This window comes from Apium graveolens, chromosome 8 (assembly GCF_009905375.1).
Source record: "Apium graveolens cultivar Ventura chromosome 8, ASM990537v1, whole genome shotgun sequence".
NCBI lineage: Eukaryota > Viridiplantae > Streptophyta > Magnoliopsida > Apiales > Apiaceae > Apium > Apium graveolens.
The window spans coordinates 214,501,732-214,790,089 of NC_133654.1; the positions used below are offsets into that span (position 1 = coordinate 214,501,732).

Here is a 288,358-nt window from a genome sequence, read left to right on the forward strand (position 1 = left end):
TGTGAAATAAATAATTAATTAGTAAATTTAATTATTGATTAAATGAGATTTAATTAATTATAAATTAATTAAGAATTTAATTTTGGAAATTAAATCAAGTGAGAGAATTATTTTTCTAAAGTGTTTAGAAAAGGGATTAATGATTAAAAGGTGTTTTAATTATTAGTTAATTGGTTAATAAGAATAATCAATTAAAGGGTTAATAATAATAATATTTTATGGAAAATTTTCAGCTGAAATTTTTTCCTATAAATATACTATTATAAACCCTATTTGCCTTAAACCAAATAAAAACCCTAATTCTAAAGTAGAAATAGAGGGAGGCAACTAATTCTCTCAACCTCTTCCTCCTCCATTACATTGATCTCTTGGTTGATACCGGTGGAGTGCTTCACACTTGAGGAGCAGCTGTTAGGGATCTCCGCTCATCGTTCTTGGATCGCTATTAAAGACCTCCATCTTTCCATTAACGTAAAGCTTCTTAAGGTAAACATACTGAACTACGAATTAAATATTATTTTTCGCATGGATCCTGCAGAGGGTTTCAGTTTTTTTTAAGATTTAAATTTACGTTTTCGTTGCGTTTATGTGCTAAAAACCCTTCAATACTCTCTGTGGTGACACAGAGGATTTGACTTAGAGAAATTTCTAAGTCATACTCTTGTGTTGCAACCTAACACTCCCTTTGCTGCTGTGATTTATTTTAAACACCTTTAAAAAAAATCTATTGAAAATGATGTTTAAAACAAATAAATATTCAAAAATATATTTCACTATTTTTGCACATATTATCATTTTATTGATAACACTATAATTTTTTGTGAAAAAATAATTATGCTGCAACTATATTTAATATTAATTTCAATGAACCCCTTTAAATATTAATTACTTAAAGTCCACTGAAATTAAATTAAATAGCTTTACCAATATGAATGTGCTCAACCATATATATAAATTGTATGCAAGCACATAAATGATTGAATTACGAGAAATAATTATGACATATAAATTCAGATGTCCTTAAGATATAGAATTTAAACAACAAGTGAATTTAACCATAACAAATTGCAGTTATTGACTTCTAAAATTAATTAGAAATATTTAACATCCCAAGTTCACTAACCAACTTAGAGAAAGTGTTTTCATCAAGTGGTTTGGTGAAGATGTCTGCAATTTGATCCTTTGTGGGTACAAAGTGTAATTCCATAGTGCCATTTGTGACATGCTTTTTGATAAAGTGATACCTGATATCAATATGCTTTGTTCTCGAGTGTTGAACTGGATTGTTTGAGATTTCTATTGCACTTGTATTGTCACAGAATATTGGGATCTTTTATACCAACAGACCATAATCCCGGAGTTCGTTCCTCATCCACAAGATTTGAGCACAGCAGCTTCCAGCAACTATGTATTCAGCTTCAGCAGTTGATGTAAATACTGAGTGCTACTTCTTGCTATGCCAGGATACCAATCTTCTTCCAAGAAACTGACGGCTTCCTGATGTACTTTTCCGGTCAATCTTACAACCTGCAAAATCTGAATCTGTATAGCCAACTAGGTCAAAACCTGTACCTTTAGGGTACCAAATTCCAAGATTTGGAGTTCCCTTGAGGTACCTAAATATTCTTTTAACAGCTATTAGATGAGATTGTTTTGGTTCAGCTTGAAATCTAGCACATAAGCATGTTGCAAACATGATATCTGGTCTACTTGCTGTGAGATAAAGTAATGAGCCTATCATACCTCTATAGCTTGTGACGTCAACTTTCTTACTAGTTTTGTCCTGATCAAGCTTGGAGGCTGTTGGCATGGGAGTCTTTACTGGAGTTAAATCTTCCAGATTATACTTTTTAAGAAGTTCTCTGATGTACTTAGATTGACAAATGAATATTCCATCTTTCCTTTGACTCACTTGTCATCCAAGAAAGTAGTTCAACTCTCCCATCATACTCATCTCGTACTTACTCTGCATTAGCTTAGAGAATCTCTTGCAAAGATCATCATTAGTAGAACCAAATATAATATCGTCAACATATACTTGAACTAATATCATATCAGATTTGTGCACTTTATGAAACATAATTTTATCTATGACACCTCTAGTAAAACCATTTTCAAGTAAAAACTCAGAGAGACTGTCATATCATGTCCTTGGAGCTTGCTTAAGACCGTAGAGAGCTTTGAATAGAAAGTATACAAAATCAGCCAGATTTGGATCTTCAAAACCAGGTGGTTGTTTTACATACACTTCTTCTTCTAGCTCTCCATTCAGGAATGCACTCTTCACGTCCATTTGATAAACTTTGAATTCTGAATGTGCTGCGAATGCCAGAAACATCCTGATTGCCTCAAGTCTAGATACTGGTACATAGGTTTCATCATAATCTATATCCTCTTCTTGAGAGTAAACTTTAGCTACCAGTCTGGCTTTGTTCCTCGTTACAATGCCATTTTCATCTAGCTTGTTCCTGAATACCCATTTAGTACCTATCACTAACTTGTTCTTTGGTCGGCGTATCAGCTTCCATACTTTCTGCCTCTCAAACTGATTGAGTTCTTCTTGCAAAGCAATAACCCAATCTGGAACTTCCAGTGCCTCATCCACTTTCTTAGGTTCCATTTATGAAAGAAACCCTGAAAAGTGGCATTCATTCTTAGTGGCATGTCTTGTTCTTACTCCTGTGTCACGATCACCAATGATCAATTCAAAGGGATGGTCTCTGTTCCAAACCCTTTGACGAGGCAGATAAGATCTTGATGTTTCCCCTTGTTCATCCTAATGTTGAGTGTGAACTGTAGATCCTCTTCCTGTTCCCTCTGAGTTGCTGTCACTATGACTGGATGATTCTGATCTGTTTGTAGTGGTTCTTGATGGAGTTCCTGAATAATTATCATGATCATTATTTCCACCATTATCACCACTTGATCCTGAATCAGCATTGCCCTGAACTACAGGCACAGTTCTAGCAATCTCAGGTTCTATTATATCCAAAGGATCATCTGATAGATTCTCAAATTCTAGAGATTCAGAATCCTCTTCTCTCTTAAGGCTTGCCAACTTGGTATCATCGAATGTTACATTAAGGCTATCAATCACCTTCTGATCAGAAATCACATAAACCCTGTAAGCTTTAGATTCCAGAGAGTAGCCAAGAAATATGCCTTCTTCTGCTTTAGCATCAAACTTTCCTAGATGTTCATTTCCTTCCTTTAGCACAAAGCATTTAGCACCAAATACATGAAAGTATTTAAGTGTTGATTTCTTGTCAGCCATAATCTCATAAGGAGTCTTGTCATGATCTTTGTTAATCAGGGTACGATTTTGAGTGTAACACGCTGTGTTGACAGCTTTAGCCCATAAGTAGGTAGGAAGTCTTGATTCACCTTAGCATAGTCCTTGCTGCTTCAACCAAGGTACAATTCTTCCTTTCTACTACCCCGTTTTGTTGTGTAGTCCTTGGGGCTGAGTAATGTCTCGAAATACCTTTCTCCGTACAAAATTCATTTAGAAATGCATTCTTGAATTATGTCCCATTATCTGATCTGATCTTTCTAACAGGTAATTTCGCTTCCATCTCAATCTTCTTTATATGATCCACTATCAGCTGAGGTACTTCATCCTTGGATTGTAAGAACAACACCCATGTGTACTTGGAGAAATCATCAACCATTACTAAAGCATATCTTTTCCTTGATAGTGACAATACGTTCACTGGACCAAATAAATCCATGTGAATCAACTAAAGAGGTTCAGTTATACTTGTCATTTCCTTGTTTCTGTGTGATGCTTTCTTTGATTTCCCTTTATCACATGCTTCACAGAGTCTTTCTTGACAGAATTCCATCTGTGGTAGTCCTCTCACTAATTCTCTCTTGATCAGAGAGTTCATTGTTTTAAAGTTCAAGTGCGAGAGCTTCTTGTGCCATAGCCAGCTTAGTTCTGATGAAGCTTTGTTGTAGAAACATTTGCTTACTCCATCACAGGTAGACTTCAAGTCAGCTACGTAAAAATTACCTTTCCTTACTCCCTGTAAAGAAAACTTCTCATCTTTCCTGTGAGAGATCAAACATCTTTCTATTTTGAAATCAACATTGTATCCCCTGTCACAAAACTGAGTTATGCTCAGAAGATTATGCTTTAATCCTTCCACAAGAGAGATGTTCTCAATGATGATATTTCTAATTTTCAAATTGCCATATCCCTTAGTAAATCCTTTGTTGTCATCTCCAAAGGTAACTATAGGGCCAGCTTTCTCAACCACACCTGTGAGCAGGGATTTTTCTCCTGTCATGTGCCTAGAACACCCACTGTCCAGAATCCACATGATCTTTTCTTTTCTTACCTTACCCTGCAAACATAGATTGATTAAGAAGACTTTGGTACCCAAGCTTTCTCGGGTCCTGAAGGTTTAGGCATAGAAACAGAATCAATAATTGAAACCTTAACAGGCTTAGCTTTCACTTTGGCTGGCTCCTTCTCAGTGTTAGTCTCAACAGAGTTGTCAGACTTAGAAATAGGAGTAACAGTCTTGTCTTGTGTGTGCTTATTACTCATGCTTGTCTTAGTGTTGATGCAAGTGCTAGCAGTTGCATGAAAAGCTTTAAAATAATCAGACATGGTAACAAATGCATATGGCATACATCCAACTATACCACAAGGTTCATGAAAACTAGGCTTGTTAGGCATGACAGGCATACTGGAAGTTGCAATAGATTCTACTTTACCTTTAGTTCATGCATGTGTAAGATGTGCAGTAGAATTGCAATTATTACAAAGCTTCCTAGATGCAGATGAGGAAGATGCAAAATCAGATTTCTTATTAACACCTACCTTGCCATTCATGTTCTTCTTAGTCTTAACCTTAGTACTCTCACCAGTCTTAGAGTTGACTATAGGTTCTGGTTTCTTAAGAGTTTCAGGTTCCTTTCTATCCACCTTAGTACCTAGGTCAGCTATGGATTTAGCTTTCGTAGCTGGAGCCTTAGGAGTCCTAGGGGATTCCTCTATCTTCACCAATCAATTCCTCATTGATCAGCAAACTTACTTCATCCAAAGGTTCTGAAATAGACTGTAACGCCCCCAAATCCAGGGTTAGGGGATTTGGTCGTCACTATGAAACCTCAATCCAAAATAACCTGTTTAATCAATAAATAAATGCCAGCGGAAGATATTTAGCATAAATGACCCCACTAATCCAAGATCTTTTAAGGTTACAGTTCTAGAAACAAGAAATCCAAATTCCATCAATAAATTTTTTACTTTCTTTTAAACTCTTTTCTACCATTCTCAATCTCAAAATTTAACCCGCTAGTATAATTTTGAAAAGAAGCATACTAGGCCCAACTATAAAATAATACAATTATAATATAATATAATATAAACAACTTTAAACAAAAAAACTTACACTAGTTCGCAAACCCTGGACCAACCACCTTTCAAAAGCTTCTTCTTTGCTTCCTTGAATTACGCAGTTAAACAGTGCAAGCTAATCCTTACTGGAGGTTAAATTTGAAAATAGGCAAGTATGAGCGGAAGAAATGCTCAGCTAGATCATTATAGCGAATATAAGGTCGTTTCGATATAAAACCAACATCTGCATTAGAGCAGAACATTTAAAATCATAATTGTTGAATCATAAAATTTTAGTTTAGCAATCCTAGAATTGATTCCATAATTGTATTCAAAACCATTTTGATATTTTTGAGCGAAATGCTTTAGCAATACTTTGAATCTTGACAAGAATCAAACTCGTAAAACAGTGTTTACGAAAATATCGTAAACAATAATAGCAAGAAACAATGATTAGGGATTGAATCATAAACTTTACTCAAAACCGAACTCTCCAAATTAATACTTATTTTGTTGTCATATCAAATTAGATATCAATACGAAATTTGATGCTCCCAACATTCCATAGTGAAGTCAACATTAATCATCTATACTAATACCACCTTTGATATTTAACAACAACATAAGTATCAGCATAAATCAGAATCTGAATCAAAAACGCAATTCACTTTTAATCCAAAACAGAATCAGTTGATAAATTATTTATTCTATGAATATCAAAAATGATATGATAATTTAGATTGGGATCATCCTCCGACGGACGTACGATCACATGTTGATCAGCCCGTGTGATAGCACTGGGTCATGATTCGTAGAAACGTGACCCCAAAAACACGAGTACTCAAACAAAAGGCAATATACCTGCCTGTGGCAAAAATTGTGTCATAATATTCCATATGGCACTTAGAAATAGCCCTCTGCTGGACCGTTCGTCCCGGTCACTTACGCAATTATGATCCAATCTTAAAACCTTTTATTGAAATGGGGTCATAATAATCGACACCCGAAATAATTTTATTCCCCCTATTCTTGTGTAGGAATATTCGCAACCAAATCCCTTTTCTCAAAATCTAAAACATTTATAAATCTGATAATTGGATAAGTAAAATCACTTGACTATTATGAACATAGAATAGCAGATGAGTATTTACATAAACAGAATTATTTAATTCAGCGATATGTAAAACATTTATCTATTCAGAACTGAGAATAGGGAAAGCAATACTTGCATAAGAAGATTTAAAATAACTATCACTTGAACAATAAGTGATGATAGGGATACTTGCCTTTGGGTTTTTACCAGTTAGTCACACTCGCAAAGACGCATCTATTCTGACATTCGGTCTCAAAACATCACCGCCTTTATTTTCAACACTTTACTAATATGCTGCTCCTGCAATCGCTAGAAGCCAGATACCCAATACCATTCCATCTCATTCTTTATCCAACGTCTTGTCCTGATCAACTCGAATGATCCACATCTATAATTAAAAAATATAACTTTAATCGCCTAAAAGATAATCACTCGATGAACTGCGCGTCAATACCTTATCGTCTACCCATACGATAGCCCACACATAAATATAACAGACAAAAACAGGACTCTTGATCCATATATGCACATAATTCACATAACACGTAAACACATAACTCACGTATCACATAATTCATATAACACACGCCTCGGTTCGTCAAAAGGTTCGACTTGGTACGTTTAAAACTGAAATCGGGTCAAAATATGATTTATCAATCAATAATTGACTCAAAAGGATTTAGGTCTCAAAATTATTTTTATTGAAAGCGGAATATTTTTCTGAGTCTAGAGGCATTCATTTCGTATTAAACGGACGAACGGTTTATTTATTATGAATTTTTGAACATTTTTCGGAATTAAAACGGTCTCCAAATCACTTTATAATTAAATAATAGGGCTCGAACACCCGAAAATAATTTTATAAGAATTATCGATCCTGGAAAATAATTTAAAATAATATTTTAAAATTCGAAACTATTTTTCAGAATTTTAAAATCAAGAATAAATAATTAAATCCAATTAAATAATCAATTAAAATTAATTAATAGCTAATTAATTGATTAATCAATTAATATTTAAATTAATTGACTAATTAAATAATTAATTTTCAACTAAATTTAATTAATTAAATAGTTTGGATTTATATTTGAATTAAAAATAAAATTTTAAAATTAAAATAATGATTTTCAAAGTAAAAATGAATTTTTTTAGAAATTAAAAATAGGATTTTTGAATTAAAATAAAACAGAAAATGCAGAAACATTTTGTTGAAATCAAAATTAGGGATTTTCGGTTTAAACCCGGGTTTTTATACACAACCCAGTCGGGTCCTGAAGGAGGTTCCGGGTCAGGCTTGAACGCTGCCCGGATTCTGGGAATAAACCCAGTTTCCGGCGGGTTCGCCGGACTCCGGCAAGTCTCCGGTGAGTAGATACAGGCCAGAAAAGAATTGTTTAACTTGGTTTTTGATGCCAAACGACTCACAATTTATCCCAGAGTTCAGAAACGTGATCGTCTCCCTAATAATACTACCAGAATGCAGAATCCGACCAAAAACGGCCATTAAAGCCAGTCAAAACCGAGCTTTTCCGGCTATATAATCGGAAAACGCGAACCACCAAAATCAACCTATAATTTACAAAATCGAAAATCAAAATCGAAAAACCAAGAACACGATTACAACAATCCAGGAATCAAACAATTGAAATAATAATATAAATCGACTCCAACAATCATTTTAAAGCTATCTATGAACCCATAATCATTCGACAATCATCACAAATTCAAAACCCGATTCGAGCTCAAAGAACACAAAAAAATCGAATTTCTAAAATACTTGACCTCGATTCGCAAAAGTGGTATCAAAAGATCCGTCTCCTCGAGAGATTTGTTTTGGTTATTAGAACATCAAGATTGGATTCCTAGAACTCCTGAAATCATTGATTCTTTGTGAAGAAGAAGATTTCACCCCCAAAACTTGTTTTTGGTTTTAGGAATTTTCTGAATTTTAATAAAATAAAAGAAATAAATAATAAAAATCAGTTTCAGCTATTTATATTTATTAGACGGTATTCCCGATAAATCGTAAATCGGTTCCTTTGACTCGCACTTAAAAATAAGAAACCCGAAAGCACAAATTAACTGGTAATAATTTTAAAAATAATAAAATATAAAATTTGTATCGAAATTCCCCAAAAATTGTGAATAATTCCAAAATATAGAAGTACTGGGTATTTGAAATACGATTGATTTTAAAAAAATAAAAAAACACGAATTTTGTGGGGTTTGACGTCCCGGTGGGGTCCCGGTCCATTTATTTTCGAAAAACAAAAACGATACTTATATTAACAGAAAAACCCGAAAACACATAAAATACAATCAACACACATACAACGAGATAAAACGAATAACGCAATTAAACACACGTCCAAATTACAGATCGATTCATATAAATATATTTTAAAACACGTAACGAGTATCCTATTGGATCATATCGGATCCAAAAATAGGTTACTTAGCCGCTAAGTAACTGTAAAATGATACAATTTAATATCAGATTTGGATAATTATCAAAACTGGGCTTCCTATAAAATACTTTATACAGAAATAAAATAATATTATCTCATCTTCCGAGAATTCGGATTTTTATCGATCTAGAAAATGATTAGCGTATCGAAAATTTCACGCAGAGACTCGTACGGGTCAAACCGTAATCCGGATCGAAAAATTCAAAACATGAAAAATGTCTGGAATTACCAGATTAGATTAGGAAGGAGTTTTTAGAAGAGTTTCCGGTTGTAAAAACGCAAAACAGTTAAAGTTGGACGATTCCCGGCTTTATAAAATAATTTTGTAATTACTCAGAAAATAATTAATAAATTTATAAATCATTATAAAATCATAAAATAATCCAAAATTTACCAGAAATATATCACAATTATCTATATTTTATTCCGGACATATAAAAATTCAAATACTCAAATAATGTCACATATAAACACCCAAACATCAATTCCAATTATCATATAATTCACAAAAATTCACATAAAATCACTTAAACAATTCCAAATAATAATAATAATAATATTTGAAAATATGGGATATTAGACAGACTTAGTGAATAGCGGAGATACAACATCCTTAATAACATATGGAACCTTTTTTGAGAAAACATGTTTATCTCTGATGTGCCACTATGTTTCTTACTGTTCAGCTTAGAATAGTCAAGTCCTATTGAAGTCTTAGATTTAAATCTTTGACTATCTATTATCTCCTTCTGAGTTAGAGCTGCATTCTTAAACGCCTGTAACTTCTTTTCTAAGTCAGCAATCTGGGTTCTAAGAATGGCTTCTATGTCTGCATTGCACTTAACCTTATTTTCTAGATACTCATTATTTTGCTTAAGGTCTTCTAGTCCAACTACAAGAAATTCTAGTTCTTCATTCTTAGAGGTTAAACTCTCATATTTAAGAAATAACTTATCATTTTCCATTTTATATGCAAGCATGCTTGTATGAACATTATACAATTCTAAAGTTCATGCGTAGTAAATTTGTATTCAGATACAGAGATTTCTATAGTGGTAAGTTCAGGAACCTGAGATGATCATGGTGATTCCTCTATAGAGTCTGCCATGAGAGCCAGATTTATATGCTCTTCCTCTTCATCCAAATCAGTATCATCCCAGCTTTTTCCTTAATCAATGTAGGCTCTGCCTTTTTCCTTTACCACATAAGCATTCAGCTTCTGTTTCAGCTTCACATTCTTCCTTTTCAAATCTTCATAAGTTTCCTTCTTTTCATAGGAATCATTTGATTTAGCTGCCTTGGGATTTCTGCAATCAGATGCAAAGTGCCCTAACTCATTGCAGTTGTAGGATCTGGTTTTGCTCTTGTCAACCCAGCTTGACTTGTAGTCTCCTCTAGAGCTTGACCCTGACGAGTAGCTTACTTTCTGAAATCTCCCTGATGAACCCCTTGGTTTGTAGTTGGGCTTTCTTCTGAATCTAACATGACTAAATTTTGCAGCCATGTATGCCATAGATTTGTCCTCCAACTGTTCAAGTTCCTCTTGAGTATAGAACTCACTTTCATCTTCTGGCTCACCATGAGTAATTTCAGCTACGATAATTTCTTTAATTATTGAGGAGGGTGCAACCTTGTTTTCTTGAGATTTTGGTTCACGAACTACAAGTGCAGTGGTTTTTGCAAGTGCTGTACTCTTACTGTCAACAGAACCAGGTCCATAGATAATAGCTCTTTGCTCTTGCTCCAACTCATATGTTCTTAACTTACCATAGATCACATCCAGGGACATAGTGATAAAATCTGATATTTCCCTGATTGATGTGTTCTTTTGTTCCAGGTGAACTGGGAGCGTCAGCATAAACTTTTTGTTAGACTCTCGTATGGGGTAGACTTTCCCTTGCAGCTTTAATTCACTTAACAGTCTTGTATATCTCTCAAAGAGTGAAGATAGTGCTTCTCCGGGTTGAAGTTTGAATGCCTCATATTGAGTCGTCAAAATATTCATCCTGTTTTCTTTGACTTCCTATGTTCCTTCCATCAAAAGCTCAATGATCTCCCACATATCTTTTGTATTGTTACTTCCTAGAAGCTGATGGCTCATATCATTATCGGTCGATTCCATAATTATGAGTTGAAGGCTTGTGTCCAGATTTATCAACTCCTTATCGGTTTCCGTATATTTAGACGGATCCCTGGGAGTAGATGTGGAAGGAATTCTTACATCAGTTGCAGTTGTGGATTCAACAATTACTTCCATTAGAACATAAGGTCCATTCAGTAGTATCCCAATGTAAAGTGGATTCGAAGCTTTCATAAACAGCATCATCTTTTCTTCCATAGGTTGTAATTATATCTGTCAAATGGAGGAACCTTTATGGTTCCAATTCTTTGGTTATTCATTTTCTTGGCGGAATTAAATTATTTAAAATTCAAAAAAATTCAAGAAATGAGAATTTTTGAAAATTAAAAAATTCAAGAATTTTTTCAAGAACTTGTTTCTTTCTCCAGATCTTGATTTGTATGTCAATCAACAAGCTCTGATACGAATTGTTAGTCCCAAAGTATCGTAGAAGGGGGGAGGGTTGAATATGATACCTACAATCTTTTTCGATTCGTTTTAAGTTTTTCGTTAAAAGTATGGAATCAAAAACAACACAAAACAATTCGAGGACTATATTGTTTTATTAATATAAACCTTGAGGTTGCTACAATCTAATCAAAGTATTGATTAGCTACAATAAATTCAGCAGCATAACATTCTGTTTACAAGGATAATAAATGTGAAGCTTTAATGGAGCTCTCGTAAACTTTCTGTGTTTGCTGAAGAAGATAACCAACTGAATTGAATTACATTCAATTGATGCTTTGTAGTCTTTCAAAATTAAATGGATAGCTGGCCAATTATTGTCCACACAAATCACTTAACTTTATTACACATTAAATCAATGAACACATCTGTGGCGACATCTCTGTGGTGACAAGTTTCCTCCGTGCATCTTCTGTGGCGACAACTCTGTGGCCACAAAGTTGTCTTGTAATTCTATGGTGACAACTTCTGTGGCGACAGTCTCTATGTCGAAAATTGCACTTCTGTGGCGACAACCTCTATGGTGACAGTTGCCTTGAGCAATTATTCCAACACCTCTGTGGCGACATGAGCTTCTGTGGCAACAGAGTTGCCTTAGAGCCATTTCTCTGTGGTTACATCTCCTGTGGTGACAGGGGTGCCTTAGTGCCATTTCTCTGTGGTTATATCTCCTGTGGCGACAGGTAGAGAGAGCTTTCTTTACTTAGAATATTTTGGCTCTGTGTCAAACCATTCTTCAATGTATCTATCATTTTTCTTCTGTTAATTGAATCAAAATACTTCCTTGAATGCTGATGTTTGGTACACTGGTCTGGTTCACAAACAACTAGCACTGAGAGGATCCTGATTTAATTTGTCTTGTGATTCTGAGTTGATACATACTGATGTTTATCCATTGTTTTTTTCACTGAACCATTGATCTATAACACTTGAAGTCAATACATGCAACTGATATTTAAAGCCCCTTGATGTCTTATTCTTCATGGCTGCATGAACATAACAATGAACTTCTTCCCATGATCTGTAGGAGGACTTAATGAATCAATCATATCATTTGGTTCTTTGTGTTTATCATGTCTTCATCTGAAGGGTTCCTGTGCTTCACAGTTTAATAATGTTTATATGTTTCTATTTTCATGTTGAGTTATAAATCCTCGATTACATGTTACATTACATTATGCTTTACATCCTGGTTCAGTAAAAAGCAAAATTCAGTATCTACTTCTACAGCTGAAGCTGAATATATTGTTGTTGGTAGTTGATGTGCACAGATTTTATGGATGAAAACCAACTGTTAGACTATGGTCTGCAAGTGGACATGATTCCTATTTTCTGTGATAACACAAGTGCAATTGCCATCACTGAAAATCCAGTACAGTATTCAAGAACAAAGCACATAGACATCAAGTACCACTTCATTAGGGAACATATGATGAATGGTACTATGGAACTTCATTTTGTTCCAAGTGAGAAGCAGCTTGCAGATATCTTTACCAAGCCACTTGATGAATCTACCTTTTCTAGGTTGGTAAGTGAGTTAGGTATGCTTAATTATTCTTAAAGTATTTTAGATAATTTTGCAAGTTGAAATACAGCCAGAAACTTAACTGGTTTTTTTTCTGTTCTAGATGAAATTTTGGCTAAGTCAAAATTTACATCTCGACGGATGTTCAGTATCCATCAAGTTTGATCATCCGTCGAAATAGAATAGCTTGATAAAAATCAATTACTTTTCTGGACTATTTTATACCCGATGGATAAATTGCTTTATTCTCATCCGTCGAATTGTCTACATCTTAGCCGTTAAAAGTACTAAACATTATCCATCGGATATACTTACAGTCTGTAAGTATGTCACGGCGGATAATTGACAGAATTTTGACAGTTTATTTATTTTAAAACGGCTATTTTGGGCAATTTTGATTGGGTCTTTAATTTTAACTTTATTTTTATTCCTTCTTAATCTGAGAATACATAAAAGCCTTACTTCCAGTTTATTTTAACTTTTATCATTCTCTATTGCAACTAAACTGCTACCTTCTTCTTCAAAGCAAAATCCTCTCTCTCTCTCTCATTGATAATTTTATTACTTTAACAATGGCACCAGTAGTCAAAATCATGTCTCAGTCAGGATTTATCTATGATAAGAACAACTTCGCTGCACTTGTGAACAAATAGATTCCTGCATCTAAAGATTTTCACAAAATGATGAATTTTGTGAAGGGATGCAAACTCAGTTATGCTATGCTGGAATCACCCACAATCTACTGTGAAGTTGTGGAAGAGATATGGACAATTTCTGTGTACCAGTCTATTGACAAAACCATAACTTTTGCTCTTAAAGGTAAGCAATTCTGCATTAACAGTGATACAATTCAAGCACGCTTTAAGATTCCTTAGAACACTACTACTGAACCACACACAAATGCTAATTTAGTTACCATGCTTAATTCTATTGATTATGCTCTTCCTACCTCTAAGTTAAGTGAGATGAGAAGGCTAGGTCTTAGAAAAGAATGGAGTTATTTGTGTGATGTAGTTACCAAAGTATTTTCTGGTAAAGTAAGCAACTTTGATTCTGTGAACACTGCCATGCTTAACATGCTTTATATGCTAGTTACTGATAAGTACTTTAATTTCAGTGACTTGATTATGTTTGAGTTAGGTTACAAGTTAGGGGAAGTTAAAAAGGGAAGTAAAAATGTCTATTATGCTAGATTCTTTATGATTCTTGCTAATCATATTGTTGAGGATATTTTCATTGAGAACCCAACCAACAAACTAGATTGTTGGGTTCAAGAAAGGAGAGTGATTGCAGATCTTAACAGAGCAAGCCATCACAAAGAGGTGCCCCTTTTCTATTTTCCAATCATTGAGGGTCCTCATGTAAGTGAGGTAAGCACCACTATCTCTACTATTCCAACTTCCCAAATTTCTTTGCCTTTGAGTTTGGCTATGACATCTGTGTCAATGACCCAACAGATGCCTACACAAGACACAAAAACAAAAATTTCCAAATCCAAACCAAAGAAAACCCCCTCTGGTTTCTCTCAAAAGAAACAAGTTGTAAAATCTACCAAAACTAAAGAGGGGAGTGCGAAGGGTGGTAAGGTAGGTGAGGGATAGGGTGAACATCAAAGAAACCCCAAGGATAAGGATGGAGAGGTAAGTGTACCTAAGCCTAGTCACACCATAGTTTCCCAACAAACTGTGGTGATTAATAAGGAAATCAGCTCAATTCTAGTTTCATCCTCCCAAAAGGATGTTACTATTGAAACAAGCTCCCAACCAGGAGCATCGGCCAAGAGGGTATGGGACACAAGCTCACCCCAAACTTATGCTAGAAAGAAGAGATCCAAAACCATTGGGGATGCACAGGGAACATACACAGTGCAAACTGAAGCTAAAGACTCAGTCACTGCATCGTCTCAAATTCAGATTGATGTGGCTCCAATAAATGTGGAGTCACAACCAAAATCTTTAATCATAGAAGCACCACGAACACCAAACTCTCCCACAAATTCTCTAGATGTGTATATGATCAACATATCAATTCCTGATTCCCCTTCTTTAACTCTGTTAGGGAAGCCAAAATCTAGTGCAAGTAAGTATCATCTTTCGGATGATTTGTTGGCTCACTTGCCAATTTTTTCAGGGACTGTTGAGACATATATGCCCAAACTATTATCAATCTGCACAGAGTCTACAATAGTCTCCACTCCAAAATCATTCATTTCTTCTATTCCGGTGGATATTGTTCATCTTTCGGTTAGTGATTGTATCCTGACAGATGTGCCTAATAGCAGTCATCCGTTGGCTATCCTAACTACTACCCCGATAGATGTTGCTCATCCGTCGTTACTCACTACACACACTGAAATTTCAACAATTATTATAAGTGTAGATGAGTTAGTAGTTGTACAATAACTCTTAGGACTGAGGGAAGGGAGTGAATTGAGTGAGAGGCTGAGTTGCTCTCAGGCAAAAGGAGAGGAAATGAGTGAACAAATGCAGGCCATTTCTTCCAGCCTGGCAAAAAAAGTGAGAGGAGTTCTACCTTAGTAGGTGAAGGTGAGGGTGTGAGGGTGGTGAGCCAAGGGGAGCCCTTGATGCAAGAAAATAGAGAAAATGAGAGAAATGTAGATATAGGAGAAATAAGGATGTACATCATTGTTATTGAGTCAATGAATATCAGTGATGTAGACAAAGAGAAACTATTTCAGCATGATCAAGCTGTCATAGATTCCATCTCTTTGGATGCTGAGACATTTACTCATCCTGTTACAGCATATCAACTTTTGGCTGGACAGGGCAATGAGAATGCAGAAAAGATGCTTAACTTGGTGCATACAACTGCTTCAATGCAACGAGCAAAGGATGCCATCTCATCCATGCCTCCCACAGCTGGTGATGTTGATTATGGAACTGGTGAGTCTGAAGAGTTCTTTAGAGATGAAGATGGTGATGGAGAAGAGTTCATGGACATAGGGGAGAAACAGGCCCTAGCTCTAGATCAAGAATTCCACCTTGGGTGTTTTCTAAAGAGTGTGATCAATAACATTTCAAGACAACTCTTTTTCACATCATTCAACAGACACACACTGCTATTCAAGCAACCACTAATGCTAGCACCAAGAAGCTTCTACAGGAACACCTCAACTCTCTACAACTACATCAAATACAAGCTCTTCAACACAATCAAGATGTCACTTTAATCAAAACAGAGATTGACCAAGACAAGAAGAGTGTCTCTGAAATATTGGATGCTACATTTCCAAATACAACAATGCTTGACATCAACAGATAGATGAGGAGAAATTCTAATCTTGCAACTAAAGTGGATTCCTTGGACACAAGACTGAAAGCAATTGAAGCCTCTCTCACAGCTATTCATCTACATCAAGCACAACAAACTCAATTGCTTCAAAAGTTGGTGGCTGCACAAACTTCTACCTCCACTCTACTTGATGACAACAAAAATAGGGAGAAAGATTCAATCATCCCAATTAGTCAAGGAGTGCCAACCAGTGAGGGGGAGCATGTGATAAATGTTCAAATCAGTCAAGTAATATTTCCAGAAATTACTTTGCCAAATCCACCAGTATTGGATAGCATTGATCTAATCCAAATAGCACTGCTAAACTGAATTGAAACTCAAAACTCAAGATGCTTGATGTTGCAGCTATTGAGAAAGAATTAGATGACAAGTGGAAGAAAATAAATGAAGAAATTCAAAAGAAATTTGGGCCAATTGAGAAACCAGATAAGACTTTTCATCATTACTCACAAGTCAAGCAAATTCCTATGAATGAAATGAGTCTAGGCAGCTTGGAAATGGGCCAACCTTCATGCATCAAGTCTCCAAAGGCCACTATGGTTTTGAAGCCTAAAAAGAACTATCCAAAGTTCTCAGACAAAAATCCTGTGGATCTTATATTTGAGACACCAAGGCCAGATGAAATGAAGTTATTGGAAAGGTCAATTGCATTCTTCAAAGATCCAACTGATTCAGTGCTGAAACGAAGAATTACCAAGATCTACAGGAATAGTAAGGAAATTTGTGTGGTGGCTGGACACCCTCAGTTTGTAGAAGCTAAAAAGGAAGAAAAAGAAAGGATCAAGTAAGAAAAGAAGCAGGCTGCTTTAGATGCTAAAAAGCTCAAACAAAAGAAGAAGCAAGCTGCTATCTTGGCCAAACTTCAAGCTGTGAAAACTACAACTGATATTTCTGCACAGCTACCTGTGATTACTGAAGCTCAAGATCAGAAAATGCACAATGAACCACAACAGACAAAGAAACCAAGATACAAGCAAAAAATCAAGAGAAAATTGGACTTCAATGATGAGGAAATGGAAGACTACATTCCCAAACAGTCTACAACTTTAACTCAAGCATCCAAGCCCTTAGTGGTACATGAGGAATCTAAGGTGGAACAATTAAAGAACTTTCATGGTGAGCCTATAATTTCTAAGAATGAGCCAATAGACTGGGAAAGTTTTCCAATTCCTGAACTCAATTTACCTATCTTCAACAAGCCAAAGAGAACAAAGTCTAGAGCAATCAAGAAGGTCAATCCTGTGACTCTCAGAACCAAGACCCTAACCAAATCTAAACCTATAGTCAATAAGGGAGATCTTTTATATATCTGTGATATTAAGGAGTTTTCAGAAATAAACCTCTACTTAGATGAATTGGAAGAAGTATGAGGGATTGATGCTCAAAGACATCTTCCTGAAAGACTAGTGTTTAAGTACAAGGGAGGGAAAGAAATCACATGGCCTCTTCACAGGATTCTTCAAGAAAGCTGCTCTGTACTGATAAAGATCAACTCATCCTTCAAGAAAAACTTTGGATTTAATGTGACTGCAAGGAGATTAGTCCTAAAGAAGATAGAAGATCTAAGGAGTAATAAATCCAAGGATGCACTTCCAAGTACTCTAACAATTCCTTTCACAGGAAGTAGAGTGCATTTGAGGCCTTATTGGCTGATAGAATTCATGGATGACAAGGGTGTTAGAAGATTCTTCAGACTATATGACAATTGAGTATCTCTAGCAATGAGACTCTATTGGAAATGCAAGAAAAGCTGTATCTATCTGAAGCTGATGAACTTGAATTCCACAGACAACTCCAGAATCAAATAGAAGAAAATAACAGGAAGCTTGGGAAGAAATCCCGACAATCAAGAAAATAGAATCATCTGCTCAGTTTATAGGAGCACCTTAATAATGATTGTGAGAACTCTTTGAAAACTTTGCTTTGTTCAATTTTCAATAAATTTTATAGCACTTATCGGTTTTATCTACTATATCTCAATCTGTACATCTAGGGTGTTTTGTTATCATAAAGTTTCTCTTAATTTATGGCTACAATTCCAGTAGACATAAATTGGGGGAGATTGTTAGGAATATGTTATGAACTTGATGATAAGATAAATAAAACACCGTAGTAGATTTAACTTATTGATTTTTTAGCTCTCGACAGATGTTGTATTATAGTCTCGACGGATGATCCTTTATAGTCCCGACGGATGACAACTGAACATCCATCGAGAGTGTAGCTTATGTAACAATAAGTTGTGTAGCACATTTTTGCAAACAACATGTTTTAGCCTAGTAGATTTAGTACGATTCTTTAAGTCATGTTGATTACTAGATTGATATGCAGAAAAGGTTGGCTAATTGTAAATATGAGATGTCTTGTAATTCTGTATAAGTGAAATGGAGTCAAGTGACAGATAGCCTCCCGACGGATGATCTGCAAGGCTCCCGACGGTGATCAACATATTCCCGATGGATGTTCAACATAATCCCGATGGATGATCATATTCAAAATAGTTGCTGATAGTGACAACACGTCACATGCATCGAGTGTTTGCAAAAGGAATGTGGCAGCCTGTTAAGCAGGATTTTGAGAACAAAGAAGTATTACCATTTTCATGCAAATGTGAGGATATTCAAAGATGCTGGACAGAGTAATGAAGGAGCATGATATTAGACTAGATTTATTTTGTTTTATTATCTTGTCATACTGTCATGTAAATTGGTGATATATATAAACCAAGTGTAGCAAGTAGAACAATTAGCTAAGCAAGCACATTTTTAAGAGGGATAGAAAAAGTTGTACTTGTCATGAATTTCTCTGTAGTTTGTTTGTTCACTTGTAAAGCAGCTGTGTGCTATTCAAAGCATCACAGAGTTCTCTATCTGATATATATATATATATATATATATATATATATATATATATATGGTGGATACTTTCAAATCCACCAGAAAGTTTTAAAGCTTGTGTTTTATTACTTAGTGTTTTGATTTCTATTACTCTTTCATTCCGCATTACTGCAAATCAAACACTGTTATATACTCCCTCCGTCCCTCCCAATTGTTATCATTTCTGGGAGAATGTCTGACATGCATTTTAAGATGAATAGAAAGTATAGCTTCATAATTTTTTTTTAAAAAAAATTCTTTTTCTATACAAAAATAGAATGTTTAAACTTTTATTCAGAAAAATAAAATTTTTAAAAAAAGTTAAAAAACAATACTTTCTCTTCATCTTAAAATGCGTGTCGGGTACTCTCCCAGAAACGATAACAATTGTGAGGGACCGAGGGAGTATATATTAAGTTAAAGCATTTTTAAAATCTCAAAAAGAAGCCAGAATTACATTCAACCCCCCCTTCTGTAATTCTTGTTGCATTGTTTAGGGAATAACAATCCTTTAATCAATTGATTTTATTTATAAATAGTTAAATAAAATGTAAATTATTTATAATTAATTCAAATAATTCCTAAAAATTAGCTTTAAGTTTTTAAAAATTATATTTTGGTATTTAAAAATCAATTAATATTATTATTAATTGATTTATTCCCATTTTATTCATAATAAATAAACCGTTCGTCCGTTTAATACGAAACGAACATGTCTAGACTCAGAATTATATTCCGCTTTTATTAAAAATACTTTCAAGACCCAAATTATTTTGTTTCTAAAGGTCGCTTGTTTTACGAGTCATTCTGAGTCGATTATTGAGCGAAAAATCATATTTTTAACCCGATTTCAGTTTTAAACGTATCGGGTCGAACCTTTTGACGAACCGAGGCATGTGTTATATGAATTATGTGATACGTAGATTATGTGTTTATATGTTATGTAAATTACGTGCGTACGTGAGTCAAGATTCTTGTATTTGACTGTCTTCTTTATGTGCGGGCTATCGTATAGGTAGACAATAGGGTTTTGAATCGCAGTTCGTCGAGTAATTATCGTTTGAACGATTAAATTGTTATCTTTTTAATTATAGATGCGGATCATTCGAGTTGATCAGGACAAGACGTTGGATAAATATTGCGATGAAATTGTATTGGATATCTGACCCCTAGCGATCTCAAGAGGAGCACATCAGTGAATTGTTGGAATAAAAGACGGTGATGTTTTGAGACAGAATGTCAAATAGATGTGTCGTTACGAGTGTGACTAACTTCTAAAACCCCATAGACAAGTATCCTTATCTTCACTTATCGTTCAAGTGATATTTATTTTAAATCCTATTATGCAAGTATTCTTCTCTATTGCCAGTTCAGAATAAATAAATGTTTAAATATCGCTGAATTAAATTCTTATCATGCAAATACTCTCTGTTATTCTATGTTCATAATAGTTAAATGTTTTTACTTATGAAATTACTGGATTTATAAATGTTTATTGAGAAAAATGATTTGGTTGCGAGTATTTCTTCCCAAGTGAATGAGGGAATAAAAATTTATAAGGGTGTTGATTATTATGACCCCTTTTCAATAAAAAAGTTTTAAGATTGGATGGTTACTGGTTACAGCGTAGGTGATCGAGACATCGGTCCAACTGTAATATTTTGCAAGGCGAATATATGCCTTTTCTGGCGCCCTATAGGTACAGTATGGTTGCGGGATACTGGTAGTACCTATATTTACGGAATGGCTACGGAATACAGGTGGTGTTTCATGACTGATCATTAGGAACAACATGAAATATAATTGGTTCCAATCTAAACTGTTATTTCTAAATTGTTTTGATAATCATAGAATAAATGATTTATCAACTGTTTTTGTTTTGAATAAAAGGTGAAATACAGTTTTGATTCAGTTTTTGCTTGATGTGGATATTTAGGTTGTTGTTAAATATCAAAGGTGGTATTAGTATAGATGATTGATGTCGACTTCAGTATGGGATGTTATGCATCAAAGTTTGTATTGATATCTAATTTGATATGATAACAAAATGAGTATTAATATCAAGAGTTTGATTTTGAATGAGTTTATGATTCAGTCCATAATCATTGTTTCATGTTATTGTTATTTACGATATTTCCGTAAACACTGTTTTGCGAGTTTTATTCTCGTCAAGATTCAAAGTATTAATGAAGCACTTCGCTCGAAAATATCAAAAAGAGTTTTGAATACAGTGAGAAATAATTATCCGATTCTTTAATAAATTTTATGTTTCAGCAATTATGATTTTAAAATGTTCTGCGGTATTGCAGATGTCGGTTTTATAACAAAACGACCTTATATATGCTATAATGAACTTGATGAGCATTTCTTTTGCTCATACTTGCCTGGTTTTAAATTTAACCTCCACTGAGTATTAGCTTGCGCTGTTTAATCGCAATTCAAGGAAGTAAAGAAGAAGCTTTTGGAAGGTGGTTGGTTTAGGGTTTGCGGACTAGTGTAAGTTTCATTTTGTAAAGTTGTTTATATTATATTATAGTTGTTATAACACCCCCAAATTCAAGGTCATGGATCTGGGTTGTCACGAGTTCCATTTCCCTTAATAACATTCACTCTTAAAAAACAACCAACTACTGCGTACTGTGACCCCACAATATACACACACACCACAAGTTATAGTCTCAGAGATGAAAACCCAAAAATAACACAAGTCATTTTATTCCACCATTATAAGTCATTACACCTCAAAAGGGTTTCTGAATAAATTTACATTTTCTTTGTCATTATTACAATTCATAACTATACACAAGTCTGGTACATCAAAAGTTAAAAAACTATACTATTGGTAGTTTCTACCTCAGCTACAACGACATCAACGCCTACAGGAAACTACAGAACGTTTCCTAACCGCTTGCGAATTGGGAGCTTGGTCCTGTATATCTTGTCTAGTTATTGTTGTGTGATGAAAGAATAAAGCAAGGGTGAGCAACAAGCCCACTGAAATAACATGTATAATAATTAGCAATATATGAGCATTCTCATAGTACTCATGAAAGTCTTGGTCATGCAGAAATGAACCAAGTATGATATCTTAACGCGACCAAGTCATAAAATATTCAGTATATATGTATATATACTTTTCAAAATCTTAGAAATCATCTTCCATGCATAATATACATACAGTTCTAGTTCATAATTGTATAAAAATATCGTTGCAAGGTGATCTTGTGGTGCCCTCCAATCCCGGGTCAGAAGTTTGGGGTCCACAACACACACAACATATAAACCTGTATATGAGATACTATTTGTAATGACCCTTCTTTACACAACCACGGATTGCAACAGGTTAAAGTATAAAAACAAGCCACAACCTTAACTTTTATTATAACGTACCAAATCCCAAATAATTTAACTTACAACTGATAATAAAATTATTCTTACAATCTTACTATCTCACTACCGTAATAACCTTCTGCTAGCTCGATTCAACTCAATCTGGAATCCTAGCTCGTACATTGAATTGGAAAACCTCGCTATCAATCATATCCTTCTTAACTGTAGAATATATAAAAAGATTTGCAAGAGTGAGCTAACTAGCTCAGCAAGTCATAATAACGATAACTGAGGTTAAACAATGATCAAATGAGATGATTAAGATGAATCAAGTTTCTTTTTAACTAATCATTAAAATTGGATATTTATTTTAAGTTTTTTTTAAAAAAACAAGGTTAGGCTGCTGATCAGTCACACACTAACCCCGAGCGAAGCACACAGCTCTGCTCTACGAACTGGATCCAAGGCACACATTGGCCTAATTCGACCACGAATCTGGTCTGACCACGAATCTGGTCCACATAAAGAAAACTATCTAATTCTAAAACAATTCAGTGTGATAAACAATATAATTCAGTAAGCAAGATCATAATCAACAGTGATAAAGCATTGATATAAAAGCGTAAAACGATTCATGAGTATCACAAGGGTATATCAAGGTATGTATAAGAAATGGTTTTCAGCCTGTAAGAGGATCAAGTATTAGACGAATAATGATTTAGCAAGGTTTAGTTCTTTGATGTTATAAAGAATGATTGCGGTATAAAAGTTTTTATGTTTTCAAACAATTTTGTTCCAGTGTTTGGTGTTTGGTAGTTATACATTTGGGAAGTAGTATCATATTTGTGTGGTTTGGTATCTGAAAATCAACAAAGGATGGTTTACAAAGAATAAGCCTTATGGCTCAAAGATCAAATGATGTGATTCGGGTTCAAGGTTGTATGATTCAAAGTACTTTTAATATAAAACAAAACTATTTTGAATACTTAACAATATGTCACGAGAGAATTTAAAAATATTTGCATTGTATTTCGAAAAAGGTTTAGAAGTACTTGCCTTATCACAATCGATTCCAATTTCACTTGTACTCGTCAAATGACTCTCTTCAACAACCACTCGTCCACTTTTCCTATGCCTCGATTATATTTTCTGATCACTTGCTATATTTTCTACATGTCGATTCCATTTTCTGATCACCTGCTTCCCTTTCCTACGCCTTGCTTACTCTGCTAGGCATCATAAGTATCTATCAATATTCATCTCACATTATTCTAATCGTCACATGGACGTCATATGGTTTCATCTACCCTTCGTTTTACCCAAATCCGATTTACGAATTAAAAGTTATACTAAAACAAGTAAGCACTGATCACATAGACCGACAGTCAAACAAATAAGTCACATATAGCACAGAGAACGTCAAACAATCAATGAAATTTCATTTATAAGGAAGTCTCGGGCCATAAACAGGCTTTTGGGAATTTAAAATAATTTTTCGGAATTAAAACGGGTCGTTGGATCAAATTTAAAGTAATAAACAGGGTTCGGTTGGCCAAATTTGGCTTCAAAACAATTTTATAATAATTATCGAGCCTTGAAAACAATTTAAAATAATATTTTAAAGCTTGAAACTATTTTTTGGAATTTTTAAATCATTTTTAAATAATTAAATCTAATTAAATAATTAATTAAAATTAATTAATAATTAATTAAATCAATTAATCAATTAATTTTTGAATTAATTGACCAATTAATGAATTAATTATTAACTGAAATTAATTAACTAATTAATTCAGATTTATTTTTGAATTAAATATAATTTTTGGAATTAAAATAATGATTTTCGGAATTAAAATAATCATTTTCGGATTTTTTTGAAATTAAAAAAAAATTGAAAATAATTTATAAATAGATATATAAAATTTGAAAGAATTTAAAACAGGAATCCAGATTTGTAAAGTTCTGGAAACTTCAGGAGTTAAAGTGCAAGAACAGAATTTCAGAAAATTTTTAGAACATCAACGGATCGAAACCGGGTCAATCTCCGGGTCAAAATCGACCCGAACGGGTCACTCAATAACTGAAGAACCCATTGGACGAACTGAAGAATCCGGTGGCCGAAAAATAATCTGGCGAGGCTCAATTTCAACAAAAACAGGGTTGCTGGACTTGGTTCTCATGGGGTTTTTATTCTATTTCACTCCAGGAACTCAAATCAACTCACCTTCAATTCAAACGTTGTCTGGAATTCAAAATCCGGCTAAAAGTTCATAAAAACCGGCGAAAACTTCAAAAGACAACTCCGTGCTTATCAGAAATCGTTTGTGATATGTAAATACGTGGTTCGATTGCAAATTTGATGAGGAACACAAAGCACCCATCAAGATCGACTGAAAACCCCTAACAAAGATTCCCTCAAATCGAATTGAAAACATTCAAAGTAATATAAACCCTAATTTCTAATTTCTGAGAATCAAACCTAAAATTAAACATGTTATTGAACTCCAAATCAAGAGTATAATATACCAAAATGATCAGGAAAACAAGCTCTACCACATACAATCATCAAATCATACAAACAATCTCTCGAACAAAAATTTATAATTTAAATACCATGAAATTCGAATATAAATAATTAAATAGAAAATCACCTGATATTTCTGGGTTGAAATTGATGAAAAATTTGGATTCCAGATATCAGTAGCTTCGTTTTGAGTATATGTACGCCAAAATCGGATATCGATAACGCCTCCGAATTTATGTTTGATTACGAAGAACAAAATATAATTATAGTATTTTCTCTGTAAAATCTCTGTGAATACTATTTGCAAATGATTTCTGGTACAAAATAAAATACGGTAGAGGCTATTTATAATTACGGAAAAATTAGTATCCGGTTGGATCATTCCAGATACAAAATGGTACGTTTATTTATAAAAATTGATACAAACGGTACCGGTTTTCGGGATAATTATCCAAATCAATACAATTTGTACTGCGGTCTTGGTCTCAGCGCCTGGTTACACGTATTACGAGGTGATAATTGTGATAGTTTAATAAAAAGATCCCGTTTATAAAAAATACGAGTTTTATTGATTTACCGAAACGAATAATGTATCAAAAATGTTGCGCCGGGACCCGTATAGGACAAACCGTACTCCGGATCGAAAAAGTCGAAACATGGAAAATGCTCGGAATATTATAATTAGGTTGGAAGGAGTTTTTGGAAGAGTTTCGGGTTATAAAAACGTAAAAACGGATGACATCGGTTGGTTCCCGATTGTATAAAATAGTTTTTAAATACTCGGAAAGAGATTTTATAAAATCCATATATTTCCTATAAAATCATAAATCAACATAAAAATAAATAGGAAAATATGACAATTATCTATATTTTATTTTGGACATAGAAAAATTAAAATACTCAATTAATATTATTTTTAAACATCCCAACACATATAACACTTAACAAATGATTCACAGAATAGGCCCACAAGGGTTGGCTCAGTTGGTTAAAGAGAGGAAAATTGTCGTCTTGGTCACAGGTTCGAATCCCACGGGAGGAGAATTTATGATTATGCCTCCTGAGTCAGAGCCTGTCACTTAAATGCGGTTTACCTTGGTTCACGTGGTTTGCAAGCTATTACGTGAGCCCGTAGGGTTTACCCAGTGCGCACCCGAAGGGTAGCGGCTGCGGGTTACCTACGATAAAAAAAAATAATTCACAGAATAGATACTGAACATACATAATAATTATTTATTAGTAAAAAAAAATTACACGATATATCCCGGATATTACATCCTCCCCCCTTAAAAGGATTCTGTCCTCTGAATCTCCTAAGAAAACAAATGAGGGTACTTTTCGCTCATATCACTTTTTAACTCCCAGGTTGACTCTTCAACCTTTGGGTTTCTCCACAATACTCTTACTAACTTTACCACTTTATTTCTCAATACTTTCTCTCCTTCCTCTAGAATTTCTATCGGACTCTCTACATATGACAAATCTGCCTGAAGCTCTATTGGCTCATATTCTATTACATGCTTGGAGTCTGGATTATACTTCTTAAGCATCGATACGTGAAAAATATTGTGAATGTGCTTCATGTGCGAAGGTAACGCCAACTCGTAAGCTACTTTGCCAACGCGCTTCAAAATCTCAAAAGGTCCAACATATCTTGGGCTTAGTTTTCCTTTCCTTCCAAATCTCGTTAATCCCTTCCACGGTGATACTTTTAGTAATACCAAACTTCCTTCTTCGAATTCCATATTTTTCCTTGATTGATCTGCATACTTTCTTTGACGATCTTGTGCTGCTATCAATCTCTTCTGGATAACTTCAACAACTTTCTTCGTCTGCTGCACTATTTCAGGTCCAAGTATTTTACGTTCTCCCACTTCGTCCCAATATACATGAGATCGACATTTGCGTCCATAAAGAGCTTCATAGGGTGGCATTCCAATATTAGCGTGATAACTGTTATTGTAAGCAAATTCTACCAGGGGTAAATGCTCGTCCCAACTTCCTTTGAAATCAATAGCACAAACACACAACATGACTTCGATTGTCTGGATCGTTCTTTCACTCTGGTCATCCGTCTGTGGATGGTAAGCCGTACTCATATTCAGTCTCGTTCCTAAACATTCTTGAAAATTCTTCCAAAATCTTAAATTAAATCTTGGATCTCGATTGGATACAATTGATACAGGAACTCCATGACGAACTATGATTTCTTTCAAGTACATATGGACTAACTTGTCGAGTGAAAATCTTTCATTTATAGGGGAGCTGACTTGGTAAGTCTATCCACTATAACCCAAATGGCATCATGATTAGCTTTTGTCCTTGGTAATCCAACTATGAAATCCATGGCAATATGCTCCCACTTCCATTCCGGAATCTCCAATGGTTGTAATAATCCACTTGGTCTCTGATGCTCTGCTTTATTTATTTAATATGCCTAACACCCCCTGATCCGTGGTGAAATTTCCTTTTCGTATTCAGCTATCAATATTCTTCTGTAAACTTCTGTATAATTTAGTATTTCTTGAACGAATTAAATACTTAGGATTGTAAATTCCCTTTAGGATCTCATTCCTAAATTCTGCCACTTGTAGCATCCAAGTTTTGAAAGGAATCTGAGGATACTGTGATCATTCTTTTAAGTGCATAATTTTCCTCTCATTAAACTGTTAATATCGTGATCCATTATCTTCTCTTGCTAACTGTTAACATTCTGATCCATCATCTTCTTTTGATATCTTTTTATCTTTTCTTAATAACTTCGACCGAAAGGTCATACTATCCCTTCTTGCTCCTTTTTGGACCATGAACCCTGACTTCCAATTCCAACTTCTAAAATTCCATAGATAATTCTTCTGGTATAGTCTCTATGTTCGTTCTCTCCCCTTTTTCTTATCTCTTGTCACTAGATTTGCTTTTCCTCGTGAATTCATATTTCAAATTCTTATGGTCCGTATAGATCTTACACCTTTCTCCATACAGATCATGTTTCCCAATCTTTCAGAGCGAATGTTATTACTGTTAGTCCCAAATTATGAGTAGGATACTTCTGCTCATAAGGTTTCGGTTGTCTGGATGCATATACAATACTTTATTGTGCCGCATCAACACACATCATATTTCCTTATGAGAATCATTACTATGAACTACCAAATCTCCTTGATACTTTCAAATTGATAAAACAGGTGTCGTAACCATTCTTTCATTTAACTTCGCAAAACTTTCTTCACCCTTCTCCACTTTATAAAAACTTCTTGCTTTTCCTGATTAGCTTCGTCAAAGGTACTGCAACTTTTAAGAAATTTTGAACAAATTTCCAATAACAACCGGTTAATAATAAAACTTCTTACTTTTGTTGGTGCTTTTGGTCTTTCTTCATTTATACTATCTTCAATTTTTCTGTTGGATCCCCTTTTGTCTCCTCGTCACTGACTATCTATGCTAAGAATTATACTTCCTGCCATTAAAGCTTTCACCTGGTAAACGTTTCATACCGCTTCTTTCTTCTTTGACTTCCCAACTATCATTATATAAGTTGCATGGTTCTTCTTTGACCTTAGGTAACACAAGTACATCTTATCCAAATTCCTCCTTCAAGATTCCGCTCATCAAATTTAAATATTGCTGGTATATCAGTTCATCCAACTAACATTACTAGAATTTTATAACAACAGTTCTTAGTTCTGAAAATTATCTTGGATATGTTCATAGATCAATCTTCAATGGGTAATATACCCAGTCTTAAATCAATCTTGTAAAAATACTTTGCTTCTTTCATTGATCAAACAAATCATTGGTTCGAGGTAACAGATAATTTCTCTTGAGAATAAACTTGTTGAGCTTCCTCTAATCGACACATAATCTCACACTTCCATCTTTCTTATTAACAAATCATACTGGTGCACTTTAGGGGTACGCTAGGTCCAGTTGCTTCCTCTTCTAATTATCTCATGTATTTGCTCTGGTAACTCCTTTATTTTGTCTGGTGCCATTCTGTGCGGGGCTTTGGACACTGGCTTCATTTCATGTGCTAAATCAATCATAAACTCGCTTTTTCTATCTGAAGGAAATATTGGTAACTCGTCTGGAAACATATTTTGAGACTATAAAATCTTCAAGTTCTGTTTGCTCCTGACCTTTATTTATAATCACCATAGCACTTACATTTTGGTCACTGTAATCTTAAATCATTGTTAACAAGTTCTTTACTTTCCTTCGTCCTCTAAACTTTTTCATATTCTCATTTGGCATCTTCAGAACTATCTATCATCACGATGGTCTATCTAGGCATCACGCTTAAATAATTAATCCATTCCTTAGAATAATGTCCAATCCTCTTATCTCTATTAATATCAATTCCTCACAACTTATTGCCAGAATTCTCAATTTCACCATTGGTACTTACTTATTTAATAATTGCACGTTCTTAACTTGCTAGTCCTTTAGTCATAATCTTATCAATTCAACAGGGTGATTCATCTTATCAACAAAACCTTGAGAAATAAACGATTAAGTTGCTCCCACATCTTTCAATACTTTAACGCATAAGGTATCCGAAATAATCATTCACGTCATCACATCCGTATTCTAAATAATATATTTCACAGAAAAATCACAAATTCTCGTTCTCAGAGATGTATTTCTTATTGAAGTAGATTCACATGACTCTTAGTGCATCCCTGGCTAGGGCTAGTGATTTGCAATCCTTGCCATATGCCCTTGTTTCCTTTTCATGCATGAGAGATAGATGGAACTTTGCCCGCTTGGTTCATAATACATTGACTTTTATTTGAAAAACCCTTGCAAAGAATGACTGTATGACGAAATAACTAGAAGGATTCATAATTTTAATAAACTTAGAGTTGAAAAGAAAGAAGAAGTAATGATTTGAATATGAATGAGACAACCATATTGGTACTTAAGATGGCCAGTCTTTCATACCATATGGCATACAACACATGATTAGGTGGCGTCCCACCCGACTCTTCGTCATTCCGACAAAGCGTCTCACCATAACACTGTTTGTCCCAATCAGAGAGCAAAACATGAGGGGAACAATTAAATTTGAAAGGAATGCAACGTCCTCCTTTTTGATATCATCATAAAGAATTTATTAAGAAAAGAAGTTCATACAATTTTAGGAATTAAAAAGGGATATACGCTGTAATATTAAGGACACGAATGATACCATTGGTCACCATCCACATTTCACTTGTATTCATCTTTCGAGCTTGTTCAATCATATCCCAATTGTGTCATATAACAACTTTTAGAAGGTACGTTGAAATGCCTTCGCGAACTAAGTATTATGGTAAATTCTTACTTGTTAAGTCTTGCGTCTGTAACATCGTATCTACACGTATAATACTTTAACAATTTGATCATAATGGCATTCTTATCTGATAACCTCGAGTTTCCTCTTTTTAATTTAGAATAACCATGAATCATTTAACATAACGATCCTTTTGTTAAATGTAATCTTCTTTTAGAAAAGTCTGGAAATCTTCCCGATCTTCTTCGGTCATGCTCAGGCTTCCGTTAAATTAATGAATTCCTTGAACTCTGATAGTCCCAGTAATTGGATGAATAGTTACTCCGTACGCTGGTTCTGTTGTTAATCTTATAAAACAATACTTGCACCTTACTGTTAGGAATAATCAACTTCTTCATAATCGCAGGTTATTTCGTTCTCTGAATTAGCAATACTAAGTCTGAAACAGCATCCTTCCAGGTAATCCGGGTCTTTTAACAAACAAGGAACTCAAGTAGTAACTTGACAACTGATGTTTAAAACTTATTTTATTCCAAAAAGGTTTTTAGAATTTTTATAAGTGAAAAATCTTTTTCGAAAACTTGTTGAAAAAAATATTAAAAATCACACATCAGGTTGTCCTTACTATAACCAGATACCAAATTAAAGAAATAATCATGCAAAGGTCGATTCACTTCCATTTATCTCCTCTCTTTCCTTGGGTCTATTACCTTCCTTAATCGATGAAAACTTCAGCTGTCGTTGCATATTGTCTTATTCGTGGCTTCATTTCAAAGCTCCCATACTAGTAGTACACCTATCATCATCTTTGCAGTCATTAAATGGAACAGGTCTATCCAATAGCCAACAAGTCTATTTCATAGAACAAAGTTTGCTTATGTCACGTCACATTACTACTTATATATCACATTTATCATAGCACCATCCTCTAATTCTACGAAAATTCCAGATCTATACTTTTCTCTCTAACTCTTTCAAAATTCCTCTATTCTATTCCACAACTAATCAAGGGTAGTCTATTCACTAGTGGCTCCATTTAATCTGGTAGAAGCCATCCTCCAAAACACGTGAATCTTCTTTCTAAACTCCTTCTCACCTTTATTAATATCTCATGTACTTACCATTTACTGTAGCTATCGTATCTCTTCTCGTAAATACTGTTGTTCCATAAGACAGGTTTTTAAACTGAGGGTATAGAACATTGTGTAGAGTAAACTGAAAAGATACATTCATTGTTGAATGTACAGAAGAACAAGAATAAGCAAATGGAGGTTCTTGAATAGGTAGTCTCGTATCAAGAGGGGATGAAATAGCATGGAATAACTTGGAGAGGCGCAACTGTCATAACAGAAGGTAATACCATTAATACTAAGGCTCCAAACGATCAGATGATGCAAGGAAATCAGGATCTGCCATTGTCGTTGTCTGGAAATCATGTCGCAAGCTAAGAATCCCGAATCGCAACACGAACCGTGCCGGAGACCTACTATACAGTCGCACTCAACCTCACAACATCCTATCTTTCTATTTCCTATTCCTAATCCTAACCCTCTACCCAATCCCGACAATCTAGGCTTGTTTAAGTGACTTATAACCTGTAGCTCTGATACCAACTTGTGGCGCCCTCCAAACCCGGGTCAGAAGTTTGGGGTCCACAACACACATAATATATAAACCTGTATATGAGATACTATTTACAATGACCCTTCTTTACACAACCACGGATCGCAATAGGTTAAAGTATGAAAACAAGCCACAACCTTAACTTTTATTACAACGTACCAAATCATAACTAATTTAACTTACAACAGATAATAAAATTATTCTTACAATCTTACTATCTCACTACCGCAATAACCTCCTGCTAGCTCGATCCAACTCAATCTGGAATCCTAGCTCGTACATTGAACTGGGAAACCTCGTTATCAACTGTATCCTTTTTAACTGTAGAATACATAAAAAGATTTGCAAGAGTGAGTTAACTAGCTTAGAAAGTCATAATAACGATAACTGAGGTTAAACAATGATCAAATGGGATGATTCAGATGAATCAAGTTTCTTTTTAACTAATCATTAGAATTGGATATTCATATTAAGTTTTTTTTTAAAAAAAACAAGGTTAGGTTGCTGATCAGTCACGCACTAACCCCGAGTGAAGCACACAGCTCTGCTCTATGAACTGGATCCAAGGCACACATTGACCTAATTCGACCACGAATCTGGTCCACGTAAAGAAAACTATCCAATTCTAAAAAAATTCAGTGTAATAAACAATGTAATTCAGTAAGCAAGATCATAATCAACAGCGATAAAGCATCGGTATAAAAGCGTAAAACGATTCATGAGTATCACAAGGGTATATCAAGGTATGTATAAGAAATGGTTTTCAGCCTGTAAGAGGATCAAGTATTAGACGAATAATGATTTAGCAAGGTTTAGTTCTTTGATGGTATAAAGAATGATTTGGGTATAAAAGTTTCTATGTTTTCAAACAATTTTGTTCCAGTGTTTGGGGTTTGGTAGTTATACATTTGGGAAGTAATATCATATTTGTGTGGTTTGGTATCTGAAAATCAACAAGGATGGTTTACAAAGAAAAAGGCTTATGGCTCAAAGATCAAATGATGTGATTCGGGTTCAAGGTTGTATGATTCAAAGTACTTTTAATATAAAACAAAACTATTTTGAATACTTACCAATATGTCATGAGAGAATTTAAAATTATTTGCATTGTATTTCGAAAAAGGTTTAGAAGTACTTGCCTTATCACAATCGATTCCAATTTCACTTGTACTCGTCAAATGACTCTCTTCAACAACCACTCGTCTACTTTTCCTATGCCTCGATTATATTTTTTGATCACTTGCTATATTTTCTACATGTCGATTCCATTTTCTGATCACCTGCTTCCCTTTCCTACGCCTTGCTTACTCTACTAGGCATCATAAGTATCCATCAATATTCATCTCACATTTTTCTAATCATCACATAGACGTCATAAGGTTTCATCTACCCTTCGTTTTACCCAAATCCGATTTACGGATTAAAAGTTATACTAAAACAAGTAAGCACTGATCACATAGACCGACAGTCAAACAAATAAGTCACATATAGCACAGAGCACGTCAAACAATCAATGAAATTTCATTTATAAGGAAGTCCCAGGCCATAAACAGGCTTTTGGGTATTTAAAATAATTTTTCGGAATTAAAACGGGTCGTTGGATCAAATTTAAACTAATAAACAAGGTTCGGTTGGCCAAATCTGGCTTCAAAACAATTTTATAATAATTATCGAGCCTTAAAAACAATTTAAAATAATATTTAAAAGCTCGAAACTATTTTTTTGAATTCTAAAATCATTTTTAAATAATTAAATCTAATTAAATAATTAATTAATAATTAATTAAATCAATTAATCAATTAATTTTAGAATTAATTTACAAATTAATCAATTAATTATTAACTAAAATTAATTAACTAATTAATTCAGATTTATTTTTGAATTAAAAATAATTTTTGGAATTAAAATAATGATTTTCGGATTTTTTTGAAATTAAAAAATTTTTTGAAAATAATTTATAAATAGATATATAAAATTTGAAAGAATTTAAAACAGGAATCCAGAATTTGTAAATTTCTGGAAACTTCAGGAGTTAAAGTGCAAGAACAGAATTTCAGAAATTTTTTAGAACAGAAATGGATCGAAACCGGGTCAATCCCCGGGTCAAAATCGACCCGAACGGGTCACTCAATAACTGAAGAACCCGCCGGACGAATTGCAGAATCCGGTGGCCGGAAAATAATCCGGCGAGGCTCGATTTCAACAAAAACAGGGTTGCTGGACTTGGTTCTCACGGGGTTTTCATTCTATTTTACTCCAAGAACTCAAATCAACTCACCATCAATTCAAACGCTCCCTGGAATTCAAAATCCGGCTAAAAGTTCATAAAAACCGGCGAAAACTTCAAAAGACAACTCCGTGCTTATCAGAAATTGTTTGTGATATGTAAATACATGGTTCGATTGCAAATTTGATAAGGAACACAAAGCACCCATCAAGATCGACTGAAAACCCCTAACAAAGATTCCCTCAAATCGAATTGAAAACATTCAAAGTAATATAAACCCTAATTTCTAATTTCTGAGAATCAAACCTAAAATTAAACATGTTATTGAACTCCAAATCAAGAGTATAATATACCAAAATGATCAGGAAAACAAGCTCTACCACATACAATCATCAAATCATACAAACAATCTCTCGAACAAAAATTCATAATTTAAATACCAAGAAATTCGAATATAAATAATTAAATAGAAAATCACCTGATGTTTTTGGTTTGAAATTGATGAAAGATTTGGATTCCAGATTTCAGTAGCTTCGTTTTGAGTATATGTACGCCAAAATCGGATATCGATAACGCCTCCGAGTTTGTGTTTGATTACGAAGAACAAAATATAATTATAGTATTTTCTCTGTAAAAACTCCGTGAATACTGTTTGCAAATGATTTCTGGTACAAAATATAATACGGTAGAGGCTATTTATAATTACTGAAAAATTAGTATCCCGCTGGATCATTCCAGATACAAAATGGTACTTTTATTTATAAAAACTGATCCAAACGGTACCGGTTTTCGGGATAATTATCCAAATCAGTACAATTTGTACTGCGGTCTTGTTCTCAGCGCCTGGTTACACGTATTATGAGGTGATAATTGTGATAGTTTAATAAAAAGATCTCGTTTATCAAAAATACGAGTTTTATTGATTTACCGAAACGAATAATGTATCGAAAATATTGCGCCGGGACCCGCATAGGACAAACCGTACTCCGGATCGAAAAAGTCGAAACATAGAAAATGCTCGGAATATTGCGATTATGTTAGGAATGAGTTTTTGGAAGAGTTTCAGGTGATAAAAACGTAAAAACGGATGACGTCGGTTGGTTCCCGATTGTACAAAATAGGTTTTAAATACTCGGAAAAAGATTTTATAAGATCCATATTTTTCCTATAAAATCATAAATCAACATAAAAATAAATAGGAAAATATGACAATTATCTATAGTTTAGTTTGGACATATAAAAATTAAAATACTCAATTAATGTTATTTTTAAACATCCCAACACATATAACACTTAACAAATAATTCACAGAATAGATACTGAACATACATAATAATTATTTATTAGTAAAAAAAAATACACGATATATCCCGGATATTACGGATCTCATATATCTAACCTTGTCTCAACATTTTTCTGAAAACCTTTGTCATGCATAAGATAATCATTAACTAGGTATAAGTTGAAAAGATGAAGTTACAAGATACTCCAATATATTTATATCTTTTCTGAATACTACTTGAACTACCATCGTTCAGGTTATAATCAGTTTCAAAAGTTCATCACATAGATGAGACTACAAGATAAGACTTAAATAGATTCAATCTTTGAAATCTCATTTGAAAGAAATGAAGTTACGAGATACTTTATTAAATCCCGATATATATATACACCTATATATATATATCTCATACACTTCTTGAAAACCTCTTTCATGAAAAGTATAAACAGTGTTGTAATATCCAATGAATTTGGAAAGAAGAAAACCTTGGCATAAACCTGATATCTTGCTGATCAGGCAAAGATACCAATTAAGTAACCTTTTCTACTAGTAGATGGATGAATTCCCCACTGGTCTTCACCCTGACCGCATTAGGACCTTATGTTGAACTGCCACTCAGCCACTTATGCTTTAATGGACTTCCACTGAGCCACTTACACTTTGATGGACTCTCACTGAGCCCATGGCGCCTATGCCGACGCATTTTGGTTGGGCTTACTTCCGAATGTTGGGCAAGTAATCAAACTATTTTATCAAATTAGCAACTTCGTTGCGGCAAAAATACACCACAGAGTCGGATCCCTTAGGTTTTAAGCGAGTATTTAAATCCCCTTCGAAAGGAAGATATTAAATTTGAAAATGAGTTTTGGGATTCGCTCGAACTTTAAAAATCATTTTGAAGACTCGAAAACATTTTTAAGAATGTTTGGAGTAATGATGATTTAATAAAATAAATCAGTCCTTATATGTTAGAAAATAACTGAATATTATTATTTGAATAATATTCCCATAAAGGATAATCTTTATAAAAATAAATGAAGTAGAAGTTTTAAAACTCATACTTGAAACGAATAATAAATAACAAAAGGTATACTTATACGAAAGTAAGATCTTTATTTGAATAATCGAAAATAAGTTTGATTATTATTCAAAACTATCGAATATACCTTATTCGATTAATAGTTATAGAAAACTATATAAAATATACTCGGGAACCTCGCCTCCTGGTTTTAGGAAAATGTTCAACTTTGGGTCTCCTATACTAAGGGTTTACGCAAATAATGTCTATCTCTAGCATAGGTATTATGCAGTTTATAAAAATTGAATCAAAAATGAAATATCAAGATTATGAAACAGGCATACATATATATATATATATATACATATATATATATATATCATATCAGCATACTCCAATATATCACAAGACTTGCTAATAATAACCATGCACTTATCTCAAGATAATGCATCAATATATTTACATCACAACAACAGTATAATGGGTAGAAAACTTGCATGAGTGTTCCGGGGTAAACTTAAGCTTAGAGTGGGTCTGGTAACCTTTGAAGAACAATATAAGCTGGAATTAAACCACGGTTGCTTAAGATGTCCACTTAGACCCTAACGTTCGCTTTTGCGCTTAATGACTTACATAAGTCGCTCGAGTACCCTTGGCTCCACCATTTTTATAAAATTAACCGTTAAACATTTTAACGCAACTCTTTCGCGAGAACTTTACCAACTGACTAATACACCTTACATAATTGTTTCGTATTCCAATTAGTCTTTTAAAGGCCTTAAACAAGGTCTCAAAGTAAAGCGAGGGGTAAAGGTTCGTTCGTGAAACGCCGTTACTTAAAACGATCATTTCTCCTAAACCGTACATCAGATCTAAGCGAATCACATACCAAAATGAAGCTTACAACACGATCTAGCTAAAAATGGAAAAGTTAAATATTGGTCAATGAGTTTATGTTCCGAGATTCAAGCACAAATTTGTAAATGGGCATTATGACGGCTATATTTACGAGATTTCTAAATTTTAAACTACTCTAATTCCTCACCAATTCACTCCCATCCTCCAACAATCAATAACACAACAAATACAAATTAAATCACTGAAAAATTAGTTCACACTCCAAGGTTTTACCAACTCATTCAACCAACTACAAATCCACCATTCAAAATCAACACAACTTCACAAAAATCACTACTAAGCGTGGATCTAACTAATCATTTACCAAATCATCTAAAAACTCAAACAATCAAGCTTAGTACTAAAGGTTAAAAAGTTTTTATACCTTTATTTGTGAGTGAAAAGTTTCTAGGGAGCCTTAAAACCTTGATCAATCATTATACAAGTTTGGATCTCACAAACAATTAAGAAAACACAAAGTTAGATTTTGAAGTTTCTAAAAGTCCGGTTTAAAGAAATGTAAAAATGAGGATATTAACTTGCTTATTTGGATGAGACTGGTGAACAAGAGTTGTAGGCCATCTCAATACCTTTCCAAAGAGCTATAGAACATAATATTTGAGTTAGTATTGAAGGTGATATGGCAATTTGAAGATGCTGCTCTGGTTTTGGCCGAGAGCAAGGGAAGAAGAAGTGAAGTAAAAATGTTTCTAGTTTGATTAAATGATTTGTGTGGTTTTTTGTTGCTTTGGTGAATATTAAACTTGGTTTAAACCAAGGTTAATTCACTTGGCTACAAATGAATCTCACAAAATATCTAACTAACCTTGCTTATCTCACCATCATTACATCACCTAGTTGCCACTTGTCAAAATCCCATGGTTTGATGATGTCATAGCCCCTTGGCTTCTTGAACAAGATTGTCTCTTGGTCGCGTATCTGTTTTAGGATTCGCTTAACTCTCTTTCTTGTTAATCAATTGAGGGATCATATCTGGAATCTTATTACTTGGGCTTCCCTGAACCTTTATTAATATCTTATATTCCTTTAATAATCCTCTGCTATAATCCTTAAATAAAAATCCTTTTAATTATAGTACCTTATACTTAATCTTTCGGTATCTGGTGAATTTTCGGGAAAAACCAAAGCGTTCGAATCCGAATTCTGATGACCTTTACATACACTCATTTACTTTATGGAATATTAATACGATCTCAGAATTTCCATAATAGTACTCCTATATAGTGTGGTCTGATAATTTTCCTTAATCAGCATCATCAACAAAAAGTTACTATTAATCACGGTTTCAAAATTTCCAAAAATTAGGGTTATTACAGTGTCCTATCCTTAAACGGATTTTGTCCCGGAATCAGATGGAAAATAGTTCGGGGTACTTTTCTTAGCATTGCGCTTTCTAGTTCCCAAGTCGATTCTTCCATATTGTGGTTCTTACCATAAGTTCCTGACTAACTTGATCACCTTATTCTGAAGCACTTGCTCCTTTTCGATCTATAACCCCTCCTGGTTGTTCCATATAGGTTAAGTCTGGTTGCATGTCTATGCGCTCGTATGCCCTTATTTTTCTAGCATCCGGATTACAATTCCTTAACATTGATACATAGAACACGTTATGAACTTGCTGCAGGTTCGGGGTTAGGGCTAGCTCATATGCTAACTTCCCAATAAGTCTTAATATATCCAAGGGTCCAATAAATCGTGGAATTAGCTTTCCTTTCTTTCCGAACCTCATTAATCCTTTCCAAGGCTTTCCAAGGGGATACCTTTAATAACACTAGGTCCCCTATTTCATACTCTTTGTCCTTTCGAGTCAAATCAGCATACTTCTTATGTCCATCCTGGGGTTGCAACCAGCCATCCTCTAATTAGATCCACTATATCTTTGGTCCTTTGGACCACTTCAGGTCCGAGCATCTAGCGCTCTCCAACTTCATTCTGATACAAGGGAGATCGGCATTGTCTTCCCTAAAGGGCCTCATAAGGCGTCATCATGATACTGACATACAACCTATTATCGTAAGAAAACTTGATACATGCTAAGTGATCATTCCAAATTCTTTCAAGTCTATCGCACAGACTCTCATTATAGCTTTTAGCGCTATAGCTTTTGCTTCTCAATACCCACTCTTTTCCAGTATGTAATTGTTACTATCCCCGTACATAATACCATTTTGGCTATACTTTTACTTGCTAGCGTTCTATAAACTTTTAACAACTGCGTCAACCTTAGCATCACGAACGCGTTAGATTCAGAATACCACCGCACTGATACTACTTCCTTTCTAGCTGCTTCTATCTTCGAAAGCTTAATCCATCGTATAGAAGTAAAAGATTTTATTGAGAGATTACTATGATCTTCGACCTAGTTTTTCAATCAAAGATAACTTATACGTCAACACGACCCCATTAGTGGTACTCAATCTCAACATCCATTACAATACAACTCTCATGGTTGTTATAATCCTATTATTCACAGAATCATTATTGCATTACTATGGTCCACCGCTGACCTACTACAGTCATTCGTATTTCTCGGAATCCTAATAGCTAATCATACGGAGTCCATACCTTCCGTATCAAAATCTTCTAAGGAGGTAACATAATCACCATTTGTGATCCATGAAGGACATTTCCTGACTTGACGTCTATAAGAATCAAAAAAGATAAAATTGCAGAAGAGATTCAATCCAAGCAACGATAGCAGGTTGATACCATCATTAATCATATGTCTTTATTAGGAGACATGAAGCTCAAAGGTTTATTTAGTCCTTTTATAACATGGTCCTCGCTTATCTCAAGATAGGACCTTCTAAGATAGGTAGCCCGCTCACAACGATTAACATAAATTAAACCCTTATCAAACTACTATTACGATTGATTATCGCATAATCATCAGAAGGAATGTCAATCTTCCACACTATAATACAACCTTCACGACTTTAACCATCATCACTGTATTCCTATGGCACGAGCGCCTATAATTGATCTCTTATACTTAGAGTGTTGGCCACCTCATTGCCCTTTACTGATAGTAATAGTTCCTTATAATCAATGTCTTTTGAATGATCTTCAACTAAATTTTTTACCTCATTTCCAATCACTGCTTGTGTGAAAATGCTCTTCCTTAAGCTTTGGTGAGAAAAAAAAATCACCATTTTTCCATAAGTTATTGCCTCGGTCTTTAGATGTGAACATTGTCACGACTGACTATCGATCATACTTATGACGTCTCTTATCTTGGGTCCTTCTTTTTTCACCAATATCGACCCTCATGGGTCGATCTATACTTTCTTATGGTTCAACTCGTGCCCCACCTGGCATTATTATAATTACATCATATTTCCTTTGTCAAAATTTCTATTCTTGAGAACTTTGAATATGACCTTTCTCCTTGTAAAATCTCTAAGGTTATCCTTAAATCCTTCATCATGTACACCCTAGGTATAGGGCATATCAAGATACAATTTACTATTACTAGAATCATTATCTATATAGTTCTAAAAACTTTCTCCACTGATCTTTAAAGGTTGTTGTTGCCTTAGTCTTTCATTCTGTACTACCCAAACTCATAATGTCCCTATTAAGGGTGAAATGCGAACCTTTATGCATTCCCCCATGGTTCATCTCAAGTTATCAAGGTTTTATCCTTAATTCTACCCTTAAAAAGGTACTTGCGTCCTTTCATGGATAAATCAAGTCATATATCCCTGATAAGGGTATCTTATTCAGTCATTCCCACCTCAATAGCCTATACCTAATTCACAATAACATCCTTATTCAAAATGAGGTCAATCCATATGGCCTCCAAAAGATAAAACATTTATCCGCTTTTCTTTCCTAATTTAGTAATGATAACAAGGATGTTCTAGATGATATTGGTCGTGTTCAACGTGAACGTTTTAGTTCTAATTACTCATTTACCTCTGTTGTTTATCTCAACAGTCATCTCAATGTTGGGATATCTTTTATACTCGGTTTCTCCCTTTTGGGTATCAAGTCATAGGTGTTACATACACTTCACATTTTTGAAGGTTACTTCCTTCATCTAATTTCTTATTTTCTTGCTTTCTAGTCTCCTCAGTCCATCCGTGTTCCCTTATTAATCCATCGATCTATCTCAAAGTTTCATCGAATACTCCCAACTTTAAGGGGATTAATTGTATGTATCATTTACGCTTTTAAACCTTGACTTAATCTCACGATCAGTCACCATCGCGCTGATGATGACACACTTCTCTATATTTATTGCTAAGGTTTCTTAGGGTTTCACATACCTAACTTCCTTATCGCGTCTCAACTCTATTTCCTTTATATCCCTTTTTACTCCTTCCCCTTTCATTCTTTTTGTTTTCGTTTCTATTACAACCATTTTATGAACCAACACAGCATAAGCATTGATTTCAAACATCCCATCATTCTGGATTCGTGTCTTTTAGATGAACCTTGACGACTTTCACAACCTAGATTCATCATACTTGTCCGCCTCTGGTTTGGTTCAAAAACTTTTACACTATCTCTCTATCTTCATTGGCCTTCCACCAGCGAGTGGCCTCTCTCTTAGGAAGGTAAGTGGAAAAAAACAGTCTTTTGCGCTTCGTTAATCATTTAGAATCTGAAATGATTCCTCTATTTCCTTTAGCCAGGCTCTTGCCTCGACTGGGTCAGCTTGTTCCTTGGAACTCTAAGAGCTTAGCGACTTAAAGGTCCTGAAAGATTTACCTACCACATTGTTTCCTCGGGGTGGTGGTTGGGGATAAAAGTATAAGTTTTGTTTAGGCAGGTCCATGAATTTCCCCATAGGAGTACCGTCCTGGTTCTTCCTATCTTGCTCAATTTCTGTTTTCTCAGTATGAAATGTTTCATCCTTCTCCCATAGTCGGGGTTATCTTATACGTTAAAATCCTTGTTTTCCACTTCATTATATTATGGGTTCCTTCTTTCTTGATGGCGACCTCCCTGACTATCACATTCAGGGTTTACCCTAAATCTTATTCCTCAAACTATGGCTTACATCTAAGATCCCTTCCTTAAGCTCTTGAATGTTTGGAACCCAAATTCTATCGGAATACCTCATTATTCCCTTATCAGCTTTCTCGGTATTGATCTCTTCTCCCGTCATTGGCTTTCTACCTTCATTCATCAGTTTTTCTTGGCACAGTCTGATCTTTTCCAATAATTCGGTCTATATTGCGATCTCAAATAGTTTTTCGGTACCGGCTCTAGTTACCTTCACTTTTATTTCCATTTTCTCAAATTCTTTTATCAACTCTTCCGAAGACATTATCATCTTGAGTCTCTCATTTCTACTAAGCGCGTCAGCCACTATATTGGCTTTTCTTGGATGATAAAGAATCTCACAATCATAGTCCTTGATTAGCTTTAACCACCTCCTTTGGCGCATATTGAGCTCTTTCTGTGTGAGAATGTACTTGATCTCTTATGGTTTGTCTAAATCTCGCACTTCTCTACATATAAGTAGTGCCTCCAATCTTTAGGGCAAAACTATTGCCTTGAGCCCAACATGATGGGTAAGATATCAGATTTCATATTCCCTTAATTGTCTTGACCCGTATGCGATTACCTTGTCATGCAGTATATGAACGCACCCTGATTCCTTGTGCGAAGCGTCACTACAAATCACAAAATCTCTTTTTTTCCATCCGGAATCTCCAAAATAGGGGTCGTCACCAATATTTTCTTTAGTTCTTGGAAGTTGTTCTCGCATTTCTCTATCCATTTGAACTTCTCAGTCTTACGAGTAAGCCGCGTTAAAGGGGCTGTGATCTTAGCAAACTTGAAAGAACCAACGGTAGTAACCGGCCAATCCCAACTCTGGTAGTCACCCTGACTACGTTCATCAATCCTTAGCGGTCCTTTCTTCATTCTTGTCAGGATCCTCCACGGGATCCTCTTCAACAACAATCCATTCTGGGATAACATCCTCAACCACTACATCCTTAATATGAACATCATCAGGTCCCTCGTTAGGGTGCTCGATCGAATCCACTATCTGATCTCCAATATGTAATAAAAATAACATCGCACTGTTGCTTCTCAACCTCAGGGTTCGGCGCCCTACTACCCTATACTATAGCGAACTATGTTACTATCATGATATTTATAAGGGTTCCAAAAAGGGTTTTAACTGTCAGTACTACGTTAGGTAGTATGACTATGAACTTGGAAAGAGTTCTTTTTATCTTAGTGAACTTATCATTTTAACGATGCATAATCTCTGAGGTTTATAACGCTTAGCGCTGATACCATTTCTGTAACACCCCCAAATCCGGGTTTAGATTTCTAAATGGAATAATATGTTCTAAATAATGATAAATTATTGCATCCGGGATCCGGGTTATCACGAGTTCCATTTCCGTTAATAACACTCAATCGTAATAAACAACCAACTACTGCGTACCGTGACCCGACAATATACACACACAACACAAGTTATAGTCTCAGAGATGAATACCCAAAAATAAGATAAGTCATTTTATTCCACAATTATAAGCCATTACACCTCAAAAGGGTTTCTAAATATATTTACATTTTCCTTTCCATTAATACAATTCATAACTATACATAAGTTTGGTATATCAAAAGTTAAAAAAACTAGCCTATTGGTAGTTCTTACCTCAGCTATAGCGGCATCAACGCCTACAGGAAACTGTAGAACATTTCCTAACCGCTCGCGAATTGGGAGCTTAGTCCCGTATATCTTGTCTAGCTGTTATTGTGTGATGAAAGAATAAAGCAAGGGTGAGCAACAAGTCCACCGAAATAACATGTATAATAATTAGCAATATATGAGCATTCTCATAGTACTCTTGAAAGTCTTGGTCAAGCAGAAATGAACCAAGTTTGATATCTTAATGTGACCAAGTCGCAAAATATTCAGTATATATGTATATATACTGTACAAAATCTTGGAAATCCTCTTCCATGGATAATATACATAGAGTTCCAGTTTATAATTGTATAAAAATATCGTCGCAAGGTGATCTCATATATCTAACCTTGTCTCAACATTTTTCTGAAAAAAAATTCATGCATAAGATAATCATTAACTAGGTATAAGTTGAAAAAATGAAGTTACAAGATACTCCAATATACTTATATCTTTTTGAATACTACTTTAATTACCACCGTTCAAGTTATAATCAATTTCAAAAGTTCATCACATAGATGAGACTACAAGATAAGACTTGAATAGATTCAATCTTTGAAATCTCATTTGAAAGAAATGAAGTTATGAGATACTTCATTAAGTCCCGATATATATACACACCTATATATATATATATCTCATACACTTCTTGAAAACCTCTGTCATGAAAAATATAACAGAGTTGTAATATCCAATGAATTTGGAAAGAAGAAAACCTTGGCATAAACCTGATATCTTGCTGATCAAGCAAAGATACAAATTAAGTAACCTTTTCAAATAGTAGATGGATGAATTCCCCACTGGTCATCACCCTGGCCGCATTAGGACCTTATGTTGGACTGCCACTCAGCCACTTATGCTTTGATGGACTCTCACTGAGCCACTTACACTTTGATGGACTCCCACTGAGCCCATGGCGCCTATGCCGACGATTTTTGATTGGGCTTACTTCCCGAACCATGGTCAAGTAATCAAACTCTTTTATCAAATTAGCAACTTCGTTGCGCCAAAAATACACCACGGAGCCGGATCCCTTAGGTTTTAAGCGAGTATTTAAATCCCCTTCGAAAGGAAGATTTTAAATTCGAAAATGAGTTTTGGGATCCGCTCGAACTTTAAAAATCATTTTGAAGACTCGAAAACATTTTTAAGAATGTTTGGAGTAATGATGATTTATTAAAATAAATCAGTCCCGATATGTTAGAAAATATCTGAATATTATTATGTAAATAATATTCCCATAAAGGATAATCTTTATCAAAACAAATGAAGTAGAACTTTTAAAATTCATACTTGAAATGAATAATAAATAACAAAAGGTATACTTATACGAAAATAAGATCTTTATTTGAATAATCGAAAATAAGTTTGATTATTATTCAAAACTATCGAATATACCTTATTCAATTAATAGTTATAGAAAACTATATAAAATATACTCGGGAACCTCGTCTCCCGGTTTTAGGAAAATGTTCAACTTTGGGTCCCCTATACTAAGGGTATACGCAAATAATGTCTATCTCTAGCATAGGTATTATGCAGTTTATAAGAATTGAATCAACAATGAAATATCAATATTACGAAACAGGCATGCATATGTATATCATATCAACATGCTCCAATATATCACAAGACTTGCTAATGACAACCATGCACTTATCTCAAGATAATGCATCAATATATTTACATCACAACAACAGTATAACGGGTAGAAAACTTGTCTGAGTGTTCCGGGGTAGACTTAAGCTTAGAGTTGGTCTGTGTTGTGTATATGTTGTGAACTTGATGATTTCATTAACAAAACACCTTAGTAGATTTAACTTAGTGAAATATGTAGCACTCGACGGATAAGCAACGATGGATGACTCAATATAGTCCCGACAGATGACTCAATATAGTCCCGACGGATGATGATTTGACATCCATCAAGTGAGTAGCTTATGTAACAATAAGTCATGTAGCATATTTCTACATACACCTTTATATAGATTCTGTAGTAGCATATAAGTCATGTTGACTTTAATTAGATATGCAGAATAGGTTGATTAATTGTACGCAGATGATGTCTTGTAATTCTGCATAAATGAAATGAAGTCAAGTGCCAAATAGCTACCCGACGGATAATCAACAATGCTACTCGACGGATGATCAACAAGGAAACCCGACCGATGATCATGTACCCGACGGATAATCAATTCAAACATCTGTTGACAGTGAAAACACAATCACATGCATCGAGTGTATGCAAAAAGAATGTGGAAGCCTATTCAACTGGGTTTTTGAGAACGAAGAAGCATTGCCATTTCCATGCTATTATGAAGATATTCAAAGATGCTGGAACAGAGTCATGAAGTAGCATAGTATTAGACTTGATAGGTTTTGTTTTATTATCTTGTCTTATTACTATGTAATCTTGGTGATATATAAACCAAGAGCAGCAATTGGAACAACAAGAAGACTAAGCAAATATTTTCTCAGAGAAACATTTGTAAGCTGTATCCTTAGCATTTCTCTGTAAGGTTAGTTGTTCTAATTTGTAAGCAGCAGTGAGCTATTCAAGCTTCACAGAGTTCTCTTGATATATATATATATCTGATGGATACATTCTAATCCACTAGAAAGTTTTAAAGACTTGTATTTTTATTACTTTGTGTTTTGATTCATATTTAACTTGTTATTCCGCACTTTGCAAATCAAAACACTGTCATATATATCTTAAGTTAGAACATTTTATAATTCATAAAAAGTTTCAAGAATTCCATTCAACTCTTCTTTTGTAATTCTTATTGCATTGTTAGGGACCAACAATTGGTATCAGAGCAAGCTCTTAAAGAACAAAGAGTTTAAAGATCACAATAAATAGCAAGATGAACAAGAAGGATGTTGGAGTCAAGATTCCTATTCTGGACAAAGACAATTACCATCACTGGAAGGTAAAGATGCATCTTCATTTACTTTCTCAAGATGAGGCCTATGTAGATTGCATAGAGGGAGGCCCTCATGTACCAATGAGAGCTGCAACTGGAAATGAGCCATCAGTTCCCAAGCCAAGGCACGAATGGTCAGATCCTAATATTGAACAAGTCAGGAATGATAAGAAGGCCATGAATATTCTGTTTAATGGGGTTGATGGTGACATGTTTGACAACATCATCAATTACAAAACTACCAAGGAAGTTTGGGACACAATTCATATTATCTGTGATGGCACTGAACAAGTTAGAGAAAATAAGATGCAGTTACTAATTCAACAATATGAGCATTTCCACTTTGAAGAAGGTGAAACTCTCACTGATATCTTTAGTAGATTTCAAAAGCTACTAAATGCTCTAAAACTGCATGGAAGAGTCTACCAAACCAAAGATTCTAACCTCAAATTTCTGAGATCCCTACCAAAAGAATGGAAACCAATGAAAGTCTCCTTGAGAAACTCACAAGAATACAAGGAGTTTACACTGGAGAGACTGTATGGCATTCTAAAGACTTATGAGCTTGAAATAGAGCAAGATGAAAGAATGGAGAAAGGGAGAAAGAAAGGAGGATCCATTGCACTGGTTGCTGAGTTAAAAAAAGAGAAGGGGATGAAGATAGAAGCTGTTGAGTCTACTTCAAAGGTCTGTGAAAACAAGGGCAAGGGGCTGGTAGCAAAAAATGAAGATTCTTTGAGCAAAGATGATATAGATGACATTGATGAACATCTCGCATTTCTTTCCAGAAGATTTGCCAAGCTCAAGTTCAAGAAAAACTTTGGAGCACACTACACCATATATGGGCTATTGCAAGCCCAATATCTATTAGTGTTGCATGAAGTGTTGCTAAAAACATAAAACTTGGTAACCTATTGCAATACTTTTAAAACCGTTACATAAAATATAAAAATGTTGCAAGTAAAATGAGAGTTTTGAAATTTTCAATACAATTGCAATACTATTACAAAGTGTTACAATAAACGAAACACTTTTTATTCTTTTTCACTAAAATTATAGGCGGGAACTTTTTTTTTCATTGGGCGGGATGTTTATACCCCAAAATTTTTCAGACAAAATATTTCTAACACCTAATTAAACAAAATATAACTCACTCTCTTTCATCTCTCTCCCTCTCTCCCGACCACTCTCTCCCGAAGCTCCTCTCTCCCCCCTCACGACTCTCCTTTCCTCTCTCTTTCTCTCTGTCCCCCACTCTCTCATCTCCAATTAAGCCGAAGCCCAAAATCCCAAACCTAATTGAGCAAGATTTATGCAAAAATTGAAGTAAAGATTCAATTAGAGGTATTTTACTCATCATTTTATGCTTATACTTGTATATATATGTATGCATGTCAACAACTTTACCTGAAAGACAGTGTATGTGAAATTTGTTGGATTTTTGTATTAATTAGTTGAATATATGTGTTAATTTTGTTGTGATATATAACCCGCCTGTTAAATTGTTCTTATATTTGTGATTTATTCTTGTAGTTTAGTATATATTTGGTAATTTATGATTTTATTGGACTGTTTGTGGTATAATTTGTTTGTTGTTTTAAATGGATTTGTTTGTGTTAATTTCTATTGAGCTTGATGTTGTAATGTTGTCATTAATTAAGGTTTAAAACTTGAGGCTGTCAATTAAGGTTTAAAGTTTTAATTTTAAGTACGATAAGAGCATGTTAATGTTGTAATATATGTGCTCTATCTCTACTGTCTCTCTGTCTTTGTTAGTATTTGATATACTTTGTTTTTTTGTCCAATTTATTTATGTAGAAAATGGATGTTGAAGGAGAGAAATGGATATTTCTTCCTAAGTACAGTGATAAATATAGGAAGGGGGTGGAAGATTTGTTACGATAGCATTTTCTAAATATGCCGTAGGAAAGGAGTTAACGTGTCCTTGTAAAACCTGTAGTAATCGTTTCCAGAGTGATGCCAAGGGTATACGTGAGCATCTCGTATGTAGTGGTCCTTGTCCCCATTATCTTGAATGGATTTACGAGGTCTCAACCCTTAGGATAGAAAACATGATCGGCGACATGGATGAGATGGATACTGATATAGGTATGGGTTTAGGCGATGAGTTCGAGGCGATGACGCAAAATGTATATGGAACTGGTAATGATACTAGTGAACACGGAGTTAGAAAGGGAATGAATGCTGATGCTAAAACGGTGAAGAAAGTGTCCAATCCTATTGGCAGGGTGCCAATGACACGTTCAAGGACTGTAGGTCCTTCATCTACACAGGTACATAATTTCATTTGTGTTGTGGACTTTTTAGCAGTTTTTGGTTCTTACACTATTTTTAATTGTGTTAATAACTACTAATAGTCTGAAAACTCACTCCATCCTCCATCTCGAAAGTCAACCCCTCCGGTAACTGAACCTCCGGTAACTGAACCATCATCCCCTGTTTTACCACCCCCTCCCTTGCCTAAAGATATATCACCAACCTTTCCTCAGAGAGTGGCACCACCAAAAAAGTATAGTAATCAGGGTATTGGTTCAATGGAGGCTTATAACTTGATGAAAGAACGCCAGAAAACATTAGAAAAAAAAACCAAACTGATGATGGTGGTCAGCCATGTGAAGAAGAAACTCATGAGAAAGCCACATCTCCTGGTAATAACTGTTTTTGATACTATTGGCTTGGTTCAACAATTTAAATAGGTTCTTGGCTTAATCTTTTTTACAACTTTTTGGTCCAGAAAAGAAGAGGACGCGTAGAGGACCCACTTTAATGAAAGCTGTGTACATAAGAAAAGAAGATGAGAAGAAGATTATTAAGCTGAACAAGGAGTTGCAGGCCGTGGCTGATGATGACAAAACCTTGTCTGAATTCAAGGATTTTTTGGGGACATTGGGTAGGCAGTCTGTCCCCTTTGATTCAATTAACTGGCATAGAGTTCCTGAGCAACTGAAGGAGGATTTATGGAAATTTATGAAGGTAAACACAAAAAAATAATCTATGTATAATATCTATTTTTGTGTTTATGTTCATAGTATATGATTAATTAAAATTGACACTCTATATCCCTGAGATGTAAAAGGAAGCTAATAATTTAACTTAATTTATTTAGACAAAATACGATATTCCCGAAGAGGGAAGAACTTACACATTAAGGACCATTGGTGCTCTGTGGAGGCTGCACAAAAGCCGAGTTAAGCAGAGTCATTATCTTGCTTATGATAATGATGATGACAGGCTGAAAAACAAGCCTAATGTCATTCCACTTGAAGAATTCAAGGTGCTTCTTAAATATTATGGGAATGAAGAAGTTCAGGTATATGTATTTATTTATGAATCACTTAGCTAGATGTCCACCTTATCACAATGTTTTTTTGAAAATTTGGTGGAACTTATTTTATATTGTGTACCTTATTGGATAATCAGGATCGAACTAGGAAAAATGCGAAAAATCGTACGTTGATTGTAGAAACACACACAGCTAGTCGTAAAAGTTTTGCTCAAATTAGCGAGAAAATTGTATGTCCAGCGTTTAAAAATTGATTTCCTTTTCTCTGTTTTAATCATCGCATTTTTGTTTTCATGCATTATATTGGTTTGACATAATGTCATTCTTTGCATTTTTTTCACAGAAAGAGGAAAAGAAAATTTATCCATCTGAATTAGCTCCAAAAGATGATATTTACTCAAAAACTCGCAAACGGGAACCAGGATGACAGTATAAGGTACCAATGCAATTTACTTAATTGTTTTAGTCATTTCCATCTTTACAATATCATATAGTTTTTATTATTCAGAGTGGCACTTATTTTTAATGTGTTTGTATTATTGTTTATTGGTAGACTCCTAATGTTGAAAATATCACTGGTGATGACCAAGTTAAAAAACCCAGCCATGGTCCCAATTGGCTTCTGGGCAGATTTGGGAAATGTAGAAAATTGAAAAAGGATCAGCAATAACAGCTTCTTAATTCCAGTACTACTCCTGCTGATATGGAGGATTTGAAGAAGACAATAAGGGAAGAATTGATGGCTGAAATGCAGGAGATGGTAGATAAAAAGGTTTCTGAAAAAGTTACCAAGGTCATAGTAAAGCTTGGAGAAATCAATCCAGATTTTAAACAAATTGATCTTGAAGAATTATGCGTGGATAGTGATGAAAGTGAGGACAACAATGAAGAAGATGATGGTGATCGTGAGCCTGAAAGTGACGAGGACGATCTTAATGAAATTCATGATGCTTAATGTTGTTCAGTGCTTTTATTTTATAAATGTGTGCTTTTGGTATGTTGCTACTTAGACATGAAAATAGACTATGTTTTGTCTAGATTTATGGAGTAACGACGTACGTCGACTATGTGTTTCGACTTTGGATTTAGTACTAGATGTAGCTGCAAGATGATCTTCTGGTATAAGCCATTTCTTGGGCCTTATTGACTTGTATTTTGTTGGATTTGCCATCTGGCCGGAATTGGAAATGTGAAATCCAGATTTATTGACAACTTGTGATTTTGGGATGGTTTTTGACATTTCAACCAGGATATTGCAACTTAGAGGAATAAAAAGTGTTGCAAATTAATGTTACTAAAACTATTAAAAAGTATTACAATATGAACACAAGTGTTACACTACAATGTTGCTAAAATTATTAAAAGCATTACAATAGGAACACAAGTGTTGCAGTAAAATGTTGCTAAAAATGATAAATTATGCCAATAGGGAAAAAATGTTACATAAAAATGTTGCAATAAATTGACTTTTGTAACACATTAGACTCCAAAATGTTACATGAAAGTGTTGCAATATTTTATTGCAACACCATCAATATGTTGCTAAAACTGGCAAAAATGTTGCAATAAAGCGAGTTATTGTGACACATTTAAATGTTGCAATAAGTCCAAAAAATGTTGCTATAGGTTTCTATTGCAATGGTAGTAAATGCAATGCCGAATTTTAGTAAAAATGTTGCAAAAACCTCTATTGTAACATATTTGGTATCTTTTACTACACTTTTTTGGGGTTGTAATAGCCTATATATGGTGTAGTGACAACTAAGCCAAATAGAAACATGGTGGATAAATCAAAATTCAAATGTTTCAAATGTCGCTTGGCAGGGCACTTTGCCAGTGAGTGTAGAAAGTCAGATTCCAGCAAGAAGAAGTTTGAGCATGTGGATTATAAACAGAAATATTTTGAGTTGCTCAAATAAAATGAAAGGGCTTTCATTACACAAGAAAATGACTGGGCAACAGATGGTCTGGATGAGGATGAGGCTGTAAGCTATGTCAATCTAGCCCTAATGGCCAAGTCCGATGAAACAGAGACAAGTTTTTCAATTAATCAGGTAATCACCACTAACCTTGCACATTTATCTAAAGTTCAGTGTAATGATGCAATAAATGACATGTCTACAGAATTATATCATTTGTGTGTTACACTTAAGTCTCTTACTAAGGAAAATGCTAAAATCAAAGAACACAATTTTTTTTTAAGTGAGAGGAGTAATGTGCTAGAATCTCAGTTTATTGAATTTGAAAAATTGAGAATTGAGTGTAAAATTGCTAAGGATGAATTAACTGAGTCCTTGAAGAAAGAAGAGATCTTGAAGAAGCAGCTTGAATGAGAACATGAGGTGATTAAGGCATGGAAAACATCTAGAGATGTTCATGCTCAAATCACCAAAGTTCAAGGTATTGAGTCCTTTTGTGATGCATCCTGGAAGAAGAATAAGGAGAAGCTGGAATCCAATTTAGTTGAAGGATTGCTAACAGATGTGGACTCGATGGATGATGAGAGTCATCCGTCGGATAACCAAAATGATTATCCGTCGAGTGACATAAATCCTCATCCGTCGGCTGTAAGCAAACCTGTGAGCAAAGCCAAACTTGCCAAGTTAAATGAAAAATATGGATTAATTTCCAAAAACTTCATTTCAGGAGAATCTAGTCAAGTGAGGAAGGAGAAGAAAGTGAATGTTAGAAATCTGTCTATAAAGCAATTGAATGACAGACTAGAAAAGATTGAGGTTAAAACAAAGGCTAAAAAGAAAAATAATAGAAATGGTAAAGTGGGGATTAACAAACATAACAACTACACACCTGATAAGTATGCTCCAAGAAAAATCTGTGTCAAGTGTGGTAGTGTAAATCATATGTCTGTTAAGTGTACAACTGCCATGCCTACTTCCATATTTGTGCCACCTCCTTTTCCCAACATGAATGCCATGCCTTCTATGCCTATGAATGCTATGTCTACACAGAATATGAATGCACAATTTGCTAATATGCCATTTGCACATAATCCATATTATGCTACATGTAGTATGCCTCAAATGCTATTTAGCATGCCCTACTGGAATAACATGTTTACTAGTAGCATGCCATTTCCTGTTAATCAAAGTGTGAAAGATAATTCTGTTGCAATGAATGGTTTCAAAGGTCCAACTCAAATGACTAAGGATGAATCTGATATCCCCAAGTCAAATGAGATCAAACCTAAGAAACAGAATAAGAAAGCTAACAAGGCAGGACCCAAGGAAACTTGGGTACCAAAATCAACTTGATTTGATTTTAATGTGTACAGGGAAACAGAAAGAATCTGTGGTAATTGGATAGTGGCTGTTCAAGACACATGACTGGTGATTCGACCTTGCTCACAAAGTTCAAGGAGAGAGCTGGCCCAAGTATTACTTTTGGAAATGACAGCAAGGGTTATATTGTGGGATATGGCTTGATTTCAAAAGATAATATCATCATTGAGGAGGTTTCCTTAGTGGATGGTCTCAAGAATAATTTGTTGAGTATCAGCCAGTTGTGTGATAAAGGCAATTTAGTAACCTTCAACTCAGAAGCCTGTATTGTGACAAACAAGAGAAGCAACAAAGTGGTTCTCATTGAAGTGAGAAAAGGGAATGTGTACCTAGCTGACTTCAACTCATCAAATGCAGAATCTGTTACTTGTCTTCTCAAGAAAGCAAGTCAAGATAAAAGTTGGCTATGGCACAAGAAGCTATCCCATCTAAACTTCAAGACCATGAATGAACTTGTAAAGAAAGAACTGGTTAGAGGCATTCCTCAAGTGGAGCTTTCTAAGGATGGACTGTGTGATGCTTGCCAAAAGGGAAAGCAAATTAAAGCATCATTCAGAAAGAAGCTTGATTCAACAATTAAAGAACCTTTACAACTGCTACACATAGATTTGTTTGGACCAGTCAATGTGTTGTCCATTTCAAGGAAAAGATTTTTCCTAGTAATTGTAGATGATTTCTCAAAGTTCTCATGGACATGTTTCCTTAAGTCCAAAGATGAGGCTAGTCAAATCATCATCAATCACATAAGGCAAGTCAACAATCATCCTGATTTCAAAGTTAGAAGAATTAGGAGCGATAATGGAACTGAGTTCAACAATTCTGTCATGAGAGCATTTTGTGAAGAAAATGGGATTTTGCATGAGTTTTCCGCAACAAGAACTCCATAACAGAATGAAGTAGTAGAAATAAAGAATAGATCACTTATTGAAGCTACAAGGACGATGCTTGAAGAATCTAAGTTACCAACATATTTCTGGGCTGAAGCTGTAAATACTACATGCTACACTCAAAATATTTCTCGGGTTAATCAAGCAAAATGCATGACTCCCTATCATCTGTTCAAGAACAAGAAGCCAACTCTAAATTTTTTTCATGTCTTTGGGTGCAAATGTTTTATCTTGAGAAACCAAACTGATCAGAATGGGAAGTTTGATGTTAAAGCAGATGAAGGAATTTTTGTTGGATATGCTCATGGTAAAGCATACAGAGTCTACAATCTGAGAACTAATATTGTTGTGGAATCAATACATGTTGTGTTTGATGATAAAAAGATTGAAGGACTGCAAGATGGAGATTACCATGAGAGCCTCAAATTTGACAATGTGGAGACGGTTATTGATGACAATGATGATGAAAGTGATCAAGAAATAGTATCAAAGGATAATACAGAAAAATCTACTACCAATGAAGCACAAAATTCAACATCTGTCGAGTTGCAAAATGCTTCATCCGTCGGAAGACAATCTGCTTTATTCGTCGGGAGACAATCAGCTTCATCCGTCGGTACTCAAAATTCACCATCCGCCGGGCCATCAAAAGAAGCTGAAAGTCAGAATAGATCACTTACAGAAAGTTCCCCTTTCCCAAATCAAAGATCCATTAAGTCAGAGGGAGTTTCTAATAATCAAAACTCAATTGCACATCAAGACAATAATGAGGCCTCTTCATCTAGAGCTAATCTACCTCAACAAAAGAAATGGACAAAGGATCATCCCTTTGAGCTCATCATTGGTGATGTATCTTCTAGAGTTCAAACAAGGAGAGCAACTCAAGAAGAATATCTATATAGCAGCTTCCTCTCTAAGGAAGAACCAAAGAAGGTAGAAGAAGCTTTGTTGGATCCTGATAGGATTTTAGCTATGCAGGAGGAGCTAAACCAATTTGAAAGGAATAAGGTATGGAAGTTGGTACCCAAGCCTAAAGGAAAAATCCAATAGACACCAAATGGGTATTCAGAAATAAGATGAATAAAAATGGCATAGTAGTCAGGAACAAAGCTAGATTGGTTGCTAAGGGCTACTGTCAACAAGAAGGAATAGATTTTGATGAAACCTTTGCCCCTGTTACGAGACTTGAAGCCATCGGAATTTTCTTAGCCTATGCAGCCCATGCGAATTTCAAGGTCTATCAAATGGATGTCAATAGTGCCTTTCTGAATGGAGATTTGGAGGAGGAAGTCTATGTAAGTTAGCCTCTTGGTTTTGAAGATCCAAATTTTCCAGAGTATGTCTACTATCTTTTGAAAGCACTTTATGGACTGAAGCAAGCACCTAGAGCCTGGTATGACACTTTGTCAAAGTTTCTTTTAGAGAATCACTTCACTAGAGGTACTGTAGACAAAACTTTATTCTTTAGAAATGTTAATGGCTCTAGTATACTTGTTCAAATTTATGTAGATGATATTATTTTTGGCTCTAGAGATGAGAAACTTTGTAAAAAGTTTGCCAAATTGATGCAAAGTAAGTATGAAATGAGCATGATGGGAGAACTAACTTACTTTCTTGGTTTGCAAGTTAAGCAAGTTAGTGATGGAATATTCATTAGTCAAACTAAATACATTTATGATCTTTTAAAGAAGTTTGATCTAATGGATTGCACATCTGCAAAAACTCCCATGGCCACTACAACTAAGCTTGAATTAAACACTACTGAAAAGTCTGTGGACATTTCAAGCTATAAGGGAATGGTTAGCTCACTTCTGTACTTAACAGCTAGCAGGCCAGATATAATGTTTGCTACATGTTTTTGTGCTAGATATCAGGCTGATCCTAGAGAATCTCACTTAGTAGCTATTAAGAGAATTTTCAGATATCTCAAGGGAACACCAAAACTTGGCATTTGGTACCCTAGAGATTCTGGTTTTGATCTAACTAGTTATTCAGATGCAGATTATGCAAGTTGCAGAATTGATAGAAAAGTACAACAGGAACCTGTCAATTTCTAGGAAACAAGCTTGTGTCTTGGTTCAGTAAAAAACAAAATTCAGTTTTTACTTATATAGCAGAAGCAAAATTCTCCCTAACTTCCTCTGTGCCTTCGTTAATCACCTCAATAGTTTCCCACATGTGTTTGGAATTTTTACAGTTCATCACATGTCTGTTCATCAAGGGATCAAGGGAATCAATTAAAATTAATTGAAGGCCGGCATCCAAGGAGGATTCTTCCTTCTCAGCAGGAGTAAAATCTTCAGGCTCTTTTGCATAGGTTCTAGCTTTGGTAATCACAACATCATCTACCATAACCTCTGGTTCAATAACCATCGAAATTTTTGGACCCTTCTTTAACAAGTTTAGATATTTGGGATTTGTAACTTGTAAAAACAGGAGCATCTTCTTCTTCCACATAATATAATTTTCTTTATCAAATAGTGGAATTTTAACGGTTCCAGCTTTTGTGAAGTCATTATGAATTTTTGAATAAAAAAAAATTCAAGGAGTGGAAGAATCACAAAAGTCTAGGATCTTGATTTGTTCGTTAATCAGAAGGCTCTGATACCAATTGTTAGGTCCCAATGTGTTTGTAGAAGGGGGGGTTGAATACAAACTATACCAAATAATCGAATTTAGTGCGGAATAAAAATTGAAACAAAATTCAAGTTAAATAAAAATATTATTAAACTAGAAAGGTGTTACAACAACGGTATCGATTACAAGGGATTAATCTCAAATTAATTATCACAAATCTAGAATAAATTCGACATGAACTTGTTCTATTTTTGCAATAAAAAGAATCAAATGCTAAACGCAATTTGATATTAAGTTCTAGGGATTTTGATACGCTAGATAGTTACACAAGAACAAGAGAATGATTTCTAGTTGTTCGAATTTAACTTTAAAACTAGAAATTGATGATCTTGAAGTTTGCAGTTGAAGATGGAATGTTTTCTGCGGCTGCTTTTCTTTTCTGTTCTTGAGTGTATTTTTTGGATGATTGATTTTGACTTCTGCTGCTTCCGTTCTTTTATAATTCATTCAACAGACCTACTTGAACTGGCAAGACAATCTATTAATTGGCATGACAATCGGCAAGACAATTGAATTAACTGGCAAGACTATCGGCAAGACAATTGATTGAACTAGCATGACAATCTGTTGAACTAGTAGAACTTTCGGTATGACAATCCTTTTGAACTGGCATTACTTTCGGTATGACAATCTGATTGTCATACCAGTTCATTTGATTGTCATGCTGAATTAATATTGAATATAAATTCAAAATCAATTCTGAAAATTCCTAATATTAATTCAGAATTAATTAATCAATTAATTCAATTAATAAATAAATTAATCTTTGCAGATATAATTTATTTTTCTTAATTAAACTATATGACTTAATTAATTAATAGAGAATTAATACTACTCTTGAACATCAACCACTCTTCTGAAGATCTTCTGAAAATCACTGAAAATTATGAATCAATTCCACCACTTCAATGTTGACACTCGATGTACTGTCTGGTTCATGAGTCACTAACTTTCGTGATGTTTCTTCATGTATTGACTTTGATAACTTGATTTTCTTCAGATTAAATCCCTGTAATTATCTGATACCCTGATAAGATCTTTGTCACTTGATTAAATCCACAATCTTGGTTTATATCCTTGAGGCTTGATCAATTTCTTGAACTTCTTCCAGTGAAGTAATTCCTCAAGTCTGTAGATGAACCTTGTTTCTGAATCCTTTGACAAATGTTACTTTGTGAGATCTCTTTGACGGTAGATCCATTATTTACTTGTTATATTCTTATTTGAGTTGAGTTAAATCCTCGAATAAACAAATAGGCTATGACATATGCCTTTCAATCTCCCCCTATTTGTTTATTAGACAATAACAACAAATACCTAGAGGATAATTCAACTAACAAATAAGAAAAAGATATAAACAGAAATGCAAAGTAAATAGCAGAAAAGTTCTGGATTATATTTAACATTTTCTAGATTTCAAATAGTTGTTCCTCTAGACTGAACATATTTTCAAGTAGTTTCATCTTCATTTGTAAACCACATTTCCTGTTGAGAAGCGCATATCTCTCTTGCTTCTCCCCTATGAGAATCAACTGCTTAAAGAAGATCACCTTCGTTTACCACATCTCCCGTACCATAGGATCCGCAGATAAAAACCAACGGTACTCCCCTTTTGGAAAATAGCTTCTTCCCTTACTAGAAAATCACCTTGTGTTTACCACCTCTCCCGTACAATAGGATCCGTAGTTACAAACAACAATGGTGTGGTGTAGTGTACATATGTAGGATCTTTTTCTTTCTCCCTGCTATTTCTCCCCCTTAGTTGAGGAATCCTCCAAACTATTACTTAAGCTTTTATTTCCCCCTTAGAGAAGGAATGTATGCCGTTGTCTGAAGGAGTTCCCATATTTCACTTGGTTGGAAAAGAAATAACAAGTAATTTCTCTTTCTTCCTCATTGTGAGTGTGTGATTCTATTTAGTGTACCTTACATGTGTTTCACTCTTCTCTCCACTCGTGTTTACACTCATTCTTACAAGTGTATCACTCTTCTCATAGCTCCAAAATTCAGCTGTACCTGCAAGTAAAATCACCTTAGCCATCCTTAAGGAGGTCACAGGTGGTGCAATTGGAGTTCGCAAATCTCCATCCTTGTTAAACTCGTCAGATGAATCTGAGTCATAATCTACAAGTTGCTAGTTTCCCTTTTAGGGTTCCAGATTTGAATTCTAGGAAGGTAAACAATGATCCAAAGAATTTAGCATAAAGATCAAAGTTCCCTTCTAATGTCTGTGACGATATTTCCTTGTGACTCATCAGGTAATATCCGAATCATTGTCAACAAGTTGCCGATCTGCACCTATGTCAGGTCCACTATCCGCAGATGCATCCAGGGGATTTAAGCCTGGGAAGGTAGACACTGACCACTGACATATGGCTTTTAGATCAGTATCCTTTCCTAACACCTGTAAAGGCAATTGGTCCATTAAAGAACCTTGAACAATCGAATTTGACCTTAAAATGGTCGAAACTCTTGTTTCCGTCAACTCATCCTTTGTGTGTGTAACCTTTCCTTGTGCATCAAGAATTGTTTATGTTTGAGGTGGTGGCACTACAACGGATACCCTGGCAGACAGGAAAATTTCAATAGACGCATCCTGTTGAGAGAATGTGTCTGGTAACTTTTTTGTGCCTTTTCAGCCATTACATCTTTTTGAGAAGATGTATGGGAGCTAGCAGTTGTCTCGATTTAAATACTACTCATATTTGTAGGAGACAGAGCTACTGGGTTGACTACAGAACCTTCCTTATGTGGTGCACTAAGGCACTATCTCCCTCGCGCTCACTCATACTTCATTTTAGTGGTAAGAGAGTGTTGGTTGGTTCTGTTTCCGTGTTTGTCTTTACAATCTGGGATAGAAGTTGTGGGTTTTCAACCTCATGACTGTCAATGAAAGAATGACATTGGAGACTGAACCAGCTTGCAAACAGCCATATCCCTTAGTTAAACCTTTGTTGTTATCTCTAAAGGTAACCACTGGGCCAGCTTTCTCAACCATATTTGATAGCAGGGCTCTATCTCCGGTCATATATCTTGACGATCCACTGTCAAGAATCCACACTGCCGGTTCCACATATTTAATGCCCTGCAATACAAATGGATTAAACCTTCTTCGGAACCCAAACTTGGTTGGGCCCGGCATACTTGTAGAATTGGCCTTTGTCAGGCAAAACAACATTCTTAATTTTCATGTTCTCAACTTTCTCAATGACTGGACATTTGACCTTGTAAACAGCCTTAACAAATTTCTGTTTAGGCTTAGGCACAAATGTCTCCTTTCTAACCTTAGAAGGACTAGCAGTCTTAGACCTATCATGATTCCTATTATTCACATGCTGACGAGGAGTAGTCTTATCACTAGAAATATGCTTACCATTAAAATAAGCATACATCAAATTGAAAGCACAAGACATACAATCAGGAACACCACATACTTTATGAGAGGGATTAACAACAGGCAAATTATGCATGGTAGATATGGCATTTTTGTTATCCAACTCATGTGTGTCTGAGTTAGTCTCAGTTGCTTTCACAACTTTGACTGGAACTTTTGACACACTTGACTTGGAAACAACCTTCTCATTAGCATGATCTTCAGCACGTATTTCTTCTTGAATAATAGAGGAGGTCGCATCAAATGGTTCAGCAATTGATGCTTTATAGAGGGGTTTATCAACACCCTTAAGCACATGTGGTACTTCCCTACCTTTAGCACAGACATGAGGAGGGGAGTTTATGCCTAATTCTCCCATAGCAGCATTGTAATCATAACCTATTCCAGATGTTTGATTAACAGCTTGCTTACTGTAGAACTCTTTAGCCTTCGAACAAGAATTGAAGTAGGCTTTAACCTTAGTCTCAAGACCGGTGATCTTGCCTTTGAGAATAGTTTCGAGTTGTCTATAATAGTTAACTCTATTCCCTAGAAAAGATACTTGTTCTTTTAACTTTTCTTGATTAATGTGCATAAGTCTTAATTCATTGACCTCTTTCTCAAGGTCTTTGATCTGTTGACTTAACAGTTCATTATCACGACGAGCACAATCTAAGGAACCTCCTAGATGATAAACTAATTCAGCATCAGTAAATTTTACCTCTTTTCTTGATGATGAAGCTTTTCCATCAATAGCCATAAGAGCAAGATTCTCATCTTCTTCATCTTTACTATCAGTATCATGCCAGCTTCTTTCCTTTTCCAGGTAAGCCCTTTCAGAGTTACTCTTCTGATTTGAATCATAAGAGTTCTTCCTTACTTGCTTTGGCTTCCTGCATTCTGTGGCAAGGTGTCCCAACTCATTGCAGTTATAGCATCTAATGGTGCTCCGATCAACCATCCCTATTTTGTATCCACCACTGCTGGTGTTAGAGGATGAAGATCCACCTGTCTGGAATCTGTTGTAGTTGGACTTGTACTTGAACTTGGGATTTCTCTTGAATCTGACATTGGAGAATCTCTTGACAATTTGGGCCATTGACTCATCTTCCAATTGCTCCAGCTCTTCCAAGGAGTAAAAATCATCACCGGATTGATTTGTAGTAGGAGGATCATATTCTGCTACTAACACATTTTCCTCAGCCTTGGAAGACTGTACCATTCTCTCCGACTGTTGAGATTGTTGTTGTTGTTGTCGACCTTCAGCTACTAGAGCAGTAGATGTGCTGACCAATCTATCTTTCCCGTAGACTTCCTTCTGCTGAATCTGCTCCAACTCATAGGTTTTTAACAGACCATAGAGTTTATCCAAAGAAATCTCACTCAGATCTCTAGCTTCTCTTATGGCAGTGATTCTATGTTCAAGATGAGTTGGCAGTGTTAAAAGGAACTTTTTGTTGACCTCCCTGATTGAATAATATTTTCCATTTATGTTCAGGTTGTTGATCAATGCATTGTACCTCTCAAACACTTCAGTAATTCCTTCTCCTGGATTGGATTTAAAATGTTCATACTCAGAGGTTAGGATCTCTAACTTGTTCTCCCTAACTTCCTCTGTGCCTTCATTAATCACCTCAATAGTTTCCCACATGTGTTTGGAATTTTTACAGTTCATCACATGTCTGTTCATCAAGGGATCAAGGGAACAATTAAAATTAATTGAAGGCCGGCATCCAAGGAGGCTTCTTCCTTTTCAGCAGGAGTAAAATCTTCAGGCTCTTTTGCATAGGTTCTAGCTTTGGTAATCACAACATCATCTACTATAAACTCTGGTTCAATAACCATCAGAATTTTTGGACCCTTCTTTAACAAGTTCAGATATTTGGGATTTGCAACTTGTAAAAACAGGAGCATCTTCCTCTTCCACATAATATAATTTTCTTTATAAAATAGTGGAATTTTAACGGTTCCAACTTTTTGTGAAGTCATTATGAATTTTTGAATAAATAAAAATTAAAGGAGTGGAAGAATCACAAAAGTCTAGGATCTTGATTTGTTCGTTTATCAGAAGGCTCTGATACCAATTGTTAGCTCCCAATGTGTTTGTAAAAGGGGGGGGGGTTGAATACAAACTATACCAAATAATCGAATTTAGTGCGGAATAAAAATTGAAACAAAATTCAAGTTAAATAAAAATATTATTAAACTTGAAAGGTGTTACAACAACGGTATCGATTATAAGGGATTAATCTCAAATTAATTATCACAAATCTAGAATAAATTCGACATGAACTTTTTCTATTTTTGCAATAAAAAGAATCAAATGCTAAACGCAATTTGATATTAAGTTCTAGGGATTTTGATCCGCTAGATAGTTACACAAGAACAAGAGATTGATTTCTAGTTGTTTGAATTTAACTTTAAAACTATAAATTGATGATCTTGAAGTTTGCAGTTGAAGATGGAATATTTTCTGCGGCTGCTTTTCTTTTCTGTTCTTGAGTGTATTTTTTGGATGATTGATTTTGACTTCTGCTGCTTCTGTTCTTTTATAATTCATTCAACAGACCTACTTGAACTTGCCAGACAATCTGTTAATTGGCATGACAATCGGCAAGACAATTGAATGAACTGGCAAGACTATCGACAAGATAATTGATTGAACTAGCATGACAATCTGTTGAACTAGTAGAACTTTCGGTATGACAATCCTTTTGAACAGGCATGACTTTCGGTATGACAATCTGATTGTCATACCAGTTCATTTGATTGTCATGCTGAATTAATATTGAATATAAATTCAGAATCAATTCTGAAAATTCCTAATATTAATTCAGAATTAATTAATCAATTAATTCAATTAATAAATAAATTAATCTTTGCAGATATAATTTATTTTTCTTAATTAAACTATATGACTTAATTAATTAATAGAGAATTAATACTACTCTTCAACAGCAACCATTCTTCTGAAAATCTTCTATTGTCAATTATGAATCAATTCCACCACTTCAATGTTGACACTCGATGTACTGTCTGGTTCATGAGTGACTAACTTCCGTGACGTTTCTTCATGTCTTGACTTTGATAATCTTGATTTTCTTCAGATTAAATCCCTGTAATTATCTGATACCCTGACAAGATCTCTGTCACTTGATTAAATCCACAATCTTGGTTTATATCCCTGAGGCTTGATCAATTTCTTGAACTTCTTCCAGTGAAGTAATTTCTCAAGTCTGTAGATGAACCTTGTTTCTTAATCCTTTGACAAATGTTACTTTGTGAGATCTCTTTGACGGTAGATCCACTATTTACTTGTTACATTCTTATTTGAGTTGAGTTAAATCTTCGAATAAACAAATAGGCTATGACATATGCCTTTCAGTATGCTTAATTACTCTTGAATCTTTTCATATAATTTTCTAGTTGCGGTGCAGCCAGAAATTTAATTGATATTTCAGTCTTTGATGAAATTTTGGCTAAGTCAAAATTTACATCTCGACGGATGGTCATTATCCATCGAGTTTGATCATCCGTCGGTATACAATTTGTTAATAAAATCAATTATTTTTATGGAATATTTTATGTCTTGATGGATACAGATTTATCCTCATCCATCGAATTGTCTTATTCTTAGCCGTTGATTCTCTAAACATTATCCATCGAGTATACTTACAGTTTGTAAGCATAACACGACGGATAATTGATGGAATTTTTACAGTTTATTTTTAGAACGCTATTTTGGGCAATTCTTATTGGTTACTTTATTTTACTTTATTGTTTTTGACAGTTATTACTGAGATAGTATAAAATCAAAATTCATTTTCATTACTTTTCTTTTATCATTCTCAAATCATCTGCTCTAATTTATTTCCTTCTTAAAAGCACTTACTCTCTCTCTCTGCAAGTTTTTACTCTCTAACAATGGCACCAGTCGTCAAGATCATGTCTCAAACTGGATTTATCTATGAGAAGAACAACTTCACGGCTTTAGTGAACAAGGGGATTCAGCAGTCTGGGGACTACCACAAAATGATGGATTTTGTGAAGAACTGCAAACTCAACTATGCCATGCCAGAATCACCCACCATTTTCTGTGAGGTTGTTGAAGAAATGTGGACAACTGCAACATACAACTCAACTGATAAGACTATCACCTTCACTATTAAAGGTAAGGAATTCTGTGTTAATAGTGATATTGTTAAAGTATGTTTCAAAATTCCTGATAATACTGTAACTTCTCCACACACAGACACTAACATTGTTAATATGCTTAATTTCATGGGCCATGCATTCTCTACTTCTAAATTAAGTGAGATTAGGAGATTGGATCTTAGGAAATAATGGAGTTATCTGTGTGATGTAATTACTAAGGTATTTTCTGGTAAAATTAACAATTTTGATTCAGTTAATATCTCTATACTCAACATGCTTTACATGCTGGTAACTGATAAATTTTTCAACTTTAGTGATCTTGTTATATTTGAGTTGGGGTTTAAGTTAGGGGAGCTAAATAAGAGGGGTAAAAATGTTTATTATGCTAGATTTTTAATGATGCTTGCTAACCAACTCTCTGAGGATATTGTGCTTGAGAATCCAACCAATAAATTAGATTGTTGGGTTCAAGAAAGGAGAATTTTTGCAGATTTGAACAGGGAAAACCATCACAAAGAGGTGCCACTCTTCTACTTTCCAGTTATGGAGGCACCTCAGGTAAGTGAGGTAAGTTCAACTGCCTCTACTCTTCCATCCTCACAAACTTCTTTGCATTCCAGTGTAGACATGGCAACTGTGTCATTGACCCAACAGTTGCCTACCCAAGCTACCAAATCCAAACTTTCAAAAACAAAGTCAAAGAAAGCCCCCTTGGTGTCTCTCAAAAGATGCCAGTTTAAAATCCACCAAACCAAGAGAAGGGAGTGTGAAGGTGGGTAAGAAAGGTGAGGGATAGGGTGAACATAAAAGAAACCCTAAGGATAAGGTTGGAGAGGTGAGTGTTTCCTAGCCTAGCCACACTGCAGTTTCCCAACAAACTGTAGTGCTTATTAAGGATATAAGCTCATTACTAGTTGCATCCTCCCAAAAGGATGTGACTACTGAACAAAGCTCTCAGCCAAGAGCACGGGCCAAAAGGGTAAGGGACACAAGCTCACCCCAAACTTACACTGGAAAGAAGAAATCAAAGACCCTTGGGGATGCACGAGGTTCACACACTGTGCAAACTGGTGCTAAAGACACAGTCACTACACCTTCTCAAAGTCAGGTTGATGTGATCGCTTCTTCCAAAGCACGCCCCATTCGTTCCACCCGTAACAATCTAATTAATTCTCCGGGTAAGAAAACATTTGACTTCCAGTAATGGAACAAAAAAATAAAAATTCGTTCATGTGGAGTCACAGCGTAAATCTCTAACAATTGAAGCCCCTGAAACACCAAATTCTCCCACACACTCTTTGGATGTTGACATGATAAACACATCACTTCCAAATTCTCCATCTTTAACTCTCTTGGAGAAGCCAAAAATCCAAGCACGTGAGCATCATCTTCTAGATGATTTGTTGGCTCACTTGCCATTTTTTTCTGAAACTGTTGAGACATATGTGCCAAAATTCTCATCAATCTGCACAGAGTCCACAATAGTTTCCACTCCAAACTCATTCATTTCTACTCACTCGATGGATATTGTTAATCCGTCGAGTAGTGATTGTATCCCGATGGATAAGCTTAACAGCAGTTATCCGTCGGATAGTCAAACTGCTAACCCGATGGATATCCCTTATCTGTCGAGTGTCTCTGCACAACTTCAAATTTCATCAATTATTACAAGTGCAGAAGACTTAGTGGTAGTGCAATCACTCCTAGGATTGAGGGAAGGGAGTGAAATGAGTGAGAGTATGGGTTGCTCCCAGGAAAAAGGAGAGGAAAAGAGTGAACAAATGTAATCCATTTCTTCAGGATTGGAAAAAGTGAGTGTGAGGAGTCCCACCTTAGATGGTGAAAGTGAGGGTGTGAGGGTGGGGAGCCAAGGTGAGACCTTGATGCAACAAAAGAGAGATCAAGAGAGAAATGTAGGTACATGAGTGATAAGGATGGAAACCATTGCAAGTGAGTCAATGAATGTCAATGATGCAGAAAGGGAAAGGCTATTTCAGCAAGAATACCAAGCTGTTATAGATTCCATTTCCCTGGATGCTGAGACATTTACTCACCCTATAACAGCTTACCAAAATCTAGTTGTACAGGGCAATGAGGAGGCTGAAAGATTGCTGAACTTGGTGCACACTATACAATCTTTACAAAGAGCAAAAGATGCAATCACTGCTATGCCTTCCAACATTGGCAGTGATTTTGAACTGGATGAAGCTTCTTTTGGGGATGCTGATGGGGATGATGAGGAAGACAACATGGACATAGGGGGAGATGCAGCTGTTCCTGCCTGGATTTTTACAAAAGAATGTTCCTACTCACATCTCCAATCAACTCTATTCAAGCTAATTCATGACACCCAAACAGCCATTCAGGCATCTTCCAATGCTAGAACAAAGAAGCTACTCATAGCACATCTTGAAGCACTCCGGCTGCATAAAATTCAAGCCCTCCAACACAGTCAGAGTGTGGATGTAATCAAGCAGAAATTTATGAAGTCAAGCAAGATATTATAGAAAGGATGGATGCTAGACTCCCTACAACCACCATGACTGAAATTGCTCAAAAGCTAAGGAAGGAGGCTGATCTCAATAGGAAAGTTGAGGCCATGGACTCAAGACTATCTGCTGTAGAGAAGTCAATGGCCAAGATACTTAACAGTTGGTGGCTGCTCAACTCCCTTCCACACAACTTGATGATAACAAAAAGGGGGAGAAAGGATCAAGTGAGGGGGAGCAACAGCTTAATATTCAAGTTAGCAAAGTAATTGTGCCTACAATTGCTTTCACCAAGCCACCAACTAAGGACAACATTGATCTGATCAATGAAGCAGCAGCCACATTGAGAGCAGCTGAAAAGAAACAGTTGAGCCTAATCAACTGGGAGAAAATTGATGAGGATATGCAAAAGAGGTTTGGGTTAGTAAGGAAGCCAGAAAAATCATCCATTCATCACTCTCAAGTCAGGCAAATCTCTGTGAATGAAATGAGCATGAATAATTTGGAAAGAGGACATCCATCCTGCATCAATTCTCCAAAGGCTAAGCTAATTTTGAAGCCAAAGGTGAACTATCCAAAATCTTCACTAAAGAACATGTTATGTATATATTGTGTATGTATATGGTGTGTACTTGATGATTTCATTAACAAAACACCTTGGTAGATTTTACTTAGTGAAAAATGTAGCACTCAACGAATAAGGATTATAGTCCCGACGGATAACTCAATATAGTCCCTACGGATGATGATTTATTATCCATCGAGTGAGTAGCTTATGTAACAATAAGTCTGTAGCACATTTCTGCATACACATTATTTAGTCTCTGTAGTAGTACTCAAGTCATGTTCAATTTAACTAGATATACAGAATAGGTTGATTAATTGTACGTATATGATGTCTTGTAATTCTGCATAAATGAAATGAAGTCAAGTGCCAGATTGCTACCCGATGGATAAACAACAATGTCATTCTACGGATGATCATGAACTCGACGGATGATCATGAACCCGATGGATAAAGAATTTAAACATTTGTTGACAGTGACAACACAGTCACATGCGTCGAGTGTATGTAAATGGAATATGGTAGCCTCTTCAACTGGGTTTTAGAGAACAAAGAAGCATTGCCATTTCCATGCTATTATGAAGATATTCAAAGATGCTGGAATAGAGTAATAATGTAGCATAGTATTAGACTTGATAGTTTTTGTTTTATTATCTTATCTTATTGCTTTGTAATCTTGGTGATATATAAACCAAGAAGTAGCAGATAGAACAACTAACTAAGCAACCAAGAGAGAAACATTTGTAAGCTGTATTCTTAGCATTTCTCTACAATCCTAGTTGTTGTCAATTTGTAAGCAGCTGTGAGCTAACTGCTACATAGAGTTCTCTTGATATATTATATATCTCTGGTGGATACATTCAAATCCACCAGAATGTTTTTAAAGACTTGTGTTTTTAATTACTTGTGTTTTGATTCATTTCAAGTTATTATTCCGCACTCTGTAAATCAATTCACACTGATATATATTTAAGTTAGAACAATTTTATTTGTGAAAAAGTTTCAAGAATTCCATTCAACCCCCCTTCTGTAATCCTTGTTACATTGTGAAGGGACTAATAATTGGTATCAGAGCAAGCTCTTGATAAACAAAGAGTTTAAAGATCACAACAAAATAGCAAGATAAACAAGAAGGATATTATAGTCAAGATTCCTTTTCTGGGTAAAGATAATTACCATCACTGGAAGGTAAAGATGCATCTTCATTTACTTTCTTAAGATGAGGCCTATGTAGATTGCATAGAAAGAGGCCCTCATGTACTAATGAGAGCTGCAACTGGAAATGAGCCATCTGTCCCCAAGCCAAGGCATGAATGGTCTGATCCTGATATTGAACAAGTCGGGAAAGATAAGAAGGCGATGAATATCTTGTTCAATAGAGTTGATGGTGATATGTTTGACAACATCATCAATTGCAAAACTGCCAAGGATGTTTGGGATACAATACAGATTACTTGTGATGGCACTGAGCAAGTTAGAGAAAATAAGATGCTGCTACTGATTCGGAAATATGAGCATTTTCATAGTGAAGAAAGTGAGTCTCTCACTGACATCTTTAGTAGGTTTCAAAAACTACTAAATGCTCTGAAGCTGCATGGAAACCTATGAGAGTCTCATTGAGAAACTCTCAAGATTACAAGGAGTTTACTTTGGAGAGACTGTATGGCATCTTAAAAACCTATGAGCTCGAAATAGAGCAAGATGAGAGGATGGAGAGAGGAAAAGAGAAGGAGATGAAGATGGAAGCTGTTGAATCAACTTCAAAGTTCTGTAAAAACAAGGGCAAGGGGCTGGCAGCAGAAAATGAAGATTCTTTGAGCCAAGATGACATGGAAGATATTGATGAACATCTAGCATTTCTTTCCAGAAGATTTGCCAAGCTCAAGTTCAAGAAGAACTCTGGAGCAGCTAAGCCAACTAGAAACATGATGGATAAATCAAATTTCAAATGTTTCAAATGTGGCTTGGCAGGGCACTTTGCCAATGAGTGTAGAAAGTCAGATTCCAACAAAAAGAAGTTTGAGCCTGTGGATTATAAACATAAATACTTTGAGCTGCTCAAACAAAAGGAAAGGGCTTTCATTACACAAGAAAATGAATGGGCTGTAGATGGTCTAGATGAGGATGAGGATGTCAGCTATGTCAATCTAGTCCTAATGGCCAAGTCTGATTAAACAGAGACAAGTTCTTCAAGTAATCAGGTAATCACCACTAACTTTGCACATTTATCTAAAGCTGAGTGTAATGATGCTATATATGACATGTCTACAGAATTATATCATTTGCGCATTACACTTAAGTCTCTCACTAAAGAAAATGCTAAAATCAAAGAAAACAATTTATTTTTAAGTGAGAGGAATAATGTGCTAGAGTCTCAGTTTATTGAATTTGAAAAATTAAGAATTGAGTGTAAAATTGCTAAGGATGAATTAACTGAGTCCTTGAAGAAAGAAGAGATCTTGAAGAAGCAGCTTGAACGTGAACAGGAGGTGATTAAGGCATGGAAAACATCTAGAGATGTTCATGCTCAAATCATCAAAGTTTCAAGGGATTGAGTCCTTTTGTGATGCAGCCTGGAAGAAGAACAAAGAGAAGCTGAAATCCAATTTGGTGGAAGGATTGCTAACAGATGTAGACTTGACGGATGATGAGGGTCATCCGTCGGATAGCAAAAAGGGATAAATCCTCATCCGTCGACTGTGAGCAAGCCTATGAGTAAAGCCAAGCTTGTCAAGTTAAATGAGAGATTTGGATCAGTTTCCAAGAATTTTGTTCCAGGAGAATCTAGTCAAGTAAAGAAGGAGAAGAAGGCTAATGTTGGTCATATGACTATCAAACAATTGAGTGACAGACTTGAAAAGATTGAGGTTAAAACAGAGGCTAAAAGGAAAAATAATAGAAATGGTAAAGTAGGGATTAACAAACACAATAACTACACACTTGATAAATATGCTCCTAGAAAAATCTGTCAAGTGTGGTAGTGTAAATCATTTATCTGTTAATTACAAATCTGTCATGCCTACTTCCATATATGTGCCACCTCACTTTCACAACATGAATGCTATGCCTTCTATGCCTATGAATGCTATGTCTACACAGAATATCAATGCACAGTTTGTTAATATGCCATTTGCACCTAATCCCTATTATGCTGTATTTAGTATGCCACAAATGCCATTTAGCATGCCTTACTGGAATAACATGTTCACTAATAGCATGCCATTTCCTGTTAATCATAATATGCATGATAATTCTGCTGTAATGAATGGTTTCAAAGGTTCAACTCAAATGACTAAGGATGAATCTGATATCCCCAAGTCAAATGAGATCAAACCTAAGAAATAGAAAAAGAAAGCTAACAAGGCAGGACCCAAGGAAACTTGGGTACCAAAATCAACTTGATTTGATTTTGATGTGTGCAGGAAAACAGAAAGAATCTATGGTACTTGGATAGTGGTTGTTCAAGACACATGACTGGTGATTCTACCCTGCTCACAGAGTTGAAGGAGAGAGTTGGCCCTAGTATTACTTTTGGAGATGACAGCAAGGGTTATACTGTGGGATATGGCTTGATTTCAATAGACAATGTCATCATTGAAGAAGTTGCCTTAGTGGATGGTCTCAAGCATAATTTTCTGAGTATCAGCCAGCTTTGTGATAAAGGCAATTCAGTAACCTTCAACTCAGAAGCCTGTGTTGTGACTAACAAGAGGAGCAACAAAGTGGTTCTCACTGGTGTGAGAAAAGGAAATGTGTACCTAGCTGACTTCAACTCATCAAATGCAGAATCTGTTACTTGTCTTCTCAGCAAAGAAAGTCAGGATGAAAGTTGGTTATGGCACAAGAAGCTATCCCAATTAAACTTCAAGACCATGAATGAACTAATAAAGAAAGAGCTGGTTAGAGGCATTCCTCAAGTGAAGTTTTCTAAGGATGGATTGTGTGATGCCTGTCAAAAAGGAAAGTAGATCAAGGCATCATTCAGGAAGAAGCTTGATTCAACAATTGAAGAAACTTTGCAACTGCTTCACATGGATTTGTTTGGACCAGCCAATGTACTGTCCATTTTAAGGAAAAGATTTTGCCTAGTAATTGTAGATGATTTCGCAAAGTTCTCTTGGACTTGAAGGGTTTTTAGCACATAAACGCAGTGAAAACTTAAATTTAAATCTTAAAAAAAAATGAAACCCTCCGCAGGATCCATGCGAAAAATAATATTTAATTCGTAGTTCAGTATGTTTAGCTTAAGAAGCTTTACGTTAATGGAAAGATGGAGGTCTTTAATGGCGATCCAAAAATGATGAACGGAGATCCTTAGCAGCTGCTCCTCAAGTGTGAAGAACTCCACCGGTATCCACCAAGAAAACGATGTAATGAAGGAGGAGGAGATAGAGAGAATTAGGGTTTTCTAAATCTTTTTGGTTGAGGCAAAAATAGGGTCTATAATAGTATATTTATAGGCAAAATTTTCAGCTGAAAATTTTCCCATAAAATATTATTATTATTAACCCTCTATTATTCTCACTAATAATTAAAACACCTTTTAATTATTAATCCTTTTTCTAAACTCTTTAGAAATAATTCTCCCACTTGATTTAATTTCTAAAAATTAAATTCTTAATTAATAATATTAAGAACCTTTTCTTAATTAATTTATAATCAATTAAATCTCATTTAATCAATTATTAAATTTGCCAATTAATTATTTATTTCATAAATAAATAATTATCAGTCATTATTAATTAATTCCTCCACCATTAAAACATTCTCTTTTATGGTGTGACCCTGTAGGTTCAATATTAAGCCGGTAGTAGAAATAAATAATAATAAAACCATTTTATCATTATTTATATAAATTCTCTAATTCATTAAATATGATTAATTAATTAGTCATATTTATTCTACATCGTGAGGGATACTTCTCAGCATATCGCGACTATCCGGATAATACGAATTCACTGCTTAGGATACCAAGAACCTATTCAGTGAGTAGTTACCATACAATCCATTCCCTCTACCCTGCAATATCACGATTAAATACAAGACATGGAACTTGTGTCAAGCCTATCTTATTTAATCACTTGCTTTCCCATTCACTATGCTTAGTTCTATTTAATGTAAATTAGAAACTCCTTTCTAATTTCATTCACTCTGGCCAGAGATTCCTGAACTAGCATAAGTGGATCAGCATTAAACATTCTCTTCCTTCACTGGAAGGGGTAGATCCTTTATTGATCATACACTATCTTTGTGTACAAATTCCTATACCCAGTAGAGCCCTTATAATTGTCCCTTGAGACTAAGAACTAAACCTAAGCATAGTTCAGTGTACACAAGATGACTATGATGACCTCAAGTCTAAGGATACTTGTACAACTATCACTATGTGAACAACTGCTGACACGTGAGTGAACTCCATCAGTTGTTCAGCTATGTGAGTCATGTTCAGTGAACTTATTCTATAATAAGCACCTACATACTAGCTATAGTGTCACCACACAAATGTCTACGAGAACAGACATCCTTCATAATGAAGCAAGCATAGTATGTACCGATCTTTGCGGATTATTAATTACCAGTTAGTAATCCTACGACCAGGAACTATTTAATTTTAGAGTTATCATCTTTTAGGTCTCATTATTATGATCTGATCACAATCCATAAAAATCTTTACTCTAAACTGTGGTATATCTTATTTAAACATTTAAATAGATAGAGCCCGCAATAAAAACAAAACAAGTCTTTTATTAATATCAATGAAATCAAAACAGATTATATAAAAGTTATTCCTAAATCCTCATACATGATTGGACTTAGGATATATCTCTTTCAATCTCCCACTTGTACTAAAGCCAATCACTCTGGTATCTAATACCCATCTTGTCTTTATGACGATCAAAGTGACTCTGAGAAAATGGCTTTGTGAGTGGGTCTGCTACATTGTTATGTGTGTCAACTCTCTCGACGTTGACATTCCCTCTATTTTCAACTCAGATTCACCACCAAAAACAAGAAAAATGTCCTGAGTCCTTCGCAAGTACTTAAGGATGTTTTTCACTGCTTTCCAGTGGTCTTCACCTGGATTGGACTGATATCTGCTCGTCATACTAATTGAATAAGCAATATCAGGCCTTGTACACAACATCGCGTACATGATAGATCCTATTGCTGAAGCATAAGGAATCTTACTCATACGCTCTCTGTCCTTAGGTGTCTTAGGAGACATTTTTTCGGAAAAGGACACTCCATGGCTCATCGGTATGAGACCTCTTTTAGAGTTTTTCATACTAAACCTTTTAAGCACTTTCTGGATGTATGTACCCTGGGTAAGACCTATCATTCTTCTAGAGCTATCTATATAGATCTTCATACCGAGAATGTAGGATGCTTCTCCCAAGTCCTTCATAGTGAAGTTCTCTGATATCCATACTTTGATTGATTGTAGCATCGGTATATTATTTCCTATAAGAAGTATGTTATCCACATACAATACAAGAAATGTTATCGCACTCCCACTAACCTTCTTGTAGACACATGGTTCATTTATATTTTTGATAAAACCAAACTCTTTGATTGTCTCATCAAAACGGATGTTCCATCTACGAGAAGCTTGCCTTAAACCATATATGGTTCGCAGCAGCTTACACACTAGGTGTTCATTTCCCTTGGAAAGAAAACCCTCTGGCCATGTCATATACACTTCCTCCTCAAGTTCCCCATTGAGGAAGGCCGTTTTCACATCCATTTGCCAAATCTCATAGTCGTAGTAAGCAGCAATCGCAAGCAAAATCCGAATTGATTTTAACAGGGCTACAGGCGAAAATGTTTCATCAAAGTCAATCCCTTTCCTTTGTTTGAATCCTTTTTCCACGAGCCTGACCTTATAGGTCTCCACCTGGCCATCTGCTCCAATCTTTCTTTTGTATACCCGCTTGCACCCAATAGGCTTAACACCTTCAGGCGCCTCAACCAGAGTCCATACTTGGTTGGTATACATAGATTCCATTTCGGATTTCATGGCACTATGCCATTTTTCTGAGTCAACACTACTCATAGCCTCATTATAGGTCACAGGGTCGTCATCATCAATGATTGACAACTCATTGCCATTCTCAATGACAAGGCCATAATACCTCTCAGGTTGGCAAGACACTCTCCCTGTCCTACGAATGGGCTGTTCCACAGAAGGTTGTTCAGTCTGAACAGGTGTTTCCACTTGATCCGGAGTAGTTTATGCTTCTTGAACTGCATCAAGTTCTATTTTGCTCCCACTGTTTCCTTCAAGGATAAACTCCTTTTCCAATAAGGTAGCATGTCTGGAGACAAACACCCGATGATCGGTGTAAAAGTAATACCCCAAAGTCTCTTTAGGATATCCCATAAAATTACATTTTACGGATCGAGATTCCAGCTTATCTGGGTCAACTTTCTTGACATAAGCTGGACATCCCCAAATCTTAATGTTTTTAAGACTCGGTTTCCTTTCTTTCCATATCTCATATGGTGTTTGAGGAACAGATTTGGAAGGCACCTTATTTAGTAAATATGCTGAGGTTTCCAATGCATAACCCTATAGTAATACTGGAAGATTCGCATAGCTCATCATGGACCGAGCCATGTCTAACAAAGTTCGATTTCTCCTTTCAGATACCCCATTCAACTGTGGAGTATATGGAGGAGTCAACTGGAAGACTATACCATTTTCTTTGAGATAATCTAGAAACTCTCCATTCAAGTATTCACCACCTCGATCTGATCGAAGAGTTATAATACTATGTTTGGTTTGTTTCTCCACTTCATACTTATATTCTTTGAAATTTTCAAAGGCTTCAGACTTGTGTTTCATCAAATACACATATCTGAATCTAGATCGATCATCTATGAAAGTAATGAAGTATGAAAATCCACCCATGGCTTGCGTAGACATTGGTCCACATACATCTGTGTGTATCAATCCTAGCAAATCCACAGCCCTTTCTCCATGTCCACTAAATAGAGATTTGGTCATTTTACCCAATAGACAAGACTCGCATGTAGGATATGATTCAAAATCAAAGGGGTCAAGTAACCCTTCCTTATGCAATGTCCGCAGTCTATTTTCACTAATATGACCAAGCCTACAGTCCCATAAATAGGTCATATTTTCATCATCTCGTTTTCTTTTATTAGTTTGTTCAATCTGAAGTAAATGATGCTCTACGTCACATACATACAGACCATTATTTATAATACCACGTCCATAAAGAACATTATCTCTAAGGATAGAACATTCATTATTCTTAATAATAAATGAAAAACCATCCACATCCAACATAGGAATAGAAACAATATTCCTCATAATAGAGGGAACGTAATAACAATTATTCAAAATAATAGTCTTGCCCGTAGGCATATGTAAACTAAATGATCCTACAAATATGGCCGCAACCCTTGCTCCATTGCTCATATGTAGAATCACCTCATCTTTTTCAAGAGTCCTACTTCCCTTTAGTCCTTGCAACGAATTGCAAATATGAGAACCACAGGCGGTATCTAATACCCAAGTCAAAATTTGACCTAGTGACATATTAACTTCGATCATGAACATGCCTGAATCAGAAGCGGTAGTCTTACTACCCTTCTTCTTCTTCAATTCTGCAAGGTAAACCTTGCAGTTCCTCTTCGAGTGCCCCAACTTGTTACAGTGAAAACAAACAGCTAAATTAGGACCAGTCAACTTGTGAGCATCTAGTATGCTCCGGAGTGATAGTGCAGAAGACATGACGAATATAGTAAATCTGTAAATGATAAACATATAACAACACTTAGCAAATATTCAATTTCATTTCAAAAACACTATATGAATCGGGTCTTTATTTATAAGTGTCTCCCACTAGTTTATCTAATTTTTTCAACCCCCTAAGTGAAAATTAAGCATTCATAATGCTAGTGGGAATAGGGATCCTACATTCCATCACACAACCTCGGTTGTGGCATGAAACGTCTTGTGATGTTCAACAGGCAGACAACTCTTGTCAATTACATCTTATGTTATTCCCTAATATAAGCTTAACCTCTTGAATAATTGAGTCATGGCTGTAGCACGTACCGACCTTTAGATTCTAATTCAATGTACACATCTCTATGTAATAGACAAGTATTTCTTATTTCGAAATCAAAGCCCTCGGCTGTAGCACGAAACGATAATGATTTAAAAATAAGAACCACTTTCTACCATGTTGGAAGGCTATGACCGACACATGGCTAATTACTACTTGATATTATTTAATTTTAGAGGGATTATATTACGTTACAATCGTAATCATATTATAAAGAGATTCTTCCTTTTAAATTAAATATTTCAAATCAATAATCGATAATCATATGATTCCCAGATCGGGTGGAGCATTGTCAAGAGGCGTCACTTAATAACCCTTTCTTACAGATAGAAATCTTTTGTTGACAGAATCATCCTTTCTCTCAATATTGAAAATTCATATTCAATTACGTGTTTTATAAATACAAGAATCTCATGATCGTATTCATAATATTTATTGTTAAGGCAAGAAACGATTCATATTCTAGATTTTCTAGAGCATGCCTTATATTGATTTAAGTTCACCTAAATCTATCATCGCATGGTAAACATAGGCATATATCTCATATATAAAATTAAATAAACAAGTAAATGTAAAGTGCAATAAAGTAAATGTGTTTGGTTATGGCCCCATCCTATGTGATCTTTATCAAGCTCATGATAAAGATCAAGGTCAATCTAATATGGTGATGGAAATAAATACAACTACTTATTACATAAGTCTTCTTCTTTGTTTAGACTTCTTGTATGCCTCGTCTTCTTCTTTGTATCACCTCCATTGGATAGCCTTCTTGAGTCTTCAATTACATTACATGATTGAAAGTAAAACTAATCTAATTAACTTACAAGAATAACTCGAGTTACATTCGAGATTTATGATTACAAAGATTGACGACATGCAAGTCGTATTTAAAACCAAAACCATTACACTAAGGTCGAAAGGCCATAACCATCCACCATGCTCATACAACACATAAAAGCATGTTAAAACACATAATCTGATCTTAACATATCATATTATCCACGATCTAATCATAAAAAGAAAATATGACAAAAATTAGAAAAATCAGGATCAAATCAGAAAAACAAGAATCACTGTTTACGGGCAGTAAACGACGTCAAACGCCTTACATATGAGTCGTCAAACGCCTTTACGTTGATGGAAAGATGGAGGTCTTTAATGGCGATCCAAAAATGATGAACGGAGATCCTTAGCAGCTGCTCCTCAAGTGTGAAGCACTCCACCGGTATCCACCAAGAAAACGATGTAATGAAGGAGAAGGAGATGGAGATAATTAGGGTTTTCTAAATCTTTTTGATTGACGCAAAAATAGGGTCTATAATAGTATATTTATACATAAAATTTTTAGCTGAAAATTTCCCATAAAATATTATTATTATTAACCCTCTATTATTCTCCCTAATAATTAAAACACCTTTTAATTATTAATCCTTTTTCTAAACTCTTTAGAAATAATTCTCTCACTTGATTTAATTTCCAAAAATTAAATTCTTAATTAATAATATTAAGAACCTTTTCTTAATTAATTTATAATCAATTAAATCTCATTTAATCAATTATTAAATTTGCCAATTAATTATTTATTTCATAAATAAATAATTATCAGCCATTATTAATTAATTCCTCCACCATTAAATCATTCTCTTTTATGGTGTGACCCTGTAGGTTCAATATTAAGCCGGTAGTAGAAATAAATAATAATAAAACTATTTTATCATTATTTATATAAATTCTCTAATTCATTAAATATGATTAATTAATTAATCATATTTATTCTACATCGTGAGGGATACTTCTCAGCATATCGCGACTATCCGGATAATACGAATTCACTGCTTAGAATACCAAGAACCTATTCAGTGAGTAGTTACCGTACAATCAATTCCTTCTACCCTGCAATGTCACGATTAAATACAAGGTATGGAACTTGTGTCAAGCCTATCATATTTAATCACTTTCTTTCACATTCACTATGCTTAGTTCTATTTAATGTTAATTAGAAACTCGTTTCTAATTTCATTCACTCTGGCCAGAGATTCCTGAACTAGCATAAGTGGATCAGCATTGAACATTCTCTTCCTTCACTGGAAGGGGTAGATCCTTTATTGATCATACACTATCTTCGTGTACAAATTCCTATACCCAGTAGAGCCTTTATAATTGTCCCTTGAGACTAAGAACTAAACCAAAGCATAGTTTAGTGTACACAAGATGACTATGATGACCTCAAGTTTAAGGATACTTGTACAACTATCACTATGTGAACAACTGCTGACACGTGAGTGAACTCCATCAGTTGTTCAGCTGTGTGAGCCATATTCAGTGAACTTATTCTATAATAAGCACCTACATACTAGCTATAGTGTCACCACACAAATCTCTATGAGAACAGACATCCTTCATAATGAAGCAAGCATAGTATGTACTGATCTTTGCGGATTATTAATTACCAGTTAGTAATCCTACGACCAGGAACTATTTAAGTTTAGAGTTATCATTTTTTAGGTCTCATTATTTTGATCTCATCACAATCCATAAAAAGCTTTACTCTAAACTGTGGTATATCTTATTTAAACATTTAAATAGATAGAGCCCGCAATAAAAATAAAACAAGTCTTTTATTAATATCAATGAAATCAAAACAGATTATATAAAAGTTATTCCTAAAGCCTCATACATGATTAGACTTAGGACATATCTCTTTCAGGACTTATTTCCTAAAGTCTAAAGATGAGGCTAGTGAAATCATCATCAATCACATAAGGCAAGTCAATAATCATCCTGATTTTAAAGTAAGGAGAATCAGGAGTGACAATAGAACTGAGTTCAAGAATTCTGTCATGAGAGCATTTTATGAAGAAAATGGAATTTTGCATGAGTTTTCAGCAGCAAGAACTCGACAACAGAATGGAGTAGTGGAGAGGAAGAACAGATCACTTATTGAAGCTACCAGGACAATGCTTGAAGAATCTAAATTACCAACATATTTCTGGGCTGAAGCTGTAAATACTGCATGCTACACTCAGAATATTTCTCTGATTAATCAAGAAAAATGCATGACTCCCTATCAATTGTTCAAGAACAAGAAGCCAACTCTATATTTTCTTCATGTCTTTGGCTGCAAATGTTATATCTTGAGAAATCAAACTGATCAGAATGGGGAGTTTGATGTTAAAGCAGATGAAGGAATTTTTGTTGGATATGCTGTTGGTAAAGCATATAGATTCTACAATCTAAGAACCAATATTATTGTGGAATCAATACATGTTTTGTTTGATGATAAAAAGATTGAAGGACTGCAAGATGGAGACTACCATGAGAGCCTCAAATTTGACAATGTGGAGATGGTTAGTGATGACAGTGATGATGAAAGTGATCAAGAAACAGTATCAAAGGATAATGTAGAAAAATCTACTACCAATGAAGAACAAAATTCAACATCTGTCGAGTTGCATAATGCTTCATCCATTGAAAGACAATCTGCCTTATCCGTCGGAAGGCAACCTGCTTCATCCGTCAGTACTCAAAATTCACCATCCGTCGGGTTATAAAAAGGAGCTGGGAGTCAGGATAGATCACTTACAGAAAGCTCCTCTTTCTCAAATCAAAGATACATTAACTCAGGGGGAGTTTCTAACAATCAAAACTCAATCACACATCAAGACAACAATGAGGCCTTTTCATCTAGAGCTAATCTACCTTAACAAAGAAAATGGACAAAATATCACCCCTTTGAACTCATCATTGGTGATGTATCTTCTAGAGTTCAAACAAGGAGAGCAACTCAAGAAGAATTTCTATATAGCAGCTTTCTTTCAAAGGAAGAACCAAATAAGGTAGAAGAAGCTTTGTTGGATCCTGATTGGATTTTAGCTATGCAGGAAGAGCTAAACTAATTTGAGAGGAATAAGGTATGGAAGCTGGTGCCCAAGCCTAGTGGAAAGAATCCAATTGACACCAAACGGGTATTCAGAAACAAGATGGATGAAAATGGCATAGTAGTCAGGAACAAAGCTAGATTGGTTGCTCAACAAGAAGGAATAGATTTTGATGAAACATTTGCTCATGTTGCAAGACTTGAAGCCATCAGAATCTTCCTAGCCTATGCAGCCCATACCAATTTCAAGGTCTATCAAATGGATGTCAAAAGTGCCTTTCTGAATGGAGACTTAGAGGAGGAAGTCAATGTTAGTCAGCCTCCTGGTTTTGAAGATCCAAATTTTCCAGAATATGTCTACTATCTTTTGAAAGCACTTTATGGACTGAAACAAGCACCTAGAGCCTGGTATGACACTTTATCAAAGTTCCTTTTGGAAAATCACTTCACAAGAGGTACTGTAGATAAAACTTTATTCTTTAGAAATGTTAATGGCTCTAGTATACTTGTTCAAATTTATGTAGATGACATTATTTTTGGTTCTACAGATGAAAAACTTTGCAAAAAGTTTGCCAAATTGATGCAGAGTAAGTATGAAATGAGTATGATGGGAGAACTAACTTACTTTCTTGGTTTACAAGTTAAGCAAGTTAGTGATGGAATATTCATTAGTCAAACTAAATACATTCATGATCTTTTAAAGAAGTTTGATCTAATGGATTGCACATCTGCAAAAACTCCCATGGCCACTGCAACTAAGCTTGAATTAAACACTACTGAAAAGTCTGTGGATATTTCAAGTTATAGGGGCATGGTTGGCTTACTTCTGTACTTAACAGCTAGTAGGCCAGATATAATGTTTGCTACATGTTTGTGTGCTAGATTTCAGGCTAATCCTAGAGAATCTCACTTAGTAGCTATTAAGAGAATTTTCAGATATCTCAATGGAACACCAAAATTTGGCATTTGGTACCCTAGAGATTCTGGTTTTGATCTAACTGGTTATTCAGATGCAGATTATGCAGGTTATAGAATTGATAGAAAAAGTACAACATGAATTGTCAATTTCTAGGAAATAAGCTTGTGTCCTGGTTCAGTAAAAAGCAAAATTCAGTTTCTACCTCTACAGCTGAAGCTGAATATATTGCTGCTGGCAGTTGCTGTGCACAAATTTTGTGGATAAAAAATCAATTGCTAGACTATGGTCTGTAAGTTGAGAGGATTCCCATTTTCTGTGATAACACAACCGTAATTGCCATCACTGAAAATCCATTACAACATTCAAGGACAAAGCACATAGACATCAAGTACCACTTCATAAGGGAACATGTAATGAATGGTACTGTGGAACTATATTTTGTTCCAAGTGAAAAGCAGCTTGCACATATTTTTACCAAGCCACTGGATGAATCCACCTTCTTAAGGTTAGTAAGTGAGTTAGGTATGCTTAATTATTCTTAAATCTTTTCAGATAATATGCAGGTTGATATGCAGCCAGAAATTTAATAAATTTTTCAGTCTAAGATGGAATTTTGGCTAAGTCAAAATTTACATCTTGACGGATGATCTTATCCATCGAGTTTGATCATCCGTCGGAGTATTGCTTGTAAATAAAAATCAATTATTTTTCTGAAATATTTTATAACTCAACGGATAACAGTCTATCCTCATCCGTCGAATTGTTGTAATCTTAGCCGTTAATTTCATGAACATTATCCATCGAGTATACTTACAGTTTGTAAGCATAACACGACGGATAATTGATGGAATTTTTACAGTATATTTTTAAACGACTATTTTAGGCAATTTTTGTTGGTTACTTTATTTTACTTTATTATTTTTGACACTTATTTTTGAGATAGTATAAAAGCTTATTTCATTTCTATTGCTTTTCTTTTATCATTCTCAAATCATCTGCTCTAAATTCTCTCTTTCTCAAAAGCAATTAGCATCTCTATCTTTGCAATTTCCACTCTCTAACAATGGCACCAGTAGTCAAGATACTGTCACAAACTGGATTCATCTATGAGAAGAACAACTTCACAGCTCTAGTGAACAAGGGGATTCAACATTCAAGTGACTACCACAAAATGATGGATTTTGTGAAGAACTGCAAACTCAGCTATGCAATGCTAGAATCACCCACCATCTTCTGTGAGGTTGTTGAAGAGATGTGGACTACTGCTTTATACAACTCGACAGATAATGTAATAACCCCAATTTTTGGAATTTTTAAAACACGGATGAATAGTAACTTTTGCTGACAATGCTGATTAAGGAAAATTATCAGACCACGTTATATAGGAGTACTGTTATGGAAATTCTAGGATCGTATTAGTATTCCATAAATTAAATGAGTATATGTAAAGGTCATTAGAATTCGGATCCGGACACTTTGATTTTTTTCGAAAATCCACCAGATACCGAAAGAATTGAGTATAAGGTAACATGATTAAAAGGATTTAAATTCAAGGGTTATAAGAGAGGATCATAAAAGGAATATAAAATATTGAGAAAGGTTTAGGGGAACCCAAGTAATAAGATCCCGGATATGATCCCTCAAACGATCAACGAGAATGAATAATAAACGAGTCGTAAAGCAATTAAATGACTAAGGATCAAGCTTGGGCAAGTAGCTAGGGGATTAGCAAGGATAATACAAGTATTAAAGCACCTAATTAACAAGGATTAAGCTTAATGAAAAGCTTCCACCATAAGAAGAGGACAAGTGGCAAGAGTGATGCAAGTGGTGACATAGGCTTGCTTACATCACTTTCCACTAACTAACCAAGAGTTAGCCAAACAAATATCCACCTACCATTCCATTTACACCACAAAATAAGTCAACACAAGCAAGCTTTTTTTTCTCCCCCATTTTCATTGCTCTCGGCCAAAACAGAACCAGCACATTAAAACTGCTGTATCTCCTTCATTTCTCACTCAAATGTTGTGTTCTATAGCTCGTTGGAAAGGTATTGAAATGGCCTACAACTCTTGTTCACAAGTCTCATCCAAATAATCATGGTAAGACCCTCATTTTTACAGTTCTTTAAATCGGACTTTTAGAAACTTCAAAGCCTAACTTTGTGTTCTTGATTTCTTTGGAAAGATCAAGTTTGTAGGAGGCTCCATAAGGCTTCCTAGTAACTTTCCACCCTCCAAAAAAGGTATAAATCTTCACACCCTTTAGTAATAAGTTTGAATGTTGAAGTTTGGAGATGGTTTGGATGGATGAGTAGTAATTTGAATGATAAGCATGATTCGAGCTTAATTGTTAAGTAGTTTAGTTGAATTTGGAGATGTTATAATATATGATTGGATTGAGATCCTTGAGCTTATTATGACTGAAATCAGTAGCATTGATGTGTATCTTGAGTTGTTGTTGATTGGTAGTTGGATTGATATGATTTAGAATGGTAAAAAATTTGGAAATCGCGTAAACATAGCCGTCGTAATATCCGATTTACTTTAGACTGCTTTTGTTCATAACATTAGGACCCGAGAACTCCCTGCTAGGTTTTGACCATTTCCATGTTTAGATAGTTCATTTTACGAGCTTCGTTTTGATATGTGGTTCGTTTGATTCTGATGTACGGTTTAAGAGAAACGGCCATTTTAAGTAACGACGTTTCGCGAACGAAACATTACCCCTTGCCTTACTTTGAAATATAGGTTAAAGACCTAAAATGACTAATTGGAGTATGAAACATTTATGTAAAGTGTAATAGGCAGTTGGTAAGACACTCGCGAAGGAATCGCCTTAAAACTCGTAATGGTTAATTTATTAAAAATGGTGGAGCCGAGGGTACTCGAGCGACTTAAGAGAATCAGTAAGCGCAAAGCGAGCGTTAGAGTCTAATTTGGTTAAAGTATAGATTTACAAGTGAATTCGGTTTAATTCCAACTTATATGTTGTTTATAGGTTACCAGACTCGTCCCGAGCCATTTGTAACCCCCAGTCGCTCAGGCAAGTTTTCTACCCGTTATACTGTTGTTGTGATGTATATGTGTATATGCATGATCTTGTGATAAATGCATATTTGTTATTAGCAAATTCTTGCGATATATTGTAGCATGTGATATGGTATATATGCATGCATGTTTCGTATTCTTGATTTATATATCTGTTGGTTCAAATGCTTATTCGTTGCATAATACCTATGCTAGAGATAAGCGGTATTTGCGTATACCCTTAGTATAGGGGATCAAAACGTGAACTTTTTCTAAAACCGGGAGGCGAGGCTCCCGAGTATAATATATATTTATATATATATATATATTGATATAGTTTTTAAAACTATTAATCAAATAAGGTTTATTCGATAACTTTATTTTATTTAATGAATATTATTACGAATATTCATTCGAGGGCTTATGACTTCTTTATTTTATTAAATGAATATTATTTTGAATATTCATTCGAGGACTTATAACTCTTTTTATTTTATTATTTGAATATTATTTGAATATTCATTCGAGGGCTTATGACTCTTTTATATTATTTATTGAATATTATTCGAATATTCATTCGAGGGCTTATGACTCCTTTATTTTATTTAATGAATATTATTACGAATATTCATTCGAGGGCTTATGACTTCTTTATTTTATTAAATGAATATTATTTTGAATATTCATTCGAGGACTTATGACTCCTTTTATTTTATTATTTGAATATTATTTGAATATTCATTCGAGGACTTATGACTCTTTTATATTATTTATTGAATATTATTTGAATATTCATTCGAGGGCTAATGACTCAGTTTATATTATTTAATGAATATTATTTGAATATTCATTTGAGGATCTATGACTCCGATTATTTGCTGAGATATTCTTTATTTTATTAAAGAATAAGGTGTCGATAATCACACTTATCTTTGATTATTCAAATAAAGATAGTACTTTCGTATAAGTATATCTTTGGTTATTTAATACTCATTTCAAGTATAAGTTTTAAAACTTCTACTTCAATTATTTTTTTATAAAGATTATTCTTTATGGGAATATTATTTAAATAATAATATTCAGATATTTTCTAATATATTGGGACTGATTTATTTCATTAAATCAGCATTACTCCAAACACTCTTTAAAGTGTTTTCGAGTCTTCAAAATGATTTTTAAAAGTTAGAGCGGATCCCAAAACTCATTTTTATATTTAAGATCTTCCTTTTAAAGGGGATTTAAATACTCGTTCAAAACTTGAGGGATCCGGCTCAGTGGTGTATTTTACATTCGCAACGAGGTTGCTGTTTTGAGAAAACATCTTGATTACTTGCCCATCGTTCGTGAAGTAAGTTCATCTATTTGAGTCGGCATAAGCAACATGGGCTCAGTGGGCGTCCATGAAAGTGTAAGTGGCTCAGTGGGAGTCCATCAAATGCGTAAGTGGCTGAGTGGCAGTCCAGCATAAGGTCCTATTGTGGCCAGGGTGATGACCAGTGGGGAATTCGTCCATCTACTAGTAGAAAAGGTTACTTATTGGTATCTTTGCCTGATCAGCAAGATATCAGGTTTATGCCAAGGTTTTCTCCTTTCCAAATTCATTGGATATTGTAACTCTATTTATAATTTTCATAACAGAGGTTTTCAAGGAGTGTATGAAATGTATATATATAGGTGTATATATATCGGGATTTAATAAAGTATCTCGTAACTTCATTATTTATAATGATATTCAAAGATTGAATCTATTCAAATCTTGTCTTGTAGTCTCATCTATGTGATGAACTTTTGAACTGATTATAACTTGAACGGTGGTAGTTCAAGTAATATTTGGAAAAGATATAAGTATATTGGGGTATCTTATAACTTCATATTTTCAACTTATATCTAGTTAATGATTATCTTATGCATATCAAAGATTTTCATAAAAACGTTGAGACAAGGGTAGATATATGAGATCACCTTATAACGATATTTTTATACAATTATAAACTGGAACTCTGTGTATATTATGCATGGAAGAGGACTTCCAAGATTTTGAAAAGTATATATGTATATATACTGAATATTTTGCGACTTCATCGCATTAAGATATCAAACTTGGTTCATTTCTTTTGACCAAGACTTTCATGAGTACTATGAGAAGGCTCATATATTGTTAATCATTATACATATTATTTTGGTGGGCTTGCTGCTCACCCTTGCTTTCTTCTTTCATCACACAACAACAGATAGAAAAGATGAACAGGACCAAGCTCCCGATTCGCAAGTGGTTAGAAAACGTTCCGCAGTCTTCTGAAAGCGTTGATGCCCCCGTAGCTGAGGTAGGAGCTACCAATAGGCTAGGTTTTCAACTATTGATGAACCAGACTTATGTATAATATGAATTGTAATAATGGCAAGGAATATGTAAATTTATTCAGAACCTTTTTAAGGTGTAACGGTTTATAATTGTGGAATATAAGGACTTGTGTTATTTTTTGAGTGTTCATCTCTGAGACTATAACTTGTGGTGTGTGTGTTTATTGTGGGGTCACAGTACAGAGTAGTTGATTATTTATTAAGATTGAGTGTTATTAAGGGAAATGGAACTCGTGACAACCCGGATCCCCGACCCCGGATTTGGGGGTGTTACAGAAGTGGTATCAGAGCTAAGCGTTATAAACCTCAGAGATGATGTGACGTTAAGATAATAAGTTCACTAAGATAATAAGAACTCTTGCCAAGTTCCTAGTCAGGCTACCTAACGTAGTACTGACAGTTAAAACCCTTATGGGAACCCTTATAAATATCATGATAGAAGCGTAGTTCGTTATCGTATATGGTAACGGGACTCCGAACCCTGAGGTTGAGGAGCAACAACGCGATGATGTTTTATTACTTATTGGAGATCAGATTATGGATCCGATAGAGCATCCTAACGCGGGATCGGATGATGTTCATGTTGAGGATGTTGTCCTAGAAGGGATAGTTGCTGAGGAGGATCCCATGGAGGATCTTGACAAGAATGAATAAAGGACCACTGATGAATTGATGACCATGGTTAGGTCGACTACCAGAGGTAGAATTGGTCGGTCACTATCGGAGGTTAGTTCGAGTTTGTAAAGATAGTAGCCCCCTTTAACGCGGCTTACTCGTAAGACTGAGAAGTTTGAATGGACAGAGAAATACGAGAACAACTTTCAAGAACTGAAGCAAAGATTGGTGACGACCCCTATGATGGCATTGCCGGATGGAAAAGGAGATTTTGTGATGTGTAGTGACGCTTCGCATAAGGAATTAGGGTGCTTCTTATACAGCACAACAAGGTAATCACGTACGCATCAAGACAATTAAGGGAATATAAAATTCGATATCCCCACCCATGAGCTTGGGCTCGTGGCAATAGTTTTGCCCTAAATATTGGAGGCACTACTTGTATGGAGAGAAGTACGAGATTTACACAAGCCATAAGTGCTCTAGTGCATTTTCACGCAGAAAGAGCTCAACATGCGCCAAATGAGGTGGTTAGAGATAATCAAGGATTACGATTATGAGATTCTTTATCATTTGGGGAAAGCCAATGTGGTGGCTGATGCCCTTAGTAAAAAGGAGAGACTCAAGATGATAATGTCTTTGAGAGAGTTTATAAGAGATTTTGAGAAAATGGAAATAGAAGTGAAGGTAACCGGAGCCGGTACCGAAAAGCTGTTTGAGATTGCAAGACAGACCGAATTATTGGAAAAGAACATATTGTGCCAGAAAAAGTGATGAATGAAGGCAGAGAGCCAAAAAAATAGATATGAGATTAATACCGAGAAAGATGATAAGGGAATAATGAGGTATTCCTATAGAATTTGGGTTCCAAATGTTTAAGAGCTTAAAGATGAGATCCTAGATGAAAGTCATAGTTCAAGGAATAAGATTTAGGGCAAACCCTGAATGTGATAGTCAGGGAGGACGCCATCAAGATAGAAGGAACCCATAACATAATGAAGTGGAAAATCAGGATTTTAACGTATAAGATAACCCCAAGTATGGGAGAAGGATGAAACATTTCATACTGAGAAAATAGAAGTCGAGCAAGATAAGGAGACCCGAGACGGTACTCCTATATGGAAATTCATGGACCTGTCTAAACAGAACTTATACTTTTATTCCCAACCACCACCTTAAGGAAACAATGCGGTAGGAAATCCTTTCATGACCTTTAAGTCGCTAAGCTCTCAGAGTTCCAAGGAACAGTTTGACCCAGTCGAGGCAAGAGCCTGACTAAAGGAAATATAGGAATTATTTGAGATTCTAAATGATTGACGAAGCACAAAAGACTGTTTTTGTCACTTACCCCTGTAAGAGAGAGGCCACCCGTTGGTGACAGGCCAAGAAAGGCATAGAGCCAGAGGTTATAATAAACTGATTAAAGTTCAGACAATTGTTTTCAGGAAAGTACTTCCCAAGGTTATGGAGGTAGTGTAAAAGCTTTAGAGCTAGAACAAAAGCGGACGAGTATGATGAATTATGAATCTAAGTTGTAAAAGTTGTCAAGATTCGTTCTGAGGACACGAATCTAGAATGACGGGATGTTTAAAATCAATGCTTATGTTGTGTTGGTTCATATAATGGTTGTAATGGAAACGAAAATAAAAGACTGAAAAGGGAAGGAGTATAAAGGGATATAAAGGAAATAGAGTTGAGAAGTGATAAGGGAGTTAGGTATGGGAAACCCTAAGAAACCCTTGCAATAAATATAGAGAAGTGTGTCATCATCAGCGCGATGGTGACTGATCATGAGATAAATTCAAGGTTTGAAGGCGTAAGCGATACGTATAGTTAATTCCCTTGAAGTTGACAGTATTCGATGAAACTTTGAGATAGATCGATTGATTAATAAGGAAACGCGGATGGACGGAGGAGTCAAGAAAGTAAGAAATTAGGAAAATTGGATGAAGGAAGTGACCTTCAAGAATATGAAGTGTAAGACCGGTGGCTTGATACCCAAAAAGGGTGACGCCAGGTATGAAAGATATCCCAACATTGAGATGACTGTTCAGATAAACAACAAAAGTAAATAAGGAATTATTAAGAAGAAGTTCACGTTGAACATGACCAATATCTTCCAGAACATCCTTGTTATCGTTACCCAATTTAGGCAATAAAAGCGGATAACCATTGTTATCTTTTGGAGGCCATATTGATTAACCTCATTTTGAATACAGATGTTATTGTGAAATTCAGCATATATTATCGAGGTGGGAATGGTTAAATAAGACACCCTTATCAGGGATATATGACTTGATTATCCATGGAAGGATGCATGTACCTTTTAAAGGTGGAATTAAGGATATAACATCGGTAACTTAAAATAAATCCTAGGGGAATGCATAAAGGTTGGCATTTCACCCTTAATAGGGATAGTATGAGTTTTGACAGTATGAATTGGAAAGGATTAAGGTAATAACAACCTTTAAGAATCAGTGGAGAAATTCTTCAGAAGTATATAGACAATAATTCTGGTATTAATAAATGGTATCTTGATATGCCCTGTATCTAGGGAATACAGGAGGAACGATTCAATGATAACCTTAGAGGTTTTACAAGGAGAAAGGTAATATTCAAAATTCTCAAGAATAGAAATGTTGATAAAGGAAATATGACGTAATTATAATGATGCCAAGTGGGGCACGTGTTAAACCACGAGAAAGTATGGATCGAACCAGTAAAGGTCGAAATTGTTCAGGGCAATTAGGGCCTAGGATAAAAGATGTTCTAAGTATGATTGAGAGTCCGTCGTGACAGTGATTAACCTCTAAAGACTGAGGCAATAACTTATGGAAAAATGGTGATATTTTTTTTTTACTTATCAGATTTTAAGGAAAACATCTTCACAAAATCAGTGATTGAAATAAGGTAGAAAATTTATTTGGAGGTGGTTAAAATGACATTGACTATAAGGAAATTTTACTATCAGGAAAGGCCAAAGAGGTGGCCGACACTTTAAAGGTAAGAGGATAATTATAGGCGCTTGTGCCAAAGGAATACAGTGATGATGGTTAAAGCTGTGAAGGTTGTATTATGGTTTGGAAGATTGACATTCCTTCTGATGACTGTGCAATACTCAACCGTAATAGTAGTTGGGTAAAGGTTTAATTCGTGTAATCGCCATTAGCGGGCTATCTATCTTAGAAGGTCCTATCTTGAGAATAAGCCAGGACCATATTTTAAAAAGGACCAAACAAACCTTTGAGTTAAGTCTTCTATTGAAGGCATATGATTAAGAATGGTATTAACCTGCTATCGGTGCTTTGATTGAAACTCTTCTGCAATTTTATATGCTTCATGTCATGTATGTATGTCAGGATCAGGAGTGTTCTTCATGAATTATGAATGGTGATTATGTTAACTCCTTAGAAGAATTCTATACTACATGTATGGACTCCGTATGGTTAGATATTAAGATTTCATGGAAAGTGAATGATGACAGTAGGTCAGTGGTGGACCATAGTAATGCATCAATGATTCTGCGAGTAATGAGCTGATTACAACCGTGAGAGTTGTATTGGAATGGATGTTGAGATTGAGTACCACTAATCTTGTCATGTTGACGTATAAGTTATCTTTGATAGAAAAACTAGGTCGATTATTTACCTATTGAATATTTATTCCTTCTTAGGAATAGAGGTATTACTATACGAAGAAGATTGCGGTGCAAGCATAGAATTCTAGTAACGATGATGTCTAGAATGAGATCCCAGATTCGATTTTCGATGTCGAGGGAGTTTCAAAGGTGATTGTGTATAAGCTCGAGGAAGAGCATGGGTCCATAGAATGATGGACGGAATAGCAAAAATATTTAGGCATGTGAAATACGATGCTATAATACTTGATGTTGATATAAATACATATATGTTTTGTTCTCCTATGACAAACCTCTATAGTTCAGAGGTAGATTCCAAGCCAGATATTTTATGGCAATAAATTTTTTTTTTACGAATATACAATTCTCTTCAGTTCGTTCTTTTCTCTTCTTTTCATTTCATATAAACTGAGAAGAACAACCCTTCCAGAAGGGGAGGTATTGCCGAATGACTATCTATCTGTGTGATAGAAGCTGAGTAGGATACCATCTATTGTTTAATTACTTGTCAAGTACTAAAGGCTGGCCACCTTCTGTACTAACTATGCAATAGAACAAGTGTTCATGATCATAGTGATCTCTCAATAAATTCTTTTACTTTTATACGAAGGACCAAGCTTTCAAAGATGGAGGCAGCTAGAGATGAAGTGGTACCAAGTAAGATGGTATTCCGATTCTAACGCGTCCGTGATACTAAGGTTGACGCGATTATTAAGAGGTTATAAAACTCTAGCGAGTAAAGGTATATCTAGAATAGTATCATGTACGGAAGATAGTAACGATTACGAACTGGAAAAGAATGGGTATTGAGAAGCAAAATCTATAGTGCTAGAAGCTATGATGAAATTCTGTGCAATAGACTTGAAAGAAATTGGAATGATCACTTAACACGGATTGAGTTTTCTTACGACAATAGATCATATGTCATTATCGAGATGTCGCCTTATGAGATCCTTCAGGGAAGACAATGTCGATCTCCCTTATGTTAGGATGAAGTTGTAGAGCGCAAGATGCTCGGACCAGCAGTGGTCCAAAGGACCAAGGATATAATAGATCTAATCAGAAGACGACTGGTAGTAGCCCAAGATGGACATAAAAAGTATGTTGATTTGATAATGAAAGGACAAGGAGTATGAAGTAGGGGACCTAGTGTTGTGAAAGATATCCCCTTGGAAAGCCTTGGAAAGGATTGATGAGGTTCGGAAAGAAAGAAAAGCTAAGTCCACGATTTGTTGGACCCTTGGAGATATTAAGACGTATTGGGAAGTTAGCATATGAGCTAGCCCTATCCCCGAACCTGTAGCAAGTTCATAACGTGTTTCACATATCAATGTTAAGAAAGTATAATCCGGATGCCAGACAAATAAGGGCATATGAGCGCATAGACATGCAACCAGGCGTAACGTATATGGAGCAACCAGGAAGGGTTATAATTGGAAAGGGATTAAGTGCTTAGGAGTAGGGTTATCAAACTAGACCAAGTTTGGTGGTAGAACCACCATGTGGGAAAAATTGACTTGGGAGTTAGAAAATGCAATGCTAGAAAAGTATCCCCAACGGTTTTCTATCTGATTCCGGGACGGAATCCTTTTAAAGAGGGGAGACTGTAATAACCCCAATTTTTGGAATTTTTAAAACACGGATGAATAGTTACTTTTGCTGACAATGCTGATTAAGGAAAATTATCAGACCACGTTATATAGGAGTACTGTTATGGAAATTCTAAGATCGTACTAGTATTCCATAAATTAAATGAGTGTATGTAAAGGTCATTAGAATTCGGATCCGGACACTTTGACTTTTTCGAAAATCCACCAGATACCGAAAGAATTGAGTATAAGGTAACATGATTAAAAGGATTTAAATTCAAGGGTTATAAGAGAGGATCATAAAAGGAATATAAAATATTGAGAAAGGTTTAGGGGAACCCAAGTAATAAGATCCCGGATATGATCCCTCAAACGATCAACGAGAATGAATAATAAACGAGTCGTAAAGCAATTAAACGACTAAGGATCAAGCTTGGGCAAGTAGCTAGGGGATTAGCAAGGATAATACAAGTATTAAAGCACCTAATTAAGAAGGATTAAGCTTAATGAAAAGCTTCCACCATAAGAAGAGGACAAGTGGCAAGAGTGATGCAAGTGGTGACATAGGCTGGCTTACATCACTTTCCACTAACTAACCAAGAGTTAGCCAAACAAATATCCACCTACCATTCCATTTACACCACAAAATAAGTCAACACAAGCAAGCTTTTTTTTTCTCCCCCATTTTCATTGCTCTCGGCCAAAACAGAACCAGCACATTAAAACTGCTGTATCTCCTTCATTTCTCACTCAAATGTTGTGTTCTATAGCTCGTTGGAAAGATATTGAGATGGCCTACAACTCTTGTTCACAAGTCTCATCCAAATAATCATGGTAAGACCCTCATTTTTACAGTTCTTTAAATCGGACTTTTAGAAACTTCAAAGCCTAACTTTGTGTTCTTGATTTCTTTGGAAAGATCAAGCTTGTAGGAGGCTCCATAAGGCTTCCTAGTAACTTTCCACCCTCCAAGAAAGGTATAAATCTTCACAACCTTTAGTAATAAGTTTGAATGTTGAAGTTTGGAGATGGTTTGGATGGATGAGTAGTAATTTGAATGATAAGCATGATTCGAGCTTAATTGTTAAGTAGTTTAGTTGAATTTGGAGATGTTATAATATATGATTGGATTGAGATCCTTGAGCTTATTATGACTGAAATCAGTAGCATTGATGTGTATCTTGAGTTGTTGTTGATTGGTAGTTGGATTGATATGATTTAGATTGGTAAAAAATTTGGAAATCGCGTAAACATAGCCGTCGTAATGTCCGATTTACTTTAGACTGCTTTTGTTCATAACATTAGGACCCGAGAACTCCCTGCTAGGTTTTTACCATTTTAATGTTTAGATAGTTCATGTTACGAGCTTCGTTTTGATATGTGGTTCATTTGATTCCGATGTACGGTTTAGGAGAAACGGCCATTTTAAGTAACGACGTTTCGCGAACGAAACATTACCCCTCGCCTTACTTTGAAACATAGGTTAAAGACCTAAAATGACTAATTGGAGTATGAAACATTTATGTAAAGTGTAATAGGCAGTTGGTAAGACACTCGCGAAGGAATCGCCTTAAAACTCGTAATGGTTAATTTATTAAAAATGGTGGAGCCGAGGGTACTCGAGCGACTTAAGAGAATCAGTAAGCGCAAAGCGAGCGTTAGAGTCTAATTTGGTTAAAGTATAGATTTACAAGTGACTTCGATTTAATTCCAACTTATATGTTGTTTATAGGTTACCAGACTCGTCCCGAGCCATTTGTAACCCCCAGTCGCTCAGGCAAGTTTTCTACCCGTTATACTGTTGTTGTGATGTATATGTGTATATGCATGATCTTGTGATAAATGCATATTTGTTATTAGCAAATTCTTGAGATATATTGTAGCATGTGATATGGTATATATGCATGCATGTTTCGTATTCTTGATTTATATATCTGTTGGTTCAAATGCTTATTCGTTGCATAATACCTATGCTAGAGATAAGCGGTATTTGCGTATACCCTTTGTATAGGGGATCAAAAGGTGAACTTTTTCTAAAACCGGGAGGCGAGGCTCCCGAGTATAATATATATTTATATATATATATTGATATAGTTTTTAAAACTATTAATCGAATAAGGTTTATTCGATAACTTTATTTTATTTAATGAATATTATTACGAATATTCATTCGAGGGCTTATGACTTCTTTATTTTATTAAATGAATATTATTTTGAATATTCATTCGAGGACTTATAACTCCTTTTATTTTATTATTTGAATATTATTTGAATATTCATTCGAGGGCTTATGACTCTTTTATATTATTTATTGAATATTATTCGAATATTCATTCGAGGGCTTATGACTCCTTTATTTTATTTAATGAATATTATTACGAATATTCATTCGAGGGCTTACGACTTCTTTATTTTATTAAATGAATATTATTTTGAATATTCATTCGAGGACTTATGACTCCTTTTATTTTATTATTTGAATATTATTTGAATATTCATTCGAGGACTTATGACTCTTTTATATTATTTATTGAATATTATTTGAATATTCAGTCGAGGGCTTATGACTCAGTTTATATTATTTAATGAATATTATTTGAATATTCATTTGAGGATCTATGACTCCGATTATTTGCTGAGATATTCTTTATTTTATTAAAGAATAAGGTGTCGTTAATCAAACTTATCTTTGATTATTCAAATAAAGATAGTACTTTCGTATAAGTATATCTTTGGTTATTTAATACTCATTTCAAGTATAAGTTTTAAAACTTCTACTTCAATTTTTTTTATAAAGATTATTCTTTATGGGAATATTATTTAAATAATAATATTCAGATATTTTCTAATATATTGGGACTGATTTATTTCATTAAATCAGCATTACTCCAAACACTCTTTAAAGTGTTTTCGAGTCTTCAAAATGATTTTTAAAAGTTAGAGCGGATCCCAAAACTCATTTTTATATTTAAGATCTTCCTTTTAAAGGGGATTTAAATACTCGTTCAAAACTTGAGGGATCCGGCTCAGTGGTGTATTTTACATGCGCAACGAGGTTGCTGTTTTGAGAAAACATCTTGATTACTTGCCCATCATTCGGGAAGTAAATTCATCTATTTGAGTCGGCATAAGCAACATGGGCTCAGTGGGCGTCCATGAAAGTGTAAGTGGCTCAGTGGGAGTCCATCAAATGCGTAAGTGGCTGAGTTGCAGTCCAGCATAAGGTCCTATTGCGGCCAGGGTGATGACCAGTGGGGAATTCGTCCATCTACTAGTAGAAAAGGTTACTTATTGGTATCTTTGCCTGATCAGCAAGATATCAGGTTTATGCCAAGGTTTTCTCCTTTCCAAATTCATTGGATATTGCAACTCTGTTTATAATTTTCATAACAGAGGTTTTCAAGGAGTGTATGAAATGTATATATATAGGTGTATATATATATCGGGATTTAATGAAGTATCTCGTAACTTCATTATTTATAATGATATTCAAAGATTGAATCTATTCAAATCTTGTCTTGTAGTCACATCTATGTGATGAACTTTTGAACTGATTATAACTTGAACGGTGGTAGTTCAAGTAATATTTGGAAAAGATATAAGTATATTGGGGTATCTTGTAACTTCATATTTTCAACTTATATCTAGTTAATGATTATCTTATGCATATCAAAGATTTTCAGAAAAACGTTGAGACAAGGGTAGATATATGACATCACCTTGCAACGATATTTTTATACAATTATAAACTGGAACTCTGTGTATATTATGCATGGAAGAGGACTTCCAAGATTTTGAAAAGTATATATGTATATATACTGAATATTTTGCGACTTTATCGCATTAAGATATCAAACTTGGTTCATTTCTTTTGACCAAGACTTTCATGAGTACTATGAGAAGGCTCATATATTGTTAATCATTATACATATTATTTTGGTGGGCTTGCTGCTCACCCTTGCTTTCTTCTTTCATCACACAACAACAGATAGAAAAAATGAACAGGACCAAGCTCCCGATTCACAAGCGGTTAGAAAACATTCTGTAGTCTTTTGAAAGCGTTGATGCCCCCATAGCTGAGGTAGGAGCTACCAATAGGCTAGGTTTTCAACTATTGATGAACCAGACTTATGTATAATATGAATTATAATAATGGCACAGAATATGTAAATTTATTCAGAACCTTTTTAAGGTGTAACGGTTTATAATTGTGGAATATAAGGACCTGTGTTATTTTTTGAGTGTTCATCTCTGAGACTATAACTTGTGGTGTGTGTGTTTATTGTGGGGTCACAGTACAGAGTAGTTGATTATTTATTAAGATTGGGTGTTATTAAGGGAAATGGAACTCGTGACAACCCGGATCCCCGACCCCGGATTTGGGGGTGTTACAGATAAGACCATCACTCTCACCATTAAAGGTAAGGAATTCTGTATTAATAGTGATGTTATCAAAGCATGTTTCAAGATTCTAGATAATACTATGATCTTACCACACAAAGACACTAATATAGATAATATGCTTAATTCCATGAACTATGCTCTCTCTACTTCTAAGTTAAGTGACATTAGGAGATTGGATCTTAGGAAGGAATGGAGTTTCATGTGTGATGTAGTAACCAAGGTCTTTACTGGTAAAATCAGTAATTTTAATTCTGTCAATTTTTCCATGCATAACATGCTTTACATGCTAATTACAGATAAATTCTTCAATTTTAGTGACCTTGTTTTGTTTGAGTTGGGATTTAAATTAGGAGAGTTAAATAAAAGGGGTAAAAATGTTTATTATGCTAGATTTTTCATGATGTTAGCTAACCACCTCTCTGAGGAAATTGTACTTGAGAACCCATAGAAAAAATTAGATTGTTGGGTTCAAGAGAGAAGAATTATTGCAGATTTGAACAGGGAAAATCATCATAGAGAAGTGCCACTCTTCTATTTCCATGTAATGGAAGCACCTCAGGTAAGTGAGGTAAGTTCATATGTCCCTACTATTCCAACCTCTCAAATTTTTTTGAATTCTAGTGTAGCAATGGCAACTGTGTCAATGACCCAACAGTTGCCTACCCAAGCTACTAAATCATCAAAAATTTCAAAATCCAAATCAAAGAAAGCCCTCTCTGGTATCTCCCAAAAGATGCCAGTTGCAAAATCTACCAAAACCAAAGAGGGGAGTGTGAAGGTGGGTAAGGTAGGTGAGGGATAGGGTGAACATAAAAGAAACCCTAAGAATAAGGATGGAGAGTTGAGTGGTTCACAGCCTAGCCACACTGCAGTTTCCCAACAAACTGCAGTGATTAATAAGGATAAAAGCTCATTTCTAGTTCCATCCTCCCAAAAGGATGTGGCTATTGAACAAAGCTCTCAGCCAAGAGCACATTCCAAAAGGGTAAGGGACACTAGCTCACCCCAAACTTATGCCAGAAAGAAGAAATCCAAAACCTTTGGGGATGCACAGGGTTCACACACTGTGTAAACTGGTGCTAAAGACACAGTCACTGCACATTCATAAATTCAGCTTGATGTGGCTCCAATAAATGTGGAGTCACAGCCAAAATCATTAGTAATAGAAGCACTTCAAACACCAAATTCTCCCACAAACTCTCTGGATGTGGACATGATCAAAATATCAATTCCTAATTCCCCTTCTTTAACTTTGTTGGGGAAGCCAAAATCTACTGCAAGTGAGCATCATCTTTTGGATGATTTATTGGCTCACTTGCCAATTCTTTCAGAAACTGTTGAAACAGTTGTGCCCAAAATCTCATCAATCAGCACAGAGTCCACAATAGTTTCAATTCCAAGTTCATTCATTTCTACTCTCTCGATGGATATTGCTCATCCGTCGAGTAGTGATTGTATCCCGATGGATAAGCTTAACATCATTTATCCGCCGGATAGTCAAACTGCTAACTCGATAGATATTCCTCATCCATCGAGTGTCTCTGCACAACTTCAAATTTCATCTATTATCTCTAGTGCAGAAGACTTAGTGGTTGTATAGTCACTCTTAGGATTGAGGGAAGAGAGTGTTATGAGTGAGAGTCTGGGTTGCTCCCAGGAAAAAGGAGAGAAAAAGAGTGACAATATGCAGTCCATTTCTTCAAGATTGGCAAAAGAGAGTGAGAGGAGTCCTATCTTAGATGGTGAAGGTGAGGGTGTGAGGGTGGGAAGCTAGGGTGAGACCCTGATGCAACAAAAGAGAGAACAAGAGAGAAATACAGGTACATGAGCTATAAGGATGGATGTCATTGTTAGTAAGTTAATGAATATCCAGGATACAGACGGGGAGGGACTATCTCAGCAATCTCAAGCTACTATAGATTCCACCTCCCTTGATGCTGAGGCATTTACTCACCCTGTTCCAGCTTATCAACTTCTAGCTGAACAGGGCAATGACAATGTAGAAAGGATGCTCAATTTGGTGCATACCACTCTGTCAATGCTAAGAGCTAAGGATGCCATCACAGCTTTTCCCTCTACAGCTGGTGATGTTGATTATGAGACTAGTGTTTCAGCAGATTTCTTTGGAGATGAAGGTGGAGAAAGTGAAGAAGAGCCATTGGACATAGGGGGAGAAGTAGGTTCTAGTTCAAGATCATGCATGCCATCATGGGCATTTTCAAAACATTATGATGAACACTACTTCAAGATAACCCTAATCCAACTCATAAATCAGACAAATTCTACTCTTCAAACCACTACAAATGCCAACACCAAGAAGCTCATTCAAGCACATCTTGCTTCTCTGCAACTACACAAATTCAAGGCTTCCAACATGCTAGAGATGTCAACACCATTAAGGGTGATATTGATGAGATGAAAAAGGCTATTTCTGACAAGATGGACTCTAAGCTTCCAGCAACTATAATGCTTGACATCAAGAGACAACTCAGGAAAAATTCTGATCTTGCCACAAAGATAGATGCCTTAGATACAAGAATGTTAGCTATGGAAGCATCTCTAACAGCCATTCATCTTCATCAAGCTCAACAAACAGACTTGATTCAGAAACTGGTGGCTGCACAAACCTCCTCCTCTACTCAACTTGATGATAGCAAAAAAGGGCAGAAAGGACCAAGTGAGGGGGAGAAGCTTCAAATTCAAATCAGTAAAGTAATTGTGCCTGCAATTGCTTTCACCAAGCCACCAGTAACAGACGGTATTGATCTGATCAATGCAGCAGCAGCCAATTTAAGAGAAGCTAAAAAGGAGCAGTTGAAGCCAATAAACTGGGAGAAAATTGATGAGGACATACAAAAGAAGTTTGGGCTAGTAAAGGAGCTAGTAAATTCAGCCATTCATCACTCTCAAGTCAAGCATATTTATGAATGAAATGAGCATGAACTATCTGGAAAGAGGACAACCATCCAGCATCAAATCTCCAAAAGCTGAAATTATTCTGAAGCCAAGGGTGAACTATCCAAAATCATCATTCAAGAACCCTTTGGATACAGTATATGAGACATCTAAGCCTGATGAGAAGAAGATTCTATCAAGACAATTGCCTTCTATAAGGATCCAGCTGATTCAGCCTTAAAAAGGAGAATTGCTAAAGTTTTCAGGAATGGGAAAGAAATATGTGTGGTGGCTGGACATCCTCAATTTATGCAAGCAAAGAGAGAAGAAAAGGCAAGAATGAAGCAGGAAAAGAAGCAAGCCATTCTAAATGCCAAAAAGGCTAAGCAAAAGAAAGAGCAAGCTGCTATCTTGGCCAAGCTACAAGCTGTGAAACCAACATAACAGAATCCTGCTCAGCCATCTGATATCACTGAATCTCAAGATCCAAAGAAGCAAGTTGAATCACAACAGAAGAAATCTCAGAGATACAAGGAATTGGCCAAAAGAACCAAAAGGAAATTGAACTTTGTAGGTAAAGAATTGGAGGATCAGTTTCCCAAGGAATCCACTTCAACTACAACTCAAGCATCAAAACCCTCTGTGGTATTTGAAGACCTCAAGGTGGTGGATCCTTACAAGAACATTCATGGTGAACCTATTGTGCCTAAGGATGAACCAATAGACTGGGAGAGCCTACCAATTCCTGACTTCAATCTGCCAATCCTTAACAAATCAAAGAGAACAAAGTCAAGAGCAGTCAAGAAAGTGAAGTTGTCACCTCTCAAATCCAAATCTCTAGTCAAAGCTCAATCTAAAGTCAACAAGGGAGATTACATGTACTTGTGTGACATCAAGGAGTTCTCTAATCTAAATCTCTATCTAGATGAACTAGAAGAAGTGAGAGGGATTGATGCATACAGAAACCTACCTGAAAGGTTAGTTTTCAAGTACAAGGGAGGAAAGGAGATTCAATGGCCACTTCACAGAATCCTTCAAGAAAGCCAAGCTGTACTGATAAAGGTTTATTCATCTTTCAAGAAGAACTTTGGGTTCAATGTAACTGCAAGAAGATTGGTTCTAAAGAAGATTGAAGAACTAAGGAGTATTAGAGCTAAAGATGAACTTCCAAAGACTCTAATTATTCCTTACACAGGGAGAAGAGTGCATCTAAGGCCCTACTGGCTGATGGAGTTCATGGATGATAAAGGAGTTAGAAGATTTTTCAGATTAGAAGACCAACTGAGCATCTCTAGCATTGAGACTCTCTTGGAGATGCAAGAAAAGCTGAATCTCTCAGAATCTGATGAACTGGAATTCCACAGACAGCTCCAAAATCAGATAAAGAAAACAACAGAAAGCTTGGAAAGAGATCCAGACCTTCAAGGAACTAGATAAATCTGCCCAGGCTAGAGGAGCACCTTGAAAATGACTGTGAGCTAAACTTTGTACATTTTGATTAAATGATGCACTTAACGGTTTTATCTACTTACTTCCAATTTTAGGGTGTTTTGTAATCATCAAGTTTCTCTTAATTTATGGCTACAATTCCATTAGACATAAATTGGGGGAGATTGTTGTGTATATGTTGTGTACTTGATGATTTCATTAACAAAACACCTTGGTAGATTTTACTTAGTGAAAAATGTAGCACTCGACGGATAAGGATTATAGTCCCGACGGATAACTCAATATAGTCCCGACGGATGATGATTTATTATCCATCGAGTGAGTAGCTTATGTAATAATAAGTCTATAGCACATTTCTGCATACACATTATTTAGTCTCTGTAGTAGTACTCAAGTCATGTTGACTTTAACTAGATATGCAGAATAGGTTGATTAATTGTACATAGATGATATCTTGTAATTCTGCATAAATGAAATGAAGTCAAGTGCCAGATTGCTACCCGACGGATAAACAACAATGTCATTCGACGGATGATCATGAACTCGATGGATGATCATGAACCCGACAGATAAAGAATTCAAACATTAGTTGATAGTGACAACACAGTCACATGTGTCGAGTGTATGCAAATGGAATGTGGTAGCCTACTCAACTGGGTTTTAGAGAACAAAGAAGCATTTCCATTTCCATGCTATTATGAAGATATTCAAAGATGCTGGAATAGAGTAATGAAGTAGCATAGTATTAGACTTGATAGTTTTTGTTTTATTATCTTGTCTTATTGCTTTGTAATCTTGGTGATATATAAACCAAGAAGTAGCAGATAGAACAACTAACTAAGCAACCAATAGAAAAACATTTGTAAGCTGTATTCTTAGCATTTCTCTTCATTTTAGTTGTTGTCAATTTGTAAGCAGTTGTGAGCTAATTGATACACAGAGTTCTCTTGATATATTATATATCTCTGATGGATACATTCAAATCCACCAGAAAGTTTTTAAAGACTTGTGTTTTTAATTAATTGTGTTTTGATTCATTTCAAGTTATTCTTCTGCACTCTGCAAATCAATTCACAGTGATATATATTTAAGTTAGAACATTTTTATTTGTGAAAAAGTTTCAAGAATTCCATTCAACCCCCCTTCTGTAATTCTTGTTGCATTATTAAGGGACTAACAGAAGCCCTTGGACACAGTGTATGAGACACCAAAGCCTGATGAAAAGAAGCTGTTGGCCAGGTCTAAAGCATTCTACAAGGATCCAGCTGATTCAGCATTGAAAAGAAGAATTGCTAAAGTTTTCAGGAATGGTAAGGAAAGTTGTGTGGTGGCTGGACACCCTCAATTTGCTGAAGCAAAGAGAGAAGAAAAGGCAAGATTGAAGCAAGAAAAGAAGCAAGCTGCTCTAGATGCTAAAAAGGTCAAACAAAAGAAGGAGCAAGCTGCTATCTTGGCCAAGTTGCAAGCTGTGAAACCCACACAACAAATTTCTGAACAACCATCTGAAGTTGTTGAATCTCAAGATCAAGTAATGCAAAATGAACCTCCATAGACAAAGAAGCCAAGGTACAAGCAAAGAATCAAGAGAAAATTGGATTTCAGTGATGAGGAGATGGAAGGATACTTTCCCAAAGAGTTTATCTCTACAACAACTCAAACATTCATGCCCTGTATGGCACATGAAGAATTCAAGATAGATCCATCCAAGAATTTCCATGGTAAACCTTTCATTCCAAAGGATGAACCAAGACTGGGATATTCTGCCAATACCTGAACTCAATCTACCTCACTTCATGAAGCCAAAGAAGACAAAGACCAGAGCAGTCAAGAAAGTGAAGCCCTCAACTCTCAGATCCAAGTCCATAACCAAAGCTCAAACCAAAGTCAACAAGGGAGACATCATGTACATCTGTGATATCAAGGAATTCTCATATTTAAACCTCTTTCTAGATGAACTGGAAGAAGTTAGAGGGATTGATGCTTACAGGAATCTACCTGAAAGGTTAGTATTCAAGTACAAGGGAGGAAGAGAGATACAGTGGCCACTTCACAGGATCCTTCAAGAAAGCCAATCTCTGCTGATAAAGGTTTATTCATCCTTCAAGAAGAACTTTGGATTCAATGTGATAGCTAGAAGACTTGTTCTAAAGAAGATTGAAGAACTGAGGAGTATTAGAGCCAAAGAGGCACTCCTAAAGACTCTAACTATTCCTTACACAGGGAGTAGAGTGCATCTAAGGCCCTACTGGCTGATGGAATTCATGGATGATAAAGGAATTAGAAGATTCTTTAGATTAGAAGACCAATTGAGCATCTCTAGCAATGAGACTCTTTTGGAAATGCAAGAAATGCTAAATCTCTCAGAATCTGATGAACTGGAATTCCACAGACAGCTCCAAAATCAGATAGAAGAAAACAACAGAAAACTTGGAAAGAGATCCAGATCTTCAAGGAAATAGATTAATCTGCTCAGGCTAGAGGAGCACCTTGAAAACGACTGTGAGCAAATCTTTGTACATTTTGTTAATTGCATAACTTTACAGTTTTATCTACTTCCATTTAAATTTATTTTTAGGGTGTTTTATTATCATCAAGTTTCTCTTAATTTATGGCTACAATTCTGGTAGACATAAATTGGGGGAGATTGTTGTGTATATGTTGTGAACTTGATGATTTCATTAACAAAACACCTTAGTAGATTTAATTTAGTAAAATATGTAGCACTCGACTGATAAGCAAATATAGTCCCGACGGATGACTCAATATAGTCCCGACGGATGATGATTTGACATCCATCGAGTGAGTAGCTTATGTAACAATAAGTCATGTAGCACATTTCTGCATACACCTTTGTATAGATTCTATAGTAGCATATAAGTAATGTTGACTTTAATTAGATATGCAGAATAGGTTGATTAATTGTACATAGATGATATCTTATAATTTTTCATAAATGAAATGAAGTCAAGTGCCAAGTAGCTACCCGACGGATAATCAACAATGCTACTCGACGGATGATCAACAAGGCAACCCGACGGATGATCATGTACCTGACGGATAATCAATTCAAACATCTGTTGACAGTGACAACACAGTCACATGTGTCGAGTGTATGTAAAAGGAATGTGGAAGCCTATTCAATTGGGTTTTTGAGAACAAAGAAGCATTGCCATTTCCATGCTATTATGAAGATATTCAAAGATGCTGGAACAGAGTAATGAAGTAACATAGTATTAGACTTGATAGGTTTTGTTTTATTATCTTGTCTTATTACTGTGTAATCTTGGTGATATATAAACCAAGAGTACCAATTAGAACAACAAGAAGACTAAGCAAATATTTTCTCAGAGAAACATTTGTAAGCTGTATCCTTAGCATTTCTCTGTAACTTTAGTTATTCTAATTTGTAAGCAGCTGTGAGCTATTCAAACTTCACAGAGTTCTCTTGATATATATATATATATATATATATCTGGTGGATACATTATAATCCACCTGAAAGTTTTAAAGACTTGTGTTTTTGTTACTTTGTGTTTTGATTCATATTTAACTTGTTATTCCGCACTTTGCAAATCAAAAACACTGTCATATATATCTTAAGTTAGAACATTTTATAATTCGTAAAAAGTTTCAAGAATTCCGTTCAACCCCCCTTCTGTAATTCTTGTTGCATTGTTAGGGACTAACAGTCTCGTAACCTATGAACAACAACATAAGCCGGAGTTAAACCACGGTCGCTTCAGAAACTAGACTTTGTCCACTTAGACCCTAACGTTCGCTTTTGCGCTTAACAATTTACATAAGTCGCTGGAGTACCCTTGGCTCCACCATTTTTATAAAATTAACAGTTAAACGTTTTAAGGCGACTCTTTCGCGAGTACTTTACCAACTGACTAATCCACCTTAAATAATTGTTTCTTATTCCAATTAGTCTTTTAAGGGCTTTAAACAAGGTCTCAAAGTAAAGTGAGGGGTAAAGGTTCATTCGCGAAATGTCGTTACTTAAAACGGTCATTTCTGCTAAACCGTACATCGGATCTAAGCAAACCATATACCAAGACGAAGCTTATGACACGATCTAGATAAAAATGGTGAAGTTACATATTGATCACTGAGCTTTCTGTTCCTAGATTCAAGCACAAACATTATATATATAAATGGCCATTACGACGTCTAAGTTTACGAGTTTTCCAAATTTTAAACTACTCTAATTTCTCACCAATTCACTCCTATCCTCCAACAATCAATAACACAACAAATACAACTTAAACCACTGCAAAATCAGTCCACACTCCAAGGTTTTACCAACTCATTCAACCACTACAAATCCACCATTCAAAATCAACATAATTTCACAAAAATCACTACTAAGTGTGGATCTAACTATACATTTACTAAATCATCTAAAAACTAAAACAATCAAGTTTAGTACTAAAGGTGAAGAAGTTTTTATACCTTGATTTGTGAGTGAAAAGTTTCTAGCGAGCCTTAAAACCTTGATCAATCCTTATACAAATTTGGATCTCACAAACAATCAAGAAAACACAAAGTTAGATTTTGAAGTTTCTAAATTTCTAATTTAAAGAATTATAAAATTGAGGATCTTACCATGCTTATTTGGACGAGACTGGTAAACAAGAGTTTCCGGCCATCCCAATACCTTTCCAAAGAGCTATTAAACATAATATTTGAGTGAGTATTGCAGGAGATATGACAATTTGAAGTTGCTGCTCTGGTTTTGGCCGAGTGCAAGGGAAGAAGAAGTGAAGTAAAAATGTTTCTAGTTTGATTAAATGAATTGTGTGGTTTTTTGTTGCTTTGGTGAAGATTAAACTTGGTTTAAACCAAGGTTAATTGACTTGGCTACAAATGAATCTCACAAAATAACTAACCTTGCTTATCTTACCATCATTACATCACCTAGTTGCCACTTGTCAAAATTCCTTGGTTTGATAATGTCATAGCCCCTTGGCTTCTTGAACAAGCTTGTTTCTTGGTCGCGTATCTGTTTTACGGTTCATTTTTAGTGGCATTTATGACACTTTATAATGCTCTATTAAGCTTTGAATTGATGTATTTGTACTCAAGTTATTGGTGTTTTAATGTGTTTCCTAGTGTTTTTGCATTTCAGACATTAATCTGAGAATCAGGTGAATTAGCATTGATTTGATGTTAATATGGTGTTAGGTTGGTGTCTAAGGAATAAAGCTCGCGAAGACCGGCTCAAATCTGCAAGAAAATAAAGAAGTCAAAGTTTTGGCTGAAGCCCAGCGCGCCCGCGCCGATCAAGCGCACGGCCACGCCCGAACTTCAAAGAGCCAGCGCGCCCGCGCTAGGTCGGGTTTCAAGAATCCTAATTTGAATAGAAGGCTGATTTATGGACTTCTCTGCTGATCAGGACTGCTATATAAATAAGTTTAGGTCATTTTTAATAAGACATCAAGCCAGAGACATATCAAGGAGAGCCGTAAAAAGACCGTGTTAGCACGATTCAACAAAGACGAAGAAGATCTTGTTTTTACTTGTGAATCTTTCTTTTAAGTTGTACTTGGATGCTAGTTTTCTTATTTGTGAACCTTACTCTTATTTCGTACTTTGTTTTATTTATTCGTTATAAAGACTATGTTTATTATACCATACTTTCATCGGAACCCACATTGATGATGAGTCCGATTATGGGCTAATCGTTATGGTGGGGTTCTAGCGAATTTATTTATGGATTTCTTTAGTTAATTTGTTTCGATGCCTTAGTATGTGGTGATTGTATGATAACCTAGTATTGGTTGGGCTTATTCATCTTATGAGCATCATGAACTTATAATATAGTGTGTTAATTCTTAATGAAGAGAAAGTGAATTTAAGGATTTAGAACTTGTCATGCTAGCATAGGTTCATGTAATTGTTATGCATAATTCGTAGGTAATTTTAACCATCTTACTTGCTCTATGTAATCAAGATAGATAACTTGTGCTTAAACCGTTATGTTGTCAAATTCTATAGACATATAGGGTCTCAACATAATTGGTGTTTATTCATATTTTTTTTCTTTTGTGGATGTTTGGTAGTATGGTAATCGTATAACGAAAGTTGGCGTTTATCAGTTTCGTGTTATCTGATTAGTGTCATCACCATTGCATGCTAATGTTAAGAACAATAAAGCTATTGAATGAAGTATTTAATGATGTTAGAATCCCATGTTTGTCATATATATTAATTCAGTCAATCTTATTCTCTTAGTTATAATTGTTAGTTTAATTCTTAGTTATAAACAACCTCAATTTGTTATCATCTTAGCATTGAATAATAACCGTACATTGTTGCTTAAGTGCGTGAATTAATTAGTTAACCAAAGCCAGTCTCTGTAGGGACGAACTAGAAAAGATTATATACTACTTGCGAACTCGTATACTTGCGTATAATATTAGCGTGTGTTTAGTGACTAACAAGTTTTTGGCGCCGCTGCCGGGGACTGTAGTGTTAATTTATAGTTTATGTGCTTTCCATCAGTGGTCGTTAAAGTTCATTGACTCAGAAATTGTTACTTATTCATTTCCTCGCATTATTTCAGGTACTCTAGTGAGGGTGTATGCATACGTGTTCACGTACTCGTAAGAGAACACTGGACAAAGCCGAGGAAGAAGTTGTGGTGGTTTGAAAGGAAGTGTTTGAAGAATAAAAGAAGATAGAAGAAGAAGAAGAGAAAGTCGAGGAACCAGTTTTAGTAAAGATGGGTGATCAAGCAGAAAATCATAAGGCTTTGATGGACTATTCTCAGCCTAAGATCAATGACATTCAGTCAAGCATCATCAGGCCAGCCATCAGGACTAACACTTTTGAGATCAAGTCAAGCACGATTCCGATGATACATAACTCAGTTCAGTTTGGGGGTTCTCCTACTGAAGACCCCAACATGCACATCAGGGATTTCATCGAGATATATGACACTTTCAAGTTCAATGATGTGACTGAAGATGCTATCAAGCTACAACTATTTCCGTTCTCTCTGAGGGACAAAGCTCAGTGCTGGTTACATTCTCTACCAGCAGGGTCTATCACCACTTGGGAAGATCTTGCTCAAAAGTTTCTAACTAAATTCTTCCCTATGGCAAAGACTACGGTAATCAGGAATGCTCTTACTCAGTTTGCTCAGCAAACAGGAGAATCTCTGTGTGAGGCTTGGGATCGATATAAGGAGATGATAAGGAAGTGCCCACACCATGGCATGCCTCATTGGATGATTATTAACTATTCCTACAATGGATTGGGTGCTACTTCTAGACCCATGCTCGATGCAACATCGGGAGGAGCCTTGTGGGCTAAAAGGTACGATGAAGCTTATGAACTTACTGAACTGATGGCTGCTAATGAGTACCAGAATCCTTCCCAGAGATTGACTCAGGGAAAGGTAGTAGAAATTCTGGAGTTGGACGCAACAACTGCTATAGATGCCCAACTTAAGGCTTTGACGATGAAGGTGGACACTTTGGCTAATTATGGAGTTAATCAAATCGCTAGTGTCTGTGAGCTTTGTGCTGGTGCCCATGAGACTAATCAGTGCACAATTTCTAGTGAATTAGCTCAGTTCATGAGCAACTTTCAGCGTTCGCAGCAACCTGTGCCAGCAACTTATCATCCCAACAACCGCAATCATCCTAATTTCAGTTGGAGCAACGTGCAGAATGCGGTTCAACAGCCTTATCAGCAGTATCCCGCTAAGTAGTACAACCCCCTGGTTTTCAGCAACCACAATATGCACCAAGAGAACAACTCCAGCTACAACAAGCTAATGAAAAATCTGAATTAGAGGAGTTGAAACTTATGTGCAAAAGTCAAGCTATTTCTATCAAGACATTGGAAAATCAAATTGGGCAAATTGCCAATGCCTTGCTAAATCGTCAGCCTAGTACACTACCTAGTGACACTGAAGTGCCAGGAAAGAGGGAAGCTAAGGAGCAGGTAAAGGCAATCACTTTGAGGTCTGGAAAGATTGTGAATCCCAAACAAACTCAAGCATTGCTGAAGAAGCTGGGGCTGAGAAAGAAGTAGAGCAGCAGGAAGTAGAAGTGGAATAAAGGAAGACTATTGTTGAGCACACTCCTCTTGAGGGTAATACAGGGGAGAAACAAATCTATCCTCCACCGCCTTTTCCTAAGCGGCTGCAGAAGAAAAAGATGGACAAGCAATTTGAGAAGTTTCTGTAGGTGTTCAAGAAAATTCATATCAACATACCTTTCACTGAGGCTCTTGAGCAGATGCCTGGTTATGCAAATTTTATGAAAGGTATTCTCTCTCGGAAAGTGAAGCTAGATAATTTAGAGACTATCGCTCTCACGGAGGAATGTAGTGCTGTGCTGCAACAGAAGTTGCCTCCAAAGCTTAAAAATCCAGAAAGTTTCACTATTCCGTGTACTATTGGAAAAGTGTCTTTAGACAGATGCTTATGTGACTTGGGAGCTAGCATCAATCTGATGTCTTTGTCAATCTTCAAGCAGTTGGACTTACATGATCCAAAACCGACTTATATGACCTTGTAGTTGGCCGACCGTTCTATTACATATCCACGAGGTATTGTGGAGGATGTCTTGGTCAAGGTTGATAAACTCATCTTCCCTGCTGATTTCATAATTCTTGATTTCGAGGAGGATAAGAAGATTTCCATAATCTTGGGGAGACCTTTCTTGACAACTGGCCGAACCTTGATAGATGTGTAGAATGGTGAGCTCCCAATGCGCGTGTTGGATCAGGATATAACTTTTAATGTGTTCAATGCTATGAAATTTACTACGGAAAATGAGGAGTGCTTAAAGGTGGAGTTGGTCGATTCTGTGGTTACTTCAGAACTTGATCAATTGCTAAGGTCTGATGCCTTAGAAAAAGCCTTATTGGGAAATTCAGATAGTGAAGATGACGAAGGTGAAGAACAATTGCAATATTTAAATGCTTCTCCCTGGAAGAGGAAGATTGATATGCCTTTTGAATCTCTTGGAATGGAGAAATTGAACAAAGCTCCTAAACGCCTCGAACCATCTATTGAGGAAGCTCCCACTCTTGAGCTTAAGCCTTTACCTGAGCATTTGAGGTATGCGTTCTTAGGTGATGCATCTACTTTGCCTGTTTTTATTGCATCTGACCTTTCAGGTAGTGACGAGGAAAAGCTTCTGAGGATTCTGAGAGAGTTCAAATCGGCAATTGGCTGAACTATAGCAGATATGAAGGGAATCATTCCTTCTTAGTACATGTATAAAATTCTGTTAGGGGAAGGTAGAAAGCCTACAATCGAGCAACAAAGACGACTTAATCCAATCGTGAAGAAAGTAGTGAAGAAAGAAATTCTTAAGTGACTAGATGCAGGGATCATCTATCCTATATCTGACAATTCATGGGAAAGTAGTTTGCATGGACTATAGGAAGCTGAACAAGGCCACTAGGAAGGATCATTTTCCTTTGCCCTTCATTGATCAAATGCTTGACAGATTGGCTGGTCATGAGTACTACTGTCTTCTGGACGTGTATTCGGGTTACAATCAGATTTGTATCGCTCCAGAAGATCAGGAAAAGACTACCTTCACTTGTCTATTTGGTACTTTAGCCTTTAGACGAGTTTCTTTTGGTTTGTGTGGTGCACCAGCCACATTTCAGAGATGTATAATGGCCATCTTTTCTGATATGATTGGCCAGAATGTGGAGGTGTTCATGGATGAATTCTCTGTATTTGGCGATTCTTTTGATGAATGCTTGCAAAACCTTGGACACCTTCTCAAAAGGTGTGTTGAGACCAATCTGGTTCCCAACTGGGAGAAATGTCACTTTATGGTGCGACAGGGCATTATTCTTGGGCACAAGGTTTCTAGTAAGGGTCTTGAGGTGGATAAAGCCAAGGTGGGGGTCATTGAGGATCTTCCTCCACCTATTTTTGTTAAGGGAATTCGCAGTTTTTTTGGTCATGCGGGTTTCTATAGGCATTTCATCAAAGACTTCTTTAAGATTTCAAAGCCATTGTGCAGTTTGCTAGAAAAAGATGTCCCTTTCAAGTTTGATGACGAATGCCTTGAAGCTTTTAAAACATTGAAGAAGAGTTTAATCACGGCATCGGTCATAACTGCACCTGATTGGAATGAACCTTTTGAGATGATATGCGATGCAAGTGACTATGCAGTTGGAGCAGTCCTTGGGCAAAGAAAGAACAACATATTTCATGTGGTCTACTATGCTAGCAAGACCCTAAATGGTGCTCAACTGAATTAAACTACTACGGAGAAAGAACTTTTGGCTATCGTCTATAGTTTTGAGAAATTTCGATCTTATTTACTTGGGACTAAGGTGACAGTTTTCACTGATCATGCTGCAATTCGATATCTCGTCTCAAAGAAGGACTCGAAGCCTAGATTGATTAGATGGGTTCTTTTGCTTCAAGAATTTGAACTAGAGATCAAGGACAGAAAGGGAACTGAAAATTAAGTCATTGATCATCTCTCGTGTTTAAAGAATCCTAATGCTACTTTATTGGATAAGACATTGATAAATGAGTCTTTTCCCGATGAGAAGTTGTTCGGAGTGCAAGAAGAAGAACTGTGGTTTGCAGACATTGTGAACTACCTTGTGAGTTATATCATGCCTCTCGACTTATCTTATGCTCAAAGGAAGAAGTTTCTACATAAAGTAAAGTGGTATATGTGGGATGGGCTGTTTCTTTTTTGACAAGGAGATGACCAAATCATCAGGAGATGTATTCCTTATAGCAAAATGGGGGGATCTTGCGAGATTGCCACTCAACAGCTTATGGAGGACGTTATGATGGAGAAAAGACATCACCATGTATTCTTCAAGTAGATTTCTTTTGGCCGACCATGTTTAAAGATGCTCACCAGTTCGTTTTGAAATGTGATCGATGTCAACGTGTGGGTAATATGTCGAAGAGGGATGAGATGCCTCTTAATGTGCTTCTAGAGGTTGAGATCTTTGATGTTTGGGGAATTGACTTCATGAGGCCATTTGTCTCATCATGCAATAATAAGCATATCTTGTTGGCGGTTGATTACTTGTCGAAATTGGTTGAAGTTAAGGCGTTGCCAAAAAATGATGCGAAAGTGGTGCTTAATTTTCTTCACAAGCAGATATTCACAAGGTTTGTAACTCCAAGAGTCATAATCAGTGATGAGGGGTCGCATTTTTGCAATCACAAGTTCACTGCTATGATGCGAAGGTATAATATGAATCATCACATTGCCACATATTATCATCCTCAAATAAATGGTCAAGCTGAGGTGTCTAACAGAGAGATCAAGCACATTTTAGAGAAGGTTGTATTTCCATCGAGGAAGGATTGGTCTTTAAAGCTTGATGAAGCTATTTGGGCGTATAGAACAGTATTTAAGACTCCATTGGGAATGTCGCCGTTTCAGTTGGTTTATGGTAAGGGGTGTCATTTTCCTGTGGAGCTTGAGCATAAGGCATATTGGGCTTTGAAGAAGTTGAATCTTGACTTGGATGCGGCTGGAAAGAAGAGGATGATGCTTCAATTGAATGAACTCGACGAGTTTCAACTTCAAGCTTATGAGAACAACAAAATGTACAAGGTAAAAGTCAAGAGGTGGCATGATTGGGGTCTAGTGCTCAAATCATTTCTGTCGGGGCAACAAATTCTTTTGTTCAACTCTCGTCTCCGTCTTTTTCCCGGAAAGTTGAAGTCAAGGTGGTCAGGGCCCTTCATAATCAAAACTGTGTTCCCACATGGAGCGGCGGAAATTTTTGAGAATCATCTGGGCCAAGGATTCAAGGTAAATGGCTAGAGGTTAAAGCATTACTATGGTGACATGGCAAACCGCGAGGTGGTTAGTGTCGTTCTATTGTCCATTTGAGCTCGAGGTTCTACGTCGGGCTAGAGACGTAAAAGAAGTGCTTCTTGGGAGGCAACCCAGGTTTGTTGTACATTAGTAGGTAGAGGAAGTAAGAAGAAAGAAGAAAAACATAAAAAATCAGAAAAATAAAAAAATTCAGGGCCAACTTCAGTAGCTAAGCGCGCCCGCGCTAATTAAGCGCGTGACCACGCTGTTTTTCCAATAACCAAGCACGCCCACGCTGATCTAGTGCGCGGTCGCGCCGGTTTTCCAGAGAGTAAGCGCGCCCACGCTGTCCAAGCGCGCGCCCACGCCGGGTCCTGTTCGAAAAAAAAAGGTAATAATAACAACAAAATAAAGAGAAAAATTGGGACTTTTACTCCAAAATCAATTCCAACCCGATTTTTACTCTACTACATCCCATAATTCCCTCTCCCAATCAAAACCATTATTCCCACGATTCCCATAATTAATTCCCACTTCTATTCCATATCAAATTCTCACCTCTCCACCTATAAATACACACACTTATACATAACTTCTCCACCACTTCACAAATTCTCAAACACAAATCTCTCTCAAACACTTAGTTTTTATTTTCTCTTATTCAATCCCAATGGAACCGAAGAGACAAAGAATGCAAGTAGGCAGTAGCACCACCAATTCTTCATCTGCGGGTGGTGTGAGGCCAAGGTTTTCTACTCCTGAGGCTGAAGATGAGTACACGAGGCTTCTCTCGAAGCCTATTGCTAAAGAGCGAGGTTTTCTGCCATCAGGGAAGGATGGTAAGCTGTTGGAGATGATTCTCGAGATGGGCTGGGTTCCTTTTTGTGAGGCTCCTGCTGCTGTGCCTATGAGTGTTGTGCGGGAGTTCTATGCTAATGCTAAGGTGGAGAAGAATGGTTTCTCGGTGGTTAAGGGGATGACTGTAGAGTACATTGCTGATGTGATTACGAGGGTGATTGAGCAGCCCACGAGGAAGCCCGATCAGGACACTTAGAACGATAAGACTCCTGAGGACTTCAACTTGGATCTGATCGTTGTGACTCTGTGTGTGCCTGAGACTCACTGGAAGTTCAAGAGGGGCACTACTGATTACTCCACGTTCCCTGCGTCGTGCATGAACAGGTTTGCACGGGCTTGGAACTTATTTATTTGTGCTAACATCATGCCATCTTCGCATGTGCATGAGATTACTATAGAGCATACTCGTCTACTGTGGGGTATTCTTCAGGGCGATTACATTTATTTGGGGATGGTGATTTATCAGGGGATTTTGAGATTCTTGAAAGGAGGTACCACGGGTGCTATACCCTATGCGTCCGTTGTGACGTAGTTGTGCATGTCAGTTGGTGTTCATTGGCCCGCACATGAGCAGCTGCAGCTTCCCAGTGCTCCTATTGACAGTTCTACACTGTTGAGTATGAAGGAGTGGGGAGGAGGTAAACTTGATTTGAAGGGGTTTGGTTACTCTTTTGACCATCTACCAGGTGGGAGGCCTCATGATCAGATGTATGCGGGTGGAACGCAGCAAACGAGTAAGGCAGTTTGGAGAGCTCAGTTAGGAGAGGAAGCTGGTTCGTCGCCGTAGCAGCAGCAGGAGCAGAGGTTGTAGCTGGTTTGAGTTCGACGCAGTATAGGCATCTAGCGCAGAGGATGGATGCGATGCACGACATCCATAGTCGGTTTGCACATGATCTCACCTAGGCACTTGGGACAGCTTTCAGAGCCACCGGTGTTGACATTCAGTGGCCAGTATTTGGTGAGGACTCTGTGTATCCGCCTCCAGACACACCTGACACTCCACCCGTTGAGGGTGAGGATTCTGATTCGTAGTAGGTATGCCTGAATTCCTTACTATTACCTTCATTGAGGACAGTAATATTTTAATTTTTGGGGTAGTAGTCGAAGGAATATGTTTTGTGTGAGTCACATTTAGTTTGCATATTCATGATAGTTTAGTAAATTTAGTTTGCATATTTTTCCATGTAGTTTTTTTTGGTATGTTTTATGTCGTATTTTGTTCATTTAGTTTCATGCATTTGCATTATAACATGATCCCTTACATGATTTTTCCGATTAATTGGTGATATTAATGCTAGTGTAGTGATGTCATATTTAGTGATATTAAGTCTTATTGAATTGATTTGCATGCTAGAGACAATTGTATTTCACTAAGTCTTATAGATTGCTAGAGTACTAGATCATGATGATGGTTTGTTTATTTGTCGAGGTTTACTCGCTTGTTTATATTTAGAATTTAGGATATTCTCTGAATAATAAAAGGCATGGATATTTAAAAATTGGAGAAAATTAGATTTCATTGCTAGTTGTTGTGGCTAGGTGTCAAATGGCTAGTAGCCGGCTCATATTTTTATGAGTAGTTTAGGGTTGAGCGAGATGCTGCGAAACACACTCGTTCAGAAATTTGAAAAAAAGAAAAGAAAAGAAAAAAATATAGAAAAAAGAAAATATAAAAGAAAAAGAATAAGTGTTATGTATAATTGATCATGAGTGAGCTCTTTAGTACTCGAGTTAATAAGCTTTTAGGGGACTTTGTGCCTAGTGACCTAAGGCTTTTATAGTCTGGGATCCGCTAACTTAACGCTCGCTACATGGGTACAATTGTATAGGTCTTTTGTGGACCTCACTCATTGCACGATCAAATAAGCATTCTTTTGTTGTTTTGTTATTTTGTTGTGAATAAAAGCGTGAATCCAGGTAAAAACTCCGATATAAGAATTGAAGTGTTATAAGTTATTTTGAGTCTAGTTTTTATTCAATTTATAAACTTGCGATTGTTTTGATAAGTAGTGAGTCATGATTGTTGATCTAGTTGCGATAGTATATCTGTAAGCAATTGTACACACGTACATCTCTGGGTTGTAGGTTGATTTGTGAGATTTGATTGATCTTTATGTGAATAACTGTATTTGCTGAGGTGTTGCTTGTTGATTGGTTTAGTTATTCTATGGGGATCGTTCCATTCATTTAGTTGCATTCATTCATTTTAATTTCTTGTTTTGTTTTTGAGTCTGTTTATGCTTGAGGACAAGCATCGATTCAAGTTTGGGGGTATGTTGAGTGGCATTTATGACAATTTATAATTCTCTATTAAGCTTTGAATTGGTGTATTTGTACTCAAGTTATTGGTTTTTTAATGTGTTTTCTAGTGTTTTTTCATTTCAGGCATTAATCTGAGAATCAGGTGAATTAGCATTGATTTGATGCTAATATGGTGTTAAGTTGGTGTCCAAGGAATAAAGCTCGCGAAGACCGGCTCAAATCTACAAGAAAATAAAGAAGTCAAAGTTTTGGAAGAAGACCAGCGCGCCCGCGCTGATCAAGCGCGCAGCCGCGCCCGAACTTCAGAGAGCCAGCGCGGCCGCGCTGATCAAGCGCGCTGTCATGCCAGGTCGGGTTTCAAGAATCCTGTATTGAATAGAAGGCTGATTTCTTGACTTCTCTGCTGATCAGGACTACTATATAAATAACTTTAGGTCGCTTTTAATAAGATATCAATCTAGAGACAGATCAAGGAGAGCCGTAAGAAGACCGTGTTAGCACGATTCAACGAAGATGAAGAAGATCTTGTTTTTACTTATGAATCTTTGTTTTAAGTTGTACTTGGATGCCAGTTTTCTTATTTATGAACCTTACTCTTGTTTTGTACTTGGTTTTATTTATTCGTTATAAAGACTACGTTTATTATACCATGCTTTCATCGGAACCCACGTTGATGATGAGTTCGATTATGGGCTAATCGTTATTGTGGGGTTCTAGCGGATTTATTTATGATTTCTTTAGTTAATTTGTTTCGATGCCTTAGTATGTGGTGATTATATGATAACCTAGTATTGGTTGTGCTTATTCATCTTATGAGCGTCGCGAACTTATAAGATAGTGTGTTAATTCTTAATGAAGCAAAAGTTAATTTAAGATTTAAGAACTTGCCATGCTAGCTTAGGTTCATGTAATTTTTATGCATGATTCGCAGGTAATTTTAACCATCTTACTTGCCCTATGTAATCAAGATAGATAACTTGTGCTTAAAACGTTATGTTGTCAAATTCTATAGACATATAGGGTCTCAACATAATTGGTGTCTATTCAGCTTCTATCTCTTTTGTGGATGTCTGGTAGTATAGTAATTGTACAATGAAAGTTGGTGTTTATCAGTTTCGTGTTATCTGATTAGTGTCATCACCATTGCATGCTAAGGCTATTGAATGAAGTATTTAATAAAGTTAGAATCCCATGTTTATCATATATATTAATTCAGTCAATCTTATTCTCTTAGTTAAAATTGCTAGTTTAATTCTTAGTTATAAACAACCTCAATTTGTTATCGTCTTAGCATTTAATAATAACCATACATTGTTGCTTAAGTGCGTGAATTAATTAGTTAACCAAAGCCAGTCTCTGTGGGAACGAACTAGAAAATATTCTATACTACTTGCGAACTCGTTTACTTGCGTGTAATATTAGCACGTGTTTAGCGACTAACAGTTCGCTTAACTCTCGTTCTTGTTAATCGGTTGAGGGATCATATCTGGGATCTTATTACTTGGGCTTCCCTGAACCTTTATTGATATCTTATATTCCTTTAATGATCCTCTGCTATAATCCTAAAATAAAAATCCTTTTAATTATGTTACCTTATACTTAATCCTTTCGGTATCTGGTGGATTTTTGGGAAAAAACAAAGTGTTCGAATCTGAATTCTGACGACCTTTACATAAACTGATTTACTTTATGAAATATTAATACGATCTCAGAATTTCCATAATAGTACTCTTATATAGTTTGGTATGATAATTTTCCTTAATCAGGATCATCAACAAAAAGTTACTATTTATCAGGGTTTCAAATATTTCCAAAAATTGGGGTTATTATGGTTGTGTATTTTATAGTTGGGCCTAGTGTACTTCTTTTCGAAGTTATACTAGCGGGTTAAGTTTTGAGATTGAGAATTGTTGAAAAGAATTTTGTAAAGAAAGAGAAAAAAATTATTTATGAAATTTGGAATTCTTGTTTCTAGAATTTTAACCTTTAAAGATCTTGGGTGTAGTTTGGGGTCACAGATGCTATATTTCAGTTGCTGGCATTTATTTATTACTTAAACAGGTTAATTTGGATTGAGATTTCATAATGACGACCAAATCCTCTATTCCCGGATTTGGGGGCGTTACATAGTATACTCCAACTTTCGTTGTACATATACCCTACTACCAGACATCCACAAAAGAGATAGAAGTTGAATAGTCATTATGTTGAGACCCTATATGTCTACAGAATTTGACAACATAAAGGTTTAATGAACAAGTTATCTATCTCGATTACATAGGGCAAGTAAGATGGTTAAAATTGTCTATGAATCATGCATAATAAATACATGAACCTATGCTAGCATGGCAAGTTCTAAGCCTCTATATTCACTTTCGCTTCAATAGAGATTAACATGCTATCTTATATGTTATCTATGCATATAAGACGAATAAGCACAACCAATATTAGGATATCAATCAATCACCACACATCAATATATTAAAACAAATTAACTATAGAAATCCGTAACTAAATCCGTTAGAACCCCACGATAACGATTAGTTCATAACCGAACTCATCGTCACCATGGGTTCCAATGAAAGCATGATATAAAACAATATAAGAGTACTAGGGTTCAAAGAAAAATTGAAAATGAGAATCCAAGTATCAACTATATTAAAGAAAACAAAAGTCTTCTTCGCTGTAGCCGTCTCGTGCTCTCTAGGTCTTCTAATGGCTCTCCCTTCGCTCCTTGGCGTTAAAAACATCTTTTTATTGATATATATAGGCTGCACGATTACCAGAACCCTTAATATCTTCAATTTCTACTAAAATCAGGATTCTGGGACAAAAATCGGGGAGGGGCGGCCGTGCTGATTGCGGGGCGGCCGTACTGTTTTGGCAGAAAGTCAGTGCGGGCCGCTGGTTTTGGGGGCGGCCGCGCCTGACTTCTGGACTTTTCTGCAGTTTCTTCTTTTGGCCGTATCTTGAGTTCTACTCGTCAGAATTAGGCAATTCAACTACTCACGCGAAGCTAACAAGATTCTCTATAATTTGGTAATGGCCTTGACTTCAGATTCTTGTGTCTTTTCAGCACATTTTCTTGAGAAGCTTCTTTCTTCCTCAAACTAATGCATGTAATGCAAAAACACAAAAACACATCAAACATACCAGATACTTGAGTCCAAAACTAGTTTAACCCTGAAATGAAGCGTTTCAGGTAGATATAAAATCCACTTATCAAGAGCTGATCGCATCCTTTGCCCTTAGCATAGAAGCTGTAGTGTGCACCAAGTGTAGAGTCGTCTCAGCATCCTCATTGGCCTGTTCAGCTAGAATCTGATATTCTGGAACAGGGTGAGTAAATGCCTCAGTATCAAAAGAGACTGAATCTAGAACAACTTGATATTCTTGCTAAAATAGTTTCTCTTTATCTATATTGTTGGATATATTTGAGATGTCATGTCTAATATGTTTCATGTTTAGTTTTCAGATCTTAACTAACAGGAAATATCATTACTTACTGGAATCAGGACTTACTGGAAGTCAGGACTTAAGGATATCAGGACTTAGATTATCAGAAGATAATATCAGAAGTTGTAAATCAGAACTTAAGTACTGGAGGACTAACAGTTAAGGAAGAAAGCTGATTCACAGGAAAGAAGATCAAGACTAATACAAGAAGAAGATATGCATGGAAAGACTTAGAGGACTAGAAGAATTATATAAGATATCTGATTGATATATTTTAGGAGACAGAATTATATTCCATATCAACTAGAAGTTATCTTGTAACTGTGTGTCTGTATAAATACAAACATTGGTTTGAAGGGTTTTTAGCACATAAACGCAACGAAAACATAAATTTAAATCTTAAAAAAAACCGAAACCCTCCGCAGGATCCATGCGAAAAATAATATTTAATTCGTAGTTCAGTATGTTTACCTTAAGAAGCTTTACGTTAATGGAAAGATGGAGGTCTTTAATAGCGATCCAAGAACGATGAACGGAAATCTCTAGCAGCTGCTCCTCAACTGTGAAGCACTCCACCGGTATCCACCAAGAGTACAATGTGATGGAGGAGGAAGAGGTTGAGAGAATTAGTTGCCTCCCTCTTGTTCTACTTTAGAATTAGGGTTAATTATTTGGGTTTAGGCAAATAGGGTTTATAATAGTATATTTATAGACAAAATTTTCAGCTGAAAATTTTCCATAAAATAGTATTACTATTAACCCTTTAATTGATTATTCTTATTAACCAATTAACTAATAATTAAAACACCTTTTAATCATTAATCCCTTTTCTAAACACTTTAGAAAAATAATTCTCTCACTTGATTTAATTTCCAAAATTAAATTCTTAATTAATAATATTAAGAATTAATTAAATCTCATTTAATCAATTATTAAATCTGTTAATTAATTATTTATTTCACAAATAAATAATTACCAGCCATTATTAATTAATTCCTCCACCATTAAATCATTCTCTTTTATGGTGTGACCCTGTAGATTCAATATTAAGCCGGTAGTAGAAATAAATAATAATAAAACTATTTTATCATTATTTATATAAATTCTCTAATTCACTAAATATGATTAATTAATAAATTAATCATATTTATTCTACATCGTGAGGGATACTTCTCAGCATATCGCGACTATCCGAATAATACGAATTCACTGCTTAACTTACCAAGAACCTATTCAGTGAGTAGTTACCGTACAATCAATTCCTTCTACCATGCAATGTCACGATTAAATAAAAGGCATGGAACTTGTGTCAAGCCTATCTTATTTAATCATTTGCTTTCCCATTCACTATGCTTAGTTCTATTTAATGTAAATTAGAAACTCCTTTCTAATTTCATTCACTCTGGCCAGAGATTCCTGAACTAGCATAAGTAGATCAGCATTGAACATTCTCTTCCTTCACTAGAAGGGTTAGATCCTTTATTGATCATACACTATCTTCGTGTACAAATTCCTATACCCAGTAGAGCCCTTATAATTGTCCCTGGAGACTAAGAACTAAACCAAAGCATAGTTCAGTGTACACAAGATGACTATGATGACCTCAAGTCTAAGGATACTTGTACAACTATCACTATGTAAACAACTGCTGACATGTGAGTGAACTCCATCAGTTGTTCAGCTGTGTGAGTCATGTTCAGTGAACTTATTCTATAATAAGCACCTACATACTAGCTATAGTGTCACCACACAAATGTCTATGTGAACAGACATCCTTCATAATGAAGCAAGCATAGTATGTACCGATCTTTGCGGATTACTAATTACCAGTTAGTAATCCTATGACCAGGAAATATTTAAGTTTAGAGTTATCATCTTTTAGGTCTCATTATTATGATCTCATCATAATCCATAAAAAGCTTTACTCTAAACTATGGTATATCTTATTTAAACACTTAAATAGAAAATGCCCGCAATAAAACCAAAACAAGTCTTTTATTAATATCAATGAAATCAGAACAGATTACATAAAAGTTATTCCTAAATCATCATACATGATTGGACTTAGGACACATCTCTTTCAAGGTTTACTCTATAAGAGTTACGATCATCGAAAAGATCATATATTATAACCTAGCAGCTCTCGTGATATTTGTTCATCACTGAGAGAGAACAGTTCCATTGTAACAGAGTTTTTTATATCGAATACATCTGTTTTCTGTTACTTGTGCTTTAAATCGATTTGATTGTATTCTACACTGTATTCAACCCCCTTCTACAGTATGGTATGACCTAACAAGTGGTATCAGAGCCTCTCTGTTAACACACATATAGTAAAGATCCAAAACAATCATGTCTGAAGAAGCAGAAAATCCAACCAAGCCCGCCAAAACTGAATAAACTCCAAAGACTCAAACCCATAGTCGATATGAGACTATCAGGGTTCCCATACTAAGACCTTCTGAGTATCCCATATGGAAAGTGAAGATGGTTATGTTTCTGGAAGCTACAGATCCAGAATACCTTGACAGAATTTATGAAGGACCGCATAAGCCAACCAAGCTCTCTGTTGTAGTTGTAGATCAGCCAGCAAAGACCATACCAAAGGAGAAAAGTGAATACACAGCTGAAGATATCTCATCTATTGCCAAGGATGAAAAGGTAAGGCATTTGCTGCATAGTGCCTTTGATAATGTCATGTCAAATAGGGTAATTCAATGCAAGACTGCAAAGGAGATATGGGATGCTTTGGAGACAAGGTGTTAGGGAACTGATGCAATCAAGAAAAACAGGAGGACTATACTCACTCAAGAGTATGAGCACTTTGACTCAAAAAGTGATGAGTCATTAACTGACTTATATGACAGGTTTGTCAAACTCTTGAATGATCTGTCACTGGTGGACAAGGAATATGACATTGAAGATTCAAATCTAAAATTCCTTTTAGCTCTTCCTGAAAGTTAGGATTTGAAAGCTACTATTATAAGAGATAACTATGCTTTTGATGAAACTACTCTTGATGAAATTTATGGAATGCTCAAGACTTATGAACTTGAGATGGATCAAAGAAGCAAGAGACATAGGAGAAAGTCAAGAACAGTTGCTCTTAATGCTGAGGAGGAATCCCCCAAAGTGGTCGTCTCAAAGAAAGGAAAAGGAAAGGCTCTCATCATAAAGTCTGATTCAAAATCATTAAGTTCTGATGATCATGATTTAGAAACTGAAAGTCTACCTGAAGTAGATGCTGATGAAGAGATGATGAAGTTGTGTGCTCTTATGGTGAAGGGTATCACAAAGATAGCCTACAGGAAATTCAGAAGAGGAAAGAAGTTTTCCAGGAAAGGTAGAAGTTCTGATAAGAAGGGCTTCTAGAAAATCTGAAGGCAAAGGAGGAAAGTCTGACAGAGGAGATTACTCAAATGTCAAATGCTACAACTGTGGTGAGAAAGGCCACATATCTCCTGACTGCAAGAAAGGAAAGAGTGATAAAGGCAAGACTCTTGTCACAAAGAAGAAAAGTTGGACAGACACCTAAGAATCTGAAGATGAGGAGAACTATGCCTTGATGGCAAATGCTGATAGTAGTTCTGATGCTGGTGAGTTAAAAGTACCTCAAACAACTTATGCCTTTTATACTGATGATATTAATGAGTTGCGATTATATCTTAAAACCATGTTTATTAGCTATAGAGATCAAACTTTAACATGCGAAAGATTAACTTCTGAAAATCTTGCTTTTAAAAAGAGGAATGATTATTTAGAAAAAGAGTTAGTTATGTTCCATCAAACTTAGAAGGATAGAGATGATGCTTTCTATGTTAGAGATGAAGTGCTAAAAATGAATAAATCTCTAAAAACTGAGTCAGAAAAGGAGAGAGAGATTATCAGGACTTGGACTAACTCTGGCAGAGCAACTCGTGATATACTAAGTAGTGGAAACTGGAAAGAGGGCTTAGGTTATAGAGATGAGAAAAGTGAAAAAGGAACTGAACAAGTTAAGCCAATTATTGTTAAACAGACTACTAAGCCAAAGGTAAATCCTGTTAAATTTGTAGCTAAAACTGTAAAGTCTGGTTCTGAAAAGATGAAAGATATTGAGACAGAAGTGACAGCAGAGTCAACTTCTGACAAATTAGAACAGGATAAACCAACTGAAGTTAACATAGGCTTAATGACAAAGAAGCAGATTAAACATAAGCTGAAAGAGATTATCAGTGTAAACAAGGTAAAGGTAGCTAGGAAAAATAGGAATGGATAGGAAGGTGTGAATAAAAGTACCAAATATATGTCTGTTCCTAATGCTCCTAGAAAGAAATGCTATAACTGTGGAAACTCTAACCATCTGACTTCTTTTTGCAGGAAGAATAAGAATATAAACTCATTACCTTCTAAGTCAGGAGTTAAGAGTTAGTCTGTTAAATTTAAGCCACAAAATCCTTGTTTTCATTGTGGTAGTATATGGCATTCCATTTATACTTGTAAGGAATATCATAGTTTGTACTATGATTATTATCAGATCAAACCTTCTTTGAAGAAAGTTGTTTTAATTTCTTCTAGTGTAAAGTATGATGCAAAGTATGATACTGTTAATACTGATAAGAAAATTGTTAGCATAAACTCTGATGTTAAATCCGCTGCAAATGTTAACAAACTTAAAAAGACCAAAGGATCCATGCAAGTCTGGGTCCTTAAAACTAACCACTAGTGGTCTTTGTGATTGCAGGGCAACAGGATGAACATCCTAGTTCTGGACAATGGATGTTCAGGACATATGACTGGAAATAATTTTGTGGAGAAAGTTGGCCCAGATGTTTCTTATGGAGATGGAAACATTGGAAAAACTCTGGGATATGGAAAAATCAATCTTGGGAATGTCATCATTGAAAAAGTAGCTCTTGTCTCAGGACTTAAACATAATTTGTTGAGTATAAGTCAAATCTGTGACAGAGATTATCATGTGGATTTCTTTGAAGAACACTGTGAAGTTATAAGTAATTCAACAGGCAAAGTGGTTCTGAAAGGATACAGGCATGATAACATTTATGAAGCCAGACTTTCAACAAGTACTGATAGTTCTGCAATCTGTCTGTTAAGTAGAGTATCAATTGAAGAAAGCTGGAATTGGCACAAGAAACTCTCTCATTTAAATTTCAACAATATAAATGAGCTTGTAAAGAAAGATCTTGTGAGAGGACTGCCAAAAACAGTATTTGCTCCTGATGGCCTTTGTGATCCATGTCAGAAGGCAAAACTAAGAAAATCTTCTTTCAAGAGCAAAACTGAGTCATCAATTCTTGAGCCTTATCACCTACTGCATGTTGATCTATTTGGTCCAGTAAATGTCATGTCTATTGCAAAGAAGAATATGCTATGGTTATAGTGGATGAGTTCACAAGGTACACTTGGGTGTACTTCTTGCACAAGAAGACTGAAGCTGCATCTACCCTAACTGATCATGTCAGACAGCTGGATAAATTGATCAAAGATTCTGTTAAAATCTTAAGGAGTGATAATGGCACTGAGTTCAAGAATTCAATCATGGTAGAGTTCTGCAAAGATCATGGAATCAAAGATGAATTTTCTGCACCTGGAACTCCACAGAAAAATGGAGTTATAGAAAGAAAGAACAGGACTCTCATTGAAGCTGCACGAACAATGCTTGATGAAGCAAAGCTATCAACCTATTTTTGGGCTGAAGCTGTGCAGACTGCCTGTTTTACACAAAATGCTACACTTATAAACAAGCATGGAAAAACACCATATGAGATGGTAAAGAAGAAGAAGCCAAATCTGAAATACTTTCATGTATTTGGTTGTAAGTGTTTTGTTCTTAAGACTCATCCTGAACAGCTGTCCAAATTTGATCTAAAAGCTGATGAAGGAATTTTTCTTGGATATCCACTTTCCACAAAAGCCTTCAGAGTCTATAATTTGAGAACAAGTGTTACGACCGGCATTTTATGTAATATTATTTGTGAATAATATTAAGTTAAATAAAAATATATTCAATGCTTGTACGTTTGTGTGAGTGAAAATTTCTGCATTTTAAATTTGCTCTGGGTAGTATATGATTTTTCAAAGCAAGAATTTATTTAATTTCTTTATTTTTGATTTATAAGGAATATTCTAAGCTTTGGAAAAATTTTCTTTTAAAAGACATTTTATACACAAATTTTGAAAATGATTTTATAAAGTCTCTAAAAATCCAAGTTATTTTATGGTATAAATTTTATAATTTTTGAACTTGTACTTTATTATATAAAAATAAATCTTTGGAAATTAGTTGCTTAATAATTATCAAATTACATGAATAACCTTGCATGCAAATTCTCTTCTATTTAACCAAAGGGCTAAAGAGTCAATAACCACCCCACTAACTCACAATTTGCTAGCCAAATTACCTCCTTGACCTTGCATGCAAACTTGCCTAACTTTAGCTAGAGGGTTACTCTTGTAATTTCTCACATCCACTCACTTGTGGGCAAATAAAAACCAAACAATCATGATGATCACTCCACCATTTCTACATTTTTTCTCCCTCTCCTCTCCCTCCTCCCACCTTTCCTCTCGGCTTTTTGCCGAAGCCCTACCCCCTCCCCTTTTCTTCATTCCACATTCAAGTTTCCACCTCCCATACAAGTAAATATTACTTCCTATATCATGATCATTTATATTCCAAAGAGTTTTGAGTAAAAAGTTTAAGTTTTAAAGTTGCATGTTAAGGTTTTAGTGAAACTCAAAATACAATCTTGATTCTTATGGATTTAAGGTTGTTTTTGAGAGGACTACAATGAATGGATAAGTGCCAAGTCATGAGAAGGAAAATCTTGATGATTTAATGGCCATTTCCATCCATTTCATTCGGCCATGACCATATGGGAGCCGAATGAATGGTCCTTGAAATCATTCTTGTTGTTTTGATCAATTTTTGCATGTTTATGTGATAATGACTTAAATTTTGTGGTGATAATTTGATAAAACTCCTTGCATGCTAAGTGATCATCTAGGTATACCTTATGCTAGGCTTGCATGTCAATTTTAAGATGGAATATATGTAGAAAATGGGTTGTTTTGGGTTGAAAAACCCGAAGGCATGCATGCATGTGGAATTCTCTTAGTTTGTTGTAAGATTTTGATCATTTGGAAAAGATTTTGTTAGTGAGCCTTAATTTCAGTAGGAATAATGTGATAATATGGATTTATGCTTCTTGTTGCATGGTAATAATTTGTGGTTATCTTTTATAAAAATATATATCATGTTGTTTCAAAAGCATAAAGGTTTATGAGTTGTAAAGAGTAGTCTCTTTTATTTTGCCATAGTTGCACCATAGGTAAGGATGATCTCACCAAGGGTATTTTGAGAAAAAAAAAGAGTTAGTTCAGTAGAACACCAAGTATAGGTCTTGGTTTAAGTATTTAGTTGTTGATAATTGGGTTTGTCAAGTCAAAACCTTGGAAAATGAGAGTTATAGTTTCTGCAGAAAAATCAGTTTAGTACCCTGAGTTTAGAGTGAGTTTTGACCATGTCATTGATGTGCACTTTGAGGCCCAAGCCACCAGAAGTTAGTATGGGGAGTATATAATAGGTTTTAGGAGTTGGTTGGAGGTTTGCATGTCATTTGGTTAGGTGCACAAGTAGAATAACAAAATCTGTCCAGCAGGGGACAGTTTTGTTGCAACTTGGATATAGGGAGATTTGGCCATGTCATGGGTAGGCCCTCATTAGGCCCAATTGGGCCTTAGTTAGAGGGTATGTCAGAGAAGTTTTTCCAACCATAGTTCATAGGATATGAGCTAGAACCATGTGTCACAAGTTAATTCAAGTCAGGGCATTTTCTGCCCAGAAAAACAGGGGAACCTTGGACTTTTAGCTTAGGCCCAAGAAGGCCCAAGCCAGGCCTTTGAGCCACATCAAGCTTGTGAGATGCCCTTAGGTCAGGAGAGTCTTGTGTAAAAATTTTGAAGAAAAACTTGTAGTTTAAGAGTGTCTAATGCACTCAAGAAACCTTAGTTACCATTCTGAAATTTGCACCAGTGAGCACTTTCACTTATCACATAGTTTTAGGACACTTAGAAGTGAGTATAAGGTCGACCACCATAGTTGTAAGATAGTATAAGGTCAGTAGAACAAAAGGCACAAGTGAGGGTCAATAGGTTTTGGATAATTTAGGAAAGGCACATTGAGTTAGGAAGCCCAAATTTGAAGACTTTGTTTAGTTAGTGACCAAGTAACTTAAGTGGTGAGTCGAGATCATCCAAGCCTAGTGTGGCATTATGGTGTATATGATGTTATTTGGTATTAATATACGATATGTGATTATGTGGCTACGTGTGTACATTTGAAAATATAAATGTTGGATATGAATTAAGTGTGTATAGGCCTAAGTGCCATCCATGTTTAATTTCGGGTTGTAAATAGGTTAAGATGGAAAGAATATATTATAATGAGGATTATTATTATTTATGTAGGATCTCGAGACGAGGGAAAACTTGCCATAAAAGTCGAGTGAAGCTCCAGTTGTTGCTCCTACCAGTCAGACCAGACCAGTCTATCTCAAGGCAAGTGATTCAACTTGACCTTCGTATTTACTGTAAACAGTTCATATATATATCGATGCAATTATCCTGAGTCATTTTGATATATTTAAATCAAGCGTATCTTTTGTTTATCTTTGAGTTACATAGAGATGCCATGAACCCTCGAGTACGTATTGCAAGTAGTTCAAAAGTCTTTCATGATAGTTTAATGCCATGATAAAATAGAGATTTGTTATAATACCTTATTGATCCTTTTGATTATCATGCTATTGATCCCTGAGAAATCTTGATATTGCACCCTGATGCTTTGATTCAACTCTTGAAATAACCTCGATAGAAACTTTATCTTGATACCTAAAAGCCAATCATTTCTTAAATTCATTCATGATTGTTTGATAATCCTATCCTTACCCTAAAAGCTTGATACCCTGTTATATCTTGAGCTGATGATCGCTTTCTTTATATTTTAACCCCTCTATCCTATTGGAACCAGTGATGCTTATCTTCTTGATGTTCTAATACCTATACCTTGTCTACAACCATTGCTTTAAGCCTAGTTTGGCATTACTCTTTCATATTATCCAATAGCCTTGCTCAATTTCCTTGTCAAAGTTCTTGTTTATGGAAACCTCTCAATTACCCTAATATAGTAAAGTCTAGTGGATCATGGCCCTGAGATTTAGTGTCATATTTCCAGTGTTTCAAGTTGATCTATAATCCCCTGATAAAAAAAAAGTGATTTCAGTCAAAAGAGATTTTGTCATAAATCGGCATCAGTTTTCAAAATGAATAAAAGGTGGATTTTTCAGTCCCAAAGGGGGACAAATGTTTTCTTGAATGGTGGATCTGGACTGAGACGCGAGTCCTTTCCACACTTATATTAGGCTTAAAAGTTGCCTAGGGATTCCCAATAATGTTTTAGAACCCAGCGAGGTTCGGGATTACTTCGCGGCTGATCACCGGCTGTAATCCGTAGCGTCATAAAATGATTTTGATTAAGAATGGTTTTAAAATTTGTTTTGATGCAAGCAAAATGATGCCAACTCACATATGTTTTATCTCTCGATTATCATTGATTATGTCATTCCATTGTCATTCCTAAAGGTATATCTCGATTTATGCTTTGCGTTGTACTATTAGCACTTGTTGAGCTTTTGGCTCACTTCTTGCTTTACCCTGATATTACAGCTAGCAGCCATGGTTAGATTCAAGCAGACTGCCCGTAAGACCTGTGATGCTGACGCTTATGTTCGAGCTCAGGTAGAATAAGTAATAATAGTTGTGTGAGGACTCGGTATTTGTAATCAGATGTAATAGTTGGTAGTGTTGGGCTGTTTCAAACCCTAAACTGTAAGATCTTGGATTTTGGTTGTGTAATACTCTTTAAAATGATGTAATAGCTATAATTATTTTGCTATTTAAGTTGGGGGTGTGACAGGTTTTGGTATCAGAGCTACGGTTTAGAGTCCCTGAACAGCCCAAATAGGTTATAGGATTTGTGTGTAGGTTATAGATATTATGCGAGAGAGTAGGTTAAGTAGATTATTATTAATACTCCTCTTATTGGTTGTCAGCAAAGGGCGCATTCCTCGTCATCCTCTGGATCGGACGACACTATTGCTTTCTCCGTGTATGCTGAGTTGAGGCGCGAGTTCGACATGCTTCAGGGCAAGTACGACCGACTGATAGACCGACTGAAGAACGTGTATCCGGACAGCCGAAACTATGAAGGGAAGCCCAAGGAGCAGATGATTGCGAGACTTGAGACCTTGGTTGGGTACGTCAACACTAAGCTTGAGGAGATGCCAGCGCACCGGGACCGTACCAGCCAGTATGTCATTCAGATGGTGGCGGATGAGCTCCAGAGCATTGTGAAGACGCTTCGAGAGGAAAAGACTACCAAGCCCCGTTCAGATGGAGTGGAGCCTTAGTTCTTTCCATTTACCTTTCATGTTGTTGTACTATCAGACTCTATGGAATCCCCAGTTGTTTCCGTCTTTCCTTTAAATAAGCCTGTTATTTCTAGAATCAGACTATGTCCCAATCCTATGTACTGTGACCTTTAAAAATTTCAATAATTATGTGCTATTGTTCCATTTGCTCTTAACTGTTATTTTATGTTTTTATCATCATATCTGCTTAATTTGGAAACTTGACCCCATATGTCAATGAGAATGCCATGCGATACCCTCGAATCATTTTATCATTCATATCTGTTATGACACAACTCTTATTTCAGGATCATGCCTCCCAAAAAGAAGAACCCAACAACCACCTTCACCACAGACCCAAACATTCTTCAACTACTGGAAACCTTGCAACAGCAAACCAATGCTATAGCTCAACAACAACTAACTCTTCAACAACGAATTGAAAACCAAGATAACCGTGAGCCATATCAACCACCTGAACCACCAGTACCACCAAGACAAATTGTCACTTTCAAGGCTTTTCAGAATGTGAATCCACCTGTATTTCATGATACCACTGATCCAGTGATAGCAAACACATGGATCAAGGAGATGGAAAGGGCTTTTGAGTTGGTACAGTTAGGGGACGATCAGAAGACGCTGTATGCCACTTACTTCTTGAAGGGAGAAGTCATTTATTGGTGGGAATCAGTAAAAGCTATGGAAGTCACTCAGCAGATTTCTTGGGAGAGATTTAAGAAGTTATTTCTGGACAAGTATTACCCTAAGTACATGCAGAATCAGATGGAGCTAAAATTTCTTGAGTTAAAACAAGGGAACATGACTGTACTGGAATATGAGAAGAAGTTCACTGAGTTGTCAAGGTTTGTGACAAAGTATACCAGCACTGAGGAGGAAAAAGCAAAGAAATTTCAGCAAGGATTGGAGCCTTGGATCAGAGATAGGGTGGCTATGTTTGAGCTTGAGACTTATGTGGGAGTAGTACAGAAAGCTGCTCTAATTGAGAATAATGGGATGCAGTCAAGGAAAGAGAGGGATAACAAGAAGAGGAAGGTTCCATTTTATGGAGAAAAGTCTGAAGCTGGAAGTTCGCAAGATCGGAATGTAAAGAGGATTGGTTTCCAGAAGGGCGGAAATTTTCAAAGGAAAGGAAATTTGGGCAAAAGGCAAGAATCAAAAGGGAACAATCAGGCAGGCCAAGGGCAAGTTGGAGAAAACAGGTTCCAAAGGCCAGAATGCAAGCACTGTGGCAGAAGGCACCCCGGAGTATGCAATAAGCTGAGTATGACCTGTTATAGGTGCAATCAGAAGGGACATTTGGCCAATGAGTGCAAGATGCCGAAGCCAGGAGTTACGTGCTACAAATGTGGGAAGACTGGACACATGGCTAGGGAGTGTAAGGCAACAGGACCAGTCAGAGCTCTGATGAACGTGGCAAGTACCAGTGCAAGCGTGCCAGCTGAGGTATTGGCATTACCTCCACCACCCACACCAGCCCCGCAAGCAACAGCAAGGACATTTGACCTAAAGATGAAAGATGCTGTTCAGAATTCTGAGGTGATAGCAGGTACACTTTTACTCAATAATGTCAAAGCCAAAGTATTGATTGATTCGGGAGCCACAAGATCTTTCATATCAGAATCCTTTGTTGATAAGATCCAATGTGATAAAACGGTTATGAGCGAGGTAGTAAATGTGGTAATTGCGAACCAAGAGAAGATTCCTGTGAATCAATTTTGTCCAAAATGTGAGATTGATATTTCGGGATATAAGTTCTCGGCCGACTTGATACTCTTCAAGCTGGGAGAATTTGATATAATCTTAGGAATGGATTGGTTAGGAAAGAATAGCGCGCAGATAAATTGTAAGACCAAGAGAGTGAATTTAAAGACGAAGAGTGGAGAGAAGGTAGTATTTAAGGGACAGAGGCAAGAGCGACTATTTCTTACAATTATTCAGGCTAAGAAGTTACTTAGAAAAGGTTGTGAGTCGTTCCTAGCATATGTAGTGGATTCAGAGAGAGGCAGCCTCAGCATGGAAGATATTCCTGTAGTTAATGAGTTCCCCGATGTGTTTCCCGACGAACTACCAGGCTTACCACCAGATCGACAAATTGAGTTCGAGATCAACCTTGCTCCAGGCACGGAACCAGTTTCAAAGGCTCCGTATAGGATGGCACCAGCAGAAATGAAAGAGTTGGCGAGCCAGCTACAAGAATTATTGGATAAGGGAGTGATACGACCAAGTACATCGCCATGGGGAGCACCTGTTCTCTTTGTAAAGAAGAAAGATGGGAGTATGCGTCTATGCATAGATTACCGGGAGTTGAATAAAGTAACGATCAAGAACCGCTACCCGCTACCAAGGATAGATGACCTTTTTGATCAGTTAAAGGGAGCAAAATGTTTTTCGAAGATTGACTTGAGATCGGGATACCATCAATTAAAGATCAAGGAAGAAGATATTCCCAAGACCGCATTTAGGACCAGATATGGGCATTATGAATTCCTAGTAATGCCGTTTGGTTTGACCAACGCTCCGGCCGCATTCATGGATCTGATGAATCGAGTATTTAAGAAGTATTTGGATAAATTTGTCGTGGTATTTATTGATGACATCCTTATTTATTCTAAATCGGAAGAAGAACATATGCAGCATCTCTGGATAGCCTTGGAGATACTCCGACAAGAGAAGTTGTATGCCAAGTTTACCAAATGTGAGTTTTGGTTAAAGGAAGTTCAATTTTTGGGGCATGTTATTGGAAATGATGGAATTAAAGTGGATCCGGCGAAGATTGATGCAGTTATGAGTTGGGAGAGGCCAAGGACTCCTACGGAAGTGCGAAGTTTTCTAGGATTGGCCGGATACTATAGAAGATTCGTCAAGGATTTCTCGAAAATCGCCACACCATTGACTAAGTTAACCAGAAAGAATCAAAAGTTTGAATGGAGTGCAGAATGTGAAAATAGCTTTCAAGAGTTAAAACAGAAGTTGGTAACAGCTCCGGTGTTAGTACTTCCAGATGATCAAGGGAATTTTGTAATATTCAGCGATGCTTCACATAAGGGTTTGGGTTGTGTGTTGATGCAACACAGTAAGGTAATAGCATATGCGTCAAGACAGTTGAAGCCACACGAGTTAAAGTATCCGACGCATGACTTGGAATTAGCCGCCATAGTGTTCGCACTCAAGATTTGGAGACACTATCTCTATGGAGAAAAGTGTGAAATCTACACGGATCACAAGAGTTTAAAATACATTTTTACTCAGAAAGAGCTCAATATGAGGCAGAGGAGATGGCTGGAATTGATTAAGGACTATGACTGTTCGATAAATTACCATCCTGGAAAGGCGAACGTAGTGGCCGATGCGCTGAGTCGGAAGGAAAGATTGAATGCAATGATAACATCAAAAGAGTTATCTGAAGAAATCGGAAAATTTGAATTGGAACTTTGTGCTTATGGGAAAGTCAAAGAAGTTTGTCATGCAATGACCTTTCAGCCAACACTACTGGAAAAGATAAAGAAGTATCAAGAGGAAGTAATGGAAAAAGAGAAAAATCAGTTATCTGGAGAAGAGATTAATACTAAAAGGGATGAGCAAGGAATACTAAGGTTTTCATCCAGAATATGGATTCCCCATGTATCTGAATTAAGAATGAGATCCTCCATGAAGCCCACCATTCGAAATTTTCAATCCACCCGGGAAGCACCAAGATGTATCAAGACTTAAAGAAGAACTTTTGGTGGCCAAATATGAAAAGAGACGTGGCAGAATGGGTTGCGAAGTGCTATACTTGTCAGAAAGTAAAGGCAGAACATCAACGACCAAGCGGATTAATTCAGCCCCTGAAGATTCCAGAATGGAAATGGGAAAATATCGCTATGGACTTTATAGTAGGACTACCGCGAACAAAGTCCGGACATGACGCAATATGGGTTATAATTGATCGTCTTACGAAGTCGGCGCATTTCCTTCCAATAAATGAGAAGTCGTCACTGGACAAGTTGGTTCATCTGTATGTGCACGAAATCGTATTAAGGCATGGAGTACCTGTATCAATAGTTTCAGACAGAGATCCCCGATTTAACTCAAGATTCTGGAAGCAATTCCAGGAATGTCTTGGCACGAAGTTGAATATGAGCACGGCGTATCACCCGCAGACTGATGGCCAGAGTGAAAGAACAATTCAAACAATTGAAGACATGTTACGCAGTTGTGCAATCGATTTTGCTGGAAGTTGGGACGACCACCTGCCATTAATTGAATTTTCATATAACAACAGCTATCATTCCAGTATCGGCATGCCACCATATGAAGCTTTGTACGGGCGAAAATGTAGATCACCAACAAGTTGGGATGAAGTAGGAGAAGGAAGAATTCTCGGCTCAGAATTGGTACAACAGTTGCATGACTCAGTCAAGTTAATTCAGAAAAGGTTGCTTGCTGCTCAAGATAGACAGAGGAAGTATGCGGATCCAGCGCGTAAGGATGTTCAATTCCAAATTGGCGAAGCTGTGTTGCTAAAAGTGTCACCTAGGAAAGGGTTGATAAGATTTGGCAAGAAAGGAAAGTTAGCACCTAGATACGTAGGTCCTTTTGAGATTTTGAGTCAAGTAGGAAAGGTGGCCTACGAGTTGGCCTTACCACCTCAGTATCAACATGTGCATAACGTGTTCCATGTGTCGTTGCTTAAGAAGTACAATCCTGACGCTAGCCATGTGATAGAATATGAACCTGTAGAAATTCAGGCAGACCTGTCATTTGTGGAGCAACCGGTTAAAGTACTCGACTGGCAAGTAAAGAGTCTTAGAAATAAATCAGTAAAGTTAGTGAAAGTACTTTGGAGGAACCCTAAGGTCGAAGAGTCGACTTGGGAGTTAGAGTCTGATATGCGTTCCCGGTATCCTCATCTGTTCTCTTAGATTCTGGGGACAGAATCCCTTAAGGGGGAGAGGATGTTACGACCGGCATTTTATGTAATATTATTTGTGAATAATATTAAGTTAAATAAAAATATATTCAATGCTTGTACGTTTGTGTGAGTGAAAATTTCTGCATTTTAAATTTGCTCTGGGTAGTATATGATTTTTCAAAGCAAGAATTTATTTAATTTCTTTATTTTTGATTTATAAGGAATATTCTAAGCTTTGGAAAAATTTTCTTTTAAAAGACATTTTATACACAAATTTTGAAAATGATTTTATAAAGTCTCTAAAAATCCAAGTTATTTTATGGTATAAATTTTATAATTTTTGAACTTGTACTTTATTATATAAAAATAAATCTTTGGAAATTAGTTGCTTAATAATTATCAAATTACATGAATAACCTTGCATGCAAATTCTCTTCTATTTAACCAAAGGGCTAAAGAGTCAATAACCACCCCACTAACTCACAATTTGCTAGCCAAATTACCTCCTTGACCTTGCATGCAAACTTGCCTAACTTTAGCTAGAGGGTTACTCTTGTAATTTCTCACATCCACTCACTTGTGGGCAAATAAAAACCAAACAATCATGATGATCACTCCACCATTTCTACATTTTTTCTCCCTCTCCTCTCCCTCCTCCCACCTTTCCTCTCGGCTTTTTGCCGAAGCCCTACCCCCTCCCCTTTTCTTCATTCCACATTCAAGTTTCCACCTCCCATACAAGTAAATATTACTTCCTATATCATGATCATTTATATTCCAAAGAGTTTTGAGTAAAAAGTTTAAGTTTTAAAGTTGCATGTTAAGGTTTTAGTGAAACTCAAAATACAATCTTGATTCTTATGGATTTAAGGTTGTTTTTGAGAGGACTACAATGAATGGATAAGTGCCAAGTCATGAGAAGGAAAATCTTGATGATTTAATGGCCATTTCCATCCATTTCATTCGGCCATGACCATATGGGAGCCGAATGAATGGTCCTTGAAATCATTCTTGTTGTTTTGATCAATTTTTGCATGTTTATGTGATAATGACTTAAATTTTGTGGTGATAATTTGATAAAACTCCTTGCATGCTAAGTGATCATCTAGGTATACCTTATGCTAGGCTTGCATGTCAATTTTAAGATGGAATATATGTAGAAAATGGGTTGTTTTGGGTTGAAAAACCCGAAGGCATGCATGCATGTGGAATTCTCTTAGTTTGTTGTAAGATTTTGATCATTTGGAAAAGATTTTGTTAGTGAGCCTTAATTTCAGTAGGAATAATGTGATAATATGGATTTATGCTTCTTGTTGCATGGTAATAATTTGTGGTTATCTTTTATAAAAATATATATCATGTTGTTTCAAAAGCATAAAGGTTTATGAGTTGTAAAGAGTAGTCTCTTTTATTTTGCCATAGTTGCACCATAGGTAAGGATGATCTCACCAAGGGTATTTTGAGAAAAAAAAGAGTTAGTTCAGTAGAACACCAAGTATAGGTCTTGGTTTAAGTATTTAGTTGTTGATAATTGGGTTTGTCAAGTCAAAACCTTGGAAAATGAGAGTTATAGTTTCTGCAGAAAAATCAGTTTAGTACCCTGAGTTTAGAGTGAGTTTTGACCATGTCATTGATGTGCACTTTGAGGCCCAAGCCACCAGAAGTTAGTATGGGGAGTATATAATAGGTTTTAGGAGTTGGTTGGAGGTTTGCATGTCATTTGGTTAGGTGCACAAGTAGAATAACAAAATCTGTCCAGCAGGGGACAGTTTTGTTGCAACTTGGATATAGGGAGATTTGGCCATGTCATGGGTAGGCCCTCATTAGGCCCAATTGGGCCTTAGTTAGAGGGTATGTCAGAGAAGTTTTTCCAACCATAGTTCATAGGATATGAGCTAGAACCATGTGTCACAAGTTAATTCAAGTCAGGGCATTTTCTGCCCAGAAAAACAGGGGAACCTTGGACTTTTAGCTTAGGCCCAAGAAGGCCCAAGCCAGGCCTTTGAGCCACATCAAGCTTGTGAGATGCCCTTAGGTCAGGAGAGTCTTGTGTAAAAATTTTGAAGAAAAACTTGTAGTTTAAGAGTGTCTAATGCACTCAAGAAACCTTAGTTACCATTCTGAAATTTGCACCAGTGAGCACTTTCACTTATCACATAGTTTTAGGACACTTAGAAGTGAGTATAAGGTCGACCACCATAGTTGTAAGATAGTATAAGGTCAGTAGAACAAAAGGCACAAGTGAGGGTCAATAGGTTTTGGATAATTTAGGAAAGGCACATTGAGTTAGGAAGCCCAAATTTGAAGACTTTGTTTAGTTAGTGACCAAGTAACTTAAGTGGTGAGTCGAGATCATCCAAGCCTAGTGTGGCATTATGGTGTATATGATGTTATTTGGTATTAATATACGATATGTGATTATGTGGCTACGTGTGTACATTTGAAAATATAAATGTTGGATATGAATTAAGTGTGTATAGGCCTAAGTGCCATCCATGTTTAATTTCGGGTTGTAAATAGGTTAAGATGGAAAGAATATATTATAATGAGGATTATTATTATTTATGTAGGATCTCGAGACGAGGGAAAACTTGCCATAAAAGTCGAGTGAAGCTCCAGTTGTTGCTCCTACCAGTCAGACCAGACCAGTCTATCTCAAGGCAAGTGATTCAACTTGACCTTCGTATTTACTGTAAACAGTTCATATATATATCGATGCAATTATCCTGAGTCATTTTGATATATTTAAATCAAGCGTATCTTTTGTTTATCTTTGAGTTACATAGAGATGCCATGAACCCTCGAGTACGTATTGCAAGTAGTTCAAAAGTCTTTCATGATAGTTTAATGCCATGATAAAATAGAGATTTGTTATAATACCTTATTGATCCTTTTGATTATCATGCTATTGATCCCTGAGAAATCTTGATATTGCACCCTGATGCTTTGATTCAACTCTTGAAATAACCTCGATAGAAACTTTATCTTGATACCTAAAAGCCAATCATTTCTTAAATTCATTCATGATTGTTTGATAATCCTATCCTTACCCTAAAAGCTTGATACCCTGTTATATCTTGAGCTGATGATCGCTTTCTTTATATTTTAACCCCTCTATCCTATTGGAACCAGTGATGCTTATCTTCTTGATGTTCTAATACCTATACCTTGTCTACAACCATTGCTTTAAGCCTAGTTTGGCATTACTCTTTCATATTATCCAATAGCCTTGCTCAATTTCCTTGTCAAAGTTCTTGTTTATGGAAACCTCTCAATTACCCTAATATAGTAAAGTCTAGTGGATCATGGCCCTGAGATTTAGTGTCATATTTCCAGTGTTTCAAGTTGATCTATAATCCCCTGATAAAAAAAAGTGATTTCAGTCAAAAGAGATTTTGTCATAAATCGGCATCAGTTTTCAAAATGAATAAAAGGTGGATTTTTCAGTCCCAAAGGGGGACAAATGTTTTCTTGAATGGTGGATCTGGACTGAGACGCGAGTCCTTTCCACACTTATATTAGGCTTAAAAGTTGCCTAGGGATTCCCAATAATGTTTTAGAACCCAGCGAGGTTCGGGATTACTTCGCGGCTGATCACCGGCTGTAATCCGTAGCGTCATAAAATGATTTTGATTAAGAATGGTTTTAAAATTTGTTTTGATGCAAGCAAAATGATGCCAACTCACATATGTTTTATCTCTCGATTATCATTGATTATGTCATTCCATTGTCATTCCTAAAGGTATATCTCGATTTATGCTTTGCGTTGTACTATTAGCACTTGTTGAGCTTTTGGCTCACTTCTTGCTTTACCCTGATATTACAGCTAGCAGCCATGGTTAGATTCAAGCAGACTGCCCGTAAGACCTGTGATGCTGACGCTTATGTTCGAGCTCAGGTAGAATAAGTAATAATAGTTGTGTGAGGACTCGGTATTTGTAATCAGATGTAATAGTTGGTAGTGTTGGGCTGTTTCAAACCCTAAACTGTAAGATCTTGGATTTTGGTTGTGTAATACTCTTTAAAATGATGTAATAGCTATAATTATTTTGCTATTTAAGTTGGGGGTGTGACAACAAGAGTTGTCATGGAATCAATCAATGTCTCTTTTGATGATAAGAAGATTACTGGACTTGAAGATTTCGATGATCATGATTAGCTGAGATTTGAGAATGAAGATTTAAATTCTGATTCTTGAAATTCTGATGACTTAAATCCTGATCATGTAAGTTCTGATGGATTAAGTTCTGATGTCGTTGAAACTGTGGTAACAACTCCAAAGGAAAATGCACCTGTCCAGGGGGAGAAAGCTGAAGAACCTATCACATCTCAAGACTCTCAAGAAGCATAAGAACCTATCATTGGCTCTTCAAGTTCTGATTCATCTAGTTCTGATGAGCCAAATTCTGATAATTCTGGAAGCTCTGATTCTTCAACTCCTGAAAAATCAAATTCAATTTCTGAAGTCTCAGAGAGCATAACTACAGGGGGAGCATCAGAAAATGCCGATGGAGACAGCATGGATCATGGAGGAGGATCCAATTCTAGAGATCAATTTCCATCTGCAAAGAATTGGACTAAAGCAAATACACCTGATCTAATCATTGGAGATCATGAAGCAGGTGTCAAAACTAGAACTGCAACTTCAAATGAATGTCTATCATTCTTTTCTATCTTAGACTGAACCAAAGAAAGTGGAAGAAGCTCTTCAAGATGATGATTGGGTGCAAGCAATGCAGGAAGAGTTAAAAGAATTTGAAAGAAATAAAGTCTGGACCCTAGTGCCAAGACCAAAGAACAGATCAGTTGTTGGTACAAAATGGGTGTTTAGAAATAAAACTGACAGTGATGGAATAATTACAAGGAATAAAGCAAGACTGGTTGCTAAAGGCTACTCTCAACAGGATGGTATTGATTATGATGAAACATTTGCACCAGTTGCTAGATTAGAAGCCATAAGGATCTTTTTGGCTTATGCTGCTCACAAGAAGTTTAAAGTCTTTCAAATGGATGTAAAAAGTGCTTTTGTCAATGGAGAATTGGATGAAGAGGTATATGTTGAACAACCACCAGGCTTTGTAGATCCTAAATTTCCCAATCACGTCTACAGGCTTGACAAAGCACTTTATGGCCTTAAGCAAGCTCCAAGAGCATGGTATGAGACTTTAGCTCAATTCCTTCTGGAAAGTAGATTTCACAGAGGCACAATTGACAAGACTTTATTCTACCTCAACCATGGAAATGACTTACTTTTGGTACAGATATATGTTGATGTTATCATATTTGGTTCTACTAATTCCAAACTGTGTGAGAAGTTTGCAAAGCTAATGTAGTCAAGATATCAAATGAGTATGATGGGAGAACTCAGCTATTTTTTGGGCCTTCAAGTCAAGCAAACTGCAGAAGGCACTTTTATCTGTCATTCCAAGTATATCAGAAATTTACTGAAGAAATTTGGAATGCAAGATTGTTCAACTGCATCCACTCCCATGGCCACTGCAACCAAGTTAGATAAGGATACTGGTAAATCAGTAGATATTACTAACTACAAAGGTATGATTGACTCCTTACTCTATCTAACCGCAAGTAGACTTGATATCATGTATGTTACCTGTCTTTGTGCAAGATTTCAGGCTGATCCAAGAGAACCTCACTTATTAGCTGTGAAAAGAATTTTCAAGTACCTTAAGGGCACAACTGATCTAGGATTGTGGTATCCTAGGGAATCAGATTTTAAGCTAATTGGTTACTCAGATGCAGATTTTGCAGGATGCAAAATAGACAGGAAAAGCACTAGTGGAAGCTTCCAATTTCTTGGAGGCAGATTGGTTTCTTGGTTTTGCAAGAAATGAAAGTCAATTTCCACATCAACTTCAGAAGCAGAATATATTATTGCAGGAAGCTGTTGTGCAAAGATTCTTTGGATAAAGAATCAGTTACTGGATTATGGGTTAGAATTCTCTAAAATCCCTATTTACTGTGATAATCAAAGTGTTATTGCTATGACAGGTAATCCAGTTCAACAATCAATAACAAAGCACATCAGCAATAGGTACCATTTCATAAGGGAACATGTGGATGAAGGTACAGCGAAATTGCATTTTGTTCCAACATGTAACACCCCCAAATCCGGGGTCGGGGATTCGGGTTGTCACGAGTTCCATTTCCCTTATCAATACTTAATCTTAAAAGTCAACCAACTACTGAGTACTGTGACCCCACAATATACACACACACACCACAAATTATAGTCTCAGAGATGAATACCAAAAATAACACAAGTCATTTTATTCCACAATTATAAACCGTTACACCTTAAAAGGGTTTCTGAATAAATTTACATTTCTTTTCCATTATTACAATTCATATAGATACATAAGTCTGGTACATCAGAAGTTGAAAGCCGCCTATTGGTAATTTCTACCTCAGCTACAGCGGCATCAAAGCTGCCAGAAAACTGCGGAACGTTTCCTAACCGCTTGCGAATTGGAAGCTTGGTCCTATTCATCTTTTCTATCTGTTGTTGTGTGATGAAAGAAGAAAGCAAGGGTGAGCAACAAGCCCACCGAAATAATATGTATAATAATTAAAAATATATGAGCATTCTCATAGTACTCATGAAAGTCTTGGTCAAGAAGAAATGAACCAAGCTGATATCTTAACGCGACCAAGTCACAAAATATTCAGTATATATATATACATATATACTTTTCACAATCTTTGAAATCCTCTGACATGTATAATATACACAGAGTTCCAGTTTATAACTGTATAAAAATATCGTTGCAAGGTGATCTCATATATCTAACCTTGTCTCAACATTTTTCTGAAAATCTTTGACATGCACAAGATAATCATTTACTAGATATAAGTTTAAAAGATGAAGTTACAAGATACTCCAATATAATTATATCTTTTCCGAATACTACTTGAACTACCACCGTTCAAGGTATAATCCGTTTCAAAAGTTCATCACATAGATGAGACTACAAGATAAGATTTGAATAGATTCAATCCTTGAAATATCATTATAAATAATGAAGTTACGAGATACTTCATTAAGTCCCGATATATATTTACACCTATATATATACACTTCATACACTCCTTGAAAACCTTTGTTATGAAAATTATAAACAGAGTTGTAATATCCAATGAATTTGGAAAGGAGAAAACCTTGGCATAAACCTGATATCTTGCTGTTCAGGCAAAGATACCAATAAGTAACCTTTTCTACTAGTAGATGGACGAATTCCCCACTGGTCATCACCCTGGCCGCAATAGGACCTTATGCTAGACTGCCACTCATCCACTTACGCATTTGATGGATTCCCACTGAGCCACTTACACTTTTATGGACGCCCACTGAGCCCATGTTGCTTATGCCGACTCAAATAGATGAACTTACTTCCCGAACGATGGGCAAGTAATCAAGATGTTTTCTCAAAATAGCAACCTCGTTGCGAATGTAAAATACACCACTGAGCCGGATCCCTCAGGTTTTGAGCGAGTATTTAAATCCCCTTCGAAAGGAAGATCTTAAATATAAAAATGAGTTTTGGGATCCGCTCTAACTTTTAAAAATCATTTTGAAGACTCGAAAACATTTTTAAGAATGTTTGGAGTAATGCTGATTTAATGAAATAAATCAGTCCCGATATATTAGAAAATATCCGAATATTATTATTTAAATAATATTCCCAAAATAATAATCCTTATAAAAATAATTGAAGTAGAAGTTTTAAAACTTATACTTGAAATGAATAATAAATAACCAAAGATATACGATCTTTATTTAAATAATCAAAAATAAGTTGGATTATCGAAACATTATTCTTTAATAAAATAAAGAATATTATTTATTAAAATAAGCGGAGTCATAAGTCCTCGAATGAATATTCAAAATAATATTCATTAAATAAAATAAACGGAGTCATAAGTCCTCGAATGAATATTCAAACTAATATTCATTTATTAAAATAAAGTTATCGAATAAACCTTATTCGATTAATGGTTTTGAAAACTATTCATATATATATATATATATAATATATATATATATTATACTCGGGAACATCGATTCCCGGTTTAGAAAAATGTTCACCTTTGGGTCCCCTATACTAAGGGTATACACAACTACTGCTTATCTCTAGCATAGGTATTATGCAACTTATAAGAAATTGAATCAACAATTAGATATCAAGATTACGAAACAGACATGCATAGATACCATATCAGCATGCTCCAATATATCGCAAAATTTGCTAATAACAATCATGCACTTATCACAAGATAATGCATATACATATATTTACATCACAACAACAGTATAACGGGTAGAAAACTTGCCTGGGCGACTGGGGGTGGTAAAAGGCCTGGGCGAGCCTGGTAACCTATAAAGAACATATAAGTTGGAATTAAACCAAAGTCGCTTAAGAATCTCACTTTAACCAACTAGACTATAACGCTCACTTTTGCGCTTAACGATTCACTTAAGTCGCTCGAGTACCCTCGGCTCCATCATTTTTAATAAATTAACCATTACAAATTTTAAGGCAATTCTTTCGCGAGTACTTTACGAACTTCCTAATCCACATTACATAATTGTCTCGTAATCCAATTAGTCTTTTAGGGGCCTTAACCAAGGTTTCAAAGTAAGGCGAGGGGTAATGGTCCGTTCACGAAACACCGTTACTTAAAACGGTCGTTTCTCCTAAACCGTACATCGGATTCAAGCGAACCACATATCAAAACGAAGCTCGTAACATGAACTATCTAATCATGGCAATGGTCAAAACCTAGCAGTGAGTTCATGGGTCCTGATGTTAAAAACAAAAACAGTCTAAAGTAAATCAGGTATTACGACGGCTATGTTTACGCGATTACCAAGTTTTTACCCAATCAATTCAATATTAAACCACCACCAATCAATACCATTCCACCATCATTCAACCACAAATCAACCATACAACCAAACTTCATCAAAATCCTATTAAATCAGTCCATTACTTCATGTTTTATCCATCTTATTCAATCACAACAAGAGCTACTAACTATACTTAAGGTTCATCAACCAACAACCAAGATTTATAACCCAAAATCATTATAATTCCAACCAAACTCTAAACATACAAGAATCATGCTCTTATGAACTATAGCAAACAAAACCAAACCTAATACTCAAAGTAAAGTTAGGGTTTGGAGGGGTTATACCTTCCTTGGAGAGTGGAGAATCACTTAGGAAGCCTTAAATAACCACTAACTATCTCTACTAAGCTTGGATCTTGAAGAAAACATAAGAAAACACAAAGTTAGTTTCTTGTAAACACTATTCACCAAGAACTTTGATAAATTGATTAGCTATGTTAAACATGGAATCTTGAGCTTAAACTTATGGCTCATCTAAGTTATGAATTATGGAAGCTAAAGAAACAAACCTCTTGATTTTTGAAGGTGTGTAGCTTGAGTTTTGAAAATTTTCCTTTGTTTTTCATGGAAAAGCCGAGAGCAAGAATGAGGGGGGAGAAGAAATGCTTCTTGTTTGGTTTCCTAGGTATTTGTGTGATGATTTGCTTGTTAATTAGGTTGTTACCATGGTAAAAATTGTGTGGCTCACAATCATCCAACAATTCCTTCCCTTTTGGTCATGCTTAGGTCATCATTCTTATGTCATCTTCCAATGTTTGTCCTCTTCTTATTGGTTTGATGACATCATCATCACTAACCTTTTTGATTAGCTCCTAATTACTTGGCTAATGACCGCTGATCTGCTATACGGTTCGTTTAACTTTCGTTCTCATTTATCGTTTGAGGGATCATACCCGTGATCTTATCATTGGGTTTCCTTAACCTTTCTTAATACATTATATTCCTTTTTTGATCATCTCTCATAATCCTTGAATTTAAATTCTTCTTATCATGTTACCTTATACTCAATTCTTTCGGTATCTCGTGGATTTTCGGGAAAAATCAAAGTGTTCGAATTTGGATTCTGACGATCTTTACATACACTTATATACCATATAGAGTACTAATAAGATCTCAGAATAACAATAGAAGAACCCCTATATAGTGTGGCATGAAAAGTTTTTTTATTCAGCATAATCAGCAAAATCACTATTCATAAGGGTTACAAAAAGTTCAAAATTTTTGGGGTTATTACAGTCTCCCCTCCTTAAAAGGATTCCGTCCCGGAATCAGATAGAAAAACAAATGGGGGTACTTTTCTAGCATTGCGCCTTCTAACTCTCAAGTCAATTTTCCCACATTGTGGTTCTGCCACAATACCCTGACTAGCACGATAATCTTTCTCCTAAGCACTTGTTCCTTTTCAATCTATAATCCTTCCTGGTTGCTTCATACAGGTTACGTCTGGTTGGATGTCTATGCACTCATATGCCCCTATTTGTCTGGCATCCGAATTACACTTCCTTAACATTAATACGTGGAACACGTTATGAACTTGCTACATGTTCGGGGGTAGGGATAGCTCATATGCTAACTTCCCAATACGTCTTAATACCTCCAAGGGTCCAACGATTCGTAGGCTTAGCTTTCCTTTCTTTCCGAACCAGATCCATCCTTTCCAAAGGAATACCTATAACAACACTAGGTCCCCTACTTCCTACTCTATGTCATTTCGTGTCAAATCAACATACTTCGTGTGTCCATCTTGGGCAACTATCAGTCGTCCTCTGATTAGATCTATTATATCCTTGGTCCCTTGGACTACTGCGGGTCTGAGCATCTTGTACTAGAGCAACTTCATCCTAACATAAGGGAGATCGACATTGTCTTCCCTCAAGGATCTCATAAGGAGATATCTCGATAACTGACATACGATCTATTGTCGTGAGAAAACTCAATCCGCGTTAAGTGATCATTCCGAATTCTTTCAAGTCTATTGCACAGAATTTCATCATAGCTTCTAGCACTATAGCTTTTGCTTCTCAATACCCATTCTTTTCCAGTTTGTAATTGTTACTATCTTCCGTACATGATACTATTCTAGATATACCTTTACTTGCTAGAGTTTTAAAACCTCTTAATAATCGCGTCAACCTTAGTATCACGGACGCGTTAGAATCAGAATACCACCTTACTTGGTACCACTTCATCTCTAGCTGCCTCCATCTTCGAAAGCTTGATCCTTCGTGTAGAAGTAAAAGAATTTATTGAGAGATCACTATGATCATGAACACTTGTTCTATTGCATAGTTAGTACAGAAGGTGGCCAGCCTTTAGTACTTGACAAGCAATTAAACAATATGTGGTATCCTACTAGGCTTCTATCACACAGATAGATAGTCATTCGGCAATACCTCCCCTTCTGGAAAGGTTGTTCTTCTCAGCTTATATGAAATGAAAAGGAGAGAAAAGAACGAATTGAAGAGAATTGTATATATGTAAAAATATACTGCCACAAAATATCTGGCTTGGAATCTACCTCTGAACTATAAAGGTTTGTTATAGGAGAACAAAACATATATGTATATATATCAACATCAAGTATTATAGCATCGCATTTCACATGCCTAAATATTTATGCTATTTTGTCCATCATTCTATGGACCCATGCTCTTACTCGAGCTCATAAACACTCCCCATTGAAACTCCCTTGACAACGAAAATCGAATCTGGGATTTCATTCTAGACATCATCGTTACTAGAATTCTATGCTTGCACCGCAACCTTCCTCGTATAGTAATACGACTCTCTATTGATAAGAAGGAATAAATTTTCAATAGGTAGATAATCGACTTAATTAGTCTATCAATGATAACTTATACATCACCACGACCCGATTAGTGGTACTCAATCTCAACATCCATTCTAATGCAACTCTTACGGTTGTAATTGACTCATTACTCGCAGAATCATTGCTACATTACTATGGTCCATCGCTGACCTACTGTAGTCATTTCTTTTCCTCGGAATCTTAATATCTAATCATACGGAGTCCATATCTGCCGTATCAAAACCTTTTTAAGGAGTTAACATAATCACCATTTATGATTCATGAAGAACACTCCTGATCCTGACGTACATACATGACATGAAGCAGATAAAATTACAGAAGAGTTTCAATGAAAGCAACGATAGCAGGCTAATACCATTATTAACCATATGTCTTTATTAGGAGACATGAAGCTCAAAGGTTCATTTAGTCCTTTCGTAACATAGTCCTGGCTTATCTCAAGATAGGACTTTCTAAGATAAGAAGCTCGTTCACATCGCTACATGAATTAAATCTTTACCAAACTACTATTACGGTTGAGTATCGCACAATCATCAGAAGGAATGTCAATCTTTCATACCATAATACAACCTTCACGGCTTTAACCATCATCACTGTATTCCTCTGACACGAGCGCCTATAATTGCTCTCTTACACTTAGAGAGTCGGCCACCTCATTGGCCTTTCCTGATAGTAATAGTTCCTTATAATCAATGTCTTTTGAACAATCTCCAACTAAATTTTCTACCTCATTTCAAATCACTGCTTATGTGAAAATGCTTTTCTTAAGTCCTTGTGATAAAATAAGTAAAAAAAATTACCATTTTTTTCCATAAGTCACTGCCTTAGTCTTTAAATGTAAACATTATCATGGTTGACTCTCGATCATACTTAGGACGTCTTTTATCTTGGGCCCTTCTCACTTTAATAATTCTGACCTTCATTGGTTGAATCTATACTTCTTTTAGTTTAACATGTGCCCACCTGACATTATTATAATTACGCCATATTTCCTTCATCAAAATTTCTATTCTTGAGAACTTTAAATACTACCTTTCTCCTTGTAAAACCTCTAAGGTTATCCTTAAATCCTTCATCAGGTACATCCTAGGCACAGGGCATATCAAGATACCATTTACTAATACCAGAATTATTGTCTATATAGTTCTGAAAAATTTCTCCACTAATCCTTAAAGGTTGTTGTTACCTTAATCCTTTCCAATTTATACTGTCAAAACTCACACTGTCCCTATTAAGGGTGAAATGCCAACCTTTATGCATTCCCCTAGGATTCATTCTAAGTTACAGATGTTCTATCCTTAATTCCACCTTTAAAAAGGTACATGCATCCTTCCATGGATAAATCAAGTCATATATCCCTGATAAAGGTGTCTTATTCAATCATTCCCACCCAGATAGTCTATACCAATTTCACAATAGCATCCTTATTCAAACTGAGGTCAACACATATGGCCTTCAAAAGATAACAATGGTTACCCGCTTTTCTTTCCTAATTTGGTAATGACAACAGGGATGTCCTGAAAGATATTGGTCGTGTTCAACGTGAACTTCTTCTTAATAATTCCTCATTTACTTTTGTTGTTTATCTCAACAGTCATCTCAATGTTGGGATGTCTTTCATACCTGGCGTCTCCCTTTCTGGGTATCATGCCACCGGTCTTACACTTCACATTCTTGAAGGTCACTTCCTTCATCCAATTTTCCTAATTTCCTACTTTCTTGTCTCCTCAGTCTATCCGCGTCTCATTATTTATCCTTCGAACTATCTCAAGGTTTCCTCGAATTCTCCCAACTTAAAGGGGGTACAATATGTACATCTCTTATGCCTTCAACCATCAACTTTAACTCATAGTGAATCATCCTCATCCTGACGATCACATACTTTTCTATTTCTATTACTATGATTCTTTAGGGTTTCCCCATACCCAACTCCCTTATCATTCCTCAAACTCTATTGCCATTATATTCCTATCCACTTCAGTTTCTTTTTATTTTCATTTCTCTTACAATCATTTCATGAACCCACCAATTATTTACTTCAAACATCACGTCATTCTGGGATTCTTGTCCTCAGAATGAATCTTTACAACTTTTATAACTTAGATTCATAATTTATCATACTCGCCCGCCTTTGTTCTGGCTCTAAAGCTTTTACACTATCTCTCTATCTTCTTTAGCCTTCCACCAACGGGTGACCTCTCTCTTAGGAAGGTAAGTGACAAAACAGTCTTTTATGCTTCATTTATTATTTAGAATCTCAAATGATTCCCATATTTCCTTTAGCCAGGCTCTCGCCTCTACTGGGTTCGCTTGTTCCTTGGAATTCTAAGAGCTTAGCGACTTAAAGGTCCTGAAAGAATTTCCCACCGCATTGTCTCCTCAGGGTGGTGGTTGGGGATAATAGTCTAAGTTCTTTTTAGACAGGTCCATGAATTGCCGTATAGGAGTACCGTCTCGGGTCTCCTTTCCTTTCTCGACTTTCTGTTTCCTTAGTATGAAATGTTTCATCCTTCTCCTATACTTGGAGTTATCTTATACGTTAAAATCCTTGTTTTCCACTTCATTATGTTTTGGGTTCCTTATATCTTAATTGCGACCTCCCTGATTATCACATTCAAGGTTTGCCCCTAATCTTATTCCTCGTGGGGGCATAATGCTTGGAAAATTTTTGAGAATCTCTGGATATTTGTCTTACTTACTTTGCTTAAGTCTTTCCCTCGTTCAGTCCTTGCATGATTGCAAATTATGAATTCTCAAGTTCTATAAACTTCATGACACTCTCTTAAGTGTTAATAGTGCAATTAACAATATGAACTAATCACAAACAAACTGATCTGAACTGAAATTAATGAATATATACATAACCATTTGTTCGAGGGTACAATAACTGAACACATTAAAGAGAATTACATCATTTGATCTGATCGCTTCTATCCCAAAAGTACTACCATAGATAATCATCTAGTCATTAAAACTAATCATTCATAACTTAGGCTAATCCTCCAAAAGTGGTGCTACATGAAACCCTTGTCTGATCGCTCTGGTTCTGCACACTACCATGGATCAAGAAATGCGGGCACGCACGACATCCCTAACCTGCTCCATCACAGAGGTGATGAGGTCTAAGATAGTCGCAAGTAGAGCTGGATAAACCTGACCCTCAAGATGGCCTCTAGCTGTAATTCGGGTGGTAGCCTCAATCCTTTCCATGCTATAAGCTAATCCTACCGGAAGTACCCCGCCCTCAATCTTTGGTGCAGTAAGTCGATCCAACATATCACTCCTAACATTACGGGCCTCAGACAGGCCACCCAAAGTCATATAATACTCGGCGATAAGAGAAACCTGAGTGGTAGCATCTAGCAGTCCATGGGGTGCAGGTGGTGCAGACCCAGGAGATCCAAATGGATAACCAAGCACGGTATCAGGTGACAATGGTGCAGGAGATAAAGGTGGCATTTCCTCAGTAGGTGCTGGGCTCTGTACAGGGGAGGGAACAGGAATTGGTTGAACCTCATGGATGTCTACAGAAACCTCTCGAAGAGGGTCTGACACTGGTATAATTGGTGTCGTGGAAGGCCCCACTCCTTCTGCCCTTATTATCCTTTGTGCCCTTGGTAACTCTTCATCCTCTAGTTCCACCCTCGCGGCCATTCTAGCTCTGGTAGTCGCCCTGACTATGGTCATCAATTCCTCAGCGATCCTCTCTTTATTCTCGTCAGGATCCTCCACCAGATCCTCTTCAGCAACAATCCCTTCTGGGATAACATCCTTAACCGCTATATTCTTAATATGAATCTCATCCGGTCCCTCGTTATGGTACTCTATTGGATTCATAATTTGATGTCCAATATGTAATAAAACATCCTCATGCTGATGCTCCTGAACCTCAGGGTTCGGTGCCCCGCTGCCCTATACGAGAACGAACTATGTTACTATCATAATATTTATAAGGGTTCCCGTAAGGGTTTTAACTGTCAGTACTACGTTAGGTAGCCCGACTATGAACTTGGCAAGAGTTCTTATTTTCTTAGTGAACTTATTATCTTAACATCACATCATCTCTGAGGTTTATAACGCTTAGCTCTGATACCATTTCTGTAACACCCCCAAATCCGGGGTCGGGGATTCGGGTTGTCACGAGTTCCATTTCCCTTATCAATACTTAATCTTAACAGTCAACCAACTACTGAGTATTGTGACCCCACAATATACACACACACACACACCACAAGTTATAGTCTCAGAGATGAATACCAAAAATAACACAAGTCATTTTATTCCACAATTATAAACCGTTACACCTTAAAAGGGTTTCTGAATAAATTTACATTTCTTTTCCATTATTACAATTCATATAGATACATAAGTCTGGTACATCAGAAGTTGAAAGCCTAGCCTATTGGTAATTTCTACCTCAGCTACAGCGGCATCAACGCTTCCAGAAAACTGCGGAACATTTCCTAACCGCTTGCGAATTGGAAGCTTGGTCATGTTCATCTTTTCTATCTGTTGTTGTGTGATGAAAAAAGAAAGCAAGGATGAGCAACAAGCCCACCGAAATAATATGTATAATAATTAACAATATATGAGCATTCTCATAACACTCATGAAAGTCTTGGTCAAGAAGAAATGAACCAAGCTAATATCTTAACGCGACCAAGTCGCAAAATATTCAGTATATATATACATATATACTTTTCACAATCTTTGAAATCCTCTGACATGTATAATATACACAGAGTTCCAGTTTATAACTGTATAAAAATATCGTTGCCAGCTGATCTCATATATCTAACCTTGTCCCAACATTTTTTTGAAAATCTTTGACATGCACAAGATAATCATTTACTAGATATAAGTTTAAAAGATGAAGTTACAAGATACTCCAATATACTTATATCTTTTCCGAATACTACTTGAACTACCACCGTTCAAGGTATAATCCGTTTCAAAAGTTCATCACATAGATGAGACTACAAGATAAGATTTGAATAGATTCAATCCTTGAAATATCATTATAAATAATGAAGTTACGAGATACTTCATTAAGTCCCGATATATATATACACCTATATATATGTACATTTAATACACTCCTTGAAAACCTTTGTTATGAAAAGTATAAACAGAGTTGTAATATCCAATGAATTTGGAAAGGAGAAAACCTTGGCATTAACCTGATATCTTGCTGATCAGGCAAAGATACCAATAAGTAACCTTTTCTAATAGTAGATGGATGAATTCCCCACTGGTCATCACCCTGGCCGCAATAGGACCTTATGCTGGACTGCCACTCAGCCACTTACGCATTTGATGGATTCCCACTGAGGAACTTACACTTTTATGGACGCCCACTGAGCCCATGTTGCTTATTCCGACTCAAATAGATGAACTTACTTCCCGAACGATGGGCAAGTAATCAAGATGTTTTCTCAAAATAGCAACCTCGTTGCGAATGTAAAATACACCACTGAGCCGGATCCCTCAGGTTTTGAGCGAGTATTTAAATCCCCTTCGAAAAGAAGATCTTAAATATAAAAATGAGTTTTGGGATCCGCTCTAACTTTTAAAAATCATTTTGAAGACTCGAAAACATTTTTAAGAATGTTTGGAGTAATGCTGATTTAATGAAATAAATCAGTCCCGATATATTAGAAAATATCCGAATATTATTATTTAAATAATATTCCCAAAATAATAATCCTTATAAAAATAATTGAAGTAGAAGTTTTAAAACTTATACTTGAAATGAATAATAAATAACCAAAGATATACGATCTTTATTTAAATAATCAAAAATAAGTTGGATTATCGAAACATTATTCTTTAATAAAATAAAGAATATTATTTCATAAAATAAGCGGAGTCATAAGTCCTCGAATGAATATTCAAAATAATATTCATTAAATAAAATAAACGGAGTCATAAGTCCTCAAATGAATATTCAAACTAATATTCATTAATTAAAATAAAGTTATCGAATAAACCTTATTCGATTAATGGTTTTGAAAACTATTCATATATATATATAAATATAAATATATATATATATATATATATATATATATATATATATATATATATATTATACTCGGGAACATCGATTCCCGGTTTAGAAAAATGTTCACCTTTGGGTCCCCTATACTAAGGGTATACACAACTACTGCTTATCTCTAGCATAGGTATTATGCAACTTATAAGAAATTGAATCAACAATTAGATATCAAGATTACGAAACAGACATGCATAGATACCATATCAGCATGCTCCAATATATCGCAAAATTTGCTAATAACAATCATGCACTTATCACAAGATAATGCATATACATATATTTACATCACAACAACAGTATAACGGGTAGAAAACTTGCCTGAGCGACTGGGGGGGGTAAAAGGCCTGGGACGAGCCTGGTAACCTATAAACAACATATAAGTTGGAATTAAACCAAAGTCGCTTAAGAATCTCACTTTAACCAACTAGACTTTAACGCTCGCTTTTGCGCTTAACGATTCCCTTAAGTCGCTCGAGTACCCTCGGCTCCATCATTTTTAATAAATTAATCATTATGAATTTTAAGGCAATTCTTTCGCGAGTACTTTACCAACTTCCTAATCCACATTACATAATTGTTTCGTAATCCAATTAGTCTTTTAGGGGCCTTAACCAAGGTTTCTCCTAAACCTAACAGTGAGTTCACAGGTCCTGATGTTAAGAACAAAAATAGTCTAAAGTAAATTGGGCATTACGACGGCTATGTTTACGCGATTACCAAGTTTTTACCCAATAAATTTAATATTAAACCACCACCAATCAATACCATTCCACCATCATTCAACCACAAATCAACCATACAACCAAACTTCATCCAAATCCTATTAAATCAGTCCATTACTTCATGTTTTATCCATCTTATTCAATCACAACAAGAGCTACTAACTATAGTTAAGGTTCATCAACCAACAACCAAGATTTATAACCCAAAATCATTATAATTCCAACCAAACTCTAAACATACAAGAATCATGCTCTTATGAACTATAACAAACAAAACTAAACCTAATACTCAAAAGTAAAGTTAGGGGGGGTTATACCTTCCTTGGAGAGTGGAGAATCACTTAGGAAGCCTTAAATAACCACTAACTATCTCTACTAAGCTTTGATCTTGAAGAAAACATAAGAAAACACAAAGTTAGTTTCTTGAAAATACTATTCACCAAGAACTATGATGAATTGATTAGCTATGTTAAACATGGAATCTTAAGCTTATACTTATGGCTCATCTAAGTTATGAATTATGGAAGCTAAAGAAACAAACCTCTTGATTTTTGAAGGTATGTAGCTTGAGTTTTGAAAATTTTCCTTTGCTTTTCATGGAAAAGCCGAGAGCAAGAATGAGGGGGGAGAAGAAATGCTTCTTGTTTGGTTGCCTAGGTATTTGTGTGATGATTTGCTTGTTTATTAGGTTGTTACCATGGTAAAAATTGTGTGGCTCACAATCATCCAACAATTCCTTCCCTTTTGGTCATGCTTAGATCATCATTCTTATGTCATCTTCCCATGCTTGTCCTCTTCTTATTGGTTTGATGACATCATCATCACTAACCTCTTTGATTAGCTCCTAATTACTTGGCTAATGACCGTTGATCTACTATACGGTTCGCTTAACTTTCGTTCTCATTTATCGTTTGAGGGATCCTACCCGGGATCTTATCACTTGGGTTTCCTTAACCTTTCTTAATACATTATATTCCTTTTTTGATCCTCTCTTATAATCCTTGAATTTAAATCCTTCTTATCCTGTTACCTTATACTCAATTCTTTCGGTATCTGGTGGATTTTCGGGAAAAATCAAAGTGTTCGAATTTCGATTCTGACGATCTTTACATACACTTATATACCATATAGAGTACTAATAAGAACTCAGAATAACAATAGAAGAACCCCTACATAGTGTGGCATGAAAAGTTTTCTTATTCAGCATAATCAGCAAAATCACTATTCATAAGGGTTACAAAAAGTTCAAAATTTTTGGGGTTATTACACAACAGATCAACAACTAGAAGATATCTTCACAAAACCACTATGTGAAGCTACATTTATAAGATTAGTAAATAAACTTGGAATGGTTTTAGGTTCTTTCTCTAAATCTGCTTAATTTTTGTTCTCATGCATCAGACTTTATGATCAGTGTTTACATATTATATTATCTATATGTAATATGTGCTTAAATTGAAAATTCATTAAATGTTGATTGTTATTTGATGTAGATTTATATACTCTGATAAGTGTTTTGAATGTTCTGGGGCTATTCAATCCAATGAGGATAACTGTGCTAGATGCTGACATAGTAGTCTTTAACATACTAGAAATCCTATGTTTGAATTAGTTGTTTATGTGGAAACTCATTAACACAAGCAGATTTTGATATTGAGCTTAGTCAAGTTGACTTTGTGTATCTTATTACTAAGTCACAAACTAGATTCTTGTTTCTTATCTGTCAAATTCTATTGTCAGTAAATCTTAAGATTGAACTAAGTGCTGATAAGCCTCACTTATCAAAAGAAAATAAAAGAAAAGAATAAAAGTCAGGTACTCCTTTGAGATCTAGAGTAAAAATGTGGAAGGGAAGACCCAAGTGCATTGCTGGTATTAAGTAATATGCATTAGAAAAGTAAAAAAAATTCTTGGTGACTTTTCACACTCTATGATTACTGGAGAAATACTCTGATAACAGCATAAATGCTGATAAGTAGTCGTGACTCACTTACACTGAGAAGCCACTGTAAAAAGGAATTTCAAAGGATGCATAAAATAAGCACAAACAGTTGAGGTGGACTCATGCATAAATTTGTTCTATAGTAGACATCATGACTGATGACAGATTTTGAGCATTTTTCTTAGTTATGCCTTATTTCTAAGATGTACTGAAGTTGATCAGACTTCAATCTTTATCTGATATTTTCACTCCATATGAATGATGAAAATTACTGTGGTGATTAAGTTGTTTTTGACAAACAGTTAAGTGTCATTTGCATAAATTATGTGGACAAATTCTGATGGAAGTTCTGATGATTAAACTCTGAAGAAAACAAGTCAGTATTTATATGAAGAATCACAGAAAAAGATATTCACTTTTTGAATACAGAAGCCATGTTCTGATGACTGTTAAAATATGATATAAGTTAAGTTCTGATATTAAATCCTGATGGAATCTTTGATGCTTACGTGGCATTTTTCTTTACTTATCTTATTTATGGTAAAATCTGAAACAGTCATATTTAAATCAAAATAAATTTGGGTGAGATAAAAACAGTCATAATCATTATGGGTTAGTGGTTAACTTGTATGTCCTAAAAACCTGCATGTGCACGGTAATTATTGCTAATTTTACGTGCCCATTAACTCCTCTCTAGCCGTTTATTGACTGTTCACACGGTGTCAGGTGTAAAGTGTATATTATACTTCAAAAATATAACTGTTGAGTGGAGAGAGTATATATATGGGAGTTAACAGATTTTATAATCTTTTACTTACTTTTCTATTTTTCATCTCTCTTACTCTCTCTCTCTAATATTCTCTAAAGCGTTTTCTTTCAAGACTTTTAACAAACACTTTGCAAACTCTCTCTTTCTCACTTAATTTCTTACAGAGATGGCACCAAAAGACGTAATTTTCAATGGAGCTAAGTTTGTTCCTAACAACTACTCTGCCATTCTTAGCCAGGCTGAATCTCCATCGGAACTTTACTTCATTCAGGATTTTCTCGCTAATTCTGATATTGGGTACGCTCTGACCCAACCTGATGCAGTCTCTGGAACTCAAGTGCTGGAGTTCTGGAGAAGTGGAGTATATGATGATGGTGGTGCTCAAGGGTCCCGAAGTATTATCTTTTCATCAGGGGAGGATGAGCATGTCATGACATTGGCCACGGTTTGACAAGCACTGCAGCTGCCTGAGAACTGCGTTTACTCTACTGTTGAGGAGCCAGTTCTTCAAAATATGATGGCCAGTCTGGGGTATGAAAAGACATTGGCAAAGCTGGGTCAATTGAAGAGACCATACATTAGGAGGGAATAGAGTTTCTTCTTTGACTGCATTACCAAGGCTTTTGCAAACAAATGTTCTAACTTTGATGCAATCCCTATATTCAGTCAACAAATTGGATATGCTCTCATTAATCAAACTAGTTTTGATTATGCAAGTGATGTCTTAGGTTTCATTGGGGATAGGATCACAGAAGACAGAAATATTGTTTATTTTGCTAGATTCTGTCAGCTTATATATAGTTTTTATTGTGATGATAAGCCTCAATCAACTACTGAATTAATTCCATCATTCAAACTAGCTAAAAGAGCTTTTAATGACTTATTATCTACTGATAATAAGAAGGCTTTGTTAAGACCCCTCCGAGTTCCTTTATCTGTCAAACAAGCCTTAATAATCTATGATCCAGTTAAATACACTGCACTATATCCTGAAGTCCAACCATCAGAACCTCAACCATCATCACCTACCACCTATACACAAACACCTCATACTTCTCAACCATCAGCACACACAACCAGACCCACATCTTCTAAACCTTCTAAGAGGACAAAGTCTGTTCCTCAACCTCCACAAAAGAGAAGGAAGATGATTCTCAGAGATGAGTCTGAGAGTGAAGAGGATATAATTGAAGCACGAGTTCATGCATCTGAACCTGTGATAGTAGAAGCTGAGAAAGTTACTTCTCAGAAAGAGAAAGCAGCTCAAAGTTGCAACTCCTTTATTGGCAAGAAGATTGAAGAAAATGAAGGCTAGGAGTTATTTGGCTAAGGTTATATCAGAAGATACTGAAGAAGCTGAGGAAGGGGATCAGGAATCTCTTATCTCACAAGAACCAATTATCATTGAAGCCCTTCCAGCTCAAGCCAAAGACACTGCTAATGACAAAGTTGTTACCCCTCCTGTCTCTCCTATTAAAGCTACAGATTATGCTAAAGAACAAACTGAGAATTCTGAAATAGATATTCATAATTTGAATATACCTAAAGTTCTTTATCTGGAAGCTCCATCTACATCAAAGACACCAGCTCTGGAGATAAATTCTGCTGATCAGAATTTAGATGATGTTATTCCTGAATCTCTAGTTACTTCACACGCTGTTGAGCTATCAGAACATAATGAGTCTTCCTCAAGTTCTGATGACAGTGTTTCTGTTGAGACTCCAGTACCTACTCTGGGAAAGGAAAAATTGGTGAAGAAATTTGTTGAAAAGGAAGCACCTATTCCTTGGGAGGATACTCACAGAGGTGTTGAGTGGACCAAGAAGTGGAATGAATCAGATTTTATTCCATGTTCTAAAATTCTGACAGAGCATATTACAAAAGCTGATGAGCTGCTCACAAATGTTGATTTCAAGACACAACTCAAGATCACAGCTCTGTCTACAAAACATCTTTAAGGTCTACATACTTCCACTCATGAAAAGGTTGATACACTCAGGGAACAAGCTGATAAGTTCAATCTACAGAACAAGCTTGACAAGAACAGGTATATCAGACCTATTTCTGAAAAAGTTGCAGCCATTGAGAAAACTCAAGAGAAGCAACAGGCCCAAATTACTGAGGTTCTGGCTAATCAAGCTTCTCAGAAAGCTCAATTGGATGAAATCCAATCTTCAGTTGAACTTCTTCATTCTCTCTTACTTCCTGATGATTCCAAAAAGGGGGAGAAGGTAGTTAAGTCCAAATGTTCACCTACTCAAGAACTGAAGAAAAAGGATGATAAAGGTGATGACCAGGGAAACTGTGAAAAGAGCAGAGGTCAAAGAAAAGTTCAAGGAAAATCTTCTATTCAGAACAAGTCAAGTTCTGATGCTGTGAATGCTCAAATATTGAAGTCAAGTGGTGATAAGCAAAGTCTGATGACAAGTTCTGATATTCTGATTCAGTCAGAATCTGAAGACTCTCAGAAGTTTTTGCACACTCTGAAGTAAAAGGGGAAGCAGACTACTGTCTATTACAAAGATCCTAAAATCCAGACACTTGATGAGGAGATAGCAAGAAGATTATTCCTGAAACACAATCCAGGAATGGATTTAGAAACTCTCAAGGAGGAAGAAGCTAGATTTGCTGCTGAGAAGACAAATCGTAAGTCTAAAGTTTCTGATGCAAAGAAACCTCCAAGGCCTAAGGAAAAAGGCATTGTGATCAAGGAAAAGTCAAATTCTGAAACTTCAAAGGTCAAGATTAGATCACAGACTGAGAGTGATCCCAAAGACAAAGGGAAAGGAAAAATTTATGAACCAACCAAGTCACTGGACTTGAAAACTTCTCAAGCTCTGATGAAACCAGTGTGTAAAATGGTTCAAATAACTGATGATAATCTTGTTGAAGATGAAACTGTTCAAATTCTGAAAAGAAGAAAGACAATTGAAGATTCTAAAACAACCTCTGACACTGCTCAAGTTGTTATTCAGAATAAAGGACATGAAGGTACAGAAGAAACAACAAATTATGATCAAGCTATCAAGACATCAACTACTGACAATGCTCAAGTTGATTTGGATAAAATGACAATTGCTGATAAGAAGAAGCTGTTATGGAAGAAAGCTACTCCAGTTGAACCAAAATCCAATCTCATGATTAATCAACTTACTACATTTGGGTTGAAATCCAAGCAACCTAGAGATAGAGTTGGATTAGGTTATGACGAAGAGAAGATTCAAACAGGAGTAGAGGTTACTCTAAGAGATCCTTTCATATTGACATACAAACCATATGAACAAATCAAACAAAGGCACCTTTACAAGGTGTTGTCTGCTCAAGTTGTGATAGATGCTCATGACAAAGAGAATCTAAAAGAGAAATTGATATTACTCTCAATGATGGAAGGACTTATAGATTAGCTGATACTGATGTATTAAAGAAGTCTATCAGAGAACTTCAACATATTCAGTATCTTGTGGAAGTAAAATCTGATGTTACAAGAAGATGGTCAGAATACATTTTGAAGGCTATAAGAGATCTATTCAGAATCTCTGGTACAAAGACTTCTCATTACAGTCCAATGATTACTGAAGGTGATGGAAGAGAAATTCATATGCTGAAGAATTCTGCTAAGGTGGAAGTTATTCTGAAAGGAAGATGCTTATGTTATAATAAAAACTCTTCACAGCATAAGGTTATCAGACTTGGTGATGGACTTGAAAGAACATCCATTCAAGCTCTCAAAACAGCCATTTATCAAATTGGTGATGGTAAAGAAGAAGAACTGATGCAGGTCAAAGCACAGTTAGCTGAAGTTCTGAAGAAAGCTGAAGATAATCTGATAAATGATTTTGTTAAGAATCATTATGGATTCAGGTTGATTCAGTGATGTTGGTAAAGCTGGATGTTTTATAAGTTGTAATTAATAGTCTTATTAAACTCTTATTGCATTTGAACTTAAATATTTTTGACATCATCAAATCTATTAACTTGTACATTCTTACATAATTACAAGTTGGGGGAGATTGTTGGATATATTTGAGATGTCATGTCTAAAATGTTTCATGTTTAGTTTTCAGATCTTAACTAACAGGAAATATTAGTACTTACTGGAAGTCAGGACTTAAGGATATCAGGACTTAGATTATCAGAAGATAATATCAGAAGATGGATATCAGAACTTAAGTACTGGAGGACTAATAGTTAAGGAAGGAAGCTGAATAACAGAAAAGAAGATCAAGAATAATACAAGAAGAAGATATGCATGGAAAGAGTTAGAGGACTAGAAGAATTATATAAGATATCTGGTTGATATATTTTACGAGACATAATTATATTCCATATCAACTACAAGTTATCTTGTAACTGTTTGTCTATATAAACACAGATATTGGTTTACTCTATAAGAGTTACGATCATCGAGAAGATCATATATTATAACCTAACAGCTCTCATGATATTTGTTTATCACTGAGAGAGAACAGTTCCATTGTAACAAAGTTTATTATATCGAATACATCTATTTTCTATTACTTGTGCTTTAAATCGATTTGATTGTATTCTACAATGTATTCAACCCCCTTCTACAGTATTGTGTGACCTAACATGCATCATTGACATCCATTAACTCACTAGTAACGGGATCTTCCGATTCTTCTGTAGCTGCCTTTCTCTCATTTTCTCTCCGTTTTTGCATCAAGTGCTCCCCTTGGCTACCCACCCTTACACCCTCACCTTCACCATCTAAGGCGGGACTCCTCTCACTCACTTTTTCCATGCTGGAAGAAATAGTATTATAAATTGCACTCTTTTCCTCTCCTTTTTCCTGAGAGCAACTTATCCTCTCACTCAAGTCACTCATTTCCCTCAATCCTAAGAGTGATTTTACAACAACTAAGTCATCTACACTTGTCACAATTTTGAAAATATCAGGTTGTGTAGAGACTTTCAACAAATAAGAGATATCTATCGAAATAGCAGTTGTGAGTATCAATGAATGACTGTTATTAGGCATATCCGTTGAGGGACAATCAGTGATCAACAGATGAGAAATATCCGTTGAAGAGGCAGAAATGAAAGGGTTAGGAGTTGAAACTATAGTAGAGTCTGTGGTGATTTATTTGAGATTTGTATGCACAGACTTATCAGTAGTGTCAAAAAGAAAGGGCAAGTGAGCCAACAAATCATCAATAAGATGATGCACAATTGCTTTAGATTTTGGATCCTCCATGAGTTTCAAAGATGGAAAATCAGGAATTGATGTGTTTATCATATCCACATCCAGTGAGTTTATGGGAGAATTGTGTGTGTGAGGTGTTTCGATTGTGAGAGGATTTGGCTATGACTCCACATTTATTGGAGCCACATCAACCTGAATTTGAGATAGTGCATTAACTGTCTTTGACTATAGTTGGCACTGTATGTGCACCATGTGACTCTCCCAAAGTTTTTAATTTCTTCTATCTAATGTAGGTTTGAGTTTGGCATGTATGTACCTACCCCTTTTGTTCTGTGCTCTTGGAGATGAGCTATTTTCAATAGTTACATCATTTTGGGAGGATGCAACTAGTAATGTGCTACTTTCCTTATTAATCACCACAGCCTGTTGGGAGACTGTGGTGTGGCTAGGATGGGATTCACTAACTTCCCTCATCTTATCCTTAGGGATTCTTTTATGTTCACCTTGTCCCTCACCTTTCTCACTACCCTTCACACTCCCCTCATTTGTTGTGGTAGATTTTAAAACTAGTTTATTTGAGAGTAACTAGAGTGTGGTTTCTTTGATTTAGATTTTGAAAATTTAGGTTTTGTGGCTTGGGTAGGCATCTATTTGGTCACAGTTATAGATGCCATATCCACAGTTGAATGCAAAGAAACTAGAGGTTGAGGAAAGAGTTGTGATAGAAACAGTTACCTCACTTACCTGAGGTGCCTCCATGATGGGCAGATAGTTGAGAGGCACTTCAATATGAAGATTGTTTCTGTTCAAAACAGCAAGTACCCACTTTTCTTGTACCCGACAATCAGGCTTATTTGTTGGGTTCTCAATCAAGAGGTCCTTAAAAACATGGTTTGTTAGCATCATAAGAAACCTAACATAGTATATGTTCTTTGACCTTTTCTAGATATCTCCTAATTTACACACTAATTCCATCATGACATAGTTACTAAAATTAAAGTACTTGTCATTCATAAGCATATAGAGCATGTTAATCATTGAATAAGTAACTACATCAAAGTTGTTAGTTTTATAAGAAAAGGCTTTTATAAAAGAATCACAGAGAAAGCTCCATTCTTTTCTAAGGCCCATTCTCCTAATCTCACCAAGTTTGGCAGGATTGAGAGAATAACACATAGAAGTAAGCATGGTGCTCACATCTTTGTCTGTGTGTGGAAACATTATTGTTATTTTCAGGCAAATGAAGCAAGCTTGTATTTCATCACAATTAATACAGTAATCATTACATTTAAGAGAGAAGGCAATGGTTTTATCCTTGGATTTGTACACAGCCGTAGTCCAGATCTGCTCCACAACTTCACAGTAGATTAGTGGAGACTCAAGTATGGCATAGCTTAGTTTGTAGTTGTGAATGAAGTCCATCATCTTGTGATAGTCCTCAGTAACAGCAATGTTCTTGTCCACCAGTGCCACGAATTTGTTCTTCTCATATATAAATCCAAATAGAGACATAATCTTGACTACATGCGTCATTTTTCTGATTGAAAGCAGTTACAGAGAAAAAGGGTTTTTGGAGATGAAGAGAGTAAAAATTTATTTGATGATAATGAGAAAGATTAAAGTAAAATGAAAAATTGGAAGAGGCTTTTATACTTTCTCAGAAATTAATACATAAAAAATTAAAAGTACACTAAAGTACCTAATAAAAATTTCCAAAAATAGCCATATAAAAATAAATTAAACAGTATAAATTCTAAAGATCATCCATCGACATATACATACAATCAGTGTATCTTATTGGCGGTTGATTACGTGTCGAAATTGGTTGATGTCACACCCCCAACTTAAATAGCAAAATAATTATAGCTATTACATCATTTTAAAGAGTATTACACAACCAAAATCCAAGATCTTTACAGTTTAGGGTTTGAAACAGCCCAACACTACCAACTATTACATCTGATTACAAATACCGAGTCCTCACACAACTATTATTACTTATTCTACCTGAGCTCGAACATAAGCGTCAGCATCACAGGTCTTACGGGCAGTCTGCTTGAATCTAACCATGGCTGCTAGCTGTAATATAAGGGTAAAGCAAGAAGTGAGCCAAAAGCTCAACAAGTGCAAACAATACAGCGCAAAGCATAAATCGGGATATACCTTTAGGAATGACAATGGAATGACATAATCAATGATAATCGAGAGATAAAACTTACGTGAGTTGGCATCATTTTGCTTGCATCAAAACAAATTTTAAAATCATACTTAATCAAAATCATTTTATGACGCTACGGATTACAGCCGGTGATCAGCCGCGAAGTAATCCCGAACCTCGCTGGGTTCTAAAACATTATTGGGAATCCCTAGGCAACTTTTAAGCCTAATATAAGTGTGGAAAGGACTCGCGTCTCAGTCCAGATCCACCATTCAAGAAAACATTTGTCCCCCTTTGGGACTGAAAAATCCACGTTTTAATCATTTTAAAACTGATGCCGATTTATGACAAAATCTCTTTTGACTGTAATTATTTTTATCAAGGGATTATAGATCAACTTGAAACACTGGAAATATGACACTAAATCTCAGGGCCATGATCTACTAGACTTTACTATATTAGGGTAATTGAGAGGTTTCCATAAACAAGAACTTAGACAAGGAAATTAAGCCAGGCTATTGGATAAGATGAAAGAGTAATGCCAAACTAGGCTTAAAGCAATGGTTGTAGACAAGGTATAGGTATTAGAACATCAAGAAGATAAGCATCACTGGTTCCAATAGGATAGAGGTGTTAAAATATAAAGAAAGTGATCATCAGCTCAAGATATAACAGGGTATCAAACTTTAGGGTAAGGATAGGGTTATCAAACAATCATGAATGAATTTAAGAAATGATTGGCTTTTAGGTATCAAGATAAAGTTTCTATCGAGGTTATTTCAAGAGTTGAATTCAAAGCATCAGGGTGCAACATCAAGATTTCTCAGGGATCAATAGCATGATAAACAAAAGGGATTAATAAGATATTATAACGCATCTCTAATTTATCATGGCATTAAACTATCATGAAAGACTTTTGAACTACTTGCAATACGTACTCGAGGGTTCATGGCATCTCTATGTAACTCAAAGATAAACAAAAGATACGCTTGATTTAAATATATCAAAATGACTCAGGATAATTGCATCGATATATATATATGAACTGTTTACAGTAAATGCGAAGGTCAAGTTGAATCACTTGCCTTAAGATAGACTGGTCTGGTCTGACTGGTAGGAGCAACAACTGGAGCTTCACTCGACTTTTAAGGCAAGTTTTCCCTCGTCTCGAGATCCTACATAAATAATAATAATCCTCATTATAATATATTCCTTCCATCTTAACCTATTTACAACCCGAAATTAAACATGGATGGCACTTAGGCCTATACATACTTAATTCATATCCAACATTTATATTTTTAAATGTACACACGTAGCCACATAATCACATATCGTATATTAATACCAAATAACATCATATACACCATAATGCCACACTAGGCTTGGATGATCTCGACTCACCACTCAAGTTACTTGGTTGCTAACTAAACGAAGTCTTCGAATTTGGGCTTCCTAACTCAATGTGCCTTTCTTAAATTATCCAAAACCTATTGACCCTCACTTGTGCCTTTTGTTCTACTGACCTTACACTATCTTACAACTATGGTGGTCGACCTAATACTCACTTCTAAGTGTCCTAAAACTATGTGATAAGTGAAAGTGCTCACTGGTGCAAATTTCAGAATGGTAACTAAGGTTTCTTGAGTGCATTAGACACTCTTAAACTACAAGTTTTTCTTCAAAATTTTTACACAAGACTCTCCTGACCTAAGGGCATCTCACAAGCTTGATGTGGCTCAAAGGCCTGGCTTGGGCCTTCTTGGGCCTAAGCTAAAAGTCCAAGGTTCCCCTGTTTTTCTGGGCAGAAAATGCCCTGACTTGAATTAACTTGTGACACATGGTTCTAGCTCATATCCTATGAACTATGGTTGGAAAAACTTCTCTGACATACCCTCTAACTAAGGCCCAATTGGGCCTAATGAGGGCCTACCCATGACATGGCCAAATCTCCCTATTTCCAAGTTGCAACAAAACTGTCCCCTGCTGGACAGATTTTGTTATTCTACTTGTGCACCTAACCAAATGACATGCAAACCTCCAACCAACTCCTAAAACCTATTATATACTCCCCATACTAACTTCTGGTGGCTTGGGCCTCAAAGTGCCCATCAATGACATGGTCAAAACTCACTCAAAACTCAGGGTACTAAACTGATTTTTCTGCAGAAACTATAACTCTCATTTTCCAAGGTTTTGACTTGACAAACCCAATTATCAACAACTAAATACTTAAACCAAGACCTATACTTGGTGTTCTACTGAACTAACTCTTTTTTTCTCAAAATACCCTTGGTGAGATCATCCTTACCTATGGTGCAACTATGGCAAAATAAAAGAGACTACTCTTTACAACTCATAAACCTTTATGCTTTTGAAACAACATGATATATATTTTTATAAAAGATAACCACAAATTATTACCATGCAACAAGAAGCATAAATCCATATTATCACATTATTCCTACTGAAATTAAGGCTCACTAACAAAATCTTTTCCAAATGATCAAAATCTTACAACAAACTAAGAGAATTCCACATGCATGCATGCCTTCGGGTTTTTCAACCCAAAACAACCCATTTTCTACATATATTCCATCTTAAAATTGACATGCAAGCCTAGCATAAGGTATACCTAGATGATCACTTAGCATGCAAGGAGTTTTATCAAATTATCACCACAAAATTTAAGTCATTATCACATAAACATGCAAAAATTGATCAAAACAACAAGAATGATTTCAAGGACCATTCATTTGGCTCCCATATGGTCATGGCCGAATGAAATGGATGGAAATGGCCATTAAATCATCAAGATTTTCCTTCTCATGACTTGGCACTTATCCATTCATTGTAGTCCTCTCAAAAACAACCTTAAATCCATAAGAATCAAGATTGTATATTTGAGTTTCACTAAAACCTTAACATGCAACTTTAAAACTTAAACTTTTTACTCAAAACTATTTGGAATATAAATGATCATGATATAGGAAGTAATATTTACTTGTATGGGAGGTGGAAACTTGAATGTGGAATGAAGAAAAGGGGAGGGGGGTAGGGCTTCGGCAAAAAGCCGAGAGGAAAGGTGGGAGGAGGGAGAGGAGAGGGAGAAAAAATGTAGAAATGGTGGAGTGATCATCTTGATTGTTTGGTTTTTATTTGCCCACAAGTGAGTGGATGTGAGAAATTACAAGAGTAACCCTCTAGCCAAAGTTAGGCAAGTTTGCATGCAAGGTCAAGGAGGTAATTTGGCTAGCAATTTGTGAGTTAGTGGGGTGGTTATTGACTCTTTAGCCCTTTGGTTAAATAGAAGAGAGTTTGCATGCAAGGTTATTCATGTAATTTGATAATTATTAAGCAACTAATTTCCAAAGATTTATTTTTATATAATAAAGTACAAGTTCAAAAATTATAAAATTTATACCATAAAATAACTTGGATTTTTAGAGACTTTATAAAATCATTTTCAAAATTTGTGTACAAAATGTCTTTTAAAAGAAAATTTTTCCAAAGCTTAGAATATTCCTTATAAATCAAAAATAAAGAAATTAAATAAATTCTTGCTTTGAAAAATCATATACTACCCAGAGCAAATTTAAAATGCAAAAATTTTCACTCACACAAACGTACAAGCATTGAATATATTTTTATTTAACTTAATATTATTCACAAATAATATTACATAAAATGCCGGTCGTAACATCCTCTCCCCCTTAAGGGATTCTGTCCCCAGAATCTAAGAGAACAGATGAGGATACCGGGAACGCATATCAGACTCTAACTCCCAAGTCGACTCTTCGACCTTAGGGTTCCTCCAAAGTACTTTCACTAACTTTACTGATTTATTTCTAAGACTCTTTACTTGCCAGTCGAGTACTTTAACCGGTTGCTCCACAAATGACAGGTCTGCCTGAATTTCTACAGGTTCATATTCTATCACATGGCTAGCGTCAGGATTGTACTTCTTAAGCAACGACACATGGAACACATTATGCACATGCTGATACTGAGGTGGTAAGGCCAACTCGTAGGCCACCTTTCCTACTTGACTCAAAATCTCAAAAGGACCTACGTATCTAGGTGCTAACTTTCCTTTCTTGCCAAATCTTATCAACCCTTTCCTAGGTGACACTTTTAGCAACACAGCTTCGCCAATTTGGAATTGAACATCCTTGCGCGCTGGATCCGCATACTTCCTCTGTCTATCTTGAGCAGCAAGCAACCTTTTCTGAATTAACTTGACTGAGTCATGCAACTGTTGTACCAATTCTGAGCCGAGAATTCTTCCTTCTCCTACTTCATCCCAACTTGTTGGTGATCTACATCTTCGCCCGTACAAAGCTTCATATGGTGGCATGCCGATACTGGAATGATAGCTGTTGTTATATGAAAATTCAATTAATGGCAGGTGGTCGTCCCAACTTCCAGCAAAATCGATTGCACAACTGCGCAACATGTCTTCAATTGTTTGAATTGTTCTTTCACTCTGGCCATCAGTCTGCGGGTGATACGCCGTGCTCATATTCAACTTCGTACCAAGACATTCCTGGAATTGCTTCCAGAATCTTGAGTTAAATCGGGGATCTCTGTCTGAAACTATTGATACGGGTACTCCATGCCTTAATACGATTTCGTGCACATACAGATGAACCAACTTGTCCAGTGACGACTTCTCATTTATTGGAAGGAAATGCGCCGACTTCGTAAGACGATCAATTATAACCCATATTGTGTCATGTCCGGACTTTGTTCGTGGTAGTCCTACTATAAAGTCCATAGCGATGTTTTCCCATTTCCATTCTGGAATCTTCAGGGGTTGAATTAATCCGCTTGGTCGTTGATGTTCTGCCTTTACTTTCTGACAGGTATAGCACTTCGCAACCCATTCTGCCACGTCTCTTTTCATATTTGGCCACCAAAAGTTCTTCTTTAAGTCTTGATACATCTTGGTGCTTCCCGGGTGGATTGAAAATTTCGAATGGTGGGCTTCATGGAGGATCTCATTCTTTAATTCAGATACATGGGGAATCCATATTCTGGATGAAAACCTTAGTATTCCTTGCTCATCCTTTTTAGTATTAATCTCTTCTCCAGATAACTGATTTTTCTCTTTTTCCATTACTTCCTCTTGACACTTCTTTATCTTTTCCATTAGTGTTGGCTGAAAGGTCATTGCATGACAAACTTCTTTGACTTTCCCATAAGCACAAAGTTCCAGTTCAAATTTTCCGATTTCTTCAGATAACTCTTTTGATGTTATCATTGCATTCAATCTTTCCTTCCGACTCAGCGCATCGGCCACTACGTTCGCCTTTCCAGGATGGTAATTTATCGAACAGTCATAGTCTTTAATCAATTCCAGCCATCTCCTCTGCCTCATATTGAGCTCTTTCTGAGTAAAAATGTACTTTAAGCTCTTGTGATCCGTGTAGATTTCACACTTTTCTCCATAGAGATAGTGTCTCCAAATCTTGAGTGCGAACACTATGGCGGCTAATTCCAAGTCATGCGTCGGATACTTTAACTCGTGTGGCTTCAACTGTCTTGACGCATATGCTATTACCTTACTGTGTTGCATCAACACACAACCCAAACCCTTATGTGAAGCGTCGCTGAATATTACAAAATTCCCTTGATCATCTGGAAGTACTAACACCGGAGCTGTTACCAACTTCTGTTTTAACTCTTGAAAGCTATTTTCACATTCTGCACTCCATTCAAACTTTTGATTCTTTCTGGTTAACTTGGTCAATGGTGTGGCGATCTTCGAGAAATCCTTGACGAATCTTCTATAGTATCCGGCCAATCCTAGAAAACTTCGCACTTCCGTAGGAGTCCTTGGCCTCTCCCAACTCATAACTGCATCAATCTTCGCCGGATCCACTTTAATTCCATCATTTCCAATAACATGCCCCAAAAATTGAACTTCCTTTAACCAAAACTCACATTTGGTAAACTTGGCATACAACTTCTCTTGTCGGAGTATCTCCAATGCTATCCAGAGATGCTGCATATGTTCTTCTTCCGATTTAGAATAAATAAGGATGTCATCAATAAATACCACGACAAATTTATCCAAATACTTCTTAAATACTCGATTCATCAGATCCATGAATGCGGCCGGGGCGTTGGTCAATCCAAACGGCATTACTAGGAATTCATAATGCCCATATCTGGTCCTAAATGCGGTCTTGGGAATATCTCCTTCCTTGATCTTTAATTGATGGTATCCCGATCTCAAGTCAATCTTCGAAAAACATTTTGCTCCCTTTAACTGATCAAAAAGGTCATCTATCCTTGGTAGCGGGTAGCGGTTCTTGATCGTTACTTTATTCAACTCCCGGTAATCTATGCATAGACGCATACTCCCATCTTTCTTCTTCACAAAGAGAACAGGTGCTCCCCATGGCGACGTACTTGGTCGTATCACTCCCTTATCCAATAATTCTTGTAGCTGGCTCGCCAACTCTTTCATTTCTGCTGGTGCCATCCTATACGGAGCCTTTGAAACTGGTTCCGTGCCTGGAGCAAGGTTGATCTCGAACTCAATTTGTCGATCTGGTGGTAAGCCTGGTAGTTCGTCGGGAAACACATCGGGAAACTCATTAACTACAGGAATATCTTCCATGCTGAGGCTGCCTCTCTCTGAATCCACTACATATGCTAGGAACGACTCACAACCTTTTCTAAGTAACTTCTTAGCCTGAATAATTGTAAGAAATAGTCGCTCTTGCCTCTGTCCCTTAAATACTACCTTCTCTCCACTCTTCGTCTTTAAATTCACTCTCTTGGTCTTACAATTTATCTGCGCGCTATTCTCTCCTAACCAATCCATTCCTAAGATTATGTCAAACTCTCCCAGCTTGAAGAGTATCAAGTCGGCTGAGAACTTATATCCCGAAATATCAATCTCACATTTTGGACAAAATTGATTCACAGGAATCTTCTCTTGGTTCGCAATTACCACATTTACTACCTCACTCATAACCGTTTTATCACATTGGATCTTATCAACAAAGGATTCTGATATGAAAGATCTTGTGGCTCCCGAATCAATCAATACTTTGGCTTTGACATTATTGAGTAAAAGTGTACCTGCTATCACCTCAGAATTCTGAACAGCATCTTTCATCTTCAGGTCAAATGTCCTTGCTGTTGCTTGCGGGGTTGGTGCGGGTGGTGGAGGTAATGCCAATACCTCAGCTGGCACGCTTGCACTGGTACTTGCCACGTTCATCAGAGCTCTGACTGGTCCTGTTGCCTTACACTCCCTAGCCATGTGTCCAGTCTTCCCACACTTGTAGCACGTAACTCCTGGCTTCGGCATCTTGCACTCATTGGCCAAATGTCCCTTCTGATTGCACCTATAACAGGTCATACTCAGCTTATTGCATACTCCGGGGTGCCTTCTTCCACAGTGCTTGCATTCTGGCCTCTGGAACCTGTTTTCTCCAACTTGCCCTTGGCTTGCCTGATTGTTCCCTTTTGATTCTTGCCTTTTGCCCAAATTTCCTTTCCTTTGAAAATTTCCGCCCTTCTGGAAACCAATCCTCTTTACATTCCGATCTTGCGAACTTCCAGCTTCAGACTTTTCTCCATAAAATGGAACCTTCCTCTTCTTGTTATCCCTCTCTTTCCTTGACTGCATCCCATTATTCTCAATTAGAGCAGCTTTCTGTACTACTCCCACATAAGTCTCAAGCTCAAACATAGCCACCCTATCTCTGATCCAAGGCTCCAATCCTTGCTGAAATTTCTTTGCTTTTTCCTCCTCAGTGCTGGTATACTTTGTCACAAACCTTGACAACTCAGTGAACTTCTTCTCATATTCCAGTACAGTCATGTTCCCTTGTTTTAACTCAAGAAATTTTAGCTCCATCTGATTCTGCATGTACTTAGGGTAATACTTGTCCAGAAATAACTTCTTAAATCTCTCCCAAGAAATCTGCTGAGTGACTTCCATAGCTTTTACTGATTCCCACCAATAAATGACTTCTCCCTTCAAGAAGTAAGTGGCATACAGCGTCTTCTGATCGTCCCCTAACTGTACCAACTCAAAAGCCCTTTCCATCTCCTTGATCCATGTGTTTGCTATCACTGGATCAGTGGTATCATGAAATACAGGTGGATTCACACTCTGAAAAACCTTGAAAGTGACAATTTGTCTTGGTGGTACTGGGGGTTCAGGTGGTTGATATGGCTCACGGTTATCTTGGTTTTCAATTCGTTGTTGAAGAGTTAGTTGTTGTTGAGCTATAGCATTGGTTTGCTGTTGCAAGGTTTCCAGTAGTCGAAGAATATTTGGGTCTGTGGTGAAGGTGGTTGTTGGGTTCTTCTTTTTGGGAGGCATGATCCTGAAATAAGAGTTGTGTCATAACAAATATGAATGATAAAATGATTCGAGGGTATCGCATGGCATTCTTGTTTACATATGGGGTCAAGTTTCCAGATATGATGACAAAACATAAAATAACAGTTGAGAGCAGATGGAACAATAGCACATAATTATTGAAATTTTAAAGGTCACAGTACATAGGATTGGGACATAGTCTGATTCTAGAAATAACAGGCTTATTTAAAGGAAAGACGGAAACAACTGGGGATTCCATAGAGTCTGATAGTACAACAACATGAAAGGTAAATGGAAAGAACTAAGGCTCCACTCCATCTGAACGGGGCTTGGTAGACTTTTTCTCTCGAAGTGTCTTCACAATGCTCTGGAGCTCATCCGCCACCATCTGAATGACATACTGGCTGGTACGGTCCCGGTGCGCTGGCATCTCCTCAAGCTTAGTGTTAACGTACCGAACCAAGGTCTCAAGTCTCGCAATCATCTGCTCCTTGGGCTTCCCTTCGTAGTTTCGGCTGTCCGGATACACGTTCTTCAGTCGGTCTATCAGTCGGTCGTACTTGCCCTGAAGCATGTCGAACTCGCGCCTCAACTCAGCATACACGGAGAAAGCAATAGTGTCGTCCGACCCAGAGGATGACGAGGAATGCGCCCTTTGCTGACAACCAATAAGAGGAGTATTAATAATAATTTACTTTACCTACTCTCTCGCATAGTATCTATAACCTACTCACAAGTCCTATAACCTATTTGGGCTGTTCAGGGACTCTAAACCGTAGCTCTGATACCAAAACCTGTCACACCCCCAACTTAAATAGCAAAATAATTATAGCTATTACATCATTTTAAAGAGTATTACACAACCAAAATCCAAGATCTTTACAGTTTAGGGTTTGAAACAGCCCAACACTACCAACTATTACATCTGATTACAAATACCGAGTCCTCACACAACTATTATTACTTATTCTACCTGAGCTCGAACATAAGCGTCAGCATCACAGGTCTTACGGGCAGTCTGCTTGAATCTAACCATGGCTGCTAGCTGTAATATAAGGGTAAAGCAAGAAGTGAGCCAAAAGCTCAACAAGTGCAAACAATACAGCGCAAAGCATAAATCGGGATATACCTTTAGGAATGACAATGGAATGACATAATCAATGATAATCGAGAGATAAAACTTACGTGAGTTGGCATCATTTTGCTTGCATCAAAACAAATTTTAAAATCATACTTAATCAAAATCATTTTATGACGCTACGGATTACAGCCGGTGATCAGCCGCGAAGTAATCCCGAACCTCGCTGGGTTCTAAAACATTATTGGGAATCCCTAGGCAACTTTTAAGCCTAATATAAGTGTGGAAAGGACTCGCGTCTCAGTCCAGATCCACCATTCAAGAAAACATTTGTCCCCCTTTGGGACTGAAAAATCCACGTTTTAATCATTTTAAAAACTGATGCCGATTTATGACAAAATCTCTTTTGACTGTAATTATTTTTATCAAGGGATTATAGATCAACTTGAAACACTGGAAATATGACACTAAATCTCAGGGCCATGATCTACTAGACTTTACTATATTAGGGTAATTGAGAGGTTTCCATAAACAAGAACTTAGACAAGGAAATTAAGCCAGGCTATTGGATAAGATGAAAGAGTAATGCCAAACTAGGCTTAAAGCAATGGTTGTAGACAAGGTATAGGTATTAGAACATCAAGAAGATAAGCATCACTGGTTCCAATAGGATAGAGGTGTTAAAATATAAAGAAAGTGATCATCAGCTCAAGATATAACAGGGTATCAAACTTTAGGGTAAGGATAGGGTTATCAAACAATCATGAATGAATTTAAGAAATGATTGGCTTTTAGGTATCAAGATAAAGTTTCTATCGAGGTTATTTCAAGAGTTGAATTCAAAGCATCAGGGTGCAACATCAAGATTTCTCAGGGATCAATAGCATGATAAACAAAAGGGATTAATAAGATATTATAACGCATCTCTAATTTATCATGGCATTAAACTATCATGAAAGACTTTTGAACTACTTGCAATACGTACTCGAGGGTTCATGGCATCTCTATGTAACTCAAAGATAAACAAAAGATACGCTTGATTTAAATATATCAAAATGACTCAGGATAATTGCATCGATATATATATATGAACTGTTTACAGTAAATGCGAAGGTCAAGTTGAATCACTTGCCTTAAGATAGACTGGTCTGGTCTGACTGGTAGGAGCAACAACTGGAGCTTCACTCGACTTTTAAGGCAAGTTTTCCCTCGTCTCGAGATCCTACATAAATAATAATAATCCTCATTATAATATATTCCTTCCATCTTAACCTATTTACAACCCGAAATTAAACATGGATGGCACTTAGGCCTATACATACTTAATTCATATCCAACATTTATATTTTTAAATGTACACACGTAGCCACATAATCACATATCGTATATTAATACCAAATAACATCATATACACCATAATGCCACACTAGGCTTGGATGATCTCGACTCACCACTCAAGTTACTTGGTTGCTAACTAAACGAAGTCTTCGAATTTGGGCTTCCTAACTCAATGTGCCTTTCTTAAATTATCCAAAACCTATTGACCCTCACTTGTGCCTTTTGTTCTACTGACCTTACACTATCTTACAACTATGGTGGTCGACCTAATACTCACTTCTAAGTGTCCTAAAACTATGTGATAAGTGAAAGTGCTCACTGGTGCAAATTTCAGAATGGTAACTAAGGTTTCTTGAGTGCATTAGACACTCTTAAACTACAAGTTTTTCTTCAAAATTTTTACACAAGACTCTCCTGACCTAAGGGCATCTCACAAGCTTGATGTGGCTCAAAGGCCTGGCTTGGGCCTTCTTGGGCCTAAGCTAAAAGTCCAAGGTTCCCCTGTTTTTCTGGGCAGAAAATGCCCTGACTTGAATTAACTTGTGACACATGGTTCTAGCTCATATCCTATGAACTATGGTTGGAAAAACTTCTCTGACATACCCTCTAACTAAGGCCCAATTGGGCCTAATGAGGGCCTACCCATGACATGGCCAAATCTCCCTATTTCCAAGTTGCAACAAAACTGTCCCCTGCTGGACAGATTTTGTTATTCTACTTGTGCACCTAACCAAATGACATGCAAACCTCCAACCAACTCCTAAAACCTATTATATACTCCCCATACTAACTTCTGGTGGCTTGGGCCTCAAAGTGCCCATCAATGACATGGTCAAAACTCACTCAAAACTCAGGGTACTAAACTGATTTTTCTGCAGAAACTATAACTCTCATTTTCCAAGGTTTTGACTTGACAAACCCAATTATCAACAACTAAATACTTAAACCAAGACCTATACTTGGTGTTCTACTGAACTAACTCTTTTTTTCTCAAAATACCCTTGGTGAGATCATCCTTACCTATGGTGCAACTATGGCAAAATAAAAGAGACTACTCTTTACAACTCATAAACCTTTATGCTTTTGAAACAACATGATATATATTTTTATAAAAGATAACCACAAATTATTACCATGCAACAAGAAGCATAAATCCATATTATCACATTATTCCTACTGAAATTAAGGCTCACTAACAAAATCTTTTCCAAATGATCAAAATCTTACAACAAACTAAGAGAATTCCACATGCATGCATGCCTTCGGGTTTTTCAACCCAAAACAACCCATTTTCTACATATATTCCATCTTAAAATTGACATGCAAGCCTAGCATAAGGTATACCTAGATGATCACTTAGCATGCAAGGAGTTTTATCAAATTATCACCACAAAATTTAAGTCATTATCACATAAACATGCAAAAATTGATCAAAACAACAAGAATGATTTCAAGGACCATTCATTTGGCTCCCATATGGTCATGGCCGAATGAAATGGATGGAAATGGCCATTAAATCATCAAGATTTTCCTTCTCATGACTTGGCACTTATCCATTCATTGTAGTCCTCTCAAAAACAACCTTAAATCCATAAGAATCAAGATTGTATATTTGAGTTTCACTAAAACCTTAACATGCAACTTTAAAACTTAAACTTTTTACTCAAAACTATTTGGAATATAAATGATCATGATATAGGAAGTAATATTTACTTGTATGGGAGGTGGAAACTTGAATGTGGAATGAAGAAAAGGGGAGGGGGGTAGGGCTTCGGCAAAAAGCCGAGAGGAAAGGTGGGAGGAGGGAGAGGAGAGGGAGAAAAAATGTAGAAATGGTGGAGTGATCATCTTGATTGTTTGGTTTTTATTTGCCCACAAGTGAGTGGATGTGAGAAATTACAAGAGTAACCCTCTAGCCAAAGTTAGGCAAGTTTGCATGCAAGGTCAAGGAGGTAATTTGGCTAGCAATTTGTGAGTTAGTGGGGTGGTTATTGACTCTTTAGCCCTTTGGTTAAATAGAAGAGAGTTTGCATGCAAGGTTATTCATGTAATTTGATAATTATTAAGCAACTAATTTCCAAAGATTTATTTTTATATAATAAAGTACAAGTTCAAAAATTATAAAATTTATACCATAAAATAACTTGGATTTTTAGAGACTTTATAAAATCATTTTCAAAATTTGTGTACAAAATGTCTTTTAAAAGAAAATTTTTCCAAAGCTTAGAATATTCCTTATAAATCAAAAATAAAGAAATTAAATAAATTCTTGCTTTGAAAAATCATATACTACCCAGAGCAAATTTAAAATGCAAAAATTTTCACTCACACAAACGTACAAGCATTGAATATATTTTTATTTAACTTAATATTATTCACAAATAATATTACATAAAATGCCGGTCGTAACAGTTGAAGTTAAGGCGTTGCCAAAAAATGATGCGAAAGTGGTGCTTAATTTTCTTCACAAGCAGATATTCATAAGATTTGGAACTCCAAGAGTCATAATCAGTGATGAGGGGTCGCATTTTTGTAATCGCAAGTTCACTGTTATGATGCAAAGGTGTAATGTTAATTATCGCATTGCTACGGCTTATCATCCTCAGATAAATGGTCAAGCTGCGGTATCTAACAGAGAGATCAAGTGCATTTTAGAGAAGGTTGTGTGTCCATTAAGGAAAGATTGGTCTTTGAAGCTTGACGAAGCTGTTTGGGTATATAGAACAGCATACAAGACTCTATTGGGAATGTCGCCGTTTCAGTTGGCTTATGGTAAGGGGTTTCATTTTCCGGTGGAGCTAGAGCATAAGGCGTATTGGGCTTTGAAGAAGTTGAATCTGGATTTGGATGCAGATGGAAAGAAGAGGATGCTTTAATTGAATGAACTCCGAGTTTCGACTTCAAGCCTATGAGAAGAACAAAATGTATAAGGAGAAAGTCAAGAGGTGGCACGATAGGGGTCTAGTGCTTAAATCATTTGTATTGGGGCAACAAGTTCTTTTGTTTAACTCTTGTCTCCGTCTTTTTCCAGGAAAGTTAAAGTCAAGATGGTCAGGGTCGTTTATTGTCAAAACTGTGTTGCCACATGGAGCGGTGGAGATTTTTGAGAATGATCCGGGCCAAGCATTCAAGGTAAATGGTCAGAGGTTGAAACATTACTATGGTGACATGCCAAGCCGCGAGGTAGTTAGTGTCGTTTTATTGTTCGTTTGATCTCACATTTCTTCATCAAGCTAACGATGTAAAACAAGCACTTCTTGGGAGGCAATCCTAGTTTGTTGTACATTAGTAGGTAGAGAAAGTAAGAAAAAAGAGAAAAACACAAAAAAATTAGAAAAAGAAAAAAATTCAGGGCCAACTTCAGAAGCTGAGTGCGCTCACCCTGATCTAGCGTGCGACCGCGCTGTTTTTCTAGAAACCAAGCGCGCCCGCGTTGATCTAGCGCGCGCCTACACACAATTTGGCAGAAGGTGAGCGCGCCCGTGCTATTCTAGCGCGCGGCCGCATCAGGGTCCTGTTTTCGAAAAAAAACAGCAGCTTGTGAAGAGAAAATCAGGATTTTACTACAAAATCAATTTTTACCCAAATTTTACTCTTCTACATCACAAATTTCCCTCTCCAAATCAAACCATTATTCCCACGATTCCCATAATCAATTCCCACTTCTATTCCATATCTAATTCTCTTCTCACCTCCTATATATACATACACTTATACACAAACTTCTCCACCACTTCACAAATTCTCAAACACAATTCTCTCTCAAATATTTATCTTTTATTCTCTCTTATCCAATCCCAATGACACCCAAGAGACAAAGAACTCAAGTAAGTAGCAGCACCACTGATATTTCGAGTGCAGGTGGTGTGAGGCCGAGGTTTTCGACTCCCGAGGCTGAGGCGGAGTATACGAGGCTTCTCTTAAAGCCTATAGCCAAGGAGCGAGGTTTTCTACCATCAGGGAAGGATGGTAAGTTGTTCGAGATTATTCTAAAGATGGGTTGGGTTCCTTTTTGTGAGGCTCCTGCTGCTGTGCCCATGAGTGTGGTTCGAGAGTTCTATGTTAATGTAAAGGCAGAGAAGAATAGTTTCACTGTGGTTAGGGGGATGACTGTGGAGTATAGTGCTGATGCGATAAGGAGGGTGATTGAGCAGCCCGCAAGGAAGCCCGGTCAGGATACTTAGAATGGTAAGACTCCGGAAGACTTTGATCTGGATCTAATCGTCGCTACTTTGTGTGTGCCTGAGACTCATTGGAAGTTCAAGAGGGGCACGACTGATTATTCCGTATTCCCTGCCTCGTGCATGAACAGGTTTACACATGCTTGGAATTCATTTATTGGTGCTAACATTATGTCATCTTCTCATGTGTATGAGATTACTGTGGAGCGTGCTCGTCTGTTATGGGGTATTTGTAACACCCCCAAATCCGGGGTCGAGGATCCGGGTTGTCACGAGTTCCATTTCCCATAATAATACTCAATCTTAATAAACAAACAACTACTGCATACTGTGACCCCACAATATACACACACCACAAGTTATAGTCTCAGAGATGAATACCAAAAATAACACAAGTCATTTTATTCCACAATTGTAAGTCATTACACCTCAAAAGGGTTTCTGAATAGATTTACATAATCTTTGCCATTACTATAATTCATAAATATACATAAGTCTGGTACATTAAAAGTTAAAAGCCTAGCCTATTGGTAGTTCCTACCTCAGCTACAGCGGCATCAACGCCAACAGGTAACTGCGGAACGTTTCCTATACGCTCATGAGTGGGAGCTTGGTCATGTTCATCTTGTCTATCTATTATTGTGTGATGAAAGAAGAAAGAAAGGGTGAGCAATAAGCCCACTGAAATAATATGTATAATACTTTACAATATATGAGCATTCTCATAGTACTCATGAAAGTCTTGGTCAAGCAAAAATGAACCAAATTTGATATCTTAACCTGACCAAGTCGTAAAATAATCAGTATATATGTATATATACTTTTCAAAATCTTTGAAATCCTCTTCAATGCATAATATACACAGAGTTCCAGTCTATAACTATATAAAAATATCGTTGCAAGGTGATCTCATATATCTAACCTTGTCTCAACATTTTTCTGAAAATCTTTATCATACATAAGATCATCATTTACTAGATATAAGTTAAAAAGATAAAGTTACAAGATACTCCAATATACTTATATCTTTTCCGAATGCTACTTGAACTACCACCGTTCAAGGTATAATCAGTTTCAAAAGTTCATCACATAGATGAGACTACGAGATAAGACTTGAATATATTCAATCTTTGAAATATCATTTAATGAAATGAAGTTATTAGATACTTCATTAATTCCCGATATATATATACACACCTATATATATATATATATCTCATACATTCCTTGAAACCCTCTGTTAAAAAAAGTATAAACAGAGTTATAATACCCAATAAATTTGGAACGAAGAGAATTTTCGCATATACCCGATATCTTGCGATCAGGCAAAGATACAAATAAGTAACTTTTCTACCATAGATGGATGAATTCCTCACCGATCATCACCCTGGCCGCATTAGGACCTCGCGCTAGACTGTTACCCGGCCACTCATGCGTGGATGGACTGTCACCCAGCCTCTTACACCTTCATAGACCGTACCCCGGCATGTTGCTTATGCCGACTCAATTAGATGGACTTACTTCCCGAACGTTGGGCAAGTAATCAAATTTTTTTCTCAAAACAGCAACCTCGTTGCAAATATAAAATACACCACAGAGCCGGATCCTTCATATTTTTGAGCGAGTATTCAAGTCCCCTTCGAAAGGAAGATCTTAAATTTGAAAACAATTTTTGGGATCCGCTCTAACTTTTAAAATCATTTTGAAGACTCGAAAATATTTTTAAGAATATTTGGAGTAATGCTGATTTAATAAAATAAATCAGTCCCAATATGATGGAAAATATCTGAATATTATTATTTAAATAATATTCCTATAAAGGATAATCTTTATATAAATAAATGAAGTAGAAGTTTTAAAAACTCATACTTGAAACGTGTTGTATATATGCTGTGAACTTGATGATTTCATTAACAAAAGACCTTAGTAGATTTAACTTAGTGAAATATGTAGCACTCGACGGATAAGCAAATATAGTCTCGACGGATGACTCAATATAGTCCTGACGGATGATGATTTGACATCCATCGAGTGAGTAGCTTATGTAACAATAAGTCATATAGCACATTTCTGCATACACCTTTGTATAGATTCTATAGTAGCATATAAGTCATGTCGACTTTAATTAGATAGGCATAATAGGTTGATTCATTGTACATAGATGATGTCTTGTAATTCTGCATAAATGAAATGAAGTCAAGTGCCAAATAGCTACCCGACGGATGATCAACAAAGCTACCCGACGGATGATCAACAAGGCAACCCGACGGATGATCATGTGCCCGATGGATAATCAATTTAAACATCTGTTGACAGTGACAATACAGTCACATGCGTCGAGTGTATGCAAAAGGAATGTGGGAGCCTATTCAACTGGGTTTTTGAGAACAAAGAAGCTTTGCCATTTACATGCTATTATGAAGATATTCAAAGATGCTGGAATAGAATAGTGAAGTAGTATAGTATTAGACTTGATAGGTTTTGTTGTATTATCTTGTCTTATTACTGTGTAATCTTGGTGATATATAAACCAAGAGTAGCAAATAGAACAACAAGAAGACTAAGCAAGTATTTTTCTCAATGAAACATTTGTAAGCTGTATTCTTAGCATTTCTCTGTAAGTTAAGCTGTTCTTATTTGTAAGCAGCTGTGAGCCATTCAAGCTTCACAGAGTTCTCTTGATATATATATATATTTATATCTGGTGGATACATTCAAATTCACCAGAAAGTTTTAAAGACTTGTGTTTTTATTACTTTGTGTTTTGATTCATATTTAACTTGTCATTCCGTACTTTGCAAATCAAAACACTGTCATATATATCTTAAGTTAGAACATCTTATAATTCAGAAAATGTTTCAAGAATTCCATTCAACCCCCCTTCTGTAATTCTTGGTGCATTGTTAGGGACTAACAATTGGTATCAGAGCAAGCTCTTGAAGAACAAAGAGTTTACTATCACTGGAAGGTAAAGATGCATCTTCATTTACTTTCTCAAGATGAGGCCTATGTGAATTGCATAGAGAGATGCCCTTATGTACCAATGAGAGCTGCAACTGGAAATGAGCCATTAGTTCCCAATCCAAGGCATGAATGGTCAGATCCTGATATTGAACAAGTCAGGAAAGACAAGAAGGCCATGAATATTCTGTTCAATGGAGTTGATGGTGACATGTTTGACAACATCATCAATTGCAAAACTGCCAATGAAGTTTAGGATACAATTCAGATTATTTGTGATGGCACTGAACAAGTTAGATAAAACAAGTTGCAGTTACTAATTCAGCAATATGAGCATTTCCACTTTGAAGAAGGTGAAACTCTCACTGATATCTTTAGTAGATTTCAAAAGCTACTAAATGCTCTAAAGCTGCATGGAAGAGTCTACCAAACCAAAGATTCTAACCTCAAATTTCTGAGATCCCTAGCAAAAGAATGGAAACCAATGACAGTCTCCTTGAGAAACTCAAAAGAATACAAGGAGATTACACTAGAGAGACTGTATGGTATTCTAAAGACTTATGAGCTTGTAATAGAACAAGATGAAAGAATAGAGAAAGGGATAAAGAAAGGAGGATCCATTGCACTAGTTGCTGAGTTAGAAAAAGAGAAGGAGATGAAGATAGAAGCTGTTGAGTCTACTTCAAAGGTCTGTGAAAACAAGGGCAAGGGGGCGGTAACAGAAAATGAAGATTCTTTGAGCCAAGATGATATGGATGACATTGATGAACATCTAGCATTTCTTTCCAGAAGATTTGCCAAGTTCAAGTTCAAGAAGAACTTTGGAGCAGCTAAGCCAAATAGAAACATGGTGGATAAATCAAAATTCAAATGTTTCAAATGTGGCTTGGCAGGGCACTTTGCCAGTGAGTGTAGAAAGTCAGATTCCAGCAAGAAGAAGTTTGAGCCTGTGGATTATAAACATAAATATTTTGAGATGCTCAAACAAAAGGAAAGAGCTTTCATTACACAAGAAAATGATTAGGAAATAGATGGTCTGGATGAGGATGAGGATGTCAACTATGTCAATCTAGCCCTAATGGCCAAGTCTGATGAAATAGAGATAAGTTCTTCAAGTAATCAGGTAATCACCACTAACCTTGCACATTTATCTAAAGCTGAGTGTAATGATGCAATAAATGACATGTCTACAGAATTATATCATTTGTGTGTTACACTTAAGTCTCTTACTAAGGAAAATGCTAAAATCAAAGAAAACAATTTGTTTTCAAGTGAGAGGAATAATGTGCTAGAATCTCAGTTTATTGAATTTGAAAAATTGAGAATTGAGTGTAAAATTGCTAAGGATGAATTAACTGAGTCCATGAAGAAAGAAGAGATCTTGAAGAAGCAACTTGAACGAGAACAGGAGGTGATTAAGGCATGGAAAACATCTAGAGATGTTCATGCTCAAATCACCAAAGTTCAAGGTATTGAGTCCTTTTGTGATGCAGCCTGAAAGAAGAATAAGGAGAAGCTGGAATCTAATTTGGTTGAAGGATTGCTAACAGATGTGGACTCGACGGATGATGAGAGTCATCCGTCGGATAACCAAAAGGATTATCTGTCGAGTGACATAAATCCTCATCCTTCGGCTGTAAGCAAACCTGTGAGTAAAGCCAAACTTGCCAAGTTAAATGGAAAATATGGATCAGTTTCCAAAAAATTCATTTCAGGAGAATCTAGTCAAGTGAGGAAGGAGAAGAAAGTGAATGTTGGACATCTGTCTATCAAGCAATTGAATGACAGAATAGAAAAGATTGAGGTTAAAATAGAGGCTAAAAAGAAAAACAATAGAAATGGTAAAGTGGGGATTAACAAACATAACAACTACACACCTGATAAGTATGCTCGTAGAAAAATCTGTGTTAAGTGTGGTAGTGTAAATCATCTATCTGTTAATTAGAAAACTGCCATGCCTACTTCCATATCTGTGCCACCTCCTTTTCCCAACATGAATGTCATGCCTTCTATGCATATGAATGCTATGTCTACACATAATATGAATGCACAATTTGCTAATATGCCATATGCACCTAATCCTTATTATGCTGCATTTAGTATGCCTCAAATGCCATTTAGCATGCCCTACTGGAATAACATGTTTACTAGTAGCATGCCATTTCCTGTTAATCAAAGTGTGCAAGATAATTCCGTTGTAATGAATGGTTTCAAAGGACCAACTCAAATGACTAAGGATGAATCTGATATCCCCAAGTCAAATGAGATCAAACCTAAGAAACAGAAGAAGAAAGCTAACAAGGCAGGACCCAAAGAAACTTGGGTACCAAAATCAACTTGATTTGATTTTAATGTGTGCAGGGAAACAGAAAGAATCTGTGGTACTTGGATAGTGGCTATTCAAGACACATGACAGGTGATTCTACCCTGCTCACATAGTTCAAGGAGAGAGCTGGCCCAAGTATTACTTTTGGAGATGACGGCAAGGGTTATACTGTGGGATATGGCTCGATTTCAAAAGACAATGTCATCATTGAGGAGGTTGCCTTAGTGGATGGTCTCAAGCATAATTTGTTGAGTATCAGCCAGCTGTGTGATAAAGGCAATTCAGCGACCTTCAACTCAGAAGCCTATGTTATGACAAACAAGAGAAGAAACAAAGCGGTTCTCACTGGAGTGAGAAAAGGGAATGTGTACTTAGCTGACTTCAACTCATCAAATGCAGAATCTGTTATTTGCCTTCTCAGTAAAGCAAGTCAAGATAAAAGTTGGCTTTGGCACAAGAAGCTATCCCATCTAAACTTCAAGACCATGAATGAACTTGTAAAGAAAGAACTGGTTAGAGGCATTCCTGAAGTGGAGTTTTCTAAGGATGGACTGTGTGATGCGTGCCAAAAGGGAAAGCAAGTTAAAGCATCATTCAGAAAGAAGCTTGATTCAACAATTGAAGAACCTTTACAACTGCTACACATGGACTTGTTTGGACCAGTCAATGTGTTGTCCATCTCAAGGAAAAGATTTTTCCTAGTAATTGTAGATGATTTCTCAAAGTTCTCTTGGAAATATTTTCTTAAGTCTAAAGATGAGGCTAGTGAAATCATCATCAATCACATAAGGCAAGTCAACAATCATCCTGATTCCAAAGTTAGAAGAATCAGGAGTGACAATGGAACTGAGTTCAAGAATTCTGTCATGAGAGCATTTTGTGAATAAAATGGGATTTTGCATGAGTTTTCAGTAGCAAGAACTCCACAACAAAATGGAGTAGTAGAAAGAAAGAACAGATCATTTATTGAAGCTGCAAGAACAATGCTTGAAGAATCTAAGTTACCAACATATTGCTGGGCTGAAGCTGTAAATACTGCATGCTACACTCAGAATATTTCTCTGGTTAATCAAGCAAAATGCATGACTCCCTATCAATTGCTCAAGAACAAGAAGCCAACTCTAAATTTTCTTCATGTCTTTTACTGCAAATGTTATATCTTGAGTAATCAAACTGATCAGAATGGGAAGTTTGATGCTAAAGCAGATGAAGGAATTTTTGTTGGATATGCTGTTGGTAAAGCATACAGAGTCTACAATATGAGAACCAACATTGTTGTGGAATCAATACATGTTGTGTTTGATGATAAAAAGATTGAAGGACTGCAAGATGGAGATTACCATAAGAGCCTCAAATTTGTCAATGTGGAGATGGTTAGCGATGACAGTGATGATGAAAGTGATCAAGAAATAGTATCAAAGGATAATGCAGAAAAATCCACTACCAATGAAGCACAAAATTCAACATCTGTCGAGTTATAAAATGCTTCATCCGTCGGGAGACAATATGCTTTATCCGTAGGGAGACAATCAGCTTCATCCGTCGGTACTCAAAATTCACCATCCGTCGGGCCATCAAAAGAAGCTGAAAGTCAGAATAGATCACTTATAGAAAGTTCCCCTTTCTCAAATCAAAGATTCATTAACTCAGGGGGAGTTTCTAATAATCAAAACTCAATCACACATCAAGACAACAATGAGGCCTCTTCATCTAGAGCTAATCTACCTCAACAAAGGAAATGGACAAAGGATCACCCCTTTGAGCTAATCATTGGTGATGTATCTTCTAGAGTTCAAACAAGGAGAACAACTCAAGAAGAATGTCTATATAGCAGCTTCCTCTCTAAGGAAGAACCTAAGAAGGTAGAAGAAGCTTTGTTGGATCCTGATTGGATTTTAGCTATGCAGGAGGAGCTAAACCAATTTGAAAGGAATAAGGTATGGAAGCTGGTACCCAAGCCTAAAGGAAAGAATCCAATAGACACTGAATGGGTATTCAGAAACAAGATGGATGAAAATGGCATAGTAGTCAGGAACAAAGCTAGATTGGTTGCTAAGGGCTATTGTCAACAAGAAGGTATAGATTTTGATGAAATATTTGCTCTTGTTGCAAGACTTGAAGCCATCAGAATCTTCTTAGCCTATGCAGCCCATGCCAATTTCAAGGTCTACCAAAATGGATGTCAAAAGTGCCTTCCTGAATGGAGATTTGGAGGAGGAAGTCTATGTCAGTCAGCCTCCTAGTTTTGAAGATCCAAATTTTCCAGAATATGTCTACTATCTTTTGAAAGCACTTTATGGACTGAAGCAAGCACCTAGAGCCTGGTATGACACTTTGTCAAAGTTTCTTTTAGAGAATCACTTCACTAGAGGTACTATAGACAAAACTTTATTCTTTAAAAATGTTAATGGCTCTAGTATACTTGTTCAAATTTATGTAGATGACATTATTTTCTGCTCTAGAGATGAGAAACTTTGCAAAAAGTTTTCCAAATTGATGCAAAGTAAGTATGAAATGAGCATGATGGGAGAACTAACTTACTTTCTTGGTTTGCAAGTTAAGCAAGTTAGTGATGGAATATTCATTAGTCAAACTAAATACATTTATGATCTTTTAAAGAAGTTTGATCTAATGGATTGCACATCTGCAAAAACTCCCATGGCCACTGCAACTAAGCTTGAATTAAACACTACTGAAAAGTCTGTGGAAATTTCAAACTATAGGGGCATGGTCGGCTCACTTCTGTACTTAACAGCTAGTAGGCCAGATATAATGTAACACCCCCAAATCCGGGGTTGGGGATCCGGGTTGTCACGAGTTCCATTTCCCTTAATAACACCCAATCTTAATAAACAATCAACTACTCCGTACTGTGACCCCACAATATACACACACGCCACAAGTTATAGTCTCAGAGATGAATACCAAAAATAACACAAGTCATTTTATTCCACATTATAAGCCATTACACCTCAAGAGGGTTTCTGAATAAATTTACATTTCTTTGCCATTATTACAATTCATATAGATACATAAGTCCGGTACAACAAAAGTTGAAAGCCTAGCCTACTGGTAGTTCTTACCTCAGCTACAATGGCATCAACGCCTACAGGAAACTGCGAAAACCGCTCACGAATTGGGAGCTTGATCCTGTTCATCTTGTCTATCTGTTGTTGTGTGATGAAAGAAGAAAGCAAGGGTGAGCAACAAGCCCACCGAAATAATATGTATAATGAATAACAATATATGAGCATTCTCATAGCACTCATGAAAGTCTTGGTCAAGAAGAATTGAACCAAGTTAATATCTTAACGCGACCAAGTCACAAAATATTCAGTATATATACATATATACTTTTCACAATATTTGAAATCCTCTAACATGTATAATATACACAGAGTTCCAGTTTATAACTGTATAAAAATATCGTTGTAAGGTGATCTCATATATCTAACCTTGTCTCAACATTTTTCTGAAAACCTTTGTCATTCATAAGATAATCATTAACTAGATATAAGTTGAAAAGATGAAGTTACAAGATACTTCAATATACTTATATCTTTTTCCGAATACTACTTGAACTACCACCGTTCAAGGTATAAATAGTTCATCCCATAGATGAAGTTACACGACAAAACTTGTATAGAATCAATCTTTGAAATATCATCAAAATGAAATGAAGTTACGAGATACTTCATTTGATGAAAACATCATTTTGAAAACTCGACCCTATCAACACTCAACAATCGCCCAGCCGTAGCCTTTCTATCGAAATGATGTGGGTAGTGTTGCAGAAATATCCAATTGGATGATGAACTCATTACGGGAGTTTGCCGCGCCAGAAAGACCACTTACGATGATCAGTCGCAGTAGTGCAACCCCACCATTTTTTACATGTAGAGGAGAACAGTCGGATTTACTTGTCAACCAAACCCTGGACTCCTAAGGAATGGGCCATCTTAGCGGAACTTCCAGGCCATTTGGGCCAATATAATTAGGCTGGGCCGGCACCACTCGACCACTTATGCCACTCCTAGTTCAGATGAAATCCATGACTCTGAAACGTGAAGCTCGTCCCCCCTCTCCCCAAGTAGAAACTTGTTGATACGGCTCCACCAAGAAGTCGTATCTAGTTGGAAAGGAAAGTTAACTGATATTTCCTAGGCGATGCCTGTTAATGGATTAAACTCATTCCAAGAATTTTACTTCCCGAGTGTTGGGTAAGTAATCAAAAATCTTTTTTATCAAAACAGCAACCTTGTTGCGAATATAAAAATACATCACGAAGCCGGATCCCTCAGATTTTTAAGCGAGTATTTAAATCCCCTTCGAAAGAAAGATCTTAAATTTGAAAATGAGTTTTGGGATCCGCTCTGACTTTTAAAATCATTTTGAAGACTCAAAAACATTTTTAAGAATGTTTGGAGTAATGCTGATTTAATAAAATAAATCAGTCCCAATACATATGAAAATATCTGAATATTATTATTAAAATAATATTCCCATAAGGATAATCTTTATAAAAATAATTGAAGTAGAAGTTTTAAAACTCATACTTGAAATGAATAATAAATAACCAAAGATATACTTATACGAAAGTACGATCTTTATTTGAATCATCAAAAGTAAGTTTGATTATCGAAACATTATTCTTTAATAAACTAAAGACTATTATTTAATAAAAGAAGCGGAGTCATAAGCCCTCGAATGAATATTCAAAATAATATTCATTAAATAAAATAAATGGAGTCATAAGTCCTCGAATGAATATTCAAAATAATATTCATTAAAGAAAATAAAGTTATCGAATAACCTTATTCGATTAATAGTTTTGAAAACTATATCTATATATATATATAAATATATATATAATATACTCGGGAACATCGACTCCCGGTTTAGAAAATGTTCACCTTTGGATCCCCTGTACTAAGGGTATACGCAACTATTGCTTATCTCTAGCATAGGTATTATGCAACTTATAAGCATTTGAATCAACAATTAGATATCAAGATTACGAAACAGGCATGCATATATACCATATCAGCATGCTCCAATATATCGCAAGATTTTGCTAGTAATAATCATGCACTTATCACAAGATAATACATATACATATATACATCATAACAACAGTATAACGGGTAGAAAACTTGCCTGAGTAATAATCATTCCTGCATTACTATGGCCCACCGTTGACGTACTGTAGTCATTCGTTTTCCATGAAGTTTTAATAGCTAACCATACGGAGTCCATTCATATCATATTGAATTCTTCTAAGGAGGTAACATAATCACCATTCATGATTCGTGAAGAACATTCCTGATCCTGACGTACATACATGACATAAAGCAGATAAAATTGCAGAAGAGTTTCCATCAAAGCAACGATAGCAGGCTAATACCATTATTAACCATATTTCTTTACTGGGAGACATGAAGCTCAAAGGTTCATTTAGTCCTTTCGTAACATGCTCCTGGCTTATCTCAAGATAGGACCTTCTAAGATAGAAAGCCCGCTCATGGCGATTAAATGAATTAAATCTTTACCAAACTACTATTACGGTTGAGTACCGCACAGTCATCAGAAGGAATGTCAATCTTTCACACCATAATACAACCTTCACGGAACTAACCATTATCACTGTATTCCTCTGGCACGAGCGCCGATAATTATCCTCTTACACTTAAAGTGTTGGCCACCTCTTTGGCCTTTCCTGATAGTAAAATTTCCTTACAATCAATGTCATTTTAACCACCTCCAACTAAATTTTCTACCTCATTTCAATCACTGCTTATGTGAAAATGCTTCTCTTAAGTCCTGGTGAGAAAAAAAATCACCATTTTTCCATAAGTCATTGCCTTAGTCTTTAGATGTGAACATTGTCATGATTGACTCTCGATCATACTTAGGACGTCTCTTATCTTGGGTCATTCTTGTTTTCACCAATCTCGACCCTCATTGGATCGATTTATACTTTCTTATGCTTCAACACGTGCCCCACCTGGCATTATTATAATTACGTCATATTTCCTTCATCAAAATTTCTATTCTTGAGAACTTTGAATATTACCTTTCTCCTTGTAAAACCTCTAAGGTTATCCTTAAATCCTTCATCAGGTACACCCTAGGCACAGGGCATATCAAGATACCATTTACTAATACCAGAATCATTGTCTATATACTTCTGAAAAATTTCTCCACTGATCCTTTAAGGTTCTTGTTACCTTAATCCTTTCCAATTCATATTGTCAAAACTCATGATGTCCCTATTAAGGGTGAAATGCCAACCTTTATGCATTCCCCTAGGATTCATTTCAAGTTATCGGGGTTTTATCCTTAATTCCACCTTTAAAATATACTTACACTCTTCCATGGATAAATCAAGTCATATATACTTGATAGATTACCTTATTCAATCATTCTCAATTTGATAGTCTATACTTAATTTCACAATAGCATCCTTATTCAAACTGAGGTCAATCCATATGGCCTCCAAAAGATAACAACGGTTTTTTTTCCGCTTTGCTTGCCTAATTTGGTAATGACAACAGGGATGTTCTGGGAGATATTGGTCATGTTCAATGTGAACTTCTTCTGAATAATTCCTTATTTACTTTTGTTGTTTATCTCAATAGTCATCTCAATATCGGGATATCTTTCATACCTGGTGTCTCCCTTTCTGGGTATCAAGCCACCGGTCTTACACTTCACATTCTTGAAGGTCACTTCCTTCATCCAATTTTCCTAACTTCTTACTTCCTTGTCTCCTCAGTCTATCCGCGTCTCATTATTTATCCTTCGAACTATCTCAAGGTTTCCTCGAATCCTCCCAACTTACAGGGGATAAAATATAAGTATCTCTTATGCCTTCAACCATCAATTTTAACTCATGGTGAATCACCCTCATCCTGACGATTACATACTTTTCTATTTTTATTGCTACGAGTCTTTAGGGTTTCCTCATACCCAACTCCCTTATCATTCCTCAAACTCTATTGCCTTTATATTCCTTTCCACTTCAGTTTATTTTTATTTTCCTTTCTCTTATCATTATTTCACGAACCAACACAACATAAGCATTGATTTCAAACATCCCGTCATTCTGGATTCGTGTCCTCAGAACTAATCTTTACAACTTTTACCACTTAGATTCATAATTCATCATACTCGTCTGCCTTTGTTCTGGCTCTAAAGCTTTTACACTATCTCCATAACCTTGGGAAGTACTTTCCTAAAAACAATTGACTGAACTTAATTCAGTTTATTATAATCTCTTGCTCCGTGCCTTCCTTGGCCTTTCACCAGCGGGTGGCCTCTCTCTTAGGAGGGTAAGTGACAAAAACAGTCTTTTGTGATTCGTCAATCATTTAGAATCTCAAATGATTCCTATATTTCCTTTAGCCAGGCTCTTCCCTCGACTGGGTCAGCTTGTTCCTTGGAACTCTGAGAGCTTAGCGACTTAAAGGTCCTGAAAGAATTTCTCACCGCATTGTTTCCTCAGGGTGGTGGTTGGGGGTAATAGTCTAAGTTCTGTCTAGAAAGGTCCATAAATTGTCGTATAGGAGTACCGTCTCGGGTCTCCTTTCCTAACTCTACTTCTGTTTCCTTAGTCTGAATGTTCCCTCCTCCTCCCCATAATCGGGGTCATCCTACATATTTTAAATCCTCATTTTCCACTTCATTATGTTATGGGTTCCTTCTATCTTGATGGTGACCTCCCTGACTATCACGTTCAGGGTTTGCTCTAAATCTTATTCCTCAAACTAGCTTTCATCTAAGATCTCATCTTTAAGCTCTTGAACATTTGGAATCCAAATTCTGTAGGAATACCTCATTATTCCCTTATCATCTTTCTCGGTATTAATCTCTTATCTATTTGTTGGCTCTCTGCCTCCATTCATTACTTTTTCTGGCACAATATGTTCTTTTCAAATAATTCGGGCTGTATTGCAATCTCAAATAGCTTTTCGGTACCGGCTCCGGTTACCTTCACTTCTATTTCCATTTTCTCAAAATCTCTTATCAACTCTCCCAAAGACATTTTCATCTTGAGTCTCTCCTTTATACTAAGGGCATTAGCCACCATTTTGGCTTTCCCTGGATGATAAAGAATCTCATAATCGTAATCCTTGATTAGCTCTAACCACCTCCTCTGGCGCATGTTGAGCTCTTTCTGCGTGAAAATGCACTAGAGCACTTATGGCTTGTGTAAATGTCGCACTTCTCTCCATACAAGTAGTGCCTCCAATCTTTAGGGCAAAACTATTGCCACGAGCCCAAGCTCATGGGTGGGGATATCGAATTTTATATTCCTTTAATTGTCTTGACGCGTACGTGATTACCTTGTTGTGCTGTATAAGAAGCACCCTAATTCCTTATGCGAAGCGTCACTACAAATCACAAAATCTTCTTTTCCCTCCGGCAACGCCAACATAGGAGCCGTCACCAACCTTTGCTTCAGTTCTTGAAAGCTGTTCTCGCATTTCTCTGTCCATTTGAATTTCTCAGTCTTATGAGTAAGCCGCGTTAAAGGGGATACTATCTTTATGAACTTGAACGAACCTCCTGTAGTGACCGGCCAATCCTACCTCTAGTAGTCGCCCTAACCATGGTCATCAATTCCTCAGTGGTCCTTTATTCATTCTTGTCAAGATCCTTCACGGGATCCTTCTCAGCGATAATCCCTTCTAGGACAACATCCTCAACCGCTACATCCTCAATATGAACATCATCCGGTCCCGTGTTAGGATGCTCTATCGGATCCACAATTTGATCTCCAATAACTAATAAAACATCATCGCGTTGTTGCTCCTCAACCTCAGGGTTCAGAGTCCCGCTACCATATACGATAACGAACTACGCTCCTATCGCGATATTTATAAGGGTTCCCATAAGGGTTTTAACTGTCAGTACTACATTAGGTAGCCCGACTGTGAACTTGGCAAGAGTTCTTATTATCTTAGTGAACTTATTATCTTAACGTCACATCATCTCTGAGGTTTATAATGCTTAGCTCTGATACCATTTCTGTAACACCCCCAAATCCGGGGTCGGGGATCCGGGTTGTCACGAGTTCCATTTCCCTTAATAACACCCAATCTTAATAAACAATCAACTACTCCGTACTGTGACCCCACAATATACACACACACGCCAGAAGTTATAGTCTCAGAGATGAATACCAAAAATAACACAAGTCATTTTATTCCACATTATAAGCCATTACACCTCAAGAGGGTTTCTGAATAAATTTACATTTCTTTGCCATTATTACAATTCATATAGATACATAAGTCTGGTACAACAAAAGTTGAAAGTCTAGCCTACTGGTAGTTCCTACCTCAGCTACAACGGCATCAACGCCTACAGGATACTGCGAAAAATTTCCTAACCACACACGAATTGGGAGCTTGATCCTGTTCATCTTGTCTATCTGTTGTTGTGTGATGAAAGAAGAAAGCAAGGGTGAGCAACAAGCCCACCGAAATAATATGTATAATGAATAACAATATATGAGCATTCTCATAGCACTCATGAAAGTCTTGGTCAAGAAGAATTGAACCAAGTTGATATCTTAACGCGACCAAGTCGCAAAATATTCTGTATATATATACATATATACTTTTCACAATCTTTGAAATCCTCTAACATGTATAATATACACAGAGTTCCAGTTTATAACTGTATAAAAATATCGTTGCAAGGTGATCTCATATATCTAACCTTGTCTCAACGTTTTTCTGAAAACCTTTGTCATTCATAAGATAATCATTAACTAGATATAAGTTGAAAAGATGAAGTTACAAGATACTCCAATATACTTATATCTTTTTCCGAATACTACTTGAATTACCACCGTTCAAGGTATAAATAGTTCATCCCATAGATGAAGCTACACGACAAAACTTGTATAAAATCAATCTTTGAAATATCATCAAAATGAAATGAAGTTACGAGATACTTCATTTGATGAAAACATCATTCTGAAAACTCGACCCTGTCAACACTCAACAATCGCCCAGCCGTAGCCTTTCTGTCAAAATGCTATGGGTAGTGTTGCAGAAATATCCAATTGAATGATGAACTCATTACGGGAGTTTGCCGCGCCAGGAAGACTACTTACGATGATCAGTCACAGTAGTGCAACCCCACCATTTTCTACATGTAGAGGAGAACAGTCGGATTTACTTGTCAACCGAACCCTGGACTCCTAAGGAATGGACCGTCTTAGCGGAACTTCCAGGCCATTTGGGCTAATATAATTAGGCTGGGACGGCGCCACTCGACCACTTATGCCACTCCTAGTTCAGATGAAATCCATGACTCTGAAACATAAAGCTCGTCCCCCCTTTCCCCAAGTAGAAACTTGTTGATATGGCTCCACCAAAAAGTCGTATCTAGTTGGAAAGGAAAGCTCACCGATATTTCCCAGGCGATGCCTGTTAATGGATTAAACTCATTCGAAGAATTTTAATTCGCGAGTGTTGGGTAAGTAATCAAAAATCCTTTTTATCAAAACAACAACCTTGTTGCGAATATAAAAATACATCACGGAGCCGGATCCCTCAGATTTTTAAGCGAGTATTTAAATCCCCTTCGAAAGAAAGATCTTAAATTTGAAAACGAGTTTTGGGATCCGCTCTGACTTTTAAAATCATTTTGAAGACTCGAAAACATTTTTAAGAATGTTTGGAGTAATGCTGATTTAATAAAATAAATCAGTCCCAATATATATGAAAATATCTGAATATTATTATTAAAATAATATTCCCATAAGGATAATTTTTATAAAAATAATTGAAGTAGAAGTTTTAAAACTCATACTTGAAATGAATAATAAATAAACAAAGATATACTTATACGAAAGTACGATCTTTATTTGAATCATCGAAAGTAAGTTTGATTATCGAAACATTATTCTTTAATAAAATAAAGAATATTATTTAATAAAAGAAGCGGAGTCATAAGCCCTCGAATGAATATTCAAAATAATATTCATTAAATAAAATAAACGGAGTCATAAGTCCTCGAATGAATATTCAAAATAATATTCATTAAATAAAATAAAGTTATCGAATAACCTTATTCGATTAATAGTTTTGAAAACTATATCTCTATATATGTATATAAATATATATATAATATACTCGGGAACATCGACTCCCGGTTTAGAAAATGTTCACCTTTGGGTCCCCTATACTAAGGGTATACGCAACTACTGCTTATTTCTAGCATAGGTATTATGCAACTTATAAGCATTTGAATCAACAATTAGATATCAAGATTACGAAACAGGCATGCATATATACCATATCAGCATGCTCCAATATATCGCAAGATTTTGCTAATAATAATCATGCACTTATCACAAGATAATGCATATACATATATACATCACAACAACAGTATAACAGGTAGAAGACTTGCCTGAGTGCTCCGGGGTAGACTTAAGCTTAGAGTGGGTCCGGTAACCTATGAACAACAACATAAGCCGGAATTAAACCCCGGTCTCTTAAGAAACTAGACTTTAACCAATTGAACCCTAACGTTCGCTTATGATCACTTCTACGCTTAACGAATCACATAAGTCACTCGAGTGCCCTCGGCTCCACCATTTTTAATAAATTAACCGTTACGAATTTTAAGGCGATTCTTTCGCGAGTACTCTACCAACTGCCTAATCCACTTTACATAATTGTTTCATACTCCAATTAGTCATTTAAGGGCCTTAACCAAGGTTTCAAAGTAAGGTGAGGGGTAATGGTTCGTTCGCGAAACGCCGTTACTTAAAATGGTCGTTTCTCCTAAACCGTACATCGGATTCAAGCGAACCACATATCAAAACGAAGCTCGTAACATGAACTATCTAAATATGGAAAATTTTAGAATCTTTCATTGATTTTACGGGTCCTAAAGTTAAGAACAGGACAGTTAAGGAAAATCGGGCATTATGACCTTTATGTTTACCCGATTTCCAATTTAATTAACACTCTACATTATCATAAATTCACTCACAACCACCAATACAATAATATTCAACCATCATACAACAAACTCAGTCCCAAACTCCAAGTTTTACCAATTTATCCAACCAATCAAAGACCCAATATTCAAAACCAATACAAATCCACCAAAACTACTTATAATCAAAGATCAAGCCTTAATACTAACAATGCTTCAATAAAACTTAATGGAATCATAAAATCAAAGCTAGGGTTTGAAGTTAATACCTTCCTTGGTAGGTTTTAAGTTGCTAGGAAGCCTTAGGGAGCCTTAATCTAACCTCCTACAAGCTTGATCTTTCCAAAGAAATCAAGAACACAAAGTTAGGTTTTGAAGTTTCTAAAAGTGAGATTGAAAGAACTGTCAAAACGAGGGTCTTACCATGCTTATTTGGACGAGACTTGTGAACAAGAGTTGTAGTTCATCTCAATACCTTTCCAAAGAGCTATAGAACATACTATTTGAGTGAGTATTGAAGGATATATGGTAGTTTGAAGTTGCTGCTCTGGTTTTGGCCGAGAGCTTCTTGTGGAAAAACAAAGTCAACTTCTCAATTTTTGTGTTATGATTTCTTTTGGCTTGGTTGCTTCTCTTGTTTGCTAATTAAATTTACCATGGTAAAAATTATATGGCTCACAATCAACCAACTAACCTTTCTATTTGTCATGCTTATGTCACCATGCCTATGTCATCTTTCTTATGTCATCTTCTTACACTTGATTTCTTCTTATTGGTATGATGACATCATCACCCACTAACCTCTTTGATTAACCCCTAATTACTTGGCTAATGACCGCTTATCTGTTATACGGTTCGCTTAACTTTTGTTAGATATATTTGATAATGTCATGGCTAATATAATTTATGTTTAGATTTCAGATCTTACTTAACAGGACAAATCAGTACTTAACCGTTGATCAGTACTTATACTGGAAGTCAGGACTTAAGGATATCAGTACTTATATTATCAGGAGATAATCATCAGAAGTTAGATATCAGAACTTAAGTGCTGAAGGACGATCAGATAAGGACAGTAGCTGATTAAAGGAAAGAAGATCAAGATAAACATAAGAAGAGATATGCATGAAGAAGGAGTTCCGTGAAGAATGGAATACTTGGAAGAAAAGATATCTGATTGATATATTTTAGGATGCAGAATTATATTCCATATCAATTAGCGATTATCTTGTAACTGTGTAGTATATAAACACAGACATAGGGTTTACACTATAAGTGTTATCATATTCGAGAAGATTATTCATTGTAACCCTAGCAGCTCTTGTGATATTTGTTCATCACTGAGAGGTAACAGTTCCATACTGTAACAGAGTTTATTGTTTCAATAAAGTTTGTTTTCTGTTACTTAAGATTTTAAAGTTCGATTTGATTGTATTATACACTGTATTCACCCCCTCTACAGTGTGTGTGACCTAACAAGTGGTATCAGAGCCTATCTGTTAACACACATACAGTTAAAAATCCAAACACAATCATGTCTGACACAGAAACTCCAACTAAGCCTACCAAAACTGAACCACCAAAGACAAAAATTCAGAGTCAGTATGAGACCATCAGAGTTCTCATACTGAGACCATCTGAATATCCCATATGGAAGGTAAGGATGACCATGTTCCTGGAAGCAACAAATCCAGAATACCTTGATAGAATCAAGGAAGGGCCTCACAAACCAACCAAGCTTGCTGTTGCAGTTGCAGGTGAAGCAGCAAAGACTGTACCAAAGGAAAAGAGTGATTATACTGCTGAAGATATAGCATCAATTGCTAAGGATGCTAAGGTACGACACTTACTGCATAGTGCCATTGATAATGTAATGTCAAACAGGGTAATCAACTGCAAGACTGCTAAGGAGATATGGGATGCTCTGGAAACAAGGTGTCAGGGAACTGACACAATTAAGAAGAACAGGAAGACAATACTCACTCAAGAGCATGAACACTTTGACTCAAAGACTAATGAGTCATTGAATGATTTATATGATAGATTTGTCAAACTTTTGAATGATTTGTCATTGGTTGATAAAGAGTATGATCTTGAAGATTCAAACCTTAAATTACTGTTAGCTCTTCCTGAATGCTGGGATTTGAAGGCAACAACAATAAGAGACAACTACAATCTTGATGAAACAACTCTTGATGAAATCTATGGAATGCTCAAGACTCATGAACTTGAGATGGAACAAAGAAGCAAGAGGAAAAGAGGAAAGTCAAGGACAGTTGCTCTTAAGGCTGAAGAAGAATCCCCCAAAGCAGCTTCCTCAAGGAAAGACAAGGGTAAAGCTCTTGTTATAAAGTCTGATACTGAGTCATCAAGTTCTGAAAGTGATGATGATTCAGATTCTGAAAGCATGCCTGAGACTAATGCTGATGAGGAGATGATGAAGCTGTGTGCTCTTATGGTGAAAGGAATCACAAAGATTGCATACAGGAAGTTCAGGAAGGGAAAGACGTTTTCCAGGAAAGGCATAAGTTCTGATAAGAAGAATTTCAGAAGATCTGAAGGCAGAGGAGGAAAGTCTGACAGAGGAGATTATACCAATGTTAAATGCTATAACTGTGGTGAGAAAGGCCACATATCTCCTGACTGCAAAAAGGTAAAGGGTGAGAAAGGCAAGGCTCTTGTCACAAAGCAGAAAAGCTGGACAGACACCTCATACTCTGAAAGTGAGGAGAACTATGCATTAATGGCAAATGCTGATAAAGAAAGTGCTGAGAGCAGTTCTGACGCTGCTGAAACAAAGATACCTCAGACTACTTATGCTTTTCATACTGATGATATTAATGAGTTGAGAAGATATCTTAAAACCATGTTTGTTAGTTATAGAGATCAAACTTTAACATGTGAAAGATTGACTTCTGAAAATCTTGCTTTTAAGAAAAGAAATGATTTCTTAGAAAAAGAGTTAGTCATATTTCATCAAACTCAGAAGGATAGAGATGATGTTTTCTATGTTAGGGATGAAGTGCTAAAAATGAATGAATCTCTAAAAACTGAGTTAGAAAAGGAAAGAGAGATTATCAGAACTTGGACTAATTCTGGCAAAACAACTCAAAATTTGCTAAGTAGTGGAAACTGGAGAGAGGGCTTGGGTTATGGAGAGGATAAGAATAATAAAGGAACTGAAGAAATTAAGCCTGTTGTTAAGCAAAAGCCAAAGTTAAAACCTGTTAAGTTTGTAACTGTAAAGTCTGAAAATGAGAAATCAGAAGTTAAAGAGGAATTAACTTCTGACAAACTAAAACAGGAAAAGACAGCTGAAGTAAACATAGGCTTAATGACAAAGAAGCAGCTTAAGCAAAAGCTGAAAGATGTTAAGAATGCCAACAAGGTAAAATCACCTAGGAAAAATAGGAATGAAAAGGAAGGTGTGAATAAAAGCAATAATTATAAACCTGTTCCTGATGCTCCTAGGAAAACATGTCATAACTGTGGAAGTTCTAATCATCTGGCTTCTTTTTGCAGGAAGAATAAGAATATTAACTCCTTATCTTCAAAATCAGGAGTTAAGAGTCAGTCTGTTAGATACAAACCACAAAATCCTTATTTTCATTGTGGTAGTTTATGGCATTCCATTTATACTTGTAAGGAATATCATAGTTTGTACTATGATTATTATCAAATAAAACCTTCTTTGAAGAAAGTTTCTATTGTTCCTTCTAGTGTAAATTCTGATTCAAAGTCTGATAATGTAAGTTCTGACAAGAAAAATGTTAACATAAACTCTGATGCTAAATCCTCTGCAAATGTTAACAAACTTAATAAGACCAAAGTATCCAAGCAAGTATGGGTCCTTAAAACTAATAATTAGTGGTCTTTGTGATTGCAGGGCAACATGAAAAATATTCTAGTTCTGGACAGTTGATGTTCAGGACATATGACTGGAAATAAGGCCCTGCTATCAGACTTTGTGGAGAAAGTTGGCCCAAGTGTTTCCTATGGAGATGGCAACATTAGAAAAACATTGGGATATGGCAATATCAATCTTGGGAATGTCATAATTAAAGAAGTAGCTCTGGTCTCAGGACTTAAACACAATCTGCTGAGTATAAGTCAAATCTGTGACAGAGGTTATCATGTTGATTTCTTTGAAGAACACTGTGAAATTGTGAGTAAATCTAAAGGCAAAGTTGTTCTGAAAGGATACAGGCGTGGTAACATTTATGAAGCTAAGCTTTCAACAAGTACTGATGGTTCTGCAATCTGTCTGATGAGTAGAGCATCAATTGAAGAAAGCTGGAATTGGCACAAGAAACTCTCTCATTTAAATTTCAACAATATAAATGAACTGGTCAAGATAGATCTTGTGAGAGGATTTCCAAAGTCAGTATTTGCTCCTGATGGTCTTTGTGATTCATGTCAGAAGGCCAAACAAAGAAAATCTTCATTCAAGAGCAAGACTGAATCATCAATTCTTGAGCCTTATCATCTATTACATGTTGATCTATTTGGTCCAGTGAATGTCATGTCTATTGCAAAGAAGAAGTACGCATTGGTCATAGTGGATGAGTTCACCAGATACACATGGGTGTATTTCTTGCACACAAAAGTGAAACTGCATCTATCTTGATTGATCATGTCAAACATCTGGATAAATTGCTCAAAGATTCTGTGAAAATCTTAAGGAGTGATAATGGCACTGAGTTCAAGAATTTGATGATGGAAGAGTTCTGCAAAAACCATGGAATAAAGCAGGAATTTTCTGCTCCTGGAACTCCACAGAAAAATGGAGTTGTTGAAAGGAAGAATAGAACTCTCATTGAAGCTGCACGTACAATGCTTGAAGAAGCAAAGCTTCCAACCTATTTCTGGGCTGAAACTGTGCAGACTGCTTATTTTACTCAAAATACAACACTTATTAACAAGCATGGAAAAACACCATATGAGATGGTGAAGAAAAAGAATCCAAATCTGAAGTACTTTCATGTATTTGGATGCAAGTGTTTTGTTCTCAAGACTCATCCTGAACAGCTATCCAAGTTTGATCTAAAAGCTGATGAAGGAATCTTTGTTGGATATCCACTTTCCATAAAAACCTTCAGAGTCTATAATTTGAGAACAAAAGTGGTCACGGAATCTATCAATGTCTCTTTTGATGACAAGAAGATTACTGGTCTTGAAGATTTCATTGATCATGATCAGCTGAGATTTGAGAATGAAGACTCAAATTCTGATACTGAAAATCCTGACAGTCTAAGTCCTGATACTGTAAACTCTGATGGATTAAACTCTGATGTTATTGAAACTGTGGTGACTACGTCAAAGGAAGATGCACCAATGCAGGGGGAGCATACTCAAGATCCTACCACATCTCAAGAAACATCAAAACATACATCTGGCTCTTCAAGTTCTGATTCGTCAAGTTCTGATAAGCCAAGTTCTGATAGTGCTGAAAATCTAAATTCTGAAGAATCCAACTCAGAGAGCATAGTTTCAGGGGGAGCATCAGAAAATGAAAATGAAGACAGCATGGATCATGGGGGAGCATCCAGTTCTAGAGAAAACCTTCCATCTGCAAGGAAGTGGACAAAGTCACATACACCTGATTTGATAATTGGAAATCCTAATGCAGGTGTCAAAACTAGAATAGGTACTTCAAATGAATGTCTTTACAATTCTTTTCTCTCTCAGACTGAGCCAAAGAAAGTGGAAGAAGCTCTTCAAGATGCTGATTGGGTGCAAGCAATGCAGGAAGAGTTAAATGAGTTTGAAAGAAACAAAGTCTGGACCCTAGTGCCAAGACCAAAGAATAGATCTATTGTTGGTACAAAGTGGGTATTCAGAAACAAAACTGACAGTGATGGCATAATTATAAGGAATAAGGCAAGGCTGGTTACAAAAGGATATTCTCAACAGGAAGGAATTGATTATGATGAAACATTTGCACCAGTTGCTAGGTTAGAAGCCATAAGGATATTTTTGGCTTATGCTGCTCACAAAAAGTTTACTGTCTTTCAAATGGATGTGAAAAGTGCTTTTCTCAATGGAGAATTGGAGGAGGAAGTATATGTTGAACAACCTCCAGGCTTTGTAGATTTCAAATATCCGGATTATGTCTACAGGCTTGATAAAGCACTTTATGGACTTAAGCAAGCTCCTAGAGCATGGTATGAGACTTTAGCTCAGTTTCTTCTGGAAAGTGGATTCAATAGAGGAACAATAGACAAAACACTGTTCTACCTCAACCATGGAAAGGACTTACTTCTCGTCCAGATTTATGTTGATGATATCATTTTTGGGTCTACAAATGACAGACTTCGCAAGAAGTTTGCCAGACTGATGCAGTCAAGATATCAGATGAGTATGATGGGGGAACTTAGCTATTTTCTGGGCCTTCAAGTCAAGCAGAATGAAGAAGGCACTTTTATTTGTCAAACTAATTACACCAGAAACTTGCTAAAGAAAATCGGAATGCAAGATTGTTCAAGTGCATCCACTCCCATGGCCACTGCAACAAAACTGGATAAGGATACTGGTAAATCAGTAGATATTACTGATTACAGAGGTATGATTGGCTCTCTACTCTATCTAACTGCTAGTAGACTTGATATCATGTATGCTACCTGTCTTTGTGCAAGATTTCAAGCAGATCCAAGAGAACCTCACCTAACAGCTGTGAAAAGAATCTTTAAGTATCTTAAAGGAACAGCTGATCTGGGATTGTGGCATCCTAGAGAATCAGATTTTAAACTAATAGGTTACTCAGATGCAGATTTTGCAGGTTGCAAAATTGACAGGAAAAGCACAAGTGGAAGCTACCAATTTCTTGGAGGCAGATTGGTTTCTTGGTTCAGCAAGAAATAAAAGTCAATTTCCACATCAACTGCAGAAGCAGAGTATATTGCTGTAGGAAGCTGTTGTGCACAGATTCTTTGGATGAAGAATCAGTTACTGGATTATGGGTTAACTTATTTCAAAATCCCTATTTACTGTGATAATCAAAGTGCTATTGCTATGACAGCTAATCCAGTTCAACACTCTATGAAAAGCACATCAGCATCAGGTACCACTTCATAAGGGAACATGTGGATGAAGGTACAGTGGAATTGCACTTTGTTCCAACAGATCAACAACTAGCAGATATCTTCACAAAACCACTGTGTGAAGCCACTTTTACAAGATTGGTAAATGAACTTGGAATGGTTTCAGGTTCTTTTTCTAAATCTGTCTAGTTTTGTTCTGTTTCATTAGACTTTATGATCAGTATTTACAAAATGTAATCTCTTTGTGTATTCTGTGATTAATTGAAATATGTGTTCAAGTACTGATTGTTGTCTGATATATGTTTCTAAACTCTGATAAGTGATATGTCTGTTTAAGTAACTATTCAATCCTATGAGGATAACTGTGCTATATACTGACCTAGTAGTCTTCAATAAACAGATGATCCCATATAAGAAGTAATTATTTCTGTGGAAATCTTATGTCACAAGCAAATTCTGATAATTGAGCTTAGTTGAGTTTACTTTGTTTATCTTATTACTAAGTCACAAATTAAAATAATGCTACTCATCTGTTAAGTTCTGATACTAGTAAAACTGTTGAATGTACTAAGTGCAGATAAACCTCATTTATCAAAAGAAAAAAGCAAAAAGGATCAAAGAATAAAATCAGGTACTCCTTTGAGATCTAGAGTAAAAATGTGGAAGGGACGACCCAAGTGCATTGCTGGTATTAAGTAAATATGCATTAGAAAAGCAAAATATTTTCTTGGTGACTTTTCACACTCTATGATTACTAGAGAAATACTCTGATAATAGCATAAATTCTGATAAGCAGTCGTGACTCACTTACACTGAGAAGCCACTGTAAAATAGAATTTAAAAAGATGCATAAAATTAGCACAAAACAGCTGAGGTGGACTCAAGCATGAACTCATTCATCAGTAGGTATTCAGGATAATGACAGCTCTTTAGCAAAATTTTAGTTATGCCTTATTTCTAAGATGTACTGAAGTGAATCAGACTTTACTCCTTGTCTGGAATTTAGCTTAATGCACACACTAATCACTCCATCTGAATGATGAAAATTACTGTGGTGGTTTATGTTGTTTTAGATAAACAGTCATTGTGTCATTTTGCACTAACTCTGAGGACAAGTTCTGGTTGCATATTCTGATGATTAAGTTTTGAAGAGTATAACTCAGAACTTGTATGAGGATTTACTTAGATAGGCATTCCTTTTTCGAGTTAAGAAATTATGTTCTGATGACTGTTAAGTTCTGATATAAGTCTAAGTTCTGATATTATAGTCTAATTCTTTACTTGGCTTATCTGTGGATAAAATTTAATAACAGTCTCGGTTCAAACTAGAATATGTTGAAGTGGAAAATTAATAGTCACTATGGTTAGGGTTAATGGTATTCGTACTTGAACAGTCCACTTTTACTTGTTTCTTGTGCGCATTCAACCATTTTTTCTCCTTCCAATGAATGTTATTCTTTTTCAAAGTCTGGGGAGACGAGGTAGAATTAATTCTACCTGTCAGCATTAAATACTTTTACGTCTCCTGGCATTCTCTTGCCTATATAAGCAGCCACTTCACATCAGCCTTCCCATCAAATTCTTTCTCACAAACTTACCTTCATACTTTTTCTTTCAAAAACGCAATGGTCAGATACAACATATTTTTGAACTACCAAAACTTCAATATGGAGCTAAGCTGTGCCGATTGGCAGCAGGAATGGCACGTCACGGCCATTCCTGAGGAGATATGGGACTCTGTCCCACAGGAGGTACTGACCCACCTCCTGTTCTTCTATATGGATTACCATCGCCATCTGGAGCGATTGGAGGAGGAAAGGCTGGAAGCTCTCCACCAGCAAGAGCGAATCATACGACTCGCCATTCTGTTTGTCGAGAGTAGGAAGAAGAAATGATTTAATCTCGTCTTCTTCCTGTTTTTCTTCATCATCAGCTTTGTCAGGCTTCTTAGCTAGGACTAAGGCTGTTGATGTTAGGTCTAGCAGCTTAGGGAAATCTTGTATAAATTCTGATGTAATCTCAATTTCATGAATGTATTCACTTGATATATTAATGAAATTTGTTTTTTTTTCAAGATTTTGTCTCTAAGATATTTTGTAATGTATTGATAAATCTTGATTGATATTCTGATGACCATATAAATTCTGTTTAAATTTAAGTTCTGACTTTCCTTTATCAGTACTTATTCATATGATTTATCTTGGTCATTTTCACTTGACTTATTTTCAGAATATTAATATTGCAGTGAAAAATAATTCCATAAGTGGGAACGGCTTCGATTTTGAATTAAAACTGTTTCACATTAATTAATGGCTAATTTGGGATATGAAAAGAGTTTGGCAAAACTTGGGCAGTTGAAACGGGCTCATATCAGAAGAGAATGGAGCTTCTTCTTCGACTGCATCACCAAAGCTTTTGGGAACAAATGTTCGAATTTTGATGTTATCCCAATTCTGAGTCAGCACATCAGGTATGCTATTATCAATCAAACTCATTTTGATTTTGCAACTGGTATAATTGGTTTTATTGGGGATAGGATGACAGAGGATAGGAATGTTGTCTATTTTGCTAGATTCTGTCAACTTATTTATACTTTTTGTACTGATGAACCTCAATTAGTCAGTTCCTCAACCCCACCTTTTAAAGTTGCAAAACGCTACTTTAATGACCTGGTAAATGCTGACACTAAGAAATCAGTTGTTAGACCATTACAGATTCCTCAGTCTGTAAAACAGATCCTAGTAAATGCTGATCCTGATACTTATAGATCTGTTTACTCTGATGTCCAACCAACAACATACACCCAAAAACCATCATCCTCAGCACCTACCACTCATTCTACTCAACCTACCCTCAGGACATATCTCAAATCCTATCTCTCCACTTCACAGACTGTTCAACCCTCATCCTCAGCACCTACTGTGAAGCCTTCATCCTCCAAGCCAAAGAGGACAAAGACTGTTCCTCAAACACCTCAAAAGAGAAGGAGGATTGCCTTGAGAGATGACTCTGATACTGAGGAACAGGTTCCTTTTTCAGAACCTGTTATAAGTGAAGCTGAGAAAGAGACTTCTCAGAGGGATTCTGGAATTGGGGGAGCTAGGCTTCTCAAGAGGCTTAGAAGAATGACAGTTCCTAACACTCCAAAGGAATCCAAATCAACAAAGAGATACAAGAAACAGAGGGCACACAGGCCAGTTTTAGATGATGAAGAGGAAGCAGCTAAGGAAGGGGATCAGGAATCTCTGATCTCACAAGACAAGGAATTTGCTCCAGTCACTTCTTCTCCATCAACTCCATCTCAGGAAGCTGTTTCTGAAAAGGCTAACACACCATCTGTGTCTCCTGTTGATCCAGGCACAAGTGCTGATATTGATGTTCAAAACTTGGTTGTGCCTGAAGTAATTCTCTTAGAAGCTCCACCTGCAACTAATCCTTCAACAACACCTGTTACTGATGCTGTTCAAACTCCAGATTTATCAACAACACCTTCTCTGCATCATGATGCTGATGATCAGACTTTAGGTGAGCATCAGGATTTGGCTGTTGATCAGAACTTAGAACCAGATCAGCAATTAGAGGATGCTGAAACCTCCATTGCTACTCACACTGTTGTCTTATCAGAAGATACTGATTCTTTAAGTTCTGATGCTGTAAATGCTGGAGATACTGGTGATGCTGCTCCAACTGCAGATGCTGATGCAGCAGGTCCTTCAGGACATGCTCCTCAACAGACTATTCTAAAGTCTGAACTGGTTAAGAAGTTTGTTATCGGAGAAGCACCAGTACCTTGGAGTGAAACTCCTGCAGGACAGGAGTGGACTAAGGAATGGAACTCAGTTTCATGTGTTCCAACTGAAAAGCATCTTGCTGAGCACTTGACTAAAGCTGATGAAATGTTAAATTCTGATGATTTCAAAACCCAGCTTAGAGTCACTGCATTGAGTACTAAACATCTACAAGGTCTTCACTCAACTACTCATGCAGAGCTACACAAGATTCAGGAAGAATTTATCAAACAGGAACAAGTTTGGAAAATTGATAAGAAAAAGTTCTTCCAACCTACCTTTGACAGGATTGCTTATATTGAGAAGACTCAAGATCATCAACAAGCTCAGATTGATGATATTCTGAAAAATCAAGCTTCTCAGCAATCACAACTGACTGAAACCCAATCCTCAGTGGAATTGCTTATCTCTCTTTTACTACCTGTTGATGCCAAAAAGGGGGAGAAAGTAATTAAGTCCAAATGCAAGACTGACAAGACACTGACAGGGAAGGATGATAAAAAAGATGATCAAGGAAACCCTGGAATGGGTAGAGGTCATAGTCAAGGTAGAAGATTCACATCAAGAAAAGCTGAAATCACAAGTCACAGGACAAGTTCTGATACTGGGAAAAGAATAAGTTCTGCTGCTGGTAAAAGGATAAGTTCTGATGAACTTTTAGATCTTGATGAGGAAATGTTAAGACAGTTATTTCTTCAGGAAAATCCAGGAATGGACTTGGAAAGTTTAATGGAAGAAGAAGCCAGACTTAAATCAGAGAAAGTCACATCTAAATCTGAAGCTTCTGGTAAAAAGCCACTTCCAAAACTCAAAGGCATTGTGATCAAAGAAAGGACATATACTGAAGCAACATTTACTAGATAACAACCGCAGATAGATCCAAGATCCAAGGGTAAAGAAAAGGTTGGTGAACCTATCAAGGTTTATGTGCCTCCAGAGGATGAAGAAATTACTGATCCAAAGGATAATCTTGCTCTGACTTCAAGAAAAATTCTTAAAACAATCTCTGACATGGCTCAAGTTGTTCAGAGTCAAGAAATTGTAAGTTCTGATATTCAGAAGAAGCAAGTAACCTCTGACATAGCTCAAGTTAACTTGATATCAGAAGATAGACGAAAGACACTCCTACCAAGATTCACTAAAGCAAAACAGACTCAACCTTTGAAGACTACTGCAAGTGGTTTTGAAGCTAGAGTAGTTACTGGAAAGGAAGCAAGAGATAAAACTGGATTGGGAAGTGCTGATGAAAGAAGAATACATAACACTACCAATGATCCAACTTCCTTGAGTGAACCAGGTATTGGAGCAACTCCTGAGAGATTGAATCAACTGGAATCTGTACAGATGGTTTACCATACCTACTTGAAAGAATACATCTTGTTTTATTTCATGAAAGATGGTAGGGTTTATCATATAAGACAAAATGCCATTCCATTGAAGTATTTTGAAGAATTGGAGCATGTACTATTCTTACTTCAAGTGGATGACAGAATAATATGAACTGCTGCAAACTATTTGAAAGAACAGATTCAGAGACAGAAAAGGCTTTATTCTGTTAAGTCTGACAGCACATACGTTCCAAAGTACAGAGATCACAATGGTGATATAGTTGAAATGAAGCCCAACACTGCTAAGATTATAACTACCTTTCTGGCGTACAGGGATGTTGAATTCAATCTTGAGTCTGATAAAGCTTATTTGATCAGACTGGATCAGGATATAAGAAAAGCAAAGATCAATGATCTCAGAGCTGCAATCTTTCAAATTGGTGAAGATACTGCAGAGCTTAAAGATGCCAAAAGGAGAATGATTGATGAACTCAGATATGCTGAGAAATGTTTGTTGAAGAACTATCTCAGAACAACTCCTGACATCAGAGAGATCAGATGATGAAGCCAAGTCGAAGATCTACAACTGCTTAAATTCTGATATTTGTATAGACTGAAGTTGTTATCAGAAGTTGAATATTGGTAAAGCTTTAAAGACTGTAAGTTGTAGTTATTGTAATAACCCCAATTTTTGGAAAATTTTTGAAACCCTTATGATTAGTGTTTTTGCTAAATGAGAAAACTTTTCATGCCATACTATGTAGGGGTTCTGTTATTGATCTTCTGGGATATTATTAGTACTTTATGTGGTATATAAGTGTGTGTAAAGATCGTCAGAATCCAATTCCGAACACTTTGATTTTTCCCGGAAATCCACTAGATACGGAAAGAATTAAGTATAAGGTAACATGATAAAAAGGATTTAAATTAAAGGATTATAAGAGAGGATCATAAAAGGATTATAATGTATTAAGAAAGGTTAAGGAAACCCAAGTAATAAGATCCCGGGTATGATCCCTCAAACGATAAATGAAAACGAAAGTTAAGCGAACCGTATAACAGATCAGCGGTCATTAGGCAAACAATTAGGAAGTTAATCAAAGAGATTAGAGGGGATGATGTCATCCAACCAATGAGAAGAGGACAAAGAGGGGAGGATGACATCACATGATGACATAAGCATGACATAGGGAGGAAGGAGATGTGGTTGGTTGATAACCACACAAAGTCAAGGGTAGAAAGGTAATTACCCAAAAACAAATCAAAAACAACCAACCAAAGAATCAAATCAAAGCAAAAACACAAAAATCTCTCTTTCTTCCAAGCTTGCTCTCGGCTTTTCTTCTTTTTCAAAGAAGAAATTTCCAAAAATCAAGTTCCAAGCATTGTTAAATCACAAGGTAATTATCTAAGGTTTCTTGTACATAGATATGGATATCCTATAAGTTTAAGCTCCTAATTCCTTTACAATCTCTTCCAATAAATCAAGGAAGAAGATGGTGAATAGTAACCTTCAAGAAATAACTTTAGTTTTCTTGAATTTTTATGAAAGTTTAAGGTTATACAAGCAAGGATCAAGGTTCTTTAGGCATTCAAAGCTCTTGTGTTGTGTTAAGAAGCTTCAAGGAAGGTATAATCTCTTAACCAAGCTTTGTTATTGAATGTTAAGAGCATAATATGAGTATTCTAGTTCATGAGAGGCTTGATGGTTGTGTATGTAGAGATTAGTTGGTTTTGGGATGTTTTTGGAGTTATAAATCTTGGTTGTTGATTAATGAACTTAAGTGTAGTTTAAATTCATGATAAAGAGTAGTATAAATTGTTAATGTTGAGTTGTTGGGGCTGTTATGATAAAGTATGGATGGATTTTTGATTGGGTTGTGATTGTGGGTTGATTGTGAGATGATTTGGAGTGGTTTAAAATTGGGTAATCGCGTAAACATAGCCGTCGTAATGCCCGATTTACCGTAGACTATTTTTGTTCTTAACATCAGAACCCTTGAACTCACTGCTAGATTTTGACCATTGCCATGTTTAGATAGTTCATGTTACGAGCTTCATTTTGATATGTGGTTCGTTTGATTCCGATGAACGGTTTAGGAGAAACGGACGTTTTAAGTAACGGCGTTTCGCGAACGAAACTTTTCCCCTTGCCTTACTTTGAAACATAGGTTAAAGACCAAAATGGGTTAATTAGTGTATGAAACAATTATGGTAAGAGTGTTAGGCAGTTGGTAAGACACTCGCGAAGGAATCTCCTTAAAACTCGTAATGGTTAAATTATTAAAAATGGTGGAGCCGAGGGTACTCGAGTAACTTAAGAGAATCAGTAAGCGCAAAACAAGCGTTAGAGTCTAAGTTAGTTAAAGTATAGATTTATAAGTGACTTTGGTTTAATTCCAACTCACATGTTGTTTATAGGTTACCAGACTCGTCCCGAGCCATTTGTAACCCCCAGTCGCTCAGGCAAGTTTTCTATCCGTTATACTGTTGTTGTGATGTATACACTTGTATATGCATGATCTTGTGATAGATGCATGATGGTTAAATTAGCAAATTCTTGCGATATATTGTAACATGTGATATGGTACATATGCATGCCTGTTTCGTATTCTTGCCATATATATCTGTTGGTTCAGTTGATAATACCTATGCTAGAGAATAACGGTAATTTGCATATACCCTTAGTATAGGGACCCAAAGGTGAAAACATTTTCTAAAACCGGGAGTCGAGGATCCCGAGTAGATTTTATATATATATATTTATATATATATGGTTATAGTTTTCAAAACTATTAATCGAATAAGGTATATTCGATAACTTTATATTATTTATTGAATATTATTTCGAATATTCATTCGAGGGCTTATGACTCAGCTTATTTATTTATTGAATATTATTTCGAATATTCATTCGAGGGCTTATGAATCAGCTTATTTATTTATTGAATATTATTTCGAATATTCATTCGAGGGCTTATGACTCAGCTTATTTATTTATTGAATATTATTTTGAATATTCATTTGAGGATCTATGACTCCGATTATTTGCTGAGATATATTCTTTATTTTATTAAGAAATAAGGTGTCGATAATCAAACTCACTTTTGATTATTCAAATAAAGATAGTACCTTCGTATAAGTATATCTTTGGTTATTTAATATTCATTTCAAGTATAAGTTTTACAACTTCTACTTCAATTATTTTTATAAAGATTATTCTTTATGGGAATATTATTTAAATAATAATATTCAGATATTTTCTCATATATTGGGATTGATTTATTTTCCTAAATCAGCATCACTCCAAACATTCTTAAAAATATTTTGCGAGTCTTCAAAATGATTTTTAAAAGTTAGAGCGGATCCCAAAACTCATTTTTATATTTAAGATCCTCCTTTCGAAGGGGATTTAAATACTCGCTCAAAACCTAAGGGATCCGGCTCTGTGGTGTGTTTTATATTCGCAACAAGGTTGCTGTTTTGATAAATGAATTGATTACTTACCCAACACTCGGGAAGTAAAATTCTTGGAACAAGTTAATCCATTAACAGGCATCGCCTGGGAAATATCGGTGAGTTTTCCTTTCCAACTAGATACGACTTCTTGGTGGAGCCGTATCAACAAGTTTCTACTTGGGGAAAGGGGGAACGAGCTTTACGTTTCAGAGTCATGGATTTCATCTGAACTAGGAGTGGCGTAAGTGGTCGAGTGGCGCCAGCCCAGCCTTATTATATTGGCCCAAATGGCCTGGAAGTTCCGCTAAGGCGGTCCATTCCTTAGGAGTTCAGTGTTCGGTTGACAAGTAAATCCGACAGGTTCTCCTCTACATGTAGAAAATGGTGGGGTTGTACTACTACGACTGATCATCGTAAGTGGTCTTCCTGGCGCGGCAAACTCCCGTAATGAGTTCATCATCCAATTGGATATTTCTACAATACTACCCAGAGCACTTCGATAGAAAGGCTACGGTTGGGCGATTGTTGAGTGTTGGCAGGGTCAAGTTTTCAAAATGATGTTTGCATCAAATGAAGTACCTCGTAACTTCATTTTATTTTAATGATATTTTAAAAAGATTTAATCTATTCAAATCTGGTCTTGTAGTCTCGTCTACGTGATGAACTTTTGAAACTAATTATAACTTGAACGGTGGTAGTTCAAGTAGTATTTGGAAAAGATATAAGTATATTGGAGTATCTTGTAACTTCATCTTTTAAACTTATATCTAGTAAATGATTATCTTATGCATGACAAAGATTTTCAGAAAAACGTTGAGACAAGGTTAGATATATGAGATCACCTTGCAACGATATTTTTATACAGTTATACACTGGAACTCTGTGTATATTATGCATGGAAGAGGACTTCCAAGATTTTGAAAAGTATATATGTATATATACTGAATATTTTGCGACTTCATCGCATTAAGATATCAAACTTGGTTCATTTCTTTTGACCAAGACTTTCATGAGTACTATGAGAAGGCTCATATATTGTAAATTATTATACATATTATTTTGGTGGACTTGGTGCTCACCCTTGTTTTCTTCTTTCATCACACAACATCAGATAGACAAGATGAACAGGACCAAGCTCCCAATTCGCGAGCGGATAGGAAACGTTCTGCAGCTTCCTATAGGCATTGAAGTCGCTGTAGCTAAGGTGGGAACTACCAATAGACTAGGCTTCAACTTTTGATGTACCAGATTTATGTATACTTATGAATTATAATAATGGCAAAGAAAATGTAAATTTATTCAGAAAACCTTTTAAGGTGTATTGGCAGATAATTGTGGAATAAAATGACTTGTGATTATTTTTGGATGTTCATCTCTGAGACTATAACGTGTGGTGTGTGTGTTTATTGTGGGGTCACAGTACAGAGTAGTTGATTAATTATTAAGATTGGGTGTTATTAAGGGAAATGGAACTCGTGACAACCCGGATCCCCGACCCCGGATTTAGGGGTATTACAGAAGTGGTATGAGAGCTAAGCGTTATAAACCTCAGAGATGATGTGACGTTAAGATAATAAGTTCACTAAGATAATAAGAACTCTTGCCAAGTTCATAGTCGGACTACCTAATGTAGTACTGACAGTTAAAACCCTTATGGGAACCCTTATAAATATCGTGATAGAAGCGTAGTTCGTTATCCTATATGGTAGCGGGACACCGAACCCTGAGGTTGAGGAGTAACAACGCGATGATGTTTTATTACTAATTGGAGATCGGATTGTGGATCCGATAGAGCGTCCTAATGCAGGACCGGATGATGTTGATATTGAGGATGTAGCGATTGAGGATGTTATCCTAGAAGGGATAGTTGCTGAGGAGGATCCCGTAGAGGATCCTGACAAGAATGAATAAAGAACCACTGATGAATTGATGACCATGGTTAGGTCGACTACCAGAGGTAGGATTGGTCGATCACTACCGGAGGTTCGTTCAAGTTTGTAAAGATAGTAGCCCCCTTTAACGCGGCTTACTCGTAAGACTGAGAAGTTCAAATGGACAGAGAAATGCGAGAACAACTTTTAAGAACCGAAGCAAATGTTGGTGGCGTTCCCTATATTGGCGTTTCCGGATGGAAAATGAGATTTTGTGAAGTGTAGTGATGCTTCGTATAAGGAATTAGGGTGCTTCATATACAGCACAGCAAGGTAATCGCGTACGCGTCAAGACAATTGAGGTAATGTGAAATTCGATATCCCCACCCATGAGCTTGGGCTCGTGGCAATAGTTTTGCCCAAAATATTGGAGGCACTACTAGTATGGATAGAAGTGCGAGATTTACACAAACCATAGGAGCTCTAGTACATTTTTACGTAGAAAGAGCTCAACATACGCCAGAGGAGGCGGTTAGAGCTAATCAAGAATTATGATTGGGAGATTCTTTATCATTCGGGGAAAGCCAATATGGTGGCTGATGCCCTTAGTAAAAAGGAGAGACTCAAGATAATAATGTCTTTGGGAGAGTTTATAAGAGATTTTGAGAAAATGGAAATAGAAGTGAAGGTAACCGGAGCCGGTACCGAAAAGCTGTTTGAGATCGCTATGCGGTCTAAATTATTGGAAAATTTATTATTGTGCCAAGAAAAAGTGATGAATGAAGGCAGAGAGCCAACAATTAGATAAAAGATTAATACCGAGAAAAATGATAAGGGAATAATGAGGTATTCCTACAGAATTTGAGTTCCAAACATTCAAGAGCTTAAAGATGAGATCTTAGATGAAAGTCATAGTTCAAGGAATAAGATTTAGGGCAAACCCTGAACGTCATAGTTAGGGAGGTCGCCATCAAGATAGAATGAACCCATAACATAATGAAGTGGAAAATGAGGATTTAAAATGTATAAAATAACCCCAAGTATGGGAGAAGGATGAAACATTTCATACTAAGGAAACAGAAAGTCGAGTAAGGAAAGGAGACCCGAGACGGTACTCCTATACGGCAATTTATGGACCTGTCTAGACATAACTTAGACTATTATCCCCAACCACCACCCTGAGGAAATAATGCGGTGAGAAATTCTTTCAGGACCTTTAAGTCGCTAAGCTCACAGTGTCCCAAGGAACAAGCTGACCCAGTCGAGGCAAGAGCCTGGCTAAAGGAAATATAGGAATCATTTGAGATTCTAAATGATTGACGAATCACAAAAGAGTGTTTTTGTCACTTACCCTCCTAAGAGAGAGACCACCCGCTGGTGAAAGGCCAAGGAAGGCACGGAGCAAGAGATTATAATAAACTGATTTAAGTTCAGTCAATTGTTTTCAGGAAAGTACTTCCCAAGGTTATGGAGATAGTGTAAAAGCTTTAGAGCCAGAACAAAGGCAGACGAGTATGATGAATTGTGAATCTAAGTTGTAAAAGTTGTCAAGATTCGTTCTAAGGGCACGAATCCAGAATGATGGGATGTTTGAAATCAATGCTTATGTTGTGTTGGTTCATGAAATAATGATAAGAGAAAGGAAAATAAAAAGAAATTGAAGTGGAAAGGAATATAACGGCAATAGAGTTTGAGGAATGATAAGGGAGTTGGGTATGAGGAAACCCTAAAGACTCGTAGCAATAGAAATAGAAAAGTATGTAATCGTCAGGATGAGGGTGATTCACCATGAGTTAAAATTGATGGTTGAAGGCATAAGAGATACATATAGTTTACCCCCTGTATGTTGGGAGGATTTGAAGAAACCTTGAGATAAATTGAAGGATAAATAATGAGACACGGATAGACTGAGGAGACAAGGAAGGAAGAAATTAGGAAAATTGGATGAAGGAAGTGACCTTCAAGAATGTGAAGTGTAAGACCGGTGGCTTTATACCCAGAAAGGGAGACGCCAGGTATGAAAGATATCCCAACATTGAGGTAACTGTTGAGATAAACAACAAAAGTAAATAAGGAATTATTAAGAAGAAGATCACGTTGAACACGACCAATATCTTCCAGAACATCCTTGTTATCGTTACCAAATTAGGCAAGAAAAGCAGATAACCGTTGTTATCTTTTGAAGGCCATAATTGATTGACCTCATTTTGAATACAGATGTTATTGTGAAATTAGGCATATACTATCAAGGTGGGAAGGATTGAATAAGACACCCGTATCAGGGATATATGACTTGATTTATCCATGGAAGGATGCATGTTTTTTTTAAAGGTGGAATTAAGGATAGAACATCGGTAACTTAAAATGAATCCTAGGGGAATGCATAAAGGTTGGCATTTCACCCTTAATAGGGATAGTATGAGTTTTGACAATATGAATTGGAAAGGATTAAGGTAATAACAACCTTTAAGAATCAGTGGAGAATTTTTTTTTTCAGAAGTATATAGACAATGATTCTGGTATAAATAAATGGTATTTTGATATGCCCTGTATCTAGGGAATATAGGAGGAACGATTCAAGGATAACTTAGAGGTTTTACAAGGCGAAAGTTAATATTCAAAATTCTCAAGAATAGAAATGTTGATAAGGGAATATGACGTAATTATAATGATGCCAAGTGGGGCACGTGTTAAACCACGAGAAAGTATGGATCGAACCAGTAAAGGTCGAAATTGTTCAGGGCAATAAGAGCCTAAGATAAAAGATGTTCTAAGTATGATTGAGAGTCAGTCGTGACAGTGATTAACCTCTAAAGACTGAGGCAATAACTTATGGAAAAATGGTGATATTTTTTTTAATCATCTGATTTTAAGGAAAACATCTTCACATAAGCTGTGATTGAAATGAGGTAGAAAATTTATTTGGAGGTGGTTAAAATGACATTGACTGTAAGGAAATTTTACTATCAGGAAAGGCCAAAGAGATGGCCGACACTTTAAAGGTAAGAGGATAATTATAGGCGCTTATGCCAAAAGAATACAGTGATGATGGTTAAAGCTATGAAGGTTGTATTATGGTTTGGAAGATTGACATTCCTTCTGATGACTGTGCAATACCCAACCGTAATAGTAGTTGGTAAAGGTTTAATTCGTGTAATCGCCATGAGCGGGCTATCTATCTTAGAAGGTCCTATCCTGAGGATAATCCAGGCCCATGTTTCAAAAAGGACTAAACGAACCTTCGAGTTAAGTCTTCTATTGAAGGTATATAATTAAGAATGATATTAACCTGCTATCATTACTTTGATTGAAACTCTTCTACAATTTTATCTGCTTCATGTCATGTATATACATCAGGAATCTAGAGTGTTCTTCATGAATCGTGAACGGAAATTATGTTACCTCCTTAGGAGAATTCTATACGACATGTATGGACTCCGTATGGTTAGATATTAAGATTTCATGGAAAATGAATGACGACAGTAGGTCAGTAGTGGACCATAGTAATGCAGCAATGATTCTGCGAGTAATGAGCTGGTTACAACCGTGAGAGTTCTATTGGAATGGATGTTGAGATTGGGTACCACTAATCGGGTCGTGGTAGTGTATAGGTTATCATTGATAGACTAATTAAGTAGAGTATCTACCTATTGAATATTTATTCCCTCTTATGAAAAGAGAGTCGTATTACTATACGAGGAAGGTTGCGATGCAAGCATAGAATTCTAGTAACGACGATGTCTAGAATGAGATCCCAGATTCGATTTTCAATGTCGAGGGAGTTTCAAAGGTGATTGTGTATAAGCTCGAGGAAGAGCATGGGTCCATAGAATGATGGACGGAATAGCAAAAATAGTGAGGCATGTGAAATACGATGCTATAATACTTGATGTTGATATAAATACACATATGTTTTGTTCTCCTATGACAAACCTCTATAATTCAGAGGTAGGTTCCAAGCCAGATATTTTGTGTCAGTATATTTTTTTTCTCTCATATATACAATTCTCTTCAGTTCGTTCTTTTCTCTTCTTTTTATTTCATGTAAGCTGAGAAGAACAACCCTTCCAGAAGGGGAGGTATTGCCGAATGACTATCTATCTGTATGATAGAAGCCTAGTAGGATACCATCTATTGTTTAATTGCTTGTCAAGTACTAAAGGCTGGCCACCTTCTGTACTAACTATGCGATATAACAAGTGTTCATGATCATTGTGATCTCTCAACAAATTCCCGTACTTCTATATGATTGATCAAACTTTGCGAAATAGAAACAGCTGAAAAAGGAGTAATAAAGTTGTGGTGATATTCGGGATGGAAACACATTCGTGATACTAAGGTTGACGTGGTTATTAAAAGGTTATAGAACGCTAACGAGCAAAAGCATAACCAGTATAATATTAGGAACGGAAGGTAGTAGAGATTACGAACTGGAAAAGAATGGGTATTGAGAAGCAAAAGCTCTAATGCTGAAAGCTATAATGAGAATCTGTGCACTAGACTTGAAAGAAATTGGAATGATCACTTAACACGGATTGAGTTTTCTTACGACAATAGATCATATGTCAGTATTGAGGTATCGCCTTATGAGATCCTTGAGGGAAGACAATGTCGATCTCCCTTATGTTAGGATGAAGTTGTAGAGCACAAGATGCTCGGACCCGCAGTAGTCCAAAGGACCAAGGATTCAATAGATTTAATCAGAGGATGGATGGTAGTAGCCCAAGATGGACATAAGAATTATGTTGATTTGACACGAAAGGACAAGGAATGGGAAGTAGGGGACCTAGTGTTGTTATAGGAATTCCCTTGGAAGGGGTTAATGAGATTCGGAAAGAAAGGAAAGCTAAGTCCACCAATTGTTGGACCCTTGGATATATTAAGAAGTATTGGGAAGTTAGCATATGAGCTAGCCTTACCCCAGAACATGTAGCAAGTCATAACGTGTTCCACGTATTAATGTTAAGGAAGTGTAATTCGGATGCCAGACAAATAGGGACATATGAGCGCATAGACATGCAACCCGACGTAACCTATATGGAGCAACCAGGAAGGGTTATAGAGTGAAAATGAACAAGTGCTTAGGAGAAGGGTTATCAAACTAGGCGGAGTTTGGTGGTAGGACCACAATGTGGGAAAATTTACTTGAGAGTTAGAAAGTGTAATGCTAAGAGAGTATCCCTATTCATTTTCTATCTGATTCCGGGACGGAATCCTTTTAAGGAGGGGAGACTGTAATAACCCCAATTTTTGGAAAAATTTTGAAACCCTTATGATTAGTGTTTTTGCTGAATGAGAAAACTTTTCATGCCACACTATGTAGGGGTTCTGTTATTGATCTTCTGGGATATTATTAGTACTCTATGTGGTATATAAGTGTATGTAAAGATCGTCAGAATCCAATTCCGAACACTTTGATTTTTCCCGGAAATCCACTAGATACGGAAAAAATTAAGTATAAGGTAACAGGATAAAAAAGATTTAAATTAAAGGATTATAAGAGAGGATCATAAAAGGATTATAATGTATTAAGAAAGGTTAAGGAAACCCAAGTAATAAGATCCCGGGTATGATCCCTCAAACGATAAACGAAAACGAAAGTTAAGCGAACTGTATAACAGATCAGCGGTCATTAGGCAAACAATTAGGAAGTTAATCAAAGAGATTAGAGGGGATGATGTCATCCAACCAATGAGAAGAGGACAAAGAGGGGAGGATGACATCACATGATGACATAAGCATGATATAGGGAGGAAGGAGATGTGGTTGGTTGATAACCACACAAAGTCAAGGGTAGAAAGGTAATTACCCAAAAACAAATCAAAAACAACCAACCAAAGAATCAAATCAAAGCAAAAACACAAAAATCTCTCTTTCTTCCAAGCTTGCTCTCGGCTTTTCTTCTTTTTCAAAGAAGAAATTTCCAAAAATCAAGTTCCAAGCATTGTTAAATCATAAGGTAATTATCTAAGGTTCCTTGTACATAGATATGGATATCCTATAAGTTTAAGCTCCTAATTCCTTCGCAATCTCTTCCAATAAATCAAGGAAGAAGATGGTGAATAGTAACCTTCAAGAAATAACTTTAGTTTTCTTGAATTTTTATGAAAGTTTAAGGTTATACAAGCAAGGATCAAGGTTCTTTAGGCATTCAAAGCTCTTGTGTTGTGTTAAGAAGCTTCAAGGAAGGTATAATCTCTTAACCAAGCTTTTTTATTGAATTTTAAGAGCATAATATGAGTATTCTAGTTCATGAGAGGCTTGATGGTTGTGTATGTAGAGATTAGTTGGTTTTGGGATGTTTTTGGAGTTGTAAATCTTGGTTGTTGATTAATGAACTTAAGTGTAGTTTAAATTCATGATAAAGAGTAGTATAAATTGTTAATGTTGAGTTGTTGGGGCTGTTATGATAAAGTATGGATGGAGTTTTGATTGGGTTGTGATTGTGGGTTGATTGTGAGATGATTTGGAGTGGTTTAAAATTGGGTAATCGCGTAAACATAGCCGTCGTAATGCCCGATTTACCGTAGACTGTTTTTGTTCTTAACATCAGAACCCTTGAACTCACTGCTAGGTTTTGACCATTGCCATGTTTAGATAGTTCATGTTACGAGCTTCGTTTTGATATGTGGTTCGTTTGATTCCGATGAACGGTTTAGGAGAAACAGACGTTTTAAGTAACGGCGTTTCGCGAACGAAACTTTTCCCCTCTCCTTACTTTGAAACATAGGTTAAAGACCAAAAAGGGTTAATTAGTGTATGAAACAATTATGGTAAGAGTGTTAGGCAGTTGGTAAGACACTCGCGAAGGAATCGCCTTAAAACCCGCAATGGTTAAATTATTAAAAATGGTGGAGCCGAGGGTACTCGAGTAACTTAAGAGAATCAGTAAGCGCAAAACAAGCGTTAGAGTCTAAGTTAGTTAAAGTATAGATTTACAAGTGACTTTGGTTTAATTCCAACTCACATGTTGTTTATATGTTACCAGACTCGTCCCGAGCCATTTGTAACCCCCAGTCGCTCAGGCAAGTTTTCTATCCGTTATACTGTTGTTGTGATGTATACACTTGTATATGCATGATCTTGTGATAGATGCATGATGGTTAAATTAGCAAATTTTTGCGATATATTATAGCATGTGATATGGTACATATGCATGCCTGTTTCGTATTCTTGCCATATATATCTGTTGGTTCAGTTGATAATACCTATGCTAGAGAATAGCGGTAATTTGCATATACCCTTAGTATAGGGACCCAAAAGTGAAAACATTTTCTAAAATCGGGAGTCAAGGATCCCGAGTAGATTATATATATATATATATTTATATATATATGGTTATAGTTTTCAAAACTATTTATCGAATAAGGTATATTAGATAACTTTATATTATTTATTGAATATTATTTCGAATATTCATTCGAGGGCTTATGACTCAGCTTTTTTATTTATTGAATATTATTTCGAATATTCATTCGAGGGCTTATGACTCAGCTTATTTATTTATTGAATATTATTTCGAATATTCATTCGAGGGCTTATGACTCAACTTATTTATTTATTGAATATTATTTTGAATATTCATTTGAGGATCTATGACTCCGATTATTTGCTGAGATATATTCTTTATTTTATTAAGAAATAAGGCGTCGATAATCAAACTCGCTTTTGATTATTCAAATAAAGATAGTACCTTCGTATAAGTATATCTTTAGTTATTTTATATTCATTTCAAGTATAAGTTTTACAACTTCTACTTCAATTATTTTTATAAAGATTATTCTTTATGGGAATATTATTTAAATAATAATATTCAGATTTTTTCTAATATATTGAGACTGATTTATTTTACTAAATCAGCATCACTCCAAACATTCTTAAAAATGTTTTGCGAGTCTTCAAAATGATTTTTAAAAGTTAGAGCGGATCCCAAAACTCATTTTTATATTTAAGATCCTCCTTTCGAAGGGGATTTAAATACTCACTCAAAACCTGAGGGATCTGGCTCTGTGGTGTGTTTTATATTCGCAACAAGGTTGCTGTTTTGATAAATGAATTGATTACTTACCCAACACTCGGGAAGTAAAATTCTTGGAACAAGTTAATCCATTAACAGGCATCGCCTGGGAAATATCGATGAGTTTTCCTTTCCAACTAGATACGACTTCTTGGTGGAGCCGTATCAACAAGTTTCTACTTGGGGAAAGGGGGAACGAGCTTTACGTTTCAGAGTCATGGATTTTATCTGAACTAGGAGTGGCGTAAGTGGTCGAGTGGTGCCGGCCCAGCCTTATTATATTGGCCCAAATGGCGTGGAAGTTCCGCTAAGGCGGTCCATTCCTTAGGAGTTCAGTGTTCGGTTGACAAGTAAATCCGACAGGTTCTCCTCTACATGTAGAAAATGGTGGGGTTGTACTACTACGACTAATCATCGTAAGTGGTCTTCCTGGCGCGGCAAACTCCCGTATTGAGTTCATCATCCAATTGGATATTTCTGCAACATTACCCAGAGCACTTCGATAGAAAGGCTACGGTTGGGCGATTGTTGAGTGTTGGCAGGGTCAAGTTTTCAAAATGATGTTTGCATCAAATGAAGTATCTCGTAACTTCATTTTATTTTGATGATATTTTAAAAAGATTTAATCTATTCAAATCTGGTCTTGTAGTCTCATCTACGTGATGAACTTTTGAAACTAATTATAACTTGAACGGTGGTAGTTCAAGTAGTATTTGGAAAAGATATAAGTATATTGGAGTATCTTGTAACTTCATCTTCTAAACTTATATCTAGTAAATGATTATCTTATGCATGACAAAGATTTTCAGAAAAAACGTTGAGACAAGGTTAGATATATGAGATCACCTTGCAACGATATTTTTATACAGTTATACACTGGAACTCTGTGTATATTATGCATGGAAGAGGACTTCCAAGATTTTGAAAAGTATATATGTATATATACTGAATATTTTGCGACTTCATCGCATTAAGATATCAAACTTGGTTCATTTCTTTTGACCAAGACTTTCATGAGTACTATGAAAAGGCTCATATATTGTAAATTATTATACATATTATTTTGGTGGGCTTGCTGCTCACCCTTGCTTTCTTCTTTCATCACACAACATCAGATAGACAAGATGAACAGGACCAAGCTCCCAATTCGCGAGCGGATAGGAAACGTTCTGCAGCTTCCTATATGCATTGAAGTCGCTGTAGCTAAGGTGGGAACTACCAATAGACTAGGCTTCAACTTTTGATGTACCAGATTTATGTATACTTATGAATTGTAATAATGGCAAAGAAAATGTAAATTTATTCAGAAAACCTTTTAAGGTGTATTGGCAGATAATTGTGGAATAAAATGACTTGTGATTATTTTTGGATGTTCATCTCTGAGACTATAACGTGTGGTGTGTGTATTTATTGTGGGGTCACAGTACAGAGTAGTTGATTAATTATTAAGATTGGGTGTTATTAAGGGAAATGGAACTCGTGACAACCCGGATCCCCGACCCCGGATTTGGGGGTGTTACAGTTATCTAGTCTAATTCTCATGCATTTGTACTTAATGTTTTTGACATCATCAAATATCTGTTAAACTTGTATATTATGCTGATTTACAAGTTGGGGGAGATTGTTAGATATATTTGATAATGTCATGGCTAATATAATTTATGTTTAGATTTCAGATCTTACTTAACAGGACAAATCAGTACTTAACCGTTGATCAGTACTTATACTAGAAGTCAGGACTTAAGGATATCAGTACTTATATTATCAGGAGATAATTATCAGAAGTTAGATATCAGAACTTAAGTGCTGAAGGACGATCAGATAAGGACAGTAGCTGATTAAAGGAAAGAAGATCAAGATAAACATAAGAAGAGATATGCATGAAGAAGGAGTTCCGTGAAGAATGGAATACTTGGAAGAAAAGATATCTGATTGATATATTTTGGGAAGCAGAATTATATTCCATATCAATTAGCGATTATCTTGTAACTGTGTAGTATATAAACACAGACATAGGGTTTACACTATAAGTGTTATCATATTCGAGAAAATTATTCATTGTAACTCTAGCAGCTCTCGTGATATTTGTTCATCACTGAGAGGTAACAGTTCCATACTGTAATAGAGTTTATTGTTTCAATAAAGTTTGTTTTCTGTTACTTAAGATTTTAAAGTTCGATTTGATTGTATTATACAATGTATTCACCCCCTCTACAGTGTGTGTGACCTAACAACTTTCGTTCTCGTTTATCGTTTGAGGGATCATACCCGAGATCTCATTACTTAGGTTCCCTTAAACCTTTCTCAATATTTTATATTCCTTTTATGATCCTCTCTTATAATGCTTGAATTAAAATCCTTTTAATCATGTTACCTTATACTCAATTCTTTCTGTATCTGGTGGGTTTTCGGGAAAAATCAAAGTGTTCGAATTTGGATTCTGACAATCTTTACATACACTTATTTACTTTATGGAATACTAATACGATCTTAAAATTTCCATAACAGTACTCCTATATAGCGTGGTCTGATAATTTTCCTTAATCAGCATCATCAGCCAAAGTTACTATTCATCCGTGTTTCAAAAATTCCAAAAATTGGGGTTATTACATATAATGTTTGCTACATGTATTTGTGCTAGATTTCAGGCTGATCCTAGAGAATCTCACTTAGTAGCTATTAAGAGAATTTTCAGATATCTCAAGGAAACACCAAAACTTGGCATTTGGTACCCTAGAGATTCTGGTTTTGATCTAACTGGTTATTCAGATGCAGATTATGCAGGTTGCAGAATTGATAGAAAAAGTACAACAGGAACCTGTCAATTTCTAGGAAACAAGCTTGTTAAAAAGCCAAATTCAGTTTCTACTTCTAAAGCTGAAGCTAAATATATATTATAGCTGGAAGTTGCTGTGCACAGATTTTATGGATGAAAAACCAATTGCTAGACTATGGTCTGCAAGTGGAAAGGATTCCCATTTTCTGTGATAACACAAGTGCAATTGCCATCACTGAAAATCCAGTACATCATTCAAGAACAAAGCACATAGACATCAAGTACCACTTCATAAGGGAACATGTAATAAATGGTACTGTGGAACTACATTTTGTTCCAAGTGAAAAGCAGCTTGCAGATATATTTACCAAACCATTGGATGAATCCACCTTTTCAAGGTTGGTAAGTGAGTTAGGTATGCTTAATTACTCTTCAATCTTTTCAGATAATTTGCTAGTTAAAGTGCAGCCAGAAATTTAATTGATTTTTCAGTCTTGGATGAAATTTTGGCTAAGTCAAAATTTACATCTCGACGGATGATCATTATCCATCGAGTTTGATCATCCGTCGTATACAATATGTTAATAAAATCAATTATTTTTCTGGAATATTTTATGTCTGGGCGGATAACTGATTTATCCTCATCCGTCAAATTGTCTTATTCTTAGCCGTTGATTCTCTGAACATTATCCATCGAGTATACTTACAGTTTGTAAGCATAACACGACAGATAATTGATGGAATTTTTACAATTTATTTTTAAAATGGCAATTTTGGGCAATTCTTATTGGTTACTTTATTTTACTTTATTGTTTTTGACAGTTATTTTTGAGAGAGTATAAAAGCATAATTCATTTTCATTATTTTTCTTTTATCATTCAGTTATGGATAAAAAACTAAGGTTATTATTTGCTGTATTGCTTACTAAGGTTCGGGAGCTCAAGGCCTTTAATGGCTGCTCTCGTGTTTCGTAACTTAACTCTGCCTTTAGGAGATGCCTACGTATCTTTGTGAATTAGAGAATCAAGCCAAAAAACGTAGTTCTGAGAGGTGGGGTGAAACCCCTTATATAGATGCTGGGAGTACTTGAATTGGACTTGGCATAGGAGACTTGGTGGTCAAGTCTCTGAATTAGAATGGACTTTGGAGTTCTAGGAAGTAGGAAGCTGATTCCTTATCTTATGAGGTTCCTCGGAGGCCAATCTACAAGGATTTATGTCCTTATTGGGACTCTTCTCAATAGCTGATTTTCCCTTATTAATTAATTACGAAATTAATTAATAATCAGGGATTTGGGCCTTCTTTGTTCCATCAAGCCTGATCTGGTCCATCAGGCCTGATCAATGTGTTAACCTTTTTGGTCTTAATATCATACATCTTCTTATTGGGCCATGCAGCCCAAATCATGTGTAGTTCATACAATATTAACCACGCAATCAGGATTTATTTATTCACTATCACATTTTCAAATCATCTGCTCTAATTTCTTTCTTGCTCAAAAGCACTTACTCTCTCTCTCTACAAGTTTTTACTCTCTAACAAGGGCACCAGTCGTCAAGATCATGTCTCAAACTGGATTTATCTATGAGAAGAACAACTTCACGGCTTTAGTGAACAAGGGGATTCAGCAGTCTGGGGACTACCATAAAATGATGGAATTTGTGAAGAACTGCAAACTCAAATATGCCAAGCTGGAATCACCCACCATTTTCTGTGAGGTTGTTGAAGAAATGTGGACGACTGCAACAAATAACTCAACTGATAAGACTATCACCTTCACTATTAAAGGTAAGGAATTTTGTGTTAATAGTGATTTTATTAAAGCATGTTTCAAAATTCCTGATAATACTGTAACTTCTCCACACACATACACTAACATTGTTAATATGCTTAATTCCATGGGCTATGCACTCTCTACTTCTAAATTAAGTGAGATTAGGAGATTGGGTCTTAGGAAAGAATGGAGTTATCTGTGTGATGTAGTTACTAAGGTATTTTCTGGTAAAATTAGCAATTTTGATTCAGTTAAAATCTCTATGCTCAACATGCTTTACATGCTGGTAACTGATAAATTTTTCAACTTTAGTGATCTTGTTATATTTGAGTTGGGGTTTAAGTTAGGGGAGCTAAATAAGAGGGGTAAAAATGTTTACTATGCTAGATTTTTAATGATGCTTGCTAACCACCTCTCTGAGGATATTGTGCTTGAGAACCCAACCAACAAATTAGATTGTTGGGTTCAAGAAAGGAGAATTGTTAGGTCCCGAATTATCGTAGAAGGGGGGGTTGAATACGATAATCACTAAATTAAAAATTCTTTTGAATCTTTAGCGGATAAAATATTTAGTGCTCGGTTAGTGGTTTCGTGTTCTTGAGAGGGATAGTGTTTGGAACAATAAAACAAGGAACAAAAGATATTCGGGGAAATATATATTCGTATATAAATCCTCGAGGGTGTTGCTACACTCCGGTAAATAAATTAACCTGCTACAATCTAAGAACAATAAAGTTCCTAGCTAATACAAAGATTTACAAATCAAATCCTATACAATAATCTAGTTTTTGTTTGTACTAGGATTTAATTACCGGGTAACGATTATAATGCCCCTAAGAATATACAAGAATTAAATCGGGCATTATAACGTTACTCCGGTGAAAAGTTAAACGGATAAACAAATAGCTTGAGCTTCTCTGTAAATCTCCGCTGCCATTTTCATTACTCTCTTGGGAGAGAAGATGAACAGAAAATAAAATGAATGGCTTTTTATCTTCTGCTGCAAAGTGTAGACTTTATCCAATAAATTGTGTGGCTGAGGTTGAGTACTTCTGTGGTGACAACTTTTCTCTGTGGCGACCAGGATACTCAGCTCTTGAATTGTGCCTTAGAGTTATTTGCACCACTTCTCCCTATGGCAACAAGGAAGCACAGGAGGGAGTTTAATCTCTGTGGCGATAGGGGGTAGGTCTCTCTGTGTGGCGACAGGTTTGATTGTGCATGTACCAAGTACATGTTATTGTACTTAAACAGAAATGTACATGTTCCTTTATTTTGTTTATTCTTTATTCCCTTTTTATTTCTTTTTGTTTTTTCTTTTTCTTTTTCTTTTGTTTTTCTTTTCTTTCCTTTTCTTTTTGATTCTTTTCTTTTTCTCTTTTCTCTTTTTTTTGTTTCTTTTCTTTTTCTTTTTAAGTTTAAATTGTAATTAAATTAATTTATAAAATAAATTTAAATATAACTTATATTAATAAACTAATTTAGATTTATAAAATAAACTTATTTAAAGTTTATTAGATAAATCAATTTAAGTTAATTAAATAAATTATATTGAAGTCCTTTAAATAAATTTATTTAATTTACCAATTAAACTTTAAGCTTCGCCAGTCCCCTGAGCTGTTGAGCCGTATACCCCACGCACCTCTTCTCGTACTTAAACATATAAACGTTCAATCCAAGTACGTTCCTCAACTTAACAATCCTTCTATAAATAATACTCAGATTTCTTTCACGGGCTGTTGATGCCTAGTGCAATTGGTCTGGTTCACAGACAACTAATCCCGATTCAGGTCTTCGTATTATAGACTTGATTACATTGTTAAGCTTGCCTCAACTTTATTGTTTCGAACACTGACTGTCAATAAACAACTGCACTTTCACTGGAATCCTTTCTGGGACTTTAGACAACGTCTTCATTAACCTCTGTCTATACCCTGTCTTTAATTCTTCAGATTCCTATGCTTCAAACACTGTCTATCTTCAATCAATGCCAATACACTGAAATCTTCCGGTAGCACTTGTATACTGAATCTTCAACCATTCTGAAACCCTGAAAGTCTTTAACCTTTGTTCTTCACTGAGGCATGATCATATTAATGAACTTCTTTCAGTGACATGTAGACAGACTTCAGGCTTTCTTCTAATCTTCCGATTCTTTGTATTTGCCTTGTCTTCATTAACCTGATTTCTTGTGTAGACATAGTATTATTAACTTGTCATGTTCTAGTGTTGTTATTGTGTTGAGTTATCACGTAACTGTTCATACAGCTACACAGTCTCACCAACAATCTCCCCCTATTTAATTGTTAAATTTAACAAACAAATTAAATAGAGAGGATAACTCAACTAACAACTAGAAAAAGTAATGTACCGGGACTTGTAAATAATGCTACTGGTTTTCTGGATCAAATACTGCATTTCCAGATTTCTTGAGTAACTGAAATGAAAAATGCTTGTTCCTCTAGCACTGAACTGATCTTCAAGTAGTTTCATCTTCATTTCCTTGGTTCTTCAAATCTCTGCTAGATAATACTTCTCAGTCTTGAAGCAATCATCAACAGCTTCTTTTGTACAACCACATTTCCTGTTGAGAAGCGTATATCTCTCTTGCTTCCCCCCTATGAGAATCAACTGCTTAAAGGAGATCACCTTCATCTACCACCTCTCCTGTACAATAGGATCCGCAGATAAGAACTAATGGTACTCCCCTTTTGGAAAACAGCTTCTCCCTTTATGAAGAATAGTGATCAACCAAACCACTTCTTCTTTCTCCCTTTATGAAGAATAGTGATGAACCAAACCACTTCTTCTGATTACTAGGAAATCACCTTGTGTTTACCACCTCTCCCGTACAATAGGATCCATAGTTACAAACAACAATGGTGTGGTGTAGTGTACATATGCTTTACCTTTTTCTTCCTCCCTGCTATTTCTCCCCTTAGTTGAGGAATCCTCCAAACTATTATTGAAGCTTTTATCTCCCCCTTAGAGAAAGAATGTATGCTATTGTCTGAAGGAGTTCTCATATGTTACTTGGTTGGAAAAGAAATAACAAGTCATAGTCTGATCAACCATGTCCCTTTAAATGCTGCAAGAATGATTTCACTATTGATCATCATGTTCACCAATATTCCCAACTCCTTATACCTCCCAAATGTGAGATCACCAAATGTTACCAATTGTGAGCTCCCAAAGGTCCTGAAGTATTCTAATCCAATCTGTAAATGTTAGGTTCCTAAGAGTTAAGTTCCAATCATAAACAGAATCGAGACCCGAAGTATCAAGAACCATGTTTAGGGATAGGGAATGGGATATGGTGTTTCTCTTTGTTCCTCATTGTGAGTGTGTGATTCTGTTTTGTGTACCTCACATGTGTTTCACTCTTCTCTCCACTCGTGTTTACACTTATTCTCTCAAGTGTATCACTCCTCTCATAGCTCCTAAATCCAGCTGTACCTGCAAGGAAAATCACCTTAGCCATCCTTAAGGAGGTCACAGGTGGTGCAATGGGAGTTTGCAAATCTCAATCCTTGTTAGACTCGTCAGATGAATCTGAGACATAATCTACAAGTTGCTAGTTTCCCTTTTAGGGTTCCAGATTTAAACTCTGGGAAGGTAGACAATGATCCAAAGAATTTACCATAAAGATCAAAGTTTCCTTCTAATGTCTGTGAAGACATTTCCTTGAGACTCATCAGGTAATATCTGAATCATTGTCGACAAGTTACCGATCTACACCTATGTCAGATCCACTATCCGCAGATACATCCAGGTTTATTAGTCCTGGGGAGGTAGACACTGACCACTGACATATAGCTATTGGATCAGTATCCTCTCCTAACACCTGTAGAGGCAATTGGTCCATTAAAGAACCTTGAATAATCGAATATGACCTTAAAATGGTCGAAACTCTTGTTTCCGTCAACTCATCCTTTGTGTGTGTAACCTTTCCTTGTGCTTCAAGAATTGTTTATGTTTGAGGTGGTGACACTACATCGGATACCCTAGCCGACATGCGAATTTCAATAGACGCACCCTGTTGAGAGGATGAATCTAGTAACTATTTTAGTGCCTTTTCATCCATTACATCTTTTTGAGAAGATGTATGGGAGCTAGCAGTTGTCTTAGTTTTGACATATTTCAACTTTGTAGGAGACAGAGCTGCTGGGTTGACTTCAGAACCTTCCTTATGTGGTGCACTAAGGCACTTTCTCCCTCACGCTCATTCATACTTTATTTTAGTGGTAAGAGAGTGTTGGTTGGTTCTGTTTCTGTGTTTGTCTTTGCAGTCTAGGATAGAAGTTGTGGGTTTTCGACCTCATGACTATCAAAAGAAAGAATGCCATTGGAAACTGAACCTGCATCACAGAACATATGGCAATATACAGATAAAAATGCACTTAAGATCTATAATGAATGAAAATTATGCATTTAATATTTTGAGAAAAATGATGTACAATAGTGATTTCAAAAGATTATAATGAAATAAGCAATCACTAAAGTGGAAACAAGTTTGATTTTCTCTTAAAACTGTTCGAGTGCACAAGTCTAGTTTTTATGCCTAAAAAGATAAATAATTTGATAAGACACAGACTGATGACCTAGCAGTATTAAGAAGAGAAAGAAAGATTTTGTCTTTCATTATGAATTAGTTTTTGTAAAAGTATTGATCACTTAGGGTAAGGTCTAAGCAATTCTCATTCATGTCAAAAGCTCCATAATCTATCTTTATAAAATTATAATCAACAACATTGTGTATTGATAAATAATCTTAATAAGACTGACTATGCTGCTAATTTTAAATTGTAGTGAATCTTTCAGATATAACAACTCATATAAATTCACTAGAACTTAAAATCTCACAATTATCTGCAACAAAATATTAACAATATATCATTGTCTGATACTTGTCAAGTATTTTAAATACCAATAATTATGTTGCATCCTATTTTAAATATTAAAAGAAGATATCAATGAATTAAATGCCAATTATTTATCAAAAAGACATCAGCATTCAATTTCATATATCATACAATTGTTAACTCCTAACAACTGTAATATCTCAAACAATATTGGTTCGATAAATAAAGCAACATTAACCAACATTGACTTGTTTGCAATCTTAGAAAAATATCCTAAGTTCCATATACTTTGATCCAATGAGTATTGCATCTATTATCAAAGTGTTTAGGAATTTGCAAATAAGTATAAAAATTATTCTAGGTGAACAATGTCACATCCCCAAATTACACTTAACAATATAAATGACTTAAAAATAAAACAATGTTACAAAAGGCTGTTTACAGACAATATCCAGGATCGCTAGGTTTAGTGTTTGAAGAACAGTCCAACCCTACAAACTAATACAACTTCATAACTACCGGTCCTCACAATAGACTTTCAGCTACCTACCTGAGCTCTCAAATAAGCCTCAGCATCTCCAGTGGACTTACGAGCGGTCTACTTAAATCTAACCATAGCTGCTAGCTGTAATATCAGGGTGAAAGCAAGTAGTGAGCCAAATGCTTAGCAAGTGCTAAACAATACGATACAAAATATGAATCAAGATACATATGAAAGAATGACAATATGAAGATAGAGCTAATAGCAATAAGAGATGAACTTTTGGGTGATGGCATCATTTGTTTGTAACAAAACATTTCCAAAATCATTTCTTAATCCAAAAACCATTTTAGGACGCTACGGATTACAGCCGGTGATCAGCCGCGAAGTAATCCCGAACCTCGCTGGGTTCTAAAATATTAATGGGATCCCTAGGTAACTTTTAAGCCTACAATTTAAGTGTGGAAAGGACTCGCATCTCAGTCCAGATCCACTATCTAAAGAAAACATTTGTCCCCCTTTGGGACTGAAAATCCAACTTTTTAATCATTTTAAAAACTGATGTCGATTGATAATAAATTTCTTAAACAGTAACATCTTCACTATTCTCAAGAAAACATTTATTGTCCCTTTGACAATTTGGCTTTTAAAAACTTTACAGTCTGATAAAAATTTGATGCCAGAAATAATAACATTTCAAAAGCTCTTTAGGCATGAAAGGATTGAGTACTTCTTTAAGGAATTCTATGCCAAACTCAACAACAGTTGTACTAAGTTAAGGTTTATTGCCAGACGAATTGAACTATCAAGGTGAGGAAATCAATTCAGGGTTCAATGTAAAGGAACAATTTACTGATTTAAAGGAATAATCAGGGTTGAGTAACAATAGTTTAACAGAGGGAAATTCTAATGATTATAAGTAAGGGTATTAATCATTCCAATTCCGAAGGATTTCAAATAATAGGGTTATGATCAAAAATCAAAGGATTAAGATTACGAGATTCTTATTGATAGAAGAACAATCTTCTCACTAGAGGTTATCAAAGATGAATATCAATGGTTTAACAATCAAGGAAGAAAGTATTGTAAAAGAGTTCGAATCAATAAACCATAAAGGTAGGAATCTCAACTAGGGTTACAATCATAGGGTATCAAAGAAATTTCAATGTTCGAGTATCATAGTAAGGGGCAATAAGAAAGTGTACAAATGAATCGTTATCTCAGGGTTTAATGAAAGGAAATGATAAACAATCGAAAATGGTGATATGATTCGAAGGGATTAACTTTCTCAAGTTCGCAAGGAAATTCGATAATGTATAATCAATAAGGATATTTAAAGACTAAGTCAAGGGAAATACAACAAGGTATATGAATGATTATTAAAGGTGCGAAATGCTTCTGAATGAGTTTGGGGTGATCAAGGTATACCAATTATACTAACTCAAATCAAGCTCGGGTACTTATAACAATGGGCAATATCAAATTCAAGCAAGCTATCATGGTTCCAATAAGTATCTTAGGGTACTTGCATAACATATAATTAACAAAAGGAGTATACTTGCATAATATCAATTCAACAAGGGGAAACACTCGCATAATGTCATTACGAAGGAAGAGTACACTTGCACAATATAAGTTTACAAGGGAAGGACACTTGCCTTGAGAGGTTTGAGTACACACGACTTGTCTTGGGAGTGACGGGAGCACTACTCGACCTTGACGGCAAGCTTCCTATCTTCACTTGATCCTACAAAATAATAAGAATCCCTCATTACTACGGACTCTTATGACACCAAACAACCCTAACACCAAATGCACAAATTGACTCCAAGTAACGCTTAGTGTCTTATATTGCGTAAAACACTAAGTTAACACACAATACCATGCACATATACATATAGTAGCACCTTAAAGCACATAACACATATAGGTATACTCATACTATTATTTAGACTTGGTGCTTTATTCGGGACTTGAATGATCTCACTCTCAAATCTCCACAATTCCACTTGCGACACACTACTAAACTAGTCTCGACTTTTGAAGGGCCTACACTTGGTGGTTCCAATTCTCTTAGCCAAAACCTTGGCCTAACACTCCACTGACCTATATATAAATTCAAATCCTAGGGCTCACTCATGCCTCACTCATAGGGTCCATAAAACTAAACGCTAAAAGAAAGCGTTCTCACTTGCAAACTTATGGCGACACCTTAGGCAACTCTCGGTTTTTAACACCACTAAAGCTCGAATATTCCTAACCAAAACTGACCTACTGGATTCTTAAGTCTATAAGCTAACTTGTGCACTTAGAATGACACTAAGGGCCTTCCTATATTTTCTTGGGCCTAAGCTCAAAGTTGACACAACTCTAAATGAGTGTCCTGAAAACTGCCCTGTTTTGGACTAACTTATACTCATTGGTTCTAACTCTAAACCTCCATGGTTCGACTTGAAACTCTTCCTTAAACTCCCTAGTATCACAGTAGTAATCAATTCCTAATGAGGGCTTACTCTTAATCCAACTTTTTGATCTCCAAAACGTACTAAACTCAATCTGACCCCTGTTCTGGCAGAATCTAAGTTTTTGTGTGTGCACCTCACTAAATGGTTGGGTTTCTCTAATTAATGGCTTCTGGACTCAACTACAACCCAAGTAATAACTCCCCGTGGCTTGGGCCTAACAATGCCTAAGAAATGCCCATTCAAAATCAACACACAACTCACATGCAAATCTGGAAAAATTTCAGGATTCTATCCTAGCCTTTCCACCTTAACTCCCACTTTAAAACCACGAATTAAATCTCAACCAAGGCAAATTTACTTCTATAAGACTCTAAACTAAGGCCTCAACCAAGAATGGAGATCATTCATGCCCTATAGCACCAACATGCAAACTAAAACTTAACATGCAACTCACAATGATCACAAAAACAAGTTCGACTAAATAATGGGATTATTAGCTCATAAATTCCATTTAAAATACTAAATTATTTCAAGGTCTCATGCACACTATATTTTAAAAACTAAGATCAAGTATGATATCAAGGAAATAATTCGTTTTTTTAGCCCATATAGGTCGAATTTAATCACAAGCCAAACATGCATGTATATTTTCGAAAAAGAGAGCATATATAGCTTGATCATTCTTGAAAATAATGCCCTATCTCTAACATGCAAAGTAAAACATGGCATTACAACTAGAGATCAGTAGCATGCAAGTGTTTTAAAGTAGTTTTAATCAAGGAAACACTTAGTTTATGCACATAAAAAGTATATCTCATGGAGAACTCTTTAATCCATATGAATAAAGAGTTTCTCCTTGGAGATCACATAAAAACAAGACATGCAAGCATTAAACTTCATCTCCTAAGCATGGAACTTCTTGGAAAGTGTATTATATATTAATGAGTAGTGAAATTACACTAGAAAGGCAAGGATTTGTTGAAGAAAAAAAATGAAGGGGATGGGGGAAGGGGTTTAGCCGAGAGGGAAGAGAAGAGAGGGAGGAGAGAGTGAGGTGAGGGTGGAGTGTGGAGTGAAAAATGAAATGATCATGACAACTTGTGCTTGTTTTATGGTTTTGATTTGATTAAATGTGAGTGGAGTTCAGAATTTACAAGAGTGCCCTTCTCCCAAAGCTAAGCCAAAAATGCATGTAAGGTTAGTTTGGTCTTTTGGTGGATAAAAGAGAGTTAGTGGGGTATGAATTGTCTTTTTAGCCCTTTAAATTGAATGGGAGGGTATTTGCATGCATGGGTATTCATGTAAATTTCTAATTACTAAACTACTAATTTCAAATATTTATTTTTATAAAATAAAATAAAATTTCGAAAATTATAAAAGTTGTACCATAAAATAACTTGGATTTTTAGAAATTTTATGAGATCACTTTTGTGATTTGTGAATGAAATAATTTTAAAAAAATAATTTTCCCAAGGTAAAGAATATTCTCTATAAATCAAGAAGAAGAGAAATTAATAAAACTCTCGCTTTGAAAAATTCATATTTTAAATAAACCAATTTATAATACAGCAAATTCCATTCACACAAATATACAATCAATAAATATATTTATAGTCGACTCTAATATTATACAGAGTTCGCAAATAATATTACACAAAATACCAGTCGTAACATTCTCTCCCCCTTAAAGGATTCTGTCCTTAGAATCTAAGAGAACGGATGAGGATACCGGGAACGCATATCAGACTCGAACTCCTAAGTTGACTCTTCGACCTTGAGGTTCCTCCAAAGTACTTTTACTAACTTTACCAACTTATTTCTAAGACTCTTTGCTTGCCAGTCGAGTATTTTGACAGGTTGCTCCTCATACGACAAGTCTGCCTGAATTTCTATAGGCTCATACTCTATTACAAGATTGACATCCGGGTTATACTTTTTTTTTCTTTCTTTTTTTTAACAAAAACACATAAAAGACATTATAAACATGTTGATACTGCGGAGGCAGCACTAACTCGTAAGCCACTTTCCTCACTTGGTTAAAAAAAATCTCAACAAGACCTATATATTTAGGTGCTCATTTGCCTTTCTTTCCAAATCTAGTCAACCCTTTCCATGGTGACACGTTTAACAATACAGATTCGCCGACTAGAAAACTCACATCCTTTCGAGCAGGATCTGCGTACTTCCTTTGCCTTTCTTGAGAAGCAAGCAATCTTTTCTGGATCAGTTTGACTTTCTCCCTCATCTGTTGGACTAGTTCGGGACCTAGAATCTCTCCTTCTCCAACTTCATCCCAATTCGTTGGCGATCTGCACTTTCTTTTATACAACGCTTCGTACGGTGGTATGCCAATGCTTGAGTGATAGCTGTTGTTGTAGGAGAACTCTACCAATGGTAAATGTTCATCCCAACTTCCCATAAAATCAATAACGCAACTTCGTAACATGTCTTCAATTGTTTGAATGGTCCTCTCGCTTTGACCATCAGTCTGCGGATGATACGCCAAGCTCCTATTTAGCTTGGTGCGAAGACTCTCTTGAAACTGTTTCCAAAATCTTGAGTTGAATCACGGATCTCGATCCGAAACTATCGATACTGGAATGCCGTGACGTAACACAATCTCATGCATGTACATATGCACCAATCTATCGAATGAAGTCCTTTCATTGATCGGCAGAAAATACACTGACTTGGTAAGGCGATCAACAATAACTCAAATGGTGTCGTGTCCAGATTTCGTCCGAGGTAATCCCACTATAAAATTTATAGCAATATTTTATCGTTTCCATTCTGGGATCTTCCATGGCTGAATTAACCCACTTGGTCTTTAGTGTTCCGCTTTAACCCGTCAACACGTATAATATTTCGCAACCCAATCCGCAATTTCCCTTTTCATGTTCGGCTACCAGAACTTCCTTTTTTTTCAAATCTTCATACACCTTAGTGTTTCCTGGATGAATGGAAAGTCTCAAATTGTGAGCTTTCTGCAATATTTCATTATTTTCAGTTTAACTACTTGAGGAATCCAAATCCTTGATGAAAATCTTAATATCCCTTGCTCATCTTTTTGCGTACATAACTCTTCTCCGGTCATTCAATTATTCTCTTGATATCAATATTCATTTTGATGTCATATCAAATTAGATATCAATATGAACTTTGATGCTCACAACATCCCATATTGAAGTCAACATCAATCATCTATATTAATACCACCTTTGATATTTAACAACAAACTAAATATCAACATCAAGTAAAAACTGAATCAGACTGTATTTTATTCAAACAACTCCTTTGGTAATGCCATCAAATTTAATCTTTCCTTTCTGCTGAGCGCGTCGGCTACTACATTCGCCTTTCCTGTGTGATAATGTATCGAACAATCGTATTCCTTTATAAGCTCCAACCATCTCCTTTGCCTCATGTTGAGCTCCTTCTGAATGAATATATACTTCATGCTCCTATGATCCGTGTATATTTTACACTTCTCTTCATACAGGTAGTGCCTCCATATCTTGAACGCAATTACTATAGCTGCTAACTCCAAATCATGAGTCGGATATTTCAATTTATGGGGTTTAATCTGTCTGGATGCATATGAAATCACCTTGTTAGCACATAACCCAAACCCTTATATGAAGCGTCGCTATAAATAATGAATTCTCCTTTGTCATCCGGTAATACCAATATCGGGGCGATAACCAACCTTTGCTTCAATTCTTGGAAACACTCTTCACAATCCTTATACCATTCAAACTTGTGGTTCTTCCTTATTAGCTTAGTCAGTGGCGTAGCAATCTTTGAGAAATCTTTTATGAATCTTCTGTAATACCCGACCAATCCTAGAAAACTTCTTACTTCTGTGGGAGTCTTGGGTCTCTCCCAACTCATTACTGCTTCGATCTTTATAGGGTCCATTCTAATTCCTTCACTTCCAATTATAAGCCCTAAAAATTGAACTTCTTGCAACCAAAACCCGCACTTTGAAAATTTGGCATACAGCTTCTCTTGTCTAAGAATCTCCAAAGCTATCCATAAATGTTGCTCATGCTCCTCTTCTGACTTTGAATATATCAAAATGTCTTCGATGAAGACCACGGCGAACTTATCCAAATATCTCTTGAAAACTTTATTCATTAAATCCATGAAAGCTGCTGGGGAATTTATTAACTCAAATGGCATTACTAAAAACTCATAATGTTCATACCTTGTCCTAAATGCTGTCTTTGGAATATCTTCTAGCTTGATCTTCGACTGATGGTATCCTGACCTTAAATCAATCTTAGAGAAACACTTAGCTCCTTTTAATTGATCGAATAGATCATCTATCCTTGGTAGCGGATATATGTTCTTAATCGTCAATTTGTTTAACTCGCGATAGTCTATACAAGTCTCATACTCCCATCTTTTTTCTTTATAAACAGAACTGGTGCTCCCCATGGCGACATACTGGACCTTATATTTATCCAAAAGTTCTTGCAATTAACTTGCTAACTCCTTCATCTCTGCTGGGCCATTTTATACGGTGCCTTAGAAACTGGTTCTGCTCCTGGAGCAAGATTAATCTCAAACTCAATTTTTCAATTGGCGGTAATCTTGGAAACTCTTCTAGAAACACGTTCAGAAACTCTCTCACCACTGGAATCACTTCTATACTAGGAACTTCCTTCTCTGAATCCACTACATAAGCTAGGAATGCCTCGCAACCTTTCCTAAGCAACTTGCTAGCCTGAACAGCTGCCAGAAATAATTATTCTTGCTTTTGTCCTTTAAACACCGATTTCATTCCATTCTTTGACCTTAAACAAACTCTTTTAGACTTATAATCTATCTGAGCACTACACTCATTTGCCAAATGTCCTTTCTTATTGCACCGATAACAAGTCATGTTGACCTTATTATAAACTCCCAGATGCTTCTTCCCACAGAGCTTGCATTCAACCCTTGGCTGCCTATTCTCACTTGCTGGTCCTTGATTCTATTGGAAATTTCCTTTGTTATTCTGCTTCTTACTCACTTCTCCTTTCTTCTGTGAGTTCCACCCCTTGTGGAATCCAATCCTCTTCATATTCTTGTCTATCTGACCTCCTGATTCCGTCCTTTCTCCTTGAAACACCTTTTTTTTCTCTTTCCTTCCTGGACTGCACTCAATTACTTTTAATCAAAGTCGCCTTCTGAACTACTCCTGCATAAGTATCGATTTCAAACATCGACACTCTATCCCGAATCCAATATTCAAGCCCTTGCTGAAACCTTTGGGCTTTCTCTTCTTCAGTTCCTACATACTTGGCCACAAACCTTGATAATTCTTTGAACTTCTTCTCATACTCCAAGACTGACATATTCTCTTGCTTCAATTCCAAAGACTTCACTTCCATCTGCTTCTGAATATACTTGGGATAATACTTCTCCAAGAATAGATCCTAAAATCTTGCCCAAGTAGCTAGCTGAACTGCTTCCATGGCCTTCACGGATTCCCACCAATAGATCACTTCTCCCTTCAGAAAATACATAGCGTAGACAGTCTTCTAATCTTCCTCTAACCTAACCAATTCTAAAGATCTCTCCATTTCTCTTATCCAGGTGTTGGCTACAACTGGGTCAGTGGTATCATGAAAAGCTGGAGGGTTCACACTTTGAAAAGCTTTGAAAGTTACTATTGGCTGAGGAGGTAATGGTGGATCTGGTTGATGTTGGTGTTGTTCATGATTCTCTGGGTTTCAAAATTGTTGTTGTTGGGATTCTTGTTGAGTAGTTTGATGTTGTTGAGCAAGTGTATGGGTTTGCTATTGCAAAGTTTCCAATATTCGAAGGATATCAGGTTCGGTAGAGGTACTAGTTTGCCTCGTCTTTTTGGGTGGCATGATTCTGAAATAAAACGGTTTAACAAAACAGTTGTAAATATTACATTTTTTTCAAGTTAAGGGGGTTTATAAGTTAAGGTTCTCACATGCAATTCAGTTTTTTGGTTATTAGCAATAAAGGTGATAGACAATTCTAGATATGGAAATGAAAGTGAAATTGAAACGAAATAGCAAGGCATTAATCATCAAAGCAAAGTCGGCTTACAACACAATAATTAAGGTTCAAATGAAATACAACGATATCAAAGTTCAACAAGGAAATAGGGAAACTATATAGTTCAAGAGTTTAAAATCGACCTAATCTTCTGCTTCCTGAGTCTCCTCGCTATCGTCACGAGCCTTTGGAATCTCGATCCACTCCTGCTTCTGAAGCACCTTCACTATGTCCTGAAGCTCATTTGTCACTAGCTGGATGGTATGCTGGCTACTGCGATCGCGGTGCGCTGGTATCTCGTTGAGCTTATTGTTGATGAGCGGCAACAAGGACTCAGGTCTCATGATCAACTACGCCCTAGGTTCATTCTTAGGTCGAGTATCATCCTCAAAAGCTACATCGAGTCGCTCCAACAATCGATCATACTTCCCCTGAAGCCTATTGAACTGAAGCCTCGAATCAGCGTACATAGAGAAAGAGATAGTGTCGGATGGCACTGAAGATGAAGATGAATGCATCCTTTGCTGAGATATAATGAAGGGAAATATTGGCTATTTACCCGAATAATATCTACTTACTCTCTCGCGTTTCCTATATTTATATTCTACACCTTATAGCCTATTTGGACTGTTTTCAGGGACTCTAAACCATAGCTCTGATACCAAGACCTGTCACATCCCCAAATTACACTTAACAATATAAATGACTTAATAATAAAACAATGTTACAAAAGGCTGTTTACAGACAATATCTAGGATCGCTAGGTTTAGTGTTTGAAGAACAGTCCAACCCTACAAACTAATACAACTTCATAACTACCAGTGCTCACAATAGACTTTCAGCTACCTACCTGAGCTCTCAAATAAGCCTCAGCATCTCCAGTGGACTTACGAGCGGTCTGCTTGAATCTAACCATAGCTGCTAGCTGTAATATCAGGGCAAAAGCAAGTAGTGAGCCAAATGCTCAGCAAGTGCTAAACAATACGATACAAAATATGAATCAAGATACATATGAAAGAATGACAATGTGAAGATAGAGCTAATAGCAATAAGAGATGAACTTTTGGGTGATGGCATCATTTGTTTGTAACAAAACATTTCCAAAATCATTTCTTAATCCAAAAACCATTTTATGACGCTACGGATTACAGCCGGTGATCAACCGCGAAGTAATCCCGAACCTCGCTGGGTTATAAAACATTAATGGGATCCCTAGGCAACTTTTAAGCCTACAATTTAAGTGTGGAAAGGACTCGCGTCTCAGTCCAGATCCACTATCTAAAGAAAACATTTGTCCCCCTTTGGGACTGAAAATCCAACTTTGTTAATCATTTTAAAAACTGATGCCGATTGATAATAAATTTCTTAAACAGTAACATCTTCACTATTCTCAAGAAAACATTTATTGTCCCTTTGACAATTTGGATTTTAAAAACTTTACAGTCTGATAAAAATTTGATGCCAGAAATAATAACATTTCAAAAGCTCTTTAGGCATGAAAGGATTGAGTACTTCTTTAAGGAATTCTATGCCAAACTCAACAACAGTTGTACTAAGTTACGGTTTATTGCCAGACGAATTGAACTATCAAGGTGAGGAAATCAATTCAGGGTTCAATGCAAAGGAATAATTTACTGATTTAAAGGAATAATCAGGGTTGAGTAACAATAGTTTAACAGAGGGAAATTCTAATGATTATAAGTAAGGGTATCAATCATTCCAATTCCGAAGGATTTCAAATAATAGGGTTATGATCAAAAATCAAAGGATTAAGATTACGAGATTCTTATTGATAGAAGAACAATCTTCTCACTAGAGGTTATCAAAGATGAATATCAATGGTTTAACAATCAAGGAAGAAAGTATTGTGAAAGAGTTCAAATCAATAAACCATAAAGGTAGGAATCTCAACTAGGGTTACAATCATAGGGTATCAAAGAAATTTCAATGTTCGAGTATCCTAGTAAGGGGCAATAAGAAAGTGTACAATTGAATCGTTATCTCAGGGTTTAATGAAAGGAAATGATAAACAATCGAAAATGGTGATATGATTCGAAGGGATTAACTTTCTCAAGTTCGCAAGGAAATTCGATAATGTATAATCAATAAGGATATTTAAAGACTAAGTCAAGGGGAATACAACAAGGTATATGAATGATTATTAAAGGTGCGAAATGCTTCTGAATGAGTTTGGGGTGATCAAGATATACCAATTATACTAACTCAAATCAAGCTCGGGTACTTATAACAATGGGCAATATCAAATTCAAGCAAGCTATCATGGTTCCAATAAGTATCTCAGGGTACTTGCATAACATATAATTAACAAAAGGAGTATACTTGCATAATATCAATTCAACAAGGGGAAACACTCGCATAATGTCATTACGAAGGAAGAGTACACTTGCAAAATATAAGTTTACAAGGGAAGGACACTTGCCTTGAGAGGTTTGACTACACACGACTTGTCTTGGGAGTGACGGGAGCACTACTCGACCTTGACGGCAAGCTTCCTATCTTCACTTGATCCTACAAAATAATAAGAATCCCTCATTACTACGGACTCTTATGACACCAAACAACCCTAACACCAAATGCACAAATTGACTCCAAGTAACGCTTAGTGTCTTATATTGCGTAAAACACTAAGTTAACACACAACACCATGCACATATACATATAGTAGCACCTTGGAGCACATAACACATATAGGTATACTCATACTATTATTTAGACTTGGTGCTTTATTCGGGATTTGAATGATCTCACTCTCAAATCTCCACAATTCAACTTGCGACACACTACTAAACTAGTCTCGACTTTTGAAGGGCCTACACTTGGTGGTTCCAATTCTCTTAGCCAAAACCTTGGCCTAACACTCCACTGACCTATATATAAATTCAAATCCTAGGGCTCACTCATGCCTCACTCATAGGGTCCATAAAACTAAACGCTAAAAGAAAGCGTTCTCACTTGCATACTTATGGCGACACCTTAGGCAACTCTCGGTTTTTAACACCACTAAAGCTCGAATATTCCTAACCAAAACTGACCTACTGGATTCTTAAGTCTATAAGCTAACTTGTGCACTTTGAATGACACTAAGGGCCTTCCTAGATTTTCTTGGGCCTAAGCTCAAAGTTGACACAACTCTAAATGAGTGTCCTGAAAACTGCCCTGTTTTGGACTAACTTATACTCATTGGTTCTAACTCTAAACCTCCATGGTTCGACTTGAAACTCTTCCTTAAACTCCCTAGTATCAGTAGTAATCAATTCCTAATGAGGGCTTACTCTTAATCCAACTTTTTGATCTCCAAAACGTACTAAACTCAATCTGACCCCTGTTCTGGAAGAATCTAAGTTTTGGTGTGTGCACCTCACTAAATGGTTGGGTTTCTCTAATTAATGGCTTCTGGACTCAACTACAACCCAAGTAATAACTCCCCGTGGCTTGGGCCTAACAATGCCTAAGAAATGCCCATTCAAAAACAACACACAACTCACATGCAAATCTGAAAAAATTTCAGGATTCTATCCTAGCCTTTCCACCTTAACTCCCACTTTAAAACCACGAATTAAATCTCAACCAAGGCAAATTTACTTCTATAAGACTCTAAACTAAGGCCTCAACCAAGAATGGAGATCATTCATGCCCTATTGCACCAACATGCAAACTAAAACTTAACATGCAACTCACAATGATCACAAAAACAAGTTCGACTAAATAATGGGATTATTAGCTCATAAATTCCACTTAAAATACTAAATTATTTCAAGGTCTCATGCACACTATATTTTAAAAACTAAGATCAAGTATGATATCAAGGAAATAATTCGTTTTTTTAGCCCATATAGGTCGAATTTAATCACAAGCCAAACATGCATGTATATTTTCGAAAAAGAGAGCATATATAGCTTGATCATTCTTGAAAATAATGCCCTATCTCTAACATGCAAAGTAAAACATGGCATTACAACTAGAGATCAGTAGCATGCAAGTGTTTTAAAGTAGTTTTAATCAAGGAAACACTTAGTTTATGCACATAAAAAGTATATCTCATGGAGAACTCTTTAATCCACATGAATAAAGAGTTTCTCCTTGGAGATCACATAAAAACAAGACATGCAAGCATTAAACTTCATCTCCTAAGCATGGAACTTCTTGGAAAGTGTATTATATATTAATGAGTAGTGAAATTACACTAGAAAGGCAAGGATTTGTTGAAGAAAAAAAATGAAGGGGATGGGGGAAGGGGTTTAGCCGAGAGGGAAGAGAAGAGAGGGAGGAGAGAGTGAGGTGAGGGTGGAGTGTGGAGTGAAAAATGAAATGATTAGGACAACTTGTGTTTGTTTTATGGTTTTGATTTGATTAAATGTGAGTGGAGTTCAGAATTTACAAGAGTGCCCTTCTCCCAAAGCTAAGCCAAAAATGCATGTAAGGTTAGTTTGGTCTTTTGGTGGATAAAAGAGAGTTAGTGGGGTATGAATTGTCTTTTTAGCCCTTTAAGTTGAATAGGAGGGTATTTGCATGCATGGGTATTCATGTAAATTTCTAATTACTAAACTACTAATTTCAAATATTTATTTTTATAAAATAAAATAAAATTTCGAAAATTATAAAAGTTGTACCATAAAATAACTTGGATTTTTAGAAATTTTATGAGATCACTTTTGTGATTTGTGAATGAAATAATTTTAAAAAAATAATTTTCCCAAGGTAAAGAATATTTTCTATAAATCAAGAAGAAGAGAAATTAATAAAACTCTCGCTTTGAAAAATTCATATTTTAAATAAACCAATTTATAATGCAGCAAATTCCATTCACATAAATATACAATCAATAAATATATTTATAGTCGACTCTAATATTATACAGAGTTCGCAGAGGTGAGGGTGGAGTGTGGAGTAAAAAATTAAATGATCATGACAACTTGTGCTTGTTTTATGGTTTTGATTTGATTAAATGTGAGTGGAGTTCAGAATTTACAAGAGTGCCCTTCTCCCAAAGCTAAGCCAAAAATGCATGTAAGGTTAGTTTGGTCTTTTGGTGGATAAAAGAGAGTTAGTGGGGTATGAATTGTCTTTTTAGCCCTTTAAGTTGAATAGGAGGGTATTTGCATGCATGGGTATTCATGTAAATTTCTAATTACTAAACTACTAATTTCAAATATTTATTTTTATAAAATAAAATAAAATTTCGAAAATTATAAAAGTTGTACCATAAAATAACTTGGATTTTTAGAAATTTTATGAGATCACTTTTGTGATTTGTGAATGAAATAATTTTAAAAAAATAATTTTCCCAAGGTAAAGAATATTCTCTATAAATCAAGAAGAAGAGAAATTAATAAAACTCTCGCTTTGAAAAATTCATATTTTAAATAAACCAATTTATAATGCAGCAAATTCCATTCACACAAATATACAATCAATAAATATATTTATAGTCGACTCTAATATTATACAGAGTTCGCAGAGGTAAGGGTGGAGTGTGGAGTGAAAAATTAAATGATCATGACAACTTGTGCTTGTTTTATGGTTTTGATTTGATTAAATGTGAGTGGAGTTCAGAATTTACAAGAGTGCCCTTCTCCCAAAGCTAAGCCAAAAATGCATGTAAGGTTAGTTTGGTCTTTTGGTGGATAAAAGAGAGTTAGTGGGGTATGAATTGTCTTTTTAGCCCTTTAAATTGAATGGGAGGGTATTTGCATGCATGGGTATTCATGTAAATTTCTAATTACTAAACTACTAATTTCAAATATTTATTTTTATAAAATAAAATAAAATTTCGAAAATTATAAAAGTTGTACCATAAAATAACTTGGATTTTTAGAAATTTTATGAGATCACTTTTGTGATTTGTGAATGAAATAATTTTAAAAAAATAATTTTCCCAAGGTAAAGAATATTCTCTATAAATCAAGAAGAAGAGAAATTAATAAAACTCTCGCTTTGAAAAATTCATATTTTAAATAAACCAATTTATAATGCAGCAAATTCCATTCACACAAATATACAATCAATAAATATATTTATAGTCGACTCTAATATTATACAGAGTTCGCAAATAATATTACACAAAATACCAGTCGTAACAAACAACATATGGTTACTTCTAATAAAGCAAAATCTTCATTGACCATAGTTGTACTTTAAGAAAGATTTTTACACTTTTTATATTAGTATAAGTGACTGAGGATAAACATTGGTTACTTAGAGAAGTTCTAAGTAATGTCATAAATACTAATACTCCACAATTAGTTATAGTTAAACTCTTAACTAAATATCATCAACTGATATAAGTCAAGAAATCACACAACTAATCATGCTACAATCATATTCTGATTTCAGTGAATTCTTGAGATATAAGTATTGCTAAATTCACTAAAACCAAAATCTCAAAATTAACTTATAACACATAAGTTACAATCAATATACTAGATATCAATTGTTGACAAATTTAGTTATAATCAATCATGCTGCTTATTTATTTTAAGTTAGTTTAAATATGGAGCAAATAAAATCATTGAATTGCTTCAATTTCCATAATCCAAACTACCCAAAATAAATAGTAAATAAATAAATACTAAATATCTATGAGTTAGATACTAGCACTTAAATATTTCCATAATTATCCTTTAATAATCACCAATAGGATATATGACTTATATACATGGCAATCACTCTCTGGATAATTAGTAATTTTAGAGATACTTTCTAAGCATATAAAATATAGAGAGTTTTATACACATGACTTAGAAAATACTTCAACTTTCAATATCAGTGATTTTAGAAATAAGCATTGATTACTTAGAACAAAAATTCTAAATAATATCACTAATACTAAAAGTACCACAATTATTCGTACATGATACAAATAACTATGCTGCATATTATTTTAATACAATTCAAATTATGATACTGATATGGAATGGAATTGTCTACAGTCATAATTTAAATCAATTAAAATAATATTCAAACTTAATGCTATAATACTTAACTACCACAAATGTATATGATATTGAAATCATGATAATCAAGATAGTAGCACTAAGTACGAGGTACTGGATTACTGATAAATTCACAAGTCCTTTAAATATTGAAGATTTAATACTTGTGAACTTATATTAAGAATTCCTTACAGATTGGATTTCCAACTAATATGCAATGAATGATATTTTCACACTTACAAACCAGTCTTGAAAAATTAACTTTATCAAGTGATTTAATAAATGTTTCTGTCAGTAACTCTTTAACTAAAATACATGCTCTCGAATTAAATGATACCTGGTGTGAAGGTGCCTTGTCATAGAGTGTTCATAGAGTTGTTGGATTTGAGGTTGTTTCTCATCATAACAAGAAATCAATCTTCTTCCACGAAGTTGACAGCTTTCTGAGATGCTTCTCATGTCACTTAAGTTGACAGCTTCAGAGATGCTTCTCCTGTCTTTCTTACAACCTGCATAATCTGTATCTATATAGCCAAACATGTTAAGCATAATATCTTTAGGGTACTTTACTCCAAGAGTTGATAGTCCCTTAAGATATCTAATAATCTTGTTAATAGCTATAAGATTGGATTCTCTAGGATCCACTTGGAACCTTGCACATTGGCATCTTGAAAATATTACATGTTGTCTATTAGCATTTGAGTAAAAGAGTGAGATTGTCATACCTCTATAGCTTATCATTATACCTGAGTTGTACTGATCAAACTTTAGTGGTTTCCGTTGTTAAGTAGTCTTGGCATGTTCAGAATCTTCCAAATTTTGCATTTTCAAAAGATCCTTAACTTACTTGTATTGCCATCATTCTTTTGGTTTACTTGTGCTCTTAAAAGAATTGTTCTTTTGGCTTGCTTGAGCTCCTAAAAGAATTATTCTAATGGCCTGCTTAAAGTAATCCCAAAAAGAATTGCAACTTTCCAACATGCTCCTCCATACCTACTCTGCAATTACTTAGCAAATAATCTTGCACAAGTCTTTGTTAGTAGACCAACATATAACATTATCATTATATCAGAGCATATATATAACATTATGTGTGTGCCTAGTGATAAGAGAGTTATTAATATGACGACTCTACTAGTTCATATTAGACTGTAACTTCAGTTAGAGTGCCATACCATGTCCTTGACAATTACTTGAGTAGTATACTAGTTCATACCATCCCGAACTGAGCTTGTGAAGAAGAGATATACATTGACTTCCTCTTTTGACTCACAAACCAGGAGTGCACTTGTACACATCTACTAGAGTCCAATTCCAAGTGTAATATGCATCAGGTGCCTGATATGTCATAATATCCTCAAGTCTCGTCACTGGTGCTATCTGTCAGATACTGCTTCTTGATAATAACCTAGCATCCAATTTGGCCTTGTCCCTCGTAACAATGCCATTGTCATCCAGTTTGGCTTCTGGTTATCCTTATACCAATTACAATATTGTCATTTGGTTTGGATACCAGCTTCCCTACAATCGGCTTGCTGACTGATTGAGTTCATCTTGCTTTGTAATCACCCAATCAGTCCGGATCTATCAGAGCTTCTATAACTTTCTTAGTTTCTTCTTCAGATAGAAAACTAGAGAAATAATCATTCGCACTCAGTAGCCCTGCTAATCATTACTCCACCATCTGGATCACTTAAAAACTAGACTATGGGAATAATATTGACATCAAACCCTTTGTCTCAGCAGATATGTACTTTAGTGTCCTCTAATATTCAATGTGGTGTTGTGTCTGACTAGTTGATCCTTCTTTTGCTCCCCCTAAGTTGTTGCTGGGATTTCCTGAAAATCCTTACCCTTGCTACCTGGCTTCATTGAAATAATGAGTTGTATTATACATTGTCATTCCACTGCTTGGATATGAATCATCAATACCATCAATTTTACTTTGAACAGGTTGGAGCATGGAGTTGTTGAACTGTGCACTTAGACATTCTATCATCCTCTGTTGATCAACCATAAATGCCCTATAGGTCGTATACTCCACCGAGTAGCCATGGAAAATATCCTAACTGTAGAACATTCTCTCCAAACACTTTGAGGTTATCCAGTGTTTGCTTCTGTTGGCCATTAACTCATTAGTGGTCTTCATGTATACATCATGATCAAGGCTTGATCTTACTTGTAGCAAACTGTATTGACTGCTTCAACCCTTTGGTATTTAGAAAGTCTTGATTAGCTTGATATTTCTCTTGTATCTTTAATCAAGTTCTAGTTCTTCCTTTGTACCACTCCATTCTGACACGGAGCTCCCAGTGCTGAATATGTCTCTACAGTTGCTTCCAGCTTGATCTTCTTTGATGTGATCAATCACCATCTGTGATGTCTTGTCTTGAGAACGCACGAACAACAACTTTGTTTCATAAGAGTAGTCAACCACCATCACTAAGTTATATCTTTACTTGATGTGATGTTATCTTTGACTTCTCTTCTTGACATGCCTCACATTTATCGTCTTCTGAATTTCAGATGAGGCAGTCCTCTCACTAACCCCTTTTTACAAAAGAGTTCCTTGAGTTGATATTCAAGGGTGAGAGCTTCTAATGTCATAGCTAAAATTTTGACAGATGAAGCTTTATAGTAGAAACCATTGACTTCACTTTTTCAGAGTTTCCATTCTAACCACGAGCATTTCCTTTCCTTACTCTAAGAAGAGCAAACTTCTCAATCTTCCTGCTTCAGATGAGACACTAATCCTTCATTGAATTGACATTTTATCCTTTGATGCAGAACTGTCTAATAAGAGGATTTTTGCCTTGATTTTCCAGCAAGGAAGTTGCTTCAATTGTTATCGATGACTCCAATGATTAGTTGTTATCAATGATACCAATTGTTGAGTCCATGATGACATCCCTTTTCTGCATAGCTTGTCTCGTAATGAAAAGCTTTGCTGTCATCTCCAAAGATTATTGACGGAATAACTTTTGTCAATCACATTTAATTGTGAGGCTCTTTCTTTGATCATATGCCTTGAGTATGAATTACCATGAATACATATGAATCAATTGACCTGTTATGTCCTGCACTCACAAATGGATTAACAGTTCTTGGTACCCAACTTATCAGTTTAGGTCCAATTGGATTAGAGATATTATTATAATCAGAGATAACAACAGCTACAACCTTATCATGCTAATTCTTATCTTTGACTGACCATTTTCTCCATTTTAATACCCTTGACAGATTTTTCTCTAGGCTAGGGGAAAATGGTTCCAACCTTACATAAGGAGGACTAGCAGTCTTTGCCCTATTATAATCCTAAACATGCTTTTTCTATAATTAATACAAGTACTAAGAGATGCATTCATGGAATAAAGAATAAGCAAGCATTGTATTAAGAATACATGGCATTCATTCAGAAACATTACGCATAAGAATTAAGCAAGACATGCATGATATAGAACAAACAGAATTAATAAATAAATCACTAATTCTATCTAGTCCAATCCTGTTGATGAATCTCATCTATCTATCTTAATCCAATTATAAATTAACACATTAACAAACAATTCAGATTAAAAGAATAAATCACATTGTGATAGGATACAGGAGATAAGCATAAACAAAGGTCTTATATGCTGGAAAAACATATACCTCACTAAAGAAATTAATCATGTTCAACATATATTCAAACACATATTTAAGATCATCTAGAGTAACATGCACAAGTTAAACATCAATCCTAGTTACCAAAAAATAATCTAGTGAACGAGTTCAGCATTATCTATGTGTGATGCTATCATGCTTGTGCGAGTGTTAAATATTCAAACACTATGATCTTATTATGCATTGAATATTGAGAGCAAAATATTGCAATGGTTCAAGAATTTGAAACCTGAGATATGTGAGTTGGATCATCTTCAGAGATTGCTATGAAAGCAAGATATTCATGATTCTCGTCATCTGATCCATCCCAACTCTTTCCCGTGCACTATAAGTTTTGATTGGCTGCTTCCCTAAGAAAACATTCCACCTTTGTCTCAACTCTTCAACTGAATCCCTACTCATTCTTGTTTGTCAAGCTTCTTGTTCTGTTATAGCAAAACCCTTGATAGTTACCTGACACATATTGCTTGTCAAACCTGTAGCTATCAAATCTTGTATCTGTCTCATTCTCAGTCTTGTAATCACCCCTTGAACTGAATCTATAAGAATCTCTGCTTCTGAATAGATAGGCTTGATCCTTGGATATAGCTTATGTACTCCTTGTGAATCTGATGCGACTAAACTTCCTGACATGTGAAACACTGCCCTAACATCCAGTCCCTCAAGTACTTCTACCTGAGCTTCTTCTGATTCAGCTATCAGTAACTCTTACATTCTGTCCTGAGGTTCCAAACTTAATGCATGTAACTGAGATATCTGTATGTCCCCACTATTCTTTCTGACCTCCACAATTCCTGCCTTTCTGACCTCCACAATTCCTGCCTGTATGATCTCATTGATTCTCGGATTAATATAGCATTGGTACAAACCACTGTGTGACTGTATAATCTGGAATCATAGAGTTGTCTTAAAATCTCCGAGAAAAATTGTACCCGTAGAAATTTCATTCATTCCCGGCGTCTGAAAACCCAGTGGTATCCTATGGAGTAAGCCTTTGAGGAAGTTCCACAATTTTGTCTGTAGGTCTTGAAATCAGTTCCATTGGATTTAGAAAACCATTTCCTATAATTTTCGAGTTTGGAAAATTTCCGTCTGAATAGCACATGGTCTTCGTTTTCTTCGAAAGATTAAAATCCACTTAAAAAGCTCGGAGGAATCCTGAGTCTACCAATCCTTGAGTGCCCTTAATTTAATATTTAAGAAAAATTTAAATTTCCAATATATTTAATTTTCTTAGAAAATAAATTAATCAAAAATAAATATTTACATAAAATCTAATTTTCGAGAATTTCGAATTTTCTTAAAAATTAAATAAAATGTAAATTATTATTTAAGAAAAATTTAAATTTAAGAAATTTAAATTTAATGAAAAAATAAATAAATCAGAAAATAATTAATTAAGAGTAAAAAAAATGGAGTATTTCTCTGGCGATCATCTGTAATGCGACCTCCTGTTAGCTGCTGTAAGTTGCACCATTTTTACTCGGTTGTGGCGACAACAAAACCTAGGAGTCTACTTGTTATGGATAAAAAACTAAGGTTATTATTTGTTGTATTTATTACTAAGATTCGGGAGCTCAAGGCCTTTAATGGATGCTCTCGTGTTTCGTAGCTTAATTCTGCCTTTACGAGATGCCTACGTATCTCTGTGAATTAGAGAATCAAGCCAAAAAACGTAGTTCTGATTTGTGGGGCGAGACCCCTTATATAGATGTTGAGAGTCCTTGAATTGGACTTGGTATAGGAGACTTGGTGGGCAAGTCTCATAATTATAATGGACTTTGAAGTCCTAGATAGTAGGAAATTGATTCCTTATCCTTTTAGGTCCCCTTCAGGCCAATCTACAAGGATTTATATCCCCACTAGGACTTATCTTAATAGCTGTTTTCCTCCTTTATTTATTAATTACGAAATTAATAAATAATCAGGGCTTTTGGGCCTTCTTTGTTCCATCAGGCCTGATCTGGTCCATCAGGCCTGATCAATGTATTGACCTTCTTGGTCTGAATGTCATACATCTTCTTATTGGGCCTAGCAGCCCTACACCTTGCAATATTTAATTATACAATCAGGATTTATTTATCCCTATCATTTGCCCCCCAACTTTTGGGAAACATTGATTAGGTTTCGCAGAAGTTAAGTCTATTCATTCCCTTACAGGGTTTCGTTTTTGCGTAAAGTGTGGAACGACCTACACATTTACAACGACTTTTCCTTTAATTCAGGAATTATCTTAATTTCCAGGAATTTTTCCCTAATTTTCTGGATTTTTCCCTTAATTTCTGGGTTTTCCCCTGATTTTCTGGGATTTATCCTTAATTTCTGGATTTTTCCCTAATTTTCTGGATTTTCCCTTAATTTCTGGGTTTTTCCCTGATTTTCTGGGATTTATCCTTAATTTCTGGATTTTTCCCTAATTTTCTGGGATTTATCCTTAATTTCTGGTTTTTTCCCTAATTTTTTGGGATTTATCCTTTATTTCTGGGATTTATCCTTGATTTCTGGATTTTTCCCTAATTTTCTGCCTTAAAATCGATCAGGATGTATAGAAAATCGATCAGGACTCCTGACCGATTTCGATCAGGATCCTGATCGAACTAGCTCAGGAACTAACATTCTGGTCGACGTGATCTTCGATCAGGATCTATGCGGAATTGATCAGGATTCCTGATCGATTTCGATCAGGACTCTGATCGAACTGGCCTTCAAAGTGACACTCTAGTCGACTGAAACATGGGCTTAATCGACCAGAATTCCTGATCGATTTCGATCAGGATTCTGATTGAACTAGGTGGCTTTCTACTGTTCTGATCGAATGAAATATCGATCTGGATTCTCTTCTGTGCCGATCAGGACTCTGATCGATCTTAGTGTTTTTCTTCCTTCTTGCTCGAATGAGATATCGATCAGGATCCTTTTTGGGGTCGATCGGGACTCTGATCGAACTTAGGGGATTTCTTTCCTTCTGTTCGAATAAAGTATCGATCAGGATCCTGTTTGGCGTCGATCAGGACTCTGATCGAACTTAGGGGATTTCTTTCCTTCTGTTCGAATAAAGTATCGATCAGGATCCTGTTTGGCGTCGATCAGGACTCTGATCGAACTTAATAGGTTTCTTCCCTCTTGATCTATTGAAGTATCGATTAGGATTTTTTTCTTTGTCGATTAGGACTCTGATCGAACCATTTTAAAATTCTGGTCGATTTTCGACCCTTCATTTTCCACAGTAGCTTCTAGATTATTCCTGATATTTCTGGTAGATGGGCTTTTAGGTTGGGCCTGGCTAAATGGGCCTAGAAACGCCTCGTATTCCGAGCTTTTCTCCTATATAAGTGTAGTGTGAAGTGAGAATCCTCACTTCACTTCACATTTCTCATTTTCTCTCATAAATCTCTCTAGAGTTCTCCCTTTAAGAAGGCGATTTCCGGCGTCCTCAGCCACCGCAGCTCCACCTTTCTCAGGTTTTTCTGGGTTTCAAGCCTTCAATCGAAGCATATCAATGGCGGATCGTGACTTGGCTCGTTTGCAGAAGATGAATGTCTCTAAGAGAGGTACAAACATTCAAATTCAATCTCCATATACTTCCCTACTTGATATGATTAACTCGAGAGGTGATGAATATCCCTCTCTATCTGAGTTAGATTCGTATAACCATGGTAACACCTTTCATGAGTTAGATGGTAGGATAGAGTCCATGAACACCCTGTACAGACTTCCACCCCACCTTAGGATCACTCCAGCCGCCCCTAGGGATAGGACTTGTAATTGGGAGGGGGATACTTTGTTTATCTATCGAGGACCCCTGACTGCGGGTCTTAGGTTCCCATTCCATGAATTTATTCCTCGCTTGCTTGCCGATGTACAAATTAACCCTTGTCAACTCCCTCCTAACGCTTGGAGGAACATTATCTATTTTATGGTCCTTTGTCTTAGAAATAATTTTCCTCTTTCCGTAGCTGTCTTTAGGAAAGTTTTCCAATTCTATAATAGCGCCATGAGTCAACCAGGTTGGGTTTTAATTCGTCAACGGCCCAAAATCCCTCATATCTTTGATAGTAATTCCATAGTTGAGAACAACCCCAAATGGAAGGACGAGTTTGTTAGGCTGACCTGGGCTGGGGGTGATTGGGCCACACTCTTTCGTAGGCCCTTTTGCAAAGTGTCAAATGGGAATCCAGGTAGCATCAGATTATCTGATGAGGAGGAGGTGGCCTACCAAGCCTTAATTTCAGATGATGGGAAAACAGACACCTGGACCCTCTTAGAGGAGTTTTCCTTGAAGAAAGTCGGTCTCTCTCAGGCCAGTGATAAGGGTAAATTTATAACTGGATAACCATTTTTCCTTCCCTTTAATTGTAACGTTTTATCTCTCCTGCAATTTAATATTCTTTCTATCTTTCTTTTTCAGCTTGCGAGGCCATCAATAATGTCAACAGGCCCGATGAAGGGGAGTCAGGCCGCCAGAAGAGGGCCAAGCTAAACAAGGACCCCAGGAGCAAACCTGACGGTCCTTCTTTTCTTAAGCCCCACGTCCCGGTGGTCGAGTTGGGGGACGATGTGGATCCTCCACTTAAGGCACATTCCTTCAGGCCTAACTAGGGCTTCAGGAGGAGCGATACGGTGGTTGGATCCACCAAACATGCTAAGGATTGGTCGTACCATTCCATCACTCCCCATGACTTTACTGATATTGTTACGGGGAGTGATATCGAGACTATTGAGCTTCTGGGTTCTCAAGCCCAAGCTGCGGTAACTTTCTTTTTTCTCTTTTTCTTTGAATCCCAACTTTCTAGTATTTCAACGAACTTGTGCTAACTCATACATATTTCTTTGCAGAGTAATACCTACTTCCAGGCGGCCCTCCACCAGGCTAGGTCCTGGAAGGGTAACTTAGATGGGTTTGAGAAGGAGATGAAGAAATGGGAGGAGAGAGCCAAGGTCCTGGAGAAGAAGCTGGACACGAAGAAAGAGGGGCTGGCTAAGGCTCATTCTGAGCTGGTGAAACTTAGGAGTGATAAGGATAAGCTCATTGATGACTACATGGATTCTGACAAGTTTAAGAATCTCATGGAGATTCATGATGAGGGTCTTTATTCCCTACAGTTTACTCAGGGATGGGATGCGGCCGTAAAGGCGGTTTCTGAGAAGCACCCGAGCTTAGTCGACCCTAAGGACTTTATAAGTCCCGAGCAGGCTGAGTCGGAGGACAACATAGATGCCCTCTTCAACTCCCCTCAGCCAGATTATCGCATCTTGGATCCTAACACTGCTTCTCCTCCCGCTTCTCCTGCGAAGGATGCTGAAGGCGCTGACAAGGAGCAAGAGAATGACGGCTCCCGCATGGAGGAGTAGTTTTTTTATTCTGTAATTTTATCCATAACATATGTCTGGACTTTTGTTTGTATTAAAACTTATTACCCTCCGGGGTTATTTTATATGCTACTTTCCTTATTCGCATCTCTCTCCTTTATTTTTCCGATACTTTAATATTCAAACTTGGCCTAATGGGCCACACAAGTATTATCACAACTCAAACATCCATAGGTTGAAATAATTTCGAACTCTTCAATTTCAAGTCTGGTTTTCCAAAACCTTACATAATATGGGTTTGACCCTGATCAATAATAGCTAGAAAATAAATATCCTACGCAAACAAAGCTTCAAGGTGCTTTTACACCTACTTGTCACAATGACAAGTGAGAATCGTACTTCGACTATCTTACATGTAGTAAAGCTTCAGGTTTTGTGCGTGCCAGGTTCTCGGGACTTCAAAACCATCCATAGTCTCCAGCTTGTAGGTTCCTCTACCCTGAACGCTCTTGACTTTGTACGGCCCTTCCCAATTTGGGGCAAGTTTCCCTTTCTGTCCTACCCCAGAAGCTTCTATCTTCCTCAAGACTAGGTCACCTTGTTTAAAGAACCTTTCTTTAACCCTTAAGTTGTAGTAGAATGAAGCCTTCTTCTGATACTCTACTATCTTTGCATGTGCTTCATCTCGCACTTCGTCGATTAAGTCTAGAGCGAACCTTTATCCTTCCTCATTTTCCTCAGCATTGAAATCCTGAATCCTTGGAGAGGAATGTGATATCTCCACTGGAACTACTACTTCTGCCCCATACGCCAACATGAAAGGAGTTGCTCCTGTCGTGACTCTACAAGTAGTCCTATAGGCCCACAATATGGGAAGTATCTCATCCACCCAATTATTTCTTGACTTCTCGATCCTCTTCTTTAGTCCATCCAGGATTATTCGATTTGCTACTTCTGCTTGCCCATTGGCTTGTGGGTGAGCCACGGAGGTGAACCGTAACTCAATTTCATTTTCTTCACAATACTTCTTGAATTCCTCATTGTTAAAATGCGTTCCATAGTCGGTGACTAGGACACGGGGAATTCCATATCGGTACATAATGTTTTCCCACAGGAATTGTGCAACTTGTTTAGTTGTGATTTTGGCCAAGGGTTTGGCTTCAATCCACTTAGTGAAATAATCAATGGCTACAATCAGGAACTTCCTTTGTGCTGTGGCCATAGGGAAAGGCCCTAGAATATCCATCCCCCACACAGCAAAGGGAATAGGCGAGTTGATAGATGTCAGCATCTCGGGAGGTTGTCTAACAACAGGTGCATGCTTCTGACAACGGTCGCACTTCTTCACATATTCTTTGGCATCAGCCATCATTTCCGGCCAATAAAAGCCTAGACGAGTTATCTTATGAGCCAAGGCCCTGCCCCCCAAGTGTTGTCCATAAATACCTTCATGCACTTCTTCAAGAGCAAGCGTGCCTCATCGGGCCTGAGACACCTCAAGTAGGGAACCACGAAAGATCTTTTGTAAAGAATCCCATCTATCAAAGAGTACATTAGTGCTCGAACAGTTAACTTCCATGCTTCAGTTGCATCACTTGGCAACCAACCAGTTTGAATGTGAGCCTTGATAGGATCAATCCATGACGTCCCCAGGCCTATGGGAGCCACAAGCTTAACATCTATGCTTCGTGTCTTCAAAACACGGAAGTACACACTTCCCGAACTTTCTTCTATCTCAGATGAAGCAAACTTTGATAGCGCATCTGCCTTAGCATTTTCTTCCCTTGGAATGTGTTCAACATGGCATTCATTAAATTAGGTCATCACAACCCTTACTAGGCGGACATACTTAGCCATCGTATCATCCCTTGCCACAAATTCTCCCTTTACCTGGGATATGATCAGCTTCGAGTCTCCACGGACCTTTAAGTTTTTGACTCTAAGTGTCCCAGCTAGACCAAGGCCAGCAATCAGGGCTTCATACTCTGCCTCATTGTTTGTGGTTGGGAAGTCTAGCTTCATAGCATACTCAATTAAGAATCCATCAGGGCTTTGCAAAACCAACCCTGCTCCACTGGAATTTGTTTTTGATGCTCCATCAAAATAGAGAACCCAATATTCTTTCTCCTTATCATCCTTCTCTCTGTCCCCTTTATCGACTCCCTTGTCTTGAGGTATGGTATCTTCCTGCCCCCCGACTTCTTGATTGGGTATGGTACATTCCACCACGAAGTCAGCTAGTGCCTGGGCTTTTATGGCCATACGTGGCTTATACTTGAGATCGAACTCTCCCAACTCTATTGCCCACTTAATCAATCTCCCACTTGCCTTGGGACTGTGAATGATATTTCTCGGTGGCTGATTCGTTAGCACCTCAATCTGATGAGCCTGAAAGTAAGGACGCAGTTTTCTCGAAGCCATTACCAAAGCTAGAGCAAATTTCTCAATAGTTGAATAATTCAATTCAGCACCATGCAGAATTTTGCTGACATAATATACGGGTTTCTGGACTTTTAGCTCCTCCTTAACCAACACAGCGCTCAAGGCGCTCTCTGAAACGGCCAAGTATAAGAATAAAACTTCATTCAAAGATGGTTTGGACAACAACGGGGCCTGAGCCATATACTTCTTTAACTCTTCGAATGCCTTCTGGCTTTCCTCATTCCATACAAAGTCTTTGATATTCTTTAGTGATTTGAAGAATGACAAGCACTTGTCTCCTGACTTGGAGATGAATCGTCCTAGCGCAGCGACCCTTCCTGTGAGCTTCTGAACATCCTTGATAGTTTTTGGTGGTTCCATGTCCAGGATTGCCTTTATTTTATCGGGGTTAGCCTCAATTCCTCTCTTTGAGACCATTAATCCCAAGAATTTTCCAGATCCTACTCCGAAAGCACACTTCGTAGGATTCAACATCATCTTGTGGTACCTCAGGATCTCAAAAGCTTCCCTCAAATGGGTTATATGATCAGTATTTACTAGACTCTTGACTAACATGTCATCAACATAGACTTCCATAGTCTTACCAATAAGATCCTTAAAAATTTTATTTACCAACCTTTGATAGGTGGCTCCCGCATTCTTAAGACCAAACACCATAACAAGATAACAATAAACACCAAAGTCAGTGATAAATGATACCTTTGGAATGTCATCCTTGTGCATCTTAATCTGATTATATCCGCTAAATCCATCCATAAAACTCAGCATCTCATGCCCAGCAGTGGCATCAATCAAACTATCAATGGAAAACAGTCCTTAGGGCATGCATCATTCAGATCAGTGAAGTCTATACACATCCTCCACTTTCCATTAGACTTCTTCACCATTACAGGGTTTTCTAACCACTCCGAAAATTGAATCTCCTCAATGAAACCAGCCTCTAGGAGCATCTCTACTTCCTGTTTTATAGCCTCTTGTCTTTCCGGGGCAAAATTTCTTTTCTTTTGTTTCACTGTCTTCCGGCTTGGATCCACGTTTAGCTTGTGAGTAATCAACTCTGGGTCTATGCCTGGCATATCAGCTGCTGACCATGCAAATACATCACTATTTTCTTGCGAAAATTTCACCAACTTCCCTCTAAGGGGCTCCTCTAGTGTGGCTCCAACGAAAGTCATCCTCTCAGGATTCTCGGGGTCTAAAGGAACCGAAACCAAGTCTTCTGCTGGCTTTCCTCTCTTCTCGTCATTTTCTCAGACATCCATATCTTCAATAGGAAGAACCTGCCCCCCCCCCCCCGACTCCATCTTCCCTCAAAGAGGCCACATAACAGCTTCTAGCCATTTTTTGATCTCCTTTCTCTTCTCCAATCCCGTTTCGGGTGGGAAACTTCATAATTGAATGGTAGGAAGAGGGGACTGCCTTAAAGGCATGTATCCCTGTTCTCCCCATGATAGCATTATAAGTTGAACTAGCCTTTACTACCACGAAATCCAACATCTGCGTTGCTTGTCTTGGTTCCGTACCTATGGTGGTTGGCAGTTTGATTATTCCTTCCATAGGACATTCTACTCCAGTAAATCCATATATCGGCATATCGGTTGGTGTCAACTGGGAATCGTTATACCCCATCCTTAGAAAGGCGTCATGGAACAATATATCCACAGAAGCACCATTATCCACAAGAACCCTCTTAATCGGGCTATTTCCTATTATTGGTGTTATGACCAACGGGTCGTCATGAGGAAACTTTATGCCCTCTAGGTCAGAATCATCAAAAGCCAATGTTACTTTTGTCCTGGCCCTCTTCGGGGCTTCTCCAACAATATGCATAACCTCTCTAGTATATGCCTTTCTTGAATTTTTGGACAATCCAGCAGCAGTCGGACCTCCAAAGATCGTGTTTATCACAGGTCCTCGAGGGCGTCGTGGTCCTCCAAAAATTGCATTTATAACCGGCCCTCTGGGTTGGGGATTCCGCCCCTGATCGTCTTGGTCCCTCCTACGATCTTCAAAATTCTTCCTTCCACTATTATTTATGTCCCCTCCATCTCCAGTATACTTGTTCAATCTTCCTTTTCAAATCAAAAACTCAATTTCATCTTTCAATTGCCTATACTCATCGGTGTCATGGCCAACATCCTTGTGAAACCTGCAATACTTGCTCTTATCTAGCTTGGCGGGATCAGCCTTCAAGGGCTTAGGCCAGCGAATATCTCTATCTTTCTCAATCTCCATCAAAATTTGACTTCTAGGAGCATTCAGCTTAGCGTATTCAGTGAACTTTTGCCCAGGTCCTCCCTTCTTGGGGGTTGAATCAGGGTTTTGTTCGGTTCTAGGATATTTGTCCTTTGCAATATATTCTAGATCAGTTTTCCGCTTCTTGCCTCCAGTGGGCTCATTACTTATTACGGTCTTCCTCATACTTTCTTCAACCTTGATATACTTCTCTGCCCTCTCTTGGAGCTGCAACATGCTTTCAGGGGGACGTTTGGCCAAGGACATCTTGAAAAACTCGTCCCTAGTTCCTTGTTGCAGTGCTATCATGGCTACCTTATCATCAAGATCCGGGACTTTTAAAGCCTCTTTTGTGAAACGATTCAGGTAATCTCTCAAGGATTCCTTAGCTCCCTGCACAATACTCATAAGAGATGCTGAACTTTTCTCATGGACTCTCCCGCTGATGAATTGCTTAATAAAAGCCTGACTTAACTCTCTGAACGATCCAATAGAGTTTGGGGGTAAGTGACTGTACCATCTTTGAGCCATACCCGACAGGGTTTGAGGGAAGGCCCGGCCCTTAATAGCGTCATTCACGGGTTGCAGCAATAGTGCATTAGAGAATGTCCTGACATGGTTAGCGGGGTCTCTGGTGCCATCATAGGCTTTGATAGTGGGCATCTTGAATTTCCTTGAGATATGGGCATTCATTATTTCTTCTGTGAAGGGTGGAGTTGGATCATCAGGATCTCCAAGGGGAAGGAGATTGCTTGGATCAGTTCTTGGGAAGACAGCCCTTCTTCGTACCGGACCATCCAGGTCTATGACAGGAGGAGGATTTCTCCCCCTAGGAGGTATCTGGGGTCTGGTGGCCTGGTGAGCTTCCAAGTCACGCCTCAACCTTTGGATCTCAGCCTCATGAGCCCTTATCCTTTCATGCACTTCCTGGGGATTCGCCCCTTGGGTGCTTCGAGGGCGTTGCCTTCCATCGGCCATCGGCTCCTTGCCTGGACGTCTCCTTCTTGGGGCCACTTCATCATCCGAAGATTCGGAATCTCTCTCAGTGTAAGGACCAGAAAATTCCCGATGCTCGGGGATAGGAGCCAAACCTCGTATATAAGGGGGCGATTGCCCTCGTGCTTCACTTCGCCCAGCATATCCACTTCCTCCAACCTTGAATAGTCGGGGGAGTCGTCCCTTGTGGCTGAGGTTGAGTTGCCCCTATCTGGGTTTTCGCTTGAGTAGATGCATAAGTTGAGTGGGGAGGAATCTCTACGGTTGACGAAATCACCTGAGTTGTCCCTGATGGTGTTCCCTCCCCCAGAGCGCTAGTTGTTCTCCGTGTTCTCGCCATGGTTGTTGTTCACTTCCCACAGACGGCGCCAAATGTTATGGATAAAAAACTAAGGTTATTATTTGCTGTATTTATTACTAAGATTCGGGAGCTCAAGGCCTTTAATGGCTGCTCTCGTGTTTCGTAGCTTAATTCTGCCTTTACGAGATGCCTACGTATCTCTGTGAATTAGAGAATCAACCCAAAAAACGTAGTTCTGATTTGTGGGGCGAGACCCCTTATATAGATGTTGAGAGTCCTTGAATTGGACTTGGTATAGGAGACTTGGTGGGCAAGTCTCATAATTAAAATGGACTTTGGAGTCCAAGATAGTAGGAAACTGATTCCATATCCTTTTAGGTCCCCTTGAGGCCAATCTACAAGGATTTATATCCCCACTAGGACTTATCTTAATAGCTGTTTTCCTCCTTTATTTATTAATTAAAAAATTAATAAATAATCAGGGCTTTTGGGTCTTCTTTGTTCCATCAGGCCTGATCTGGTCCATCAGGCCTGATCAATGTGTTGACCTTCTTGGTCTGAATGTCATACATCTTCTTATTGGGCCTAGCAGCCCTACACCTTGCAATATTTAATTATACAATCAGGATTTATTTATCACTATCACTACTGTGCGCCGTCTTTTGTGCTGCGACCTCGGCTATGGAGATTAAGGGAAGTACAGGAGATAGTCGGTACAAATCAAAGCGGCTGTTCTCTGGTGACTTAATCTCCTGAGGCGACCAGAGTGAAAGTGCCTTGGAAATTTTGTTTTGTGTGGCTACCTCTAGGAGAAGACTTTGAGGCTGCCAGAAACATATCCAGACGTTTACACTCTGTACTGGCACGCGTGAGTGGCACAGTTTCCAGGGGACTTCTATTTCTCTCTGCGCGTCCTGCTCAACCAGCAATAAACATGAGTATGTTAGCTGCTTGCGCGTGTGTGTGCTGCAATGAGCTGCCAAATAGATTTATGCGCGTGGACTGCCAGCATGTTCCCACTATTTTTTCTCGGCGCGGGTATCACAATGCAGTGTGTAGTACAGTTCCTGCGTGTCTGTTTTGTGCGCGTGACTGTACAGACTCAAACAAATTTTGGCTGCCAAATTCACATAACTAAATAGCAAAGTGAACAAAGGAATGGGTGAACAAAATGTACGATATTTTCCTAGAAGGGGAAGAAAATATTTCGGGAAGAAAAAAAATGGCACCTAAAATTCCTTGGAATTGGCAGCAACTATATACAATATTCCGGGAAGAAAAAAAATGGCACCTAAAATTCCTGAAAAGCTTATTTAAATTAATAATTTTTATTTACTAAAATTTAAATAATAAATTTATTTAATTCAAATTTATGAAATAAATTTATTTTAAATAAATTCATAAAATAAACTTATTCAAGTTTAAATTATACATTCATTTAAATAAATTTATAAAATAAATTTGCTAAATTAAATTTATAAAATAAATTTATGTAAATACAAATTAATAAAATAAATCGATTTCCGGATCCTGATTTGTATATCAATCAGTCAGCTCTGATACCAATTGTTAGGTCCCGAATTATCGTAGAAGGGGGGTTGAATACGATAATCACTAAATTAAAAAAAATTTCGAATCTTTAGCGGATAAAATATTTAGTGCTCGGCTAGTGGTTTCGTGTTCTTGAGAGCGATAGTGTTTGGAACAATAAAACGAGGAAAAAAAGATATTCGGGGAAATATATATTCGTATATAAATCCTCGAGGGTGTTACTACACTCGGGTAAATAAATTAACCGGCTACAATCTAAGAACAATAAAGTTCCTAGCTAATACAAAGATTTACAAATCAAATCCTATACAATAATCTAGCTTTTGTTTGTACTGGGATTTAATTACCGGGTAACGATTATAATACCCCTAAGAATATACAAGAATTAAATCGGGCATTATAACATTACTCCGGTGAGAAGTTAAACGGATAAACAAATAGCTTGAGCTTCTCTGTAAATCTCCGCTGCCATTTTCATTACTCTCTTAGGAGAGAAGATGAACAGAAAATAAAATGAATGGCTTTTTATCTTCTGCTGCAAAGTGTAGACTTTATCCTATAAATTGTGTGGCTGAGGTTGAGTACTTCTGTGGCGACAACTTTTCTCTGTGGCGACCAGGATACTCAGCTCTTGAATTGTGCCTTAGAGTTATTTGCACCACTTCTCTCTATGGCAACAAGGAAGCACGGGAGGGAGTTTAATCTCTGTGGCGGCAAGGGGTAGGTCTCTCTGTGTGGCGACAGGTTTGATTGTACATGTTCTTGTACTTAAAATAAACTTAAATATAACTTATATTAATAAACTAATTTAGATTTATAAAATAAACTTATTTAAAGTTTATAAGATAAATCAATTTAAGTTTATTAAATAAATTATATTGAAGTCCTTTAAATAAATTTATTTAATTTACCAATTAAACTTCGCCAATCTCCTGAGTTGTTGAGTCGTATATGATAGGGATAAATAAATTATGATTGTATAATTAAATACTACATTAATTGTACAAGCTAGGCCCAATAAAAAGACGTATGATACTCAGACCAGAAAGGTTAAATCAGGCCTGATGGAATAAAAAAGGCCCAAAAGCCCTGATTATTAAATAATTTCATAATTAATTAATAAGGGAAAAATCAGCTATTGAGAAGAGTCCCGATAAGGATATAAATCCTTATAGATTAGCCTCAAGGGGACCTAAAAGGATAAGGAATCAGCTTCCTACTTCCTAGGACTCCTAAGTCTATTCTAATTATGAGACTTGCCCACCAGGTCTCCTATACCAAGTCCAATTCAAGGACTCCCAACATCTATATAAGAGGTCTCACCCCCACCAATCAGAACTACGTTTTTTGGCTTGATTCTCTAATTCACAGAGATACGTAGGCATCTCGTAAAGGCAGAGTTGAGCTACGAAACACGAGAGCAGCCATTAAAGGCCTTGAGCTCCCGAATCTTAGTAATAAATACAGCAAATAATAACCTTAGTTTTTTATCCATAACATTTGGCGCCGTCTGTGGGAACGCAACAACAACCATGGCGAGAACACGGAGAACAATTGGAGCTCTAGAGGAAGGAACACCATCAGAGACAACCCAGGTGATTTCATCAACCGTGGAGGTTCCTCCCCATTCAACTTATGCATCTACTCAGGGGGAAGCCCAGACAGGGGCAACTCATCCTCAGCCACAAGGGACAACTCCCACGACTATTCAAGGTACGAATCCTCAAGTTCAACAAGTACATATACCTGTGAATTCTCGGCCCGTCGGGTATGAATATTCAACTATTGTTACTACTAACCCCCCTTATGGGATGCCCCTTCACCCTGAGGTTGGAGGAAGCGGATATGCTGGGCGAAGCGAAGCACGAGGGCAGTCGCCCCCCTATATACGAGGTTTGGGTCCTATCCCTGAGGATCGGGAATTTTCTGGTCCTTACAGTGAAAGAGACTCCGAATCTTCGGATGATGAAGTGGCCCCGAGAAGGAGGCGTCCTGGAAAAGAGCCAATGGCCGATGGAAGGCAACGCCCCCAAAGCACCCCAGGGGCGAATCCCCAAGAAGTGCAGGAAAGGATCAGGGATCATGAGGCTGAAATCCAAAGGCTGAGGCGTGATTTGGAGGCTCACCAGGCCACCAGACCCCAGATACCTCCTAGGGGGAGAAATCCTCCTCCTGTCATAGACCTGGATGGTCCGGTAAGAAGAAGGGCTGTTGTCCCAAGAACTAATCCAAGCAATCTCCTTCCCCTTGGAGATCCTGATGATCCAACTCCACCCTTCACAGAAGAGATAATGAATGCCCATATCTCAAGGAAATTCAAGATGCCCACTAGCAAAGCCTATGATGGCACGGGAGACCCCGCTAATCATGTTAGGACATTCTCTAATGCACTGCTGTTGCAACCCGTGAATGATGCTATAAAGTGTCGGCCTTCCCTCAAACCCTGTCGGGTATGGCTCAAAGATGGTACAGTCGCCTGCCCCCAAATTCTATTGGATCGTTCAGAGAATTAAGTCAGGCTTTTATTAAGCAATTCATCAGTGGAAGAGTCCATGAGAAAAGTTCAGCATCCCTTATGCGTCTTGTGCAGGGAGCTAAGAAATCCTTGAGAGATTACCTGAATCGTTTTACAAAGGAGGCTTTAAAAGTCCCAGACCTTGATGATAAGGTAGCCATGATAGCACTACAACAAGGAACCAGGGATGAGTTTTTCAAGATGTCCTTGGCCAAACGTCCCCCTGAAAACATGTTGCAACTCCAAGAGAGGGCAGGGAAGTATATCAAGGTTGAAGAAAGCATGAGGAAGACCGTAGTAAGTAATGAGCCCACTGGAGGCAAGAAGCGAAAAACTGATTTAGAATATATTGCAAAGGATAAATATCCTAGAACCGAACAAAACCCTGATTCAACCCCCAAGAAGGGAGGACCTGGGCAAAAGTTCACTGAATACGCTAAGCTTAATGCTCCTAGAAGTCAGATTTTGATGGAGATTGAGAAAGACAGAGATGTTCGCTGGCCTAAGCCCTTGAAGGCTGATCCCGCCAAGCTAGATAAGAGCAAGTATTGCAGGTTTCACAAAGATGTTGGCCATGACACCGATGAGTGTAGGCAATTGAAAGATGAAATTGAGTTCCTCATTTGAAAAGGAAGATTGAACAAATACACTGGAGAAGGAGGGGATAGGAATAATAATGGAAGGAAGAACTTTGAGGATCGTAGGAGGGACCAAGACGATCAGGGGCGAAACCCCCAGCCTAGAGGACCAGTTAGAAACACCATTTATGGAGGGCCGAGACCTCGAGGGCCTGTGATAAACACGATCTTTGGAGGTCCAACTGCTGCTGGATTGTCCAAAAATTCCAGAAAGGCATATACTAGAGAGGTTATGCATATTGTTGGAGAAGCCCCGAAGAGGGCCAGGACATAAGTAACATTGGCTTTTGATGATTCCGACCTAGAGGGTGTAAAGTTTCCCCATGACGACCCGCTGGTCATAACACCAATAATAGGAAATAGCCCGGTTAAGAGGGTCCTTGTGGATAATGGTGCTTCTGTGGATATCTTGCTCCACGACTCCTTTCTAAGGATGGGGTATAACGACTCCCAGTTGACACCAACCGACATGCCGATATATGGATTTGCTGGAGTAGAATGTCCTGTGGAAGGGATAATCAAATTGCCAACCACCATAGGTACGGAGCCAAGGCAAGCAACGCAGATGCTGGATTTCGTGGTGGTAAAGGCTAGTTCAACTTATAATGCTATCATGGGGAGAACAGGGATACATGCCTTCAAGGCAGTCCCCTCTTCCTACCATTCAGTCATGAAGTTTCCCACCCGAAACGGGATTGGAGAAGAGAGAGGAGATCAAAAAATGGCTAGAAGCTGTTATGTGGCCTCTTTGAGGGCAGATGGAGTCGGGGGGCAGGTTCTTCCTATTGAAGATATGGATGTTCGAGAAAATGATGAGAATAGAGGAAGGCCAGCAGAAGAATTGGTTTCGGTTCCTTTAGACCCCAAGAATCCTGAGAGGATGACTTTCATTGGAGCCACATTAGAGGAGCCCCTTAGAGGGAAGTTAGTGAAATTTTTGCAAGAAAATAGTGATGTGTTTGCATGGTCAGCAACTGATATGCCAGGCATAGACCCGGAGTTAATTACTCACAAGCTAAACGTGGATCCAAGCCGGAAGACAGTGAAACAAAAGAAAAGAAATTTTGCCCCGGAAAGACAAGAGGCTATAAAACAGGAAGTAGAAAAGCTCTTAGAGGCTGGTTTCATTGAGGAGATTCAATTTCCAGAGTGGTTAGCAAACCCTGTAATGGTGAAGAAGGCTAATGGAAAGTGGAGGATGTGTATAGACTTCACTGATCTGAATGATGCATGCCCCAAAGACTATTTTCCGCTGCCTAGAATTGATACTTTGATTGATGCCACTGCTGGACATGAGATGCTGAGTTTCATGGATGGATTTAGCGGATACAACCAGATCAAAATGCATAAGGATGACATTCCAAAGGTATCATTTATCACTGACTTTGGTGTTTATTGTTATCTTGTTATGGCGTTTGGTCTCAAGAATGCAGGAGCCACCTATCAGAGGTTGGTGAATAGAATTTTTAAGGATCTTATTGGTAAGACTATGGAAGTTTATGTTGATGACATGTTAGTCAAGAGTCTAGTAAAGACTGATCATATAGCCCATTTAAGGGAAGCTTTTGAGGTCCTGAGGTACCACAAGATGATGTTAAATCCTACGAAGTGTGCTTTCGGAGTAGGATCTGGAAAATTCTTGGGATTAATGGTCTCAAAAAGAGGAATTGAGGCTAATCCTGATAAAATAAAGGCGATCCTGGACATGGAACCACCAAAAACTATCAAGGATGTTCAGAAGCTCACAGGAAGGGTTGTTGCGCTAGGACGATTCATCTCCAAGTCAGGAGACAAGTGCTTGTCATTCTTCAAGTCACTAAAGAACATTAAAGACTTTGTATGGAGTGAGGAAAATCAGAAGGTATTTGAAAAATTAAAGAAATATATGGGCCAGGCCCCGTTGTTGGCCAAGCCAGTTCTGAATGAAGTTTTATTCTTGTACTTGGCTGTTTCGGAGAGCGCCTTGAGCGCGGTGTTGGTTAAGGAAGAACTGAAAGTCCAGAAACCCGTATACTATGTCAGCAAAATTTTGCATGGTGCTGAGTTGAATTATTCAACTATTGAGAAATTCGCTTTAGCCTTGGTAATGGCTTCAAGAAAGCTGCGTCCTTATTTTTAAGCTCACCAGATTGAAGTGCTAACAAATCAGCCACTGAGAAATATCATTCACAGTCCCAAGGCAAGTGGGAGACTGATTAAGTGGGCAATAGAGTTGGGAGAGTTTGATCTCAAGTATAAGCCACGTACGGCTATAAAAGCCCAGGCACTAGCTGACTTCGTGGTGGAATGTACCATACCCAACCAAGAAGTCGGGGGGCAGGAAGATACCATACCTCAAGATAAGGGAGTCGACAATGGGGACAGGGAGAAGGATGATAAGGAGAAAGAATATTGGGTTCTCTATTTTGATGGAGCATCAAAAACAAATTCCAGTGGAGCAGGATTGGTTTTGCAAAGCCCTGATGGGTTCTTAATTGAGTATGCTATGAAGCTAGATTTTCCAACCACAAATAATGAGGCAGAGTATGAAGCCCTGATAGCTGGCCTTGGTCTAGCTGGGACACTTAGAGTCAAAAACTTAAAGGTCCGTGGAGACTCGAAGCTGATCATATCCCAGGTAAAGGGAGAATTTGAGGCAAGGGATGAAACGATGGCTAAGTATGTCCGCCTAGTAAGGGCTGTGATGACCCAATTTAATGAATGCCATGTTGAACACATTCCAAGGGAAGAAAATGTTAAGGCAGATGCGCTATCAAAGTTCACTTCGTCTGAGATTGAAGAAAGTTCAGGAAGTGTGTACTTCCGTGTTTTGAAGACACGAAGCATAGATGTTAAGCTAGTGGCTCCCATAGGCTTGGGGACGTCATGGATTGATCCCATCAAGGCTCACATTCAGACCGGTTGGTTGCCAAGTGATGCAACTGAAGCACGAAAGTTAACTGTTCGGGCACTAAGGTACTCTTTGATAGATGGGATTCTTTACAAAAGATCTTTCGTGGTTCCCTACTTGAGGTGTCTCAGGCCCGATGAGGCATGCTTGGCTCTTGAAGAAGTGCATGAAGGTATTTGTGGACAACACTTGGGGGGCAGGGCCTTGGCTCATAAGATAAACTCGTTTAGGCTTCTATTGGCCAGAAATGATGGCTGATGCCAAAGAATATGTGAAGAAGTGTGATCGCTGTCAGAAGCATGCACCAGTTGTTAGACTACCCCCCGAGATGCTGACCTCTATCAACTCCCCAATCCCCTTTGCTATGTGGGGGATGGATATTCTAGGGCCTTTCCCTATGGCCACAACACAAAGGAAGTTTCTGATTGTAGCCATTGATTATTTCACTAAGTGGATTAAAGCCAAGCCCTTGGCCAAAATCACAACTAAGCAGGTTGCACAATTCCTGTGGGAAAATAGTATGTGCCGATATGGAATTCCCCGTATCCTCGTCACTGACAATGGAACACAATTCAACAACGAGGAATTTAAGAAGTATTGTGAAGAAAATGAAATTGAGTTACGGTTTACCTCTGTGGCTCACCCACAAGCTAATGGGCAAGCAGAAGTAGCAAATCGAATAATCCTGGTTGGATTAAAGAAGAGGATCGAGAAGTCAAGAAATAATTGGGTGATTGAGATACTTCCCATATTATGGGCCTATAGGACTACCTGTAGAGTTACGACAGGAGCAACTCCCTTCATGTTGGCGTATGGGGCAGAAGCAGTAGTTCCAATAGAGATATCACATTCCTCTCCAAGGATTCAGGCTTTCAATGCAGAAGAAAATGAGGAAGGACAGAGGTTAGCCCTGGATCTGATTGATGAAGTGCGAGATACGGCACATGCAAAGATAGTAGAATATCAGAAAAAGGCTTCATTCTACTACAACCTAAGGGTTAAAGAAAGGTTTTTTAAACAAGGCGATCTAGTCTTGAGAAAAATAGAGGCTTCTGGTGTCGGACAGAAAGGAAAGCTAGCCTCAAATTGGGAAGGGCCGTACAGAGTCAAGAGCGTTCAGGGTAGAGGAACCTACAAGCTGGAAACTATGGATGGTTTTGAAGTCCCGAGGACCTGGCACGCACAAAACCTGAAGGTTTACTACGTGTAAGATAGGCGAAGTACGATTCTCACTTGTCATTATGACAAGTAGGTTTAAAAGCACCTTGAAGCTTTGCTTGCGTAGGATTTTATATTCCAGTAGAATTTACTTTGTCTAGTTATTATTAATTAGGGTCGAACCCATGCTATGTAAGGTTTTGAAAAACCAGACTTCATATTAAAGAGTTTGAAATTATTTCAATCTAAGGATGTTTAAGATTCAAATGCATATTAAGATTGTAAAGTCAAAACAGAAAGAGGCAAGAAAAGCAACATATAGAATACAAGCCCCGAAGGGTAATAAGTTCTGAATACGATTAAGTCAATACATAGAAAGCCGCAATGGGCCAAACAAGAAAAACAAAATATTCAAAGATCCTTGAAGAAGTCATCATCGATGTTTCCTTCATTGGCAGCAGAAGAAGGAACTGGAACAGGATCAGCACCTCGAGGAGAAACAGCTTCGGCCTCAGCAGAAGAAGAAAGAATAGGAGAAAGAGGGATATCATCAAGAAGAGGCTCTTTCCCAGGAATATCAGGGACTGGATAGGCAGTGAGAGTCACCTCCGGAATCTTCTTCCCAATCTCCTCTACTATCTGCTCCCAACAGCTAGAAAAGGTCTCCGGGAAGTTAGCATCGTACTCAGCATTTAGGACATCCTGAAAGTCCTGAGATGCCTTATACTCAGCTATCACCTCAGCTCGGGCCCTTTGAGCATCCAGCTCCAGCTTACGAACTTTCTCCTTCTCGGCCGCCAGCTCCTTCTCTACCTCACGGAAACGAGTGAAGTTGGCCTCGGAAGCCTTGAGGTACCTATCCCTGTCCCTCTCAGCAATAGTTAGGCTGGTCCTCACATCCTTCAAATTGTGAAGGGCAGCCTGGAGATAGGTATTCATCTGCACGAACATATCAAAGTACAGTAAGTAATAAAAAAAAACAGTTAAGAAAGGAAGAGGCTTACAGAAGCCACGGCCTGAGCACCCAGACGCTCAATCTGTAGGTCATCAGAAGACTCGACGATCTCAGCCCTGTCACGAGGCGTGATCACACTCTGAGACCAAACGGCGGCAGCCTCGGAACTCCCTACCACCGTGTCCCTCCTCTGAAGGCCCCAAGTGACGGTGAAGGGAGAGGTATCTTCATCAAGGCTAGGAGGCCTCTGGGATAAAAAGGTAGGGATGGCCTCCTGAACCGTGACTGAAGGGCCGTCACCAATCCTAACCCGCTTGTCACGGTGGGTCTCAACAGCAGAGCCCTTGGCGGCACGGGCCTCCCGCTTCTTGAAGATCGTGTCCAAAGCGGCCCTAGCTGCAGGCAAATACGAGCACGTAAGAAAAAGGACAAATAGAGAATGGAGGAAATGGAACAAAAAGGGGAAAGAAATACCCTCGGGACCAAGGTCACTTAGACCTAAACCTTGCAAATTACCCTCTGAAAGGATGAGAGCGCAATGGTGCAAGTTATCAGCAGTAATGGCCTTGATGGCCGCATCCTCATCTATCCCCAATTTTAGGTCTCTTAAAGACCCGTCTATACTTTTTGAGAAGTTGGGCCTGAAAAAATGGTCCCAACCCTCCTCGGAATCCAGAAATATATAAAACCACTCACTCTTCCATGTTGGATACGAGTCGGGATTGGTGCCAGAAATAAAGCAGGAACGAGCCAAGGATCTATGAACTATTTTGACCCATCCTTGGTCCTCAGAAGCATTTACAAATTTAAATAAATAACGAAAGACACAAACATTTGGCTCAAAACTGTGTTTACGAGATTGGGCCATATAACAGTGAATAAAACGCCAAGAGTTGGGTGTGAGTTGGGTCGGACAGACTCGGGCCTCAGCCAAAAAGCGAAAAACAAAAGGATGAGGAGGTACGCGAAAACCAGCATAGAAGGTTTCCTTATAGACCCGAATGGCCCCAGGTTTTGGGTAGCAGGCCCTATCATTTGGGCCTGGAGCCTCGGCCCTATAAGGGTGAGAAATGCCAAAAAGGCGGGCTATGGTACCTACTTGATCTGGACCAAATCTAGAAGGATAATTATATGCATCTAAGTGTAACATGTTAGGAAAGGCTTGCCCAAATTCGGTTAAAAGATCCCTAAGAGAAATAACTGAGGAATGTACAAGAGATTTTTTACCTCGGCTGGCCCTAGAGGGACGGGCAACAGCTTGGGGGACATGGGAGTGAGATGAATCGGAATCCGCCATGGATGAAGACAAAAACCCAGGAAGCTCTTGAAAGTAAGTAAAGAAGATGAAAATTTCAAACGGAATCTTCAAAATAAGCCCAGAAAGCGGCGGAGTAGAAAGCCGGAAATCGCTTGGAGGTGGCGATTCTTGAGAGACTAATTGCAGAGTTGAAATTTAGAAATTTTGTGAAAGTGAAGTGTGAGAAATGAACTCACACTCCACCTCTTATATAGAGGAGCTCAAAGATTCACAAACGGGCCTGGGCCTAAGAAAAAGGCGGGAAGCCCATAAGATTTGAATTTTGAAAAGATTTAAAATCAAAGTTCATTGAATGAATCAAGGCTCGAACAACCTCAACAACGCCCAGGATGCATCGTCCCTAGACGTTGTTAGAAGTGTGGCTCCTAGGCGTGGTACAACAATGCCCAGGAAGCATCTGACCCCAACAACGCTCAGGACGCAAGTTTCCTAGACGTTGTTAGAAGTGTGGCTCCTAGGCGTGGTACAACAACGCCCAGGAAGCATCTGTCCTCAACAAATGCCCAGGATGCATCGTCCCTAGCCGTTGTTAGAAGTGTGGCTCCTAGGCGTGGTACAACAACGCCCAGGAAGCATCTGTCTCCAACAACGCCCAGGACGCAAGTTTCCTAGACGTTGTTAGAAAACTGTCTCCTAGGCGTGGGTGCACGACGTCTAGGATCTATGAATGCATCAGCCTCCAACAACGCCCATAACGCAAGTTTCCTAGACGTTGTTAGGAAACCGTCTCCTAGGCGTGGATCAACAACGCCCAGGAAGCATCAGCCTCCAACAACGCCCAGGACGCAAGTTTCCTAGACGTTGTTAGGAAACTGTCTCCTAGGCGTGGATCAACAACGCCTAGGATGTATTGAGCAGCAAAAGTTCTGTTTTTCTGATCATTTAATTAGAAAAATAAGGAAATTCCTTAAATATTTTCTGAAAAATGTTAATATTTTCAGAAATAAGGAATAAATCCAGAAAATTAAAGGATAAATCCCAGAAATTAGGGAAAAATCCAGAAAAATAAGGAAATTCCTTAAATATTTTCTGAAAAATGTTAATATTTTCAGAATTAAGGAATAAATCCAGAAAAATTAAAGGATAAATCCCAGAAATTAGGGAAAAAATCCAGAAATTCCTTAAATATTTTCTGAAAAATGTTAATATTAGGGAAAAATCCAGAAATTAAGGATAAATCCCAGAAATTAGGGAAAAAATCCAGAAATTCCTTAAATATTTTCTGAAAAATGTTAATATTAGGGAAAAATCTAGAAATTAAGGATAAATCCCAGTAAATTAGGGAAAAATCCCAGAAAATTAGGGAAAATCCCAGAAAATTAGGGAAAAATTCCAGAAAATTAGGGAAAATCCCAGAAAATTAGGGAAAAATCCAGAAAATTAGGGAAAAATCCAGAAAATTAGGGAAAAATCCTGGAAATAAGGGAAAAGTTCTTGGAAATTAAGATAATTCCTGAATAAAAGGAAAAATTCATTGTAAATGTGTAGGTTGCTCCACACTTTACGGAAAAATGAAACCCTGTAAGGGAACGAATAGACTTAACTTCTGTGAAACCTAATCAATGTTTCCCAAAAGTTGGGGGGCAAATGATGGGGATAAATAAATTATGATTGTATAATTAAATACTACATTAATTGTACAAGCTAGGCCCAATAAAAAGACGTATGATACTCAGACCAGAAAGGTTAAATCAGGCCCGATGGAATAAAAAAGGCCCAAAAGCCCTGATTATTAATTAATTTCGTAATTAATTAATAAGGGAAAAATCAGCTATTGAGAAGAGTCCCGATAAGGATATAAATCCTTATAGATTAGCCTCAAGGGGACCTAAAAGGATAAGGAATCAGCTTCCTACTTCCTAGGACTCCTAAGTCTATTCTAATTATGAGACTTGCCAACCAGGTCTCCTATACCAAGTCCAATTCAAGGACTCCCAACATCTATATAAGGGGTCTCACCTCCACCAATCAGAACTACATTTTTTGGCTTGATTCTCTAATTCACAGAGATACGTAGGCATCTCGTAAAGGCAGAGTTGAGCTACGAAACACGAGAGCAGCCATTAAAGGCCTTGAGCTCCCGAATCTTAGTAATAAATACAGAAAATAATAACCTTAGTTTTTTATCCATAACAGTATACCACGCGCACCTCTTCTCGTACTTTAACATATAAACGTTCAATCCAAGTACGTTCCTCAACTTAAAAATCCTTCTATAAATAATACTCAGATTCCTTTCACGAGCTGTTGACGCCTAGTGCAACTGGTCTGGTTCACAATCGACTAACCCCGATTCAGGTCTTCGTATTATAGCCTTGATTACATTGTTAAGCTTGCCTCAACTTTATTGCTTCGCCCACTGACTGTCAATAAACAACTGCACTTTCACTGGAATCCTTTCTGGTACTTTAGACAACGTCTTCATTAACCTCTGTTTATACCTTGTCTTTAATTCTTCAGATTCCTATGCTTCGAACACTGTCTATCTTCAATCAACGCCAATACAGTGAAATCTTCCGGTAGCACTTGTATACTGAATCTTCAACCTTTCTGAAACCCTGAAAGTCTTTAACCTTTGTTCTTCACTGAGGCATGATCATATTAATGAACTTCTTTCAGTGACCTGTAGACAGACTTCATTAACCTGATTTCTTCTAATCTTCTGATTCTTTGTATTTGCCGTGTCTTCATTAACCTGATTTCTTGTGTAGACGTAGTATTATTAACATGTCCTGTTCTAGTGTTGTTATTGTGTTGAGTTATCACGTAATCATACAGCTACACAGTCTCACCAAAAAGAATTATTACAGATTTGAACGGGGCAAACCATCATAAAGAGGTGTCACTCTTCTACTTTCCAGTTATGGAGGCACCTCAAGTAAGTGAGGTAAGTTCAACTGTCTCTACTCTTCCAGCCTCACAAAATTCTTTGCATTCCAGTGTAGCCATGTAAACTATGTCATTGACCCAATAGTTGTCTACCCAAGCTACCAAATCCAAAATTTCAAAAACAAAGTCAAAGAAAGCCCCCTCTGGTGTCTCTCAAAAGATGCCAATTGTAAAATCCACCAAACCAAGAGAGGGGAGTGTGAAGGTGGGTAAGAAAGGTGAGGGATAGGGTGAACATCAAAGAAACCCTACGGATAAGGTTGGAGAGGTGAGTGTTTCTCATCCTAGCCACACTGCAGTTTCCCAACAAACTGCAGTGCTTAATAAGGATATAAGCTCATTACTAGTTGCATCCTCCCAAAAGGATGTGACTATTGAACAAAGCTCTCAGCCAAGAGCACGGGCCAAAAGGGTAAGGGACACAAGCTTACCCCAAAATTACACTAGAAAGAAGAAATCAAAGACCCTTGGGGATGCACAGGGTTCACACACTGTGCAAACTGGTGCTAAAGACACAGTCACTGCACCTTCTCAAAGTCAGGTTGATGTGGCTCCAATAAATGTGGAGTCATAGCCAAAATCTCTAACAATTGAAGCCCCTGAAACACCAAACTCTCTCACACACTCTTTAGATATTGACATGATAAACACATCACTTCCAATTCTCCATCTTTAACTCTCTTGGAGAAGCCAAAAATCCAAGCAAGTGAGCATCATCTTCTAGATGATTTGTTGGCTCACTTGCCATTTCTTTCTGAAACTGTTGAGACATCTGTGCCAAAATTCTCATCAATGTTCACAGAGTCCACAATAGTTTCCACTCCAAACTTATTCATTTCTACTCACTCGATGGATATTGTTCATCCGTCGAGTAGTGATTGTATCCCGGCGGATAAGCTTAACAGCAGTTATCCGTCGGATAGTCAAACTGCTAACCCGACGGATATCCCTTATCTATCGATTGTCTCTGCACAGCTTCAAATTTCATCAATTATTACAAGTGTAGAAGACTTAGTGGTAGTGTAACCACTCCTAGGATTGAGGGAAGGAAGTGAAATGAGTGATAGTCTAGGTTGCTCCCAGGAAAAAGAAGAGGAAAAGAGTGAACAAATGTAATCCATTTCTTCAGGATTGGCAAAAGTGAGTGTGAGGAGTCCCACCTTAGATGGTGAGGGTGTGAGGGTGGGGAGCCAAGGTGAGACCTTGATGCAACAAAAGAGAGATCAAGAGAGAAATACAGGTACATGAGTGATAAGGATGTAAACCATTGCAAGTGAGTCAATGAATGTCAATGATGCAGAAAGGGAAAGGCTATTTCAGCAAAAATATCAAGCTGTAATAGATTTCATTTCCCTGGATGCTGAGACATTTACTCACCCTGTGACAGCTTACCAAACTCTAGCTGTACAGAGTGAAAGAGATATGTCCTAAGTCCAATCATGTATGAGGATTTAGGAATAACTTTTATGTAATCTATTTTGATTTCATTGATATTAATAAACGACTTATTTTGTTTTTATTACGGGCTCTATCTATTTAAGTGTTTAAATAAGATATACCATAGTTTAGAGTAAAGCTTTTTATGGATTATGATGAGATCATAATAGTGAGACCTAAAAGATGATAACTCTAAACTTAAATAGTTCCTGTTCATAGGATTACTAACTGGTAATTAATAATCCGCAAAGATTGGTACATACTATGCTTGCTTCCTTCAGGAGGATGTCTGTTCTCATAGGCATTTGTGTGGTGACACTATAGCTAGTATGTAGGTGCTTATTAGGGAATAAGTTCACTGAACATGACTCGATAAGTTGAACAACTAATGGAGATTACTCACGTGTCAATAGTTATTCACTGAGTGATAGTTGTACAAGTGTCCTTAGACTTGAGATTGTTAAAGGTATCTTATATATAATGAACCGTGCTTTGGTTTAGTCCTTAGTCTCAAGGACATCCATTAGGTCTATTCTGGGCATAGGGATTTGTGTATAGAGATAGTTAACATCAATAGAGGATCTACCTCTTCCAGTATAGGAAGAGAATATCCTATGTTATTCTTAGTATGCGAGTTCTGGAATCTCTGGCCAGAGTGTATGAAATTAAAAAGGAGTTTCTAATTTGCATTAATATGAACTTTGCATTATGAATAAGAAATCATATGATTAAATTTGATAGGCTTGACACGAGATTCATGCCTTGTATTTATTCGGGATATTATAAGGGTAGAAGGAATTCATTGTACGGTAACTAGTCACTGTCAGGTTCTTGAACCTACAGGGTCACACCATAAAATAATATTTTCTTTGATGAAATAATCAGAGAGAGAATTATTTTCTAAATAGTTAAGAAAAAGAAATAATGATTAAAATAGTTTTAATTATTATTAAACCATTTTATGAAGATAAAATGTGGGGGTTACTATATATAAAGATATATTATAAAACCCTAGGAGAGCCCTATAAATAGAATGAGATGGATGGCTCATTCAATTTACACACACAATTTTGGTTTTGTGAAAACCCTAGCCTCCATCTTCTTCCTCTCTCTCTCTCTCAAAACTCCATTTTATAAAAGCTCAGTTTTATAAAAAGGTTCATCGAAAAGGATCGTTCTTGGTGGATACTGGTAGAGTGCTTCACACACTGAGGAGCAACTGCTTGCACTCTAATTTTATAAAGCTTCGATTCACGAGGTATGATTTCGATTCCTCAGTTTTTTCCCTTTTATACGTTTTTCTATATGTGCGGTATATGGTTTTTACGGAATAAATGTTATTTCACGCTTCCGCTCATCCGTAAATTCCATCATTAATAATAATATTAATAAAGAGTTATTAATAAGGGAGTAAAGGGAAAGGGGGTTACATCTCCTTTTTTGTAACAGCAGTTAGGAAACGGCTGGAGAAGAAGAAACAAAAAAAAAACCTGCTACTGCTGCAACGGTCAGGTGCGAGCGTGTGAGGCGCACACACGGGGGGTGTTGCGCATTCCCGGAATTCGTTACACCCTGTTGCGCATTTCCGGGATGCGTTACACCCTTTAATGGCTTAAAAGGGCTGTAACGCATTACCAGAATGCGTTACAGGGATTTTAACGCAATCATGTAATGCGTTACAGCCCATCTGTCTTTTTAAAATTTGATTTTTGGGAGTTTCGTAACTCCGTTTTGGGCGTGCAATATATCGTTGGATTCATTTTTCCGAGACGGATCTAATGGAGTGGTCAAATATTTTTTATATAAAAGTTTTGAACTGTTTATATTCCCGAAAGTGTTTTAAAGCATGTTTTAATTGTTTTAATTGTTTTTAAATGCTATAATAAATCCATACATCATTATAGCAATGTGTGACATGATATTACTTGCATGCTTACTTGTTTATTTATTTTTATATATGAGATATATGCCTGTGTTTACCATGCGATGATAGATTTAGGTGAACTTAAATCAATATAAGGCGTGCTCTAGAAAATCTAGAATAAGAATCGGTTCTTGCCTTGACAATAATATTATGAATACAATCATGAGATTCTTGTGTTTATGAAACACGTAATTAAATATGAATTTTCAATTTTGAGAGAAAGGATGATCCTGTCAACAACAGATTTCTATCTGTAAGAAAGGGTTATTAAGTGACGCCTCTTGACAATGCTCCACCCGATCTGGGAATCATCTGATTATCGATTATTGATTTGAAATATTTAATTTAAAAGGAAGAATCTCTTTATAATATGATTATGATTGTAACGTAATATAATCCCTCTAAAATTAAATAATATCAAGTAGTAATTGGCCAATGACACAACGGGCTTGTGTCGGTCATAGCCTTCCAACATGATAGAAAGTGGTTCTTATTTTTAAATCATTGTCATTTCGTGCTACAGCCGAGGGCTTTGATTTCGAAATAAGAAATACTTGTCTATTACATAGAGATGTGTACATTGAATTAGAATCTAAAGGTCATTACGTGCTACAGCCGTGGGCCGTTGGAGACTGATTCAATTGTACGAAATGTTGGGTTAGACTTGACTTAGAATATTGAATTTGTCGTGCTACAGCCGTGACTCAATTATTCAAGAGGCTAAAATTATATTAGGGAATAACATAAGATGTAATTGACAAGAGTTGTCTGCCTATTGAACATCACATGACGTTTTGTGATACAGCCGAGGTTGTATAATGGAATGTAGGATCCCTATTCCCACTAGCATTATGAATGCCTAATTTTCACTTAGGGGGTGTATAAATTAGATAAACTAGTGGGAGCCACTTATGAATAAAGACCCGATTCATATAGTGTTTAGAAATAAAATTGAATATTTGCTAAGTGTTGTTATGTGTTTATCATTTACAGATTTACTATATTCGTTATGTCTTCTGCACTATCACTCCGGAGTATACTAGATGCTCACAAGTTGACTGGTCCTAATTTTGCTGACTGGCTTCGAAACTTGAGAATTGTTCTCAGGGTGGAGAAGCTAGAATATGTGCTTGACTCACCTAAGCCTACTGAACCTGCTAACAATGCACATAATGATGAACATGTTGTGTATTGTAAGTGGATAGATGATGCAAATGTTGCTCAATGCATCATGCTAGCTTCCATGAACATTGAGGTACAGAAGCAACATGAGCATATGGATGCTCACACTATCCTAATGCATCTACAAGAGTTGTATGATATGGCAGGGAGGACAGCTCGATATGAGATATCGAATGAGCTGTTCGGTTGTAGGATGTCTGAGGGATCATCCGTGAATGACCATGTACTTAAGATGATCAATTTTATTGAACGTCTTGGACAACTTGGTTTTGCCATGGATGGGGAGCTGAGCCAAGACTTGGTCTTGAAATCACTTCCGGGTTCGTTTTCGCAGTTTGTTGTGAACTTTCACATGAATAAGCTGGATGTCAGCCTGGCTAAACTCCACAACATGTTGAAGACTGCGGAATCGAATTTTCCCCCTAAGAAGAGCTCTGTTCTTCTAATTGGTGAAGGTTTCAATCTTAAGAAAAGGAAGAGGAACCCTTCCAAGAAGAAGAAAGTAGGTGAAGAAAAGCCGGTTCCACCAAAAGCTGAAGACCCCAAGAGCAAAGTTGTTTGCTTTCACTGTAACAAGGTGGGGAACTGGAAGAGGAACTGCAAGGTTTACCTTGCAGAGTTGAAGAAGAAGAAGGGGAGTGAGACTACCGCTTCTGATTCAGGTATGTTCATGATAGAAATGAATATATCATTAAGTCAAATTTCTACTTGGGTATTAGATACCGCCTGTGGTTCTTACATCTACAATTCGTTGCAGGGACTAAGGAGAAGTAAGACTCTTGAGGAAGAGGAGGTGATTCTACTGATGGGAAATAGAGCAAGAGTTGCTGCTGAAGATGTAGGATCATTTCATTTACATATTCCTATGGGCAAGACTACTGTTTGAAATAATTGTTATTTTGTTTCCTCGATTGTAAGGAATATTGTTTCTATTCCTATGTTGGATTTGGATGGTTTTTCGTTTTATTATTAAGAATAATGAATGTTCTATCCTTAGAGATAATATTCTTTATTGACGTGGTATTTTAAATAATGGTCTGTATGTATGTGACATAATTTACTTCAGATTGAACAAACTAATAAAAAAAAGGGATGATGAAAATCTCACTTTCTTTTGGCACTACAGACTTGGTCATATTAGTGAAAATAGACTGCGGACATTGCATACGGAAGGGTTACTTGACCCCTTTTGATTTTGAATCATATCCTACATGCGAGTCTTGTCTATCGGGTAAAATGACCAAATCTCCATTTAGTGGACATGGAGAGAGGGCTGCAGATTTGCTAGGATTGGTACACACAGATGTATGAGGACCAATGTCTACGCAAGCCATGGGTGGATTTTCATACTTCATTACTTTCATAGATGATAGATCTAGATTCGGATATGTGTTTGATGAAACACAAGTCTGATGCCTTTGAAAAGTTCAAAGAGTATAAGTATGAAGTGGAGAAACAAACCAAAAATGGTATTATAACTCTTCGATCAGATCGAGGTGGTGAATACTTGAATGGAGAGTTTCTGGATTATCTTAAAGAAAAGGGTATAGTCTCCCAGTGGACTCCTCCAGATTGGTATCTGAAAGGAGAAATCGAACTTTGTTAGACATGGTTCGGTCCATGATGAGCTATGCGAATCTTCCAGTATTCTTATGGGGTTATGCACTAGAAACCTCAGCATATTTACTGAATAAGGTGCCTTCCAAATCTGTCCCTAAAACTCCATATGAGATATGGAAAGAAAGGAAACCGAGTCTTAAACACGTTAAGATTTGGGGATGTCCAGCTTATGTCAAGAAAGTTGACCCAGATAAGCTGGAATCTCGATCCATAAAATATAGTTTTGTGGGATATCCTAAAGAGACTTTAGGGTATTACTTTTACACCGATCATAGGGTGTTTGTCTCCAGACATGCTAATTTCTTGGAAAAGCAGTTTATCCTTGAAGGAAACAGTGGGAGAAAAATTGAACTTGATGAAGTTCAAGAAGCACAAACTACTACGAATCAAGTGGAAACACCTGTTCTGACTGAACAACCTTCTGTGGAACATCCCATTCGTAGGTCAGGGAGAGTGTCTCGCCAACCTGAGAGGTATTATGGCCTTATCATTGAGAATGACAATGAGTTGTCAATCATTGATGATGACGACCCTATGACCTATAATGAGGCTATGAGTAGTGTTGACTCAGAGAAATGGCAAAGTGCCATGAAATCCGAAATGGAATCTATGTATACGGTATACAAAAGAAAGATTAGAGCAGATGGCCAGGTGGAGACCTTTAAAGCCAGGCTTGTGGCAAAAGGATTCAAACAAAGGCAATGGATTGACTTTGATGAAACCTTTTACCTGTAGCCCTGTTAAAATCAGTTCGGATTTTGCTTGCGATTGCTGCTTACTACAACTATGAGATCTGGTAAATGGCCAGATGGTTTTCTTTCCAAGGGAAATGAAAACCTAGTGTGTAAGCTGCTGCGAACCATATGTGCTTTAAAGCAAGCTTCTTGTAGATGGAACATCCATTTTTATGAGACAATCAAAGAGTTTGGTTTTATCAAAAAAACGTAGATGAACCATGTGTCTACAAAAGGGTTAGTGGGAGCGCAGTAACATTTCTTGTATTGTATTGAAAGAGAGTTGACACACATGACAACATAGCAGACCCACTCACAAAGCCACTTTCTGAAAGTCACTTTGATCGTCATAAAGACAAGATGGGTATTAGATACCAGAGTGATTGGCTTTAGTACAAGTGGGAGATTGAAAGAGATATGTCCTAAGTCCAATCACGTATGAGGATTTAGGAATAACTTTTATGTAATCTGTTTTGATTTCATTGATATTAATAAAAGACTTGTTTTGTTTTTATTACGGGCTCTATCTATTTAAGTGTTTAAATAAGATATACCATAGTTTAGAGTAAAGCTTTTTATGGATTATGATGAGATCATAATAGTGAGACCTAAAAGATGATAACTCTAAACTTAAATAGTTCCTGGTCATAGGATTACTAACTGGTAATTAATAATCCGCAAAGATTGGTACATACTATGCTTGCTTCCTTCAGGAGAATGTCTATTCTCATAGGCATTTGTGTGGTGACACTATAGCTAGTATGTAGGTGCTTATTAGGGAATAAGTTCACTGAACATGACTCGATAAGTTGAACAACTAATGGAGATTACTCACGTGTCAATAGTTATTCACTGAGTGATACTTCTACAAGTGTCCTTAGACTTGAGATCGTTAAAGGTATCTTATATATAATGAACTGTGCTTTGGTTTAGTCCTTAGTCTCAAGGACATCCATTAGGTCTATTCTGGGCATAGGGATTTGTGTATAGAGATAGTTAACGTCAATAGAGGATCTACCCCTTCCAGTATAGGAAGAGAATATCCTATGTTATTCTTAGTATGCGAGTTCTGGAATCTCTAGCCAGAGTGTATGAAATTAGAAAGGAGTTTCTAATTTGCATTAATATGAACTTTGCATTATGAATAAGAAATCATATGATTAAATTTGATAGGCTTGACACGAGATCCATGCCTTGTATTTATTCGGGTTATTATAAGGGTAGGAGGAATTCATTGTACGGTAACTAGTCACTGACAGGTTCTTGATATTCTAAGCAGTGAATTCATATTATCCGGATAGTCGTGATATGTTGAGAAGCATCACTCACGATGTAGAATAAATATAATTAATCAGTTAATTATATTTAGTGAATTTTAGTATTCATGTAAATAATTAATAAAAGTTTATTATTATTTATTTCTACTACCGGCATAATATTGAACCTACAGGGTCACACCATAAAAGAATATTTTCTTTGATGAAATAATGAGAGAGAGAATTATTTTCTAAATAGTTAAGAAAAAGAAATAATGATTAAAATAGTTTTAATTATTATTAAAGCATTTTATGAAGATAAAATGTGGGGGTTAATATATATAAAGATATATTATAAAACCCTAGGAGAGCCCTATAAATAGAATGAGATGGATGGCTCATTCAATTTACACACACAATTTTGGTTTTGTGAAAACCCTAGCCTCCATCTTCTTCCTCTCTCTCTCTCTTAAAACTCCATTTTATAAAAGCTCAGTTTTATAAAAAGGTTCATCGAAGAGGATCATTCTTGGTGGATACCGGTAGAGTGCTTCGCACACTGAGGAGCAACTGCTAGCACTCCAATTTTATAAAGCTTCGATTCATGAGGTATGATTTCGATTCCTCAGTTTTTTCCCTTTTATACATTTTTCTATATGTGCGGTATATGGTTTTTACGGAATAAATGTTATTTCATGCTTCCGTTCATCCGTAAATTCCATCACAGGGCAATGATGAGGCTGAAAGATTACTGAACTTGGTGCACACTACACAATCTCTACAAAGAGCAAAGGATGCAATCACTGTTATGCCTTCCAACATTGGCAGTGATTTTGAACTGGATGAAGCTTTTTTTGGGGATGCTGATGGGGATGATGAGGAAGAAAGCGTGGACATAGGGGGAGATGCAGTTGTTCCTGCCTGGATGCTTACAAAAGAATGTTCCTACTCACATCTCCAATCAACTCTAGTCAAGCTAATTCATGACACCCAAGCAGCCATTCAGGAATCTTCCAATGATAGCAGAAAGAAGCTACTCACAGCACATCTTGAAGCACTCCAGCTGCATAAAGTTCAAGCCCTCCAACACAGTCAGAGTGTGGATGCAATCAAGCAGGAAATTTCTAAAGTCAAGCAAAATGTTATAGAAAGGATGGATGCTAGACTCCCTGCAACCACCATGACTGAAATTGCTCAAAAGCTAAGGAAGGAGGTTGATCTCAATAGGAAAGTTGAGGCCATGGACTCAAGGCTATCTGTTGTAGAGAAGTCAATGGCCAAGATACTTAACAATCAAGAAGCTAAGACTGCACTACTCCAACAGTTGGTGGCTGCTCAACTCCCTCCCACACAACTTGATGATAATAAAAAGGGAAAAAAGGATCAAGTGAGGGGGAGAAACAGCTCAATATTCAAGTTAGCAAAGTAATTGTGCCTACAATTGCTTTCACTAAGCCACCAACTACAGACAACATTGATCTGATTAATGAAGCAGCAGCCACATTGAGAGCAGCTGAAAAGAATCAGTTGAGCCCAATCAACTGGGAGAAAATTGATGAGGATATTCAAAAGAGATTTGGGCTAGTAAAGAAGCCAGAAAAATCAGCCATTCATCACTCTCAAGTCAGAAAAATCTCTGTGAATGATATGAGCATGAATAATTTGGAAAGAGGACAACCATCCTGCATCAAATCTCCAAAGGCTGAGCTAATTTTGAAGCCAAAGGTGAACTATCCTAAATCTTCACTAGAGAACCCCTTGGACACAGTGTATGAGACACCAAAGCTTGATGAGAAGAAGTTGTTGGCCAGGTCTATAGCATTCTACAAGGATCCTGCAGATTCAGTTCTAAAAATGAGAATAGCCAAGATTTTCAGAAATGGTAAGGAAATTTGTGTGGTGGCTGGACACTCTCATTTTGCTGAAGCAAAAAGGGAAGAAAAGGCAAGACTGAAGCAAGAAAAGAAGCAAGTTGCTCTAGATGCTAAAAAGCTCAAACAAAAGAAGGAGCAAGCTGCTATCTTGGCCAAGTTACAAGCTGTGAAACCCATACAACAAATTTCTGCACAACCATCTAAAATTGGTGAATCTCAAGATCATGTAATGCAAAATAAACCTCCATAGACAAAGAAGCCAAGTTACAAGCAAAGAATCAAGAGAAAATTGGATTTCAGTGATAAGGAGATGGAAGGATACTTTCCCAAAGAGTCTATTTCTACAACTCAAACAACCATGCCCTCTGTGGCACAAAAAGAATTCAAGATAGATCCATCCAAGAATTTTCATGGTGAGCCTATCATTCCAAAGGATGAGCCAATAGACTGGGATAGTCTACCAATACCTGAACTCAATCTACCTCACTTCATGAAGCCAAAGAAGACAAAGACCAGAGCAGTCAAGAAAGTGAAGCCCTCAACTCTCAGATCCAAGTCCCTAACCAAAGCTCAAACCAAAGTCAACAAGGGAGACATCATGTACATCTGTGACATTAAGGAATTCTCAGATTTAAACCTCTATCTAGATGAACTAGAAGAAGTTAGAGGGATTGATGCTTACAGGAATCTACCTGAAAGGTTAGTATTCAAGTACAAGGGAGGAAAAGAGATTCAGTGGCCACTTCACAGGATCCTTCAAGAAAGCCAATATGTGCTGATAAAGGTTTATTCATCCTTCAAGAAGAACTTTGGATTCAATGTGATAGCTAGAAGACTTGTTCTAAAGAAGATTGAAGAACTGCGGAGTATTAGAGCCAAAGATGCACTCCCAAAGACTCTAACTATTCCTTACACATGGAGTAGAGTGATCTAAGGCCCTACTGGCTGATGGAATTCATGGATGATAAAGGAATTAGAAGACCGATTGAGCATCTCTAGTAATAAGACTCTTTTGGAAATGCAAGAAATGCTAAATCTCTCAGAATCTGATGAACTGAAATTCCACAGACAGCTCCAAAATCAGATAGAAGAAAACAACAGGAAGCTTGGAAAGAGATCCAGATCTTCAAGGAAGTAGATTAATCTGCTCAGGCTAGAGGAGCACCTTGAAAATGACTGTGAGCAAATCTTTGTACATTTTGTTAATTGCAGCACTTTACAGTTTTATCTACTTCCATTTAAATTTGTATTTTTAGGGTGTTTTGTTATCATCAAGTTTCTCTTAATTTATGGCTATAATTCTAGTAGACATAAACTGGGGGAGATTGTTGTGTATATGTTGTGAACTTGATGATTTCATTAACAAAACACCTTAGTAGATTTAACTTAGTGAAATATGTAGCACTTGACGGATAAGCAAATATAGTCCCGACGGATGATGATTTGACATCCATTGAGTGAGTAGCTTATGTAACAATAAGTCATGTAGCACATTTATGCATACACCTTTGTATAGATTATGTAGTAGCATATAAGTCATGTTTACTTTAATTAGATCTGTTGAATAGGTTGATTAATTGTACATAGATGATGTCTTGTAATTCTGCATAAATGAAATGAAATCAAGTGCCAAATAGCTACCCGACGGATGATCAACAAAGCTACCCGACGGATGATCAACAAGGCAACCCGACGGATGACATGTACTCGACGGATAATCAATTCAAACATCTATTGACAGTGACAACACAGTCACATGCGTCGAGTGTATGTAAAAGGAATGTGGAAGCCTATTTAACTGGGTTTTTTAGAACAAAGAAGCTTTGCCATTTTTATGTTATTATGAAGATATTCAAAGATGCTGGAATAGAGTAGTGAAGTAGCATAGTATTAGACTTGATAGGTTTTGTTTTATTATCTTGTCTTATTACTGTGTAATCTTGGTGATATATAAACCAAGAGTAGCAAATAGAACAACAAGAAGACTAAACAAGTATTTTTCTCAAAGAAACATTTGTAAGCTATATTCTTAGCATTTCTCTGTAAGATTAGTTGTTCTTATTTGTAAGCAGCTGTGAGCTATTCAAGCTTCACAGAGTTCTCTTGATATATATATATATATATATGTCTGGTGGATACATTCAAATCCACCAAAAAGTTTTAAAGACTTGTGTTTTTATTACTTTGTGTTTTGATTCATATTAAACTTGTCATTCCGCACTTTGCAAATCAAAACACTATCATATATATCTTAAGTTAGAACATTTTATAATTCAGAAAAAGTCTCAAGAATTCCATTCAACCCCCCTTCTGTAATTTTTGTTGCATTGTTAGGGACTAACAAAACGAATAATAATAACAAAGATATACTTATACGAAAGTACGATCTTTATTTGAATAATCGAAAATAAGTTTGATTATTATTCATAACTATCGAATATACCTTATTTGATTAATAATTATAGAAAACTATATATATATATATATTACTCGGGAACATCGACTCCCGGTTTAGAAAAATATTCACCTTTGGGTCCCCTATACT

General features: G+C 36.6%; 1 long non-coding RNA gene and 1 other non-coding gene across 2 annotated transcripts; one reads left to right on the forward strand and one right to left on the reverse strand.

Annotated features, from left to right (window-relative positions):
• The first annotated feature begins 83,546 nt into the window (after window positions 1–83,546).
• On the forward strand, window positions 83,547–213,033 carry LOC141677332 (uncharacterized). The gene is made up of 3 exons (XR_012557383.1): window positions 83,547–83,704; window positions 83,790–83,847; window positions 212,820–213,033. It is a non-coding gene; the product is annotated as an uncharacterized LOC141677332 (long non-coding RNA).
• Window positions 108,699–108,805, reverse strand: LOC141682116 (small nucleolar RNA R71). Its single transcript, XR_012559517.1, has one exon. It is a non-coding gene; the product is annotated as a small nucleolar RNA R71 (small nucleolar RNA).
• Window positions 213,034–288,358: the final 75,325 nt, after the last annotated feature.